Consider the following 261,978-nt stretch of genomic DNA (forward strand, 5'->3'; position numbering starts at 1 on the left):
ACCGGATCATTAACATATGACTTCAGAAATCTTGTGATTAATTGGTGCTCATTAAATGTAAACATGCAGTACAACCTATTTACGGAAAATTTGGATTCATAAGATTTTGGTTAAAATTAATTAATTGTTTTGCAAACAATTAACTTTAAAAAACAAGAAAATGGGTATAAAAGTAAATAAAAGTATAATTAAAATGTATAATAAAATTGAAACATTTAGCTTCCCCAACAGATCACTAAAATGCGTGAGTATTTTAGTGATCAATCCATCGTATCAATCCATCCCCATCCTGTTTATCAAATGAAATTTTTAAACTTAATTTGGTGAGGAACTGAAAGCCGAACCGCTATAGACTAACACAGTTGCGAAATATAACATTTTATAAATGAAACAAAAAAATCTCTCAATAATAATATGTTTATTTGGTGAGGGCTCTGCTCCTGAACTCTCCTACGTTCATTAAACTCATGCTTGTGGAATAGTAATTATAAATAAAAATTAAAGATTGTTCAGTTTATAAAAATTACCAGTGTATTGTAATTTCGTCAGAGAAGTAATTTAGGCAGTACACGACTCGGTAATTGGTTTTTTAGATTTCCGTTGCAGCTTCGCTCATGAAGTACATAATCAGAATTACAAATATAAATTGCTATCAAATGTTAGCAAAATTCATATAGCATTCAATAGCAGTAGCATAAAATGGCAAAAAATTTATGATCTTTTATCCTTTAAAATTATAATACTCAAAAAAATCAAAAATTGTTTTTAAGTATTTATTTTAATACTATTTTCAAGCCCAAATCGAGAAAATATTTCGTTTATTATAATCGTAAATGGGAAAATTTTCAATCATTGTTCGAAATATTTTTTGCCTTACTTCATCTCTTTCAAGATGGAATTTTAAAAAAATATAGAAATTGGATTTTAGATATTCAGAAAAAGATTACACTTATAAAAAATCAAGTATATATCTTATTTTTACAGAGAAATAAAAAAAATTAAATCTCATTGTTATTCCATTTCAACCCTTTATAGTCGTAATTTCAAAAAATCCTTTCTTAGTGTGCACTTACGCCGTAAGAAGAACGTGTATACAAATTTTCATCAATTTATTTGCAGTAGTTTTTGTTGAGAGTTGATTATTATTACTTTTTTTTTATTGACATCATGTTATTTTATATATATATAGTGCTTTTATCATTTTTTATTCTGCTCTGATTAAGGGTTTACTAAAGATTCCCTTGGTCCATTCATGCAACTGATAGAATAGTTACTTTTTTATCCATGGACTAGCATACCTCCCCATTCTTGGCGAGATCTATGAAATATGCATTTAACAATATGTAAATTTCATGTATCGTAGTGTGAACACCCTACAAAGAGTGTGTCATAAAAGTGTATAAAGGGTGTTTGTGTGTGTGTGTGTGTGTGTGTGTGTGTGTGTGTGTGTGTGTGTGTGTGTGTGTGTGTGTGTGTGTGTGTGTGTGTGAGGTCAGATAGACATGATAATTCATTTAAAGGTCGATTAGCTGATAATAAAAGTATATTAGAGCTGCTTATCTTTCTTAACTATTCTGAGCACAATGACTTCAATGATTTATTTTGATATAATAATAATAATAATAATAATAATAATAATAATAATAATAATAATAATAATAACAATAATAATAAAAGTGATTTCCATTTAAACCAACTCTTAATTAGATCAAGGTTTTTGTGGTCTTGCAGTTTTTGTGTATAAGTATGAAAAATTGTAATTTTATAAAGAATTTCAGTGAAAGTGTATCGAACATTTTCCTAAGTAAGATTCCTGTAGAACTGGCCTCCAAGTGCACAAAGAATTTTTGGGAACAACTATTCTTGGTATATGAAACTGTGACATGCAAGTAAGTTTAATAAAATCATTGATAACATCTCGGAAATTTAAATGTATTAATTTGAATTAATTTAGAACGTTTAATTAATTTCTTGTCGGCATGCAGTACATACGTAACGTTGACGTACCTGTTTATCTATAGTGCTTGTGGGTAAGTGTTGGCCAAGGTAATCACATCATCGGTATACAAAATTACATAAACTATAATACAAAATTCTCCAGAAATTTTATTAATAGTCGGAAAAGGAAGTTAACTTACAAAGTCGTAATGAATGGAATAAGATAAAACATTTTTCACCAAATACTTTCCTTGATTTTCTGCATAGAGCGACTGAAAAGGAATTTTCGCAAACTGAGTACAGAAGTGACCGATGATATGATACTATTTCTTGTTCAGTATTATTCAACTCAAGCTCCGTAAAATCGCGATTAGAATACTATCTTATTAAAAGAATTAAGTCAAAAACACCCAACAGATTATGTAGTTTTCTCCTCATTTATTAAAAGAATGTAAATTATCGTTGTTTATTCACTTCTTTTTTCTAATTTACCAATAATACTAGAAAATTTCTATATAAAAGAATGAAAGCCGAAAACAACATAAATTCAAATATCTGCAAGTGCAAATGATACTTCCTCAAACTTCAGACCAACCTCTTTAATACAGCCAGTTGCTAAATTGTTTTGGATATTTAATATTATTTTTCAAGACGTTTCGAAATACATTTCAACCATCACTATAGTCTTTTCCCTAAATTACTTCGGATAACTCGAGTAATTTTACTCATACCCGAAGGTTCTCATAATATACACAATAACAATTATTACATATTTCGTTTTTAGTAAACATTTACCATAAGATTAAGATGAAAAACTTTTAGATTTAACTCGAAATTGTTATCTTCTTTAAGCGTAAATACAGTTTTTTTTTCTTTCATGAAATACAATGCCTAATCTATTTATGATAGTTCAATCGGAATCTTCTTTTTTTATTTTTAACCTCCGGGACCACCGTTACTTCAGAGAATGTGATGAATGACAATTTTTGTAGTGTGTGAAAATTCCATGCCTGACCGGGATTAGAAAACGGGACCTTCGGGAGAAAGGCCGAGATGCTACTACTCGCGCTACGGAGGCCGGTGGCCTCACCCAGAACGACTCTAATGAAATAAACAAATGTTGGCGTAATAATAGAATTGATTTAAACATTAATTAAGGTAAATTTATTATATTCGAACACAAAAAGAAAAAAAAATTATATTCACCAGACAAATAAGTTACGCATCATTTGATAGTATAACATGATTGATAATGAAAGATTAGAAAAATTGTACAGGTCTATTGATCTCCCCTTCACGTGAATTTTGAATTGAATTTGTCTGAATCACTTAATTTCGGTTATTTAATTCTTTATGAAAAAACTATATAATTTATTACAATTGTTGTTTGTATGTTGTATCAAGCTGTTAAAAATCCTTAATTATCAATGTACATATATATTTTCTATCGTAGATAGCAATAAATGTACCTTTAGCCAGTTGTAGAACTTTTGTACAGTTTCACTAGTGTAGATAAATCCATTATGATTCACCTACTTGTTTTCATCGGACGTTTATTAATTAAAAGATTGATCTTTTATTTAAAGATGCTTAAAAATTGTTATAAGTAAGTGTTGTCCGGTACTCTTGTCATTAAATATTTGCGTATAAATTTGTTTTAGTTTTCCTCTTATAAATGTTTTATTCCACTTTTGGTAATGTACCATTTTGTGTCAAGAAAATTTGTTAATTTATCCAGTTGTTTTATAAATACTTTTTATTGTTTTTATGTGATATCAACATAATGAGTTACTGTATATACACTGCATCTTTGTACAGGTCTAGACTAAACGCGTTCATACAGTTACGTATTTGGCCAGTTATTAATCATCAAATAAACAATATCAGTCTGCCTTGTTTTTTCTTTCCGCCGTCCATCGTGAATCTTGTGGATTTAGTTTAACGCATTACAAATGAAAATTATGCTGATTTGTTTTTAAAAAAACACGGTAGTTACTCAATCCGCGTAGATATGAACGGGGACATGATATGATTTTTACGAATGGGTGCGTGGAACCGGTGGATGTACTCCAAAGAGGGGTGTACAGAATTTAAACCGTTACTTTGAAATACATTTCCTGGTTCTAAATTATCATTTTGAAAAATAGTATATTCATTTATGTTCGGATAAAGGGCCGGATCACTCAAGTTTTGTGAATATGAATTAAAAATCAACACTTTTGTGGACCAGAATAACTATATGCGAAAGGTTTGTGTACTGATATAATTAATAATCCGGAGATAAACGCCCAACCACATACGACAGTTAAAATTGACAAGAGTATGTAACTCATGAAAATACAATGTTAAACCGTAAACATTGACAACAATGTTTGTTTAACAATGTTAAACCGTAAACGCTTCAGAAGTGGGTCCCTTCTGAAGCGGATAGTCTAAGACAATTGAGTAAACTTTATTGCCTTTAATAAAAATTTGCGTAAAAACGGAATTGACAATTATTTCGGAAGAAGGATGGTCATACCGTGAAATTACAAACCTGTTGGAAAACTGTATTCACTAAGCAGTTAATTATTCGTAAAATTTTTCGTAGATAGACAAACGGGAGCCCGTACATAAATTAAACAGAATGTATAGAACGTAACGAAATACCATAAGAAAATGCGGAGTGATACAGGTAGAGGAAGTGTGTTGCCGAGTTCATGTGTTAATTTTTATTTTTCATTTTAATAAAACAAATAATGCGAAATTTCAAGTATTTTTTTTACAGTAAATTTCTTTTTACAAATTTTTACATCACCAGAAAAAAGTATTTGGTTTTTTGTTTACATTAAGTACTTTTCTGTCAAATGTTCTAACGTACTCTTTCTAAATAAAATTCGAATTTTTCTAACTTTTCTTTGTTTTATTAAAATTATCTTACACCATTTTTTAGAATTGAATTTTCTTCAAGATTTTTTTAAATTTGTATTTGTTTGTTACCCATTTAACAAAGTTATTTACGTCAAACATAAAAAATGTTTTTTTTACCCCAATTAAATGTTTAAAAACAATTTTACTGGATTTAAGATCAGAATTCTCAAAAACTATTGCAGTTACGATGTTGGAACCTATTTTATTCAAATTTTCAAGTAAACCACAAGAAATTATTAATCTTTTCCTTAATTAACATCCTAAAAATTTCAGTACGACCTCATTTCATTGGGGTAGCTGAAATCCGAGCAAAATCTTTCACTAGCCATAACTATAAAAAAAATGCAAGATAAGTATTTATTATGAACTTTTTCCGTTATTTTCACTAGTAGAATAGGTTATGAGAGTCCCAGGATAAATTCTTGATATACTCTACTTACGGAACAGTAACATTTTTTTTAAATTTAATTTAAGAAAAATTAATTTACAAAATCGCCAATTATTAAAACAAAATTATATTCTATGGCAGTAATTTAAGGTAAACCTGGTTGAAATCTGAAAATAGTATTTCTTGACACGTAAGGGAATAGTACCCTTATCTTATTTTTAATAGTAATTCATTGTTAATATGATAAATTATTTAACAATAATTACATTTTTCTTCTTACTTTGCTTAGGTTTTGTTTTCTTTCTGGTATTTTATAAGTTATATTTATATCAACAAGGTTTGTTAAAGTGGGAAAATTTTAAGAATAATTTTCAAAATAATTATTTAAATTTTTATGGTAGCGAGATGTTTAAATTAGCAAAGAGATTAATAGGATAATATATTAAACTAGATTTAATTAATTGAATTTTCGTAAAAAATTCAATATGTACAATATGTTATAGCAAATGGAAAATGTTATATCAGAAACAACTAAGCATAACGTTCTTTTTGTTTAATTATACACCTCATCAGTCTTGAAATAAAACTTTTTCTTTTTAGAGTTAAAATTTTTAAGATGAAATTTATAAAGTTGTAGAGATTTTTAAAAATGTAAATAAAGAGTTTGAAATGCCTGATTTCCAGTCTTGAATTTATTAGTAGGTCATGTAATATAAATGATCTCACAATAAAAACATTTGAATAGAAAGAAATATTATTTTGCCTGACTTATGTAAATATTAATGAATAATAGATACATTTATATTTGTAAAGGAGGAAAGAAAATCGGAAACATGTTTTTTCTTTTCATTTTATCTGGAATACTCTTTATTCAAGAGATGGTTCTCGTATAAAAGACATATTAGGTACAATATCAAAAATTAGGCAATAAATTATTTCTTTATTTTAAAGTAAAAATCCTCTGTAAAACTATTGGAGCCAATTCTGAAGTTAACCCCCTATTCAAAAAAAACATAAAATTCCATATATCATTAAATCTTATATGAACTCAATCAAATTAAAATATAAATTTCTGAACATTTTTTGAATGTTCAGAATTAAGCAATCCTCTTCATTCAATCTTATATACGAGTAGGCTAGATTTTTTTAACATTGAACCGATATAACGTAGAGAAAAAGATAGAATGGACTGTAAGTTTCCTGATGATGGATTTAATTCACTAATATTCATCCGTAAAATTTTCTTTCATAAAAATGTAAACTCCCGTTCTATGAGCTCAATGAACTAGCAAGTTGTTTACTAAATTTAACACAATTATTATTTCTGTACCCTATGTACAGTGCAATTCTGAATAAAAATTGTGTTCTTATTTTATTCAAGATTATAATTCCTTTAAACAGGCCGTAAACCGAGTTAATAGCCAAACCAGTAAATAAACACTCATAATCGAATTCCAGAAATTAAAGTACACTAGTAACTTGGTCATTTAAATCTAATTAATATCTACAACACAGTACCATTAATTAAAATAAAATCGGTTCCATAAAACAATATAATTATGTACATTACGGAAAATTTACTCCCAAAGGTCAGTCAATCACTTTCCAGCAATTATATTATTTATTTTTGATTCATTTTTTTGGGGGGTAAAAAATCGTAATGGGTTAAGATGCATGAAAAGATGAAGAGAAAATCCATAAGCACTAAATACGAGGTGAATATTAAAAAAATAATATGTGGCAAAAAAACATGTAAACATAATAATTAACAATATAAACATATACTAATTGTATATCTCTACCTAGAATAATTATGAAAAACGAAGAAAAAATAAACAAGTTTTTCTTTCTTTTCTGCAGGAATTTTATTTGCATACAGAACTGATCTTCGTAAGCTCTCTAGCTACCTTGGTATATTCAGCTTCTTACCTGGGACATACATATAAGATATGGTGCATCGATAGCCTTAATGTAATTTATAAGCATACATTCTAACTCCCGTAGGGCATGACAATCGCCTTGTGAGGATCACCAGTATCCGGTCGCCACATCAGCCACTCCGTTTGTAGCCCTGATGGACTTTACCGGAGGTCGTCTTTTAAACCCTCTAAACTTGATAACACAACAGTCATCAGTTTGGCCTCAGTTAGGATGCCACTAATGCAAATACCTAAGCAGAGATTTATTTCCATTAGTATATTTAAACAACCTACTTCATCTCCTTTTTAACTTTTTTTTTTTTTTTATTAAAATATATTGATTTATTAATCAATGACATTAACCTGTCATTGTAAAAAAAAATGTACAATGAAAAATATTTCAATAATAACAACAAAAGAAAATATCAGAAGGTATTAATGAAATAAAATTTTATGTATTTTTCATTTATAAAAAAATGTGAATATGTAATTTAATAGGCGTACAAGGAAATCATGTATTGTCCATATCACCTTTTAGTATTTATGTATACTTAAATATATTAAAAAACCTATATAATGTAATAATTGTAAGGTATGTGATGGAATGCATAATAGTGCTCCTACTTTTCTTTTAATACTTGAAATATTATTAAGAAATAGTTTTTCAATCATATGAAAAAGTTATTTTAATTGAAGACATCAATTGGTTTTCCAATTCTGTGGAGTATTTAGACGAAACATTAATTTCTTGTGGATTAAAAACTATTATAAATAATGAAACTAGAATTACGTTTTCGCCAAAAACCATAACAGATTTTATTTTTTAATAATTGCATTTTATCATTTGTTAGTGATCGATTGTTTATAATGTCGTTCTCGACTACTACAGTCAATTACATTTTCAAATTTCCTTTAGTTATCCTTGATAAAAATATTATTAAAAGAAATCTTACATAAAAGAGTTTAAAGATTTAATGATTCTCTATAATTCAGTAATTAATGTAATCTCCCTTATTGCAGCTTATTGTTATAATCTACCTTTCTAATAAATCCGGTGCTGTTAAATGTGATTAATTATTGAACCCAATTAAATATTCAAAAGAATTTCTGATTGGTAAATCTATTAAAAACTTGTTGGTTCAATTATATATTTTCTAGTAATGTTTTATTTACATCCAGTTGCAGGAAATACATATAAAATTCATCATATAAAAAAAGGGTTAATGACGGAAAATTTATTTTTGCTCCAACGGTCATCGGCAGGCAACATTACGTTCAACAGCTTACTTCTAAAGAGGTGATCTTACAGTGGAGGCCATAATAGGAATAGGAATACACCGGAAATAAATACACACGTACATACATTTTCGATGACTTTCACCTTAATTTGTAGCTGATCAACTGTTTACTATTCCTGTTAAATTAACTGTTCTAGTCGTGTAACTAAAGATAGAAGTGAGAAATATTATATTTGATTTTAGAATTAGAAATCCCAAATTTGGATAAACTTCCTCCTTGTTTTATTAAAAGATGTATTTAGGCGCTAATATAACTAGATTTTTAATTAGAAACTTCTTAATTAATGATTAGTTCTCCTTGACCTGTTTAAACTATTTTTAGAAAAGCCGTAAAGCCCTTCATAAAAAAAAAATGAGTACACATTTGACTGAAAATTACAGTTTAAGATTCTATTGTAAATTCTGTCATCTTTAAGCAAAAATTTGAAATCTGATGATTAAAAAAAATTATAATTGTGTATCACGTAATTATTCGTCTGAATTTCAAGTGATTGTTCCAGTATAGTTCAATTACAGAAATAAATAATAAAACATTAAACAAGAAAAATGATAATAACATTTTAGTTTGGATTATTTTACGAGTGTTCTAGGCTTTCGATTCCACTGACAATTGCCTCGAACTCAAAAATTTGCAATATAACGATATACTTATGATCAACTGTAGAGATTTATATGCAAAAACTTTTTATTTTAAACTATTAAGTATTTATGATAACATCAAACGAAGTTATTATTGTATTGTTTATTTACTGTTAGATACTCTTGACTAATAAATTGTATATCTGTACCTATAAAGAAACTTTTGTCCTAACTGACTGATTCATCAATGTCCAGTAAAAACTATTGAAGATAAGTTCATGAAAATTTATAAACTTGTTCTTCTTACGATGTAAATGCATACCAAGAAAAGACTCTGAATTTCCAAGTTTAAATGGTTAAATGAATAACAATGAAATTTACTTTTTTTTTAATTTCTCGGTAACAAATTGTCGCCGAATGGCTTCGACGATTCGTATTTCATAACCTTGTGGTGGCCCTGAAAAGGGCCGTTTTTGCGTTAGCTCTGGAAAAAGCTGTTGGATCCGGAAGCTGGTCTCCGGCTAAGTCGGGGAGCTGCAACTCGTCCATTGAAGTCCGACCGGGCTTTCCCTCAGCGGCAGTTGGGTTCGCACTACAGCGTGGCATTAATGGCCCCCAGAGCCCCGCAGTGTCGGGTCGGCGTCAGTCGCCCTTCGCCGGCGTGGCCGAGGCGTTTCTCTCCGAGCGAGTCCATGCTGGGCTGGATCCTGTTGCTGAGTCCGCCGCGGCCAGGGCGACTGAAGCCCGGCGTGCTGGAGCTGGAACGGGAAGGTGGCGTCCGCATCTAGCGGCTCCGTCGGCGGGCCGGCCAGGCCTGCTGCTCCGGCAGAAATGTTGACATCCACCGGGAGGTCCCACGTTGAGCCGGCCAGGGGACTTCTGTCTTCCTACTTCTTCTTCAGGTGGTGGACGACGATGAATTGCCAATTCATCGTCGCACACTTTTTTATTGGAGCCTGAGAGTGTTGGGGCTGCAGCGCCGCTATGGTGGGAGAACTGCTCGGTGGGAGTGATGCTTGTATCAGCGCGTCTGTATACTGTGCGCCTCGCTCACATCGTTGATATCGTTATCGCCCGCCGATATTAAATTAGGCATATATGTGGTTAACAAAATGAAGCTATCAACTTGATGTGGTGTGTGTAATCTTCAAGTGAACATTTAAAAAGTAAGCTTTTTTAAATTCTTTGAGATTCCGAATTTAAAGGATTAAAAGGAGGTAATATGAAATTTTACCGTTTTTTATTTTTTTTTCTCGGTTACAAATGAAGATATCAACTTTTTTTTCTTTTTTTTTGTTATAATCTTCATGTGAATATCTAAAAACCAGTTTCTCGATTTTTTAAAAATTAGACCTTGAAAGGGGTGAAGAAAGTTAAAAAATTCAAAAAATGATTGTAAATTTTGGGCTCCTAGCCACCCAGGTTGCTATTCTATCTACAGAGTAAGTCAATGATGTAAAATTTAATATTACATATTACACATTTGTGTATTATTACATTTGTGTATTATTACACATATTACACATTTTCTATTGTGTTCGGATGCCTGCTAGTCTTACCAAAATGGAGGCCATTTAATCCACCATCTCGTATAGCCGTATAACCTACACAGGCATCCGATTACAACATAAAATGTAGAAGTACTATTAAATTTCATATCGCTGTCTAGTTTATTGTTTGCTGATAAAACCCTGCAAGTAAAGAAAGAAAAACTTTTAATTTTTTTTTGTGCGTTTTTCATAATTATTTTAGTTTAGATATATACAATTAGTAGATGAGTATTTTAATTTTTGATTTTTAATAATTATTTTATTTAGTGCTTTTTGCGTCTCCATAACTTTACCATTCGGTATACTAATCATCTAGGTAGGATATTGGTATATCTTTTTTTTTTCTTTTTTTATAGAATAGTTGAATATACTTTAATACAAATTTGAATGTTATTGAATCATAATTTATATGCGTTTAATGCATGTATGTGCTAGCCCCGTAATACATTCCTGCTTCTTTTTGCTGAAAATCTTTCGCTTTTATCAAGACAACTTTAAATTTTTCGAAAAAACCACTACTTGCAAAAAGTGTTTTTTATCGTTTTATGAATTACTATCATTAAAATTTGAAAATGCGTATTTTTTTTAAATTTCGTCCCATAGTGTAGTCCCCACTTTTTAGGTAAGATAATTTAAGATAGCCTTTGTTACTTGCAGACCGAAGATTTGTTGCTTACCAAAAGTTGGTTATGATTGGTTGTATTTGTGAAGCTACCGGGAAACAAAAATACATAACAGTTACATTACCACTCCTCCTGTGTACATAGTCAGGTAAAAATAACAATGCATTAAGATATTAAATAATAATAATTAATTTAATAAATCTAGCTTTACAGTTAAGTTTGGTAAGCTGAAGTATCAGTGTGAGTAAATGGCATGCTATTTGACCACCTTAATGAAGGAGATATTCGATCACCCTTTCGTTAATAAAGATAACGGCTCTACTAGAACTTAGCTGAGGTGGGGAAACATCAATTAGGTTAAAATTTTGTCAATTCTAAATTCAATTCACGATCCGAATACAAAATTTTAATGAGATATTCTATTTAAGTGTAACTGTGTTTTCTACTAATAGTATTTTCTTAACCAATTTCATAATTTATGAATAGATAAATGAAACAAAACTTCTACTACATTAAATAATGTGTATAAATGCGCACTATTTCAGTCTACTAACAGATCTAAATACCACGGTTATTCCCCGAAATAAAGCTAAACTTGTATTCTATATAAAAATTACAGCTAGAAGAACAGTTATATTTACAAAATTTACAATGAATTCATAGGTAACACATTTAATGACGCCAACTGTACTTTGCAGAAGATATGAAACAAATGGAAATTTTTACTTTTCAAGAAGAAAACAACAATATATATATATATATATATATATATATATATATATATATATATGTTAATGTGCACTAAAATTCTGTCAGTGCTCTATTATCCTGGTGTAACAAGGTTTGTAAAGGTAGAAAATTCTTAACACCAGTCATTCACATATATAAATTTTAACGATTGTTATTTATTTTAATAAATAACAATTTGTTAAGCACGCCTAGAAAACAAAATCATTATCAATAGTATGTAAATGAAATTTTAAAATAATAAATTTCATTCATCTTAGATTAAGGATAAAACTAAATTTTCTAATGATTAATTTTATGTAATAATCTTCATAAGTATGAGAAAATGTTGCTATTTTCTAGTTACGAGAACAGCCTACCTAACAATAATTTAAAGCTCCAACTCATTTAATGGCAAAGCAGATCTACACTTTCGAATTTTTTTATCAAAAATGCAATTTTTTCTTTATTCCTAAACATTATATTTTTGAATACATATTGACAACCACCCAATAGAAAATTAATAGCTAACTGATTGGAAAATATATTATACATTTTTTTTAAATAGGAAATTTAACATGTTTTCGAAAAGTTAAACGTTAGAAAGTTCTAGAAGAACATTTGTATAATGTAAAATGGAATGAATAGTTAAAATCTAAATAAAACATTTACTTAAATATAAAGAAAGAAGAGTTATTTACAATTTGTATAATATTTAGGTGATGAAGAAAGAAGAAGTTTCGGGAAGAAGTAAGGTGGAAACAAATGCCCATGGTGCTTCCCGACTTCTACATAGAACAGGAAATGTTGAAAAATGTAATTTGTGTACATTCATTAATTACAGATACATTTCAGAAATAACTGTTAAGGAGAGAGAATAAAGTTGTAAGTGATGTTCAGATGACATTGCTCTTTTAGCGATAACCAAAATAAGTTAGAAGTACTTGATGTCACCGATTTATTATTAAGAAGAAATTCATTTTCAAAAATTAAATAAAACTAAAACAAATGTAATGTAATGTAACAAATAAATATAATGAGAAATTACATAATTTCTTGCAATACAATTCATTAGGTAGAACACAATTTACCAAAAGTTGTAGAATTTTTGGTTAATAAATTTATTAATGACGTAAAACTTCAAATGATTGATAGAATCAAACAGAAATCAGAAGGTATCTGGCACACAATAGAAATCTTTTTGCAAAAAATAATTCTGTTAACATCAAATATTCGAGAATTACTTAAAAAACAATGGATTCTGCGCGTGCGCGAAAACTAAGGCATGAAAAGACTAGCGGCAACTGACAGTGTGTAAAGTGAAGTGTCGCAAACCGGACCATATAACTTGTTCGGGATTTATTAAAGACGTCAGAGTCCAAAGAGAAGGCATATATGAACTCGGGAAAAATTGGTGAAACGTGCATACATCAAAATCAAAAATTTAAGAGGCAATAATGTGCCAATAATTTAACAGTCGTTACGGGAAGTGTGTGTAGTAAAACTGTAGTTTACAGTAACGTACAGCGTTTGCATAAAATATTTAAGGAGAGCAGAAAAAGTTTAGCAATGAGTCACGTTCTAGCCGACCGTCTATTGCTGCAGATAACATAAGCACCGCTATGATTACCACGGTGAACGAAGAAGACTGTCGCATGACAGCGAGGGAAATCAAAACTTAAACCGAAATATCAAAAAATACACTTTATTAGTAATGTGTCTCAAAAGAAATGCAGCAGCAACTGAATGAGTAACAAAACGCGACGCAACTCGAAATTGGATGAGAATTGAAGAAATTAAAGATTTTCAAATGTGGTATTATTTCTACGAACAGAGTGCAAAATGGTGTTAGTGTGGTTGTTATTTACTACAGAATCATCATTCGGAGGATTTTGTGACTGAAAGTTCGAAAATTGCATCCAAAAAAATCGACAGTATTAATATTGCATGTCAATGAGTGCTCACATATTGCGATCCTGTTCTGTCGTTGATATTTTTATCGATTTTGCTTGGGAAACGATTCGCTATCCAACATACATCCATGATTTGAATTCACTGGTCTTCAATCTTCTCATTGCTGAATGAATCACTCCATTAGTTTTAGCATTTTGAAAGAATTATCAGCTACCTTGACCCAGAAAATTCAACATCTTAACAAAAATCGTCTCCTGGCAGGAATCCAAAACTGCCGGACCTTTGGCAAGCTGGAGAATTATATTGAAGGGCTGTAAACTGACTTGGTATACAATCAAATTTTTATTAGATCCTGATAAACTGTGCATTATTTTGGGACAATCCTCGAAGATCTAAGAGATAAAAAATATTCTTTAAAATATCTCTGTAAGGGTATTATTGAAGGTATCTGACTGTAGAGAGAATCGATGATAATAAGAAAAATAGAAAAATAAAGAATAGAGATGGTTCAAATGTTTTGTTACAAGAGGATGTTTAAAATCTGGTGGGTTGAAAAAATTGAAATGAAGAAATTTTAAGACGAATAGAAGAAGAGAGTAATTTGTGGAAAACCTTGTAAGGAGGTGAATTCGGTTCGTGGACTATATAACATGACATTCATGTTCAGTTAATTTGGTAATACGCGTAGCAGGATTTACAGAAGATGAAAACTGTAAAAAATAAGAACTGGACATATAATACAGATAACTGAAATGTAGGATACTATAAATTTCGAAGTTATAAAATAAGTAAATAGCAAAAGGAATGGAGTATAGCATCAAACCAGTCAAGGATTTGTTTGAAAGTGCATCAAACGTACTTTCAAACAATATTCAAACAATTAATATATGTTAAAAAAAAAACTAACAACATTAATTTATTAAAATGTTTAAAATATTAACTTTATTTAAAAATCTGAAATTCCAATTAAAGTTTCAAAAATCCTAATTTATTTTGAAGTTAAGGCAAAATTTTATCTTATAAACAGAAATCTACGAGTGTAAAACTGCTGAAAGTCAGTAATTTATAACATACAGTCTCGTCTCTTAACTATTTTACAATTTTTTTCACAATTAACGGAATTGAAATTTTGTTGGGATTTAGACATTTTGTTAGTTAAAAATCATAAAGTTTTAAATTTATTCACGTCCAAATTAAAAAGTTAGGAAACCTGAACAAGTTCTGAGATTGGTATAATTTATCAATGATTAATATAAATTAAATTACTTACCGTAATTTGAGATTGTTTTCTGGTTGAACAACAAAGACCAGCCGTAGCTGCTTGGGTGTCTCTTAGTTCGAACTATTTACAATTCTTAAAGGTACAACATAACTAGCTGTTTAATAAAAATTAAATAAATTTTACTGTAAGATCTTATACATAAAAATAAATAAAACATCTATGATTATCATACATACTCTTTGCACAATAATAATAATAATAATAATTAAATTTAAAATAATATAAATTCTTTGAGAGAATACGGAGTTGAACCTTCTTAATATCACTCTCACAAACACAATCTCTACAGTTAAATTAATGGGAAAAATAAACAAATCTTTCCTAGTCAGAAAAGGGGTTGAGACAAAGAGATGGACTATATATCACAACTAAGTGTTGAACAAACAATGAAAACTTTTTGACACATGAATGATACGAGTGCAAAGATTGGATTCAAAAACCGTAACGTCAAAACACGATACCTAGCCTTTTCTGACCTCTTGGCCCTTTTAGCTGAATAGAAGGAAAGCACAGTAACACAGGTAGAAAAGGTATTAGGAATAGCAAAAAAAGCAGGCTTACAGGTATCTTCTTTACCAAGACAAAAATCATGACAAACATCAAATCATTCACACAAAATAAAATAAGAATTAAATAGGGAAAGACGTCACCAACTACTTTAGGAACCTTGGAAGAGTATAAGCAGAATAGGATTAGTAAATTTTCAATTTAAAATAGAATATAAGAACTGAAGCAAGTTAGATTTATCACTAAAGACATTTAGCATAAGAAAAATCTCTTCAAGATCGCAAATTAATTAATTAAAAAACTGTAGTAAGACTAATGGCTATATAAGATTACTGAATTTTATATAATAAAGAAACATAACACCAAACCGACCCTAAAATTTGCTTAGAAAAAAGAAATTTATTAAGGAAAATCCATGGTTCAAATGTATCAGAAGAAGATACATACTGAAATCTAACAAGGAGATCTACCAAAATTAAGAGGACTTAGAAATATCGTTAAGAAAATTAAAGTTAAAATTCTTGGGATATACGATCAGGATGCACCCAAATAGATTAAATTAACAAATTCTTGATAACTGTTTAACATGAAAATCAAATCAAATTACCTTGAATCAGATGGAAAAGGAACTCCAAAGGATAAAGTTGAAAGGAGAGGACTGTTACAATACAGATAATTTTTTAACAATAATTTACAATATAAATATATATATATAAATATCATTAATAGTTCTTGTAGTACAAAAAAGAAGGACGGAAAGAAAATGGGCAGATGTGCAACAACGAAACCGTGTTAAAACATGTAAAACGTATGGAAAAAGGGAAAGAAGCTAGGAAAAGTGATATTTGCAAAGTCCTAACAAGTAACTACATCTGATTATCTGAGTTCTAATCTGTATTTTTTTAAATCAGAAAATGTTGATAAATTCCATGGATTTCAGAGGCTTCTATAGCGGGAGGCATATCGCTGTGCACATTGCGTGCGAAAGAGATAGACTCATTGGACGGGTGGAACAGTAAGATAGTCATTCCTTTACGAAAACTTCTCGTATAGCTCCGTATACTTACATAGTATGGAGTACATTGTCAGATTTTTTGGTTAGTTAATAGCGTGATAAGCCAGCGGCAGCGGCAGGGGCAGTGGTAGTAGTAGTGGTAGTATTTGTTTTGCTTTTCGCCTTCGACAATTCAAATGATAATTGTATTAATAATAATTTATTTCAATAGAATTTACTTGCATTGCATAAATTTTGATTGCTCTTTTAATGTAGAAGCAGGTAAAAATTGTAATCTATGGATGTAACGATAACTAAATTATGAGTTTAGAACTCGTAAATTGATGGCATAATTAATGGCAACAAAGGGTTTTTGTCCTAAATGTAGCTAAACAGTAGATAAATGTGGCATAATTTTCAATAGATCTCATCTCCTTAGTAAAAGGGTCGACCAGAAAGCAAAAGCCGTTTTTGTTTTATAACAAATTTATTGTATTTATTTTAATACAAACATCATTATTTTCATTTCTAAGCTATTTTTCCGCATAATTATCTCCTAACTTCAAGCATTTTCAAATCGTAACAGTAATTTTTGGTATGCCGCCGTCAAAGAAGTCTGCCGCCATTACATTAAGCCACTCACGAACAGCTGTCTTGACGTCGTCATTACTTTCATAGCGGTTCCCGCCAAGAGACTACTTCAATTTTGTAAACAGGTGGAAATCTCTTAGAGCAAGATGTGGACTGTACAGCGGATGATTAAAATCATCCCATCCGAAATCTTTGAGTTCAGAATTTTTTACGGCAAGTTGACGTGCATTATCATGAAGCAAACACACTCTAAAAGTCAAAAGATCACGCCTACGATTTTCAAGTGCGCGACAAAGTTTCATCAAAATATCCGAATAATAGTCTGCATTAATTGTTTCTCCGACAGGCGTAAACTCACACAATAAGAGTTCGTGGCGTTTTCGAGAATACTGTAGCTATGACTTTTGGTTTTGAAAGTGTTTGCTTGAAATGTGTTGGCTTTGAAGGTGTTCAAGAGTGATGTCACTGAAGTGATAAACGTTTACTCTCTGATATGTAATGCAGAACTCACGCTCCATCACCAGTTGTTATGTGATCCAGCTCTTCATCACCACCTTTATGGTACCGCTCCAGGAATGACAGAGAACCAAATATGTGTTTTTTTCTAATTTTCTGTCAGCATTCGTGAAATTCAACGGACACAAATATTAAGTAATTTAGGCATACAGTCAAAATTAGATGTAACAGAGGCATGAACATACAGAAAATTTATCACTAAGTTTGTCTAACGAAAAACAGTAAGAACCGCTGTTTTACGTTAGACATTTCTATCAATCTGCTCTTTCAGCTATTCATTAATGAGAGTAGAAGGTTCTGAGCGCTGTTCGTCATGAACAGATGTTCTGCCTCCGGTAAATAAACGACTCCATTTTCTTAAGTTTCCTACATTTATTACACCGTCACATATACGGCAGTAATTTGACGATGAATTTCCACAGGACGAACACTTTGCCGATTGTTGTTTGCTGGACGACTATAATACGTCCAGGCAGTTGAATAAGTAACAATTTTTTTAACAATTCCTACACGATATGTTTTAATTATATAGAAAATTACCTCTTTTCCTATCTTCATAAAATATGATTTACCTACTTTACTTCTCTCGCAAATTATGATATTATTCTGCTGCATAGATTCTAACCTACTATTACGTATTATGTGCGATGTACGATTAATAAATATTAACCGATGTCTACTGAAATTAGTGAGTAGTTTTCAACAAATTATGCAACCGTTATACGTATATTCCAGTCTCTCAACATCTTTTTTTATCGGTTTATTCTTTGGATAGTCATTTATTCCACAAAATATTCATTAATAAAAGTCTGGGAGACAAAAAGTTTCAAAAGAAAATTTCTAATAACCCGGAATCTGTCATTAATCTAACATTTGTCAGTGATACTGTACTATATCTTGTTAATTTATAAATAAAATAATAATGCCAATGCAAAAAAAAAATTACATAACAAGATACATTTTTCGTTAAATTCCAAGGTTTTATAAGAGAAGTTACAAGGAAACTTAGAAATATGTGAAGTTTTAAAAATATCTCATTCGTAAACGTAATTTTATTATTGTTTTTCTTTATTATAATGTAACAATCAATGAAAGAACATAGCATAAGTTTCCTCGTACAGAAGAAAGGAATAACTAAAAACTACTGTACTTTAGGTTAGTTAAAATGATGAATGAATTTAAGTCAACCATTAAGCAATATTTATAAAAAAACCTTCAAGGAAGATTATTTTGGGGGTATAGGATGATGCCTATATTCATCTAATAGGATTGCGTAAAGCTGCTGTGTATATAACGATCCATATTATGGTGAAACAATGCCAGGCCAAGCTAAAAATCGAACTCTGGACTGACCGGTCTAAAAGCCAGCTAACGTAAATTAGATTTTGCAACTTTGTATCAAAGATTGTACCCAACTGGTTTTGTATAAAATATGGATATAACAACTTTCTTTTTCTGTTTAGCCTCCGGAACCACCCTAAGGTATTACTTCAGAGGATGAATGAAGATGATATGTATGAATGTAAATGAAGTGTAGTCTTGTAAGGTCACAGTCGACCGTTCCTGAGATGAGTGGTTAATTGAAACCCAACCACCAAAGAACTGGTATCACGATCTGGTATTCAAATCCGTATGAAAGTAACTAACTACCTTTACTAGGATTTCAACCTCAGAACTCTCGACTTCGAAATCAGCTGATTTGCGATGACGAGTTAACCACTAGATCAGCTCGGTGGGCTTGGATATATCAACTATAAAATTCATCAAACAGAATTTAAAACTCTTTGATCAGTTGTTGGAACGATAGCTCTTCTTGAATTTTGGGGCAAAATACATTAGGCAAAGTAAATGTTTTATACATATTGCACTCAAAATTAAAAAAAATTTACTGGCTCATAGATCACTTCGTCTGGATTGTTTAGTAAAATACATTAGTCTAAAACAGTTAGTAATTCATGCAATGAAATAAGCAATCCTACAACTATACTACATGGACATTAATCGGACTGTTGTCGAACTGTAACGCCATCTTATACTGATTGTACTGTGTAAACAGTTTGTTGTCAAGCATTATGAATATAAATATTTATGTATATATTTACATATACATTTTAATACGTATTAGCCTACAAAACAAATGATATCACAAGATTTAATTCTAAATCAATGAAGTCAAATATTAAAAAGTAATTTATAAAGCAACCGTAATTATCAATGGAATTGAAAAATTACTATCGGAAGAAGTGACCGATAAAGCTTAAAGATTCTTTGATTAATTGAACTAGCAGTTAATTATTAAAAAAATAACTGTTATAAAATAGTAATAAATGTCAGATTTTCAAATCGGATACATGTTATTACATAGGCTTGTGTTTCTGATCTAATATGGAATGTGTAAGAAAAAATACTTAATTAATTTAGAATATATTATCACATTTTTTTTTTATAAAAAGAAAACTTCCCAGCAACAGGAATATTCTCTGTTCCCTTTTTTCGAGCTGGTCCCTCGAACCACTAAGCTTTCTGATATCGGTTATCAAATAACTTACTGTCAATAGTTTAGCAACCGGTGTGCGTTTTATGTGCTTCGAACAAGAAAAAAACATTTTGTTTTTTTCTTAACAAAGAACCGTTTTAATATAAAAGAATATGTTTTGTTATTGGCAAGATTTCTTTAACAAAATATTATGATTGAAATATTTAAAATGTCTCAAAAGTTATTTAAACTCTCCACTAATCCCCATATTAACACTTTAAAAATAAACTTTACTAAATTTCTCTAGTTTTTTTCACACGTACTGCTTGCTCGTACAATAAATTGCTATACAAAGGTTACCAGAAAACACACGGTGTGTGTTTTCCGTATACTTCCACACCGTGGAAGTATCCTAAGGCATGACTTTTAAAGTAAAACTTATTCATTTTCAAATTAAGAAATTGGTACGTTAGCCACATCTAAACATGATAGATTACGACATAAAATCCCATATAATCATGTCGTAGAAAAAAATGAGTTAATTTTTAACTGTGATATAAATAAGGCAGGTCACCAGGGATGGAGGTTTAGTTGATAGTACGCAGGAATACATATGCCTTTTTTTACTGTCTTGCGGAACCCGTTAGCGAGTCCGACATAGCTTTGGCGCCCGTAAATGAGGTTTCTGCACCTCTTAAAAAAAGAAAGAAAGAAAAAGTAAGGTCTAGTACGCGAAGGCATTTCAGCTTCCTAACGACCCACCCCAATTCTGTCCAAGACGTTAACAGGTAAGTGGTTCATGAGATTGTTTAGACGTAGTTCATACCTAGAACTGAAGTGTTTTATTTCTTCCCGAACACAACGTAAACTGGAATATTCATAGATCTTAATATTTTCCTCAAACCACGGCGCCTCTGTAATACATCTGGTCTACTTGTTCTGAAACCGATGAAATATCTCGACATTGCTTGCTTGTTGTTCCCCATAGTTCAATACCATGAGTCCCAATCAGTTTCAGATCTGCTGAATACAATAAAAGTGTATTAAATAATTATAACTGGGACCTATTGCACAGCAACCAGAACATTTCCTTAAATTTGACGTTCTAATAGCGTCCTCTTTTCTTGAATATGAACGTTCGATATCAGGCGACGATCCAAGTAAAGGTCTAGGTACTTTACGCGGTTGGTATGCAGGATCTAATAGAATGCATAAAATGTTCATATTATATCAATATGTAAGCACAACCTAACAGTTCATAAATAATTACTTGTAATACAATGTTCCTTACGACATATTCACTTATTCTTTAAAATGTTATACCATTAAACGGTCGAAAATTTACAGTTATAAAATTTATGCAAAAATAAAAAAGTTTATAATTTATAATAATTGCAGAAGCAGTTAAAAGAACGTTACCAGGTAATGGTTGATTTGGTTATAAATACACGTAAATGCGACAGAATTATTTGTTATTATTATCAGGGTAAGAGATAGATGTATAATAAATAGTAAATAATGTGTAGTCAGTTAGTTTGGTTTGGAAGGGAGAGCTTTCTTACCAGTCAGTCATGCAAGCAGTAGGTAAGAAATAAGTCACTGCCAGTCTATTTACGGTTAGCGTCTAGTTAGCTCGCGACATGGTGTTACTACTTAAGGGTTCGTTGTTCGGTGTTCCAGGTCTACTATTTCTTCCGATATTATTAGCGAGTTTTATTAACGCTAGTTATTTGCCAGCCAAAACCGGTAAGAAATGATTTTACGACAAAATATAAATTTTTATTATTCATTTACACAAAATAATAATAGTATAAATAGTTATTTTTAAAGAAAAATGATTCATTATTACTTAAATAAATAATTCAATTTTAGTTAATTTTATTACAAAAAGTCGTTAGAAACATATAAAGCTGTCCAATCAAATTATTAAATTTGATTTGATTCAGCCGACCTCCGCGGTTGAGTAGGTACCGTCCCGGCATTTCGTGCGGAGGTCTCGGGTTTAAATCCCGATCAGGTATGGAATCTTTTCATACGTTGTTAATTCCTCTGAGCTAATGACAATAACTTGATGCCCGATCTTTCATAACAAAAAAGTTACTAAATTAGAGAAAAGAAATTAAAAAAAAAATTGAAGCAAGATTCAACAGGTTACCAATAATCTATTCGCAATGCTTGACATTAATACCATAAGCCACTCTGGAATTAAAGCATTCATGTACCTAACCTAATGTAGGAAACAAATTAATTTAATACGGAAATATAGACTGGTCTTTTATTGATTCACTAAGGTAAATATTTACATATACTGTTAAAACTTGTCACCAGTCTACTACTATGTACATTTGTATAATCTACCACTCTACAAAAATTTCATTTTTTGTGTAGTATATAAATATATTAAATATATATACATATGTATATATGTCAACTTCTCACTTAGTAGAACGTTAAAAAGTATTTTAATTTACTCGTATATCTAGGTTCAACTTGTACGCAATAAAATTTTAAAGGGATTGTAGGAAATTAAATACTCTTAACTCATGTGGATTAAATTAAATCCACTTAACTCTTATTTAAGCTTTATTCTACTTTATTTAAAATCAATTCAAACATTTTAATAATGTGTTTTCTATGTAAGCCAAGTTATCTATGCTAATGGTTTCCTGGTGCACATTATCCAATTTTTGTATTGCTTAAAGTACATGATTCAGCGCACTATTATTATAATACAACCCTGATTCTTCGTGTATGTATGTGATGAAATATTTTCTCTAAACATATCTTAATTTTTTTTTTTACTGGTTATTGTAGTGCTAACTCGACATTCCATTGAAAAGTATCCTGGCTTAATATTTATAAAATAAAAGTAAATAATGTGTGTAATTAAAATGCGTTTTTTATTTTATTTAATTAAAATTTACTATATTTAAAAAAAAATCGTATTTATGAAAATTGAGAGAATTCAGTTTTAAAATTTAATATTTTTTTAAAATAAAATATAAAGAAATAAAGTTTTACTAAAACGTTCTTGTAGCTTCTTAGAATATGTATAAAACCGAAGTGCGAGTATATTAAACAATAAAATCATTTATTTAAGATCTTACAGAAATCGTATACGCTCGTTTGAATAACCACTTTCTTTTTTTTAACTGCTAATAGTAGAATTTGATGTGAATTTTACTTGCAGATAATTCTACAACCAAAAAAATCTTAATATCACTGTAGATTATCGTATTATTCATACATTTAAATTATAAAAATCATTACCATTAATCATAAGATAAGTAATAAAACTTACCTGTAAACATTTATTGAGAAGTTCACAGCTTTATATATTAAATTGTTAGAAAAACATAATCTTGATGCACTTGTATATAATTTAAGGGTGACAGTCTGGAATCATTGTCAGACGGGTGAAGATTTTAATTAAATTTATTACTACTCACGCTTTGAAACTGTAATGGAAACTCATATTAATTAACATAGGAGGAATACAGGGAATGTGAATACAGGTAAATGTTCAGTACTCCCTCGCGTGCAGTCAGATAAAGAAGGTTTGCCAATCTTCAAGAAAGATTAATAGGAAAGAAAAGGAAAAAAAGAACTGCCACTCATTGTAGAAGCAGCCTCAAACTTTTAATCTAAATTTTCTCTACTCATTTCAAATTTACAAATATTGATAATTATGTTATTTCTTCCTTTTTAATTTTTAATTTATTTATTTATTTAATGTTGTAGACTAACTTTTTTTAATAAATTTATATGGAATTTTTAATTTTTTTTTTTTTGTATAAAACCTGATACATCTATTTGAATGTATTTTAACTAGGAAGCTAAGACAAATAAAACGGTAGATAGAAGAATGCCAGACCTTGTCGGGAGTCGAACCCGAGGTCAAATGATCTAGCAGCCATTATTATAACCACTATACCATTTGGCCAGTTTTTTGTTACGATTTTAACCCTTATTAAAAATAATATTTCAACATCAAGCATATATCTACCAGTTAACAGTTTAAACAATTTTGGTGATTTTTAACAAAAGTAGAATGCTTTAGTTGGCCTCTCTATGAGGTTCGGATTATTGCAACTCTTGAAATTCTAATAAAATTTGATTTTGAAAAAAATACAAATCGTAAATTTTTAGTTTATTTTTTAAAATATAAATGTTGGATAAACCTATATATATATATATATATATATATATTTGCAATATAAATTATAAACAATTTGATATATTTAATTTTTTTTTTTTAATTTATTATATTATGAGTTATTCTTATCTTTATAAAATTTTAAATCAATTAAAAAGTACGAGTAGGTTAATTAATAAGTTTAAAATCAATCGTCTACTTAAAAATAAAATATATAGCAGTACTTTTACTTTAACAGACGTTTTTATCAATTTTTACAATTTGAAGAAAATTTTTTTTAAATGCTTTAAAGAATTTTAAGAATATAAAAATATTATTTATACATAAAAAAATTGTTTCTTATTTTTTTATCTTATTCTTATACACAAGTAAGATAATTTGTTTGACATTTTTAAATGTGGGCAATTTTGAGACTTTGTAACTTAAAAAGACTGGAATGATTTCATTGTAAATATTCTCAAATCTTATTTTTTTTATCCTTTGATTCACCGTGGATACGAAATTCCAGATCTAAAAATCAAAATTAAAAATCTTGATATCAAAACACATTCGATTTCCTTCTTCACTTTTTTCATAACATTTGTCTTTACTAAATATAAACATTTTTACATAATTTAAGAAGAGATCGTATATTATTTTCATTAGTTAGACTTCAGAATTTATTTTTTAATTGTTTGGATGCCAAATTTTCCGAAGGCTATTTTCAATTTTAGTGGAATTCATTAAACTATTAATGCAAAGGAAAGTTTTCTATTTCAAAGATATAACGTTTATAAAGTTAACGAATATAATTTGTAATTTTTAACGGACATGAAGTTTTTAAGTATAATAGCCGAAATGATAGTAGGAAATGGTGATTAATAACTCACTTCAGAAAGTGGTACAAATATTTAAAAGAATAACCAGCATCCTAATCCAGGCTTTAAGGAAAATGAGGATTGAAGTGGTTTCCCCTGGCCTTATTCAATGAGCCGAATATAATTTTTCATAACAGCATGGCAAAGTCATTAAACTGCAGGTGAAATTCAGTAGTAAAAGTAATTTTCTCATTATAGGAATAGTTTGTTTCAAAATAAAGAATACATTCAACCTTACGCAAGTGACATTTTCTCTCTCTTCTCCAGAAGAAGTTGGTGCATAATGGGTATCATTACTTTAAATAAAGTAATTCTTAACTGGTACTCTTCCACATCAAGTTGCTTTACATTAAGCATCATCATAAAATAAACTGCAACATATATACTGAAAAGAAACATTAAAAATTATCTATTTCTGGTGAGAAAATATGTACATTATATATATATATATATATAGATAGTCTCGAGGCAGTAACAGAAGCGGATCAAGAATAATTTTTTTTAAATATGAATAGAAATAAATATTTATAAACATTTTTTAAATGTTTTAACATGAACCAAATAGCTTTAAAAATAAACTGTAGATTTGCCTGTAACATAAAAAATAAACAAATTATAATTTATGCAATATAAAACACAGCATTAAAATTACGTCTTGAAAGGCCACATGAAACACGATTCCTTTACAGTAACTGTAAACAAAGTTTGTATTTTTATCTTACAAAAATAGAATTTACTTTAAAAGAGATGAATTTTGTCAAATTTGTAAAATTAAAACAACTGATTGTTAATACTGCATATAGTTTGTAATACGTTTTTTTTTTACAAATTCATTAACTAAAATTATTAACTTTCATATTTTTACGTTGTTTTATTTCTTGTCGGCTAGTTACTTCCTTTGGAACATCTTCTGTTCCAAACATGGCTGGAAGTGCAAAGTACAAGTACCCGGGAACGACAAAGTTGGGCCCGGTTCCCCCTCCAGAAGAGGCAGACGCTAAGGGTATAGATCGAGTCCTGGATACTGTTGGGACGGGGGGAACGGCATAGTCGGGCCTGGTTAACCCATCTCGGGGATTAGAGGCAGGCGATTAAAGATCCAACTGGCGGGCCGACCTGTCATGCTGGTTGGCGGGGAGGCCCGTTAGAGTTTTAAGGAGACTCTGCTGGGGTGAGCTTTACTTAATTGTATGTCCGGCCAAAGAATTAGAGGGGAGGAAAAACTAAGCAATTATTTTCTCTTCTTTGTTATTTTTTAAATCAGCAGCAATATTAATTCTTATTCCGTACCTCTTTCTGAGGTTTTCGTACACACTTCCACAAGACGCTTAACAGTAAAAGGTTTCGCCACATACGCTGCACATTGGTCTTACTTCGCCGGTTAACAAATATGAATTTTCTATTCGCGTGTTACCGATTCTGAGTCTGTTCATCGCCACTTGATCAAATTCCCGTCGCTCTTCTATTTATATTGAGTAATTTTAATTGAATTTAATTTCGTGTTTAATCGTTTTCATTCATTACGCCAGATTTTCTTGATAGTCACTGTTAGACGATTTTTAACATCTGCCACTGAAATAGGAATGATGTCCATATTCTCACAAATTGTTACCATTCTGGCAGCTTCGTCTGCACTTCATTTCCTGAAATTCCAGCCTGGGCTGGAGTCCATACAAACAGACATCGCTACCCGATTCGGTTTAATAAATATAATATGGACAGGATGTTTGAGATTAGAATATCCTCAGTATTCTTGTTCCAAATAGCAGTTAGTGCACTTAAAATACGGAACATACAAACAATCTCTCTTCGCAGAAATGTTCTGTGTAGCCAAGTGCTTGCTGTATAGCAATGAGCTCCGCCGTTTAAACTCTGGCCATATTTGGCAGTTTACAAAAATAAGCTTCTTTAGTGCATTCTTTATTTATGTACATATAGTTCCAACGCTATGTTTGGCGTTGGAACCATTCATAAAAATTATCATACTTCTCTTCTAATTAATGATGTTTGTCGAAGATTTCTGTTGGATGATCACTGCTGGTTTTTCTATTATTTTTCCATGAGAAAGATCTAATCTTGTAGTTACAGGCCAGTTTTATACGCATTATTATCATTAGTATTATTATTATTTTTAGCTTATAGATCCACTTCTTTAAAGAAAATAATATTGTTACGTTACGTATACTAGTTATAACAGGAATTTCATCCGGTTGACCTTTACATACACAACTAAAAGTCAACAATATTCAGTGAATTTTGTAAATTCCTACCGCCTCGTTTAAACAAAGTATAATGAACTTATAGAAAAATGATATGCAAAATGAACAAAGTAATAATTTAACTATGTAATCAGAAATAATATTCTGCTTATTAAACCATTGTTAAAAATCTGGGTACAAAAAAAAATTAAAAAAAAGTTATATTTAAATTATGAAATGATATGAAATTAGTCACGTTGGTTCCTATTTCGTCAAAATGAGTGTATAAATACTAATTCTCTATTTATATTATGTTTATTGTGTTAAAATAAATTAAGATGAATTTAAATCATTTGCGTTTTAAAAGAGGTCAATGAAAGTATAGAGATTTAAAAACTCTCTTTACTATTGTGTAATGGATAAGTAGGTAACACAGTTAGTAACAATGCCCCAAATTTGTTCACATTCCTTAAATGGAATCGATAAAAAATGTTTTCATTAAGAACCATTAAGAAAAGTAATGTATAGAAAACGTTAATTGCATTCAATAAACTAAAATCATTTATTAAAAAATATTCTAATAGCTACAAAAATTATTTTTTAAATTCTGTTAACGTGTTTTTATTTTTTTTCAATTTAATGGTAAATTTTAGAACAGTTTTATTGAACTGCTACCTATTTTTAACAAAAATATTAGTTATATATTGTAGTATTCCATCACGATATAATTAGTATAGTAATGTAAATTACAATGGTTTCTTAAGTTCTCCTTGTATCATATATCCGTATCTGTATTTATAGTTTAGAGAGCATACCGTACTGTATCACCAGAACACTAAAATATCATCCTGTTATACAAATAATTAACCAAAGTATGTAACTTATAATATGTCATCAGTGATATTGACTAGTATACTGAATAACTGATACGCGATCAGAGAAAGCTGATAATTTATGATAAGAATGAATCAGATTTTTTAACTAAAAATAGTAATGGATTTTAATAATTATAAAAATAGCATGTGTTTTTTTTTGTTTTTTTTTAATACTGACCGGAATCTACCTAAATTTTTAATGTCATGTAACGGAAAAATTATACAATTTGCATGATGTATGATACTATCCAGGGTGAATGTGGATAAATAATAAGACAAATGTTTAAATATACTTTAAATACAATAAATCCTACAACAGTACAATTTTTTTTTCGAAACAGATTTTCGGTTTAAAAAATATAAGAAAATTCAGTGCGCAAAACGAAACCGGAATTCATCTCGAAAAATATTAGCACAGAATTTATGCCAAAAATAATAATGAAAAAAATTGTAAAAATTGAAATAGAAGGGTAAAGAATAAAAAAGAACAAAGATTACAATAAAAGAGAAAAATTTTAAATAATAATATTACTAGTATGTAAAAGCCCTAATCGTGCATCATGAACGATATATAAGAAAGTTCATAAACATAAACTTATCTTCCACGATATCTATGTGTCATTTATCTATTTTGAATGTTTTGAACAATAAACCTAATGGATAATACAAATAAGAAGCCATATTATTCAGATAAATGATAGGAGAGAAAATATAAATTATTAAATACTAATATTAATTATACTGCAAAAAACGTTCAGTAGTTTATAAAGTTAGGTGGCAAATAATAATTACATAATGATTGCTTATGTGAAATGATAAGAGTGCGTGACGTGAATTAAACCATTTGTTGAAATAAGAATACTATTTACCACGTTCACCTCAAGTCTGTCATACAATGCTTGAATTCACGACGCTAATGTTTCTTCTTTTATGCACGACTTTATAAATAACGATCTCCAAAATTGTGACCTGCATAACTATCTCGTTAGCGTTCAAAAATTATTCATGCATGAGGTGAAATGACATATACTGACTTGCATAACACGGAAGTTCGTCTCATGTCATGAGATTCATAATTTCATCAGTGAATCGTTGGACTAATAAAAAATTGTCTTATCTTAGCAAAAAAAAAAATTAAGAGAATAAATATTAGCAAAAATATTCTTCTCTTAAAATATTATAGCAAAATATTCTTCTATTAAAATATTTTTAACCTTTATTCAATTTTTTCTTCCGTATGAGGAATACGCGTTTGAATTTTATTATATATCGTTTACAATAATCATCGTCATTAATGCGGGAATTATCATATATGCGTTTTGTAAATAGATCTTAATTATTACTTTTGCATTTAGGTTTGTTTGTATATTAAACATGATTGTTAAAACAACAATGAATGTAATATTGAAAATTGTTATTGAAATCAAAAAATGAAAAACTTTGACAAAGATTGCAACTTTGTATGCAGTAATCAAAGCGAAATTTTATTTTTAACTAGCAGACCCAGCAACGCGTCGCTATTGCTAGATTACAGTACATATATGCAGATTAAATGAACACAATTGAAAGTTTGATAAAATATTAACAAAATGAACAATTCGGAACTTCACAAAATGTTACCTTTCCCTTTTACCCCTTCGCCCTTTTCCCTTCTTTCCTTTTCCCTCTTACCCCATTTTCCTTTTTCTCATTTTCATTCTTAGCATATTCCCTTTTCCTTCCCCCATTTACCCCTATTATATTCCCCATTTCCCCCGTTCCATTTCCTTCCCCCAATTCTCTTTTCCTCTTCCACCTTACTCTTCCCTCTTTTCCCCTTTACCACCTTTCTCTTTCCATTTACTTTTCCTCGTTTTGCTCTTCTTTGTTTTTCCATTTCCCCCTTCTTTTCTTTTTACCTTTTTCGGTTTTTCTTTTCTGCCTTTTTACCCGCGCGTAAATCGGTCCAGTAGTCTTTAGTCTACAGCGGACACACTATTGGAAACATTGAAATGGAATCGTAAAATATTCAGTATAGCGTGTGTTGCTTTTACATCCAACAGATAGCGCTGTTTTAAAAAAAAAAAACATGTTTTTACCTGTTACAGGTGTGACATTTTAGGTATATAAAAACACGCGCGTATTCAAATGCAATGTTGTGTCAAAATTTCAAAGCAATCGGTGAAGAACTTTCAATGATTTAAGATTTTGAACAAACGACCAATTTACATTTTTATTTATATAGATTTTAAACGATGTTGTTCGAATAATTCCACTGAAATTTATTTACTTTGTTTTCGTGTGTTTGAGTTTATGATTGTATTTATATGGTTATGTATACGAAACTGAGATTCAATCATTGCATTGTTTCAACAAAAATTAACTTATCCTTTAGTTATTGTAACAGTGTTATAATAACTAGCATTCAGCAGATCAGTGGAAATAACCATGGTTATTTCCAGGTTATTTCTAGTGAACCGTGGTTATCAATTACGATCACAATGTAATATAATCAGTTTTTTCGTAATTGAATCTGGATCATTAAATTGGTATTTTATTATTTTTTTTTTTTTGGAAAATACAAATAAGAAAGTAGAGAAGTTTCGAAAAATCGAATTAAAAAAAAAGCTTCTCTTCCGTGTAAAATGTTTAATTAGTATTTTTAAAGATGTTTATTATATTTTAAACAGTTAAATTATTCTAAAATAATGTTATTTCAGTCAAATCTATTTAAAACCGTAAAAAGACGTAAACGGAATAGCTTAATTTTATAAAAATTAATATTTATAATTTTTGTTTTTTAATCGATGGAGAATTAAGTTGATGATAAAAGTTAATTTATCCAGCACATGTTTACTGACTGTAAGATGCATGGTGGTATTATAACATAGAGAAACGACGCTTATAAATCCACTTGTTATGCTAATAAAGAAAAAAATGTCATTAATAACAAGAGAAAAAGTTTTAGTAACAAGTAAAACTTATCGTTCCTACATTAAAAATTATTCATTATTAATGGTAACAATAATAAAAACAAGGTTAGAAAAAAAATATATATATATCCTTATATATATATATATATATATATATGAGAGAGAGAGAGAGAGAGAGAGAGAAAGATAGAGATAAGAAACGAAATATGATCAGAATAAATATTTGTAACCGCCTATTTAATAGTAAATCCCACAATTTAATTAATTATTAACCTCCATAAATAGATTACTTGCTATTAATTAATTAAATAATAAAAAAATCAAATACAAGATAAGAAGTGCCCTGAGGTAGGTAAGCCCCACGTCCGGAACACAACATCTACGTTCCACGTCCAGGGCGGTAACAGCCGTACTTATGTACAATACATATAGCTGGCTAACGGGGCTCCGAGTAAATTCCTCGGATATGCTTTTCTTTTGACCTGTTTCCACCTTCAGGTCCACACATGGATTGGATTTTTCGGCTACCTGCAGGATATGAACAATTTATTGATTAGAAAGTGGACATATACCAAACTTAGAGCTGACGATGTGGCGGCCAGGGTCAATGTTATTGCAGGTGTAACGGAGACCCTTCCGTTGTCCACATGCCCCCTGCGATGGCAAACATGTAGCAATGGTGCCCATGTATGTCGGTGCATGGGAGCTCTGAAAGCTTCTGTGAGTAGGAGCCTGGAGTCAGTGCAGAGACTGCGCATCCGCTCTCTGCCAGGACATATGCCGGTTCCACCGGAGTACCGGATCGGACCTCCAAGGTTAGTAGCCCTGGAGTGGGGGTGTACCCCGGCGGCTAGCCTTGCTACAGAAGGGATCAATGTTCATGAATATTCCTGAACAAACTAACGTGGCAGAGGGTTCACGTAAACACCCTCGTTTAGAACCGGCCGTTTCGCCTGAGGCGAAACGCCGAAAGAGTGCAGAAACCAGAAGTATTGAGATTGAGGCTAGGAAAAGCTTGCAGAAAGCTTTTTTCAAGAGCAGCATTCCAAAACCTAAGTATTTGGTTATCACTAAGGAAGAAGGTAATTTCTCGAAGGTGAGTCCTTTCCTCATAGCTCGAGAAATAAACAAATGTGCTGGAGGCCCTGTTAAAGAAATAAGAAAAACTTTCACGGGACTTCATGTAGAGACTGTTAATGATATACAGTCTCAGAAGATTCTAAGACTGAAGAAAATTGGAGAAATAGCTGTACGTGTTGATCCCCACGGCACGCTCAACACCTCAAGGGGTGTTGTGGTCTGTCGGGATCTTTTAAATTGTTCGGAGAAAGAGATTGTAGATGAACTGGCAGCACAAGGAGTAATAGAGTGCCGTCGATTGAACATGAGAAGGAACGGTGAGGTCTTACCCTCAGCTTCTCATGTCCTCACTTTCAACCGGCCTACTTTGCCGGAAAAGATAAGAGCAGGGATTCACCGGTTGGATGTGCGGGCATTTGTCCCACAGCCAATGAGGTGCTTTAAGTGCCAACGCTTTGGCCACACCGCTCTTAGATGCGAAAGACCGCAAATATGCGTGTACGGTGAAGAGGTGCATGAGAGAGAGCCGTGTAAAGAGCCTCCTACATGTATCAACTGCAAAGGAGCGCATTCTTGTAGATCAAGGAATTGTCCTGACTACAAAGATGAAGTAGCTGTGCAGGAAGTAAAAACCCTGCAAAAGGTCAGCTACTTCGATGCAAAGAAGATAGTTAACGCCCGTAAGCCTAGAGCAACAACAACCTACGCACAGGCAGCGGCTGCCGCTCCTTTCGCTGCTCCAGTTGCTGTCGATGAAGGTCAACTCATCAGTAAACTTGCTCCGACCTTGGCTAATATGATCGAAAGAATTATTGACAATAAAATGAAACCTTTCAATAGTAAAGATCCTATAAAGCCAAAGATATTAGTACAGCCTCCTCCCGAAGATAAAACAACGAAAGCTGCTCCTTTTCTGAAGAAAATGGACGCCAAAGCAGAAAGTCCGACTCAGTGAGATTCTTGATGACAAGGAAAAAGTGATACCTACAGAGACTGTTATGGAGGCTCCCAAGCCTCCTGTAACTGAAGTGGCCTCTAAGCCTCAGAGGCCACAAAAAATTTCACAGGGGGGACGAATGTCCTCTCCTCCACAGGCGGTGACCGGTGCGACCCCCGTGTCTGGGGTCGGCCAAGTTGCCGCCCCACAATCGGCGCCTGTAACCGGTGCCGATCCATGCCCGTCGTCGTCGGCGGCTTCGGTGGTCTCCGATACGGAGACAGGAAGCCTTACACAACATTCTCCGCGAACACGATGCTGTTCGTAGGATGGAGAAGAAAAGAAAAAAAGGATGGCCGAAAGGCAAAACCAGACAATAATTTAATTAAAAATTAGCGAGTCGATTGTACAATGGAACATCAATGGATGTTTTTCAAACATCCATGAGCTCCAACGCTTGGTACATGATGTAGACCCGATTTGTATATGTCTGCAAGAAACGCATTTCCGCCGAAATGAAAATTTTAAATTAAAAGGATTCGATATATTTCGGCGAGATCAACCGCCAAATGTAAGAGTTAGAGGTGGAGTGGCTATATTAACATCGACTAGAGCTACCACCGAAGCGGTTGTTCTAAACACTAACCTACAAGCGGTCGCCGTTAGAATGAAGCGTCCGCTTCAGGTCACTGTCTGCAGCATATACTTGCCGAATTTTGATTGGAATAAGGATGACATAGCAAGACTAATTTCCGAGCTTCCCCCACCTGTTTAACTGGTGGGTGACTTTAACGCTCATAATTCTTTTTGGGGATCGGATCGCATAGATCCCCGTGGAAGAGAACTGGAAGGGTTCCTGATGAATTCAGAACTATATCAGAGAACTATCAGAGATATATTCCCAAAACATCTGGGAAACTTACAAAGAAACCCGTTCCATGGTGGAACGATGAAATAAGTGAAGCTATAAAAAGAAAGAAAAGGGCGTATAACGCCTTTAAGAAGCGTCCTAGTATAGAAAATCCTTTAAGAAATAGAGGGCGTATGCAAAACGTCTTATGATAGACTCGAAAAAACGATCCTGGCAGCAATTCGTGTCATCCATTGACAAAACTACTTCTGCATCAGATGTTTGGAGGAAAGTGAAGGCTATTTGTGGGCGTAATGATTTTGCTCCCTTAACTAGCAAGATGAAGATGAAATAAAAGTCACTCCATATGAAATTGCAGAGCTGTTATCCAATCACTTTGAAACGGCCAGCAGAACGGCCAACCACGAAGAAGATTTTCGTACTAAAAAAGAACAACTTGAAGGTATACTAAACTTCAGAACTGAGTATAATTACTCATATAATGTACCTTTTAAAATGGAAGAATTCGCGAAAGCGTTGGAAAAATCAGGTAACACAGCTGCTGGTGGGGATGAAATCCCCTATAATATGATCAGGCAGCTGAATACCACTGCAAAGCGTAGATTATTAGAACTTTATAATAAAATATGGCGGGATGGAACGTACCCGCAGCAGTGGAAAAAAGCTCATGTTGTTCCAGTACCAAAGAAATATAAAAATTTAACAGACCCCCAATATCTATCGTCCTATTTCTTTGACGTGTGCTATGGGAAAAATACTGGAAAATATGATTAATAATCGACTTGTCTGGGTTTTGGAAAAAGAAAACCTGATATCACCGTATCAAGCAGGTTTTCGGCAATACCATTCTACCACTGATCAAATGATCAGCTTAGAGGACGTTATATATAACAGCTTCATTAAAAGGAAACATTGAGTCGGAGTCTTCTTTGATCTTCAGAAGGCTTTCGATATGACCTGGCGTCATGGTATAATGCTCCAGATACATGAATGGGGCATTCGTGGCAACCTGCCAGTCTTACTGAGCAACTATATGAATGACCGTACTTTCCAAGTACGAGTCAGTAGCGAATATTCATCTGTAAGAAATTTGGAAAATGGCATACCACAAGGTTCGCCGTTGAGCGGTACCTTGTTTACCATTGGCATTAATAAATTGATATTAGCCATTCCAGCAGAAATCAGCAAAAGCGTCTATGTTGATGATCTGGCAATTGTGTATGCCAGCAACAAGACTGCTATGGTGAGGTACAAATTGCAACGAGCGATCAATGCTCTAAATGAAGTTGCAAAGAATAACGGATTCCAATTCTCACCAGAAAAAACGTGCTGTTTACACTTTTGTAGGAAGAGAATTCCTCATCAAAGTCCTGCGTTGACAATTGATGATAATCCAATACAATATAAAGACAATGTAAGATATTTAGGATTAGTATTGGATAAATCCCTTACATGGGGATTACATATACAGCACTTGAGTGATAGATGCAAAAGAGCCCTAAACATTATAAAATGTTTATCGAACTTTAATTGGGGCTCAGACAAAGAGACATTATTGAGATTATATAAAGTATTAGTTCAGTCTAAACTAGACTATTGATGTATCGTATATTCATCCGCTAGAAAGTCGCATTTAAAAAAGTTAGACGTAGTTCATAATAGCGGAATGAGATACGCAACAGGCGCTTTCCGCACAATTCCGGCGGTTAGTCTGATGTCTGAAACCGGAATAATGCCACTACATTATAGAAGAGAGATCCTCTTGTTAAGATATGCAGCAAATATATGGGCTTATCCTGCCCATATAAATAATAAACTTTTTAACAACCATCCTATGGCTGCATTATACGAACGTCGTGCTACCTATTCCAGACCAGCCGGAATTAGGTACCACGAATTAAGAAGTAAATATGAAATTGCCATTCCAGATACATTGGCAATTTCTACTAGAGAAATACCGCCATGGCTCTTGCCAGCGGTAAATACAAATTTGGATCTCTCTCAAGGAGAAATAAAAAAGAAACAAGCAGTGATCATCCAACAGCAATTTTTGGCAACCGTCAGTAGTTACGAAGAACATATTAGAATTTATACTGACGGTTCTAAAACCGAACATGGTGTTGGATGCTCAATATATGTAAATGAAGAAGCCCACTTTTGGAAACTGCCAGATGTGGCCAGTGTCTACACGGCAGAACTCACTGCAATTCAGCAAGCTCTTCGCTACACTGAACACTATTGCGAAGAGAGAGTGCTAATATGTTCCGATTCATTAAGTGCACTTGTCGCAATTCGGAACAAGAACATTAAGTATGTCCTAATTGCAAACATCCTGTCCATTTTATACGTTATAAATCAACGAGGACAGCGATGCGTATTTGTATGGACTCCGGGGCATGCTGGTATTACAGGTAATAAAATTGCAGACGAAGCTGTGATAAAGGCAACAGTCTGCGATGATTTGGATGCATTTCCTGTAAGAGGGGCAGATGTTAAAAACCGTCTAACAAACATAGTAAAACACAAGTGGAATGCTGAATGGAGGAGTTTAAATACGAAATTAAACTCAGTAAAAACTACTCCATATAAATGGAAAAGCGACTTTAAGTTGACTCGCCGTGAACAAGTAGCGGTGACCAGACTTAGAATCGGTCATACGCGATTAACAAATTTATATTTGTTAACCGGCGAAGTGAGACCAATGTGCGGTGTTTGTAATATAACACTGACAATCAAGCATCTAATAGAAGAGTCTACCATATATGAGGACCTCAGAAAGAGGTTCCGTCTTACAAATAATATTAGAGCTGATCTGGATAATGGAAATGAAGAAAATATAGTTGTTGCATTTTTACACGCCAGTGGACTTCTAAAAAGTCTATAAAATGGAAGTTAAAGCTGTGATAAAAGATACTCTAAGCGGTAGTTTTACATATATAAAGAAAGAAATGGTATTGATAAGTTTAACTTTAATTTTAATTTCATGGTCTTTTGAGAACCTTATCTCAAATTTTAATATCGGGGCCCTTTACACCCCGTAATTGTTTGTGATTGTCCTTGTCTTTTATGTCTTAAATGTTTTGTGTAGTTTGTGCTTTTAAATAAAATGTAAGGGCCCTTTACACCTTACATATGACGATCCTTATGGAGATAATAAATTCTTTTAAAGAATGTGACGAGGGCTAATGACCTTAGCAGTCGATGCCTGTAAAAATTCAATTAAAAAAAAAAAGATAAGAAGTACAAAAATATTGCGAATTCATTGTTTTCTAAGAACAGTAACGGAATTCAAATAATATTAATGCACTATCGATTGAAATATTTTCAAGGAAGTATGTTTTTCTTTCCGTTATTGACACAAATTAAATACATTAACGAGGCCGTTTATAACCCACATGAAAAAATAATGAATCTATCAGTAAGTGGAACGATTTATTATTTATTTTTCTTATGAAGAAATTAGCGTATTTCAATCAAAAATTGTTTATCCTATGAAAACAAATTACAACGATAACCATAACGAATTATGCAAATACGAAGACATATTATTTAAATAATTTTTTAAGAGGAAATATAAATTGTTAAAATATTAATATTATTTATACTACAGAAAGCGTTTTGTAATTTATAAAGTTAAGTAGCAAATAATAATAATTACATAAGATTATTTATCTCAATTGACAGAGTGCGTGACATGAATTAAACCATTTGTTGAAATAGGAATACTATTTACCACATTCACCTTAAGTCTGTTACATGCAAACATCGTTTTTTTAATTTTATTTTATTTTTATTATTATTATGAAAGTACGGGCATCAACAGATATGGCCATTAGCCCGGTGGAAATTGGTAGCGTGTGATAAGTGTCATGACTGACCGGGATTCGAACCCAGAACCTCCACACGAAATGCCGAGACGCAACTACCTACTCAACCACGGAGGTCAGTTCCGACCTCCGTATAAATAAGATTAGTTTAAAGATAAGATAAAGTAAGATTAGAATAAATAAGACTAGTTTAAAAAATAATTATCAATACATACCAAAAACCAGTAGATTTAAAAACAATAAGAGAAAATTTTTATAAAATATTCATGCTGAACTGAGAATGGAAATTGATAATCTACAAATTATAAAAATTTCAGGTTTTAATCAACCACTATTTAAAATTTAAACGCCTCATAGTAAATTAAATTTGGTCCGCAGTGTAACATAATGAGCACATTCATTGAATAAATAACAAATCGTTAACAAAGGAATTAGCTATTGAGCATACTGGGATATCATCAGACAACATAAGAAATCTTTGTTTTAACTTATGAAATAATGATTTTTTCACGGCGATTATCTTGAATAATAATTTCCTTGGGAATACAAAAATTTAATGACGCGGCTTTCTTTTTCTTTCCTGTTTAACCCCGGGAATCACCATTAGTATTAAACTAAAACAGTTTTTACGATATATTATAATGTAACTAAAGCCATTTACAGAGTGAACTAAGTTGTAGTTTCTTATTAATTGTTCAATATAGAACAAACCAATTTTCTTAGTGCAATCTTTAATGAGTTCTGTTAGTTTGTTAACAATAATACAATCGTAGAGTGTTAGTAAATACGATTTTTTTAACAGGGAGCAAAAAGGAATCCAATTAGGTTAAAATTAACTGAGTTTTTATTTATTTATAAGATAATAAATTAATAGTATAGTTTGAAAATAATATATCCACCTTCATAAAAACACCAACATACTTTTATAGAGACAGTACTTTTATGGTGAGTGTATTTCATTAACTCTCCAATAAACTGAACACTCTCATTTTCACTCTCTCTCTCTCTCTCTCTCTCTTTCTATATATATATATATATATATATATATATATATAATATTTTATCAAGTCATATTTTATTTATATATAAATAGACTTTTTTTTATGGCAAAATATAAAATTGTAGGAATTATCGTAAAATTACCGTTTTACAATCCAAAATCCTAATAAAAGGATAAATAATAATAATTATACCTGTTTCATCTACTTATTTGTCCAAATACTGTTTGCCAGGCCATAGTTTTTGAAGTAGGAAAATCAATCATTTTAAGAAAATTTATATAAGAAATATTTCTAGGAGATAATTTTTAAATAATTCGATTTGATTCAGTCAAACGTAGAATTCTTAAAAATAAATGTATTTATTATAAATATATAAGTTGTACGTATATAGTTGATTTAGTGAAATGTATATATATGTGTGTGTGTGTGTGTGTGTGTGTGTGTGTGTGTGTGTGTGTGTGTGTGTGTGTGTGTGTGTGTGTGTGTGTGTGTGTGTGTGTGTGTATGTGTATGTGTATGTGTATGTGTATGTGTATGTGTATGTGTATGTGTATGTGTATGTGTGTGTGTGTGTGTGTGTGTGTGTGTGTGTGTGTGTGTGTGTGTGTGTGTGTGTGTGTGTGTGTGTGTTTAAATTATTATTCTTTTTGATAAAAAAATATTATTTTTTATAACCTTTTCCAAAAATGTATCTAATATAATGATTTTAAATCATCAAAGAAGAGCAGCAATCGATCCAAGTGTATAAATTCAAATTACTAATTAATTATGACAAAAAAATTTACATAACAAAAAGTATGGAAATAAATTTTATACAGTTGAAAACATGTACTATAAATGTTACTTACGTATTGAACCTCAAATTTTCAAAGAAATGAACTTAACATTTTTTATTACGACTGAGGTTTTTTCAAAGGGTGAAAGTCATTAAACATATTCAAACAAAGCTTTGTAAATAATAATAGAAGAGGACGCTATCAAAGTTAGCAACGAATTTTCATTAAATTCTTTCAGTTTATGATTAAACTTAATGGTAATCTCCCACTTCCAATTTCTTTTCTTTTTTTTTTGTAGCCTCGAGGTCACGAAGCTGCCAAATTTAACAGTTTTATTATATTAAGTTCGTAATTTAAAATTTGATCTTATCCTTTCTACACTGATTTTTGAATGTATTCATGAACTTATCTATATTAAAATAAATTTGAGAACCTCCAGACGTGCAGCTAAGGCTTATTTGTAGTTAATGACACAAATATAGTATAAGAGGGGTTTTACAATTTTTATAAAACAAACAAATATGAAATATTATAGACAGCGTACAATTTAAGATTAATTAAAAGGAAACTTTTTTTTTAACCATTTGAGAGCAATCAGTAACCGCCTAGAATACATTACTTCGGTCGGTCCCAAGTGACGTGGCTGAAGACTAGCTTCCCCCTTGGTGCAGCTTGAAGCTGATCTCCGGACGAGATCCCTCTTGGATCATTGAGAGATCATGACATCCCTCCCGGTTGCCATGGTGACTCTCTCCAAGAGGGCTAGCCTTTCCTTCCCTATAACCTAGCCTAGGTCCGGGTATGCACCCCACGCATATCCCCCTGAATCGCGCGCCCACCTCACAAACCTCGAGGGTTCTCAATGCGTCATCAGAACGTCCTGATCCAGTCTTCTGCTGGACCCAAACGCTCTCAGCAAAGATGCTGCCTCCCTGGACCTGCACGTTTCCACGATTCGTTCCCCTGGCGAAAGAACCGTTTTCGCCAGTTTCCCCCCAAAAAAAAAAAAATTTTTTTAACATTTAAAATTGCCGACACTTACATAAACGTTCGACCAAAATTAACAAGAAGTATAAAAATCATTACACTATTTTTGCTAAAACAACAATATAAAGTCTATTTAAAAGAAACCGTTTATGTCAATAAGGAACAAAATGTAGGAGAGCAAAATTAATCACAAATTGTTACAAAATTTAAAAACAAAATTCTAGTTTAAATAGCGGTAATACCGAAAGAAACATTGTTTTTAATTATGCAAAATGTGTTTAAAAGAGCTCAGATTAGTGAATGCTTCACAGAACAGTATTTAAAAGATATTATTTTCAAAAAGGAATTAAATAAATCATGTTTTGACTGAAGTTGCGAGTATATACGAGTATAAATGTATTTTTTTTCAGATCGGTTGATATTTTTAAATTTATCAAGATCAACAAAAAATCTTAAAATTAAAAATTATATATTTTTTTTTAAATACTGTAAAATAGCACAGACTGATGTTGTACTTTGTTGCCAATAACATTATTTCAGTAGTTTACCAGAAATAACTAACTGACATAGGTACACAATTATAAAAGTCAGAAATAATTGATAACTCAATGCATATATACATACTACCTGATCGCGAGCACAAAGTATAAAAACTTCTCAAAAAAATTATTGATTAGTAAGTAAAACGTATTAGAATAAATTTAATAAACACACGTAAAATTAACTAAATACATCAAAGAACTAAAATTGGGGTTAGTAAGAAAGTAATTTCGGTTTTAACAAACAGGTAATTTTATGTCTGTTTTGATGGACTTCTCTTATGACCTTCTTCTTTTGGCATTTGATAGCAATTACGTTTAGCATACTTCTGAGGCAAATTGCCTGTAATTTTATTTGCGCCTGTTAATTTATGGTCAATTTTCACAATGAGTTCAGAAAACGAACATTATCGACATATTTTACTTTTGATTCCCGTAAAGGCAAGAAAGCTGCTGAAGCTCACAATGAGATATATGAACCTTACGGTGTTGATTGCTTAACAGAAGGAACGTGTCGAAATCGGTTTAAAAATTTCCATTTTGGATATTTTTACTCAAAGATGATCAACATTCTGGTTGACCTACTAAAGTCGATGAAGACTAAATCAAGCCCATAATTGGATCGGATCGTCATATAACTGTGTCAGAGATTATAGAAAGATTAAATGTAACACGCACAACAATTAAAAATCACATCAAATATCTTGAATTCGTTAAGAAGCTCGATATTTGGGTTTTGCATGAATAGAAAGAGATTCACTTAAAAAATCGAATTAATATTTGCGATATGCATCTCAAACGCAATGAAATCGACCCTTTTTTGAAAGGAATCATCACTGGTGATAAAAAATGGATCGTTTACAATAATATTAACCAAAAACGATCATGATTTGATCGTGATGAACCGGCAAAAGTCACATCGAAAGCTGAATCGCATCAAAAAAGATAATGCTGTCAATTCGATGGAATTACAAAGGTGTTGTGTTCTTTTAGCTGCTGTCAACAACTAATGAAACTAGAGAAAGCACATACAAAAAACATCAGATAATAATCTGATTTTTGGTACAAAATCACATTATCTGATTTTGCACTATCAGATTATAATTTATTTCGAAGTAAGCAAAACTCTTTGAATGGTAAAACGTTTAATAACGATGATGACCTAATATCGCACTCAGTTCAGTTTTTTACTGATAAGGACCAGAAGTTCTATGAGCGCGGAATCATGAAGTTAACAGAAAGATGGCAGAAGATTATCGGACAATTTGGAAAATATATAACTGATTAAAGTTTATTAATATATATAAATATCAAAATATATAAATCTTATACGAAAAAAATTTAAACGTGCAAGACATGCAATTTATATGAAGTTCCACGGAAGAATAGCTTTATTACAAGATTCCACCTTTGAATTATTTACTTCTTCTATCAAATAAAATTCTTGATAATCCACCGGATTTGTGTTGTGGTAAACTTGTCGGAAATCACTTGATTTCGAACTCGAGAATTCTAAGGTCAAATATTAGTAAAGGTCGTTTCTTTTACATGGATTTAGATACTAAATCGTAGATACCGGTATTATTTAATGGTTGGGTTTAAATTAACCACACATCTCAGGAATGGTCAGCCTGAGTTTGTTTTAAAATACACATTTACTGATACATTCTGTTTTACCGGTACATTCCCACAGATCTTGATAAGTCTCTAATTAATAATTTTTGATACGACTATACGTAAAAATATATTTTTATAAGTCCTGGATACTTTGATGTTTGTTTCAATAAATGAAAAAATATTTTTTTTTAGGAATTTTTTTTAAAATAATTTGTTTACCTTTGTATTAGTTTAAAATGTAGAAGTAGTAACCAATAATTACAAATTGCCGTAGAAACTTTTAAAACTGTTATTCAAAATGTTTGATGAGATTAGTGTAAACTATATATGTACTGTATGTGTATGAAAAAAGTGATACACAATCTTTCTTTATTATGATGATTATGTCTTATAAATAAATAAAGTAACCATATCCAATAACATAATTTAGGAAGATAAATTAATAAAAAGTTCGTTCGTTACCTGGATATAATCTCTAGCTTAAAGGGTTAACAAGATTGATCACCTATTCTTAAAAAATATTTATCACTTTCAAAAATCATTATCTTTATTAATATGTTTTAATAAATATTAGTAAATTATTGCCTTTAAAAATTTTGTATATTCACGTATAAAAATACTTGAAAGCATCTTTCAAGTTATTAACTAAATTAATTATTGTTTGCTTTTCAAATTAATTGAAATTTTCATATAAAGATGAGGACACTACATGGACTTCCTTGTACACCTATTAAGTTACATGTATACACTTTTTTTAAATGAAAAGTAGATAAAATTTTATTTCATTAATAACGTCCGATATTTTTTCTTTTTTTTATTATTGTTATTAAATTATTATTTATCGTAATTTTTTTTACAATCAGAGCTTAATAATTATTAATAAATCACTATATTTAAATTTTTAAAAAAAGTTAAGAGAAAAGGAGATGAAGTCTGAATCGAACCAATGTGCTGATGCTAATGCCCTTGTAAGATCCAAAAACTACATGAACTAAAATTTTATTTGGTTATAACTTTGGAACTAATGAAAATAAGTACAATGGATATATCGTTGAAAAGCTCTCAATTATTACCGCAGTTAACAAGAAATCCAAAATCCATAGTTTTTGGACTGTAATAAATACGGGAGGTGCACAACTAAACGTTACAACAGTCCTAAATCCAAAATATCAACGTCCTACGGCTAAACTTTTTGATTTATGCACGATATATACGTTCGTACGTACAGACGTCACGCCAAAAACGCAAAACTAGTCAAAATGGATTCAGGGATGGTCAAATTGGATTTCCGTTGAAGTCTGAAAACCGAAATTTTTCGCGATCACAATATTTTCTTTACTTCGTACAAGGAAGTGAAATTAAAAACCAAAATTAAAAAAATGTAACAAAAATGCTGTTACGCTTTCTTGGCATTGGTTATTTATTCTTACGTAAAAAAAAAATAATCGCATAAGGAAAAATTTTAATTCAAAAAATCAATCCCCAAAATGGAAGTTAAATGAAATGTTAAATGGAAGAAATTAAATAACATTCCACTGAAAAATATATAACCAATCAACAGTCACCTAAGATTTCTTTTTTGGGGGTGGTGGTGAATTATGATGAAATTTTATTTTAATATTATTAAAAATGTTAATAAATTAAAAACAAAATTTAAAAATCAAGAAATCGATATTTTAAATTTTTTTATGACGCACTTCTACTACGCTTAGAAGACGTAAAAAACGATAAAAATTTGCATTAAACAAAAAGATAATTTTTTTTTGGTTTTTGGGAAAGGGAAATAATTTATGATAAAATATTCTTAAAATTGATAAGATAAGCATGCATGCATGTACTGAGCTTAAAATAAATTGAGGATATGTATGAAAAATCTTTAAGATTGACCCCCAAAAGAAGATCTACCCCATACCCTGGAGATAGTAACCACAAACGTTTACTAAGAAATTGCCCTATTTACACGAGTTCTGAGCCAAATGTTATCAAAATCAGTTCATCCAATCAAAAGTCATTAAGCTTCTAACATACCAACATACGTACATAATTACATATGTAGATATGAATATTAGCCCCCACTTTTTTTTTGTTTTTTGAGGTCCTGGGTCATGAAACGCAGAATAATACAGAAAACCCCACCCCAGTTTTTGACTGGTTACTATTCTTTCTTTCTTGCAGCATAGCTCGAACTATGATTACAGAAAAAATAGAAATTAAAATTAATAGATATTTCAATTTGTAGAAAATTGTATTTAATTGACTTAATTCAAAAGTAAACACGAAATATTTATGATTACATTTGATAGAATATTTACATGTTCATAAGACCTGTCAGGAATCACATAATTTTGTATATAGCAAGTTCTAATTTAGATGAGGGAAGTTGAGCTAGTATTGCTGCTTGTCATTACTGTTATATATCAGTAAGTTATTGCATTGTAACAGTGTACATTTTATATACCCCATTATCACATAAACCATCTTGAAACTAGCACGGACTTAAGGGATTTAGCTGTGGGTATCTACCATCGTTAATAACTTACAAATTTTATTTTTGTTTCAAAATAAAATCGTAATATATATTTCTAATACTATGTGGTTTGAAAGGAACAATGAAATTCTTCTATATTAAGTTATTTGTGTCTTTATAATTTAGTTAATGAAAAATATAAAAGATTGAAGACTGCCTAATAACGGTTTGAAGCTTTGATGATGATGGTACTGTCGAAAATATTGGTTCACCGACTTAATTGATTACATTGATGCAAATTTAATGTAAATTTAATTGAAAGCCAAGACAACAGGCCTTAATGAAAAAAAAATTACACTTTTTATTTAAAACTGAAAATAAAGAAATAATAAAAACAATTAGTGGAAAACATTTTTAATTTTATTATAATTAACATTTTATTAACACTACATATGATTACACTAGGTTACATTAAAAATAAAAATTCCTTAGCTTTTTTTTACTGAATTAAGACTGAACATGATGTTACCAAACATCAAATTCGGCTCTTAACAATAGTTCCAGCTTAATATTAATCAAATCTTTTTTGAACACTATGATGAAGACTGAAGTAATACCACTTTCTTTAGATCTGTTCATCATCTAGGAGAGTTTTTTCTTTCCCTTTGCTTAGCACACATCAAATTAATTTTATTTAGATTGTATGGATATAACTTCAAGTTACATTTACAGAGAAATTTTATTCGAGTTTTACACTTGGTAAAAGTATAATCACATACATATTGATAGTCAAATTTAGTAACATTAAAAAACTAGTGATGGTTTTAAAATTTTAATAGCTAGATAATGGAAATTTTATAATTGCCAAAATAGCATAAATTAAACAATTCAGTTTAACTTGAATAAAATATTAACTTTGCTGATTAATACCAAAAAGTAATTTTCAACCAATAGAATACAAAAATAAAATGTAAACTACAATCAGAAGTTGTAATAGGACACCACCAGAATGACAAAACAATCAAAGACAGGACTTAAAAAACCATCACACAGAAAATTCAATAAAAGAAATTTATTCATAACAAAAATACAGTTAGAAACAAGAACATAACTTAAATAAATAAGAGATAATATATAAATTCACATGCTAAAAGTAATCTAGGTGGATGTGAAAAGGATTCCTAACTGATCCGAGGAAAACCTAATTACCCTGTAAAAATATACTATAAATAAGATTTCATTATAAAAGCTTCTACAAATTTTAATCCACTATTTATTTTGCTATCACCTAAAACATGAGTGCTGATTAAATTTCCTTCACAATTCCTCATAACTTACACACGATAATAAAAAGCTGACAGCAAAGTTGTTGTACTATCTTGGCATTGTTTATTTATTCTTATATAGTGGAAAAAGTTTAAAGATTCAAAAAATTTATCTAATTTTTTAATTTTTTCTGCATCCTCCCTCAAAAATCATCTCCCAAGTTCATTTTTTGATACATCTATGTTTACTATGTTAAATGGAAGATACCAAAAAAATTTCACTGAAAGATGTGCAACCAAAAAAAAAAGGTACCCAACATTTCTTTTTTGGTGGTGTACAACTTCTTTTTAATTCTTTCAAAAAGCTTCTGTCTTTGTTAACTCACTTAAATACCTTCTTGTTTGACACGTTTTCCATCCAACTTATCTTCATCATCCTTCTGTAACACCATACTTAAAAATTCAAAAGTCTCCTATTTTCCTCTCCTCCAATTGTCCATGACTTGCTCCCATACAATGTTACTCCATAAAAATGTTCTCACTAATCGCTTTCTCAAGACTTATATTTGCTGTAAAAAGGTTTTTCTTTTTGTTAAAGGCACTCTTTGCCTGTTGTATTCTACTCGCTTTTTCTTTGTTGCTTCTTCCATCACCTGTTATTTTACTTACTAAATATTTAAACCCTTCTACTTTCTGAATAGTCTCACCTCTCAGTTTCATTCGTCCTATTCTTAGTGAATATCAGTATTTTGGTTTTATGACTTTAATACACATGTGAAATTATTCTTTCAGTACCCTATCCATAATAGTTAAAATTCGTTGCAATTCCTCTTTGCTTTCTACAATGACAGCTATATCGTCTACAAATCTTACCATGTCAACTCTTTCTCTCTGAATCTTTACACCTGCACTCACTTCCTCTTGAACTCTATTGATGGCCTTTTGTACACATAAGTTGAACAAATATGGAGAAAATGTACGGCCTTGTTGCATCCCTTTTTTAATGTTTGCTTCTTCTTTTTCGTTTCCACAGAAAATGATTCCCATTCCATTCAGAAAAATACTGTAAATAATTCTTCGTTCCGTGTAGCTAATACCACCTATCTTTATGAATAGATGGAACAAGATATTCCAATTTTCACTATTGAATGCTTTTTTCAGGTCTACAAACAATAACAAAGTAATTTTATCTTTCTTCAGTTGTTTCTCTACTATTTGCCTACGTGCTAAAATTGCTTCTCTCGTTTAGATTTAGAAAACAGTGAGTAAAGTTAAATAGAGCTCAAAACTAATGTTGCAAAATGAAATGACCATCGTTAATGTTATAATGGCTTTATATTGTGTTTGTATAGTAGCTTATAAAATTATATTATTTTTGGAGGTCCGATTATTTTTTTTTCTAATTTACGTTTTAGGTGGTCTGATAAGTCGTTTTATTTTGTTTCCTAAAAAAATTTTCTTTCGGAATTATTTTTCTTTAAACTTCATCGAGTATAATTTTTATTCGAATAAACTAATTTCAAAAAAGGATGTAACTATTAGGTAAATATAACTAATTTCAAAAAGTGGGATAAATATTGGAAAAAGTAAGAGTAGCTTGGAAAGGTGGAAGATTAATTTATAAATGATTTTTTACCTGAATTAGAAAAACAATTATACAAATAATGGATTGTTTGACATTGAAAGAGACGTTAGGTAAAGGTACTGTCTGTCACCAAACTTATAAATATATTTGTTGAGAATATAGTGATATATGCTGTAAGAAAATAATAAAGGAATCAGTGCAGAAGAAAGGAGAATAAATGGTTTAAGGTTCGCAGATGATATGATTTTTTGAGGTGATGAAGTATAGGATGATTGCAAATTAAGAATCTCTATGAAATCATCAATGAGAAATTACTATGACAAAGCACGTTACGTAAGCTAAAGTAACAAGGTTAGGAGATATAAAATCCAATGAATGTCTTCACAAAAGAAGGAGGTACTGAAGAAGGAAAAGAGTAAAGATAATTAATTGCTATGTTACTACAGCCCTCCTGTATCTGACTGGCAAATGCCTTTCAGTTTTAGTAGTACAGTGTGTTTTAATAGCGATGTGACGGAACGGTATAACGCCTCCCCTTTTTATCTCTTCTAACATTCAAACTCTTTCTTTATAGAGGACATTTACGAGCGGTCAATAATAATGCAGGATGAATGAATTACTTTTTTATTTTGATTTTACAAGCATGAATAAACAAATGAATAATACTGTAAATACGTGGTTAAAAAAATTATTTCTACGACTTTTTTTTTAAATTAGTTTTTTTTTTTTAATTAGTGTAAATAAGGTTGTACATAAGTGGTTAGATAAAAAAATCCAATTTACTTAAACAGGACATATTATCTCAATAGTGTTTTTTGTTTATATTTTTATTATCACTTCTTAATTTGTCATTTTTAATAATTGTGATTTAACAACATACTGAGGAAGAATGATTAATAGTGTAACCCGTTAGATACATACCGTTAGATATTTCTTCAGAGGATGAGATGGATGATTTGTAGCGTGTGAAAATGCTATACCTGACCAGGATTCGAACCCGGGACCTCCGGATGAAAGGCTGAGACGCTACCACTCGCGCCACGGAGGCCGGCTAATAGTGTAACTGAGTAGTGTACACAGGTATCCACTACCTAGTATTCAAATCTGTACAAAAAACTATTTTTTACTAGGATTTGAACTTGAGAACCTTTGCATTTGAAAATCAGCTGTTAACTAATTTGCGAAGACGAGTTAAACACTATACTACGCTGGTGGCAACAAATTATTTGTTGTTATATTATTTAGGTTGCTTTAAAGACTATAGAAATCATTTGAAATTTTGATTATTATGCATATGTAAAAATTGAAATTATAAGAAATTTTTTTTACCATGTTTCATTAATTAAAAAAAAAATTAAGACAGACACTAATTTCAACAAAAAAAATTAACAAAAAAAAAATTTAATTTGGTAATTCTATAAAAACTGGATACTTTTTTAAAGTAAATCTAATCGGCATATTAAATAATTTAATCATTTTACTATTAGTTACATATATAATAATAATAATAATATTAAAAAAACAGAAACAGAAAATAGGTCTGTATAAATGACTTTTTTCTTCAACAAATGTACTTCACTTTACGTTATTGTTATTTCATAATGGGTTGGTCAAATTGCGGTTTCTTTTGTGGTTAATTCGAGCACGTATTATAAATGAATAAATAAATAATTTAAGTTATATTTTTTTCAACAATAACATCAATTTAAATTTGTTTTTTTTATAAAAATACTTTTTTAAAGCAAATGGGATAAGAACTTAATTACACTTTACGCTTAATTAATAAAAAAATTTAATCCTTAAAATGAACCTTAGACCGCATAAAATGAAGCAATATAGTGTACGAACCGCCAAATTCTGATAAAAATTATTTCTTCGATGCGTTAACCTAATTTTTCCTGAATCCCTGATATATAAATCCGAGTAGGAACGAAAGATTTCCCTTCATGGGCGGTTTATACCATCCTAGGTATAAATTTTTTAAATATTTGGACCCGTACTTCGACGAGGATGTAAAACAGTTGATGGTGAGTGACTTATTCGAAGTACAAGTAAAAACCATGTAAAGTACAAGTAAAAACCCTGGACGGAGACAGCCCCATCCAGGAGGGGTGGGCCCCATAAGTGTCCCATCTCGTTGATTGGACGAGGATTCCTTTGTGTCTTCAACATAGGTGAGGGGTGGCAAAGTAAGACCGCAGTCCAGGTGGAGTTTCCCATTTGTGGCGTGGGGCATCAAAACCCCGGAGTCCCGGTGGGGGTCCCTTGGGGTCCCCTCATTAGAGGCGTGGCGTATAATCAAAAGACCGCCTCCCGGCTACCTGGGGAGGAACGTTAGTTCCCGACAAGGTAGTTTGAGGCAATGGCATCCCCTGAAGCTGAGTAAATGCTTAATTGTGAATCCAGCTCTGGGGAGGGATAAACCAATGATGTACTCAAAAAAATAAAAAATAAAAATGATGCGCCAAAGTGTTTAGAGAAAACACTTTGCTCGTATTAAGAAATAAACTATTTCCATAAGAACAAGCGTTCAATATCCAATATGTCTTGAAGCCGTGTGGTTTTTAAAGAATTCAAAAAACATTTAATTCTCAATCAGGCTGCAACTGGTTTACTATTATGTTGGGCAAAGACATTATTGAATTAAAAGCCTCGCAAACGATGATATTAAACTATAATAAAGTTGAAAAATGTATGAATTATTTGTATATGTATATTTTGTAAAACAAATGGAAATTTTAGCTACAATTAATATTGTGTGTTTGTTTTTTTTAATTTTATAATTAAATCTGTTTATTTTTATAATAATTATTAAAGTAATTAACACTTATTTAAAATTATTTATGTATTATACGATATATTGGTCAATAAAAGAGTAAAATTATGTTATCTATTGTAATTACTGTTTTATTCAATTATCATGAAATTCTATAATGACCTAAATCATATGTTGGTCTTTCCCAAAATATTTTTTCACATATAATGCGTTCGCAGATTTTATTTTTTGCCTCTTTTTTTTTTATTTGCTTTCTTTTATTTAGAGCTGCGTTTATCAACCTGGGGATCACGGTGATATGAAAGGGGGGTCACGAAATTAGCCTATAACTAAATTTACACATAAACGATAATAAACTAATTTTATGTGAAAAAAAAACATTTATTATAAACATTTTACTTACATTTATAAGTACACATGTAAATAAAAAAATAATGAGATGGTTGCGTTTGTTTTTTATATAAAATTTTCTCTGTAATGTTAGAAACAAAAAAAGCAAAATTATTTTCAAATGATAAAAGAAAATTGCTATATTTAGTTTTTACGCAACCATAGACAAAAAACTCTTTTCACAGAGGTAAGACGTCATGGTGAAAGGGATTAATATTTTCAATTCTTCTGTTACTTAACTTACATATTCACTTCGATGAGCAAGCCAAAACGTACCTAAAACTTCAGGTGTGAACTGTAGTTGTAACGTTTTATCGGCAGACGTTTTGATGAGCTGGTCGTGAATCTCAACTGGTAACATAGCAGCTGCAACAACAATTTCATTAAATAGATTCAGTACCCATCTGTTCGATAAATCATTTGTATCTTCCTATAAACACTCCGCCAAGTGAAATTTTAGCTTACACAAAGGTATTTTCACGTTATCCAAACTGGTGAATAGTAGTGTCTTCATTATCCAAATTTTTCTCAATATATAATCGGAAGTGGAAAAATATCAAAATTTTTGCTCTGAAGACGAATAATCCAGATATCAAACTTCTTAATGAGAGTATGAGCTTGGTCTGTCATTAAAAAAATGTCTTTATCACGTCCTTGTCGATTCGCAATCAAGTCGTTTAAATGCAAAAATGCATTAATTAAGTAAGCCAACAGCAACATATACTCGTTATTCTATAAAAACATTGATAATGGCGTTTGTTTATGCTGGGAAAATATTATTAATCATCTCGCAATTCCAAAGGGTTAACACTTTCCACCTCGATAACCATTGGACTAACGGGTATCGCATTGTGGCTTATGCTGATGACGGGTTCCTGCTGGTTGAAGGATGTTCGCGGAGGGAGTTTGAGTTCCGAGCCACTCAGGCTTGCAGGATACTTGAGCTTCGATGTCATCAGCACAAGATGACTTTCAGCCCGGAGAAGATACTATTATTTCTTCTCAAACGCCGTTTGGCAGTGAGGCGGCAGGTTCATGTTTCGATGGCAGGCCGCACATAAAATTCGCTTAAGCTCTAAAGTACCTCGAGTTGTTCCTCGATGAGAAAATGCAATTCAAGAAGCACGTTCAATACGTCGCGAAGAAGACCTGTACTGCCTTCTTTAGTATCAATCCTGATTGGGGTCAAAATTTTAAGACCGTGAGTATTCTGTATAAGGGCGTCTGCGAGACAATTATATATAATTGCTATATGCGGCGCCTGTTTGGACGGAAGGGTAAAGTTTAAAAGGTATCGGAACATATTGTTGAGGGCTCAATACCTTTTACTTTTAACGGTAGTGAGTGGCTACTGTACAACTTCACGAGAGGCGATCTTGGTGATTGCGGGCGTGAAACTGATAGAGCTGATTACGTCAGAGCGGCAACAGCGTTATGACGCCAAGAAGTTTGGTGAATTAATTTCTGACAAAGTTCGGGAAATTGAACAACATGGTATTGATTTGTGGCAGGCCAGATGGGATGAAGCAGAGGGCGGACGTTATACGTATGGTCTCTTTCCTAATGTTAGTTTGCAGGGCGCCTCTTGATTACACCCGAATAAGCATGTGACGCAATATACTTCTGGGCATGGCGATTTCTGGGATAGACTGCAGAGGTTCGGCCTAGTGGAATCAGTAATGTGTACGGAATGCGGACAATTGGACGATGTACATCATGTTCTGTACGTTTGTTCAAAGTATGAGTTGATATTCACGGAGACTATCTGTCGGTTCGATATTATCAGGTCGGTGCTAGATCTCCTTGTCAATTGGTGAAACCAGGACGAATGGATAATAGTTGGGAATTTTATACACTATTTGGCAAAACAAAGGATTGCCGAAGGGATTTAATGTAGACTTTTAATAAAATTAGCCAATTTTACAGCTTTATAAAGAATTTTTTTGAGATTCCCTGTAAGAGCATTTTTTGTGGCAAGAGAATATCTGTGAAGGAAGCAGTGCATTCATTCCGCTCTTGGTGTAAAACGATCTTTTAATTTTTTCAGAAACTGTTCTTTCTCGTGCAGAATCACTACATGCTGCAATACATTTTGTCCAATTTATGTTATAGATTTTAGTAATTTCATTAAACTATCAAAAAGACATTGTCCTGTTGCTTAACCAGATATTGATTTGCAAAACAAGATATTTTTTTATTGATTTGTCCCTATAGCTATACCTCACAAAATATGTATATAATTTGTATATACAATTATTATAATAATTGTAATATAATATATATATACAATTATGTATATAATTTGTCCCTATACCTCACAAAACATAACAACTGAGAAATGTTTGCCACATCTGTTGATTAAAGAACTGAATACTAAAAAATTCACTTGAACTCACTTTCTGATTATTTGATCGCCTACAGTCATGTCACTGATTCTCCTTGATACTGAGTCGTTAGAAAGAGGAATTTTTAAAAATCTGTTTGGTTCTTCCACGTCAATTAAAACGCTGACCACATCAATTACAGCAGGCAATATGAGGTTTTCTACGCCTTTGTGGGATTTGGACATCTTAGTTACTCTTAATGCTACAAGATAAGATGCTTCAAGTGTACTTTTATTAGTATGGTTTGATTTACAAATAGAATCTTGACGATTTGTCAAAGTCTGTAATTTTCTTTCAAAAAATCCCAAGGGTTTCGGTTTTCTTTTATGATCCGGATGTTTAATTTCCAAGTGCCGAATTAATTTTGATGGATTTATGCTTTCATCAGAGAGTATTTGAAAGCAATCAACGCACCGTGGCTTTCCATTCAATGACGTAAAACCATAATTTAAATAATCGTCATTTTACAATCTTGTCTTTTTACCAGTTGATTCACTGGATATAGATGACTCACTTCGTTTCTTCACAAATTTTCTTTGCATAAGAATCTAATTGAAAAGAAGACATTTTTACCGTTTGACCAGACGCTAAAAAAACCGAAACCTCAATTATTTGTTTCAATGAAACTATACTTTCAAAAACTTAAAAAAAGGCACCAGACGCACGGTTTGCATTCAAAACTAAACTGATTTCTGCAATTCCTTACGCCTCTTTTGTGAAAGCACGACGTGTCCAAACCTATCATATGCATGTTTGAACATGACGCTCTGGCAGCGAATATTATGCAAGTAGACCAAATTACAAGGAACACGTACACATCAAGTTGCAACCTGTAAATTGCTCATATTTTTACACTTCATACATGCATGTTAATATTCATCGCTATCAACGCAGCTAAATAGTTTAACTAGGTTTCTGAGAGGTAGAGAGGAATGGTTGACAATAGAGAAATTTCTAGATGAGGTTATACGAGCAAAGGAAGTAGATTACAAGAAGTGGGAGGAGTTACTTTAAGAGAAAAAAAAACCACCGAGACCCGTAAACAGCACAGCCAGGCCCGGTGTCCCTTGCCTCAGCGGTTAGAGGTAAGACAAGATGAAAATAAGAAAATAATCCGGGAACCGGTGAGCCGACCTGGCATGCCGGACATACTGCCGGTAGGTGGGAAGGCTCATTAGAGTCGCAAGGACACTCCCCTGGACTGACTAATACTTAATTGTTGAGCCGGCCTAGGGGAGAAACAAACAAACAAACACAAAAAAAAAAAGTTTCATTGGGTTGGGGTTGGGGCCGCGAAATATTCATAATATATATATATTTTGTTTTAATGATTGTGAATTAATTTTTAGAGGTTCTACATTCTTACCTGGGCACTGCAATTGAAAAGCTTCTTCACATAAAACAAAAGATTTAGTTGTTAAATAAGTTTTCTCAATAAAAAGTTGTTTTTCATCCGTGTTCAAAAACACTTCTTCTAAATACAACACACAGATAACCAAAAATAACTAACTGCCCCCAAAAAAGAAATAAAACATTATAGCAGCTGATTATAAAACAACAGGTAGTGCTGCCAACCTTGTCGTCCGAAATTACTGTATTAACTTTTCTAAACAGTATTTTGCTTGACTTGAGTTTTAAAACAAGTACCCAGTATATTAAAAAAACATAGTTACTTTCCATTTGTGCAGTGCCTAAAAAGGTTTTGCAAAATGATTATATTATAATTAGAAAGAGAATATAATTAATTAAATGAGATTATTAAAGGTGTAAAAAAAATATTTTGTTGAATAACAATTTTTTAATGACGATTGTTTTTTAGTAATGAACTCTTTAATAAATAAATTATTGCAGACGAATAAATAAATCTATTTGTTTAGTTTATTATCTGCTACATCTCAGTTATTCGATACTACAAACTTCAAAAACACATTTATAATTTCATTTTCGTATTTTTTTATTATATCTCTGCATTTATTAATTATATCACCCACTAATAGGCTACTGTATTGCCCATATAAATATTTAACATTATGTAAAAAAAGTCAAATAAGTAAATAGTTCTACTTCAATAAATATTAGCAGGAAATATATGGCGTATACAATAATTTAGCTCAGTAATACCGGTTGAATAAGTAAATAACATTTGTTAAAAAAATAACAATAATAATAAAATGTTAAAAAACAGGTTTTTTCCCTAAGTCTACTTTTATATTTCTTCAAAGAAAATTTTAGTTTTTAACAGTAAATAGACTAAATAAAGTAAATAACATAGGATAAAATAAAAAATATATATATAACAAAATTATTGCATTTATAATGATAAATTAATGAATAAAAACTCCTTTTTTTAAATCGGTTAAAAATACGAGCAGCATTATTTGGTTTTTAATGCAGGCTTTCAGAATCGTAGAAAACGATACTCATGCTTCTAAGGTTCAGTGTTCATCACTAATTAACTAGCTAGCAGTTTCCAGTCATTTAACAGAATATACCAATAATTACTGCATGAAAAATTCAAAATTTATCATTTGCAAATGAGAGTAAATAATAAAATAAAGAAATAAACATTTTTTTAAATAAATAAACAAATTTTTTCAAAGGTAAAATAAAACTAACGGATATTTTACCTTTCATCCGTTCCCGAATAACAAATCAGGAGAAATATAAATAAAAGAAACTGTAATAAAAAACATCAATAATATAAAACTAGAAAAAAAACAACCAGTTCGGTAGAAGTATGGAATGGTTAAAACTGCAGGCAAATTATATACTGTTACATTCTGCTATCCTGGTAGATTATACTAAAATATTTCAATTACGGTGATATCGACTTTCTTAGCACTAAGCTGTAATAAAAAAACACATTAAAATATAGTCAGTCATATGCTTAATACACATTTTTTACCACCACTATCTCACCGAGCTGGTCTACTGGAAACTCAGTTTTAAAATCAGTTAACATCTGATTTTCGAAGTCGACTGTTCGAAATCCTAGTAACAGTTAGTTATTTGCGGATATTATATCCTCAAACAGCGGATATAATCCGTTGTTTGCGGATTTGAATACTAGACAGTGAATTTACTACTGATACAACAGGTGTATTTTGGTGGTTGGAGTTCAATTAACCACACAACTCAGGAATCATCATCCTGAAGACTCATTTCACGTCATACCAATCTCATCTCATCGGACCATGTGGGCTGCTTATTATTCACTAGTTGAAGAGATTCGTTCACTTTAGAAGTAATAAATAATAAATTTACAACAATTTGATAATTTTAAAACATTAATATATCAATTTTGTATTTGATTATCTTCAAAAACAAAGTTTACAATTCTCATGACGTTCACTTTTTTTTACAATGCTTGTTGTTTTAAGCTAATACACCTCCCGATAGTTATAATAGACGATTGTAATTTTTCAAAAATGGATTATGTTTCACATGATGATTTTTAATTAAATATAAGAAAACTGAAAATGTTATACTACACTAAACATAATTTACTTTTTCTTTTTTTTTTACTTAAAATAATTAATTTGATTAGATTTTTTCTTAGCAGCCTTATTTATTACCTTACTGCTAACGTAGGCTTCATAACTTGTTGATCTCAAAATACATTTTTTTTATATCCATTTCTATGCCTTCCAGATTAAATCAATCTATTAGAGAGAATAAATCATTTTTTTTTTTTAACCTGCGAGCAATTATTTATTTATTAATACTCGCAATTACAGGCTGATAAATAATTAACTTTTATTTAAAATTAATATTTTTACGAAAAATGCCACGCCTAACTGAAATTCAAATTTAGAAACTTTCTTTATTAAATTGATAATTTATTACTAAGTCCAATGCCAAAAAGAGAAAAGGCAAAAAAAAGATTTGTTTTGATGAGTCGGAGAAATACCATTTACGTACTCCTCACAGTGGATGAGTGTCGGACTCACACGGGTTCGGAATGTTGTTAAGAGCCTATGTGTGCACGCACCCTACCGACTAAACTCCTGTATCACCACCCCTTACTGCTGAGGTTGGTTCTGCTTTTCGCAACCTCAGCAAGTGCCTTGCCTCAAACCTCCCGGGGACTCCGCAGGATTCGGCTATGCCGTGCCTCACGGAGGTATCCCTGGTCAGCCGGGACTTGGTCCTTTGTTATTGCCATGCCTCTAACCGGTTGAAATTTTAAAATATGAAAGATACAAAGAATAAGTGTTCATCATTGATTTACTAATAAGTTCAAGAAAACTGATGATTTAGAAATATGTTATTATACAAATATATATGTTATTATAAATATAAAATATATGTTATTATATAAATAACTCGAATATGTTATTTAAATTATTTTAGTAAAAAGCAAACCTAATTATTAATTAATAATAATACTACTCTTATGATTCTCTTCAACAATTATGTTTTTTATATTTTTCAATAAATTTTTATATTATATAATTTTACATAAATTATTTTTCTTTTGTAAAAGATTTTGAAATACTAAACTTTAAAATGTAAATTATCATTACAAAGTCCAATACAAGAATAAATCTTTAGATATTATTATTCATATTCTAACAATTCTTGAAATAATATTTTAAGTAATATATATTTATTATTTACTATGTATAAAAGAAAAAAAAAACAATGTAAAATATACCTACGTTAAATGGTGTTCGCAGGCTTCTTTATATTAAAAGCGAAACATAAAATACACTTTCACTTAACATTTGATAATAAAGCAAACGAAGCTGTTCGCCTATAAACTACAAAAACATGACCTGAATTGCACGAACTGAACGAATTAATATATCTGTTCTACAAAGTGGTTTTTAACTATGTGACGAATTGTTCAACTGTTATTAAATAACTAAAATGAACAAAACAGTTGTATCATAAATAAATAAACTTTTTATTTCGCCGTCACAATTTACTACATAATTTTTTTCACTTATTTTATGGTTTTAAAAACCGTAAATTGTAGTCTAAAATTATTTATTTATTTCAGTTTTATTTAAAAAATGCAATTTATATTCACTAATATATTTAATAAATTATTTTAACTGTTTTAAATGAAATATAAACAAATGTTATTAACATTATTCAATTTTATTATAGCCCAATTAAAAAGTATTTTTTTATCTTTATAAATTAAAATAAATTTTATTTTTTAATTCTGATTGACTTAATACTTTACTCGGATCGCTCCCTTTAAAAGAAAAAGTTTAAGAAAATTTTTTTTAAAAATCCGCCAATGTGAAATTTTTCTGATGAAACTTATCCGAATTTAACCAAGCCCATAATAATATGACGTTCGTATAAACAACAAAGTTATTTTTATTTATCGTATGGTACATTGATGTATTGTTTCCAAAATACTAAAATTAAACATTCGTTAAACGTTATAATAGCAAAGAATATATAATATTTACATTGATATAATTACATTTCATTATAGCTACTAATTAACATCTAGTTTTTTCAGCCATTCGAGCCAGGATTAAATTCGAACTAGAAATTCAGATTTCTAATCCGCCGCCATACGAATAGAAATCCGAATGACGGTGGATTTTTATTGTATCCTCGTTGTGGACGGTACTTAATTAGATATTCAACCGTTTAGAGTGGCTCACCACACTCACAACCAGCCGTAGGTTACGTAACCTATTTATTCATAGAGTAATTATATCTACCATGTCCAGTTATTACGCGATTAAGTCTGTACCACAACTGTCTTGTTAGACTAAACCCTGGAACTTGCGCATATATAGTCTCTATCGATTGACTTAAATCATTCAAAGTCGTTATAAAGTTATTATCTATTGATAGCTGTAATTCTCCTCTATAAGCTTTTGGGCCAGTTCTGATGCAGATTCCAAGTACCGATTAGTTAATCCACTGAGAGCCGTGGTGATTCGTGCCACCGCATTGGTAATCTTTTTCCAGACTAGTAGCAGGGAATTCTGACGCCTGAGATGTGATGAAAGTGTACTAGCCAGTACTGGGGGCCATTTAATCGGAGTAGAGTAGACTGTACCAGTAATAGTTTTATGATTTTATTTAATTCGATATCCATACATGATAGAAGCTGTAAGTAAGAAGTGAATACCATACAAAGAAACGGATGCTAGCCGATAGGTGATTGACTAAATGACAGAAATAGCGTTACTTTCTTTTACATTTATCATTTACATTAGTTCTCTACCGTAGTCTCACCTCAACCAGATGACTGGTTCGTAAAGTTATCGCCCTAACGAAGAATTTTTTTTCTATTTTTCAGCATAATCCACTTTCAATTCAATACATTTAAACCAAGACTTTCCAACTTTTTAATAATCTAAGTACAATATGATTTGTCCAGTTCAAAATAAGCGGTTGTCTCAGATTTGACCTTATAAGAGAAGGGAATGTTCCTCCAGCGGACCATTTATTCAGATTTGGGAAGAGGAAGTAACCGCTAGGAGTCAAATCCTTCAAATACTGGGCTTGTGGAAGCACTCCGAAACGTAGGTCATGAGTTTTGTAACAATAACCCGTAAAGTGTGTGCAGGCGCATTATACTAGATAATATAGGCGCATAATACTACATCGTGGATACCGCGGTTCTTTGGTGGTTGGGTTTCAATTAACCACACATCTCTGGAATGGTCGAACTGAGAATGTACAAGACTTTACACTTCATTTACACTCATACATATCATCCTCATTCATCCTCTGAAGTATTATCTGAACGGTAGTTACCGAAGACTAAACAGGAAAAGAAAGAAGAAAGGCGCATTATCTTAACAAAAAAGCATTTCCTTTATAATCAGATTTGGAAATTTACCCTGAAAGCACATCAGTTGGTCCATTAGTGAAACTTAATACTCTTCGATGAAGGGTCTTGCCTCTTTCCAAGTAGTCTATGAGCACCGCACCACGAGAATACAAAAAACTGTAACTATGATTTAACCTACAAAAAGAATGGTTTTCGCTTTATTTAGCGCATTTTAACTTGCCCCACCCACTAATTGGGATGCTATTTAGTTTAATGAATTCATGTTTGTATTGAGGAATACGTGTTTCATCTACTGTTTTGAAACATCGAAATTACAATAGATGGATCTTTTTGGTTTGATTCGTTTATTTTAAAAATAAGAGTAAACTTCAGGTAACTTGTTTAGTAATCATGTTATGAAAATCGGGGCAGTAATTCTAAAGTATGTTACTGTTTCTAGAAACATATATTCATACTAGATTGTGAAAGACGTTACTCAATTTCTAAAGTCGATTATTAATACCAGTGTTAGAACGTTCTCAAGCTGACAGAGAGATAGGACAAGAATGACCAAATGGCTTTGATATTTTTCAGATATGATCCTTTAGATTGCGTACTGCAAAGTTTCAGTCGATTAGTATAGTTGCTTATTTGTGACGATCATAAAAGCAAGAAGTTTTGATATTTCCTGAAAAATTGATAATATTGAATTTCATGCTGTTAGAAAATATATATACTTAATTTTAAATGGTTTAATTCGACAGACATACAAAAGGAATTAGATTACACTTTAAATAATTGTTACCCCTCGTTTTCGATGGTAAAAAAAGGGATGCCTAATTTAAACCTACTCGTTCATCCATTCAAAATGGTGAATATTTGGGATACCCAAAACCGCTACGACCGGCGAAATCATCATAAAAATCCACAACGCCGTATTAAATGATCACTGACTGAAGGTACATAAGCTTGTTGACATTGTAAACATCTTGATATACCGTGTCCAAAAAGTCTTTTCCCTCAATAGATGGGGTTTTTTTACGAGTGTAAAATAAGATTAAAGTAAAAAGTAGGAAAAAGAATAACTTGGTTCAATTATTCTTCAAGTTTTGTAAAAACAATTTTAGTAAGGAATTAAAAAAATATAGGTTAACAGAAAAATAAGTTAGAGAAAAGCAATACCATTATCGATTTTTCAACTGTATTTATGAGGTAGATGATTTACCTTCAACTCGTCGGCAAAGATCTGATACGTTTAGTGAAAACGAATAAGTTGTAGGTAGCAGTAAATAATAAGAATGACTAAGATAAATGATATCGAAAAATAAAAAATAATTAAAAACTTGACTATTGGGAATGATGATTATCAGTTAAAAAATTAGAATTTAATGAAAATTTTAAAGCAAAATGAAAATACAGATATACAAAAAAAAGAAAATTATCAGGCACAGGTGTGACTATTTAAGTGCATAGCAAGGTCGTAACATGGAAAAGAAGCTGTATAGAAGAAATAAAGAGCAGGATAGGACATTGAAAACTTACATTAAGAAAACTAAATGAACACGTAACGGTAAAGAACCTAATACCATTTTTATCAAAATATGTAATGTAAGTAGTAAAATTACCAATTTTAAAACAGTTAACATTCTTTTCTTGAAAATTACGTAATAAGAAATAATTATTTAAAATATCAAACGGTATGTTCAGTAAGGGAAAGATTATAATAATAATTAGAAATTACTCGCTGTTCATAATTAATGATAAAAATACATTTTGTATGATAAGCAAATAATAAAAACGAAAAAGAAACAAAATAGGAAACTATAAAAATATGCAGCATAATTTTAACGCGGTTATAAATGATGAAAATTATAATGCTAATTATAAACTAATAATTAAACAAGCATTTAAAAAAAAAAAAAACAATTTAAGAAAATAGATAAACGATAAAAATATAGATGTCTAGAAAATGAAGATATTTTTTTCCTGTACGTAAAAATTATAGGATTATTATTTACTAGCAGAGCCAGCAATGCTTCGCTATTGCTAGATTTGAGTGCATATATAGATTAAATTAACACAATTGAAATTTTGATAAAACATTTACAAAATGAACATTTCGGAACTTCACAAAATTTAACCTTGCCCTTTTCCCCTTTCCCCTTCCCTTTTTCCTTTTCCCCAATTTCCTTATCCAGTTTCCTTTTTTCCATTACCATTTTTACCATTTCCCTTTCCCTTTCACACCTTTCGTTTTCTTGCCCCCACTTCTCTTTCCCCATTCCTTTTCCCCTATCCCTTTTCCTTTTTTCACCTTTCCCATTTTCGGTTAATTTTCCCCATTTCCACATTTTTATTTTTTCTCATTTTCCTCTTCTTTCCTTTTAACATTTTCCCTTTTTCGATATTTCCCTATTTTCCTTTTCAAAATTTTTCCTTTTCCGAATTTTCCCTTTCTTCCCGCGCGTAAATAGGTCCAGTAGTTTTGAAGTCTATAGCGGACACACACATTTGATACATTAGAATCGAATAGTAAAATATTTAGTATAGCATGTGTTGCTTTTACACCAACAGATGGCGCTGTTTTTCAATAAAAAAAATGTGTTTACCTGTCACAGATGTGACATCTTAGCTATATAAATAGTAAGTATTTAAAAACACGCGTGTATTCGAATGTAATGTTGTGTCAAAATTTCAAAGCAATCGGTGAAGAACTTTCAGAGATTTAAGATTTTGAACAAACGAACATTTACATTTTTATTTATATAGATTGCTTATAAATAATATTTTCTTTAAAAAAAAAATTTATTCCAAGACAACAGTATGGAAAAAGGAAATAAAATATTTTCAAGGCTTTTATTTGATGTACGACTAAATCTGTCGTAAGTCAAATGTAACATGTAAGATTTCTTTAGTCAAACAAAACAACATCAATTAAAACTTCATCATGAAATGCACACAAATTTACACATGAAAAATAAAATATAAAATTTTATCTTATTAGATGGTTGATATCCTAAACTAAAAACTGAAACTCGTTAAATTTTATTTGGTATAAAAGCATTAGTTTTTTCCTAAGTGGTCCGTAAATTATTTATTTAATTGTGATTGTTTATTTTTCTAAAATACATAATTCTTTTGTTTAGTAATAAAAGTTTTGTTTCGTTTAATATCGAATTAAAATCCACTGCATTTTGATATACTTTGTATTTAAATTCTATGGACTTTAATCATAGCATTTTACTCAAAATCAAATTTTGTATAATTTTGTTTAAAACGTTCATATGTTTATTACTCAGTTAGTAAATTTCTTTTACGCCATACGTAGAATACTTTGTTTTTCAACAACAATCTTTTGTTTTTTGATTCTCTTTTTTCCCTTGATTTCTTGAAAACTTTTAATAATATAGTTCTGGCACCTATTTTTTTTTTTCTATTTTTGAGGTCACATTTCATATAAAAGGGTTAAATTAACCCCCTTAATTTGAGTCCAAAGAATTACTGCAGACTTAATTTTACGTTACCTAACGGGTTGGTCTAGTGGTGTAAACGTCATCTCAAATCAGTTGATTTCGAATTGGAGAGCTCTAGGGGTCAAATCCTAGTAAAGGCAGTTAATTTTACACGGATTTGAATACTAGAGCGTGGATACCTGTGTTCTTTGGTGGTTGGGTTTCAATTAACCACACACCTCAGGAATGGTCGACCTGAAACTGTACAAGACTACACTTCATTTGCATTCATACGTATTATCTTCGTTCATCCTCTGAAATAAAACCTTACGATGGTTCCGGAGGCTAAACAGAAAAAGAAAGATGTCTTAATTTACTAAAGACGCTGAAATTAGCGCGAAATCTTTCGCCAGATGACTCGTTAACGAAGCGTTTAGGACATTCTGTTTATATGTACTTTTCACCAATAGAACATGTTCTGAAAATTTGTAAAAGTTTTCGTGAATCATTCTACAAATGTTGCAGAGTGGAACGAAAATTCTAATAATGAATTTAGAAAATACGTTTTCATAATAAAATGAAAAAAATATTTAAATCTTCTCCTTTTAATTTACAGTTGTTTTACGGTTTAAAGCAATTCAATTAGACTAAAGTTTTACTAACGTTAATCGCGAGTTAAATTTAATAAAACTTCGTTTAAACGATCAGAAATACCAGATAGTCTTCATAAAAAATTTCATCATTAGTATTATTTTAATTTTTTAAAATTAATTTATTATTTTGTTATAAAACAGGGGACATTAACAACTATGGTCAGTAGCTCGTTGGAAATTGGTATGAAATGATGCCCTGCCTGAACGGGATTCAAACCCGAGACCTTCGCGCGAAATGCCGAGATGGTACCTACTCAACCACGAAGGTAGTCTGAGTATTATTATTAGTATTACCGGTTGGCTTTTCATCCTAAGAACCTCACGGTTATTTTCTCCGGTAGATTTTTAAAAAAATTCATAAGTAAACTCTTTTTTTCGAATCATTTCTAAAAATGTTTTCGCCAACGTTTACTCCACAAATATAATAAATAATTCCAATCATTTTAATAATCTGCTACAGTTATTTATTTTTTTATTTTCTGGTTAATAAATGAAATCTTGATTTTAAGTTTTATTTAAACTGAAAAACTTAATAAGAAAATAGTATTAATATTACACTAATAGTGTTGTAACGAGTAAGAAGCTTCCTGAAGAAGAAAAAGAGAGAAAATGCGAAATGGAAATCGACAAAATAAAAAATAAAACTCCAGAAGAAACAAAAAAAAAAAAATCTTTTTAGATATAATTCATGGAAAAGCGTAGAAGGTGTGGACAATATAAATTATTAAACCAAAAAATTGATGGATCTGTTAATGTTTCTACAAGTCAAGCCTTACGCCCGAAGACACAAGTACTGCCGAGAACCAGCGAAGATTCAGTTCTTCCCAAATACTTTTCTTTAACCTTTTTAGCCTCCTGTAATTACTTTTCAGATAATACTTCAGAGGATGAATGAGGATGATATGTATGAGTGTAAATGAAGTATAGTAGCTTGTACAGTCTCAGTTCGACTATTCCTGAGATGTGTGGTTAACTGAAACCCAACCACCAAAGAACACCGGTATCCACGATCTAGTATTCAAATCCGTGTTGAAATAACATGCTTTACTAGGACTTGAACGCTGGAACTCTTGATTTCCAAATCAGATGATTTGGGAAGATACGTTCACCACTAGACCAACCCGGTGGGTTCTTCCCAGTTACAGTCTAGAAGAAAATGATTGGTTGATGTTCTTGCTTCTTATCATATAAAATACAAAGTGATCGCTGCACGCACCCTCGCGTACGCAAATGTTTTACATATACAAACTGGAAGTTACTCTAATATCCTTATCCTATTCACAGCAGATGATGAAGACCGCCGGAAGATAGTAACGACGAAGGAAGAAGAAATCCAGCATTCGGCCGAAGGAAGAGCGAAGAAAGCTAAACTTTCTCCTGTGCTTCCCTTTTAAGTAGATTTCATAAAAATGCTACCTATTTTAATGGGTCCCACGATTTGACTATAGGAAAATTTCGACATATCTTTGCGTTTCACATCCACCAGATCCCAAAACCACCGTAAGTTTATATATATATATATATATATATATATATATATATAAACTTACTTCTGCCGTAATTTTGCGCCAACCACTTTCAAATTGTTACATAAAATGTAACGACCGAAAATCTCGGTCGACTTAGTGTACGAAATCGAACCACGAGGATGGAAATGGAGGGGGTCTTTTTCGAAAAAAACAAAATGTCGCTATAACTTTTATTAAGTAAAATATCGAATTCGTTTAAAGTTCCTATTATTATTTTTTTTTGATAAGGGTCTAAAACTTATCTAAGTAAAGTTTTTTTATATCAATAACCAGGGGGTGGAAAAAATGGGGTTTCAAAGACAAAAAATTATACCCCCCTTAACAGGCACACTATCGAATTGATTTAAAATGTTAGTCATCTAAACATTGTAGTCATCTAAACATTATCGAAGTGTAGTCATTTAAACATTATCTAAAAGCTTTGTTTGAAAAAATATTGCATATGACCAACCATTATGGCAAGGGATGACCAAAATGTTGCTGGAGTTGTAAGAAAATGGGGCTTGTCGTACCTGTGAAACGTTTTTCACATGCAACCATTGTCGTATTGTGTAAATTCAAAGTGTTTCTTAAAAGAAGAAAAACAACTTTTAAGTGAAAATCTTTTTTATCCCCTACTTAGCATCGATTAAACCTACCTCCGCCATCCGGCGTACCGAAAAATATGGAAAGACAGGCTAAAAAAAAAAAGAAGAAGGAACTGCATCCCACGATATCGTACCTGGTCCAGCCCTGTGACACGGCCGATTCAAGACAAAGAAGATGGCGAGAATGAAGAAGACTTCCCGAAAACCTAAATTCAACAACCATCCTTCTTTCAATCCCTTTACAATCTTGGACTAGTATAACTAGTAAAACTGACTTCCTCCAGCAAATTGTACATTGCATAGAGTTCCAAGATGAGCATTCCTGCTAGATCGAAAGGCAATGGCACCGACAGGCCTTCAGTGGACGGAATAAAGGGGAATCGTGCCGAGAGAAAGAGGCAAATATATTGCTAGTCTCACAAGGACAGCCCAAGTAACATTTTCAAATTGATCTATAAGGATTAGACGTAATCCATAATTCCGTACATAAACAGAACCAATATATAACTGACATTAAACAAACAAATAACAATAATAACGATAATAAGAGAGGCCCAGCAACAAGAGACTATTGTCCAGGTTCTGCGATTAATAGGGGGATATGTATCCCCTTCTTCTCCTTGCATTCCGTTCCGTTCCAAAAATTCAGTTCAGTACAGTACACTCGATAAATACGAGTACAGTTTGTGATTAATTGCGAGGGCATTGTGCCGTGCCGGAGCATTCAGAATGAGTGTGCGGTAACAAACAAAAGAAGAGTACGTCACGAGTTTTCCGTTTTGAGATAATGTTTTTGTATACAGTTAAGTATTGGATGAGTTCGTTGTGGTCAAAGGGCATGTGACATTATTCATAAATAAAAGTGTAAGCTAGTTTCCTTTAATAAAAATAAAAATTAAATAATTCTTGTATTAAGTGAATTGTTGATTTTGTGATTGTTATCTAGCTGTCGTAATCTCTTGTTAATTTTCTATTAATCTGTATTAGCTAAAGTAAGGTATATAGTAAAATCGGAATTGTATTTTGATATTTGTAATTGACATATTTCGTATATAGTACATGACTCTAGAGTAAGTAAATTGTATTTGCAAGAATTTTTACATGCGCTACCTCAGATATTCTTTAACTGCGAATATGCGAGAGTATTAATATACTAACATTAGCACATTAAGCTAAAGCAATTCAAAAATATTTTCAAAGTTAATTATTATCCAAATACTCAATCATTTTTCAAGACAATAATTTTGAAGATATTTTACTATTTATATGAATAGATTTCCTTTTGTTTTTGTTTAGTTAATTTTAATAAATTAAAAATATTTATAGATTTTGTTGCTATATTTAAAATAAATTTTCCTCCTTATGAACAATTTTACTTTCAAAAAGTATATAATAGTAAAAAAGACAAATTTTACGACTTGAACCAAGCTTTGTTGGTTCAGTCAGCAGCGTGTGAAAAATAATCATGTAAATGGCTTATTGCGTACATTAAACTACGCTTATAACAGTTTACTTATACTTAAGTTGCATTATTCTTATTGTTTTAAGGTTTACGTTTTAAAGGTGAATTCGGTATCTCATCTGATAGGATAATTCGATTCACGTCAAGAAATGGTACAATCGGATTGTAAGTAATACTCAATTGAAAAATTATTGTCTTAGAAATTTTTTTTTTTTCATTTAAACGGGAAATAATTTGCAAAAAAATATTTTTAATTAAGTTTTATTTCAAATTTATTTTTTATTTTTTTTTAAATTAGAATAATGGAAGGAAATTCTACTCTACCTTACAATGTATATCAATGTGTTTCATGGTTATTTCAATAATGAATTTTAGCAGGAAAATTCAAAGGTTGAAACTCAAACAAAAAATATTTTCAAACTATATTATTTTATGTTCTAATATTATCATCTATGAGAACGTTTATTAACATCTATGAGAATGTTTATATTTTATATATTTTTATCCATAATCGTATCAACAATTAAAGTCATTAGCGACTCATCAAGATCTGTGTAAATCTGCCGGTAAACGTGTAGTCTTGAACAGACTCATGCTGATTATTCCTGAGACGTGTTGTTAATTGAAACTCAACCACAAAAGAACATCGATATCCACTATCTAGTACCCAAATCCGTATAAAAGCAACTGCCTTTATTAGGATTTGTATCTGAGAACTCTCGATTTCGAAATCATCTGATTTGTAACTACGAATATATTTAGGATATAATAGAGAATGTATTTAAAATTTTAGAAATGAGAAAGGAAAAATAAATAATAATAATTAAACAACTTTATTAGAATTTCAATCGAGCGATTCGTTTCTGTTAATAGGTAGAATTGAGTTAAATGAGTATTAAATTGAATTAAATGATACTCACAGTAATGCTAGTAATTTAGCTTGTACCTAGTATATCGTATAGGAATATAAAATATTCTATTTAATATACAATACAATTTTACGCATATGTTTGAGTATTTACCTAAATAATGATAATGCTCAATTACCTCGGAATATAATTAAAAATGCGATATTTGCATAAAGAAATTAAAAGAGAAAAAAACAACGCAATACGTAAACTCACTTCACCTTCAATTGATAATATCAATTGTTAAGTTCCAAATTCTAAAGGTAATTTGAAGCATCTCAATAACTACAATTAAATATCTTAGAAAAAAATTTAAAACTTTAAAAATTCTTATAATAAACGTAATATCTGAATATAAAAAAATTTAAATGTCATATTCTTTGGGTTAATTTATACATTACGTAACATAATATTTTACTAACAATAGTTCAATTTTTATAATTTCAACTGAAAAACAATATCATAGATGATAATGAGTAATTTATTGTTACTCGTTTCGAACTCCCAATCACATTACTCACAAGCGACAGAAGCTGATTTTTCATCCGTAATTGAACTGGGTAGATTCATTCTCTAGTTTTTTATTTATTGTTATTTTTTTAATAATATTATTACATCAAAGAAAGGTCTATTAATTACATTATTAGTTGCAGTTTTAAATATTCAAATTTTACCTTGGCGTCAATTTTTACTATTTTGCTCTTCGTAGTAGATCTACAATGTAAATTCATTAAGAAGCATCAGTACAGAACGAAGAACTCTTTGTCTTCGTTCCTTAACCTATTAGAATAGACTATTTGGCACCAACTTTTATGAATTTTAATAAAATTTACAAAAATATATTAAATAATGAGTATATTTTTCGATTTTGAAACAGACGGTTTATTTTTTTAAAAAAAGAAACCCTTATTACAAAAAAATTTGTTGTACACAAAAATATTTCTCTGACACTCGTCATATTATCATTAGGTTAATAAAGCTGACTACCTGTCAATAATGGTAAAACAATGCATTCCTTTTATTCAGAGTAATCATCTGTTAGACACTAATAAATAATTACTTAACCCAGTTCACACAATTTCCATAACGCGTAAAATAAAATACGTCTTACAACTGCAAACCGCGTAAGAGCGAATTCATAAAATGGTAATTATAACTTGTTTAAAAGCTTCATCTTTTTAATTTTTTGTACGAAGTAAAGGAAGTATTGTGATTGCAAAAAGTTTCGGTTTTCAGATTTCAACGGAATATCCATATTGACCATCCCTGAATCTATTTTGACTAGTCTTGGCGTGACGTCTGTATGTACGTATGTGTCTCGCATAACTCTAAAACGATTAGCCGTAGGATGTTGAAATTTCGGATTTAGGACTCTTTTAACATGTAGTTGTGTAGCTCCTCTTTTAATTGCAATTGACTGAACCAAAAGTGTCCAAAAAAACCAAATTACAAAAAATTTGGATTTTGGACTTTTTCTTATCTCAAAAAAGCCCTCTTTTATGTATATGGTTATTAGTAAGTAGTATTAATAAGTACCACTTATTGAGCATAGGTGGTACTTATTTTCACTGGTCCCACAATTATAACCAAATAAAATTTTAATTAAGGAAATATTTGGATCTTACAAGGGAAGGCACATCAGTTCGAATCAGAGTTTATCTCCAATTTTTTTTTTTTAATTTAAATATATTGATTTATTAATAATTATTAACCTCTAATATTAAAATAATTTTTACGATAAATAATAATTCAATAATAACATTAAAAAAATACGTATATATGTACGTATAGACGTCTCGCCATAACTAGTCAAAATAGATTCAGGAATTGGCAAAATGGATATTTCCGTTGAAATCTGAAAACCGAAAATTTTGCGATCACAATATTTCTTTTCTTCATACCAGGCGGTAAAAATACCAGAATTTATCGATGAAATAAAATTGTATGTACTTTTCATTTTAAAAAATGTGTGTATGTAATTTAATAGGCATAAAGGATTTCCGCATCAGATTTTTTTAATTTAATCCTGTAGAATATACTTTATAAATATTATTTAGAAACAATCAGTAGTTAAAAAGAACCGAAGCCAGCCGATATTTTTTCATTTTCACTTAGCGTCTTTGAGATTATTTGGTCAGTTTAATTTACAACGTAAAACATTTCCATCAGATCAACAATTTTGCTCTACATATTGTAACTGGCAGGAAAGTAAATTCGGTTTTCATAAATAAATAGCTTTAGGTTTGTTTTGAAGGAATCCTGTCAATGCTATGTTTTTCCGATCGGATCTTCAAACAACTGTGCGAGAGGTTAAGTGTATCACACACAATTGAAAATCATATCAAACGTCTTGTACTCTTTAAGAAGCTCAATATTTAGGTTAGGATTGAGTAGAAAGAGATTCACTTAACAAAACCAGTCAATATTTGAGATATACATCTCAAACCCAATAAAGTCTACCCTCTTTTTGAAGCTAATCATCACTGGTGATGAAAGATTGATTGTCTACAAAATCTCAATCGAAAACTATCATAGTCCAAACGTGTTGAACCGACACAAGCCACACTGAAAGCTGAAGCGCATCAAAAAAGGATCATGCTGTCGATTCGGTAGAATTACAAAGTTGTGTATTTTGAGCTTCTTCCAAGATATCAAACGATCAAATTTTGACTTGATCGTGTTCTAAAAATTATTAAAGTCAAGTTAAGTCTTTTTTATGTTTTCTAAGCCCTTACTTCTTTTTTTTTCTGTTTACCATCCGGAACTACCATAAACTACTTCAAAAGATGAATGAGGATGATATATATGAAGGTTGATGAAGAGTAGTCTTGTAGTCAATGTAAATGTAGTGTAGTATTGTGTGGTTAATTGAAACAATAAGCATCTGTGTTTATTGTCAATAGCTAATGAGACTGGATCAGACAATCAAAGAAAAATCGCCAGAATTGGTAAATCTTTAATTGGTCAAATTTTCATTAATGGTAATGACCTGAAACCGTTCTTAGTTCAGTTGCTTGGTGATAAGGACCAGTAGTTCTATGAGCGCGGAATCATGAAGTTGCCAGAAAGATGGCATAATGTTCTGGGACAAAATGAAAAATATATAATTGATTAATATTCATTCTTTGTATAAATAATTGAGTTTTATTTCACACCAGAAAACTGAAATGACTTTTTAGCCACTCCAATATTTATATCAAATTCTAAATGAATAGATAGATTTATAATATGAAATTTTATGGTAATCTGTTAAACCTAGATTAAGAGGGGTGGTGAGTCTTCAATGAATTGATGAATGTTAAAATCCATAATTATTTTAAACACAATAATATTTAAATTGAATATCGCCTAATGCCACGATTATTAGCTTTCATTAGTTAATAATTGTAACAACTATCAATTTTATTTACAGGCTCAGGAGGCAAGGAGGCAAGGAGGTAACAATAATTTTGAAGAGGATAATTAAATGTTATGAGTAGAAACGATCAGACAAATAAAACACATAATATTTCTAAATTCATTACAAATGAACATGAAAAATTATGCTTAAATTGTTAATGTTTATGCAATGAAGAGAACATAAATGTTCTAAAAATTATTAAAGTCAAGTCAAGTCTTTTTTATGTTTTCTAAGCCCTTACTTCTTTATTTTTTCTGTTTAGCATCCGGAACTACTATAAACTACTTCAAAAGATGAATGAGGATGATATATATGAATGTTAATGAAGAGTAGTCTTGTAGTCAATGTAAATGTAGTGTAGTATTGTGTGGTTAATTGAAACCCGACCTCCAAATAATACCGGTATCCACGATCTGGTATTCAAACCAGTTTAAAAGTAACCTTTCTTTACTAAGATTTGAACCTTACAACTTTTGGCTTCGAAATAAGCTGATTTGCGATGACGAGTTACTTAGTTTTATAAAAGCGTACTCAAATACTTAGAATTTATGTAAATTAGTGATTAATTTATAAAATGGTTTCTATTTTACCTACCTTTTTTGGTTACAATATATATATATATATATATATATATATATATATATATATATATATATGTATATAATTTTTATAATTAAATTATAAATGAAGCAAATAAAACAACCATTTAAAATATAACTTTTAATTATATTTTTAATTATTTTTTCATAAAAAAATTAATTAAAAGTCATTCTGAAGAAGCAGACATCTCTGCTAAAGTAAACAACAAAGGTATAAAAAAAGGAAATGCAGTAAGTGGAAAATTTTGAGAATTAATTATATTCTGCTGCTAGCAGAATATGGGTGAAATCATTAATTTTAAACCCTCTATGCTGTTTGTGTAATAGTCATATATAAATGTATACATATTTATTTATAAATATTTATGTATATGTGAATGTTTATGTGTTTTAACAATTAAAATAAATTGGTTAATATTTCTAAAATAAGAACAATTTAAAAAATGAGTTGGAAATGGAAATGAAGAATGAGGTATTTTAAAAATATTTATAGAATAAGTGACAATATATACTTTTTGAACCTCAGGGACTACCGTTATGTATTACTTTAGAGGATGAGATGAATTATTTGTTGTAGCGTGCGTAAAAATGCCATGCCTGACCGGGATTCGAGCTCGGGACCTCCGGATGAAAGGCCGAGACGCTACCATTCGCGCCACGGAGGCTGGTGACAGTATAGACTTAAAAATAATTACTTCATTTTTACAAATGTAGAAAAATAAAATATGGTGGCACCGGGAATTGGACCAAAACCTAGAAAAACTAAATGAGTTGAAAAAATGATAGAATAGTTTCGAAAAACAGTTGAGGATTTCAAACTATATGAAAAGAAAAAACCAAAGAACAGTTCAAAAGAATTTACAAAAGAGTAATAACAAGAATTCTTGGAAAAATTTTTTAAAAAATACTGGAACAACGGAAAGAAGAGGAAACGAAGAAATAAAATTCAACGAAATCTAAAAATATCTAATCGAAAGAGAAGAGCAATTAAAAAAAAAATTAAATTTTATTTATATGTGAGCTCAATTTTAATTAATTTATTTTTAACGTTAACTTGTTTCTATGATTCATTTTTATTTTCTCTTTTTTTAGCTATTTTATACGTCATTATTGGTGTAAATTATATGTTATAAGCTATAATTTCCATTATTTCATAGCTATATAGTTCTTTTTACGTTAAACGAAGTAATACAGTCGTACATCATACATAATTTTTACATTCACAGTTTTGTTCAATTGATTTTAAATAAAACATAATTTAAAAAAATTTTATATTTTTTTCTTAAACTGCATTAATTTAATCAGAAATTAAACAAACTATTTTATTTTTAATTTATGAAATTTTTATTTTCTTTACTTTTCATTATTATAATTATGTACTTTTTGTCTTTTACTGTCAGAAATATCTACAGTCGTCCTTTAAAATAGTGATTATAACAGATATAATTACTAATTAAAAATATACAAGTATTTTTATAAGAATAATCGTTTGCTTATTCGATTTAGTTACAATGAGAAAAAACCAATCGAATCTCTGATAAGTCGCAAGGCATATTATCTAATCATTTTTTCACAACATTCAGTTATTATTATATAAATTTTTAATATATTTTATAAAAGTAAAATAATTTTTTTTTTTTTTTATATTTACATTGAGGTATAAATTTGAATTAAAGTTGGGCAAAGGCTTTTTCCAGTTAAAACTTTAAGATCTTTCCCTACATATTTTTTAAGGCCACCTAGATAGTCACCGTTGTTTTCTGAAGAGATTTTTTCGTTAGCTGGTATCGATTAAAAAAAAAAACTTTCATAATTTCAAAATTGACTAGTCGGTGGTTGTTCAGATTTTTTATTGGTTACTGTAACACAATGGCTTAATAAAAATAATTTCTTTTAACTAATTATCCACTTAGCAGATACCCCTGTTTAATATGTATGATGTGACGAGTTCAAGGCTCGACTAGGATACTGAGAGACAAACTAAAAATTTCTAATAAATACAATTAATTACTCTAAAAACATAGAAAATAAAATAAATACTATTAATAATAATAATAATGATGAATATATGGCATACAAAATAGTTAAACAGTTATAGTATAAAAACCAGAATATAGTCTTATTTCCAAAAAAATGTTATAATGACCGCTAGAACCTGATATTGCATTATCAACAATATAACATTAGAATAGTTAAAGTTCATACAACCCAATTCTCTGTAAATATTATTACTTTTACTATTTACAATAGAACTACCCTACATTTTATAAATGAATATAATAATATCACTTTCACTACTGTTTACCACTAACTCACCCAACTACTTCCTTTATCCACACACTGTCCACAACGGAATGCTCATGATGTACTCTTCAATCGTTAATACCACATGCTTACCGATATCGCCGTCACTGCAACCGCGTCGAACTCGGGCTTGTGAAACTGCACTGCTCTCACTTTTTATCACTACTACGCTGAGTATGGCCTCCCAGAACTTCTAACCCTCTCCGCTAATTCCTGGAAGTATTTAAATCCACTGGCTTGCAGAACCGGTAGCCGCCGCATCCCTTAACAGTTGAAGGATAATAATTTGCATCGTCCGCGCCCTTACATTTTCCCATAAATTCTTATTACGGTCCGATAACCCTTAAAAAGCTGTTGAAACAACAAAGCTGTTGAACAACACTTTTGGTGGTGCCATTGTCTGTATTACAAAGAACAAGTTGTTAAACCGACCGTTAGTTTACAAAAAAAATTGCAAAAAATTGTAAAAATTTCGAGAAAAGGAAGAAATTTCCTTCCTCAGTTGGAAGAAATTCGTTATTCTGGCCCTATTACACTATTGTTATCACCTAAATTTCTTCTTAGAGTTTTCCTTGATAATAACGTTCATAATTCTTTAGCTCGTAGTCTGACCTAATTTACATTAATAGTTCTACCAAATAAAACTATCTAATAATATAATCAGAAAATATAATAAGAAATAAAAGAACGATGTTAATGATGATAATTTCCTTTAACAGTGTAACATCTATAAAATATGTATACAAAAATAAACACATGTGACAAAAAATTGGTGTTTCGAGAAATAAAAATACCTCTCAATATCTCTTAAGTTATGTATTTGTTATCATGTAACTTCAGTACTGTTATTTAACTTTAAGTGTTTTGCTGTTGAGTAGGAGATAGTTTCTAAATTCTCGTCTTCATTCAGATTTACCGTTGAAGCCGTTGAACCGTTGTTCGCGATTGTGCTTCCCGGTTTTGCTGCTTGCCGCGGGGTCGATAGATATGACCGTGATTTTCATTGATGTAGGGCAGAATGTGACCGATTAGTGGTTATCCCTCCTCCCGGTGGTGGAGACCGTGTTGAGGGTGATTACTCTGCCAAAGTCTTGCGCCGTTCAGCGTGAGTTAGTCGCTTCAGCCGTTGGCAGGGATTGTCCCATGGGTATGGGAGCCCTTACCCATGGTTGCTACTTGCGAACCCTAGGATTTCGTATAGTGAGTCAGGAGCCCCCTGACTCCCCAGCCCGGATTAAATCTGAGGCGGCTGTCTGAGGAACCCAGACAGAATTAGTGATCCGGGGCGTGCCCAACATCTCTCCGCCCGCAACTTGCAGTACATTGACTGGCGTCGCTTCATTCATGGAAAATTCAACTTCTACGATTTTGTGATAGAAGATCCACATAAAAACCCTCTCCAGTAGACCCATTGTCTTCTCAAGCGAAGCGAAGGAAGCAAACTGAATTTAGTAATGTTGAAAAGAAGGATTGAACTAAGTTTCGACCAAAGAGCTAAGATCAATCATTTTGTGATTGCTCAAGAGATCACAGAAGCTACAGAAGGACCTTCAAGGAAACAAGGAAGACTGCTACGGAATTGTTTGTTGAATTGTTGAAACCGTCAATGAACTACGATTTTTACGGCTACTCAAAGCCAAAAAGATTGGACATTTTGGACATTGAGTTTGTACCGTATGGTACTCTAAATCTAAATCTAATCTAATCTTTTTATGGAAAGTAATTGTGTGCAGAGATTTGCTGAACTTCGTAGAAGAAGAAATTGTAGAGAAACTCTATGGAAAGGAGTTGCATGTCGACAATGGAATACACGATGAAACAAAGATGTTTCACCCTCCGCGTCGCATGTCTTGACGTTTAAGAAACCCAAATGTCTTGAAAAAATAAAGGCTGGCTTTCATAAACCGGATGTTCGTCCATTCAATCCGACTCCATTATGTGTTTTGGATGTCAAACATTCTGAGATACATTGGCACGATGCACTAGGAAACAGATCTGTCCTTGTGGTGATCCACCACATTACGATGACCTGTGAAGGAATCCGCAAGTTTGTGTCAACTATCATGGCATCACTCAGCGAGATCGTGAAATTGTCCGATTTAAAAAAAGAAGTAGCAATCCAAGTGGTAAAGACCATTCAAAATGTCATGAATTTCGAAGCTAGAAAAATCGTGCTCAGCAAATCACTAAAGGTTGCGTCTTATGCTAAGGTTGCTGGAGCTCCTGCATCTATTTTTAAACCAAATGGCATAATCTCTTACTGGCATCAGCTTTAGTGAACATGGTTGAACGTATCATTAATGATAAGTTGGGAAGGTCACCAATTAGAGAAACTAGTCCAATGCCGACACAGAAAAAAATCAGATGTTACCAAACAAAAGATTGTTACACAACCAAGAAATGAGCCTTCGATCAGTCAGACGTGAAAGAAAATGAAAGTAAAACGCATAAGAAGTCTAAACATAATGCACCGACGGTAAAAATTGAAATAGAGAAAATCCCATTCAGGGAGTTGGTAGAGAAAACGTCGTAATTGTAGGTAGAAAAGAAAGTTGGACAAGTATCAATGGAGCCCCCGAAAGCTTGGAGGCTTCTAAAAGATAAGGTGAGTTCTTTTGCCGCCCCAAACATTTCAGCGAGGAGTGGATGAGCTTAGACTCTGATGCAATACTCACTGAACTATCTATGTCACTAACATCTAATGTCGGCAGCAAGACATCCTCGGTGATTTACTATGGATGATCGGAAGCTTCAGATACCCTGGAGACGAAAGTGAAGGCCGTCAGAAGGATGCAGAAAATAAAGAAAGAAAAAATGGACTCAAAGTAAATCTACACAATAAATGGTACAAGTTTACTTTTTAGTTTTTTTTTACGAATTTTAATTAAGGATGAGTTTTTAAGGATTGTGTGATCATTACATCTACTTGAAAGATATGGCAGCATTTAATTAGAAACGGATGTATATTTTTAAGAGGCAACGCCCTATTCACTTTTATCATCTTGTATTTCTTTCTTGGGGTTTTAATATATTATGACAAGTCTATTACTGTACAAAATATCTGACAAGACTACTCTTCTGACCAGGTAGCTAATTATTTTACCAGGAAGCGAAAGAATTTTTTCATTTTTTGTTTGAAAACAGGACTAATGACCACAGCAGTCGATGTTCGTACTCATCCCAAAAAAAAATAAATAAATAAAATAAATTACGAGTATTACATTAAAATTTTTATTTGTTTTCTAGTATTAGTAAATGGAATAATACTCTTTATTTTAATTTACATATTTATTAACGTATATACTAAATAATCGTATACAGGAAAGTTTTAGTATACCTTGACCTCCAAAGAATCCCTAGACCGCTTAATATAAAAAACGTTCAAAATTTTGAATTTTTGAATAATGTAATACTGGAACCGATATTTTTTTAAATCTGTTTCTTTTATCTAAGTTTGTTTTTTGTTGAGAAACATACTCGCCAAAAGGTAAACATTAACACAATATGAGCATTCTATTAATCATACACAATAAAATGTATATATAAATCAAAAGTTATTGTTCAAGATGAAAAATAATTTCATATCTTTGTAGAAATAATTAATCTATTTTAAATTTTATTACTTCTAGAAACTTGGATGCTGGTCACCATTTAAGAGACATGAACAAAGTTTCAACGATTTTTTTTTTTCAAATTGATTATGAAAATCCAGGAAGCTAGAAAAGCATGAATTTACTCCGTTCGCAGTCATTAATACCAAGTAAACCACAAATTATAATTCCGTATAGTATGTCAAATGATCTGGCAAGCCGACCTAATTTTCTTAGAATGCATTTAACAACAAATTTTTTTTCATCTTACTTTCTATAAAATTAAGTTTTACTGGTTGTTAAATTAATTTTTTTAATTATCACTGATTTGTGAAAAATTCAGTTTTATTACTTCAATTATGAAAACTTCGAGATATTAGTTTAAAGTTTATAACTTTTATTATGTGTAGGTAACGTTCTGGTAAAATATAAAAGAACTGGTAATGATGTTTCCACAATTATAGCCATCCATGATATTTTTTTATGATCCTGCTGTCAATACATTCCGTTCATTAATCTTTATCATCCCCTACACATTTAGCTGCAAATGATACGGAATGTATCATTAACTCGTGCCATAACTTATAACAGGGAAATAATAAACAATACAGTCGGCGTAGAACACAAATACAACTGTGAACGTAATTTTATAGTTTGTAGAATGGAGTGTATAAATAGATTACTGTACACTTTAATACGATAAATGGGACACAATAAAGGAAACTTTATTACAATAAAGGAAACGTATTTATGTGTATTATTTATTCGTTGCAATGATCCTCAACTAAAAGTAAAATAACTTTTAGAAGTGAAAGAACTAAAGCAACAGCTATTACTAAGTTTTCTACACTACCGGTACTGAAAAAAAAGAAGAGTTTTAATAATGTTTAAGCGAAGTAAATAACACTGCTTCTAATATTATCTTTACTTAACTACCATTGGAAAGTAAAGTAGGTGAAACATATATTTTTGGATAAATAAAAGTTTTGTAAATCTTTCAAATGAGATCTAGAAAAAAAATTAAAGAGGAAAAACCATTGTTTGCTCAATTTTATCCATAATTGTAATATTTACTTTTGTTTAAAATTCAATGTTTAAAATTAATTTTAAAAAATAAATAAATCAAAATCTTTCTTTACGTTGCACCCGGCATGATAGGATAAGTGAAATCAGTACACTAAAAATGTAACTTTGTGTATTGTTTTTTTACATGTTTATAATCTCCTATTATTCTTAGTTGTTTAGCATTTACATGCTTCAGTAAAAAATGGAATGAATGTAAACTCATTATTAAACTCGCATATATAAAATTATTATTGAAAATATTTTCCAACACAACCAAGTATATAAAAAAAAATCCCTTTCGGCACGCCAGAAGGCGGAGGTAGATTTCACCGGTGCTAAGTAGGAGTCCATTTTAAAGTTACAAAAAACTTCAGATTTACTCAATGCGACAATGGTTACATGTGAAAGAAGTTTCACATGTTTAGCATACGACAAGCCGCATGCCATAAGAGTTGGTCATATCAAAAATTATTTCAGACAAAAATTTTAAGTAATGTTTATAGGATCAATGACTCTTTAAACAGATTCGATACTGTGCCTATTAAGAAAGCTATGATTCTATATTATCTTCGAAACCCAATTTTTACAACCCCCTGGGCCAATGGTTGGTGATATAAAAAAATTTACTTAGTTAAGTTTTAGGCCCTTATGCAAGGAATAGTCGATAATTACTTAATTCGATATTTTACTTAATCAGAAAATTATAGCGATATTTTGTTTTTTTCGAAAAAGCCCTCCCCTTTCCACCACCATGGTCCGATTTTGGCCATTTACAAACCCGAGCGAGATTTTAAGACGAGATATTTTCAAGGAACAACTTTAAAGTGATTGGCGCAAAATTATGGCAGTATCGTGTTCACAAGAAAATGAAATATATATATATATATATATATATATTGGTTTTGTGTTCTGGGGATATGAAAAACGAAGATATGTCGAAATTTTCTGGAAGTTGAATCATAGTACCCATTACAATAGGCAGCTTTCTTATGAAATCTTCCTAGCAGAATATATAGGTATGAAATATTTTGAAACATCAGTGAGAAAAATCAAACAAAAATATCTTACAATAGTAAAAATTTTAGAATATATTTTTTGAGATCTTTTTTAAAATAAGTATATAGTATTCGAATTTGGATAGTTTACGAATATCAACAAAGCAAGGAAGAAATTGACTTACATTTTAAGGCTTTCATGTCCTCCCTCCTTTGAAACCATAACCACTGTTTTATTTGAATTTTATTTTCACTTATTTCATATTATTTTAGAGCATATTTAAAAAGATATTCACTGATATAAACTAAACTATTTTATTAATTAATGATGTTAAACAATAGCATACAGGTAACAAAGATTTTAACCATTTCCATTCTTATGCAACCAAAGCCTCCTCCAAGATAGAAAATCATATTTTCACCTCTAATCGAAACACCAATCAGCTTGACATTTTTCAGTTGCATATTATTTCTTGTAAGTTTTATATTCTATTAACTGAATTTACGTATTTCATTGAAATATGTAACTGTAACATTAACTGTATCTCTTCTTCTCCAAGAAATGATTTTGTACTGCTCTAGCAATGATTCACATACTTCCTCGTCACAAAATTTTTACTAATCAGTTAAATTTTCTTAGTCAATTCTTAGTTTGAACGTCTTCACACAACGACTTTTCAGTTTCAGTCCATTTTCTAAGTAACTCATTTCCAAGAAATTATTATTTTTGAAAATAAAGTGACACTCATTTTAATGAGCTTAGCAAGGAAATTACACAAATTTTAAAAAGATAAAGTCTTAAACATATTTTTCAAAAATACTAGGCCACTTCAGCAGTAGCATAGGAGCAGAACATTCACATTAATTGATTTGAATAAAGGGATCAACTGCAAATAAGAAATCATAAAATAATGAATGTGAAAAATGATAATTATGACAGATTTCTCCTCATTAGGTTATTATAATTAAAAAGTGATTTTGATTTCATATGAAGTAATAAAATTTTTTTTCTGTAACAGAAGATTATTTAGCATTAGAGATTGCCAGTTATATGTAATGTAGTACTTAAATAATTTTAATTTGACATGGACAAAGTTAAATACATGTAAACTGAAATAAAGTTTTCTTTATTAACAATAATAAAAAAAATACAGTGATTGGACTATTTGTGTTTCAAGTGTTTAAACAAGTTAGTCTTTGATAGTATGTAGCCTCTCATGATATATATTTATAAAATGTGTGTGAGTGATTATGTGGTACAAATAAGAAGTGAAGTGTATATATTAGTAATATAAAAGTTTAAAATAATAATATAAATTTATAAAAGACAGTGTTAGTTTTTTCCTTATATAAATATTTACTGCACTTAAATTTAAGTAACAGTCATCTAAGCAAACCTTACATCATCTTCACCCTTGATATCATCTACTCTAAAACCACAACCTAAAGCTTTACACAACCACAATTTAGATACTAATATTTATATTTGATACACTTGTCTGTTAATATTCATGTTCAACTAAATGGTCTTCATTATACAACAATGGCATCATACAGACGACCACATCATTACAGAAGGCTCATCATATTAAAATATCCATTATCCTGTAAATGACAACATATATATAGTTTTAATTATTTCATCATACTATTTACATAAATATACTTTCTTATTTAAGAATTTTTAGTATTTTCTTATATTCTATAAATTTATTATTTGTAATTATCACAAACATATTCCAGAACAAATATTAACAGAAATTTTGAACCCATAACAGTAATAAATATTAATAATGTCCAATACATTCTAATAAAATCAAAAATTTTTAATAAATAATATTTATGCCCTTGAAATTATAAAAGAAGTTTCTTCTTACTTTTTAACATTTGAAATTACTACAGGGTGAAATACTCAAAATTATTTTTATAGCGCTCTTCCCCTACACATAATTCTTTTCTTTTGGTCCTTGTCCACTTTGATAGCTTTTAATTCAAGTATTTTCTGTTTCCCAAGTAAATCATTTTCAGATGAAGAGTTACTGGTAGACTCATTATTGATATAACCAATATAAATATAAAAAAGTTCAGGCACTTAAAGTCAAATCATTTAATAATTTGTTGTTCTTATAGGATAGCACACAGTATAATTGATATATAGTCAATAGTCATAACATTTTATGCGATATTTTATAATTTTAATCTCTGGCTCCAAATGAACCACACTAAAATTTAATCAAATGAAACACCTATAGAAATAATATTTTAAAGTATGTATGGAAATTTCGGTTATGATGAGGAATTCCTGTGAATGGGGAATAGAATAACCTGTTAGTTGAGAACATTATTTCACCTCAAACACACATCAGGAAATGTTGGCAGAATGGTTTGACCAGTTGAGCAGAAAATATGAAGCACGATAAGATTGCTGTATTAGGGAATTTCAATCAACATGTATTGATTGAGAAGCTCACTTCCTAAAGCTTAGTATTCAATATTATGCAAGCAAGAAGATTTTTATTAATCTATGGAAGATCACAATAATTAAGCAGTGCCATTTAGCAGGTTGAAATTAGTCTAAAGGTGACTACTTTTATTTGTATAATGCTGAAAAAGAGGTAGATAGGAGTGGAGATCCTATACTTCCTCAAATATTTGTGAAGCTTCGATAACTATTTGAATATTTTATTGAAAAAAATTATTAAATATGTGTGTCAGGAGGTTTGATGCTTTTTCCATCTATTTTCCAAAGAGTTCATAATATGTTTAAAATATTTTTAAAAAATTGCACATAGAAACTTTAACAGAACAAGATTGATTACATAATACAATGATTAGTTTTATTAAGGAAAAATTTTAAGATCTCCTGAAGAGAGATATCATGAAAAGAAGCAACAGGATTAAAGATGAGATTTTAAATTATGCCTGCAAATCTATTTAAGCCTGTTAAATCCTTTCTGAAGGATTGAAAAGTTGTTGTTCAAGTAAAAATTCAGTATAAGTTATTATAGATGCCAAAGAACTAAGTAAAGAATATGTAAACATCTTTCAATCAGTCTCCCAGCCTGTAAATAAAAATATTGAATTCTTTATAATTTAAATGAACATCACATTCCAGATATGGTAGGTAATCCTAATGTCACTAAAGACAAAATATTGGATGGTACTGCGAGGTTTAGAGTGCATTGTGTAGTTGGTAGTGGTGGCATCTCTCCTTTTAAATTGCAGAACTGATATTTTCAATATATTTCATGATTGGCATGGAAAAAGGCACAGGAAAAAGGTTTCACCCACCTCTAAGAAAGGTAATCTACAAGAAATTTTCAATTATAGACCACTCTTGGTTTTAAATGCGGTAGCTAAGGCTTTTGAGTGTTGTGCATCCACACCACACTCACAATATAATTATCTGAGAGATAATTATATTGTGTTAATCAATATAATGATTAATGACAGCATAGTTTCATGACTTAAAAATCTACAGACACAAATCTGAACGATATGCTGTCATTTATTGCTCTGGAAATTGAAAACAATAAATGTGTCAATATTGCCTACTTTGACTTTAGAAATGAATTTGATACAGTTCCTAATGATATCTTGTTGCATAATTTGTAATATTACAGCATGAAGAATGATATGCTGAGAATGGATCCATTTATATTTACCAGATAAGAATTTGCAAATTACAAGTATTTTTTTGAAATCTCTACCCAGCTTGTTGTCATGTCTTATATTCCACAAGGATCAAATTTGAGATCACTTTTATTAATCATCTTTATTAATTACATGTGAAATGAAATGAAATCAAGGTCATTAAATTTGCAGATGATGTCAAAATGTATGGGAAAGTAACTCTTATAGAAAATTCTTGGCCCTTAAGAGTGATGCTGATGCGACTCATAAGTGGTCAGTTAATGACAAAATGCCTATAAAATTTTATAAACTGTTGTTATGAACTCTGCTAAGAAGAAGCTACAAGTTAGATACCAAAATATAATAAATACTCAAGAAATATGATAAGTAGTCTAGCTAACATTTAGGAGGTATCTTCAAGGCTAAACCTTTATTTAAACAATACATAGATATCATAACATTCACGTAGCAAAGTAATTTTGGTTTGATTTAATGGGTGAGTTCCTACTCACCCAAAACACTGAAAGTTCCTACTTTCAGTGGATTATCTCTATTCAGTGCTTCTACCATATATTCAATGATCAGAGAGGTATTGAAGTGTTACTGTTCTATAATGTTGTTCTACACTAGGGAGGTTACCAATCTAAAGATTGAATTGGTGCTTAAGTAGTTATTTGAAATTTACAACGAAGAGGACTGATCATGAATAAAAATTCCTAAGGAGTGGAATGTAATATTTTGTGCATTGCTTCCTTGGATATAAGAAGAAAAATATAAAATGTTATGTTTATATACAAGGTATGGATATATCAATTAAAACATCTAAGTACCAGAATTCCTTATTTAAGGATTAGGAACCTTAACTGATGTAGATATTGTCAGCAAGGTATAATATTGTCAGAAGCAATATGTGTCAAAGGACTTAATTTTATTAATGAAAGTGAATTTTATATTTTTAATCAGAACCTTCGTTGTTTTAAAAGGATAACTGAAGATATTTCCATGTGATGTTTTTACTGATTTACTGAAATACATGATCAATCACTTTGATATATATGAAAGTAAAATATGTTAGAGTAATACATTTTGGATAGATATTGTTAAAAATATTTATCATACCTTTTTTGTTTCTAATTTTTACTTCCAATTGGTTACATTTTTTTTAGGAATCTTAAGTAAATTACATCACATATACATATTAAAAAAGAATCCCCATTGAAATTCCTCAAAAATTATATACTAATAATATATGTAAATTCTGAGGGTAAAATAATTACATACGAAGGTAGTTTTAAAGAACTGTTCTATCAGTAATATAGTAAAAAACAATAAAAATAGCAAGAATCATAATAATATCAGATTGATGAAACACTTAAAAAAGAAAAATTAAACCAAAAAATAAAGAATGAAAAATGAAATTGAAAACAAAAACAGAAAGGAAGAAAATGAAGGATTGATTAATATACACATAATTCTTACTCTCATTTGACATACTTGCAGTATGTTATTTTTCTGTCCAAGTACACATTTGTATATAAGTGAAATTTGACTATGTATTAGAGTACGGTTTCGGTGCTCTGATAAGTTACTGTAGCAAACTAAGATTTTATTACTCTTCTGATTTTCATCTTTTCTACTTTAGCTGGATCTTCCCCACTTTTCTGTGCAGATTAGTATCTATATATAGGTTGGGATGTCCAGAAGGGGTAAGAAGAGGCAAAAAAATTATTATTATTATTGGATTTAATTGAATTTAGAATTAATATTAAAATATTATCAAAAAGATTACTTATTTTAATAGAAATAAAAAAGTAGGGTAAATCCAGTAATAATAATAATAATAATTATGGTCTTCGTTTAATTATTTAGTTGAGGTGAAAAATACTTGTAAGTCATGAACAGGTTTATAAATTTTAAGAAGCTGACAATTTTTAATTATTTTCAAAAATGTTAAATTTTTTTAATTGTTCATTTTAAACTTCACTATAAAACTATCGCACCAAAATAGGAAACAGTAAAGAGTGGAATAATTTGTTTTAAATTTAATAATTTAGTGTAATCGAAAAATTAGTTAAGAATATAAAAATACCACTAATTAGAGTAAAAATGAAAATTAACAACTTATTTTTAAACTACTAGTAATAACTCATCTATAAATAAATTTATCTGAAAGAAAACTTATATAGAAAAGAGTTAGATTAAAACTTGTACTTTCTTTTTTTAAGGAATTTTCATTTGAAAAAATTAAAATAGGAGCTTACTGTACAAATCTACCGTTTTATGTAGATGATTTAAGTTCTTTTAACAAGAGTGATGACTGCATGGAGGGTAGAATAAATATGAGTGATTTTGAAAAATAACATTAATTATACGCACTAATTATAACAATGATGTCATCATCATATTATATTAAATTATTTTTATATTAGTCATTCATACCGTCTATGTAATAGATGCTTATCTATATTTCGTAATAATTACATGTATCATTTGTAAATGAAGAAATAAATTTCTCACTATTTATTATTAATTAGATACCAAATTAATCTGTGGTTAGTTAAAAACCACTTGAACTTAGAAGCAGATGGCTAACATGAAAATATTAATCAACCAAACCAAAAATGAATTTCAAAAACTTACAACATAATAGTGCTTGACAATGCCATATCACTCTGTCAAAGAAGAAAAAATAGTAATCGAGTGGGTATTTCACAGTTCACCTTCATCTTATTATGGAAACTTTAATCTAGCAAATGCTTTGCATAGTTTGGAAAATTGGTGGCGCATGTTTTTTTGAAAGTAATTCCCATCTTCATTAAAAAAAATGTCAACAAAGCAGGATTAGTACTGTTATTTTTCAATAATCTTAGATACATAATATCAGTAATAGAAGCCTTTCATAGAAAAACAGTTCAAATCTGTTTTGCACCATACTGATATTCCCAGTAAATTAACATCTCTTTCTTCAAAGACATGTTGATTTTTTATTAGTTCATTATACAAAATTATATTAATTACCAGTACTATTAATTTTAAAATCACTTCATAAGACCAAATAGATTTTTAAGAACTTTCTTTGCTCACAAATGTGAATACTTTAAATAGACAAAAAAATTACATCGTTGTTTATTATCCAGTTGGAACTAATTTTATTTAATAGAATTATAAAAATTTTCAAATACTTTATGCTAATAGTTTCGTTTCTTCTTATCTTTTTAACTGCTAGTGGAGAAGCGAGTAGGAGAAGTTTGTTCATCTCTTCTTTGTTGACTTGGTGAAGTATTACTTACTGTTATTGTTTTATTTGGTTTCGGATATGTCTTGGATTGTGTTAGTATGTGTACACACACGCGCACGCACACACAAACACATTAATAAATGAGGTCTGTTCAGAAAATAACTTAACTTTGTTTTTTTTAATCTTTATTATTAATTTTATAAATTATTGATCCTTGTCCGATTCAAAATACTCCCCTCCACTATTCACATACTTTTCCCAACAGTGTTTCCACTTCACGAAGCAGTCCTGGATAGCTTCAAAAATTTTATGAAATGCTCCAACTGAGATCTAACCTCTTCTGGAAGTTCTCTAACAGTCAATCGACGATTTGCACGCACCAGATCGTTGATTTTATGAACGCGGGAGTCGAAGGCCTTCCTTGTCGAGGTCATCTTCAATTTACTGATGACTACTTTTAAATGGTGAAAACTATTCGTAACATTGTGTATGACCCAGAGCATCATCTCCGTAAACTTGTTTCAAAAGTTGAAACATTTCGATGAAAGTTTTCACCAGTTCACGTCAAATTTAACGTTGTATCGTTGCTTCCGAAATTCGCATATTACAAAAATCGCAACTAACATTTAAACATGTTGCACTCAAATAACAATAACACAGAAACTAAAGGTAGTGTCAAAAATCCAAGAACGTATGGCTGTAGAGGAGGTTATGTGAAACACAATGCTGCCAACCACACGTCACTAAATATCTCCGTTGGCGCGTAATTAAAAATGTTCGGTTATTTTCTGAACAGACCTGGTATTATTATATCTTCATACTCCATCAACCTCTACAATGGAATATTACCATCTCATCCTTTCATATGGATGATCCCGGTTCGAATCCCGGTCGGTCATAATATTTTTTATACGCTACAAAATTTCCATTTTATATTCCCTCGCATAAGCCACAACCTTATTTAGTAAATATATATATATATTTATTTATTTATATGTAATCATAAATGAATATTTCTCGATTGGATATTATAATAAAAACAGAAAGATAAAATATTCAGATTGCAAACATTACCAGATGATTTATGAAAATAGAATATTTGTGACCCAATTACTTTATTTGTATTTATTTTTACCATCGGAATAGTCATTTATTTGTAATCTAATTATTTTGTTCTTCTTTCTACATACACATAAATTAAGCCCTATCGCGCTGGTCTAATGGTTAACTAGTCATCGCAAATCAGTTCTTTAACAGCTGATTTTTGAAGTCGAAGTTTCTGAGTTTCAAATCCTAGTAAAAATTAGTTGATTTATACGGATTTAAATACTAGACAGCGGATACCGGTGTATTTCAGTGATTGAGATTCAATTACTCATATCTCAGGAGTGGTTAGTCTGAGTGTGCCCAAGACTGCACCGCAATTACATGTCATACATATTATCCTCATTTCAATGGTTCTTAGGGTGGGTTGCTTACTCATCACTAGTTAAACAAATTGCGAGGTATACATTACGAATATAAAATAAAACAAATATATAAATTAAGAATAAAAATAAGAATACAACCGAAAACCAGAACACTGAGCTAGTATTAATTAAATGAAAGACAAGCTTTTCCAACATTTTTAATTATTGATCATTAGCTAACAAAAAACTGTTCAATTAATATCTAAGAACTACCAAGTCGTGATTAAGAAAAAATTTAATTATCATTTAAATTTTCAAGTATGAAACACAGACAAACGTTAATAATTTATTCGTTATCCATTTTGACTACGACACCGCTCATAGAATTATTGATTTTATGCGAACGTTTAAACAGAAACCTGAACTTACGTCGAAAAAAACGGTTCCGATTATTGTAAATTAAGATATAATTTCGCGTTTAGCAGGTATTAGATTTAAGGGAAAACAGAATGAGTAAATACTTATTTTAAAAATAAAAGTAAAATTTAACACTGCCTACAGTATCTTTGTATAAAAATTGGTTTTATATATATATATTTATATATAAAACAAATAAGATGCCTCTAAAATTAAATTATAATTTCAAGAACTGTGAAAATTTATTTATATGTATTTTTTTCTAATAATAATAATAATAATACAAAGAAGAAAAAATTAAAAAGGGAAATGTTTTAAATTAATTAAGAAGTTAATTAAAATTAAATTCTACGAAAAAAATTCAGAACGTCTGCAGTTAAACTGCAAAAATAATTATTTCTATAAACGTCGTATATAATTTATAAAATAAAAATAATTAATTAAAAATATATTTAAACGAAGTATGTTATTTCAACAATCTAACGCTTATTCATTGTATTAAAGAACTGTAGATACATCATACCAGTTGAAAACTGTAGATGAATGAAGCCATATACTTGTCATGAATTTTAACAGGCACTACTATCATTAAAAAATAACTCATTTCTCCCCTCAAAAAATAAAAACTTTCTGGTATAAATCCATCCAGTGGTTTTGTTGCCTATTCATTATAAAATAAACAAGCAAACACTTTTGTATTATATTAGCAGTGTAAATGAACAAAAAATACACGTACTTACAGGCGTCATTAAAAATTAATCTCAGTTTACCAGAATAAATTATTTTTTTCAATTCAAATATCTATGCGTTAGATTATTATTAAGGTTTTTTTTTAATTGATAAACAATTTTTTTTTCTTTAAAAATGAATGCACTTAATCGTTAAAGCGTACGTAAATATTGTATATGATATTAACACCTAAAACAATTCTGCTCATCTATAAGCAATTAAAAAAAGCTGGCAAAGTATTGCATAATTTTATTCACTATTAATCATTATAATTAATAGTTAGAGGGAAAAAATAACAGGATGTATATTTTTCAATAGAAATTGGAAATAAATTATAAGAAAAATTTTTCTTAAAATATTTATGTATTGGTTAAGCTTAATAAATTTGTTTAAAATTATCTTTCTCTAAATTTAAACCCCTTGAAACAAATTTTTCAAAAAACCTTTCTGCTTTATAGGTTTGGGGTCTGTCATTTAAAAAAAAAAAAAATCGTAAATATTTCTTGATAGCTTTATATATGAAGTATAAAATACAAAAAAAAAATTGAAAAATATGTATAAAAAGGGAGATAGCAAAATACAAACATACATTTCACTCTTAAGAGGTGAAAATTCATTTTTACTTCTTTGTTCGAACTAAATGAAATAAGCGATCACAAAAAATGGCGGTTTTCAGATTTCAATGGAAATTTCCATCCCTGAATACATTTTGACTAGTTTCGGCGTGACGCTGTACGCACATATGTATGCACGTACGTACGTATTTATCTCACATAACTTAAAAACGATTAGCCGCAGGAGGTTGAAATTTTGGTTTCAGGACTGCTGTAACATCTAGCTGTGGACCTCCCCTTTTAATTGTAATCCAGTGAACCAAAAGTGTTCAAAAAAGCCCAAAACCTAAAAGAATTTGGTTTGTTCTTAACTGCAGTAATAAGCCCTCACTGAGAGCTTTTCCATGATATATCATAAGTGGTACTTATTTTCACTGGTTCCAGTGTTATAGCCAAATAAAATTTAAAAAAATGAAATATTTGGATTTTATAAGAATTTTATAACACATCGGTTCTAATTTGACTTCATCTCCTTTTTTTATTATTATTTTTTTTTTTATTTAAATATATTGGTTTATTAATAATTATTAACTTCTGGTCGTAAAACAATTTTCACAGTAAGTAAAATTCAGTAACAAAAAAGAAAAAAAATGAAAAAATATTAAATATTATTAATGAAATAAAATTTTATGTACTTTTCATTTAAAAAAAAAAATATGTATATGTAATTTAATAGGCGAACAAGGAAATCAAGTAGTGTCCACGTTACATTTTTTTAAAAAGCTCTTATTGTATTATTTACATATGCATTGAAAGCAAAAAAGTTGCTTTATAAAGTTTTCTCTAAAATGTCTCTGAAGAAATTGTTTTTTTTTTTTTGCATATCCCCCTAAACAAATTTAGAAGAAATATAATCAGCGCTACATATATACAAACATTTGAGCCAAATTTGAAGATAATCAGAAAATATATAATTGACTAAAAAATGCGTATATTTGTATTTAAAAAATTCAGTTTTATTTCACGTAACCAAACCAAAATTACCTTCTTGGCAGTCAATAATATTTACGTCATTGTGAATTATTTCTTTCTTTTAGATAAATAATTTTAGTACAGTTTTAATTTCATTATTTTCATATATTTTAAAAGAAAATTATACTCTTCAGAATGAAAAAAGCCGATACTATCAAGACGTAACAGATATTATCTTAGCAATCAGCACTTTCATTAGGCTAATATCCTAATAATATCCAGTCTAAAAAAATTTTCTTGGTTTACCTTATTAGGTTTACGGAAATATTAAAATTTTTACACTCTTTTAAAGTAACTTAGTGCTTATGTAGCGTTTACATCCAAGTTTATGAGATATTATAAGTAGTTAACCCATAATTTAACTATAAATAATAAAATTTTTACTTTTTTTCAGGTGCCATATTAAAGATTAAGAACAAACCTGTCCAAATTGATGAAGTTGAAAAAAGTAAGTGCAGTAACTTTGTTTTAATAATTAAAGACAAAAGTAAATTCTAATAGTATTAAAGATTATAGCATAAATTCTGATTTTTATTATTTTTATAATTATAAATAATTGTTAAATTAAAAGAATAGTTTTAGGGATTAGAGATCAGATGACAGTTTTATGGTATTTCCCCCCGCACAATTTGTTTATTAGACTTTAACGTTTAAAAAAATCAGTGGAAAACGTTAATTAGAAAGCAGAATTAATCAAAATAGATACTTTTTTAAAAAGAGTTCATAAAATAATTTATGAGCTTCTATTCACTTATAAATCTATCATAGTACAAAAAAAAAACTCCTAACATTTTTATAAGATAACAATTAAAGTAGATTTTTCAATCATCATTTCTTTTTTGGCTTGTTTGATAAAGATTTGACAATTTTTAACGAATTCTATTCAAAATTTTACTTGATTAAGAACAGGAGAGATTTTTTTATTCGTATACCAAAAATTAGAGAAATGGATTAATATTATTTAAAACATATCTAATTTTAAAGAGCCAGCAAACAGAAACGTCTACGAAAAAACACAGAAAGTTTTTCTAACAGCAGCACCCAAGAGCATACTGAAATAAAATAAAAAATAAACGGACTCTACCAAAACCAGAACAAAAAATCAGGACGGCTGTAAAATATTTTTAAGTAAGCATCGTTTTGATATATGCCCAATCTAGAGCAGCTGTCACCTTTTGCGCATGTGCAATGAGTAATTACACCTATTAACTTGCTACAGATGCCATTACGTGATTTTCTTCTTTTTTTTCTTTTTTTTTAACATTTTCCCCGTGCGTACCCACCGGGTTGGTCTAGTGGTGAACGCGTATTCCCAACTCAGCTGACTTGGAAGTCGCGAGTTCCAGGGTTCAAGTCCTAGTAAAGTCAGTTATTTTTACATGGATTTAAATACTAGATCGTGGATATCGGTGTTCTTTGGTGGTTAGGTTTCAATTAACCACACATCACAGGAATGGTCGAACTGAGACAGTACAAGACTACATTTCATTTACACACACACATATCATCTTCATTCATCCACTGAAATATTATCTGAACTGTAATTACTGGAGGCTAAACAGGAAAAAGAAAGTTCTCCGTGCGTATTTAAAATGCCTAAGACAATAGACAATGGCCACGATTGTGAAATACGTGCTATAATTGTTTTCTTAAATCCAAGAGGTACGAAAACGGCCGGATTTTCGTAAACAATTAGTGAAGTGTACAGACATAATGCTATGCACGATTGAATGATGAGAAAATGGGTTAGAGCATTTAAAGAGGGTCGTACAAACGTTCATGATGCTGCACGGAGTAGGTGACATTACTGATGATCTGGTTCATAGAGTTAATTGAAAAGTCTGTGAGAATACACAGTTTCCGATTTCATCACTATGTAATGAATTTCCTTTGATTTCACAAAGTATTCTCTATGAAATTGTAGTACGTTTAAATTACTGGAAGTTTTGGTTACGTTGGGTATCAAAAATGCTGAGTGCTCAACATCTCCCAAGAAAGTGAAGTTCAAGCTAAACAATGTCGCTTTGGGAAACCATTTGCACTGCGTTTTAGAATAGACAGAGGCCGTTGCTTTTTGATTTTTTTTCTTGGGGTGAAGCAATAAATTTCGTGACATATTGTTAAACCTAGATTAAAATGCGTAGCGCAATCCAAAACAAAAGGTGTGGTGTGCTAAACGGGAATCGTGCCGCTTTATTGCGATGCTCGACTACACGCGGCTCATTGCACCCAAGATCTTGTCGTGTCACTTCGCTGGAAATAATTTGATCGTCCACCGTAATATTCTGACCTGGCATCAAGTGATTACCACTTGTTCTTCTATTTAAAGCAGTACCGCGGCGGTCTTCTCCACGACGATAATGACGTCAAAACAGCCGTTCAGCAGTGCTTATCTTTTCAAGCGGCAGATTTCTATGAACCTAGATTGCAGAAGCAGATCGCACAATACGAAGTGCTTTATGGCAATTTCATAAAAATTTCCGTCTACAAACGGAAATTATGTTGAATTGTAGATTAAGATCCAGGCTTACAGTGAATATAAATCTTTTAAAAAGAATTTTGCTTGTGTTTTTTTTACATCAAAACGGTATTTACTTAATAAAAATTTTTCGTAAATAGGGCACTCGGAAAAGAGTTTTTATTCAATTTTGAATGAAAACCATTTCAACACTAAGATACAAATTTAACAAATTACTAAATAAGGATTACCGTTCAATACTTTTTTTTATATACCTACATCCTGAATAATACTACTGTGCTAAATAATAAAAATCTTTTTTGGGTTACAGATGTAGGTTGTCTCAAATCTAAGTTCCATTGATAACTAAGAGAGATGAGTTTACTGGCAACAAAACATTGCTTAAAAACCAGAATGCTATATTATTTAATTAAATATAATCGTATTATGAATTGTTATATCCGGAAACCAGTTAAAACCAAAATTTGGTTTTCATGCATTTTCTTTAAGTGTAATATATAACAAAATAAAATACTTAATTAAAATAAAAATTATTTACGTAGCATTAATTTTTAAGAACATTGGCGACTACTATAGGTTTGGATCGATAAAAATTGTTCATATCCTAGCCAGGAATCAATTTTGGGACCTTCAGTGTAACAGGTAACTTGTCTACATCACCGATGCAGTTGAAAAGTATTTTATATAATTATTTTCTTTAAAATAAAAGTTAATATATAAAGCCAAAGTGCTAACCACGAATTTGTTATAACTATCCAAAAACAAGTGATGCTTCTAAATTTTACCTTTTTTTAACTATCTTTCAACCTAGTTTCTAAAAATCAATTTGATGTCGATAAGAGTCATAGTTAATATATATAAAAACGCAATAAAATAATTTAAAAATAAAACTTACATACATTCTCAAAAGTGAAACACTTAAGAATATGTTTCTTCTTTTCGAAGCTACAAATTAAAAATGTAAAAAGTAATAAAAAAAGGATACGAAAAAGGTACAAAAACAGCTGCTTGGTTAAATTAAAATTTTTATATATATATATATATATATATATATATATATACTAGCACTACGGCTACGCTGGCGCAACATGGTTAGTTGCGTTTCCGTGACGGTCAGGGGATATTTAGAAGGTCAGGGCTTGCTTCGCATGTCCTTCCGTCTAACCGGCGGCCTTTGCCCCCTCGACTTCCCTGTGTTCATTAAGCGTACTTGTGAGAATAATGATGATAAATAAAAATTAAAGCCTGTTCAATTTGTAACAAAAATATCAGGGTATTGTAGTTTCTTCAGAGCAATAGTTTGATCAGTTCAGGACCCGGAACTTTGAATGATCTAAAGAATGCGGGTTTAAGAACAGTCTGCCTCCATCTTAAAAATATTAGTTATAGCACGTTACCAGTCCTTCGTACGGGAAAAAATGTACTTTTCCCGGTTTAACTTTACCTAACAAACAACAGTAGGAGGAGACCGTACTTTATTTCTTTTTGTTTTTAATTTTTTTTAATCAAGCAACAGGAAGCAGGTGCAGCCAGTCGCGTAGCATATACAGTAACAGTGGCAGCGACTGTGTGGTTGGGCCGCCATTCCCCACACCGTCAAACCCCTTAAAGTTTTAATTCAAAAAAACCGAAATTGGTTTTTAGATATTTATCTGAAGAATATTTGCAAGCCCAAATCTAGTGAATATTTCGTTTAGTATAGTCGGGGAAATTTGCAATCATTGTTCAAATTTTTTTACCTTTCTTCACCTCTTTCAAGGTCGAATTGGGAAAAATTTAGAAATTGGTTTTTAGATATTTACATGAAAGTTACGTGCACCAAAATCGAGTTGATATCTTTATTTGTTAAATAGAAGTTAAAAAAATAGAGATTTCATTTTTACTCAATTTTAACCCTTTAAACTAGGAATTTCAAAAGCATCCTTTTTTAATGTGCACTTACACCATAAGAAGAACATTTATACAAATTTTCATCAATTTATCTTCCGTAGTTTTTGCTGGGCATTCATGAATCAGTCAGTCAGTCAGGACAAGTTGCTTTATAGGTACCGATGGCATATTTAAAATGATTATTTTAAAAATATATACTTTTAAGTTTTTACAATTTTTTGGCTTCTTAATTAAATTTAAGAGAAAAATTAATTAATAATTTTTAATCAAATCGATAAAACTTTTAATTCTTCCAAAACTGGTGCATGCTTATCAACGATAAGAATTTAGTAAATCTTCTGTCACTTTTCTTTCATCTTCACATGAACACTTTTAGCGAAAAACTTACACTATTTAAAATAATTTTTTTTTTAAATAACTAAAATACTAGGGATCGTCCTTGATATAATTCTAGATGTTAGGTATGAGTTCAAAAATATAATCAGAAACCACAAGAGCGTTAAGAATTATATCCCTAAAGAAAATAAGGTCAAAAGATTCGAAGAAGTATGGAAATTATAGAGACAAGCTCTGATCTAAAAATATCTTAACTGTACAGCTCATATGAAAAGAAAACTAAACATCAATGGTAAATAGTACAGACAAAATAAAGAAAAGTAATTCAAAAACCATAAGGAAAATACAACTGGGAATGTAAGATAGGTTGATAAGGAGATGAAACAAAAAAAGTCGAATGGCACAAAGTAATCCCACTAGTGAAAAAACAGATAGAAGAATTGTGGTAAGATCTAAAGTCACATTCTAACATTTCTGGTAATGAATATGGTTTATAAAACATAAATAGCTACATTTAACACCATAATTGAAGTAATTTTTCATTAAAATAACTCTGTCGACTTTCAATAATGAAAATTAAACTACCTTGATAAAATAATTAAAAGCCAAACTTTTTTCAAACCAGTTAAAATTTATTAGTTTTTCAACTACTTATACTAACTTACATAGAGTATGAATACATGAACAAATGTTATTTCACCGGACCTTTATCTATGTCCATTTATGAAACGTAATTAATAGTTAGATTTTTAATTGAATTCATAAAACTATTCTGATATTAGAGATAATAATTAAAATACCTTTTTACACCTTTCCATTTTGCAACGGTGTAAGTGCATTACGTATATACTTACTTCATGGATGTGTGATTTTTGCTGGATGAAAAAAATCTGAACACAATACATTAAATAAGTTGATTAAAAAACTTAAATTGTGAAAGTAAATAATAACGAAGTTTATACGTAAATAAGGGAAAACCTGAGTTTAAATAGACATACACAATCGTATAACTTAAAAGAAGTTATAAAACATAGTTTTTACGCTTCAAAGATATAGTGCGAATTCTATAACGTTTAATCACATTACATTAACATTCATATACTAGCGAAATAATTATGATTTTAAAGTTCTTTATTAATTATGATTATTTTATTAACAATGGTAGTAACTGAATTATTCAATCCAAAATATAATAAATAATATATAAACATATATAAATCATACATGGATGTCACTTCGATTATGTAGTATGACGAATATTAAGTAAATTTTTAACATCAAGATGTTTCTTTTTTCACAACTTAAGGGATTAGGTTGATAAACATTGACCGAAAAAAGTAAATTTTGCTACCGAAATAACAACAAAAATATTTATTTCGATTACGCGCGCGCGCGCACACACACATACACACACACACACACTGTCACTCATTCACTCACTTGTGTCTGATAGGTATTTTGAGGCAGAAAGAAGTGGGGTCCTACATATTTTTAAAAAATTGCATTTTGGTGGGTTTTTGATTTTTTTCGCAATCTTAGATCCGCCATATTGAATCAAATTTTTGTTTTTTTAAATAGGAAGGTGAACATATGAAAGAATCTTTTCACACTGCGAGAAGAACTTTGTTTTAATCACGTAGTATTTATTTAGTGACCGTACAAAACACATAATTTTTATTTTAAGCCTTAAGAGTTATAAATTTAAAATGTAGAAAAACGTATGCAGCTTTTCATTCGAGTCCAATTTAAAACAAGATAGATATATTTATTTACATGAATGTAGCTTGATAAAAATATAATTATTAAAAATTCCAGTTTGTAAGTATTGGTATAGAAAACAAATTTTATTTATTGCTATCTTACATTCAATTTAATTTACTCGTAAATTAATATTGTTTTGGTTATAGTATTGTTCCTGTACAGTATTGACACTCCTGTTTAGTTTAGTTCTATACACAAAAAACTAAAAACACAAAAAAATAATAATGTATAAAAATAGCTTCCACTTTAATTATAAAATATTTCTCCTAGCTATTTAGTGAATATATAATATTAGTTACTGTTAATTAACATAGTGGTGTTGGTCGTTACATATTGATGTAGTAGACCGTACTGACTAAAACCACATTCGCTTATGTGAATAATGGTAATAGCAATTTAGGTGGCGTTGACACAATGAAAGAGTGTGATGCAGCTGTTACCGATTTGAACTGAAACATTCCAATAAATCGTCTGATCAGACAGAGCTTATCTAAAACCCAAGACTACTCATCCATAAAATCATTCTGAATTCGAAATCTTCTTCCCCTAAAACAAAAATTAAAACGAAAGATTTAAAAAGTTTCTTGAATAAAATAAAGAGAAGATTCTACAATTCAACTTTACCTTAAACAATTTTCCAGACTTTACCAGATAATCTGATATGCAACATTATGAAATATATAAATTCTACTCGGAGTATGATTCGAATGCACAGGGCTGACTCAAAGATTTCAATCACTAACACTTCGAATAATCGCTCCCTGTAATCACAAATCAAAAGCTTCAAGCTCTAAGAAAACCTAGAATGAACGAAAAAATAACTCTTGCAGTGAAAAATATCGAAAGAAGATATCCAAATTCATCGTCATAAATATTCCTCCTAATAACAATAAAGAAAACAGCCACCTCAGAATATTCAACCTTTCTAAACCATGCAAACGCTTTAGTTAAATTTTTACGTACTTTCCTATCATCATAAATCTAGAGCTTTGCTGCAGGTAGGAAAATACAATAAACAGTCAAAAAATTAGTTACGGGTTTTTTGCATTTCTCAACGTTTCATGACGCAAGGACCCCCAAAATATAAAAAAGTGGGGAGGTAATGTTCGTACGTACGTATGTATGTGTGTTAGCGTTGGTAAAAAATTTGGGTCATTATCTCCAGGGGATGGGGTAGATAATTTCTTTAGGGTCAATTCTCTCAAATTTTTGCAAACATAATCCATTTTATATTAACTGTACATACGTGCATACTTCCTTACTATTTTTAAAAAATCTTTTGTCCCAAAATTCTTCCTCTTCCCCAAAAATCTAGAAAAATCTGTATTCTTATTTATAACTGGATTTTTTTGGCCTTCCAAAGTATAGTAGTAGTGCAAATAGCCCCCCAAAAAAACATCGGGACAAAATATTTTTTAAATATCGATTTTTTGGATTTTTTAAACTTTTAATAATAACAATATTACAAAAATAAATCATCATAATTCACCCCTCCCCCCTAAATAAAAAGAAATCTCAGGTAAATTTTTATCGGTTATACATTTTTGAGTAGAATTTTATTTAATGTCTTCTTCTAAACATACAGTAGTAAACGTAATTGTTTAAAGATATAAATAATTATAACAAAAGTTTAAAATTAACTCTTTCAAAACTACTGATTTATTCAATTGAGTTCTATTTATACAAATTACATGGAAACATTACGATTTTTTCAACACTTCCAAAAGTAACATGTGTTGAATTAATAGGTTTCAAAACAATAAAACTAAAAAAATTAAACAATGTAAATATTTTCGTAACTTGTACAGAAAAAAACTATTATGATTTTGCCCCGCAACACGTTATCATAAACCCGTACGACATATTGTTTAACCGTGAAGGTTTTCATACGGTCGCCAGTTGATTAAAACCCAAAAATTCAATAAATATCAAACCTCAAGAGGAGCTGTTGAGCTCTTACTCAAGCCAGGCAAAGGGACTTCGGACCTCTCGATTTAGCTTTGCTGCTTGACTGATGTCGACTCCTTGGTCCAACTGACCAAAAACTAAAATTGAAGAAATAAAACTGATCTCTGATTTGGCCTGCACTCCTCTGATTCCGACCACCTGATGTCGATTCGATTCTTTGCCCTGATTTATTTCTCAAATTGAACTTCCCGAAGTTATATTATTAACAAACAAAAATTTTCCCCCAAATTCTCCCCTTCCCTGAAAATTGAAAAAGTTATATTTTTATTTACTGTATAACCGATTTTAATTTTATTTTATTTTTTAACCGAATTTTTTTATGTCTTCCTAAGAGTATAGTAGTAATGTAAATTACTAAAAAAGAAAAAAAAACACTTTAGAGTTAATATTGGGGGTAGGAAAACTTTTTTTTTTTGAAGAGGTGGAGGAATCCCATTTACGGGCGCCTAAGCAGTGCCGGGCTTGCAATCAGGTTACGCCAGTTATAACCAAGGGCGTATGTGTACCTGCGCACTACCGACTAATCCTTCACCTCTGACTTCCCCCTTCCTGGGACTGCTTGTAAAAACATTTCATCAGAAGAAGGGGAAACCACCCACACACAGTCATACCAATCCAACAATGTAACACACTACACTCTACAACTCTACTGGAAGCAACACATATAGCACAACGAAAACATACGCTGACAACAACAACACACAAGAACCTGCAGAAAACAGGACACGCTACTAACATCCACAACATCCACGCATTACACACTCACACAACCGTCAATACAGAAAACTTAAATAGTCACACCACTTATCAGTAGCCACCATCAGACGCACGAGCAGAGCGTCTGCGGCCTTATCGCACCCAGGCAACCACCGCACGTACGGGGGCCCCCTAGGCACTCAGCTGAGGACCTGTCCGTCCCCGCGCCCTCCGGCGCCATTCTCCTCTGCGGAACGTCTCATATGAGAAGTCCCGCAATTATATAATTGCGGTCCAATTATATAATTGGAGATTCTTCATGACCGTCCTCACGAATCTTTCCACTGTGTCTTGTAATAGGACTCGTAGGGTATCTTCCGGGCGAAACATGTGCTCACGTCTCAGGTTGCCGAGCATCTTTCTACGCTCTATGGCAAATCGCGGACACAAAAAGAAAACATGTTAGAGGGTCTCTTCCACCTTGCACTCCAGACAATTTTCGGATTGATCGAGCACGAATCTATACAAATAATCTATATAAATCCCGCCAAGTCGCAGACAGCAGCCACAGCGTCGAGGGCAGACTTACCCCGGCGAAATCCATACTGATTCGCAGAGACCCCGCCCTGCTCTTCCAGTACATCAACTATCCTTTGCTGAAGCATACGCTCCAGTACCTTTGCTAGCGCATCAATCACCGCCAGCGGCCGGTATCTTGATAACCATATTAGGCAGGAGATCCGAGCCAGGCGCCCTGGCCGACGATATTCGTGTGATTGCGGCCTCCAGTTTCCAGTTCTGCATCGATAACAGTGGTGCAGTTCCAGTCGCGCCTCTTACCTCTGGGAGTAATTCATCCCCCGAGGGGAAGAGCCCATCAACTATGTTCAGCACTTCTTACGGACACCTCATAACTGTAGCTCTAGGTCTTACTGTTTTCTTCATTAGAATCGCATAGGGCCTCCCCCACGGGTCCGTCTCCACCTGCTCAATTAATTGAGCACAACATTTTCTCTTTAACTGTACGATGAGCTTAGTAAGCTCTCTCCTTTTTTTCTTATACGCCAGCGTACACCACTTAACCGAATGCAAGTACGTCCTTGTCATACGCCTTCTACCCCGGTGACAGTCTTCTCTCTTCCTTGTTATATCGGCAGTCCACCAATATGCCGGCGGAGAACCCCTGCAGACGGACTTACGTGGGAGAACTTCGCAGGCTTCTTCAAGACAATCGGAAAGATATGTCTTCCCCTCCGCCGTGGAGACCCGACGTACTGCACGTAGGTCAAGCCGTTCGGTAAAAACACCAGGGTCGATGTCCCTGGTGCTCCAGCCCGTGAATATAGATGGTCCATCACTACCAGCTCCGGTGCCAGCGATCGTTATCAAGATCGCTTGATGATCGATGGCCGTGTAGCATTCCCACACTCTCCAGTCTGCAATGCGGGCAGCAAGTTCAGGGGAGGCAAAAGTCTCGTCGATTAAATAGCCAAGGGCCCTCTCCGAAATGTATATGCATCGCCAACATTTAACACTACTAAATCCAGTGCCGCAGTCATGTCCATAAGCACCGATCCTTTCGCGTTTGTTCTGGCAGATCCCCACTCGGTCAACCAGGCATTAAAATCGCCTGCCACCAGCACTGGTCGACGTGTAGACATATCCCTCACCACAGTAGTTAAAATCTCTTTATAATACTCCATGCTGATGTTGGGTGAAAGGTAGGCAGAGTAGTAGGTCACTCCTCCTACCCTTGCCCTTATAAAGCCCCGTCCCAGCCACACATCACAGGCAGGGAGTCCTGTACAGCACCAGATTGCCGTAGTCCCATCCTCAAACATCAGCCAACCAGGACGCGGTCGAGAAGCGCATGGTTCGGAAATGAGCGCGACGTCCGTGTCCACCTCCGCCGCATAACTGACCAGAAGGTCCTGTGCCAGAACTGTATGGTTCAGGTTCACCTGCAGTATCCTCATCGACGGGTTAGAGCGTGTCCAGTCCTAACCTGGCTTCTACTATATCTCTCCGTATTAGCCTCTCAATGACATGCTGCCGCTCCGGTACGGTGTCCCTCTAAGCTACATCTAACGCATTTTTTCAGTATTCCTGCACTACGCAGCGCGGTGGCCTTCACCACCACAGTTGAAGCACGCAGCCGACCTATCAGCACCTTTGCAGTTTCTGGCTGTATGGCCAAACTCACAGCATCGATAACACTTCATAGGTAGGTCTAAAACATCTACTCTGCATGACACGAGGCCTATCTTGACCCTTCTTCTCTGCACCAGTGATGAGACAATCGGGGCAGGAAGTCGACACGTTGCCACTGTAGTTACTCCATATCCAGGTCTGTTGGTCACTTTGAGATCTTCCGGCATATCCTGACATCAGGCCTCAGACATAGGGGTAGGGGAGCTGATAAAAGTTTAAAAATATAGATTTTTTGAATTTTTTCAAACTTTTTTGGTTTATTTAAAATTTCTAATAATAACATTACAACAAATTCGTCATATTTCACCCCCACACCGAAAAAATAAATATTGGGTTACTTTTTATTGGTTGTACGTTTCTCAGTGAATTTTTTTACAATTCTTTTCCATTTAACATACTAAACAAACAAAAAATCAAAAACATTTCTTCCGAGGTGATTTTGGGGATAGGGAAGCAGAAAAAAGTAAAAAATATGGATAATTTAGATTTTTTAAACTTTTTTCATATTTCATGATTTTTCCACTATATAATAATAAATAACCAATGACAGAAAAATATAATAACTTTGTTATCAGTTTTTTTTTTTTTTTATCAAACTTGTCCTCTTACGTAAGTGATTTTGTGTTTAATGGTACAACTAATAATCTGCTTCATTAAATTATTTATTATTTTATTTAACACTGTTATTTTTATTTCTTAATCAATGCATTACATAATTTAAACATTAATTTAATACTAAAATAATTTAATTTAAACTGTAAAAAAAGAGTTTAACAATTTTCGAACTATTATGATAAGTAATATTTAAAAGCGTTAATTAAATATCATACCATTCTGAATAAGCCTTCAGAAAAAAAAAAGATTAATAATTGATATATTTTATAGGTAGATAGATAAAGTTTCAAGGTAAATTCAGAATATGGCAAGCATATAAGAGATCAAGAGAGGAATAATAAAACTTTTTGTTGATAGTAACACGGATTTATCATATCAGGTACCTGTACGTATTTGTGAATTCCTAAATCAATTGTAAGGAATTTAATAATAATAAAATTTTATTTATGAATAAAAAAAATGTTAAACCTTGTCAGTTATTTTTAAAAATTATACCATCAAAATAAAAATTAAAACGTGCTGATGTCTCTCTCTCTCTCTCTCTCTCTCTCTCTCTCTGTGTGTGTGTGTGTGTGTGTATGTGTGTGTGTGTGTGTGTGAAAATTGAAAATAGATAAAATAAAAATCAACCGCATACTTTTTTGTAATCAAACATCATGTTATAAAACAGTAATTTTCACCATGATTTATTCCTGCTGGTCTTATTTATCGATTCTTTTTCCAGTTCATTGTTATACCGGTAGTTAAACGAAGAATTTTTTTTTAACTAAACTAATCAAAAAACTGTATTCATTATTCTAAAAATTTGTAGAACATAAAACTCTACGTTCCATAAACCAGATTTAACCCAATCATTTGTATTTGAGACGTTTGCAAAGTAACCAAAAATGATACCCCTTCTTCTCAAGTGATAAACTCATTACAGTATTTGAAATCATAATATGAATCTCTAAAATATCATTATCAAATGTGGCTTAATTTCAATTGAAGAGATTAAAATTTCGTGACGTCAAACCTTCCATAATGGTTTTCCGGTAAGCAAAGATAGAGAAATACGGTTTTAGTAGAGACGATGAGGAAATGGTGACAAATACGATGAATAAGAGGTAAAGATTTAGGAATAGTAGGAAGAATGGAAAGAGCACAGAAATGCAGTCGATGGGTAATGAAGAGGGGATGACCTCAAATCTTCTAAAGAGGGATTTGCAGGTTCAAGTGATAAAGTAACAATACGAAAAGGAATGGGGTACTATTCTCTCTTGCGACTCGCTGTGTTGTCTTTAATAGACAATTCGCTTTTCAACTAGGCTACTATTCAGTATTTAAACTGTTTAATATTTATATACCTGAACATTATAATTGACAAATCAATTACAATAACTTCAAAAAATATATAAATATATATTTATATTATTATACATACAGATACTCACGAAGAATGTAACAAATTTCAGGATATGATCTATTCTGAAAATAAAGAAGAAAGTTCATATTAATTTAAGATCGAAAACACTTCGTTAGTGAGTGACGGCTGACGAGTTTTTGCCCTGATTTCTGCGTCTTTGGTAAAATTAAGCGAGACTGTAATTCTTGGGACTCAAATTAAGGAGTAAATTTAGTAAGTTCATATAAAAACTGCCATGGAAAGTTGAAAAAATAGGTCCCAGAACTGTATTTTTAGTATTCTTTGAGAAATCCGGGATAAAAGACAAAATGTTAGGTTAGGAAAACTCGCTATTTTATGTTTGGCATAAAATAACTGTGTAAAATGGATAACATAAGCGTTTTTAATCAAATTTGTAAATGAGTAAGATGGTATTAAAATAATTCAAAGAAACTAAATGCAAACGTAGAAATCTTGAAGTTTATTTAAAACAAAACAAATAAAAAAGTGGGAGTTTTAACTAAGATATTAAACGAAATAAAATGCTGAAAATTGTAAAACAAAATAATTAAACAAAAAATAAACAATCAAAATTTAAAAAAAATGATTAAAAATTAAATGAAAGAATGCATCAATAAAATAATTTATTATACATCTTTAATAATTAAAGATGATAAAACTACACACTTTTTTGTAGCAGTTAAGTAACACTTACAAGCGATTTTTTTTTAAACAAGTGGATTAAATTTTGTGAACCTACTACTGCCCTCCAAAGCACTGACTCAGCAATTCTGAAGTACTACATGTAAGCCTGAAATTATATTATTTAATACCTAGCTGAAATCTGCCACATTTTGATGTGTTTGTATTTAATAAGATTTAGAATTATTACGTTGGTATTTAGTTTCCGTAGAACTTATTCATGTCATTTTGCTCAGAATCAAATTCTCTACAAGTTTTGTCTGAAAAGATTTTGTATTTAATACCACTTAACAATGTTATCGTATTTACTCGCTTAATTCACGCACTCTTTTGACCAACTTTTTTTATTTAAAAGTAGATGCATGATTTATGCGAGCAAACGATTTTACTTGGATTATACTGAAATTAAAATGTGATAATTAATAAAAAAATGGTATTTATTTGTTGAATATTTTATTTTTTAATAGTTTTAAAAATATTGTATGAAAATTTAGGTGCGTGAATTTCGTGATGGTGTGAATTTGGTGAGTAAATACGGTCTAACGCAGAACATAAATTAGTGTGTTTTTCAACTACAATCTTTTGCTAAAAAACCAATTTCTCAACAAAAAACTAAATAAAAATACAGTTCTGGGATTTTATTTTGAATTTTCCAAGTAAGATTTCATACAACAACATTAAATTTATATCTTAATTTGGGTCTCAAGAAATATGTTTAATTTTACCGAAGGCGCAGAAATCAGTGTGAAATTCTTTGCTCGCCAACACTTCCTAACGAAGAATTTCCGAACTACGTATATATGAACTTTCTTTTACTTTCCGGCCTAGCGCTATAGCAGAGCTATAACTGCAGAAGGGAAAGTATGGTAATCGATCTAATTTGGACATATGCGGTTTACACCAGATCTTTACGTTTTGACACCCGAGAAACCCAAAAAACCGAATGGAAATTTTCCGGATTTTTATATGTACGTGTGTGTTCGGTTTTCGGTGTGCCTCTAAATCACCTTATATCTCCAGAACTACTCTACCGATTTTGACCAAACTTGGTCAGATTACTTCTAGATTTGCGGCATTGATGACATTAAATGTTCAACTTAAAAGGTCAAGGGGAGGAGACTGTAGAGCAAGGTCAGTATCTCGAGATTTCGCCTAATTAAGGTCTTATTTTTCTTAAGCTCAATTGTTAACAATTAAAAAATAATACTTCCTAAAAAAAGTTTGCAAAATGTTTTGGGATGTACGTGCACCCCAAAAAAATGTTGTAAATAAACTAGTGGGTAAGTGGGTACAGTTGGTCATTACTACCTTAAGAAGCGCTATTGTAGCACTGACGTACAGCTGCTTCAGTCGTCTGGTATGTTGTGACGTCACAGGTGAGCGGTAGAAATAAATAAATGAATAATGTTTAAAGTTGCCGGTAGTACCGTCACACCCGTGCGAATGAAATAAGGTATCCGCGCGAATTAGCATCGTTGAATTAAATAAACAAAAAAATATTATATTTAAATAAAATTATAAATATTTTAAACTAAGTTGTGTGTTTATCGTGTGTAAGCCGTGCATCAGAAAAAAGCCGCCGGGCAGGGAAGTCCTACAACTGTGTCGTCAGCTTTTTTTTTCACCAATTGTACATGTCGTGAAATTTGTTGCATCCTGTGTGTGTGTGTGTGTGTGTGTGCACATATATATATATATGTACATGTATACTAGCGTACTCTGTTGCGACTTCGCCTACTATATAAATGTAGCTTCACTCGCAATGCTTTTTTAATAGCAAACATATTTTTTTATAAATAAAAAATATTTAGTCAACAATATTATATTTGGATTTTTTTCTCATCCTGAAAAAACGGTAAATAAAAATTTTTACGAAAAATACTGAAGGAATATACGATAAACAATGAATTGTTGCCCAAAACTTAAATAAAGGAAAACAAAAAAAACCAGATAAGAAAATTGAACAATATTTGTTTGACCAATCCATTTTATGAATGAATAAAAATAGGTCATTATAAAAGTCCAATAAAGATAAACAAAAAATGTATTGCAATCCCAAATCTAGCATACCCATCGCGGCTTCGCTCGTGCTCAAAGATAACATGCGCTTCCCGTCACGATCAGAGAGTCATGGCCCTTTCCTTCTCCCGTTTCTCTTTCCCTTACTTCCCCCTTTTCTTCCCCATCACATTTCCCCTTCCTATTCCCCAATTTCCCTTTCCCCCTTCCTTTTTCCTCTTTTCATTTTTTCTTTTCCCTTTCCATTTACTTTTCCTGTTTTTCCTATTCCCCGTTAACCCCTTTTTTTACATTTTCCCATTCTTCCCTTTTTACCCTCTTCCCTTTTACCTTATTTTTCTCTATTCCCCTTTTCCGATTTTTCCTTATTTCCCTTTTTCGATTTTTCCCTTTCTCCCTTCTTCCCCGGATTTCGATTCCAGTTGGTTTTCGATGAATTTCGGTATAGGTTCATTTTGCCGCTAAGCAGAAATCATGGTAAAATTCTTTGTTATATACAAAGCCTTTTCCGGACATATGTTTATCATGAACTTTTTTCATTATTTCAAACAGAGAAATACAGCTGGAAAATTTAACGGCATTCTTCTGGAGCACTCACACACTCATTCTGTCGCTCTCCGCGACACACACGATGTATTAATATTACTTATTTGACAGATGTAATGAATTACTTCATTTCCATGCTTTACCTTCGCTTTTAATTTCAACCAATTTCTTTGCATCTGACATCTTCAATTATTGCTTTACATAATCTAATTTTTTTAATTCCATTTTAATTTAATTATTTATTTATTTTAAATTTAATATAATATTATTTTATTTAGTTTTAATTTTAATTTAATTCCCTTCCTCTTCCCCCATGTCCCTTTCCCCTTCCTCTTTCATCTTTTCCCTTTTCCCGTTTTCCCCTTTTTTCTTTTTTCCATTTTCCCCTTCTTCCCTTTTTACCATCTTCCCTTTTACCTTTTTCGATTTTTCCCTTTCTCCCTTCTTCCCCGCGCGTAAACTGGCCCAGCAGTTTTTTAGGCTATAGCGGACACACATATCGGAAACATTGCAATGGAATCGTAAAATATTCAGTATAGCGTATGTTGCTTATACGTCCAACAGATATCGCTGTTAATACAAAATTTAGTTTTTTATTGATTTGTACTCCTTAAAATCAAAATTTCGCAAAATCCTTACTTAGTACACGCCTATTAAAGATACGAAGGTACCCTGAAAATTTCAAGCCTCTACCTATAATAGTTTTGGTTGTTCATTGATTATGAGTCAGTGAATCAGTCAGGAAATTCTCTTTTATATAAGATATATATATATATATATTGGAGTATTATTCACTTCAATTTGAAATATATTTATAAAACTGCATCATTCATTCAGAACAGCTCTATAAAAATGTGTATGTACACGTTTCAGATTTCGTTCCTTTTATTCAAAACTACTTACTGGCCCTATAATTTGCTTTAACGACAAATAAATTAATTACGACCTTATCTATAAGCTAATGCAAAATAAAATAAGTTTAAATTTAAAAATAAATATGAAAAAATATTTTTAAAGGTAACTGCTCATAATAAACAAGAAATATATATTAAAACTAGTCACACAGAAAACAAAAATAGGGTTTTTATTTGTGAAGAGTTGTGGTTACTTTTATATCCATACTATGTATGTTTGTTGTTATATAATTAATTTATCTTAATACTAAAGAAAATAAAATAAAATGGACCTTAACACTGGAAGGCACTGGAAGGCACCTTAAGGCACTGGAATAATTATTAGTTTTATACAATACATTATTATTTGTATTATTATAGTTAATATTATTAACATGGGACTTAACTCTCGCTTTTGCAATCATTAATGTTTTACTTTGTTGTCCAACTCCGATCAAACTTCATAACACGTTTCCATATTTCTTCCAAGAAAATACCTCGAGCAGTTACTTTTTGTAATTCGTGAAATTGTATGCCTATTTCCTAACAAGATCTACATATCAACTGAGGATCGATCTGTAGAATAAGTGCATCCTTAATGTCATTTATTACATCCTTAATATGGGAGCATTCAACTATCTGCAGACCTGCAGGGCAACTTCATTTCTAAAGCTCGATATTTGATTTCCAAATATCGAGCTTCTTAAGTTGGTACAAAAGCTCGTATCTATGGTGCCACTCTGGTAAATCCGCCACAATAATCTGGTAAACAAGGACAAAATTTTTTTTGTAATTTTAATATATCACCATAATTTATTTAATATAATTTTTTCCGCACGCTATAGATACTCATTTTAAGAAATGTATTAATAAATAATAGAAAATAAACGCTATATGCGACACAGTTACATGTATTTATAAACTATGCATACTGTTTATGACATTAAATGAGAAGGATTAGCTTATTATCAATTTTTACTTTCATCATTACTTTTATCATTTTTCACTATTTTTTTTATTTAACACTATAAAAAAATTATTATTCAATATAAAAATTAAACGGGGTTTGATAGTATAATTACATACTAAACTATCATTAAAGATATGCAGTATAATGAAACCTTGAAATCTATGCTGATACGTATGAAACCTTTTTTTTACAGATGCTGACTTCTGGTTGGAAAAAGCAGAAAAGGCTATTCAAGATCAACTAACTAAACTTCCGATAACAAGTAAAGCAAAGAATGTTATACTCTTCATTGGTGATGGTATGTCAATACCCACGTTGACCGCAGCACGTATTTATTTAGGACAACAACGTGGAGAATCTGGGGAGAATGCAACATTGAGTTTTGAGAAATTCCCCTTCACCGGACTGGCTAAGGTATATGCAATCATTGACACAATAAACTATAAATAAACAAAAATTATTGCTCTTGCTTTTTTAAAAGAACATTTTAAATGCAGTCAATAGTAAATTTTATTGTAGTATTATCGGGTCGTTTGTCGCAAGGCTGATAGGTTCTGGTTGATTAATTACACTTCCTTTAAAAACGTAAACGTAAAACGTAAAAGTATTACAAATAATGACTGACCATTATTCATAATTTAACTGTTACATTATTTTTTTAAATACATTAAAGCTAATATTGTTTATCCTTGATCTCGTTAAATTTGGTAGTTTTTGAACCTTAAGAATTTTCTAATTCTAAGCATTTTTTTAATACCTGTTTTTAGTCGCTCTTTGTTACTTTTATAAATAAAAAATAACCTTATACATTTATTTTTATAAAGTGAATAGAAAATTACGTAATGATTAAATACAACTGTTATTACATGAGGATAAAAAGATGTCTAAAAATAGGTAAAATTTTGATTAAATATTTTGCGCTATACCATTGACGTAGGTTTGTCTTATGAGCAGAAATCGAAAAGAGTTGATGTATAGACTATTACGTGATCGTAGAAGCACTTTTTTCTTTAAATCCATTAATTTAAAGGTTTTTTTTTAATAATAGATTAAATTAATAAGATTAATTTATTTATTTAATTAATAAGATTAATTTATTTATTTAATTAATAAGATTAATTAAATACTACACAGATTCCCGTTCTAACATTGGGTATCTTTAATTACTATTTTCTTATTCGGGCAATCAAAACGAATATATTACTAGTGTTTTTACTAATAATTTTTAAAAACAACCTATTCTTATAGAAATAGTTATGTTACTTGAATAATAATAATTTTTGTGAAGCCCACAAATCTAAAAATGGCAAAAACTAGCAAGAACACAAAATTAGGGAGTTAATTTAATATTTTTTTTTAGAATCTTTTACACATTCTATTTGGATTAACAGGAAAATAATTAAGGTTTAAAAATAAAATTTTTTTTTTTTATACAATTATATATCCTTTTTAATCAGTTATATATTTTCTACTTTGTTCGATAATCTTTTTCCATCTTTCTAGCAGCTTCATGATTTAGCTAGCGCTCATAGAACTTCTGGTCCTTATCAGGAAAAAACTGAACTAAGCAATTTCAGGTCATCACATTAGTGAAAGTATTACCACTCAAAGAGTTTTTAAAACTTTAAAATAAAATAATCTGAGGGTATATCAGATTGGTAATCTGTTGGTACAAGATCAAAAGCTTTGAGAGATGAGACTTCAATTCCCGACCAAGTTCCAATAATTTTCTACGATTTACGAAAGATGTGCGAGGCCTTGCATTGTCGTAGTGGAGCAAGAATCCTTTTCGATTTGCCAATTCTGACGGTTTTTCCTCCGGTTTCATTAGTTGTTGATAGTGAACATCAGAATTGATCGTTTGGTTCTTTGGAAGCAGCCGAAGTACACAACACCTTTGTAATCCCACCGATTAGACGTCATTATCTTCTATTTTTTATGCGATTTAGCTTTCGATGTGGCTTTTACTGATTCAACATGAGTGGGCCATGATTGTTTTCAATTGATATTATTTTAGACGATCCATTTTTCATCAGAAGTGATGATCGTTTCAAAAAAGAGCCGACTTCATTGCGTTTGAGATGCACATCGCAAATATTGATTCTTTCTGTTAAGCGAATCTCTTTCATTTCGTAAGGAACCAAATATCAAGCTTCTTAACGAGTCCAAATATTTTATGTGGTTTTCACCTATCGTGTGTAAAACATTTTACTTATCTGCAATCTCTTCCACGGTTATATAACGATTCAATTCAATTATGGCCTTTATCTTGTCTTAATCAAATTCAGTAGTTCGACCAAAACGTTGATTATCTTTGAGTGAAAAATATCCAGAACGAACATTTTTAAACCGATTTGATACATGCTTTCTATTAGGCAATCAACACCAAGTAACTTCTCGTATATCTTTGTGAGCGCCAGCAGTTTCCTTGCCTTTATGAAAATAAAAAAGTTAAATATGTCGAAAATATTATTTTTTGTAGTCCATGTTAAAATAACATTGATAGAAGTCCTTCAAAATAATCATAAACCTATTTATTTGTGAAAACCAAAATTACTTTCTTGCCAACCCTAATACATAGACATAAATTAAAGTGAAATTAAACTGCTTAAAATAATCAAAAATATGAAGGCGAATAGAATAAGTTTATCTCAACTTTTTATATTTGTCATAAAGAGAGATGTTAAGCCTCAAATTCATTCACAATTATTCTGCGAATAATATTAAGTAGTTGTATTATACCTCATTAGTATACTAATACAGTAATGAGTTGTGGTATAATTCTTTAAATTTTACAATAACAGGACGAGTTAAATGTAGTTAAATTTTACAGGATGAGTTTCTTCGGAAGCTTCGCAAGACGATAGATAGTCGGTCGCTATTGATGCAAATCAATCTGTCCGGCTTATGGCTCCACTCAGGTGGTTACATTGGCAGTGCCGCCCATCCTGGCGGACAAATAACTGTCTGATGGCGAGTTTGAATTGGGTGGGTGGACTGTGAGGTGGTGCGGCGACCTTTGCTTCAGATGTTGGAATCCAGGCCACAGGGCCAAGTTCTATTCTGGCGCAGACAGAAGCGGCCACTGTTTTACATGTGGTAAGACTGGCCATTTACGCAAGGACTGCAAGCACGACTCTAGATGCTTATCCTGCAAGTCATATGGTCATGCGCCCGGTGGTCGGGGATGTAAGATGGCTCCATCGGCATCTGGAACTGCTTCGTCATAGGAATATCGTGGTATCTCTGAGGGACAGCCCCATCCGGGAGGGGGTTGTTGGCGTCGGTCTCCCGCTTACGATGATCGGGTGGGGACTTCCTTGTAGTACCGTTGGGAGGAAATAAAGACATAGTCTCGGTGGGGGGTGGGTCCTTTCGGGGTTTCCCCATTAGAGGTGAGGCATAAAGACCAAGTCTCTGTGGGGGGATCCTTTGGGGTCCCATCATTAGAGGCAAGGCGCCTAAAAGACCGAGTCCCGGCTATCTGGTGGGAACTTTGTTCCCGATGAGGTAGTTAGAGGCAATGGCACCTCTTAGAGCTGAATTTATGCTTAGTTGCGGGATTTATTCATTCTTATGTATCAATAAGATTTTAAAAACTTGTATTATTATAATTTCTTTGTAACTATATTTTTTAAAGGTTTCTCTAGGCTCGGCTAGGAAACTAGTGGGATATTTTCTTTCATACACGTGGTGTAATATACTACTTATTCCTGATGTGGTCGATATTATTTATAATTACGTACCGATCTGAAGGACTCTGCGATGAAGCTGAGTGGGAGTAGGAGGTCTGTCCCTCTCTCCCTTGTAGACCAGACCGGAGTCCGTAAATTATCCTAAGTTTGGGGTATGAACTAAAGCTGAGTTCATTAATGGATTAGGACTAAATTTCATTGTTGCGAACAACATTTTTTTGTGGTATGTTGTTAAATTTACCTCGACTCTCGAGACATTTACTAGAAATTGGCTCAATAAAAGTAGAACTAGGCGCGGGGTTCGTGCTTCCGCGAGCTCGGTTAGCTAGTTCATAGAGGGCAACGATGTAAGACATTTAAGATGTCCGGACGAGGCCTAGAGCAAAGGCAAAAGCTGAGTTTAAAAATCACTGATGTAAATGTCTACGGAGGCATTTACATCAGTGGCATCCCAACGAGGCCTGTCTTATTACTATGACATGTAAAAAGTTGAGGGCGAAAGACGACTCCCGTTAAAGTCCATCAGGGCTATAAACGGTAGTGGGGGGGGGGTTGGTGTGGCGACCGGAAGCGTCACAAGGCGGGTCTTCCCCTACAGGGTTGGGATGAACCGATCTGAAAGAAATATTTACTTATTTATATGTTAAATCGCTGATAATCAATTAAACAAGTAGAAACTGAAATTTCAAGGTCTTATTTAGGCGAAATTAAAGTTTTAAATTTTCCTTCTGTATCATATTTACCTTCTGTATCATGCGATGAGTTACAATGCAGACATGTCAGTCATGATTTATAAAAAAAGACTTTGTACGTAAAAATTTAAAATTTCAATTCGTAAAACAACACATAAAATATCAACGTATAAAACTTGTTCCAAAATATCATCAAATTTATGTCAAATTTATCAACCAGACAAATGGTTAAAATCATTATTATTTTGTGGTTATGCAGGATCCAATCAAATCCAGAGAAAGATTAAGCTTACCTGAATTTAAATACTTGTTTTATCGGTATAGCTAGGATACTGAGATTTAATTAACGTCACTATCTTAGGAATGGTCCGCCTGAAACTGGATATAAACCGTTTCCTAGTTGTAACTTGACTTATACCCATTTATAAAGCAGTTTAATTTGAATGTAAACACGTTTATATGCTAATAATTACCATAATATTAAATTCCTTTTTCACATTCGCTAATAATAAGTTTACACAATTTTACTAATATTAGTATTTAGTTGTGACTCAACTAAAAATTTCTTATAAATACAATTTATCACTCTAGTGACATATAATAAAATAAACAATAAATTTAGTAGTTACAATAATAATAATAATAATAATAACAATAAACAGATATAGCATATAGAATAGTAATTCAAATTAAAAAAACAAGAGTTGTTTAATGATAGTTAAATTTAATTTACTTTGCTAGTTAAATTTAGCGATAAATTTCAATTCCATTCACTAAAAACGTTATAATGATTGCTATAACCTAGTATTGCATTAAAAAAGATAAGACTAGTAAAGTCTGAAGTTCATACGATTCAATTTTTTAAGTATAATAACTTTGACTGTTTATAAAAGAAATACTCTACACTTTATGAATGAATATAATACTGTCACTTCCACTACTGTTCAAAAATAATTATCGAATAATTTTATATTTATCCACTATCCACAATGGAATACTCGAAACGTACTCTTCACTTGTTGTTATCACACGCTTACTGATATCGCTGCCATTGCAACCGCATCAAACTCGGACTTTCAAAACTACTCACTGTCGTCGCTACTGGACCAAACACGGCCTCGCAGAACTACTGACTCATTCTTCAGATCCCTGGCAGTGTTTACATCCCTTGGCCAGCAAAACCAGTACCCGCCTCATCCCTTTAACTGTTGAAGCGCAGTAATTTTCATCATCTGCGCCCTTACTCCACATTATTCTATTGATTCTTATTTCAATCCGGTAACCCATCTGGTCGAACAAGAGCTTTTGTAGGTGACATTTTCTGTACTACAAAGAACGAATTGTTAAACGAACCTGTTACTCTAAGAAAAGAATCCCTTTTAGTTCCTTATGGATTTTTCTTTTCATTGATATTTTCTCTTTCTTTTTTCTTAGTTGAAAGAAATCCGTTTCCTTGGTTTATTATACTGGTTCTGTTACGATATTCTTCTTAAATAGCAGATTGGTTACACTGGACTCAAAAAAACGCGTATAACCATGCGCCGGTGTGTATGTCTCCATGAGAATGTAATACCACTTTAATTTTAGTTTTAATTTTTTTCATTTTTAGAGCAATCTAGGGTCCTGATTAGACTATCACACGTACCTTAAATAAAAATTAAAATGAAATCTGTAAACTAAAATATTATGAAGAACAAAGATAAGTAGTTGTGAAAAAAGACCGTTTACGGGTCTTTATAAAATATAAAAGAAGGAAAAACGTATATTTAACAATAAATAATCCTTTATGTAAAAGTACGGAATTTCGTGAATAATGCGTAACATAACCAACATTTTTTTATTCTGTGTTTCAAAAAAAACTACGAATTTTATTCAGTCCAATACGAATGGTATAACAAATCTAGTAATGTTAGGAAAGAAATTTTAGTCAAAATGTTTAAATAAAGGGAGTAGAACAGTCCACGAAAAGCTACAAATTTATGGTAACTAACAGCTATTAATACAATTTTTTTTAATTAAAAATTTATGGTAATAAATTTCAAAAACGTTACGTAACGTTTGACTTTTTAAACATAAACATTATTTAGTTGAGATTAAATTGTCATAACACATTGAATATATCCAGATTAAAGCCGATTAATCTTGAAACATTACCGTTAATAAATTTACAACGACGTAAACTAAAACAGCTTCAATATAATAGTCTATTTACAAGGTAAATTCAATATATTGAAATCATAATCTCTCAGACTAATTATCTACATTACATTTAATACACTTACTGAAAATTTTATATTTTTCTTTAGTTATTAATTTTTGTTGCTTTTCCTTAGAGAATGACTTTAGTGTAATTATTATCGAATTAAAAATTTATAACAAAAACAGAACCACAAAATTTCGTAGACGTACAGTGAAATGCAGTAATTATAACGAAATTCAAGGCACTGGTAATATGTGCTTCTTACACCCAGATGCTCGTTATAAATGATAAAGCTTATTCATATTACAAAAAAATCTTCTCGTATAAACACAAAATAAATTACTGATACTCAACATTAAAGATTACAACACTGTATAAGAAATTTTCCTGAACTTAAAACAAAAAACAAAATCATTTTACATAAAATTGTAACCACATACGTACTCTATACACGCATAAAAAGTTGTAAACTTACCTAAAATTGGTTAGAAGATTATTTTCAAAATAAAACACTGTAACTTAAGTACAGTATTAAAAGCAAAACAATACTATACTTAATTAAACACACTTAAAATTATGATCGGTACACGCAACACTGTAGGCTTACATCGATAAAATGTTAAATCATTTAACCTAATTTTTAAAAAATTGTCTGTAATTTCTTCCTTTTTATTTTTTTACCTTAAACCGTCAAAACAGTTCTGTAAACTTACCGCTGAGATTTTGTTTCACAAAATTTCGTAAGAAATTCTAAACTGTCTTGAACACAGCATGGACGGAAATGGCTGGATTCTGTCATTGTGCCCTCTTCATTTTTGTTTTTTATTTCAATACCACTGATTTGAAAGAAAAATTTATAAAAAAATAAAGTATAAAAAAAACATTCCTTAAGAATTAAAATTACCAAATTTTGATAAATCATGTTAAGCATAAGTAATAGCTAATTAATTTTAATTTTATTGGCTTAAAGAATTTTAAAAAGTAAAAAAGAAAATTAATTTGTGAATAATTATATTTGTTGTGCCTGATTAATATTTGTTGTGTCTTTTCGGAATTAATCGTTCTTAAAATACAGAATTTCTAGGTTTTATTGTTTTCCTATGAGCAATAAAATTATTCCATATATTTAAACTAGTGCGACTAAAAAATTGCACAATACAATAAAATAATATTGTAATTCTTAATATTAATATCTTCATTTGTTATATAACATGAAGAGTTTATTTTATAGTTTTATGACTGGATGATATGGCCTGATTTGTCTTTACTTGGGGAATATTGAAATTCCTAATAGATTTAATTTAGTTCTACCTTTTTTCAAAAATCTTTTCCATCCATCCCATCGTTAAGTGAAGTTATGGAACTACTCACGTACAGTAATAATGAAATTAAAAAAATATAGTAAGTGCAAAAAACTTTCCGTCTTAAGTGAGAAATGGAATAATTTTGTTTTTACAATTTCCACAAGATTGAGACCGACCTATCGGGAAGATGTGCTTAAATACAAACCTTTTATTATTATAGAATTACTTGAATAGATAGAATATTATAAAATACGATAATAAAGATATAATAAAACCCTAAAAATATAGGTACAGTAAATCACTTTTAATAATACACTATGGCATATGGTATTTTAGTTTAGTGGAATACGTTTGACTTTGTACTTCAGCCACTAACAGATTTTATTAACTTCTTTTTAAATATTTGTCTGGATTTTCCTAGTAATCTGCTTTATTCTTTGTTTTACCTTAAGAATTTATATGTTAAAAATATATATTATTTATTTATAAAAATCAACATTTATTTAAATTCTTATATAATCATTCCTACATAACTAGACGTTCTTTGATGAGTAATATCTTGTTTCCATATACATGCTGAGCTTCATACTGGCGAGCGTGACGCTAGCGGTTCAGATGTCAGTAGAAGAGTATACCTACGCGCCTGCACACACGTTCCTCCCTTCAGGCCAACTGACCGCGCAACTGTCCCACCACAGCGGCGCTGCGGCCTAACCACTCGCAGGCGCCTATAAAAACGTAATACCAGACAACGAGAGTTGATTCCGTCGCTGAGCACACCTGGAGAAGAAGAAGAATAAGGAAGAAGAAGAATAAGGAAAAAGAAAGAACTTCCCTCGTCGGCCCACAGTGAGACCTCCTGACGGATGTCAACATCCTCGCCAGAGCAGCAGGCCTGGCCGGCCCGCCGAAGTAGCCACTGGACGCGGACGCTACCTTCCCGCCCTAGCTTGCCGGGCATCAAGAACTCTGGCTGCCGGGCCGACAAACGGGCCACCAACAGGAGACGGCCCAGCGTGGGATCGCTTGGAGAAAACCGCTTCGGCCGTGCCGGCGGAAAACGACCGACACTGCGGGGATCTAAAGCCCACCACTGCTCCCCCACTGATGCCCGCTGATGGGAAGCTCGGTCCGATTCCAACGGACAAACCGCAACTCCCCGACTACAGCCGAAATCGATCAGCTTTGGACCCAGCAGCTCTTCTCAGGATTATCTCACAAAACAAAGAAACGGCCCTTTTCAGGGCTACCATAAGATTCTAAGGTGCCACGTACCGTCGAAGCCATTCGATGAAAATGTTTATACCTCTTGCTCTTCGAGTTCTCTTAAGGAGAGGTTTATATAATACAGCTTGTTGACTATTGTTAATGTTTGATGTTGAGTTGGGTAATTTTGTTTTCTATTTACTCCTTAAAGAAATATTTGAAGGATTTTTTTGTAAATGATAATTATGATTTTAACAGTGTGTATTAGTTATTTTAATTTGGGTATTTCTGTTTTTATTTCTCTAAGTTATATTTTTATAAGAGATATTTTTTTGTGTTGTTTTTTATATGGTATGTGTTGCACATGATAAGTAATATTGGGTTTGTGTTTGATTTATAGTATATTTTTTCCTAAAAATTATTTTTATCTACTTTGAGCGGTATTTTAGTAATATTGTTTTACTAAGTTAAGTTTGTTAATATTGTTTTATAGGTTATGATTTTAATAAATTTTTTTGTTTGATTTCTCTGTTTATTTTAACTCTTGGTTTCGGCTCGAATATTAAATTTTCAGCTTGATGTGTATTATTAAATGATTTATTGAATCTATAATTTTAACTTTTTATTTATTTTTTTTTTAACTGAATTTTTACGGGCATCGACTGCTAAGGTCATTAGCCCTCGTCAAATTCTTTAAAAGAAATTATTATCTCCATCAGGATCGTCATATGTAAGGGTGTAAAGGGCCCTTACATTTTATTTAAAAACACAAACTTCACAATAAACATTAAAACATGAAAGACAAGGACAATCACAAACACTTATGGGGTGTAAAGGGCCCCAATATTAAAATTTGAGATAGGTTCTCAAAAGACCATGAACTTAAAATTAAAATTAAACTAATCAATACCATATCTTTCTTTCTTCTACGAAGTCTCATTTATAGTTTGCTTAAGCACCCTCGGGGCGACCAGAACCGCCGTTGAGCAGTATATCAGTCGTGCCAGGGTGCCGTGGCAGTTGAATCCTTCTTATATCAGGCCATAGGCATTCACGGCGTACACCCATCGCCTCGCGCCCTCAATCCACCCTTGAGGGTCCCCCATGCCATCATCGGACACACCCCGACTCACTGCTCTTGAATGCAGGTGAGCCAAAATGGCCTGGGCAAGAGGGCTACCTCCCATCACTATACGTGCCACGCTTCGAGACTCCCTTATATGTATATATAAAACTACCGCTTAGAGTATCTCTTACCACAGCTTTAAACTTCCATTTTATAGACTTTTAAGAAGTCCACTGGCGTGTAAAAATGCAACTATATTTTCTTCATTTCCATTATCCAGATCAGCACTAATATTATTTGTAAGACGGAACCTCTTTCTGAGGTCCTCATATATGGTACACTCTTCTATTAGATGCTTGATTGTCAGTGTTTTATTACAAACACCGCACATTGGTCTCACTTCGCCGGTTAACAAATATAAATTGGTTAATCGAGTGTGACCGATTCTAAGTCTGGTCACCGCTACTTGTTCACGGCGAGTCAACTTAAAGTCGCTTTTCCATTTATAAGGAGAAGTTTTAACCGAGTTTAATTTTGTATTTAAACTCCTCCATTCAGCGTTCCACTTGTTTCTTACTATGTTTGTTAGACGGTTTTTAACATCTGCCACTCTTACAGGAAATGCATCCAAATCATCGCAGACTGTTGCCTTTCTGGCAGCTTCGTCTGCGATTTCATTACCTGTAATACCAGCATGCCCCGGAGTCCATACAAATACGCATCGCTGTCCTCGTTGTTTTAGTACGTATAAAATGGACAGGATGTTTGCAATTAGGACATCCTTAATGTTCTTGTTCCGAATTGCAACGAGTGCACTTAATGAATCGGAACATATTAGCACTCTCTCTTCGCAATAGTGTTCAGTGTAGCGAAGAGCTTGCTGAATTGCAGTGAGTTCTGCCGTGTAGACACTGGCCAAATCTGGCAGTCTCCAAAAGTGGGCTTCTTCATTTACATATATCGAGCATCCAACACCACGTTCGGTTTTAGAACCGTCAGTATAAATTCTAATATGTTGTTTGTAATTACTGACGGTTGCCAAAAATTCCTGCTGGATGATCACTGCTGGTTTCTTTTTTTATTTCTCCTTGAGAGAGATCGAAACTTACATTTACCGCTGGCAAGAGCCATGGCGGTATTTCTCTAGTAGAAATTGCTAGAGTCTCTGGTATAGCAATTTCATATTTTCTTCTTAATTCGTGGTACCTAATTCCGGCTGGTCTGGAATAGGTAGCACGACGTTCGTATAAAGCAGCCATGGGATGATTCGTAAACAATTTATTATTTATATGAGCAGGGAAAGCCCATATATTTGCTGCATATCTTAACAAGAGGATCTCTCTTCTATAATGTAGTGGCATTATTCCGGCTTCAGACATCAGACTAGCCGCCGGACTTGTGCGGAAAGCACCTGTTGCGTATCTTATTCCGCTATTATGAACTACGTCTAACTTTCTTAAGTGCGACTTTCTAGCGGATGAATAGACGATACATCCGTAGTCTACTTTAGATTGAACCAATGCTTTATACAATCTCAATAATGTCTCTTTTTCTGAGCCCCAATTTAAGTTCGATAAACATTTTATAATGTTTAGGGCTCTTTTGCATCTATCACTCAAGTCCTGTATATGTAATCCCCATGTAAGGGATTTATCCAATACTAGTCCTAAATACCTTACGCTGTCTTTATATTGTATTGGATTATCGTCAATTGTCAAAGCAGGACTTTGATGAGGAATTCTCTTCCTACAAAAGTGTACACAGCACGTTTTTTCTGGTGAAAATTGGAATCCTGTATTCCTTGCAACTTCATTTAGAGCATTGATCGCTCGTTGCAATTTGTACCTCACCATAGCAGTCTTGTTGCTGGCATATATGATTGCCAGATCATCAACATAGACGCTTTTGCTGATTTCTACTGGAATGGCTAATATCAATTTATTAATGGCAATGGTAAACAAGGTACCGCTCAACGGCGAACCTTGCGGTATGCCATTTTCCAATATTCTTTCACATGAATATTCATTGTTGACGCGTACTTGGAAGGTACGGTCATTCATGTAGTTGCTGAGCAGTATAGGCAGATTGCCACGAATGCCCCATTCATGTAACTGGAGCATTATACCATGACGCCAGGTCATATCGAAAGCCTTCTGAAGATCAAAGAAGACTCCGACACAATGTTTCCTTGTAATAAAGCTGTTATATATAATGTCCTCTAAGCTGATCATTTGATCAGTGGTAGAATGGTATTGTCGAAAACCTGCTTGATACGGTGATATCAGGTTTTCTTTCTCCAAAACCAGACGAGTCGATTATTTATCATTTTTTCCAATATTTTCCCCATAGCACACGTCAAAGAAATAGGACGGTAGCTATTGGGGTCTGTTAAATTTTTATTTTTCTTTGGTACTGGAACAACATGAGCTTTTTTCCACTGCTGCGGGTACGTTCCATCCCGCCATATTTTATTATATAGTTCTAATAATCTACACTTTGCAGTGGTATTCAGCTGCCTGATCATATTATAGTGGATTTCATCCGGACCAGCAGCTGTGTTACCTGCTTTTTCCAACGCTTTCGCGAATTCTTCCATTTTGAATGGTACATTATATGAGTAATTATACTCAGTTCTAAAATTTAGTAGACCTTCGAGCTCTTCTTTTTTGGTTCGAAAACCTTCCTCGTAGTTGGCCGTTTTGCTGCCCTTTTCGAAATGATTGGACAACAGCACTGCAATTTCAGATGGAGTATCTTTTATTTCATCTTCATCTTGAAGGCTAGTTATGGGAGCAAAATCATTACGCCCACAAATCGCCTTCACTTTCCTCCAAACATCTTGATGCAGTAGTAGTTTGGTTGATGGATGACACGTATTGCTGCCAGGATCGTTTTTTCGAATCTATCATAAGTCGTTTTGCATACGCCCTGTATTTCTTAAAGGCAACAAGATTTTCTATACTAGGACGCTTCTTAAAGGCGTTATACGCCCTTTTCTTTCTTTTTATAGCTTCACTTATTTCATCGTTTCACCATGGAACGGGTTTCTTTGTAAGTTTCCCAGATGTTTTGGGAATATATCTCGATGCCGACTCAATTATTGCATTTGTTATGGCGTCGACATTGTCTCCGATAACTCCAGTTGTTTCTGGGAGTATGTTCTAGCTGTGAAGCTCGTCCAGTCTGCCTTATCAAATAACCATCTTTTAGAGATGGGGTATGTTTTTCTTGTAACATCAGTTACAATTTGCACCGGGAAATGATCGCTTCCATGCAGATCGTCTATGACATGGAAGCTGTACCTCGGTGCTATCGATCCGCTTATAAGTGCAAGATCTATACAGGACGTCGATCCATCTCTGGCATTGAAAAAGGTTCCTGATCCGTCGTTTAAAATAATAAGTTCTGAATTCATCAGGAACCCTTCCAGTTCTCTTCCACGGGGATCTACTCGATCCGATCCCCAGAGAGAATTATGAGCGTTAAAGTCACCCACCAGTAAAACAGGTGGGGGAAGCTCGGAAATTAGTCTTTCTATGTCATCCTTACTCCAATCGTAATTCGGTAAGTATATGCTGCACACAGTGATCTTAAGCGGTCGCTTCATTCTAACGGCGACCGCTTGTAGGTTGGTGTTTAGAGCAACCGCTTCGGTGGTAGCTCTAGTCGATGTTAATATAGCTACTCCACCTCTAACTCTTATATTTGGCGGTTGATCTCGCCGAAATATATTGAATCCTTTTAATTTAAAATTTTCATTTCGGCGGAAATGTGTTTCTTGCAGACATATACAGATCGGGTCTACATCATGTACCAAGCGTTGGAGCACATGGATGTTTGAAAAACATCCATTGATGTTCCACTGTACTATCGACTCACTAATTTTTAATTAAATTATTGTCTGGGTTTTCCTTTCGGCCATCCTTTTTTCCGCTTCTTCTCCATGTTGCCAACAGCAGCATGTTCGCGGAGAAGGTCGTCCCCTGTAAGGCTTCCGGTCTCCGTGTCGGAGACCACCGAAGCCGCCGACGACGACGGACATGGATCGGCGCCGGTTTCAGGCGCCGATTGAGAGGCGGCAACCTGGCCACTCCCCGACACGGGGATAGCACCGGCAACCGCCTGAGGGAGGGGGGACACTCGCCCCCCCCTGTGTGATTTTTTGTGGCCTCTGAGGCTTAGAGGCCAATTCAGTTGCAGGAGGCTTGGGAGCCTCCATAACAGTCTCTGTAGGTATTGTTGTTTTCTTGACATCAAGAATCTCACTAAGACGGACTTGGTATTCTGCTTTGGGGTCCGTTTTCCTCAGCGCGAGAGCAGCTTTCGCTGTTTTATCTTCGGGAGGAGGCTGTACTAATATCTTTGGCTTTATTGTATCTTTAATATTGAAAGATTTCATTTTATTGTCAATAATTCTTTCAATCATGTTAGCCAAGTTCGGAGCAAGTTTACTGATGAGCTAACTTTCATCTACAGCAATTGGAGCAGGAGCAGGAACAGTAGCCGCATCCTGAGCATAAGATGTTGTTGCTCTGGGTTTGCGGGCGTTAACAATCTTTTTAGCTTCGATGTAGCTGACTTTCTGCAGAGTTTTAACTTCCTGCACAGCTACCTCTTCTTTGTAGACAGGACAATTCCTGGATCTACATGAATGCTGTCCCTTGCAGTTGATGCATGTAGGGGACTCTTTACACGGCTCTCCCTCATGCACCTCTTCGCCGCACACGCATATTTGCGTTCTTTCACATTTGATAGCGGTGTGGCCAAAACGTTGGCACTTGAAGCATCGCATAGGTTGCGGGATAAATGCCCGCACATCCAATCGATGTATCCCCGCTCTAATCTTCTCCGGCAAGGTAGGCCGGTTAAATGTGAGAACATGAGAGGCTGAAGGTAGGACCTCGCCATTCCTCCTCATGTTCAATCGGCGACACTCTATGACTCCCTGCGTTGACAACTCCTCAACAATTTCTTGTTCCGTACAATTTAAAAGATCCCGACAGACGACCACACCTCTTGAGGTGTTGAGCGTACCGTGGGGATCAACATGCACAGCCAGTTCTCCAATCTTTTTAAGCCCTAAAATCTTTTGAGACTGGACATCATTTACAGTCTCAACATGAAGTCCTATGAAGGTCTTTCTTATTTCTTTTACAGGGCCACCAGCGCATTTGGTTATTTCCCGAGCGATGAGAAAAGGACTCACCTTCGAAAAATTTCCATCCTCCTTTGTAATGACCAAATATTTGGGTTTCGGTACATTACTACTTTTAAAAAAAGCTTTTTGTAAGCTTTTCCTAGCCTCAATCTCTATCTTTTTATTTTCCGTACTTTTCCTCCGTTTTGCCTCAGGCGAAACGGCTGGTTCTAAACGAGGGTGTTTACGTGCACCCTCTGCCACGTTTAATTGTTCAACTTGCATGAACAATAAATCCCTTCTGTAGTAAGGCTAGCCGCCGGGGTACACCCCCACTCCAGGGCTACCAACCCTGGAGGTCCGTTCCGGTATTCCGGTGGAACCGGCATATGTCCTGGCAGAGAGCGGATGCGCAGTCTCTGCACTGACTCCAGGCCCTTACACACCGAGGCTTTCAGGGCTCCCATGCTCCGAACAACATGGGCACCTTAACTACATGCTTGCCATCGCGGGGGGCATGTGGACAACAAAAGGTCTCCGTTACACCTGCAAATAACTTCGACCGTAGCCGCCACATCGCCAGCTCTAAGTTTGGTCCACTTCCTAATCCATAAATTGTTCATATCCTGCAGGTGGCCAAAAAATCCAATCCATGAGGGGACCTTAAGGTGGAAACAGGTCAAAAGAAAAGCATATCCGAGGAATTGACTCGGAGCCCCGTTAGCCAGCTATATGTATTGTACATAAGTACGGCTGTTACCGCCCTGGACGTGGAACGTAGATGTTGTGTTCCGGACGTGGGGATTACCTACCTCAGGGCATTTAACTTTTTTTTTTTTTTTTTTTTTTTTTTTTTAACTTTTTATTATTATTATTATTATTATTATTATTATTATTATTATTATTATTATTATTATTATTATTGTACTATCGTATTGGCTCGGAACGGGAGAGTGGTGTGGCGACCGGTACCGTCACAATGTCTTCCCACTACTGGGTTGGGATTTACTATCGTATTATAAAATATTGTGTCTATTCAAGTGAGTTTTATAAAAAAATTGAAAAAACTAACTTTTTATTATTATAATCTTGTAATAATGTTACAGAAAATTATTATCGTACAGTCGGTAAAACAGACTAAATAATGGGCACTGTTTAAACGTATATTTTTTTAAAGGATTTGTAAAATAAATTATAATTTGGTTACATAAATAATAAATGATTTAATAGGACATATAACTATCTCAATTATTTTCAACAAGTACTTTGTATGATAACTCTTTAAGATCAAGTTTTTTCTTCAGTGTTTATTAAAATATCGCTTACAACCTTCTTAACCAAATTTCTTCTGTTTACACTAATCCCTTTACTGAATAGATTCGTGTTTATAGCAAAATATTTACTCGATTCTAAAATTCCGTACCCTGTTATAAATGTTTCGGATTCTTTTGTATGATCCAATAAATAAGTGAGAACACTTTACGAATGTAGGAAGACAATTAGGATTTTATTAGCTCTTTCTAAAAGCCGGTACATACTATATATTCCTATGAAAGTTTTTTCAAACCAGGATTAAAACCGTTTGTGAAGAAAAATTATAAACATACTTTACTAATATGTAATATTTAAGAAGCCGAAATATAAATTATATTTCGATTATAAACCATAGTAAATAAATTAATTAAATGCTGAAAAATGTAAAATAAAAAACTGGATAATCTAATTCTTATACAAGATTATTCTCAAATGAATAAATTTTATATTTTACTAATATATACTATAATATTGTTTAAAAAAGTGAAAATTAAAAATTTAATACTCACAGTAAATGACGATGAGATTTAGGTCAGTTGTGATTTAATAAATGACCCACTAAATTGCAATCAGCCACGATTTAATGAATCAACCTCGTAAAGTAATTTAATTACCAAAATAAATTTAGTAGATAAAAATATATGAAATTTACGTGCTTAAATTCAGTTTGTCGTTCAACAAACAATAAATAAAGGAAAACGGGGAAGGGAAGGAAAATATATATTATTCAAATAACACATCATACATGGCAGGCACAGGCGCGCGCGCGCGCACACACACACACACATTCACTCATTTATACGCACAGTTATAATTTAACGATGCAGCTGACGAAAATAGCGGTACGCGATTAATGGGATCTTGTAATTAAAAATAACATTATACCTGTAATACCAATTCAAATCTATAACGGTGTTGAACGGAAAGGAGAGTTCTTGAAGATGATGGGGAAAAAATAAAACATACAAAGTCACAAAAATAACAAAGGTAAACCTGACTAATGGTTTAACTATAAATTAACCCCAGGAGTCCTGAAGACTTATATATAACAACATAAAGTTCTGTAGCGTGCAAAAAACTCTATGACTGACGGAAATTCAAATCTCTTGAAGACAAAAACGCTACTACTTTTCAGGAATTTCTTTATGGATTTATCTACATTGTTACTGTTATTGATACTCGTTACTGTTATTTTAAATACGTAAAACAGAGCTGGGAAAGTGCTACAATTGACAGGATAATGTCATTATATGGCAAAGACATTACGTCACTGAAATAAAAAAAACTGGAGCAAGAAGGCCGTAGAATATAATGTATGCATAAAACTTGGGTCAACGAAGACCACCTTTCGTTTGGAAAGTTAAAGCTGTAAATTCGTCAAAAGGGGTTTTTCTGTGTGGCTTATCAATCGGTAATAAGGCTCTATCGGGTAAAGGTAGGCGTCCCATAATTACGCATACCGGCGCTGATTCCGAATTTATCAATAGCGGTCTCTGGATATCCCACCGAGCTGGTCTAGTGGTTAACTCGTCATCGCAGATGAGCTGATTTCGGAGTCGAGAGTTCTAAGGTTCAAATCCTGGTAAAGGTAGTTAGTTACTTTTATACGGATTTGAATACTAGATCGTGGATACTAGTGTTCATTGGTGCTATTTCTTTTTAAGCCTCTGGACCACCGTTAGGTATTGCTTCAGAGGATGAGATGAAATGGCAATTTTTTTAGCGCATGAATGTATTATGCCTGACCGGGATTTGAACCCGGGACCTCCGGATAAAAGGCCGAGCCGCTACCACTCGCGCCACGGAGGCCAGCTCTTTGGTGGTTTGGTTTCAATCAACCACGCTTTTCAAGAGTGGTCGGCCTTGAAACTGTACAAGACTACACATTCATACATAACCCTCATTCATCCTCTGAAGTAATATCTTACGGTGGTTTCGGAGTCTAAACTGAAAAAGGGAGAAATAGAGTGGTCTGGAATTTTGGATCTAAATCTATACCAGACTATCATAACGAATGATCGTCTTTTTAGAAATGGTTTAGTGATGTGTTACCTCTTCTGGAAGATATTCGGTTATTGTTTTAAACAACGCGCCATATCATTTATGTAAAAAGGAAAAAATTTCAGCCGCGTCTTGGAAAAAGAATAATATCAGAATGTGGCTTACTTCCAAAGGAGTGATTTTTGAAGAGAATGAATTTAAGGTCCAATTATTGCAAACGGTTTCGCTTATTAAAAGTATTTTTAATGTGTATAAAATTGATGTGTTCACAAGATCCAGTGGTAAAACCGTGCTTCGATTACCTCCCTATCACTGAGAACTAAACCCAATTTGATCAATTTGGAGACAAATAAAAGGTTACGTGGCGTCGGAAAATTCTACTTTTAAAATATGTAATGTTAAAAATCTATGATAAAAGTCATCGATAAAACGAACTTGCAGGAATGAAAAACTATATAAAATATTTAACGAATACTGTTGAACCAGATCATTGGGAACTGGAATATAATGGAAAATAAAACTGAACCTCTCACCGCTCACTGTATCTCTTAATACTGACAGAACTACAGATTTCTCGCAATCAGATGACGAAGATTAAATTAAATTTATTATTTTAAATCTAATACAAAATATTAGTGAACTTTTACTATTAGTGAACAAATGACAATTTCATAAATCTTAAAAAACTCAAGGTAACGATGTAACCATAAAGAATTTTAATGAATAAAATACTCATGGGTTATCAGAAATATCTATTGATCATTTAGAATATATTAATTTACTTAAATTTAAAATATATGAATAATTTTTGTAAAATTTAATAGCGCGTGGTTATTGAATATTAACGTCATGTAGTTTCTTTGCATCAGGATTTATAGGAGATACTAGATCGTGGGTACCGGTGTTCTTTGGTTGCTGGGTTTCAATTAACCACACATCTCAGTAATGGTCGACCAGAGACTGTATAAGACTACACTTACATTCATACATATCATCGTCATTCATCCTCTGAAGTAATACCTTACGGTGGTTCCGGAGGCTAAACAGAAAAAGAGAGAGAGGATTTACAGGAGATGCTTGTGAATCGGCCAGCTGAACACTCGCACACGCAGTCTGTTTACTTGAACTCTATAAGCTAACTGAATTAAGTAGAGACGACGTAAAAATCTTGCGATACGTGGTATGCCTCATCCCCTAAGCACAAGTCTTCCTCTGATAATGGCACAAGTCTTCCTCTGATAGAGTTGCTGCTAATGTCTTCCTCACCATCTTGCAGAGTATCATATTATCATCAAGAAAATGAGTGGAACGTGTTCAGGCAATAATCTTATTACACTTAACAACTTCGTTCATCTTTTCCATTCACCTACAACTTACACTCTAAAGCTGCTGTTGAAAGATATAAATTTTACACAATATTTTACATGTTGCAGGAAATTTATAAATCTTCAAAGCGGTTTGAAAAAATACTTTTTTGCAAAACATAACATAATTTCATAAGCTATGATAATTTTTTCCAGAATTTGGTACTAATAAATTTCGGAAATACCGAAGTATCTCCATTATGCTACGTAAGGTGTGGTTGTGTTTGTATGTGTGTGTATGTGTGTGTGTTATACGAAAAATGGAAACACCTCTCCACCTTGTACCTCTCTGTCTTTTCTCTTGTATAAGAACAAGGTTTTGTATGTTTTATAGAAAACTACTGCTGTCTACTACAATTGTTTTTTACTAATAATAATAATACAATAGTCTACGCGGGAAAACAGTCGGCTGATGCATGCACTATATTAACCTCTACAATTCCAATGCTGACGAATACGTCGGTATTGCAGTAGATTTTTTTTTTTCATCTTACCTGCTAATATTAAGGCGCTGGATTTCTCCGAACAAGATGTTGTACTCGTTGACTTGATTTTTTTTTTTTACACCTCCAAGTCCTCTTGCAGTCCAAGAAATACTATCATATTTCAGTGCTACAGTTAATAAATTTAATACGCCCTTTTTTATAAATTACGGTTATTTATTTTATCTATTATCAAAAACACCTACCACAAATTTTGGTACTTTATTCTCAGTCGATTTAGCTTATAATTCAGAATTAATAATATGTAAAATCTACGAAATTTACTGCGGAATTGGGTTTGAAATTTATTTATTTCTTTTTACTAATAAACCTTCTCTTGCTGTCTTTCAGAACTGCCTGCGCTGCCATCAACTAGCTCAATGTGGAAATAACCATCTCGCATTTAGTCACTCCCTCCCGGAGATGGTGACCAGGTCGTCAGCATATGCGACCACCTTCCTCCGATTAAAAAAAAAATTGGGAGCAGTTTTTTTTAATACCTCTAAAACAAAATATATTGGTTTCAACAAAAAAAATTTTTAATATGTGAAATTATTTTTCTCTCCAATTGCGCTTTTATATCATTTTTTTTTTTGCGGCACTGTTTAGTTTATAGTCGGTTCCAATTTACCGGAATAATAACTAAATTTGATACCAAACAAATAGAGAGGGGTTTCCATTGAAATCCCTCAAAGAACTGTATATGTATACATATCTTTTACAATATGCATAAATATATAATAAACATTAATAAGTACATAAAAAAAATGAGTCCAAGGAACATTGACAAAGAACTGATAAGAATAAGTGGCGAAACAAAATGAAACATTTTGACACTGGACAACACCCTAGAGTAGCTGATTCAACTCAAATCTTGGAGAACTTACAGATGAAATATGCAGTCGCTTTAGGCGCCTTATGTCCACGTAATCCCGGAGGTTAACCGAGAGAGCCAGTTCATATGTTCGGTTAAGCCTCATTTTGTATCATTTTATAGCACTTATACACAAATAATGAGCTTGCGTGAAGGCAAAAGATAGAACTACTTAACTACATAAAGTATATTAATACTTATCACACGATTGCATGACGTCTAAAGCTAGAAATTTATAGGACCGACCAATCCCCACATGAACTTTTACTCCGCAGAATACAGAATGAATACCGTAACAACCATTAATAAACGCGAGTAATTTTCCTTCAACGAAGGACCTAATTTTTCTGCGATGACACATGCAAGGTTTCTGGGAAAGATCTATTTCATTGTAACTAGACTAGATATTTAAAACACAATTATAGTCCTTATTAACATAAATTATACATTATCTAAGATATATCTTAGATGTGATCTATAATTATTATCGATCAATGTATATAGATGTTTAATAATGTTTATTATTGATGGCCTTCAGAGTAAACAACCTTAATTTACAGCCTAAAAATAATGTGGAATCTTTATAAAACGAAATAAAAAGAAAACTTGAGTGGCCAGTAGGTGTGGTCAGCGCCAATTGTACAGCGAGTTTAGTATACTGACTATTAATTTAGTTTATTTTAGGTTAGATTCCCGGCAAAAAGTTGACATTTTCTTTTAATTTTATTTTATTATTCTCAACTTTTTCATTAAAACTACAAACATAAAGATATGTTCTTTCACGCAAAAACTACTAGACTAATTGGGCTGAAATTTTGCATGAACATAGTGTTTATTCCTGGTGGGAAGAACATATATGACTATTGCCGTTACGAAATGATTAAAAGTTTCAAAATAGTGGGCGTTTTAATGACTTGCGGCAAGAAAGGGAATACGATCCTTGCTAATAGTCGATTTTACCTTGACTAAACCATTGATCAAAACGATTTCAAAGACCACTTATAGCAAGTGAAATTAAATATTACACAAAACCTTTTCTTTGTCTTTTTGATATCTCTTTTGGTTATAGATGAAAGTATTTTTGAAGGTGTGAGCTGAACAACGCGGCAACTCATCAACCACAGCCTCTGCCACAGTTATAGCGTGTGACACGACTGGCTACACCTGTCTCCGGTAATTTGACTAAAAAACATAAAATAAGACAAAAAAAATGAAAAATGAGAAACTAAGAACAGTCACCTCGTTTTTTTTCACCGGGTAACGCTATGGATCGTGCAAAATACTTTATTACCCGTTTGAATGAGAAGTAGCTAGCTCTAACTATTATTTTTAAGATGGGGTCGACTATTCTGAAGCCCGCAAACTTCAGATCTCTCAAGGTTTCGAGTCCTGTGTTGACCAAACTGTTTCTCCGAAGAAATCACAATAAAATGATAGTTTTTATATTAATTGAACCGAGGGTTTAATTGTTATTTATCAGTATTATTCTCACAAACATGAGGATATGAACACAGTGCGGGTCTAGGAGGCGGAGCCCCATGGCTTGACAGGAAGGGTGAGCCAGCGAAGCGATCCCTGAGAGGCTAGTAAACATTTATTTACCTGAGATATACGGCTGTTTATTTTTCACCAAATCGTAACTATTAACGAACTAAAGGAAATACCAAAAATTCATATCCTAACAGATTTGAGCGGCTCTCTTTTTCTGTTTAGCCTCCGGAACCACCGTAAAGTCTTACTTCAGAAAATGAATGAGGATGATATGTATGAATGTAAAACAAGTGTAGTCATGTACAATTTCAGGTCGACCTGTTCTGAGATGTGTGGTTAATTGAAATCCAACCACTAAAGAACACCGGTACGATCTAGTACAGATTTAAGTGGCCCTAGAACTAGACAAAAATTTATAGTGGGTTTTCTTAATTTTTTCTTTTTTTTAAGATAGTAAATTACTAGTATACAATTATTCAAATAGCCGTATTAAATATCACAAATAATATTAAACATAATAAATAAAACATCGATCTTCCTAATTTGTAAACTTTCTTTTTCAGACATATTGCGTGAATAAACAAGTACCTGATTCAGCTTGCACAGCTACGGCATATCTATCTGGAGTAAAGGCTAATCAAGCAACACTAGGTGTAACATCATCAGTAAAATTTGGTGATTGTAAGGCAAGTGTTGATCCAAATAATCAGGTTACTTCCATTCTGGAATGGGCACAAAGAGCAAAGAAGAGTACTGGTATTGTAACCACAACCAGGTAAGTTTTTTTTATTATAAAACAAACAAAAATAATTGTGGTAAGGAAAACTCATCTTATAGATTATAATTTTCAAAACAAATACGCGTGAAATAATGAATAAAAATATTATTATTTTAACAATAATTTTTTGTTACATTTTGTAATATGCTTTCTCATAATAATGAAAAATAAAAAAAGCGTACTTTTTATTCAACCCGTTAATTATATTTATATTCCTTAATATATTTGTAGGACTAAAATTCAATACACAGAATGATAATAAATTTATGGACAGAAAATATTAATTTTGAAGAAATATTTGATAAAGAATGCCACATTTCATTTATATATAGATATATTTATTCAGCTGCATTAGTAGAAATAGGAACGACAAAAAACTGCAAAAATATTTTTGCACACGTCGGATATCAACAACTACATTAGCCTTAGTAAACGAACCACGTGAAAAAATATAGATTATGAAAATTACAAAACGAATGTAGTCTGGGAAAATAAAATTGTGATATGGGTGACAACTGTGTTATGGACGCGAGTGTAAAGGTGATCCTTCTCACCTCAAAATATTGCACAGTTTTAATAATTCGGATAATTATAATGTAAACAGTTATAACTAGGATAATTACATATAATTACTCCAAAATGTAGAATTTAAATATAATTTTCTGCGTAAGTGTGTAACGCTGTTCAGTAGTTTAGAATCAGATCACTAAGCAATAGGTTTTCTATTTTCTAGTGAAAGTACTTTAATTGTTAAATATTAATACAGTAGAATGACAGACAGCTATTATCGAAAAAGAATCAATCTGACTGTGTATAAATAGTCAAACAAAGTGGATGAAGAATAAGCACAGCCTTTAAATTTGTAGTTTTCACATTTTACAGAAAAATGGTAAACTTTAAATTATCCACATTTACCCAGTATATATTTAAATTTACTTATCATCTAGAAGTGCAATGAGTTATAGCCATCCCTTACACAATAATTCATCTCATATAATTAAAAGAAGACTAATTAAACCGAAAAAATAACGCGTAAAATAAAAGAGTATCACTTTTTTTAACCACACAGGAGCGACCGGTTATCGTTTAGAAGATTCTACCTCGGTCGGCCCTGAGTGACGTGGCTGTAGAATAACCCACCCTACTGCATACAGCTAAAACCGTTGCCCTGCTCATTGGGGTCCCTCCTGGTTAATTGAGACATCATGACAACTGTACCCAATTGCCCCGATGCCTCTCTTCAGAAAGGCTGCCCTTCCCATCCCTATACCCTAATCAGAGTCCGGGTATGCACCACACGCAAACCCCCTCCGAATCGCTCACCCACCTCACATACCTTGAGGAGCCTTAATTCGTCATCGGAGCGCCCCAATCCAACCACTTTTGGTATGTGGATGGACTAGAAACGCCCTCAGCAATGAAGCTACCTCCCTTGTTCCTACACGTGTCCACGATTTTTGTTTTCGCCAGTCCGTTTCTTTTTTTAAATTATCATACACGCCCATCCACACATCCAGATAATTACACCCTGAGTATAAGATATCACAGTCTAAAGCTCAAATCAGTCGCGATGGAGTTAAGACCCCGTAGGATAACGACAGGAAAAACATGAACAAATGCAAAAAAAAATAGAAAAACCTACATCCAGACACAATAAAATGACAGGTATCTCATGAGTCCTGTATAGATGGTCTACACGACGAAAGTTCACGCCAATACAAATAGGCAGCAATAGACAGCCCGTGGAAGGAAAAATATCAACGAATGAAACTTAACCTAACATATAATTAGAATGAAAACATCTACAAAACCGACCTCATAAGTCCCTCATAGACGGTCTACATGACAAATATTCATGCCCAACAAAAAGGCAGCAATAGACAGCCCGTAAAAAGAAAATATCAATGAACAAAATTTAACCTAACACATAGAAATAGAATGAATACACTTACAAAACAACCATTCACATCGTTTTCAAAGAACAAAAGACTTACCGCCACATATATGCTGCGAAAAAAGGATCGCTAAAGAACCCACTGTCCGTGGAAAACCCAGCATCGAGTAGGTCCAGGCGAAGAGGTAAGCAGAAGTTAATACAGTCACGTTCTCATGTCGTACGGTAAAAGAGACACAAATGGCAAATAATATGCAATTACAAAAAAGAAAACTTAACCTAACACAATGAATTACAACATCAACAATGGTGACTACAATAATAGCTGCAACGATCCTTGTTTACACCGTCTGGAGTCCGTGAGCCCCACCGCTAATATCATCAACCAGTCTGGTCAATCGGGACCCCATTCCGCATTTCTTCCAGTTTGGTCTTTAGGATGCCCGTGATCAATCTGGACACCTCCTTCCATTGTCGTTGACCCGAGAACATATGGCCCACCGTGTTTTCTGGTGTCAGCCAGTCTAGCCCTTGTAAACGGCGACAACCCAGCCACCGTAAACATCTATAAACCGTATGTTCCGGGGTGTCTAGCTGTTCACAATAAACACAAAGTGAAGAATTCCGACGCTTGAATTTGAAGAGATACGTTCCGTATTCCCTATGCCTCGAAAGGAACTGAGTCAGCAAATGAGAAACTTCCCCACACTTCCTCATTGACCAGGGGGCTATCCGGGGATCAACCGTCGAGTCCAAGCGCCTTTACGCGAAGCATTCCAAAGGTCCTGCCATTCTTGCAGTAGTAGCTGTCGTGCCCCCGTCTTTGTGGATTCTAGCTGCATCCGTATGAGTTCTGTTACCCGGATCGAGATCGGAGGAATGCCCGCAATCATTTTTACCGCATCCCCCAATATGCAGCCGTCACCTTTATTGCAGTTCTTCGCTGCAATGAGGCAAGACTCTTCACATTCCGTTTCCGGTCCAGCGGATCCACCCAGACCGGAACTGCATACATAAGTGATGAGAGATAAACCTCTCATGATAAACCTCCTCTTGCTGGCTTTCAGAACCGCCTGCGCTGCCATCAACCAGCTCAATGTGGAAATAACCATCTCGCATTTGGTCACTCCCTACCGGAGATGGTTACCAGGTCGTCAGCATATGCGACCACCTTCCTCCGATTAAAAAAAAAAATTGGGAGCAGTTTTTTTTTAATACCTTTAAAACAAAATATATTGGTTTCAACAAAAAAAATTTTAAATATTTTTTTTTTAACTGCCAGTTTGACAGACTATTAAAAAATTTATCGACAATGTTCTTTTCAAGCTTTATAACCTATATAGATAAAAAAAACTCTTTATTTGATGTCTGGTTGTGATAAGTTTTATTCCATCCATAAATTTAGAGCGTAAACAAATCATTTGGATGAAAAATTTTGGGGATGGTAAACAAATCATTTCTTAAAGGTTTAAAACCCAAAGACATATGAAGAACACTGTAAATTAATCAAAGCACACCGCAGACTTTTTTTGAGGGAAAAAGATTAATATAAATATTATTTCTATAAAATAAGCAATATTTTAATAAGGCCAATAATTCACGTGATAAACAGCACGTGAATTATTTTCCTCCAGGAAATATTAAAACTCCATCTGGATTATCGAATTAATACAAATAACCACAGACAAGGAGATAAATTCATTTATTTATCTCAAGTAGCATTTTCTTATTTTTAAAAACCTTTAAACTCTCAGGGCTTTTAATATTATATAATGTCTCAGTTTCATATCATTTTCTTTATTATATAATTTTATTATCATTAGGCGTATAGAGTAATTTAAATATAAAATTATCTGACACCAAAATTGTTATACTTTTCTAGCGTCGGTTATTTATTATTTTATAGTGGAAATATAATGATACATGAAAAAAGTTTAAAAAATTGTAAAAAGTCGATTGTTTTTTTTTCTACTTTTTTCAGCTCCTACCCACAAAATCACCTCTGTAAAAAGTTTTTATTTGTCTACGTTTACTATGTCAAATGGAAGAAATTAAATAAATTCCACTGAAAAATGTATAACCAATAAAAAATTACCTAAGATTTTTTTTGGGTGGGCGGAAGGGTAAATTATGATAAGATTGTATCGTAATATTACTCTTAAAAGTTTAAATAAATAAAACAAGAGTTTTAAAAATTCCAAAAATTGATATTTTTAAACTTAATCGGCTTCTACCCTACCCACAATATTCCCCACAAAGTATTTTTTGGACCATTTGCATTACTAGTATGCTAAAGAAAACATTAAATAAATCGGTTAAAAAATATCTAATAAATAAAAAGATATATTTTATTCCATTTTTGGTGAAGGGAAGAATTTGGTGGCAAATTTTCTTTTAAATGGTAAGATAAGCATTTACGCATCTGTAGCTGCTGCAATGAATCTTGAAGCTTGACTACAACGGCTAGTAATGTGCCTGTTATCCAAACTAAAAACATTCAGTTTAATTTTTAAGCACAGAAGCAAATTACTTTCTTTTAAATGCAACTTCATATTTTACATTACTGGATGGTATGGTGGATTTTTTAAATATTTTCTAACTCTTGTTTACACTTTATAAATGATTAAGTATTTTGCCGTAAAAAGAAATGCTAAGGTATATTTTTAAATGTTATAAAAATGTAGATCTATTCTCAACAAGTATTATAATTACGTCAGCAGAAAAATAAAGAAATAATTAACTAACATTATAATTGTCTGACATATGTAAACGTAGTTTAAAATTTATTGCGATTTTATATATTATAAAAATAAACGTGGACAAGCCAGGTATTATAATTCAGGAAGTGAGTAACTTTTCTTAGAATCATATCAAGAAACAATACAACACGTATTGTTCGCTACGTGCTCATATTTTCAAGTACAGCCAGGCCAATGTAAAAATAAATAATTACCCACAAGGCTACGTTAGTGAGTACTTTAAAAAATGTCATTTAACTAGCAGCTGTCCTGTATTTTTTGATCCTGTAAGAGAATTTGTGCAAATTCCGCCTTTCTTTTTATTCGAATTTTGATTAAGTAAAGAAATCACATTTTATAATCGGTGTGTATTTCTAGTGTTTTATAATAATTATGGGTAAACTTATCTCTACCGTAAAGAAACAAAAAACTAAACGGCAGGCTGGGGAAATAATAAGTAGTATGTACGAGTTTAGAAACAAAGTGATCGATTTCCGAAGTCGGAAAAAGTATATAAACACCTGATTCATGTTTAATAATTTAAGAAAAAAACAGCAGCTGCATGTGAAGTATCGCGATTCCAAGTCGCGATACAAAGAGCGAGAAAAGAGGAAAAGCGGTTGCTAGAAAAATTAGTCGAAAATCTGGTGGAGACTTCTTTTTCTACTCCAATAAATACAAACCCGGTAAAATTCCTGCAATGGAACCAGAAGACTTTGATAAGTATGTGATGGAACGGACTCTAAACGAATTTCACGAAATTTACAAATAACTGCTGACAGTGAGAAAGATAATGTTAGCGCTTAAATATGTCATTGGTTATTTAGGAAAAGAAATGAGTTTGAGAAAAACAATTGGGCTTTAGGTGCAGAACAACCGAAAATAACAGGAAGATTCTCACTGAGCGACATGAGATATGGTTTAACCGTATTCACTATCTGACTGCTGTAAAATATTTAGAACCGAAAATAGTCCGATAGAGTATCTCCACGAATCATTTATATTATTACCTTCTCACACTACAAATAAACCGTGATGTAATGATTCAGGTGGCAGGCTGAAAGATCCTATTTCAAAAGGTAGAAGATTTATTATAGTGCACGCCGGAGGAGAAATTGATTTTTTTACCAAACGCCTTATTAACTTGGTAACCAAGTTTAAAAATTGGCGATTATAGAGGTCTAATGAAAGCGGAAAATTACTTAAAATTGACAAAAGAGATGTTAATTTCAAACCTTCCCGATAATTCTATGGTAATTTCTGACAACGCGACCATCACAATGCCGTTTTAGAAAAATCATCAATTTCCAATACAAGAAAAAAAGATATGATAAAACAATTACAGAAGCATTCTTTCCTCATTCTTCCTCGATGCTGAAACTACAGTTGCACGAATTGGTAAAAGGAAATAGGGAAATGTTTACTATCTCTGTGTTTGATGAACTTTTACAAAAAAAGGGCATGACGTTTTCCGACTACCTCTATACCACCCGGATTTAAGTCCTATCGAGATGGTTTAGTTAGAAATAAAAGGATACGTAGCAAATTATAACGTAACGTTTGATATCAAACATTTTCAAAGGCTACATGAAAATAAAGTGGCCGACATGAATGAAAAAATGAGATAAAGTTAAGGAAACAGAACCTGAATATATGTGATAAGAATATATCATTGACAATACTATGGAATCACTTAGTACTATTTTACAAGAAGTAGTGAAAGTGAAAGTGTTTATAACAATGATGATTTTAATGACACATCCCGGAAATTCTAAAACTTTTTTTGCAAAGTGGATGGCGTTCACCCCCTTTAAACAAAATAGTTTTATTTTGTTATAACATTTAAAAATAATTAGCTTCTGCTGTAATTTCTAATTCTATTATTTAATGTATTTAATCGTTTACTTGCATTAACTTTTGAATATCTATTTGAAAATGAAATGTAAAATCAGCACTCAATGAAGGTATGGATTTTAATCTGCACGTTATATCATTTTATGTGTAGGCCTACTATTGTAGAAGTTCATATAATACTATTCCCAGTTCATATAAGCGCTTGCTTCTGTAATTCTTGTCACGTTTACTATTTTTTAAAATAAAAATAACATATTTTCTCGCAGAAAATGGTCGGATTAAAACATTTTTCAGTGAGCCAATTAAATTTTACATAACTTATATACATAAAATATATATGTAATTAAATTAAATTTAAATCTATAATAATGTTAAAAATATCATTACACATTAATGTAGTTAAAATTTCAAAAAAATGATGTTATATCATCCAATACTAACACCACAATACATCTTGTTAGGTAATGAAATAAATGTTATGTTAAACGGATGAAAATGATTCGAATTGCGGCTGTCGCTTCCATGGCACCAAGTATCAAGAATCGTTACCCCGCTTGTACAAACTTAATATAACGTGGGATTATGTTTGCATAATTCTGTGAGAAAATTAATCCCATACAAGTCCCACCCCCTCGAGCCATTGACCTCAAACTTTTACCATCAAATTGCCCTACATTTGCCAAATTTCATCAAAATCGGTTTATCCAATCAAACATTATTATGCTTTAAACACGCCACCACACTTACATAAGTACATCCGTATGAACATTTTCTCCCACTTTTTTTGATTTTTGTAATCCCTGGGTCATGAAACGTCGAGTAATGCAAAATATCCATATCCCACGCAAATTTTTCAAACTTATCTAAGTTTAGGGAAGAGGAATTCAGTTAAGATCAGAACACTAAACTACTACTTGTGGATGCCAGCAGAACTTAAAGTAAAATCATGTACTTTGGTGTAACATACAAAAAAAAATTAATACGATTACTATAGCTCAAATTAAAAACATTCATTTTCACGCTCATAGTATAAAAATAATACTTTAAATGCTAACACTATAATACGCTTTTGATATATAATTATATCGATAATAACACAACATGACCAAAAATTTACTCGTACAATCCACAAATCTCTCATTTCATGATATTGTCACAAACATTAGGCTACACTGCCGATGGTATTGTCATTACTATCGACAATATAGGCACCTACATAATGTAACTGACAACTCTGATGAAGTTGATATATGATTTTTGATAAGAGCTTTGTTCTATTCACAAATGTAGAGCGTATGGAGATGAAATACAAATAATTTCCTAAAGGTTTAAAACCAAAAAACATGCAAAGTACATTTTAAATTAATTAACCGATGAACTGTTCAAGCGTTATAGTTTTTTCTTGAAAATATATATAAATATTATTTCTATAAAATGAATTTACACAGATATATGTGTATAAAAATATAATAAACCTGAGATGGCCTGTTATTTTACAACAAAAATATATTACAGTAAAATTAAACTAATCTGAGGGATTTAGATAAAAAAATCTCACATGTATTTTATAAAATATTAAAAAACAATAATATAACTGAGGTTAAGGACCTGTAACCTATAAAGAGTAAAGTCACACAGAATGACATAAATAAAGTAATATAAAAAAAAATTAGCACAAGAAAAGAACTTTTCACTAGACTAAACATCCATTACTGTCGAACATAGCTTTAGATAAATACTGTTTCTTTAATGCATCATTTTTTAGGGTGAACAACACAAATGTTATTATTACGTCCTGAATATCAAGATTTATAATACATAAATAAATATTAGAATAGCAACACGAGTAAATAAAATAATTAGTAATAACACAAAAGAAAAAAATAAAGTGATGTAATTTGATAATAATTATGTGAATGATCGTAATTCATAAAAATCCCTTTCTGCACGCCGGAAGCTGGAGCTAGATTTCACCGGGTGCTAAGTAGGGCATAAAAAAAATTTCACCCTTAAAGTTAAGAAAAATTTCAGATTTACTCAATAAGACAATGGTTGCATGTGAAAAAAACGTTTCACATGTTTAGCATACAATTCCAGCAATATTTGATCATGTCTTGCCGAAGTGTAGGTCATATAAAAAATTCTTACAGACAAATGTTTTAGGTAATGAATAGAAGACTAACGACCACTTTAAACCGATTCTATACTGCGCCTATTAAGAGAGATGATTTTTTTGTCTTCGAAAATCCATTTTTTCACCCCTTGGGCCAATAATTAGTTATATCAAAAAACTTTACTAAGATGAGTTTTACGCCCTTATCCAAAGAACAGTAGGAAGTTAAAACGAATTCGATATTTTACTTAATAAGAAAACTATAGCGATATTTTGTTTTTTCGAAAAAGCCCTCTCCCATTTCCACCCCAATGGTCAGATTTTGCCCATTAACGAACTAACTCGACTGAGATTTTGGGTCGTTATATTTTATGTATCAATTTGAAACTGATTGGCGCAATATTACGGCAGTTATCGTGTCCACAAGAAAGTGAAATATATATATATAAACTTTTGAAATGAGGGTGATTTTGGAGTCTGGGGGATGTGGAATGCGAAGCTATGTCGAAATTTTCCGGAAGTCGAATCATGCTACCCAATACAATAGGTAGCTTTCTTATGAAATCTACTTAATAACATTGTTTTTTTTTTTTTAATACTCTTAAATATATTATAAAAATAGATCTTTTTTAGAATGCAATTGCATTCTAGTAGTACACAATATATATAATAATTTTGTTAAAATTTATTTTGAACTTTCTTACGTATTTCTTTTCTTTCATGTAGTCTCCATTAAGAACTTTCGCCTAGATTTTTACTTTTTCAGAAAAACTTTTTTAGTAAAAACTAACGGCTACCCGGGGCTTTCACGCGTACTTGACGTGTAAGTTCTGCGACACTCGTTTGAACTTCAGTTTCAACAGCTCTGAATGCTGCTTGAAGTTAACCTTGCGATTTTTTTATGTCCTAACACTGAATAAGGGAGACCGACAATGAGGTGTAAAACGGGTGAGAAGGAGATAGCAGATGAAATGTTGATCATCAATTTTCAACTCTGATTGTTAATAACTTCGGAATTATGAACAGTATCAGAGCCGAAAAATTTGTAGCATATTTTATGAACACTCAAAAAATTACCTCCAGTTTGGTCGATTTCCTCACCATTTACGAGAATTCGCGAAAAACAACAAATTTGCGCGTTAAAACTTTGGTTATGGTCAAAAAGCGGGTGGAGGTAATTTTTGCAAAATGGAATGTATTTAACAATTTTCTTCTTGTTTGGAAATGTTAGTGTGCAAAATTTCATCACTATCGGAATAAAATTGTAGATCTGTATAAAAAACAAACAGACACAAAAGCATTCTTCTTTATATACACACGCGCGCGCGCAAGGAAAAGATTTTTTGTAATTCCAAGTTTAAAGGGTTAAATGGAGTAACAACGAAATTTATTATTATTTTTTTAACGTTTTCGGTAGGAAAAGAAGATATCAACTTCGTCTTTCGGTGAGTTTAATCTTCATGTGAATATCTAAAAACCAATTTTGAAATTCCTTAGCTTTAAGGAAGAAATTAATGAAATGTTTTATTTGGAGTGTAGCGCTCTAAAAAAATTGCGATAAATAATAATTCAATAATTATAAAAAAGGAAGTCATGTGGTGTGCACATCAGATTTTTTTTTTAAATTGTAGAAATAAATCCTAGTTATTTCGGTAATTGAATAAAACTAATAATTATGCTACTGCTACATTTTTTTTTTACCTCCGGGACCATCGTTAGGTATTGCTTCAGAGGATGAGGTGAATGATTTGTAGCGTGTGTGGAAAATGCCATGTCTGACCGGGATTCGAACCTGGGACCTCCGGACGAAAGGCCGAGACGCTAACACTCGCGTCACGGAGGCATGCTGCTGCTATCTACTGTCAGATATCGATACTATTATTTTGGTTCCTATTTAAGTATATTTGAAATGTACTGAATTTTTAATAATTTTTAATGAATTCATTACTTTCCTAACCAATTCCATTTTCAAAATTTAATTGTCATTATAATTTTCTCTTATTGTCTTTTTACTACGTGTATCTTACTTTCCTGGCATCATAGCTCCATAGATATGCTGCAAGAAGGAAAGTATGGTAATGAGTCAAAAAATGGAGTATTGGGATTTTTGCATTTCTTGACGTTTCATGACCTAAGAATCTCAAATAACAAAAAAAAGTCGAGGGTAATTTTCGTATCTACGTATGAATATACACATACATACTATGCGCTTTTGTAGGCGTCTTAATAACTTTTGACTGGTTAATTTGATTATATTTTGATGAAATTTGGCACAGAGACTCGTGCATATGGGGCAATTTGTTGATAAAAGTTGGAGATAAATATTTCCAGAGAGATAGGTAGTTTCTTTGGGATAAATTTTCTTAAAATTTTGCAAACGTAAGCCCACTTTATACTAAGCTCAATACATACATACATACTTATCATTTAAAAAAAAATGTTCCCCAATATTCTACCCCTTCCCTAACAATCGAAAAAGCTATTTTGTTATTCATGGCATATTTTTAACCGATTTTTTTTTTTTTTGTCTTTCTGAGCCAATAGCAGTGCAAGTGGTAAAACAAAATACTTTGGGGGCATTATTACCTCCCCCCCCACCCCGCAAATCGGCTTCGGTGGTGAAGCCGATCAAAGTTTAAAAATATTGATTTTTTAATCTTTTAAACTTTTTTCTTATATTAGATTATTTTTTTTAATTATAGAAATATATGTTGTTATCTCAGTCATTGAAATCATGACAAATAATTACACTACTGATACCTTTTGCCAGATAATGAAACAATTGATTTGGATACATCCTTAACTTTTTTTCTTGATGAAATTCACACAAATGCACTTAAAAATCTTGAATTTTTAAATAATTTTAATTGAATTCATTACTTTATCAATTCGTTTTCAAATTCATTATATTTTTATAACGCGTGTTTTTTTTAAGTATGAAGAATATAAATTTGTTACTTACTGATTTCTTAAAACTCGTATATTTTTGGAGTGGTAGCGTCTCGGCCATTCTTCCGGAGGTCCCGGGTTCGAAACCCGATCAGGTATGGCATTTTCACACACCCTACAAATCATTCATCCTCTGATGCAATACCTAACGGTGGTCTGGGAGGTTAAACAAAAAAATTTTTTTAAAAAGTATTCCGAAAAGGGTTCAATAAGTACCTCTTTGTCATTCCTATGCATTTTTTTTTTTATAATTATCTACCAGCTAAAGATTTTATAAACAATTACTTTCTATAAATATTAGAATTAAATTTGCCTATCGTCATCTATATTAATAAAAATTACTTGAATACAATTATTTACACACATTAAATGAGGAAATTGAAAATTTCAAAACATACTATATTTTTTTTTAACTATTACTTCATTCAAATACTGAACAGATTAATGTTATTTACGTGAAAGAATTTCTTTTACTTTAATTTTTGATAAATTGAAGGAGACAGCAATTTTGAAGTTGGATCAGCAATTTTTTAAAAGTGTCAACAAAAATGTAATAGGTACTTTCTTGAAAGCTAAATAATAGTCCTGTCAAAAAAATAACTGTCTTCTAGATTTGTTAGAATTTCGTTATTGAGCAAAAATTGAAGGGGGTTCTCAATTCGATTCTTTTTTTTTTCAATTCGTTCCGTATATATTTTTTTTAAAGTTCAAGTCTTGTTCTTGCCTAAATCCACCGATTTCAATTTTTTTTCTAGAGGAACTTCTCCAGTTATCCTTTTATTTTGCTAAGTTTTACCTTACAATTAAAACAGAAAATTGTTTTAATGTAAATTAGACTCATCAAAAGAATAATTATAACATAATTATAATTAGTAATTTTCATTCTTAAAGGATTTCCATGGAAAAATTCCAGAAAAATAATTAAACTTAAGCGTGATTAAATAATTCATATGTTTTCACTCCATTTAATTCTTAGCGGTGGTCTATGTTGTTTCTGAATTTCTTTTTTTTAAGTTTCTAAACTTTTGTGTTTCCTGCACAAACCGTTAAAAATAACCTTTTTTGTTGGCTTACGCATACATTAAAAAAAAAACAAAATTCAAATATATTTTAATGTGGAATATTTTTTTAAAATCGTATTTCAAAAATCGACATTGCAAAATCAGCTGACTTTCGAAGTCGAGAGTTTTAGGATTGGAGTCCTTAGAAAGGCAATGGCATTTATATGGATTTGAATGCTAGACTGTGGATACCGGTGTTCTTTTGTGGTTGGGTTTCAATTAACCACAAGTCTCAGAAGTGGTAGACCTAGACTACATTTTTTTACATTTTTACCGGTAAATCTACGCTTACATTGCACTACATCTCTTTTTTCCGTTTAGCCTCCGGAACCACCGTAAGGTATTACTTCAGAGGATGATATGTATGAATTTAAATGACGAGTAGTCTTGTACAGTCTCTTTTCGACCATTCCTGAGATATGTGGTTAATTGAAAACCACCCACCAAAGAACAGCGGTATCCACGATCTAGTATTCAAATCCGTATAAAATTTGTTATTTAAGTAATTGTTCGACACGATTCATGTTATGGGTGCTAAACCATGACCTGACAGCATTTTTTCATCTTGAAAACTTGAACAAAAGAAACCAAAGGTGAAAGTCACGTGTCAGAGATAAATACCATAAGAAGTGACCATAAAGTCCCGTTTCAGAACCCCCCGTTTCAGAATATGAGGCGTTTTTATCCTCATATTTGTGAAAATATTAAATTAAATATTTATTTTACAGAAATATTTAAAGAAAATAAATATTACTGTCTAAAGATTATTTATCTGAGCATTTTGATGTTTTTATATTAATATAGGCTGAAAGAGTGAGTAGATATAGAATTTTTTTTTTTTTTTTGTCTTCAGTCATTTGACTGGTTTGATGCAGTTCTCCAAGATTCCCTATCTAGTGCTAGTCGTTTCATTTCAGTATACCCTCTACATCCTAGATCCCCAACAATTTGTTTTACATACTCCAAACGTGGCCTGCCTACACAATTTTTCCCTTCTACCTGTCCTTCCAATATTAAAGCGACTATTCCAGGATGCCTTAGTATGTGGCCTATAAGTCTGTCTCTTCTTTTAACTATATTTTTCCAAATGCTTCTTTCTTCATCTATTTGCCGCAATACCTCTTCATTTGTCACTTTATCCACCCATCTGATTTTTAACATTCTCCTATAGCACCACATTTCAAAAGCTTCTAATCTTTTCTTCTCAGATACTCCGATTGTCCAAGTTTCACTTCCATATAAAGCGACACTCCAAACATACACTTTAAAAAATCTTTTCCTGAGATTTAAATTAATTTTTGATGTAAACAAATTATATTTCTTACTGAAGGCTCGTTTAGCTTGTGCTATTCGGCATTTTATATCGCTCCTGCTTCGTCCATCTTTAGTAATTTTACTTCCCAAATAACAAAATTCTTCTACCTCCATAATCTTTTCTCCTCCTATTTTCACATTCAGTGGTCCATCTTTGTTATTTCTACTACATTTGATTACTTTTGTTTTTTTCTTGTTTATTTTCATGCGATAGTTCTTGCGTAGGACTTCATCTATGCCGTTCATTGTTTCTTCTAAATCCTTTTTACTCTCGGCTAGAATTACTATATCATCAGCAAATCGTAGCATCTTTATCTTTTCACCTTGTACTGTTACTCCGAATCTAAATTGTTCTTTAACATCATTAACTGCTAGTTCCATGTAAAGATTAAAAAGTAACGGCGATAGGGAACATCCTTGTCGGACTCCCTTTCTTATTAGGGCTTCTTTCTTATGTTCTTCAATTGTTATTGTTGCTGTTTGGTTCCTGTACATGTTAGCAATTGTTCTTCTATCTCTGTATTTGAAACCTAATTTTTTTAAAATGCTGAACATTTTATTCCAGTCTACGTTATCGAAAGCCTTTTCTAGGTCTATAAACGCCAAGTATGTCGGTTTGTTTTTCTTTAATCTTCCTTCTACTATTAATCTGAGGCCTAAAATTGCTTCCCTTGTCCCTATACTTTTCCTGAAACCAAATTGGTCTTCTCCTAACACTTCTTCCACTCTCCTCTCAATTCTTCTGTATAAAATTCTAGTTAAGATTTTTGATGCATGACTAGTTAAACTAATTGTTCTGTATTCTTCACATTTATCTGCCCCTGCTTTCTTTGGTATCATAACTATAACATTTTTTTTGAAGTCTGATGGAAATTCCCCATTTTCATAAATATTACACACCAGTTTGTATAATCTATCAATCGCTTCCTCACCTGCACTGCGCAGTAATTCTACAGGTATTCCGTCTATTCCAGGAGCCTTTCTGCCATTTAAATCTTTTAATGCTCTCTTAAATTCAGATCTCAGTATTGTTTCTCCCATTTCATCCTCCTCAACTTCCTCTTCTTCCTCTATAACACCATTTTCTAATTCATTTCCTCCGTATAACTCTTCAATATATTCCACCCATCTATCGACTTTACCTTTCGTATTATATATTGGTGTACCATCTTTGTTTAACACATTATTACATTTTAATTTATGTACCCCAAAATTTTCCTTAACTTTCCTGTATGCTTCGTCTATTTTACCAATGTTCATTTCTCTTTCCACTTCTGAACACTTTTCTTTAATCCACTCTTCTTTCACCAGTTTGCACTTCCTGTTTATAGCATTTCTTAATTGCCAATAGTTCCTTTTACTTTCTTCATCACTAGCATTCTTATATTTTCTACGTTCATCCATCAGCTGCAATATATCGTCTGAAACCCAAGGTTTTCTACCAGTTCTCTTTATTCCGCCTAAGTTTGCTTCGGCTGATTTAAGAATTTCCTTTTTGACATTCTCCCATTCTTCTTCTACATTTTCTACCTTATCTTTTTTACTCAGACCTCTTGCGATGTCCTCCTCAAAAATCTTCTTTACCTCCTCTTCCTCAAGCTTCTCTAAATTCCACCGATTCATCTGACACCTTTTCTTCAGGTTTTTAAACCCCAATCTACATTTCATTATCACCAAATTATGGTCGCTATCAATGTCTGCTCCAGGGTAAGTTTTGCAGTCAACGAGTTGATTTCTAAATCTTTGCTTAACCATGATATAATCTATCTGATACCTTCCAGTATCGCCTGGCTTTTTCCAAGTGTATATTCTTCTATTATGATTTTTAAATTGGGTGTTGGCAATTACTAAATTATACTTCGTGCAAAACTCTATAAGTCGGTCCCCTCTTTCATTCCTTTTGCCCAGCCCGTATTCACCCACTATATTTCCTTCCTTGCCTTTTCCAATGCTTGCATTCCAATCTCCAACTATTATTAAATTTTCATCTCCTTTTACGTGTTTAATTGCTTCATCAATCTCTTCGTATAGACACTCTACCTCATCATCATCATCATGGGCGCTTGTAGGCATATAAACGTTAACAATCGTTGTCGGTTTAGGTTTTGATTTTATCCTTATTACAATGATTCTATAGCTATGCGTTTTGAAATACTCCACTCTCCTCCCTATCTTCTTGTTCATCACGAAGCCTACTCCTGCCTGCCCATTATTTGACGCTGAGTTAATTACTCTAAAATCACCTGACCAAAAGTCGCCTTCCTCTTCCCACCGAACCTCACTAATTCCTACTATATCCACATTCACCCTATCCATTTCCCTTTTTAAATTTTCTAGCTTACCAACCTTTTTTAAGCTTCTAACATTCCACGCTCCGACTCGTAGAATGTTATTTTTTAATTTTCTGGTGACCCCTTCCTTAGTAGTCCCCACCCGGAGATCCGAACGGGGGACTATTTTACCTCCGATATAGAATTTATTAGAAATATAATGTTTAACGCTAGCCATATTGATAAAACAGGGAGTTGGCTTGGGGACGCCGTCTTCTTCGTTTAGTCTTGTGTGTGTTCGTGTAAGTTTGTGTTATTTTCCAGTCTAGCTGCTACTATTGGCGCAGAGCGGACCACATGATGCGCCGTCCGGATGCGCGCAAACGACTCTCTTTCGGTAAATAAAGAATCCTTTTTTACTGCTAAATATTAAATAATAATCCCTCATTTTTATTAATAAATTTAAATAAACAAAATTAATAAATAAATAAAAATACAAATATAAAATATAAATAAAAATAATCTGCACTTAGAAATGAAATTAAATAATCCGTTAATTAATTGACAATGGACTACTTCCAGCTGGAGAGAGTCGGCTGACAGAGAGTCACCGTGCACATCACCATTGACCCGCTGTGCGCCAATATCAGCTAAAATAAAAGTGTGAGCACATACAATAAACAAACAAACCCGCGCATCACCATCCGTTTCTATGGAGAGTGATTCTGATTATTTCATAAAAATACATTTTATAGATCACGTCAATATTTATTCATTCACTGAGTACTTCTATTAGGGCAGATCATGATATGGCCATTCTCCAATTTATTCTATCCTACCGATAACATGTCTTCGTATTTTCCGTTTTCCATAATCCCGTCAAAATTTTGAAAACGTTTTCTTCCTCTTCCTTTTTTTACATTTCTCAAACCCTCCATTTCATATATCATCAAATATTTACTTCTCATACAATGTCCCAATCAGTTCCTTTTCCAGCTGTCAATTACATATAACATTCTCCTGCTTTCTAATACTTTGTTAAAGTATTAAAACACGAAAAAAGTATTCGTTACTTGAGCTTGCTATCTGATATTAATCATTCTACCCACAGCTCAGATACCTCAATTCGTCTTCTGTTCATCTTCCTTAGTGTCCACATTGCAGCTCCATACAGCAAATACTCCAAATGTAACAACTTGCCGATCTCTTTCTTAACTCCCAGCTCAATTATTTGCACAATAGTATTTTCTTCCTGTTAAATGCTCCTTACTCCTAAGTCTCCTCATTTTAACTTTTGTGGTACAAGTTAGGTCTTTAGTTATAATACTGTCAAAGAATTTAAACTTCTCCACCTGCTCTAATACTTCTTCTCCCACCCACTTTGACCTTAATATTTTCCTTTTTTCCGCCAGTTACTATGTATTTTGTTTTCTTTTTATTTCTGCTCATTCCTTGATTTTCACAAAAATCATTTGTCAATTAACTTTTTTTCACCCTCTGCTGCCACTACCATATCATCAGCGTATCATATACATTCCACTTTCTTTCCTCCAAATCCCACTCCTCATTTGCTATCAAAACAACCTTAAATTATTTTACATCATTGTAGATTAAATTATAAGATAAAAAATAGATGTGTTTTCAGTAAAGTCCATACTAATTATTTTGAACACTCAAGAAAAAAGTTAGGGAAATAAATGTAAAAAATTGTTTGAGAATATTTCACAATTCAGAAAGTGGTATTGAAATTAATTTGCAAACATATTTACGTACACGTTGAGCGGAATGCAAAAAAATCTGTTTTTTGTGTGTTTTTTTTTAATTACAATTTCATCAACAGGTTAATATTGTTCTTGTAAAAGAGAATTTTTTAATTCCATTTTAAAAAAGTTTGTGGGAAGACTTTTCGAAGGCTTCGATAATTTATTAAAAATGGTAACGGTAGCATAATAAGATTCTTTCTCGTAAACTGATGTATTGTGTTGAGTTATATGAAAACAGTTCTGTTGTCTACAAGATCGTGGGTTTGAATACTAGATCGTGGATACCGGTGTTCTTTGGTGATTGGGTTTCAATTAACCACACATCTCAGGAATAGTCGACCTGATACTGTACAAGTCTACACTTCATATATATTCATACATATCATCCTCATTCAATCTCTGAAATAATACCTTATGGTGGTTCCGTAGGTTAAACCGAAAAAAGAAAAGTTAATTTGTCTGATTTGGCAAAGATAGATTAGATTAGTTCTTTAAAAGATAGAATACAAAAGACCGTTTACTACAAAGAGAGATTATTAGTACTTTCTGAAGAATAAGTGACGACTCTTTTTAGTAGAGATTGCACATTCATAAATATAAATGCAGGGATAAATTAACATATTAAACATTTTTAATACACGTCAATACAACTCATAGATATAGGCGTAAAATAATGATCTAACAGTCCATTCTTGTGTCTTAAAAACTCGTTCTTAGTTTTTGAGAGCCCCAACAGAAGACATTATCACTTTATTCGAGAATATATCTAGGCATATTAAATACTGAATATTGATGCCAAGCGTAGAGTTTTATAAAACTTCTTAAGAGCAAAACAGTACGGTTTGATTTTTTAACAAACGAAATCAATTTGATCATCCTACAAGAATTTGTCATATAATAAATCACCTAGAAATTTTTCTTTATGGGCAACAGAAATAGCGTCATCATTAATGGGGATTCTTTCCACGCGATCACCAGTGTTACGAATATCTGAGAAGCACAATGCAACGGTTTTATCCATATTTAAAGTTAAATGGTTACAATCCATCCAATTAATAATCGTTTGAGGTTTTACAAATTTTCAATTCCTTTTAAATAGTTATGTTCAGATGATACAGTTGTATCCACTACGAAAAGGGTTACAATGAAAAGCTCAAGACTTTGAGGTAGATCACTAACAAACAAGAAAAAAAAATGGACCGAGAACACTTTATAAGGCACTCCGAGTTCTACATCTTAAAGTGAGGACCTAAATTTTATATGTGTTTTCTTATCAAGATATGAAATTTCAACTACTTGTTTACGATTGATTAAGATATGATATTAACGAATTGTAAGTAGCTTCTCTGGATAAAATAGAAAATAAGTTTTTTCATTAGTAAAAAATGTGGACATAAATCTTTACTGAGATGTGAAAAATTGAAAATGGAATTTTTTTATTATCTACGAAATTCAAAATATTTTCCAAAAATTGCGAAAAGGCTGTCAGTAAAAAATTAATTCTAAAAGTGCGCTAAAAGTTAATACGTTATGATTTTAAAGAAATATTAAAAGTCGATTTTTCATAATGTATTTTTTAAATATTTCAACAAAAAACAGACAATAACGAAATCAGGTGATAATTATGTAAATTAATTGCTGAACCTTTCTTAAGTAGGGTAATAACAATAAAAGTCTTAAGGCAGCTAGGGAATACTCCGTTGCTGAAAGGTTCATTAATTAAATTTGTAACAGGGATTATAATCTCTCTATCATCTACGACTTCTTTTAAAATACCGACAGTAATATTAATACCCATGAAATATTTACTCTGTATACTTAAAATGCAAGTTTTAATTTCCCAGGTATCAACAGAAAATAAAAATACTGATTCATCAAAAATATTATTCAAGTTGAATAATGACTTTGTTTGAAACTGATCAATAGTTTTATTGTTTGAAATGCCGGGTGATTCAAAAAGGACTTCTCAATTTTAAAAGCATATAAAAATCTATTGAAATAACTTACAGATTCAGTTGAGGTCTCAATTCATACAAAAGCACATCAAGTTTGTCAACCAACATTGACTTTGCTTCGATAAGGCTTAAATTTGTAATGCGACATAGATCCCACTTAAGCCGATTTCATTCCAGTCTGTAACCACAAATCGGGGCGTTACCTCTGCAGCTACGGCGTTAATTCGAAGTCTTAGATCAAAAAGATCAGCAGGTAAACTAGATCTTTAATGAAACCCAACAAAAAAAAATCTAGCGGGGTTCAAATCTGGGAAGCGAGGTGGCCATGCAATTGGACCTACACGAACGATCCACCGACCTGGGAATCGAGTATCAAGAAAATCTCGGGCTTCTAGGCGGTAGTGAGGTGGTGCTCCGTCTTGCTGATAGTAATGGCGTCTTGCTGATGGTACTGATATTGGTCATCATCGTCTAAATAAGGAATTATAAAATGTTGTAGTATGTCCAGATAAACGATACCGTTTATGGTTGCCTCCTGAACGAAGAAAGGACCGTTTAGTCTTTGTTCGCTTAGATCACAAGAAACATTCACCTTAGGACTATCATGAATGTCTGCAAAGTTCCATGAGGGTTTTCGCTACCTCTTATTCGGTACTTACGGGAGTTCACCTTGCCGCTAATTTGAAACGTTGATTCATCACTAAAAATTACATTTTCTAGAAATGTATCGTTGTCTGAAAGTCTACTCATCATTTCTACACAAAACTGCAGCCGAGGAAATTTGTCGTCATGTGTAATTTGTTGAACCATTGTTATTTTGCGTGGCTTTAAGTGCAATCGTTAACGTAATATGCGTCAAACAGTCGTTTGTGGATTGCCAGTCTCACGTGACGCACGTCGAGTTGATTTCTTCGGATAACGTGTATAGCTTTCTCTAAGTTGATCTACAACAACTTTAGGGACGCGTGGGCTTCCTAATGAATTTGTATATTTAATAGAACAACCTGTCTCAATGAAGGTTTGGTGCAAAGAGTAAATTATATGCCTTCTAGGAGTCTACCTACCGTACTATCTACGAAAATTATGTTGACTGCAGTTGCGGACTGCAAACCATGAGGCGTAAACACACAACGAGCACAACACTGGTGACAGCGCAAGTGGCCGAATCCGGTACTAATGAATTACGTGAGTCAGAACTTAATGTGTTTTGCTATGAAATGAGATCTGAAACGAATTTCTAAGTTATCTATATAAATTTTTATACGCTCTTAAAATTGTGAAGTCCTTTTTGAATCACCCACTAGGAAAAAAATTATTCTACCTGAATAAGAGATGAAATAACGGAAGTTGAGTCATTTTGTATTTTTGATGAAGTTATTAGACTTCTTTTATTTTCAAATCCGCTTTCGCTTTTGTTAACTGGACACATAGTTTTAGATATTTGATTTGAATTAGATATTACATTAGCATTATATAACCATTTAGCAGTACGAATAACTTCAGCGTAAATTCGTTTGTAATTTTTCAAATAATTCTGACAAATTTTATTTTACCATTTCACAGAGATTTCTTAGAGTAGAGCTATGTTTAACAATTTTTTTAGTTAATCTATGCTTTTTTCTTTTTATGTTTAATCTCTTTATTTTTTACTTAAGGGCCAGCTGGAAAGAAAGCATTCTGAAATTCATTAAGAAAGCTCCTGAAAGTTAACTTTGATAGTTTTTACCATTTCATTTCTAATAACAAACTTCTCAAATTGAACTCTTATTGATCAACCTCTTGAAAGAATAAAAGTAATAATTTTGCCCTTGCATATTTTCATTAATAAATGATGCTATTGTATGAGGTAGTTATTGAATAGTTTTAAGACTCAGTTTGTAATTTCAAGATGGCAGTACTTAAAGATTACTGTGATGAATCTCCTTTAAAGTAGCCCATTTTAATTGAATGCACGAACTCCAACCAAGTTGCCACTTTTGAAAACTTTCCTGGAAATGTTTTATCTTTAGGTTTTAAGAACCTTCTCCGTATTTGCCTGGATGTTTTCAGTTGCGTCAAATTGTTCCCTTAAAGCAAAAGTTTCAATTTAGGAAAACAGATAGAAGTCGGCAGGAGCTAAATCAGGGACATACGGAGATAAAGCCCTGGAATTTGGCCAAAAATTCCGCGATCAAAAACGCACGATGAGCTGTGTATTGCGTGGTGGAGGACCCAATTCTCGTTTCGTCAGAGTGCGGACCTTTTCTTCCGCACATTTTCGCGCAATCACTGAAGTACATTTTAATATTATTCCTGATTGACTGTCTGCCCTCTAGGGGCAAATTAGTGATGCGTGATACCAGTAGAATCAAAAACCCACCGATATTGTCTTTGCATTCGACCCACTTGTCGCGTTTTTTTTATCGTGGCAAACTTGGACAATTTCACTGCGACAATCGTGCCTTTGATTCTGTGTCAACGATAAACCCATTATTCGTTAACAGTATTTACCCTATTCAACAAATCTGTGTCAGCTGCGGCCCGATTAATCAGTTCTTGGGACACTTCAAGTAGATGTTCTTTTTGCTGGTCTGATAATTTCAGAATAAATTTTGTGGACACTCTACGCATGTTGAAATCTTCAGTTAAAATTGGTTGAACCGCGTAGAAACTTAAATTTAGTTTACAGCAATCTCCTTAATTGTAAATTTAGGAACAGAGCGCGCTAAATCGAAAACTTTCAGAATGTTTTCGTTGGTTTTTTAAAGTGGAAGGCCGGCCGAACCGGAGGTTAGCTTTGATTGATTCTCTGACCATCTTTGGAATCTATTGAACCAGATAAACACGGCTCAGACATTTATACCCGAACGCTGTTTTTTAAGAGTTCAAAAGTCTTCGAAGCTGATTTCAAACAAGTTTGACCAAAACTCGTTGTTCCGTTTTTCATCCATTTTTCAAAATCAGTTATCTACCAGAACCGAAAACACGTCTCCAGTCACCAGGATGCCAGTCACCAGGATGCCACTCACTACTGAACAAAGATATCGCGTCGATCATTTTAGGTCGTTTCAACGACAAAAAAACCTTTTCCTTCCACGTCCGCGAGCAAATCCTCCTATTAAACAGTGGTGGAAGACTTGTCCTAAAACTTTCAATCACATCTCGTAATTTGACAATTATGATCTGAAAGATCATAATCTGCTGCAGTCTTTCTTTTTCCTGTTTAGCCTCCGGTGATTACCGTTCAGATAATACTTCAGAGGATGAATGAGGATGATATGTATGAGTGTAAATGAAATGTTGTCTTGTACAGTCTCAGTTCAACCATTCCTGAGATGTGTGGTTAATTGAAACCCAACAACCAAAGAACACCGGTATCCACGATCTATTATTCAAAAAATAGATAATTTAAATAAGTAATCTAAAAAATAGAAGTGTTTAAGTAAAGTCCATACTAATTATTTAAATGATACTCATAAAAAAAGTTAAGGTAAATAAATGTAAAAAATTACTTGAAAATAATTCACAATTCAGAAAACAGTATTGAAACTTATTTTGAAAACATATTTATGTACACGTTGAGCGGAATGCAAAAAAATCGGTTTTTTGTGTGTGTTTTTTTTTTTTTTTTTTAATTACAAATTCATCAACAGGGTAATGTTGGTTCCGTAAAAAGAATTTTTTAAATCCATTTTAAATAAATTTTTGGGAAGATTTTTCAAAAGCTTCTACAATTTATTCAGAATGGTAACGGTAGCATAATAAGGTTCTTTCTCGTTAACTGATGTATTGTGTTGAGTTATATGAAAACAGTTCTGTTGTCCTGTTGTTCTGTTGTCTACTAGATCGTGAATTTGAATACTAGATCGTGGATACCGGTGTTCTTTGGTGGTTGGGATTCAATTAACCACACATCTCAGGAATGGTCGACTTGAGACTGTACAAGACTACAGGTCATTTACATTCATACATATCATCCTCACTCATCCTCTGAAGTAATACCTTACGGTGGTTCCGGAGGCTAAACAGAAAAAAGAGATGTAGTGCAATGTAAGTGTAGATTTACCGGTAAAAGTGTAAAAAATTTAGTCTAGATAAGACGCAGGTCTAACACTTCTGAGACTTGTGGTTAATTAAAACCCAACCTCAAAAGAGTACCGGTATCCACAGTCTAGCATTCAAATCCATACAAAAGCCATTGCCTTTCCAAGGACTCCAATTTTAAAACTCTTGACTTCGAAAATTAGCTGATTTTGCGATGTTGATTTTTAAAATACGATTTAAATAAATTTTCCTGATTAAAATATATTTGAATTTTGTTTTTTTTTATGTATGCGTAAGCCACCAGAAAAGGTCAATTTTGGAACGGTTTTTGCAGGAAACACAAAAATTTAGAAACTTAGTATTCAAATCCGTGTAAAAATAACTGACTTTAAGAGTTCAACGCTAGAACTCTCAACCTCCAAATCAGCTAATTTAGGAAGACGCGTTCACCACTAGAACAACCCCTTCGTTAAACCTGCTGCAGTCTATATCTTGTTATTCGTAACACTTAACATATCAATTAAAAATAGCGTATTTTGAACATTTATTTATATCTGAATGGTGTTAAGACTTCTTGAAATGTTTATTTCAATTATGTTTCACATTAATCTAGCAAAATTTAATACAGTAAAAAGTAGCTTTCAATAAAATTTCGTTTTAGATCTTTAGTACTAAATGTAAATACTGTTTTCAAGTTCTGAAAGAATTTCTCTGTATTTATGGTTGAGATCAATTTTTATTCCAGACTTTGCATTTTTATTTCAAACAAACAAGCAAATTTTATAATGAAGGTAGATTTCTCTAGTATAATTCAACTGTAAAACTATAATTACTTGATATAAAATCAACAAATGCAAATACTCTACAGTAGTAGAAAAAATTACAAAACAAGGATCAAGAGAAAAATTTTCTTTACTTTTTCTGTTAATAAATATTGAAAATATTCTCAATTTTACAACAAAATTATAAATTTTTCAAATAAACATTCCATAAATAGGTAATATTTTTCAGTAAAATTTGTACAAATTTTCATCATTTTCACTCATTTTAATCTATGTTATTGTTACTTAAGGACTAATAAAAATATGCGTAAACTGAAAAAAAGACTAAAACTGAACCTAATTTTTTTTTTTTTTACATAACCATTACTATTCTACAAACTTATTTTGATTTTTGTTTCATGAAGAACTTTTCAAACCATCATTCCAAAAACACTTAGCAACCAAACTGACTTTTAAAAATATATGCTTTCAACATATTTGTGATGAGAATACAACTATGCAGTGTTCTATCTGATATTTGCAAAGACCAGTTACTAAAATGTAACCAGGTTTACAGACAATTATAAAGAGTACAATCTTAAACAAAAATAAAAATGGAAAACTGAAGAAAATAAGAAAGGCACAAAGGAATAGATAGAGAATAGAAAACAAATATCACCCATTAACTTAAAAAGATTATATCAGAATTCTTCTTGCCTTGATTAGTTTCGATTACTGACCGTCTATCACACATATTATAAAAATAATCCTTTTGAAATTGTTATATTTCAATTTAAGTGGCGTTTCAATTCATAAATTTGAATCTAGCACAGTCTCTGAATCTATCAACAAAAATAATTTTTGTTTGATTTTTATTCAGTTAGTATATAATACAGAGTTTATATTACTTTGTTATTGTTATCCTACTACTAGTATACATGCAGTAAATATATATATATATATTTCACTGCTGTCAAACTGATAAATTACTTCCAGAAATCTCTCAGGCAATCTCACTGGCTCACTGACTAATGGTCTCTTCACTACTGATTAGCATACCATTACTCGACAAAACGATTTCCCCGAGAAGGTTTTTGCTGACTGCCTTATCGGTCGTAAATCAATGATCCCTTCTTTTGTAAACCGTTATCTATTGTGAAAAACTATTCTCCATTATGAATGAAGAAAAAAAAATTGCATCCGTGACATAGAAATGAACACATTTAAAATAATGTTAATACAAACACAAAACAATACATAGGTCTTTCCATTTTACTAGATTCACATGCACACAAATACAAATATCCCTTTCCATAAAAATATATATATCTATCACTGTAACCCACAAATTATAATACTGAAAATTACTCTAAAATGTCAAAAATTTTATTGAGTTTGGTGATCATTGTCAAAAATAATTATTAGTGAAAATAAAAATATTATATATTTTTTATTATAGACAAGCATAACCTTAGTATAATATATTAGACCTTAGTTACCTTAGTTTCTAATAATAGAATTTTTAAAAATCTTTTAATATTAGAAACATTTATTCTATTCAGCATCTCATGATATTCACCTCCCTATGTCAAAAGCAATACTTATAGTAATGGCAACTTATAGAATTCTAAAAAAGATGTGCCATGTTAATAATATGATTGCTGGTCAGTTTGTGATTTGGAAGAAAGTTCAATAAACTTAATCTATAAAGGAAATAGAAAATTACAAGTTGTTTGTGATGAATAGGATAAAATAATAGGAACTCACAAGAGATATGATAAGATCGGTTATAGAAATATCAAACAGTATGAAATCTTCACATGGCATGAAATTGTAAATTTGCATTTAATAATAGTAGAAAATGTACTTGTAATATAATACTTGTACTATACAGCACATACATACTATTTAATATAAGTATTATTTAATACTTATAATATACAGTAATATATATACCTGTTTTAAAACTGTCACACCGCATTCTACTACAATTCATATTTTGTAAATTATTTACAAAAATGATGTGAAAAAAGTGTATTAAATTTTTTCAAAATTATACTTATATACGTCTAAGTACTATTAGTAGTACTTAGGTACTACTAATTTTTAAAAAATATTTTAATAACAAAAATAATTTTCTTTTCTATACTGGTAAAGCAATAACATTTTTATCTTCTCTTTTTATTAATGAATAAAAATATTAATTGTTACATTATTAACACATTACTATTTCTTGGCTGTTTAAAGTTATTCTATATCAATCACAAAAACAGATCAACAAAGTTTATTTTTTTTAATGAACATTCATAAAAAAAAATTCTTCATTCTTAGATGTCGTTGAATGAAGAATGCTCAGAGAAGTTTCCTTTTTGCCTTGTCCTTAATATGTTTTAATTATTTCTTTAAAAAATTAGATCATTGATTGTTTCCTCATGGATGATAACACTATCTGTATGAAAATAATTACTTCACAGGATTAGAAAATCTGTAGTAACCAATAAAAAAATCATTCACTACATTGATTGAAATTATTTAATTAAAAGTATGGAAAAAACTCTTAAAAAGTGTCTTTCACCCAAACAACTCATATTAGTGACAATAGTAGTAGTAGTAGTAGTAATAATAGTAGTAGCAGCAGCAGCATAATAATAGTAGTATAATAGTAGTAGTAATGATGGTAAGATGTCTGATTCCCTTTGTGGTATTTTTTAGTGACCTAGAATAGGTCACAAGTCACTTAAAAATTGCATAACCATCACCAAGCAAAATAAGTATTTCCAGAAAGCTAAGTAAAGAAAATGAGGAGTAAAATACCTTCTTTATTGTTACCTTCTTCTATGAGATAAATATAATGATGCAAATCAGTATGCCAAGCCCACCCAAAGAAAAGGACATTCAAAAGGACAGCTTCAACGTAGAGATTGGGAGTTTACTGAGCATCATTAGTCTCCATGAAGGTTAATCAAACTGAAGTCTTATTTATCTAGATTATGCTTCGTATTAATATTTGAACTGATACTTTATGTATGTCGCATCCATAATACAGTCTGTTAGAGTACTGTAAAACAACAAATTAATATATTCCTCTCTGTTGTGAATCAATTCATCATGTACACTGTCTCAGCTCAGTAGCAGAAGAATTCTTAATAATAATTCAATATACTTGAACCTTCAGTATTTATTTAAATATATACATTTAATTTTCAATTAATATCTTCAGATTTCTATCATAGTCTGAGTCTCTTGAAATTTTCATGGATAGACAAATAGAAAGATTATCTGAATACTGTAGGAAAAAAGATAAAAATCTAATTTAATTTAGCAGAAATAAGAGAAATAAAAGCCATAAAACTAAAAAACCTTTGCAAGCAATATCACATGAAAGCTAAAATAAATAACGTGAAAGGTTGTCAAGCAACCCTACCAAAGTGAAAAAATAAATATTGAAAAAGATGTTCTTGGTTTAAATGACTTAGCCCAAGTATACATGCATAAACAAATACATTCACTGGTTTCCTTAGATGTGCTTGGTTTAATGAAATATATTACAAAAAATAACTTTTTACATGAAATGAAGTGTAGATCAAAATTAACAAATTTTTGAATGATATTAAATTATTTTTAAGGCAATCATTTTATATATATATTTATTTATTTATTTATATTGTATATACTGGTTGATCATTTGAAAAGTTACCACATTTATTATTCAACAGCTATCAGTCCCATTGTATTTCTGTTTGCAGGTATGTATACCATTTTTGGAGGAACCTTTTTAAAATTATTTTCAAAGGGGTAGAACCCACACTTTCTGCTCCACCTAACCCAACTCAAAAATTTTAAATGGCAATGCTAACACTTAACATTAATTGACAACCCAAAAAAAATTATGAATTTTAGTGAAAAGAAAATTAAAATCCGCCCACCCCTTTGCTCGGTAGCTATGAAAAACCTTCTTTTTTTTATTATTCATGTCGCAGAGAAATACTATTTACATACCCTCCTCACTTTCAGGGGAGTGTTGGTTCGGCTAGATGTTATTAAGAGCCTATGTGTGCCCACACCCTACCGACTAAAATTCCTACTTTACTGTTTCTCTCCACCATGAGCTGGTTTTGCAATTAAGTATAGCACAACCCCGGGGGTGCCAAAGCAGGGAGGCCCAGGAGTCCGATAGATTCACCACCCCCGCCCACCTACGCAAGCATGGACAGACAAGGGTTTCACTGAGGGCTGTCCCTCACCCCACACTCCGACTATTGATTACACTTCTGACTACTGCATTACGACCTAGAACTCCAATTGTACCTTGAAATTCATACCTACGTACTTGTATATCACTCAACACCTCATTTGGGATACTGGTACTACTCGTCGCTTGCTCAGGGATTACCAAAATTCCTCTGCTTCAACACCACCGCCCATCTGTGTAAACACAGACGAACGGCAGCTCCATGAGAGGCTGTCATTCAATCTTTCACCCCTTTGCATCCTGCACCTTTCTATGCAGCACTCTGTATACAAAGCTGGACAGAGAATTTATCACTGTCTGTTAGCATTACTCCAATAACACTGCTTATCTGACCAGTAATCACCATACATCCTCTTCTTTATCTTTCCCATCTAACGCATTGGAAAAACATATGTTCAGCTGTGTCCCTCTGACCACAATATTGGCACTCCGGATTATCTACCTTGTGTCTTCCAAACAGGTAGGCTCGGAATTGAGATGTGGCCGGTCAGGAATTGGGTGAGCCAATATTTCAGCTCACTAATTCCCCTCCCCATCCATGGGCCGATCTCACCTATTAAACACCGGGTCCATTCGCCTTTTCGTGAGGTGACCCACCTTGTCTGCCACTCTATTAACTCATGTTGTGCGTCTTCCTTATTCATCCCTTCATAAATTTTAACCCGAGCTCGAGCCATCTGCTATATTGGTAACACCCCAGTATTTACAAAGAATGATTCAGTTGACACCGAAGAATAAGCACATGCTATTCGTAAGGCTACTTTTCGTTGTACTCTATCTAAGTACCTCCTATTCCTCTCACTTCTAAGATCCCTGTGTCACACTGTCACACCATACAACAACATAGAACCAGATTTGAATACAGTTTCCTAATTAAGACCCACCATCCAGTAGTTGTTCTTAGTAGTTTATCTAGACTTTTTCTACCACTTGTTCAGCTTTGTACGAACCTCCTGTATGTAAAAAGTAAAGAACCTTCTCTGGTCTAGCCACATCCTCAGATATTTTGTATTTCCGACGAACTGGACATTCCTCAGTCACAATCGGAATTTGCCTTATAATTCGTCTCACTGTCATAGAGATCGCCACCTTTTTTTCATGCAAGAAAGAGTCCTGTACTCATCCATCTATTTACCATATTTAGTTTCTCATTTGATACAATCGCTACGTCCTCCTCCTTCTTTGCAGTGACCACTAGCACAAGGTCATCAACAAAAGCCATTGATTGCACTCCTTCTGGGTATTCTCAGCGCAACATCACATCGAGCGTAAGATTTCATAAAATGGGTACCAAAATTGAGAGTCCTGAGGCTCCCCACTTAAAACTTTGAATTCAATCTCACTACTGCCCATTTGGTATACCAAAAATATTTCTTGTATCTATGTATCATTCGTCTGAGATATGGCGATATATTGACCTTCTTCATAACTTTAAATACTGCTTTCCACCTCAGGGAATTAAAAGCATTATATACATCCTCTAATATGTCTACAGGAATTCGGTGCGTGCGCTACGTGCCCTTTGTCGCGTTATCAACCAATTTCATCACCTCCTTTACAGCATTCGTTGCTGATTTCCGTGATCGAAATCCAAATTGTCACTGTTTAATACCGCCTCTTTGTCCAATATACGCTCGCAACCTCGTCTCTAACATCCTTCTTAGTAATTTACAAAAATTATTTGTAACACAAATTGGTCTATAAGGAATTATAACTCCGACCTACCTGGTTTGTTTATTAAAGCCAGTCTTGATCTTTTCCATGAAGTCAGTATAAAATCGCCTCAGCATATTTTTCATTAATCCCAACATTGTAACAAGCGCTTCTTTCACCAGTATCCGAACGATTTCTACCGGAATGTCGTCCGGACCCGGACTCTTATGCAATTTCATTTTTCTGCCTGCAGTCTTTAATTCCTACATAGTGAACAACAGTATTTCTTCAGCCACTATTTCCTCTCTACATGGATCTGCTTGCTTCGGAAAGAGTACATCTACATATTCACGCACCTTGCCTTCTGGTATCACTGGCAATCGTCTACCTAGACTTCCGGAAACTAACTGGTACTCTCTTCCCCAAGGGGACTCTGTCGATGTTTTTGCAAAGGTCTTTCCAACACTTGTTCTTGGCTTTTTTTGGGCACTTGTACCAGGACTCCTGCCTTGCCACATTCTATAGTAACAATTTCTGTCAGTTTTTCAGGTTGTGTTACTTCAGCCACTTTCTTACAAATCACCTCAGAAAAACGAACATGCCCACGCCTCGAGGTAATAGTTCTACCAGGCTTAACCATTCTTGGTGTCGTTGTTACCTCATAAGTATTATGTAATGGTCCAACAGACTCTCTTCTTCTAATATTCTCCAATTAATTAGAGTAGTTGCATGATCAAAAAAAAAGAAAATCAAGTCAATTGCCGAGCTGGCTTCCCTGCAACTAAAAGTGGGTTCATCATTGTTCATACAAATCAACTTTAAAGCATTGATTATTTCCGCTAAACCTTGTCCCTCTAAGTTTCGCACAGTCCCCGCAAACTCTGGAGACTTAGCGTTAAAGTCGCCAGCCAAAATTATCTTTCTGCCTGTGAACCTTAGAATCTCATGCCCTAATTTATCAAGGAGAGCCACAAAACTGACAACTGTCGCATCCCCCAAGCCTGTCCAGATATAACCTTTTCCAGCTCCACATATTCGTACCGGAGTCCCTACTGAAGGAAAGCCAATTGCAACTGTCAAATTCTCGTTTCTTAACCATTCCGATCTAGAAGTCACTGATACATTAGGTTTCGCAGCAATTACAATGTCTACTCTATTTTGCGTAGCCAACTCCCAACACTTGTCATGTGCCTATCTGCTACAATTCATATTTAATTGTAGTAACTTCATTTCTAGAACGTACACATTCCGGTCCACTGACTCTCCGAACCACGTATCGTGCATGTCGTCGGGCCTTTGCACTGAGCGCTCTTATGGCCCGGTTTCGCACATTTGAAGCATAATTGATGCCATCTACTCCTTTGCAATCCGCTGAGACATGGCCCGAAGCCCGATAACCATAGCATCCGTCTTTAGATAATCTGGTATAGACACGATAATGTACCCAGTCTATCCATATGCAAGCCTCTGTTAACTCCATCGCTGCGCGATATGTCGTGACCGCTGTTACATTTTGGTTTCACCATAAGCAGGTCTTATCGACGAGATCTTAAACTCATCTTGCACCTCCGATTACCTGAGCTACTGCATCCTTAATTTCTTGCTCACTGGTCTCAATGTCAATATCTTTTAGATATACAATTGTTCTACGTCCGCCTCTGGTCTTCATATCGACCTGTAACTCTACCGCCTTCTTTCGTATGCATAAACCCTTCACCCCCTTAACTCCCCTTAACTCGTATGCATAATTCTTCATTATTCCCTTTCCTAAAGTACAACACTTCTCCAGCCTCTTCCCGGGTAACATTTTCTTTCATAGTCCTTAAGAGATCCACATATCCTCTGATATGGTCTGTCCTCTGCTTTGACTAGTTCGGCTGTCTTGTACAGGTGGAGTAGCACGCTTGGTCCACGGACTTTTGCTTTCCTGATTTACAACTTCTGACTTTGAAATCAAAACTCTTACTTGGTCTTCTCTGCTCTTTGTTAAATATACCAGTACTTTCCTAATGAAGTTCCCAAGTCTGCCTTCTGGTAGTATAAAAGTCGCTGCTTTAGTGGTTTCTAGTATTTTCTTTGTGGCTTTTAATATTAGAATTACTACATTTTTCTCTTCTTTAACTGATTCATAATAAGTAGTGTATCTACTGGTTGGATTTATAGCTTGCTCACGTCCTATGATAGCTGTATAATTTTTGACAATGTCTCCAGAGATCATTCCCGCGACACCACGAACAGGTTGATCTCTTCGTCCGGATTGACGCTTTAGGTCATAAAATCTAATTAATCTCCCTCATTGGGTATTTCCTCAACTTGAGAAACTCTAGAAACTATTTCCGCCGACCATCTTCTAACGGATAACGCCACCAAGTCCTCATCAGATAAGTCTGTGTTCAACTGAGCTCGCTAGACCCCTCACTTTGGGTCGCCTGTATAATCGTTGTCAGGGGTGGTGACAACTCCATCAGTCTTTTAACCCCTTTGTATATTCTACAAAGCTCCTTTTCATGTGTTGTATATTTCTACAGGCCTGCTCCTAAACTTTGTTTCAAATTAAACACTAAATTGAATTGAATTGAATTGTTTCAAATTGACTCAATTGTCGTAATTGAGTAATTAGTTCATCCATTGTCCCCACAATAAATTCCTGCTCTTCCAATGACATCTGTCCGCACCTCTTTTTTCCTTAAGAATATTCTTTCTTCACCTTTGAGCGTGAGGAGGTCTCGAACTACCAGGTTCCGCTGAATCCACCAGCGGAAATGATCTTCTTTCCAGCTTCTTTCCATTGTTGAACCAAACATCTAATCGAAAAACTAATGCACGGACCATCTTCAGCGGACCGTCTTCAGCACCAAATTCCGCTTAATTGGAATACTTGCCAAATTCGTGGGGGGCTTTCTTTCAGGGGGTCAAAGGGTCATGAAAATTACACCCAAATCCGTGGTCGGTTTTGAGGGTTAAGGGGAGTCAGGAAGGACCCAGGTTGCAAAGATCCCAGGGGGTTTTAAGTTAGGAGTTATGGGAAGGGAGCTAGGATGGAAAAAAGAATCCCCTTATAAACTGCCTCAACACTCAATTGTTTGCTCACCTTATATGAAAAATAAATTGAAATTCTTCTAAGTGGTTGTTTACTTCACTGTCTTGTTATAACTCGCAGAGCAATAAATTAGTCAATAGTGAACCTTGTCAACCACAAAAAGATCAATCCACAAAAATCTCAAATAAAAAGTTAGTCCGTTGTCCAAACTCTTCAAAACTTCACAAACACATCCATTAATAATTAACCGAAACTTTCCAAATGTCCAAATCAACAAAAACCTAGAAAAAACCAACCAAAAACGCAAAAAACCATGGAGTGTTCGACAGCACGAATTCACTACTCAATGTCTCTTACTCAACAACCATAAATAACCATTTTATAACAAGCATAACATCACACTCTTTTTCATTACAAAGACTTTTTTAAAACTGTAAAAGTTTTACCTTTCCCTCACATATTTCTGATGCAATTCATAAGTGCACCCATTATAATTCCAAAAGTCAGTAACTATGCTTCTAAAGTAAGATTATAATGTTAACATTATTAAAATTGAAGATTAGTATAAAAGTAATAAGATAAATTAATATGGATAAACCTACAGCTTTAAATTTTAGGAAAGTAAATTTTAAGGTAAAACTGATGTTACTTTAAAAAACTAATTCAAGAATTTATTTCAGTAGATTATAAATGTGATCATTGATTTTAAATTGACCTTAAGAGTAATCATATTCAGTTCTATAGAATAATTTATCTTAACTCTTTTATTTATTATTCAGTAATAAATTCATTAACTACAGACCTTTTAAAAACCATCTACTTCTTTGATGAACAGGCAATTATTTTTTCAAGATGCTTATATGAAAATGTTTCATATAAGCATGAATTTCATTTCATATTTTCAATGAAAATATGCATAAATAGATTGACTCTATCAAAAAATGTTGGGATTATTCTAAAATTCAGAATGCAATGAAACAGCAAAAAATAAATTGTATTTGATTTGCTGTCAAACATACATGTTTTGTGTCTATTTATACTGGAAAGTGTATCTTTCATACATCTGAATAAATAATCTTTTGAAAGAAAATATATCATAAGATGTTACAATAACTAAAATAAAATAAGTCCTTGAGGTTATCTTACATAACCAACGAACAGAAATACTGAAAATATATTTCTCTATGATTTTGACCTAAAATACAATTGTAATTAAATCAGTTTTACAAATTAAATTTCAATATTCTTTGTACACAAAAATCTATTCTACAGAAGAAATATTAAAAGATCTAGATGATAACTTAAAGACTTATGGTACTATTAGTCATATTCATATTGTAAAAAAAAACAACAAGGAATTAGTCACTTCTTAGTTTTGTTTGCATATACAATAAAATTTTATATATATATTTTTTTTTTATATATAAAAACGTTAAAGAAAAATTTAAATAATCTATAGAAACATTTTATAAAACTAGAAATCAGAAAATTAAATAAGGAAATTTATTCTAAGTAAATAAATAGATATTTTGTTCAACTAGTATGTAATAATTTGTTATAAATATTCATCAATAATGAGATGTGATATTCCATTTAAAACAAAAGAAGATGCCCCACAATAAGTACAACATTATAATTTTTCATTCTACCATCTCATTTACTTAGTAATCTAATAACAGAACATTTTAATGTAATCACCTACTCTTTATTAAATTAAAGATCTCATTTTTATCGCCACCTTGGCTTGACATCTTTTTATCTTTCTCTAATTATCTAACTTTATCTAACTATCTGTGCTCAGGGAATGATTATACACTTAAAAATCAAAATTACCAAGCAAATGGCAACTGGATATGATAATGATAGAATTTACTCAAAAAATTATAATTTATATATACCGAGTGTTTATTAAAAGTGTTCCAAGAATTCAGGGGATGGTCCCCACATCAAAATACCTTATATCAGCTCTTTATCAGTTGCCCTATTAAGAAAAACCTTTATATCAACAGATGACTTTGTATAAAGCTACCTGCAAATTCTGCTTCATATTCAATGGCTGAAAGAAAATTATATACTCCATCAATCATGATTTTTTTATTTATTTTGGTTCTTTTCAGTTCCTTTAAGACTGTTGATAATCTAACTGTTGCTGTTCCAAAATACTTCTGTATTTATTTATTCATTAATGTATTTATGGGTTTTATGGTCAAGACTCATTTTTTAGGACTCACATTTTATTATAGTTAATGTATTGTTTTATCATCATTAACAATTGAATGCCAAGTAAGAAAGAAGGCATCATAACTTTAGTTTATAAAAACTGCTATCTAATTCTGTATATTTAATATTTCTTACTAGCATTAGTAAGAAATTTTATTAAAAAGTAATGATAAAAAAAGCATAATTAACACAGGTAAGTAAAATGAATGAAGTGGACAGATGAGAAGAGACAATTAACTAGGTGTGTAGACTATTTCTATTTGTATGCAAATAAACTAGTAAATGTACATAAAGCAACTGACATCTGTTTTTCATATACAAAGGCAATAAAAAAATACATAGTCTTTAATAATGCTGTTATGATTTGGTATGTTGCTGAATATTCCACATTAATATATGTGGTAATAAATACACCAGTTATAAATAAATGATTTAAGTTTCTAATAAATTTGAGTAAAAAGAAATAATAGAAGAAAATAAATAAATAAAAACATGTCTTTATTTCAGGCTTTATAATTTAATAGCATACACCAATATACGCATGATTATTAATCAGATTATAACATAACTTAATTATATAAATTAGTAAATAAAAATATGAATTATAGTCAATACACATTAGATGCCATCTGAAAAGTCAACTTTAAAAATTAAATATATACATAGAAATATAAAAATAGAATAATTGTATATAATTACAACATAGATTACTTTATCATAATATAACTATAGAAAATGTTCAATGTTAGAGGGGAGTTTTTTGGCAATATTTTATGACAGAAAAGAATTTTTTGAAACATTTTCAAACTTCTTGATATGCTTAAATATATAAGTTTAATAACTTGATACCTTCAAATTATTTGTTTTTTTACAAAACAGTTGAAATTAATTACTCTATTATTTTTTAACTTTAAGTTTTTGTTAAACATGTTGTCTATGTTGTCAAATTTAATATTTTTAATAAAACTCTCCTATTAACATAACAAAATACTTAATATAGAACTTACCATTTTTTTAAAATTTTACATTAAATGAATGAAATAATAATTTTAATGTGGACACTATATGACTTCCTTTTATGCCTATTAAATTACATATACACATATTTTTAAAATGAAAAGTACATAAAGTTTTATTTCATTAATAACTTCTGATATATTTTTATTTTTTTTATTGTTATTATAGAATTATTTATTTTTATAACAGAGGCTAATAATTATTAATAAATCAAAAAAGTTAAAAATAAGGAGATGAAGTCAAATTCAAACCGATGTGCCTTCCTCTTGTAAGATCCAAATAATTCATTAATTAAAATTTTATTTGGTTGTAACTCTGGAACTAATGAAAATAAGTACCCCTTATGATGTATCGTTGAAAAGCTCTCAATGAGGGCTTATTACTCCAGTTAAGAAAAAGTTTAAGATCAAATTTTTTTGGATTTTGGGATTTTTTGGACACTTTTGGTCCAGTCGATTGCAATCAAAAGGGAAGGTGCACAATTAGATGTTTTAAAAGTTCTAAATCCAAAATTTCAACATCCTATGACTAATCGTTTTTGAGTTATGTGAGACACATACGTACATGGATTCAGACGTCACACCGAAACTAGTCAAATTGGATTCGGGGATGGTGAAAATGAATATTTCTGTTGAAATCTGAAAACCAAAATTTTTTGCAATCACAATACTTCCTTTACTTCATATAAGGAAGTAAAATGTATGTGTTCTCTTAAACATGTGTGAGAAATATTGTATTTATGAGTATAAACATAAACATTTTAAAATTATTAATTATTTAAATTGGCTTACCTGTTTTAAAAGTTATATTAATTGTAACCAGTATTTGTAACATTTTAACCATTGGATTTCATCTAAATCTGGACCTATTGGAGAAATGTGATTGAAGAGCGTTCTGTGAGTGTTCATGTACAAAAAGTAGATGTAAAAGAGTGTGATGTAATTCTGAATGTTGAAGATATTACAGAACTTACTGTTCAGTATTATCAAAATATACACAAAGAAATGGATGCAGGTCTTGAATATAATCCAATATTAATTGATGATGTAGATAATAAATTTACTAACCTTGATATTAAGCTTAGTAATTAAAATAAATTACAGTGAAATGTGACCAAGATGATAGAGAGATATTTTAAAAAAATAAAAAAATTGTATGACATCTAACATGATCATTTTTATTGGCCACAAATTTCATCTGCTACTACTAATTTGATAATTTAAAATTTGAGAAGCAATATTTACATCCTACTACTCCTGACCAATGGAAGCAATATATGATCTCAAAAAATGAAAGAAACAATCAAAAAAAAAAAAAAATGAAAAACTATCTGAAAACAACAAAGATGAGAATCTAATATTTGAAAAAGAGAAATAAAGAAAGTTTCTGAACATGAACGTGATTTTGAGTTTGAAGTAGAAAACAATGTTGTTGAACAATCCTCTCATCAGTCAACAAACTGTGAAGTGTTTGTTAACCCTACACCTGAGTAAGAAATTTTGCAATCCACAAAAGACCATGAGAAATTTCAATCCAAAATAGAAAAATATTATTGCTGATAATAATCATATAATTGCTACATTGACAATGAACGTTACCTTGATTTAATTATGCTTATAATGAGTGAAAAGGGATTTATAAAATGTGCATTCTACATTAATAAGATGATAAGAGGAAGCGACCTAAAAAATTTCATGTAGTCTAGAACATGTTATCAAAAAACATTTCAGTCTCTTGAGACCAATAAAGAGCTTTTATTTGTTCCTGAAATTGACAAACAATTTTTTCTTATTATAAGCTTTTTTTTTAATTCATTGTGTTTTTAAGATAATTTAAAATTTTTTGGTTGTTTTTTACCTGGGCAGATATTTAAATTAATTAATTTTTGTCTTAAATAAATTTTGACTTGCAGTAAAAAATTGAATAAATCACTGTTTAAAAGAACTTAAATAGATGGTCTACTTAAGTCTGAATATGCTTTTAATTTTTTTTTTTAGAATTTGATGAAATATCTGAGGTTTTTAAAAAAAAATTCAAATTAATTCAATAACTAGGTTAGATACTGTATGAAGGTTTAATTATTTAATAAAGCGTTAACAGACTTTCTTTGTAATTTTTTTTCTTGAAATTTGTAACATTTTTTCTTGTTTTATTAATGCAGCAGATTTATTTGGTGTTGTACATCCTTACTTCATATTTTCATTAAATGTTTAGGTTTTAATGCAGTACTTTTATTACATTTTAATATTGTTTTCATAAGATTATACAATCATCTTTTTTTATTAGACTAATGTAAAAAGATTTTAATCACATAATTAATGCGTAATCATTTATTTTATTTTGTTTAAAAAGAAATGATGTTAAAGATTATTTTTAAAATTTTCATGTATGTTACTTATAGTTTACCTATAATAACCTGATATTGTTCTATTTATTACTTGATGTACATATTACCCTGCCTATAACTAAAACACAATTAGGTTCTATAATAGATAAATATAGCTTTATAGAATATGGAGGAAAATTCTAAGAATAAAGCCTCTGCATCAATCTCAGTAGCCTCTGTAGTCTGGGTAACTTCTTATTGGAGGAACAAATGGTTATTCACTAATTCACTTAAAGTTACTCACTGAAGCATTTACTTTGGTCAAAATTATAATATAATTATAATATAATATAATTTTGTCATAATTATAATTATGACAAAAGAAGTTGCAAGGCAAGTAAAAGAGTTGTTAGTTAATAATATCGAAAGGCTAAAAATTTATATCCAAAGTTATTTATTAAAAATAAAAAAATAAATTAAAAATATAAAATATATTTCCAGGGTAACCCATGCAACCCCAGCTGGAACATATGCTCATTCATCAAACAGAGACTGGGAGTCTGATAAAAATATGCGGGAATCAAGACAGAATTTATCAATGTGCAAAGATATAGCAGCACAACTAATACAAGAAATACCTGGTCGTCATATTAATGTGAGTACTAAAATATTTTCTTTGAGAAAAACCTTTTCATTTTAAAATAAAATCGCAAGTTAATTATTTAATTTTAATTAGAATTGTATAATTGAAGATATATTTATAAATACATGAAATTTCAAGAAGTATGTCACTACTTGAAAGAGGTAATAAAATATATTTCTATAATACTGTACTTTCTACTGTATCAGCTATTCACCAATATCGTCAACTTCGTAAGGTGTTTTATATGGCCACTGGATGTTTGGCAACTCATGATTATTAATTTTACCTACATTTTAAAATTTGTTCAATATCTTGTGTTATGTTGGTGTTCAGATTTCTTATTAGAGACATGGATTTCTATCTGCTACTTTATCTTCTGGGTACTTCTACTTTTTCAACTTGTAAAAAAAAACTTTTTCTAGCTTCCAATTTGATCTTCGTCTGATTCTTTCTCATAAATGGCCATGAAATGTACAATAAGTATATATATATAAATTTTTTTTTAAAGATGATTAAAGCAAAATAGATGTAAAAAATTAATGTTTATCTAAGTATTTGAAATCCACTACCAGGATTTTTTTGGGGATTTATTACATTTATTTTTTCAAAAGTTTAATCACACTTCAGTATGCTGATCTATAAATTATTTTTGCCCTCTTAATCCCAAATTAATTAACTCAACTTGTTAGTATAAAAAAGAATTTTATGAAACAAGTTATTTGACCTATGAAAATCAAATACCCCTATAAATTAAAACCAAATTTGGTTGGTTTTAACTCTAATGTTTTTTTGATTTACAACTCATACAACTGATTCATTCCTTCCACTTTGAATTAGAAGACTTTAACTGAACATATTTTGATTAAATAAAATACTTCAGATTTAATAAACTATTTTTGGCAGTGCCTTTTCCTGGTAAGTAAAAATTCATTAATTTTTTTTTTACGAAAATAATGCATTTAATACATAATACATTTCGAAGAAGGAGAATTATTTAGTACTTTATTCTCTCAACAAAACTGATATACTACTATGGGTAATAAATCTATTGATCAAACTGAATTAATGAAAGTTTGCACAGTTCGTACAGCCATAAATAATATTGCAAAACTGAAACTAACACTTAAATCTTTGTTCAGCCACAAAGTGTTAAATTATATTAACAGATCAGCTAAATAAAATATTGTTACATGCATACGTATAATAAAATTCACAAAATACAACTTTTGTATTTGTGGAACTTGAGCTGATCATAAATAAGTTTATATTTATTATGATTTGTAATATTAACATGATAACACATTTGTTCGTACAATTTCTGTATGTCAGTTGTCATGGTGTTAACACTTAATTGTGAATATTTTTTCATTAAAACTATCAGAACATGATTTTATGATTTAGGTGATTTTAGGAGGTGGTCGAGTAAAATTTAGAGACAATAAATTGAAAAGTGAAGAAGGTAAACCTGGTCAACGTAAAGATGGAGCTGATCTTATTAAAGAATGGATAAAAGACAAAGAGGCTCTTGGTGTCGAACATGAATACGTGTGGAACAGAGATGGGCTTAATAAAGTAGACAAAAATAAAACCAGTTTTTTGCTTGGTAAGTTATTACAAAAGTTGTTTTTAATTTATTTTAATAGAAAAATCAGTCTTATGTAAAAATAGTTTTTAAATATTATGTTTACCTCTTGCACTGCCTCATTAAAATCTCAAGAAACATAAAATTTATATTAGTGTGATGTTGCTTTTCATGTTTCATGAGATTGAATTGTGTAAACTTTAATGTTTTAGGCTTAATAATGTTATATACTTAATAATATAATATGAATGATTAGAGTATTGTACTGTACTGTAAATAGAACAGTCACTGTCACATTGTCAGTGTTGTACTGATTAAGAACAGCTTTTACATTAATAATATAAATTAAACAATACTCTGTAGTAGTATTTCTATAAAATAAAATTGCGAATTGTATGGTGTGCTTTCAATTTTATTTACACTGGCCTGAATCCAATCAGTAGATGAATAAGAGCAAGTTATCCTTATGATTCAAAATTTCAATGTCAGTAAAAATATTTCAATACTGCTATCATAATAGTTGGAAAGCACTTTTTGTCTCACCATTAGAATTTTAAGAAATTGACCTCATATTGTTTAAATACAATGCATCCAAAGATGCATTAAAATTTTTTCTCATATTAACTTAAATAGAATTAAACATTTAGAACCTTTATAATAAAATAAGTAAATCTTACAAATATTGTATGCTTTTAGTGTCAAGAATTATGTAAAAAAAAAATTAATATATATATATATATATTACTTTTTAATCCAACTGTACCTGCATAAAAGCTTTTCAGAAACGTAAACAAAACTGTTACAACAAAATTCTTCGGTTATATCAGTGACACATCTAATGGATTAACTCCTTAAACATGAAGAATGAAGATAATGAAGTAAAAATAAAATGACAATAGGCAAGCTATGTTTGTGTAATCAATCCTTATAGATCACTTTAGATAAACAAGTCTGGAAGCAGTTTCACTGCATAGGTGTTATCATTTAGTTTGGCTACTGACCATATTAACTGATAATATTTTATATCTTCATATTAAAAAAAATAAATAATTCAAAGCATCAAACTGTGTTGTTTCTTACATCAGAGTAAAGCTGATTATTCTTTTAAACTTTGATCACTTTTATTGCGAAAAGCTTTTAGTGAGCATGATATGTACTTTTTTTAGAATACTAGAGTAATAAAGTAACCTTAAAATATAAACAATTTAAGAACAGTTGCATGCAATTTGCTCTCAAAGTCATATTTAAGTGATTTAGTAAGTTTAGTGATATAAGTCGTAGTAAATTTTATGAATTGTTATTTTTATTTATCCTAAAAATCTTATGGAAATCATCCTTTTCAATATCTAAAGAAAAACCTCAAAGATAATTTTTAGAAAATATTTTACAAACTGCTGAAGTAAAAAGTTTTGTAAATAACCATACATTTTTTGAACTTGTGTATCTTTTCTTCAAGTGCTGTAAATTTAAAGTTTAAAAATTCTGAAATTCTGACAAAGAGAAGTGAAATCACTTTGATTTCACTTATACTTCACAATGTATTTTATTTCATTACATTTTGAAATAAAAGCTATTTTGTTTTTGTTCTTATGTTTTGTGTCAAAATTTATCTAAAAAAGAAATTAAAATTCTAAAAATCCAACAGAACGAATACAGTTCAAAGTAGATAAACATAAATTCTAATATAGTTAAAATCAAATTTATTTCTGAAATAATGTAATTCAAAATCTTAATCTTCACTTTGCAGAAAATTTATTTAATGCAATATTATTAGGTTTCAGATTAATGATACAATTGAAGAGAACACCTGATTGAGCTAAAAAAATGTATTATTCAATGCTGAATCTTTTCTTATTTAATATATAAGTAGACAAGAGATAGAAACATTTGCATACATGCATATGCACAAAATATGAAATTTTATACATATTTTTGTATTTATACATTTTGGGGTAAATACTAACCCACATAAAATTTTATTGCTTTGGAAAGAGAATTTTGTGGAATTTTCAGGCCTCAAACAAATTGGCAAACCTAAATGGTACATCTTTAAATTTCATTCAACCATTAATGTGTTATAATTTTTTTTTTTGTGGGCGAAATAATTCTATGTTTGCTTCATTGATTTTATATATTTTAATTTAATGTTCTAGAGAAAAATATAATTTCTATATCCTAATGATAAGGAGAGAATGGAAAAAGCATGTGCACATGCTTTTTCCATTAGTGAGTGTTTTATCAAATATAAAAATTAGCAAATGTACTACTTTACTCTATTGCACTTTCATATTGTCAAATTAAGAACCTGAAGAAATTTATTTTTTAATTCCCTATTCATTTCATTCACATGATATTTGCACCTCAAGAACACCAGGAGGGTTTAGAATTAGTTAAATAAAATGCTTAAGATTATTTTATCCAATTCAAGAAATTAAACTCAGTTTTTTCAATCTAGCATGTTTTTACCTTTTATTGTAGACTTGGTATTAATACATAATGTATTAATAAATACTTTTCCAAATGTTGGATATCATTCTTTTTAATACTTAACAGCATTACAAATCCTAAAAATATAATGGTTTTATGTCAATATATTTAAATCTTTCAAAATTATACTGCAGTAATCCAGTGATGTCAATCTTTTGATAATACAAATCGCTGCCCTCTTTTATTAAAAAACATACTCATGACAGTATCTATCATGTTACTGAATTAAGCCATAAGAAAGCTTAACCAGAAAAAATGGATAATTAGTAACTTTTAAAAGTGAAAATGTTCAACTTGACTGTACTGCTTAACTTATTATTAATATGCTCTGTCCAGGTGAAGCCAAATCAATATTGCAGCTACAGAATTTTGTTTCTGTTACCTACTTTAATTTGTAAAATGAAAAGAAAATAAAAAATTGAATTTGCAGAAGTACAGGATAAAATTTATAGAACCAGATTAGTGAATAAAAGGCAAATAGACCTCATATACCAGTCTCAAAGTGACTATAATAACTCTTTCTGTTCGAAAGAGTAATGTCTTAATTTTAGACCAAATTTTATCACTAACAGTGATACATCAGATTATTAACTACACTTTCTACTTCTTTGACAAATGAAAATAAGGTAAGAAAATTAAGGTATTTACAGCATTATTTTTTCTTAAAACTTTTTTTGTTACTTTCAGGTCTTTTTTCTGAAGGACATATGGATTATGCATTGAAAGCAAATAAAGATTTTCAGCCTTCTTTGAGTGAAATGACAGAAGCTGCTATTCAAATTCTTTCTCGTAATGAAGAAGGGTACTTCTTACTAGTAGAAGGTGGTAGAATAGATCATGCACATCATGATTCACAGGTAGATAATTTCATATACTGTACTAAACAATTTGTTTTTGACAAACAATTTAGGAGATCTTCTTAAAAACATTTTGTCATTCTTTTCTTCATTAGGCATCTTTGTAAAATCATCTTTATGAAATGTTTGTGCTATGTAAAATATTTTGATTATATTTATATAATTCATTCAAAACATAATTCTTTTATCATATCAGTGATATTTTGATGTATATTATATTGTTTATGGGATAAAAATCATGAATAATGTTGTATTTTTTATACTGTCCATAAACAGATGGGTTAAATCAACAGACCTGAAAATTAACCCATTTACACTTTCATGTGAAAATTACATTTATTTTATATCCATTGAAAGGTACTGGTTTTGTAATTATTTATATAGTTAGGAGGCTTCAAATCATTTTTAAGCACAATAGGAAATAAAATAAAAAATAATGAATTCAAGGTTTAGTCCCCGCCCAGCTTATAAAGGAGATATTTATGCCATTTTTGTGATTGACTTCTGACACATAACAAGCCATGTACAATTGTTATGATTATGAAACCAAATAAGCAATAACAAATGAAATTATATTTACAAGTACATAAAATGATTAATAAGAATAATATCAGAATTTTTTTAATTTATTCCATTGTAATATGACTAAGTATAATTTTAAATAATTTGTCACAAAACCACATAAATAAATTTAAAAATAAAGATAATCATTTATTGATAGTCATTGATCATTGATTGACCAGTGATAAAATATAATTAAAAAAATTAATAATTAAAAACAATATGGTCACTCAGTACATAGAATTGTGTTTTCAGAAGACCTTTTAGGAGCTATTTGACAATTCCTTATCAGTCTTATTGCGAGAATAGCTACTTGCAACATCAGTGGCAAGCAATTGCAGTACATCTTCATAAAGAACTTCTGAAGGTACATTTCCATATATTTAATATTCATGTGAATTAATTACTTAGAAATTAATACTAAGTTAATAAGTTATTAACAGCTGTAATTAGTTAATTCTTAGTCCTTATTCTCTTTATGAGAGAATTTATTGTTACATTTTTTCTTATTATCTGATGGATCTTTCAAACAGTAACTACAGTAGTTTCTTTTTAAATCATGAAGTGTAGCTGATTTGACCTCAAATAAGGGTAGATAGAATGGTTTCTTACACAAAATGATTATAATTTCTGTGCCATTTACAGAGACGGTACTGTCCACCATCGCCTCAATCCATAATCAAAGCCTATGTGCATTGTCTATTGAGTGTGTTCATTTAATAAGTTTTCTATTTTTTTCTTTTAGCAAGTTCTTTACAGCTCTAGCTATCTCTGAAATCCTTTTGCCACTGTTTCATATCTATCTATCTACCATTTACCCTTCTAAGTTCCTGGCATCCATATCACTATTCTTACTTGTTCTATAATTCAGCTAGAGTACCATATTTCATTTCTTCCACATAGGTGGGTTCAAGGTCAATATAATTTTTTAATAGTTTTCATCCCTTCCTTTTGTATATGTCCATACCATCCATGGAACCTTTTCTCAATTTCATCAGTTGTTACAACTTATTTTCCTATATTTTTTTTTTTATTTCAATTTCTTGATCTATTTACCTGGTATTTATTTTATCATGGTTTTTTTATGGCTGTTTCTAATATTCTTCAACCAAAAATTCATTCCTCTCAGTTGCTCAGACTTATCAAGGCTTCACTACGTATACTCAATGTTGTGTTGCTTTCCTTCAGCAAATGACAAGAACTATATGTGTGTGTATATATATATATATATATATATATATATATATATATATATATATACTTTTCTTTTGCAAAGTGTCTTCTATCAATATTTTAAATAAAGTTTGTGAAAGCAACATCTTATGCAGTCTTTATTTGTGCCAAACAGTGTAACAGTGTTGATAATTATTTTTTTGTTTGTTTCATATTTAAAATTATTTTTATTTATAGCTTGAATAAAATAATGCAAACCTAGAAAAAATTAATTGTCATTAGATATTCAACAATAACAACAAAAATAAAACATAGTATTTATTTTAATCACATGCTAAATTACTTTTAAAAATGATCCAGAACTTGTATAAAAAAAAATCCATGAGCAACAGTGAAAATACCATACACAATATAATATATTAATTTTGTTGACCACCAAGATGAAATAAGTTTTACACTTTTATAACATGATAATATGTTTATGATTGACTTTCTAAGTGCCAAAAAATATAAATTGGGAATTGTAAATGTCAATACTACTGAGAAAGAACTAAATTATAGGCTTCACAATATTTTCTACAATTACATTTCCAGATAATCAAATAGTGAAATGCATATATTTTTTTATAAAAAAAAAACTTTGTTAAAATACTATGTACTAGAATAAATTAAACATCTAATCACTGAAATGTAACTATAACTAAGCAAAAATGGTACTTTGTATAATGCAATTCCTGAGCTTCCTTGCAGTTATTTGATTTTTTTATCTATTTCTTTTTAGTTTATCCTCTCATTAAAAGAAAAATGGTATTTATCCGGCTAAATAATAAAAAAGTGTTAAATCTGATAATGTCTAGACTTTATTTAAAAAGAAAAAACAGTTTTTTTGAGAAATGTATGCAATTATATTTCAGGCTCATCGTGCTCTCGATGAGACAGTAAAACTATCGCAAGCTGTTGAAACAGCTGTTAACATGACAGATATTAATGATACATTGATTGTTGTAACTGCTGATCATGCTCATACTATGAGTCATAGTGGATATCCAGATAGAGGAAGTAATATTTTGGGTATAGCTGCTACATCAGATGTTGATAGACTTCCATTTCCAATTCTGAGTTATGCTAATGGCCCTGGTTACCGTCCGAGTGGTAAAAGTGGTAAACGTCACAACTACTGGGAAGATGATTTAGGTTTGTTAATTTTTATATCTTTTCAAATTTATTTTTATTCATACTGAATTAAAACTTAGTCTAATTGTATTTATTTAAAATTATTGAAAATATAAGTCAGTACTTCTCAGATTTTAGTAATTCTTTTTTTTATTAGGGACTTTAACAACACTAGTATAATATTTGAAGCTATAAGAACGATTTTTCAGATTTAACTGAAACATTTAAACAAAGTTGAAACACCAAGTGAATATTGCATGGTCTTCCTGGTATACTAGAAACAATGGTTGCAATATATTTAAAACAATAAATAAAAGAAACAAAAATGATTATGTTAACAAATCACTATCTCTGGTGGTTACTGAAATTACCAAAGTAGAAACATATAACCTTAAACTGGAAATTAATAATAAATGTGTGAGTTCTTCTGGCTGTCTACAACACTTATAGCTCTACATTTGAAGAGTTCCTTGATTCACTGGAGAATTGTGGTGATAGTTCTGAAGGAAAGATTTATGTTTTCTTAGGATATATTACAGTTTTATTGTTAAGAAGTACCTACTAAGTATATTTATGTGAATGAGGTTATCATAAATGTAATGTAATGGATTACAGTTTTCTACAAAGAAAACTGTAGTACAATAGTAGATTATTAATCTACTGATTATTAATCAGTAGATTATTAATAACCAAAAATAATAATCTACTATTATTATTTTTAATAGTGAATTAAAAATGATAATAGTATTATTATTTTAATAATACATTATTAAAATTTTAAATTAATACAAAAATTTTAATTAATTATTAAATTTTTAATTAATACATTTTACAGACATAATGAAAGATGTCCGTAAAATGTTTAGGGAAAAACTTTGTAATCTAATAAAGCTTTTGAAGAAAGATTATTAAAGAGAAAAACTGGAATCAGCAGGTAACAAAACTATTTTATAAAAGTGAAACATAAATAATAAGCAAAAACATTTAGAATCTCCACTAAATAAGTACCATTTTAATCCTGTTTTTGGTTTAAATATAGCTCTATGAAAAGAATAGCAGTCGGCTATTATTGCTATTCCAGCTATGTAAAGCTACTCGGCAGCTTTAATGATTTTTTGTTTCAGAGTAATAAATGATTTAATGGAACATATAAATTCTGAAGGAACAACAAAGTTAAAGATGAGATTGTCAGGATTTAGAGCAACTTTGATAAGCAAATGAAAGATTATTCCAGTGATTAGTAATTTGAAGGGTTGGATTCATCCCAGAAATTGATAGCATGACAGTTAAAATTCATATTGAATTTTTTAATATATTAATCGTTTGAAAAACAAAGAATAAAGTTATTAATTTAGCTTGAGTGAAAGGATGGCTATTGCTCTTATGTGATTAAAATAATGATAAATGAAAGTTGCACTCTCAGGTTTTGCAGTAATATTTTATTTTTCTGAACTTTATAACTGTTTTAACTTTATTAAGTAAACATAAATTTTAACTATATTTGTCCATAATTATCATCTGTCTTATTACTTTGCATAATTCAGGTACAGAGCAATTCAAAAGTACCTGAATTGAAATTCTTTAAATAGTTCACATTAATACAAACTAGAATACCTATTTTTCTTTATACTATATCAAAATAACTTTGGTGAACATGCAAAGTCAAATGAATTTGCATGACAAACACATGACTGTACTTGTGACATGCTGTGACAAACTGCGCCTGCCCATATACATAAGAGTTTACTTAATTTTGTTTAGGCCATTATGAATCTCATTTATGAGATTTTAATTTGCAGAAAAATATTTCAATCATTGCTTCCAGTTGTAAAAAAATTTCTCATTGTTCCTATCCTCAAGGAGACAAGTGTGAATGATTTTCAAAAGTGAAATTATTATAGAAAACATTTAACTGAAACTACAGTGATGCTAATCATTTCACTGCCTTTTTTTGTTGGAACATCTTATTCAATTTTAAACATCTAAGCTGTTAAATGTACCAGCCTGCAGAGTCTTCTTTCTTTTTCCTGTTTAGCCTCCGGGAATTACCGTTCAAGTATTACTACAGAGGATGAATGAGGATGATATGTATGAGTGTAAATGAAGTGTAGTCTTGTACAGTCTCAGTTCGACCATTCCTTAGATGTGTGGTTAATTGAAACCCAACCACCAAAGAACACCTGTATCCACGATCTAGTATTCAAATCCATATAAAAATAACTGCCTTTACTAGGACTTGAATGCTGGAACTCTCGACTTCCAAGTCAGCTGATTTGGGAAGACGCACTTACCACTAGACCAACCCAGTGGGATAGCCTACTGAGTCTAAGAAGAGCTCTCACAAGAGCTCTCCCTCACTGTTTTCTGATAGTAATTTTACTTACAAAAATGTTATAACTATCTTTAATAATGATACTTGACTTAGAATGTACTGCATTAGATAGCCAAAATATCACAACTGGACAAGTACTGATCCTATTGTACTTCATTAGGTCTTGCATCATTCAGTAAAAGTTTGAAAATAGTGCAATGGGTATAGGAATTGAATTGTAAGATTTTTTCTTGTAGAAAAGTTAAAAATAACTGTTCTTAGAGAAAACATACTTAAACCTTAGTAATTCCTAAAGCTAATGATTGTTATTATTAGCTATAACTAGACAATGTACCATACATTAAATAAAACCCAAAACGCTAAGATCTTAAATGATCAATTATTGTAATTTCAAAAACCAATTGGCTATCCCAAATCATGAGACTTATATGAGTTCATACCTCATCTATGTTTATTTTTGTGTGGCAAACTGAATGAATAAGAGGATCACAATGTTCCTTTACTGCTTCAAGCTTTTTGGAAAGAAATCCCAGTTTTTAGAAACTGGGATTTGTCCTAGGCCAACTTGTCTACACAATTATATAAACACTGATATATTCACTACAGTGATCCACTTTGAAATACCCTTACCATCCTCCTCTACGGTCCATTTGACTACTATTTGGCAACGTCAAGCACTTCATCATCACTTGTGACTGGCTTATCACCCTAAAACTCCTCTTAACTGTTGAACAAATTATTTTTTAGTGTTGTCACTTGAAACTAATCAAGAATGCATAGAGGTGACTGAAAATTTTCCAGAAAACAATACATTACAATTGCAAAGTGTGGATGCACGTTATTCCATATAAACATCATATTCTTTTCAAACCATTGCCAATTTTTAGATAGAAAAGTGCAACTTCTAGAGAATTTTGTAGAAAACTTATGCAGTAAACATAGTTTATTGTAGAATGAATCAATCAACATGTTAACAAACCAGATTCAAAAGCCATTGGCGAAGATCAAGGGTGGTTTAGAAAATGTTTTATCAAGACATTCATTCTACACTTTGAAAAAACCCCCTCTATTTTTGTACATTTCTTTTAATCATTGCATTAATATCAGCATACCGACTTTTTTTTCTGTAACTTCCAGCTTGTATCATATTTTTAATTTTCGCAAAAACATATCAATACCTTAAGTTTCATAGTTGGTATCACCATTCATCATATTATTAATTTTAAACTTTAAACTCTTATTTTGTAAATAAACAATGGAAGCCATGACAAGTATTTAAATGTAACAAACAATTTCAGAGACTATTTGACCTTGAATCTTACAGGTATCACAACTTCTGCAAGATAATTTACAGAGCGGTTTTTATTTTCAAGAGAAATGTCCTTTAAAATCATTTTAGAATGAATTTGAACAAAGGACTAAAAGACATTTCTGACAGCAATAAATATGAGAATGATCATTTTCAGGAAAACAACATTTAACTATTATTCCTATACTACTTTAACTATTATAATTTATGTTATTAACTTGTGAATGACCAGTTACAACCTACTTGGTTAATGATTGATATACTCTACTGAAAAGACAGCAATCTCAGAAATTGGCAATTGGAATTGTTCAAACAATGAACAATATTATTTCTGCATTAAGTATATTTTATTATTATTATCATCATTGAAATATATTCATATATTCCAGTAAAATGAATATTACTTTTGAAGTTATAAGTTAATAATTTTTTTTTAACAACTTAATTCATTTTTCTTTTTTTTTTATGTTACATTTCAGATCGGGATGATTTTAAATTTCCAGCAGCTTTTCCAAATCACAAAGAAACGCATGGAGGAGATGATGTAGCTGTATTTGCACATGGTCCATGGGCACATCTTTTGGTTGGTAACTATGAACAAAATATAATACCAGTCGCCATGGCATATGCATCTTGTTTAGGTTCACGTCAAACATATTGTAACAATTCATCTAGTTAGTAAATCTAATTAACAAGTAAAAAAGTGTGCGAAAGTTAAATTCTTTATTTATTGATTATCATTACTGAAGTATTTTAACTGACATAAACTTATGTTAGACATCTTTAATTACATATACACAATATAACATAAGTTTTGATATTGTGAAAAAAGCAGCTGATAATCATTAAAATATATTTTCCAGTCTAGTCTTACTAACTAATTTATAAGACATCATGATCAATGAATTTAAAAGCACAGGTTTTTTTATACTAAAGGTAATAAACCGCAAACAAATATATATTTTGAATTTGAGTTGTAAAGCAAAGAACTGCCAGAATTTCAAAGAACTAATTTATTTCATCATAAATTAATAATTATGTTATTTGCATTCTTACTAAATACAAAATGAATTTTAAAGTTTAGCTATCTGTACTTTATTATTAAAACTATTGTGTGAACCAGGAAAAGTTTTAAATTGTAATTAACAGTGTACGTGAATAGTTTTTTCCTGTTATTAATAATACAGATAGAAGTCATACAAAAATAATTAGCTCTTAAATTTTATTTGAGTAAAATAAAATAATTTTCCCAGTTAACTGCTTACTGTGTTAGTAAAAATGAAAAATATGAAAATCTAGTCACGTAATGAAGAGGCTGGTACTGAAGAAAATTGTAAATAAAGCATTCATTGTTCATTTATTTGAGTTTGGGCAGCAAGTTGTAACTGAAAAACTAAAGTTCCTTAAGTAATCGCTTTAAAAATGAAAACATAAAAGTATATATCAGAACAGTATCCACACAAGATCAAAAGAGAAGCTAATGTTGTACAACTAGTTGAAGTGTTCAATAATATAAAGCTGGAAAGAAAACTGATGTAAAAAAGACAGGAAATAAATCAACAAAGTTGAAAGACTGAAAATTTTTTTTGGAAATACTAACTCAGGAAGAAAATTCAGTTTTCACAAAAGTTTCAAGAAGTATATTGTTACGGGCTGCAAAGGTGGCTAAATCAAATAAGTTGTAAAACTTTTTAATGCGTCTGTTCCCCTCAATCACTGCTTGCGACATTCTCATACTGTTATGCGTCAGGTGGTTTGTTTTCCAAGTATATCTTTGATTTTTAAATCAAGACCATCCTTCTTGTAACATCCTGTAGAACTGCACAACTTACAGTAACATTTATCTTACAGTATTTATCCCACAGAGAGACGGACATAATTTACAACTTCTGGAAGTCCTTGATTTCAAGGACTGGTGAAAAGTTTTTTATCTATTATTGCTCTTCTCCTGTCCTGAATTACATTAAAATTTTGCTAAGCTGAGTTGTATCAAGAGAAATAATATGATAACTTAGGGAGAAATTCTTACCCAGAATTCTCCGAATAAGCAAGCAATTCCACCTTTCTTTATTGTAACATATGTAACTGGATTTAATCTCCACATTCTTGCTTCATGGACAGGCCATTCAGTACTGACGTAAACTTGTGATCACTGTCACACACATCTTATGCATTAATACTATAATATCTCTTGCAGTCTACACAATTATCACTGAACAATTTTTTTATTTCCACCTGGGTAAATACAAATAGACCGGCAGTTGGTTATCAGTGACGTGTTTGCCACAAAATTTTCATTTTATTTAATATTACCAGTGTACTAGAAAAATGTATCCAGTTCCTTTTTCAAGAATCTAATCTGTAGCTAAATTAATTGTTTTATACACCATTGAACAGTTAAAACCAAGATTCGTGGTCTTTACATAAGCCAGGATCACCAACAGAATCTAAAATATTTCCATTTAATGTATCAACCACACATTCTTCTTTTTTACAGGAAAAAATACAGTTGTTAAAAAGTGTTAATTCTTAAACCACAGAAGTCCTTTGCAATTATTAATTTTCATCTTCTCACTATAAAGTTTTCTTTCATTTCCTTTCATGAATATTGCCATATGAAAATTAACAAAACAAAGCATGCTTCCTCACATACTCCAAATTAATGAAATATACTTACTATCCCTGAGTAGTAGTTTCTAATTTCTATTTACTGAACCAAAGAAGATATATAATTTCTAGAAGGATGAAGCAACTACTACCATCAGAAGAGAATTCTGATCTTGTTAATAAAAGAAGAGATACATCTTTTAATCACATTAAATGAAGTAATACTAAAAAGTAGCATTTAGTAAAAAAATCTATGTTTTATTCACTTAACCGAATATCCCTTACATTTCACAAAAATTAAATATCTGATAAAAAAATATTAATAATAAAAAAAGTATTTTTGGTAGGCTTAACTTTTTATCTATTAGGTCTTCCTGGACCTATTTAGTCTAGTAATAATTTAAAATATTTAGTATTGAGTAAAATTTGTTGAATATTTAACATAACAAAAAAATGCACAAGTAATATATAATGAAATAAGTAAACTCTACTGTAGTAGCAAATATTTTAATCAGTTTAAGATGGCATAGATAATAAGTAAGTGATAGATATTGCAATTTTTTATAAATTTAGAAAAATCTTGTGATTAATAATTAACCAGAAAATGTAATGTTATGATGTAGATTATTCTTAGCACAATTTTTGTTTTTAATTTTGCATTATTCTTAGTTATTTAAAATTGTAAAGAAAGGAGTTAATTGTAATGTCTTTCTATTTATAATGTTTATTTATAAAAAAATATTAGTTTTTAGATTTATAGAGAAAAGAAATATAGAATTTACAAATACTTAAAAGAACAGAAAATATGATTGAATAATGTATGTATTTTGTAATTATATTTTAGTGTGATACTACCTTAAAAATTAATTATAATGTACAATGAACTCATTAAAAAGTAAAAGAAAAAATAAAAGCCATGAATCTTATGCATTTTATTTCATTTTTTATTAGTTAATCAATTATCACAAACATGGATCTTCTTCTTTAAGGAATTGCAGAGTCAAGATAGCAACACTGTGAAACTTTTTGCATCTTTAATGCTGGCATTAGGACATGTATAATTCCAAACAAATATTTGACAAGCCTCAATTGATAAAAAAATACCTGAAATTTGTAATTTAACAAATTCATGGTAGGTCCATCACATTTTATCTAAGTAGTCAACAAATTGGTAAAGTTGCAACAATGTTGGATCAAGTGAACTGAGTCCAGGTCCTAAGTATAACAGGAAATGTGACAGTTCTGTCATTCCTGGGGCATACCAAGGAGTAGCATCCACTTAATTGAAAATGAAGTGGTTCATAAAATGCAGTATAAAAAATAAAATATTAGGGACTGGCTTCCTTTGCCAAATTATTTTTGAAATTTAAATTTTACAAACTCCATTAGTACATAAACTATGATTTTTAACAAAACCAAATTTAATAAAACTGTAATTTTCTGTGTCTTTCTCCATGACAATGTAGCACTCCAGAATGAATCCAGCCTGAGCTGGAGAATTTGGTAATATGGAAAGTAACTTTTTGAAGATGTTTGTAGATTATTCTAAGAAGGAACCCTGCCTACTACCAATGGCAGATTTAAAATAATTCCCTGGTTTATAAATTGCTATGATTTAGCTCCCTCTAGAAATCATGAAATTATATAGTTGCTGAAGGATTGTATAGTTGCCTTTGAAAAGTAGTTAGCCATATCATAGGTACCACCATTATAGATGGTACCTACAAACTAACAATGAAACTATCTTACAGGTTAACAATGAAACTATAAAGCTAACTACTGAAGTTTTGTTTGTATAAAAGCAATGGAAAACTACAGCTGTATATTAAAAGGAAATGTTTCCTTAATAGATATTCTTCCTATAAATATTATAACACCGCTTCAGAAAATAAACTGAATGTAAAATTATTTCACAGTTGAAACTCTGAATACGTTATATTCTGAGGAAGTCATTAGAAAATATAAAAACCATAATATTGTTTGAATCTGAGCATAATATTACTAATGAGAGGTAGGTTATAAAATTTAAAATGAAAAGTAGATATGTTAAGATTAGGTATTAAGTATTAATCAGCAATTAATGAACTAAGATTTTTAAAAAAATAGTTCTTTTGATTGAATATTATAAAATATTGGGAATCCAGGGTAGGAATAACAATTTTTAATAAGAAAGTGGAAAACAGATATTTTATTATAAGCTCATCATGGGAGAAATGTTTTAGTCAGGGTGGATTCAAAGCCCAAACCAATGAAAATACTATAACTATTTATATCAGTTTTTTTGCCATAAGATAAAGATTTATGAAGTAACAGAATAATAAGGCAAATATTAAAATGTAATAAAACTCATTTTAATGAAGGGCTGAAATTCTATACTAGAGAAAGGATGGAAAGAAAGAACTGTCAGAAATTATGGACTAGATCAGAGAAATACAGGGGAACCTTCATTTTTATTCGTATTAGGATTTTTTATAAAATATATACTAGTAATTGTGACCTGTTTTTAAAACATCATAAAATAAGATACACATGAGTAAAGCAAGGAGTGCAGGAACATACTATACTACATACTGGTTGTTTTTTGTCTCAGTCATTTGACTGGGTTGATGCAGCTCTCCAAGATTCCCTATTTAGTGTCAGTTATTTCATTTCAGTATACGCCATACATCCTACATCCTTAACAATTTGTTTTATATGTTCCAAACATTACCTGCCTGTACAATTTTTCCATCTACCTGTCCTTCCAATATCAAAGCAACTGTTCCAGGGTGCAACTGTTCCCTCCTCACTGAGTACATACATAACTGTATTACCACCTACTACAAATCAGTTCATAAAATTAATATACCATAGAGTTGTCTATAAAAAATAGACCAAGGGAGAATAAAAAACCATTTGATTTGAGGAAAAACAAAGAAATAGAAAAAGGTTATTTAGTCTTTGAAAAAGGTTTATAAGTTGAAAAAAACACAAAGCTAATCAACATTGCATTTCTAAATTTTGTGAAAACATTAATTAATGTTGGTATAATGATATCAAATGGAAAAGAATGGTTGATTTTTAAAAAAATAGGAGAATTTAAAGAAGAAAAGTACCAACAAAAATATATAGTAAGGCAAGGATTCAACCTACTTGCAAGGGAAAAGAAAAGAAGGAATTGTAACACATTTGAGAGCAGAATAACAACAGTTCAGGGGGCAAAGAAAATTAAAGATTTACTGATAATGTTGTTGGCCAAAACTAGGACTGAGTTATAAGAAATAACAAACACTATGGATTCATTCCAAGGAAATAATTTTAGTAAATAAATTAAACATGAGTAAACAATATGGTTGACTGTTAAATAACAAAATTTGAGTAACAAAATAAATAAAAAAATTCAAGAGTGGTGTTTTGTATTTAAAAAAAAAACCTAATAAAATTCATTTTCAATTTGTTAAAAATAAGTTATTAAAGAAAAGAGAATGTAAAAATGTAGATGTCAATTTATCAGGTATTGAATCTGAGAGTTACTGGAAAGATTTTAAGGGCTGCATAAAATAAAATAAAGTAAAGCCATCAGAATTTTAATAAATGGAAGCAGCAAAGTGGACGAAGCAAAGATTCATTCCAATTTCAATGACATAAATATAAGATTGGTCACAAATGAATTGATTGTAGAAAAAGCTGACATCCCAGTTTTAGGACTTTCCCGTCACGTGGCTTTTTTCTGATGCACGGCTTACACACACAACTTAATTAAAAATATTTATAATTTTATTTAAATATAATATTATTTTGTTTATTTAATTCAACGATTCTAACTAAAGGGTGTGCGCATACCATATCTCGTTCGCGCGGGTATGGCGGTACTAGCGGCCACTTTAAATACTTTTTTACACTTTAAATATTATTCATTTATTTAAATCTACCGCTCACTTGTGACGTCACAACATAGCGGACAACTACAACAGCTGTACGTCACAGTGCTACACTAGCGCTTCTTGTGGTGAGAATTGTTGAGGCATTATACCCGTTCAGCCGCTAGTTTATTTAGATCATTTATTTGGGGTGGGGATGCGATTTGGCAAATATTATCATTTTTTAATTAATAAATGTGCATAAGAAAACTAAGACCTTAATTAGGCGAAATCTCAAGATGCTGAGGATGACTGTTGTACAGGCTCACCCCCTTGAAGTTTTAAGTTGAAAATTTAATGACATCTATGCCCCATACATAGAAGTAATCTGACCCAAGTTTGGTCAAAATCGGTCCAGTAATTTTTGAGATAAAAGGACAACAAGACCAAACCCACATAAGCACATATGAACATCCGGAAAATGTCCATTCGATTTTTTGGGTTCCTTACGTGTCAAGATCCGGTGAAAACCGTATATCTCCAAACTGGGCCGATTACAATACTTTCCCTTCTAAAGCTATATCTCTGCTACTACGCTAGACGGGAAAGTAAAATCAATTCAAGAAGTAAGTCTTGTATGGAAAGGGTAGAAGAAGAAGAGAAAAATTTTACTGCACACCAGGAAATAACATTAAACCAAAGGAATAATCAGGAGATGTCAACAATCTTATCTCATTATTGTTAATAAATGAAAGAATAACTTTTATTTCGTTCCAGACTCTGGACCAACAAACCATTTAATAAATTCTAAACGGAGTAAACATTTAACAGAAGTAAAATCTATAAATCATGATTCCATGTATTAAAACTCAAGGTGTTATCTATCATAGTAAATAAATAAGGAAAATTATTTTTGAGATCAATAAATTGTATACAAATAATGTTTAGCAGTAACTGCTAAAGAAATAAACATATTAACACTACTTTTCCTTATTAATAGCACAGTACCTGTTATCAGAATTAAAATTTAAATCTTTATTAATTTTATTTTTGTTGATCACAGTTTTCCAGTCAATATTCGGCGGTTCACATTATCAACACAATCCATCACATCTGTGGACTAAGTATTAACAATGTTCCTTTATTACATCCTCTGACTCAATAATACTATTGCTTCCTTCATGATGTCCTGTTTAAAAATTACTTTCAACAAGACATGCTCGTGTTTTCTACAGAATGTTACAGCACAAGTCATTTGTGTAATTTATAATTCCACACACTGTAATTCTTCTGCTTAGAACTAACCCCTCTAGGTTTTTTTTTTGGATCAGGTGATGAGTACTAGCACTGCAAGGGGGTTTGGAGTATACGCCGGTTTATACTGAAAAAATATATTGCAATCGGATCAGGTATAGATCCAGCAGAATTGTATACCTTACAAATCATCAACTATTACGATAAATAAAATAAAACACATTATTACGATCGAGTACGTCTCTCCACGATCGGGAAAAAGATATCTACAATATATTGACATGCGATCGGTATTAAGTGAACATCATTAAGTCGATTAATGATGTTAACTGGCTTAACAACGTTAACAAAACAGCCGATAACACGCAGTTATCGCCGTTGTAGTAGAATATACCAAAAAGCAAGGGCGGGTAAAAACGACTATTTGCCTTCGCTGGGTACCCTGTGAAACTATTCATCATTTATATCACTTTCTGTTCTCATTACTTACTATTAACCCTACTAACACCCCGCATGGTAGTATGTGAAACCTTCCGTATTCACATGCTACCTTGTGATATACAGAGCCCTTATTGTTTTTTTTATACGTCTAATTTTTTTTTTTTAAATTACAAGTTTCCTTCCGTACGAGATTATTATGAAAACCCATAATTAATAACTACATTAATGTTATTGTTTTATTTTATTATGTTTCGACAGCCGCATGCATCTATTTGATTGGACTGAGCGAATGAAGATCAGACCCGTGTCACTTGCCCAGTATCCCTGTTAGGCGGTTGCTGCCTGCATCAACCCCACGTATTCGTGGTATTCCGTGACGGACGACTAGCAACCTCTGGTTGTGACAGTGTTGAACACTATTCCTGTTGAAAGAAGCTTCATTTTTACATTGTTAACTGGATCAGCAGTAACAGTCGCTGTGTAAAATTATTCAAAAGTGAAAAATTAATATCAATTGTTTTATTATTACGTAATATTAAATTTTATTGTGAGAAAATTTACTTAATTTAATACTAATTTACAATAAATAAAAACAATATTTATTCGAATTGAACGTAAAGTGGAGGACATGAAAACAGACAAAATTATAACATCAATTTTCTGCCATAACTCGGCTATTTGTTAACAGATTTTAAAAAATAAAATGTCATTTTGTTGAAAATAAAAGGCTTAATATTTTAGCAAAACATATGTTTTGATAAAGCTTATATTTATGAGATATAACAGATTGAAAAATAAACATGGCCGCCATTTTTTAATTTGCAAAGGTATTTAGTCCTGATTTTTTACTAAGTGTAAAACTTTAATGAATTTAATTCTGAGAAACTTAATACAAAATACAGTTAATAAAAACCTTTAAAAATTGGTTTTTACTTCCTTGTACGAAGTAAAGGAGATACTGTGATCGCGAAAAATGTCGGTTTTCAACGGAAATATCCATTTTCATCATCCCTGAATCCATTTTGAATAGTTTCGGTGTGACGTCTGTACGTACGAATGTACCTCGCATAACTCAAAAACGATTATCCGTAGGATGTTAAAATATTGGATTTAGGACTGTTGTAACATCTAGTTATGCACCTCTCTTTTTGATTACGATCTACTGAACCAAAATGTCCAAAAAAAGCCTAAAATCCAAACAAATTTTGATTTAGCACTTTTTCTTAACTGCAATAATAAGTCCTCATTGAGAGCTTTTCCTCTCTTAACCTTTTTATTCTTTCTTTGGTTTTAACATTTTTTCCTCTTTATGATTATCATCTTCTGTTAATGTTAAAGGGGCTTTTACTCTATCCTAATATTTCATGTAAGTTTGTTGTACTAATTGTATAAATATTTTTAAGTAAATAAAAACTAAAATTTCAGGAATTGTATAACTGTCAACTTTATTAAAGAATTGCAGGAACGTATCTCACTTTCAAATGAAATAAATTTAAATGAAGTGGAGAAAAAAAGTGAATATGTAATTTAATAGGCGTACAAGGAAGTCATGTAGTGTTCACATCAGATTTTTTATTGAAGACAGACGAAAAATAAACAGAAAATCGTAATATTCTGTACCTGATACAGAAAATAAATAATAAAATACATGGAAACAGAATCGATGGTAACAGAATAACAAACCTCAGTTGCAGTTAATTGTTCAAGATTCCCTCCTTCACAATGAATACAGCACTCTGCCCGACGTAAAATATTTCCGGTGGCTTTTTGTATCATCTCAGGATCGTTTGGTTAAAATTCAATAGCATTTAGCATTTTAACGAGTTATTCTTCTTTAGTATTAGCGGTTTTTTTTTTGTATACTATCGTTTGCATATAGCCTCAAATGAAGTAATCTAGTGGCGTTAAGTCAGGTTATCGAGGTGACCAATTGATTGATTCACCACGTCCAATTCAGTTTAAGAAATTAGCATTCAAGTGATTTCTAGCTACTAAAGAAAATGTGGGTTGCACCTTCGTGCTGGAAAACCATTTGCAACGTAGTTTGTAAAGATACATCCTCTAACGCCGGCAAATTATTTTTAAAGAAATAAACATGCATCTCCCGTAAGGTTTTAATTGAAAACAAATGGTTCCAGAATTCTGTCATAAATAATGCCACACCAAACATTAACGTGAAATTTGTTGGAAACTAGTTTACACAGTATCATGTGAATTGTCTTCGCTTCATAAGCGACTCCTTTTAGAATTGAAAACTCCGTTCTTCGTAAAAGTGGCTTCATCAGTATATAAAATTTAATTTACCTTATCAGCGTTGCCTGGAAGCCAACACAGAAATTAAACCGCTGGAGGTAATCTGTTGCCGCAAATTTTGAACCTTTTGCAGGCGGAAAGGATAAATATTTTCTTTACATAGGATGCGCGCCACACTTTGTTTTTTGACAAACCAGTGCGACTGGGCTACTAGTGCCTGGGCTACGCTGAATATGCTGAATCATGCGATCTTTATCATTAATACGATGATTTACTTGGCGTTCAACAGAAATCAAACACGTTGGAAATGACCGTTTTGTTGGTAAATTGTAATACACGGAAGAAGTTTTTGTATTTGGAATCCGCCGTCCAGGAAATCTCTCCTGATATTCACGTCGAGCAGCTTCAAAATTTCCATTACAAAATGCATAAACAAAAATTATATCGGCATATTCCTCATTAGAAAATTTAAATAGCATTTTTACACTACGATATGATAACACTACACTTCCTTTATCTGCACGGTAATTTTTGACAACAGATTCAAACGAAGTACATAATTTTCATTGTTGACCAGGTACTAAGTATTATCAACTTATACCATAAATTTTTGTAAATACTTCTAAAGTAACATAATTTCAACTAACTTTTTTAAATAATTATTTCGTTTTACCTGTGTAAATTACTGAAAATACAGAGCTAAAATATTATTCTATAAATTCTGTTTTTCTTTTAAAATTATTTTCAGTAATTAGCATTTCTGTTTTAAAAAAAAAAAATGTTTATTAAGTGCAGAAAGAATAATACGATTTCTACCTGTTTTTCTTCTGTTTGCTTCAATAAAAAACTGATTTTTAAACGGTTTTATTTACTTTTATTGGTTCTGTTTACATTAATTTTCTCAGAATTAAATTCTCTACAAGTTTTGTTACTAAATCTTCTGTATGTATCAGTAACTTAATAAAGCTATTGTACTATAAACCTAAAGAAAACTTGTGGTTTTTTAAGAATATCAGACGTCAGGCTTCTTAATAAAAGAAAAGCCAACAGCATCATATATTCATCATCTCACAATTCCAATAACCAGATTAATACTTTCCCCTACTGCTGAATTTATTTTGATGGCTTCATGCTTTCATCGAAGAGGACTTGAAAGCTAACAATGCACTGTGGCTTTAAATTCAATTAGGTAAAACCATAATTTAAATAATTGTCATTGTACAGTCTTGTCTTTTTACCAAACGATTCAATGGTTGTAGATGCCTCACTTTGTTTTTCACAAATTCATCCATTTTATACAAGAATCTAATTGAAAAAGAAAAGTAAAAAACAGTACACCATTTGACTGCATGCTGAAAACTGAAGCCTCAATTATTATAACTTTCAATGAAACTACACTTTTAAATACTTGAACAAAGCAGTAGATGCATGCTTTACAACTAAACTAACTGATGTTCCGCAATACCTTATGCCTCTTCTACTATTCTATATTGCTGAGAGCACGACGTGTTCAAACGTATCATAAGCATGTTCGAACATGACGTTCCCACAGTGAATATTATGTAAGCAGATCAAATTACAAGGAGCTCATACACATCAAGTTGGAACCTGTAAATTGCTCATGTTTGTACACTTCATATATGTATGTTCATACCCGTCGCTATTAATGCAGCTAAATAGTTTTAATTAAATTGCATTTGGTTGGGGTTGAGGGGTCACGAAATACTCATATATTTTTTTACTTTTTGGGGGTCGTAGAGCTGAAAAGGTTGAATTGCCCTAACCAAATAAGCATAATACTCCACGAATGTCTACTCCGACTGGTCAATGTTCTACAATGGATTACCAATAAAAATCACCAACCATTGGTTTAAGCTGAAGCTGTACTGGTAATCAGTGATGTTAATATTACTGAAGATGTGATGTTTCATTTTTACATATTTTTTGTGTAAAAATGGGAAAGAATACATAAGTGGAAAGCTGAAGAAATACTATAAATTTTATCATTTTTATAGATATACATTTTGGCACAACGTACAGCAGATTACCTACAGCCAAATTTTCATTAGCTATGTTTTGTAAGTGCTCATCATAATTTCTCTAATGAAGACATTGCATTACTTTAACTATTTATTTACATTCTTTGCTATTATATAAATCTGCATCTTCTTCCTCATCAAAATTGTATTCTTCCTTTTGCAATTGTTTGTATCTCTATATATTGCATGTCTGAAAAATTTATCATTAAAACCAGAATAATTTGAAATTCATAATTCTAGCCTTATTTCTAGTGAAAAAGAAATTAAATCCTTAAGATTCTTACTGTCTATATAAAAGTATGAGAAAGCTAATTTCATATTACATCAACCAGTAGAAGCACATCTGTAAATTAATCTATAGACTATTTATGAGTGATAATAAGTTATTTATTACACCTTCAGTACTTGTTTAAATATATATTATTTTTATAATTGAAATTTATTTATTCAAGTGTAAGAAATATAATTGGTTCTGTTGTGTAGCGCATATCATGTAATAGAGCTGTCAGGTATAAATATGCTTTAAAGAAACGCAATTTCATTATTGTATCCATAATATAATTTTTTATTATTATCCAATGTACTTCAAAATTGTAGTAATTGTTATAATCTTAACAATTCATCCATTAGTAGAAATAGAATGTAGAAGAGCAAATAATGGTAAGTAAATTTTATTGTGATAATTAAAGAGAATAAGTAAAAATATCGTATATTTTTTTATAAGAAACATAATTTCTACTTTTTTAATTTTTCTTTTAATAAACTTCTTCCAAGCTACAATATTTAATTGATGTTTTTCATGAGCAATTAATAAGTAGGTATGAAAATACATAAAATTTTTTTGAAAGTTATTCTTATTACAAGTCACTGATTAAATGATAATATTTAAATATATAATAAAGTAAATTAATTTTTTAGCTTATGTCTATGCCCAGTCTTTATCATTATTTTGTTTTGTATACTTTTGAAGGAAAAACCTATCTATGAACGCCTAATTTTTTGACTTATCCACAACAGTGTTATATATATCTTGTATAAAAACTAATGGTAGTCGTAAATGTAAATGTAAATGTTTTCTTTAATTTAATTGTAGTAGTGTTGTTGATTTTTTAAAGAATTTCCTACTTTTTAAAACACATATTATGATCATTAAATAAAATAAGGAAATTATTTTATACTATAATTAGTTATTCCATGGAATAAGCTATTATTTTATAACATAAAATAATTAATGATTCATTTGCAACAAAAATAAAAACATATATGCTGAAGATTTAATAAATTTAAGTTTGAAGAATATTTTCTGGGAAACATTTTTCTGTATCTAAACATTTACCTCTAATTCTATGACCTTATTACTTGTGTAGTAGTAGTAGTAGTAGTAGTAGTAGTAATGAAAAGTTGACAGTTTCAAAGATTTTACTACAGTCCAGATACACTACTTATACCTTATTTTTACCTTCAAAAAATTTATTCTCGAATAAAATTTACCGATTTGGTAATTAACTTGTTGAGAACAAAGCTACACTACATATCATTAAAAAGTAATTAATATTTCATGAAAGTAAGCCATTGTCTATTTAACAGAATATTTTCAATTAGTTTGGAGTAACAAGATAGGAAAGAGAGAGATGTTTATTATTTTCAAGCTTGACTGGTCTTGATGCCAGGTTACATATGTTTTACATGCAGAAGCATGTAAAACACTAGATAGAGAAATATATCATATTGAAAAAGGAATAAACTATTAAATGAAGGCCTTTGTAAAATTATATAGTAAAATTGTTAAAGTAAAATCATTTTGTACAGTTCCTTTTCATAATAATTTTTTTAAATTCAAAGAAATTCTATCATTTCTGTGACAGGTACAAAATGATAGAATATTGTTATACTTAGAAGTTTTGTGTATCAGTCAAACAAAATAGGTTTTTTATTGAGTGATCACATTAATAAACAGATGGTTTGTTTTTGAGGAACAGATCTTACATTTCATAAGCCGAATGTAATCTTACCTTCTTTCCATTAAATCTCTTTTTTTCTCATAATTACCTTTGTATCTGTATTTTATTTATATAGTTACTTCAATAGACATTTAATAAAAGAGACTAATTTAATATAATATTTGGTTTTAAAACCAGTAATCTACATAATGTTCACAATGCATCCACAATTAGTCAGCTCACAATTTTGTATAGAGCACTGCGCAGTTCTCAATCACTTCTCTAAATAAAATATTCAGAATCCCTACCTCCATTCCAACCTAAAATTAATTACCATTTGTTAACTAAAGAGATGTTCTGAAAATTAAAATCAGTATTTTAAATGTATAATTTACCATTACTTATACAATATAAATTATATCAGATATCTGATAACATCCATATGTAGTACAGCATTAATATACATTAAATTGAAATTGTTTCATTTGAATAATAATAAATAAGGAAATTTAATTGAGAAAATAAACAAAAAAGATCCTCTATACAAACCATTGATTAATGAGGCTATTTTCTTTCTTCCACAGAAGAATTACAAGATATTAATATTTCCTTAGGCTGTAAAACATTTAAAACTGCCGATAGTAACTCCAAATGTGATGATGATAATCATAATTATAACGATTGTAATAATGATGACTATAAACCAGAACCTGGGAAGAAAAAATTACAGAAAAAACCTAGTAAAAAAGGTATTAATCAGTCACCTGTTAAAACAGAAATGCCTAGTAAAAATGGTAATGAAGTTATAACAACAGATGAGCAGTTAGAATCAAATAGTAATAAAAAAAATGTAAAAAACAGCTTTTCTTTTAGCAGTGAACATAATAAAGCTGAAAAATCATTAACTGATGAAACTGGTTTCACATTTTTATCAATTGAAGATGGAGCAACTTGTTCATTAAAATTAAATCAGGACATTAACAAAGATAAAGAACCCATATTTTTGGTTAAAGACAAAAACAATAATTATCTTTTAGTACTGCCTACTTTAATAACATCTGACAACAGTACATACAACAAAGGAGTTGGTGCATTGGAATTTGACATGAAAGAAACTGTTTATTTGGAATGCCCAGGTAAAGGTAATGGAATATTAATAGAAAGTGGTGATATCACCCAGTCATCTTTAGAAATGAGATGCATTACTGGAACAACAGTTTCTTTAAACTCTGAACAGGTACTTATCTAATCTAAATTTTACTTATCTGTTGTCTATATGGTTTAATATATATATATATATTTTTCAACACTTCATAATTATTTTAAATTTTATATAATTATTTAGAAATTAAAAGAAAAATTAGAAATCTACATTCTAAAACTAAAAATTAGGGATTAGATATTTATCAAAATTAACAATATTTATTCATAATTGAAAACCAGAATTAATATCACAAATAACAAAACTATAATAATAATAATAATAATAATAATAAAGATAATAATCATTCATTCTTATATGTCAGATTCATTCATTCTTCAGCTGAGTTATTCAGTTTTGATAAATGATAGAACAAACTTGTTTACAGACAAGTCTGTATATACATAATACAGTTTTCACAAATGTTATATTTCCAACCTTGATGTTCACAGAATCATTTGGAATTCTTGTATTCTTTAATCCAAATTTAACTTTGTAAAAATTTCACACAACTATATATATATATATATATATATATATATTCATAACTGGGATTAATAGCTTATTCAAGATGCTTATGCTTAACATTCACATTAAACTTGACAAGTTCAGATAGTTCTTAACACTAAAATAATGAATAGTTACAATTATGAAGATTAAGTTTTTAGGTGATCAAGAACATATATGTTTGTGTTTCTAAATATAAAAAATGTTCCTTAAGTAAAATATCTTTACTGTTGTTTGAATTTTCAAAAATCCATTATTTTAAAGTTTTATTAGGATTTAGAAAGGATGTTAAATAATTTGATTTTATTAGAATAATTGCCCAACAAATTTATTTTTTTAATTTAAATTTTTTTTTTCACTGATCAACTAATACAGTGATTAATATCCTAATATCTAGATTAAAAGGTTTTAGATTTAGCTGCCAGACACCATCTGGTATCTATAGATATTTAACACAGTAAGCAGGAAAAATTATAAGCATTACAATAAACATGAACAGTTGGTTAGTAATTCATAGCAGAAGTTTGTTAGGCAAAGTTTCAATCAATTCTTTTTCCAACTACATAAATTCAAGTAAAGTATATTTTATAAATGTGATGATTAGGGTTTTATGGCACTGTGTATTATATGTCCTAATTTATTTTCTGTGCTTACTTAACTGCTTACCTGCTTACTTAATTGTACATCATGCAATTACAATTAATGATATTTTGAGGTGCAGTACAATAGTTATTTTTTTATCTATTTACTTTTTTTTACTATACTTCAATATTTTTTGTATGTTCAAAAATTCAAATAAAACAACCTAATCAGAAGATGCTTTTTAAATATTTAGATACTATACAATTCTAAAATATATAAGTAATTTAAATCTTAAAATATAGCTACATTAAAAATGAATAAATAATATACATAAATTTTACCATAATTGCTACCTAATTCATTTGCATGCAGCACTGAAAGTATGCTGTAGCTATACCATTAAATTAAAGTCAGTGTCATTGTGGAAGTACCCCAGGTCTCTGAAAAAGAACTAACTGGTTTTAAATTAAATTTATTTACATTTAGAATTACAAATTTATTTTTTTTATTACCTGAAAGTGTAAAGTTTAAGGGTTTTTTTTACTTAGTATAACTCAATATGAGCATCATTTACTGCTCTGCCGATTTCAAACCAGTAATCCCCCTCATTCCACATTCTGGCAAGGATGTCTACAGGAGTCATTTCTACAGCTGCTGATGTTCTTTGGCACAGATGGTCAAATAACTGGATTTTTTTTTTAATATACTATATCATTTATGTATCCCCAAAAGAAGATTGGGACTTAGCAGTGGCTAAGCTATGAATCTTCTCTCTCTTTCTGACCTTCTGAGAATCTTTTTTTTTTAACCTCCGGAACCACCATTATGTATTGCTTCAGAGGATGAGATGAATGATTTGTAGCATGTGTAAAAAGTGTCATGCCTGGCCGGAATTTGAACCCAGGACCTCCGGATGAATGGTCAAGATGCTACCACTCATGCCACAGATACCGGCGCCCTTCTGAGATCCTGTATTGAGTGCAGTCCACACAACTTCTGTATAAAGTGGAGGGACTCAATTCTTTTGGAAAATTAGATCCTACTTATTTTCAATCTGCAAAATACAAAGTTTTCTAGCATGTCCAAGTATATTATCCATGTAATAGTCTGCTTCTGAAAAAAAAATGGCCCAAAAATTTGATTATGTATGACACCACACCAGATAGTCACTTCCGTACTGTCGTGGACAAATACTGACTTGTATGGTTTTTCTGAGCCTTATACTCAACAATTATGATGATTCACAATTCCATCAACATGAAACGTTGCTTCATCAGAAAATAAAATGCACTGCATATAGTTTTCATCATCAGAAATGTTGTTTAACATGATCATTAAAAATTTATGCTTTATTGTTTTTATTCAGTTTAATTTCACGGAGTAACAGCAGATTATAAGAATGAAGTTTCAGTCACTTGCGAACAATATCTTGGACAGTGCTTTTTAGTTGACGGTTTCTATACCCTTGACTGTCCAAAACATATGAACTGTTCATTGAAAAGACAGTCGAAATTCTTTTTGCATTAAATCCTAGATTAATGGCAAGTTTCTCTTATACCATTTCTTATATTTTGATGATCATTCTGATCAGATATCAAGCTTTTTTATTTTACTCTTTAAACAATTATTTTAAATAAACCCATAATTTCTAATATAATTCTCAAACATTAGTATTCTCTAATTTCTCACATCTAGTGTTTCAAGAAATTGACCTCTGGTAATACTATATTTTACTGGATAATTACAAAAATTAAAATGAAACTATCAACTCAGTTTCTTACTTTCTGTTACCATTTTACTAAATTTGGTGTTTTTCCAATAAAATCAAGAGCATTAGCAATTTCTTGGTTCTGGCTTGAGTTTTTGAAAGCAATTCTTCTTTTTATATATTAATTAATATTACTAAAACATAAAATTTTAACACACATAAAGGTAATATAGTGAGCTAAAAAAAAAAAAAATGATTCAATAAACTCACAGATGTTACCTTATTTGTCAGTATAACAAACAAAATAAAAGTACCGAATATAAAGAAAGAAGCTGCATGGAAACAATAGACTATTACATTTTTAAATATGTGGTTTTCTTGTACAACAATAGCATTGCAAAATCTACAATATAATATTGAAACAAAACCAATATGGTGGTTAAATAAAGCTCATCTGTTTAACACAGTAATAAATTCAAATTTAACTTTATACCATTACTTAACTTAATCAGTTAACTTTATTCATTAACTTTATACAGTTAAATTTAACTTAATCATAATCTAAATCAGTCTAATAAAAAAATTGTTCACAAACATCAGAAGTCAAATAATCTGACAATCTAATAATTAAAACCTTCATGAAGAAAAGTTTTCTATTATTTATTTATTTACTTATTATTTTACACATTTCATAACACTGAGTTGAAATAGACAGCAATAATTATAGACAAGAAATAACAATTAAAAAATTACAAACTTTCCTTAAATACAACTTCATAACTTATGCAACTAACAGAACTTACATACATTTAACTCCAAGTCATATTAACTAAAAACCAACGTATTAACCAAAACACTATTTTAATATATAAACAATCTTTTAATTAGTCATTTCATTACTCGTGTTTACTCATAAAATTTTTATCTCAGTTCAAGATTATATTTTATGTTAATATTAATATACTACCATACCAACATTCAGAAAACTCTTAACCACAAAATTTTCACCTAAAAACAACTTTTTTGTTATTACTTAAACATAAACCATCACAAACACTGTATATCATCAAAATTATGTTTTGATATTTCACAGAGATTCTTTACTATAAAGCTAGATTTTATAATTACTTCAGTAATCCTTGTATTTTTCTTTTGTGTTCAAACTTTTTCTTTTTTATTAAACACCAGATATATAGTTGCTTAGATATAAATTACATGACAAAAATTTTAAGTCACATAACCCACCAAATGAAATTGCATCATCCTTGGTTTTAGGTGTCTATGACTCACCCTTTTTTACTTTAACCTTTTTTTATAATGATATCTAGACTGCATCAAAAAGTGAGCCTTTTGTGAATTATTTTTTCAAGAAATTTTGACAATTGAGAGGTCAGACTAATCAACTTGTACCCTTACCAGACTTATCTCCATTATTTTCAAAAATAGACCATCCTGAGGCCTCCCTCCTAAGGGCAAGACAATTCCAATTGCCACTTCACCCCCTCCATCCTTAGCTTTGATGGGCTTTGAGAGCTAGGAACTCTCTGATTAATTCTCAATTATTGAATACACATCATTGTCATTAACTAGGCCTCTGCCAGGATGCCAATCAACAACTTTTTAAGAGAAGGTGGGAACTGCCCAGCATTTAAAAACCTTATAAAAAAATCATTTTGCAACAAAACCTGTGCAAAAAATCCTTTTACAGATGATCACCCCAACTATTTTTTTTTTTTAATTTTGAGTAAATGTTTCCTCCTATTCTGAAGAATTTTTAGATCTTAATTTGGATAAAATAATTCTTAATTCTTGAAAACTTGTTTCACAGTAAAAAACTAAGTAGATACACAGCCATAATTATACCCTCCATTAGAAAGCCTAGTTCCACTTCATTGATAAAGTCATTGAATGTATGATAAACTGTCACAAGTATGCCAAATGTTCTATTGCATATAGACAGCTTAAAGTTTTCTTGAACATTTTTTTTCTTCAGGTAGTTTGCAAAAGGTCCAGACAGCGTTAACTTATACATCCAAATTTTGATTCACTATATCAAAATAGGAGCACAAAACTAGTCTTAACAACTGTTTTCTTTATAGGATATAAACAATTTAATATTCTAGAAATTATTTCATAAAACCTATTCCATTTATCATTGAAATCATAGCTTTTATAAATTATAGATAGAAATCATATTTTATATTATCAGTCCTCATTCATTAGAATTGAATTCATCATTAATTACTTGAAAAATATAGAAACTTCACACATGATGTATAACGCAGGAAATAAAGTCCATCACTGGTCATATAATACTTACATAAAATCATTACAAACTGTGAACATGTCTTCTTTATCTGAAATCACTTGATACATTTGTACAGGAACACATTCTACTCCAGATTAACCCATTACATTTATATACATTCAATTTAATTTGATGTCATGTTGACAAATGTGAATGACATTTAGTATCTCTAGTAATATAATGTTTGTATGAACATCTAGCAACAGAGAGACTACGCCATTGCATACAACTCTTATATCAACAAGTTACATTAAATGCATTCAAAAAGACAATTCTAAGCTAGTGGTTAGAATTGGTGAGAAAGTGTGTCTACAAACATACCATGTATCATCAGATAAATTATACATAGCAATACAAAATATAATACAATAATTATACATAATACTTTACTATGAAAATTTCATAGTTCATACAAATTTATACTCCAGTATCAACTAGAAATTCTCCTTTCCTGAAAATCCCAATATCACATAATTCCTGATTAAGGAAAACCTTTTTGGCTTTTAAAACATAAGTTTTTTAACAATTAGATTTTGTGAGTCTTTTTAGAGGAACATTATCTAGGTTGGTACCTGTGAAAGAGTTAATGCACTTTTATAAATATCAGTATAAAAACTTTATTTATTTATCTAAGTAAGTGATCTTTTTCTTTTTGCTTGATGATATCGCCATTTAAGCTTGAAGTTTGTGCATGATATACGGAAGTGGAAGTTTTTAGCATATGAAGAAAGTCATACCTGACCGGGATTCGAACCTGGAGCCTCCAGATGAGAGGCGAGGTGCTACCACTCCAACATGAGATCAGTATTGTTATTATCATTTCCTCACTTTATTGGTTCATTATGCAGTGTGATAGCCTACAAGATTATAAATAAGAGCTACAATTTATAAGAGGTTACATCATGAACTGTGGTTACTTTTGAAAATGGTTTAAAATTATTAAAATATGTATTTAATAATCAGGTACTTTATACGTTAGTTTAGTTGTGTTCAAACTCTACATGTGCTTAGCTGAATACTATATCAGAAATCAAGTAATAAAGTAATAGAGTTGAAAAATGTAATGTAAATATTTTGTAAATTGTGATCAGTAAGATTGCAATCAAAGTTTTCTTAACTAAATGTAAAATATTTGGCTAATCTTTTCTTAATTTTTTACCTATATCTTTGCATAACTGCGTCTGCTATTTTTATTTATATTTTTTTTACATTATATTCTTTGATAATCACTGTAATTATCCATGTAATTTAAAGTTTATTTTATGAACCTTTTATGAACTAATTATAAATACATACATTTACTATTGTGTATATTTGTAGCTTATAACTTTTATATGGTAAAGGCATACTGATTTTTTGAATAGTATTTAATTTACTAAACAATGTTGTTAATTACTGATTTTTAATTAATTAACATTTAAATACTAAATTAACTATTAAGATTCTTTCATTTATTATAAAGCGATCTCTAACATTATATTGATTAGTGAGAAACCATTCATTGTTGATATTTCACTGACATAATAATAAAAAATACATATGATATAATTTTGTTTAAACAGCTTTTACGCGGTGGAATTATTTAATTTTCATTCCAGTTATCACTGCGAAAGTGTTGATACAACAGAAAAACGAAGTAACGAAAAGTAACAAAATTTGAATGCATTAAAATTATGCTGCTAGTAGGATTAATTTAAAAAATTCCATGAAATAAATGTGATTTATTTATATGAATGAGTCTGGTTGCATGTCCAAATGTCTGAGCAGTCCAAATGTTTTTTTTTATAAATGTAATTTGATATATTTTTACAGGTTAAAGAGTCAGCAGACTTCTCAAAAGTATCCTGCTCAAAATCATTTCCTGGTACTGCAATTTTTAATGAAAATGCTGAAACATGTGGAGAAAAAGGAAGATTAGTAGAAATTGGATTTTTGGCAAGTTGAATTTTACTGTAATATTACTGTCTCACAGAGGATAGTTGTGTATACTGCCCTCAATAGAAAGTACACAGTATCTACGTTTTCCACATTTTGAATATATCACAGTTTTTTAATCCCTAAAAAACTACTAAGTTACTAATCAATATTTTTATCAATACTTATTATCTTTAATATGTTGATTTCAAAAATAATATTATTTTTTTATGAATCTACAAAATCATATTCAAAATAGAGTTACTGTCTTTTTTTAACACTTTTAGCTGGAAAAAATTAATTGTGAAAAGAATTATATACAATTAATCTTTTAAAAATGAAAATAAAAACAAAAAAAAATGTTAATATATTTTAATCTTACGAAATCTAAAAATCTCTAAATCTTTTATTTTAAGTTCAAAAAACGTTTATCTAAAAAAAATTACTTATTCAATTCAATAATATCTGTTACTCTTTAATAAATTGAACAGATGAGTTAACAAAATAACAAATAACAAAATAACTTTTTAAAATGAAGAATATGACAAAAATTAATTTGAAAAATAGTATTTATCATAAAAAACCTTTGTAACTTCTTAAAAATTAATGCTTTCAAAATAATAATACTTTTTTTTTTATTGTAATGCTGCATTGACTCAAAAAGAGTTATTAGATGAACTTAAAACAGATTAATTCTTTAAAATTGACTTAGGAAATTAAAAGCAATTTAACATATATCTAATATCAAAAATATATAAAGCATTAAAAATAAATTATTCTGCAACATAATAATATATTCCAAAAAAAATATCTTATTATTTATTACTTCAGGATAATAGTAAACATTAAAATTATAATAATATTTCTGCAATCCCTGCAACAATTACAAAATACTTATTGAAATAAATAATAATAATCTTGAAGATAGTGATGACAAAAAAAATCCCTTTCAGCAAGCTGGAAGGTGGAGGTAGTTTTCACTGGTGCTAAGTAGGGGATAAAAAAGATTCACACTTTAAAGTTAAGAAACACTTCAAAGTTACTCAATACAACAATGGTTGCATGTGAAAAAAGTTTCACATGTTTAGCATATGACAAGCCCCATCTTTTTACAATTCCAGCAACATTTTGGTCATCCCTTGTCGTAAGGGTTGGTAATATCAAAAATTGTTTCAAACAAAGGTTTTAGGTAATGCTTAGAGGACTAACGACTGCTTTAAACCTATTAGATACTGTGCCTATTAAGGGAGGGATGATTTTTTTTTTCTTTGAAGCCCCATTTTTTCCACCCCTGGGCCAATGGTTGGTAAAACTTACTTATCTATGTAAGTAAATTTTACATAGATAAGTTTTAGGCCCTTGTCCAAAGAATTGTAGGAACTTTAAACAAATTCAATATTTTACTTAATAAGAGAAATTTATAGCGATATTTTGTTTTTTTGAAAAAGCCCCCCCCCGTTTCCACCTCAATGATCTGATTTTGCCCATTAACGTATTCAACCGAGATTTTAGGTTGTTATATTTTATGTATCAATTTGAAAGTGATTGGCGCAAAATTACAGCACTTATCATGTCCACAAGAAAATTATATATATATATATATATATATATATAAAAACTTTTGAACTGACGGTGGTTTTGGGGTCTGAGGGATGTGAAACGCAAAGATATGTCAAAATATTCCAGAAGTTAAATCATGGTATCCATTACAATAGGTAGCTTTCTTATGAAATCTACCTAAAATTTAATGTCTATCTGTAATGTTGCTTTTTAAAAAATGACTAATTCTGTATTTAAAAAAAAATAATGAAATAAAACTTACAGCCAACAGTCTGATAATTGAAAATAATTTAAGTTTGCTGGTTAGCTATTAAAAATTTCCTAAAAATTACATTTAAATGTTTTAATTAAATGGATTAATCCAAAAAGACTTTTGGTTTTTAGTGATAATTTGGTTCAGATAAGTCAATATTCTATTTTTTTTCTTACAAGGAAATCCACATGGTATTGTGTTTTTGACAAGTTCATACTATTCATAAAATTCTCCTTCAAAAAAAGTATATTTTTCAGTTGTTATAAGAAGTTCCGAATATTAAAATATTTTCTATGCAAATTACTAAAACTTGAAATGTATGTGAGGGAAGAGCTCATAGATCTTTGAGTTTTTTAATTTTGCTTCAGTCCAAAATTTTCAAAATAAATTTAAACAATAAACATGTATTTGATTTAATATGTTTTAAATCTTTTTTTTTCATGATTTTAGAAAATTTACAAAAAGGGCTACCTCCAACCTAAACACAAGCTATAATTTACAACTTGTTTCTTGAATGTTTGTTGCTTGTTTAATTTCACTGTTTGTTATCTATCATATCTGCTTATGCAATTCATATGTTGCTAACCAATTTATTCAATTTGATTTTTTTTTTGTGTCTGTTGTCAGTTCTTCAATAATTTGAGGATTATTGTTATACAGAATATTTTTCAAAAGCCTCAGAGAAAAAATATCTACTAATATGTGATCAGAAACCTGGCTATAATTCTTTTAAAATAAATGATCATAAAAAATTCATGAGCTATTGATAAAAAGTTACAAAAAATTTCATTATGCTGTGACATCATATTGTAGATTATATGTGGGGGTATCTAATTTTACCATGTAGTTAAAAGTAGTAAATTTCGTTTTAACTACATGGTAGACAGGTATTTTAATAATATTAGTATATAAGTCAATTCAATAATTTTCTGCCATGAAATAGAATATCTTACACAGATTTTTTTTTTATTATATAAAACTGATTTTTGAAAGGCATGTGCATTTGCACTGCTCCAAATATGATTTTTAAATTCTTGCCTCTAATTTAAAAAATAAATTTAGAATTTAAATAATAAACAAATAAATTCAATTTACAATTGAAACTGTAATGAACAAAGAATTTATCTAGGGATAAACTGGAGCATTACCAGATTATAATCAAGAATACATATTTTAATTGAAAATGTACTGCTCAGGAGCATAGGATATAAAAGGAACTTATTGTTAGGTAAAAAAAAGACTTTCTGCTTGATATGACATCTGTTTCCTTAGTTAATAGTCTGCCAAACATTTTCTGAGAAGTGATCTGATTATAACAAAAATGGTTGTGCACAGACATAAAAGAATATATTTTGTTAAATCTTTATGATTGTTCGTATTATGCAGTTTTGTGATGGAAGTTTAAACATCCACACAGCACTGCGAGTGGTTATGATTTGATAGGCAAATTATCAAACTTTTAAATTTTAAAATTTCGGAAAGCTGTAATATTAATGTCTGAAGTTAATTTATTTTTTAATGTCTGAATTTGGAGTTTTGCTTTTATTGTTTCAGAAGAAAGTCTTTTGACACAGAATTAGATTACAGTTAAATGTTGCTTATTTTCTATTTTACTTTTAGTATTCTTCCTTTTTTGTGCATAGTTTGGTTTAATTTTATGTTTATCTTATACTTAACTTTACTGTTCTTAGAAATTTTCTAAATGATGGATTTTGCTCACTCATTTTCAATTACTGTTTCCAGTTTTCAGGACCTATTTACAGCCACTTTATTTTTTATCTTTTATCTTTGCATGTTTAAACTTTACAGTTAAACTCAGCATGTTTTTACTAAACATTTTTTGTATACATAATATTTTTTTTTGGAAGTAATTAAAATGATTACTTTCTTTTTTTGTTTTTTTCAGAAATTTAAATCTTTTTAGGCAATGATAAAATTTCTGGTTGTTCGCCTACACAACTGCATATTTTTTGTTTGTTTGTACTACCATCACTTCACCACTACTGTTATTACAGAATTCCATAAGTCATGGTTTGATAATAACAATAACAATAAGTATTTTTTTATAAATATATTATGAAATTTATTTACTAGAGAACCTGAAAAAAAATTATTTTAATAAATAACAATAATAGGTAATAATCATAAAAAAATATGAGATTTCTGAGTATTAATATCTTAAAGCCAAAATAATAACAATCTCTCTCATGTTTACAAATCATAATATATCTTCATAAAAATGAGTTAAGCTTACACAGTATTTGATTATACATGTGTTCCCTCAGGTCTCTGAATCTCATCCTTAAAATTTATGTTAGATTGATGGTCAAATTAGTGATAAATTCTATTATTCTAAACTAAAATTAATGGTTTAGTTAGTTCCTTCAACTCCTCCAAAAAAAAATTAAATTTATTTCATGTATTTTATATCTTTAAAAATAGGTTGAAGGCTGGCATAAGCTTATAAATGTCTGTTACAATGTTGAAGAAACAAAAACATTATACACGTCACACACATTATTTGGATCTGTTTTGGCTGGAGCTGATGTATATAATAAACGACCTAACTTTGCCAAAGGTCTGGAAGAATTTTATGAAGGATTTCATCCTGGTGATTGCTATACACAGGTAACTAAAATTGCCTAAAATGTTGATTTTAAGTTTGATTATTATTATAACAGAAACACAAAAATATATTTTTGGATAAATAATTCAGTGAGTAAATAAAAATTTAAAAAAAAATTTAAACATTCCACAGTTAATGATTACCGTATTTATCCCCAGCCCCCGAATAAGCCCCGCACCTCGATTTTTCGGACCGAGAATTAAAAAAAAAAAATCGAGTATATACCGGTATTTTAAAGTGCAACAGATATGATAAAATAATACGAAAATATTCAGAAAGTACAGCATTTAATTCCTTCATTTAAATTACAATATTAATACTACATTAATAATTAATTACCGTAAGTAATAGTTTAGTTCAGAATCAGTAGGCCAGTAAAACGAAAAGAAAGTATCATGTTGAAAAGGATAATTTCAATACACTTTTTAATATGGGATTTTATTTTTAATAATCACTGTCACTGACAATGTCTGTAGAAGAGTTACTGGTAGTCTCCACGTCGCTCTGCCAAAGGTGATCGTCTTCACTGCCATCAAGTTCATTAGGTATTCCGCATTTTTTAAAACTTTTCCTTACTAATTCCGTGGAAATACCTTCCCAAGAATCTTTTATCCAAACACAAATCCGGTTAAAATCTGGGCGTTTGATTCTTCCTGTAGGCGTGAGAAAGAAATTTCCATCAGCCATCCATTTACTATACAGTTGTTTTAATGCAGATTTGAACGGTTTATTAATGTAGACATCTAGTGGTTACAATAGAGACGTCAATCCGCCTGAAATTATTACTTGGTCTATCATACCATTTTTTAAAATGTCTTTCACTTTATCAGTCGTATGCCCCCGATAACTATCTATTACTAACATACCGGTATTTTTTTTATTAGGTAAATCTCTTGATCGCTTTTGCCATACATACCTGATCCGACCTAAAATTAAGGTTTCGTCCATCCAACCTGATTCCTGTGGATAATAACTCCTTTACCTGAACGGTAGGAAGAGTTTTTCTTTTAAAAACAATGTACGGAGGTAATTTTGATCCATCAAAGAAGTAATGCAAAGCATAATAATTTACCTTTGTTTTTCATTACCACCAGTGCGAATCGTAACACTTTTTTCACCTTTTTTGTTTACAGTTTTGTCAAATGGAATTTCAGAATATAAGGGGGTTTGATCAGCGTTTCCTATTTGGGAGGGCAAATAGCCTTTATCTTTTCTAAGATTTATTATGTATTTGTGAAAATGTAATATTTTTTGTTCATAAGCGTCTCGAAGTCGTTGAGAAATGGTTGTCTTTCGTCTTATTGACCAATCAAATATCGTGTTATCCATCCACGGCTTGCTTTAAAATCAACTTTATTCAATGATTTAGCGATTTCACGAGCATATGATTGACACATTTCTGTCGTGACAGCATAACCACATTTCCTTTTTTCCATAACAAAGTCATACAATTTTTTTTCTATGTCTGTGTATTTTGATTTTAAGCTACGAAAAGCCCTTTTATTACCAGTGCCTTTCACCAGAAGTTGTTTCTTCTTACGCCAGTCTCGAATGCAGCTTTCATATACGTCAAAGTTTCTTCCTGCCGCCCGATTTCCAATTTTTTCAGCCTCTTCTATAACGCGCTGTTTTTCATTTAGTGTAAAGGATCGTAGACGCTGTCATTTTGTACTCATTTTAATGCCGTAATTAAAATAAATCACCGTATTAAACTTTACAAGATAAACTAAACAGATAAAATACACATAACCGTCCACATACAAACAGTACAACGACTATGGCGAATAGACAAGTCGACGATGGACTGATGAACTGATACTGTAACTGTAGTGTCATTAGAACCGGATTCAGCCTATATAGAATGAATCAGTTTTATAAAAATAACGTAACTTCGTTCCTATCGATAATATGAACAGGATGTTAATAATTAAGGATGTATTCTGTATAAGCTACATCCGGTATTGATAAACGAAAGCCTAATTTAACTATATTTATGTGATTGAATTTAGGTACTTCTAAGAAAATGTTTACTTTTCATATATTATCCTGGCTAAAGGCTATGTTTCAAGTAAGCCCCGCACCCTTATTTTTTCTCCTCAATTCCAAGAAAAAAAGTGCAGGGGGTAATCGAATAAATACGGTAATTGTTTTATGAGTAAAATTAAAGATGACTTCTTCTCAGATTGAGTTTATTTTTTAAATGTGGACTTGTCAGTAAAAGTATATCTGAAATTAAATGATAACTGTAAAATGTTACTGAATAAGCACAGAATTAACATTGAACTGCAGTGAACTAAAATTGAAAATATTTTGGGAAATTCTGATTACATGTATTCTGTCAAAATTAAAAATGTGCATATAATTTTCTTTCATTCTAATTAAATAATTATAAAATTAATAACAATTAGTTATTTAAATATTATTTTTGAAATGGAACAAAATCACTTTTTGTTCTTAAAAATTAAGTCTGTGTTTGTTTCATAGCTTGGACTTGGACCCATCATTTGACTTAAATAGATAAGGTTTTTTTTAATTTCAATCTACACAAAATTTGTGAAATGTCAATGATTCTCCTCCTCTCTTGAGAAGAATAAAAAATAGATAAATATGAACATGTATGAGTGGTTTACTTAAGATTAATTTTTTTTTTAAATTTAATCCACAATACTTATAACCATCCTCTTACAACAACCTGCTGGTTAACAAGATGAACAAATTTTCAAAATTCATCTATCACCTGTAAGGCAAGTCAGTATGACACCACCAACACATGCTAACAGGTTTCTGTTAATACCATTTATTTTATAACTATTTCAGTCAAATGTTTACCAACTAACATGAAAATTGTGAAGGACTTAACAAGTATTCCTGCTTAACAATAAAATTGATTTCAAAGCATCAGCAAGTTTCAACAGCAGCAGTAGTCCGACTGCATAGGCTTCTCAATATAGTTAACAATATCAGTGACATACACAATCAAAAAAAATGGTTACGTGAATGAAATGGTCCCTTTATTCAACCAAACACTGTTGGCAAACCAAGAGAAACATGTACTTTTTTCCTTATTTTATACTTAATTTCATGTTAAAAATAAAGATGAAAAATCAATAGTTGAGTAGAAAGATCTTAAAGCTGCCAGGAATTTATCAATATCTTTTATTCTTCAACCAATAAATTGATATGGCAATATAAAAGTATTCAATAGCAATCCAAAAGTATTTTCTTGCCATTTTTAAAAAAAAAACCTTCTACAACTCTTAACATCATCTAGACAACTGTTTTATGCAAACAGTGTTACAAAATTTCACAAACCAACAAAAATTTCCTTTCATATATATTACTATAAAAATCCAATAAGGTTTTTTATGTATTTAATTGTGGCATTCTTAAAAAAATTCATAGGGAATTTGATCACCTCCGATACCTTATGAAATATTATAAAATTGAAATCATGCTTCATCATCTTGATCTACAGCAAATTAAATTGTCAAATTTTTGTTTTTCCTCTCAATTACCCAGCTTTATTTTTTCATTTGGTTTGTTTTTAAACTTGTTTAGTAATACATTCATTTATATAATGAATATTTATCAGAATGAAATAAGTTCACATTTTTTGAACTTCAGTCATTTTCTTTCTCCTTCATTTAATTAAGGCAAATGTATAAATTTCTCATTTGGAATACATATGAGACACTATTAAAATTTAACTGTGAGTTTAAAAGTACTTAAATCTATCCCTAATCAATATCAGTATTACTATCCTATTTGATGTAGGATAATACAGATAAGATAATTTTTCTTTTTAAAGCATCTAACCACCTTCCTCAATTTATTTACATTACCTTTCTTTCTTTTTCCTGTTTGGCCTCCAGTAACTACCGTTTAGATGATACTTCAGAGGATGAATGAGGATGATATATATGAGTGTAAATGAAGTGTAATCTTGTACATTCTCAGTTCGACCATTCCTGAGATGTGTGGTTAATTGAAACCCAACCACCAAAGAACACCGGTATCCACGATCTAGTATTCAAATCCGTGTAAAAATAACTGGCTTTACTAGGACTTGAACACTGGAACTCTCGACTTCCAAATCAGCTGATTTGGGAAGACGCGTTCACCACTAGACTAACCCGGTGGGTCTGTTTACATTACCTACATTTCATTTATTTATTCACCCAACGTTACCTCCAGGCCATATCATTGCTGCTGAAAAACAATTATTCTTATTTGTAACTCAAATCTTCTTCTGCTTCTCAGGGCTGCATTTATGCCAAAATGGATTTTGGTACTCCTTTATAGAAAAAAATAAAAAATTGTACTTTCATATAAAATCTCATTAACTTAAAGTCTCGCCTATATTTTATTTTTACATAAAAATGTAATCTAAATTATAAAAATCAGGCCACAATGATATTAATCCTTGCTTTTAGAATCTATAGGCAAATGGCAATAAAATAAGTCACAAAAAAGTTAAACATTTTACATGAAAAAGACAAGTTCGATTCTTATCAATGTAAAGTTCAAAATAAATGTGCATATTAATTAAATAAATAAATTGCATATTAAATAAATGTGCAGGAATAAATGATCATTTACCTGTGGTCTGCAATAATAAAAAATCAAATGTTCCAGTACGAAAAATTTATGAGTTCAACCCTGCTGCTTCTACTGCATTGGTTTTCTTCTGTAAGAAATAACCACTTTGTTTGTGGTTTCTGCTACTTATATTCAGTTGATTCTAGAATTATTCTCAATTTATCCTCCCTGATTGTTTGATTACAGTCCTTTTGTCTTCTAATTTAAAACAAACTTCTGAAGAAAGTGAAAACAAAACTTTCTTAATAATCATTAAAAAGTGAGGACCATTCATTTAATAGAATTCTTATCAAAATTGTCTTGGTCGATTGATTTTTTGGTGCATTAAGTTTATAAATGAAGTTGTACAAGTTTATTATAAAAAAGTTGATATTTCTTTAAATATTATAAACAGCTGTTCTCAAGATTACATAGAAATTGTACTTCCAGAACATTGTTTCAGTACTAATAAGACACTTTCTTCAGTGGAGGTACTGGTACCACTATTTTACTTTGAAGAAAACATTACATATTTAGTTCTGAAAATACAATTCAAATTTACAATTTCCAAGATATTCTAGAAAAGAGAGTTTTATAATTTAAAAAAATTGTAATCACGCTTCATGTTGATCTACAACAAATTAAGATGTCAAATTTTTGTTTTTCCTCTCAATTACACAGCTTTATTTTTTCATTTGGTTTGTTTTTAAACTTGTTTGGTAATACATTCATTTATTTGATAATGAATATTTATCAGAATGTACTAAGTTGAGAATAAACCCACTAGTTGAATAAATAATAAAGTTTATAAACTACTGTGATTATACGTTCAACTTGAAAAGAAGAAAAATATTTGTAATATTTTTATTCTAACCATTTTCTGCTTAATGACATTTATATTTTTTTATTTTTTGTTTCTATTTCAATAAGTTTTTGAACCTTTAATTAAGATGTATTAGCCCAAAGACTTGTGCATTATAAAATTAGATCAATTTTTTTTTTTTTTAATATTAATATTCTGAAATATTTATAACTTCAACTGATTTTCAAAATTTAAATATGTTTTAGAAAGATTTTATAAGTTTGTCTTTAAATAATTACTTTTCTCTAAATAATATAGGTAAAACAAGTAAGATAGAATATTAGCAGACTGTCTTCCTCTGCCATGATTGTCTTGACTTAAATCCAGGAAATTGTTGAAGAACCCAAGGTTTCGCCTAGGTAAAGTGAATTATGAGGCCTTTATGTCGCCTTTCTGCAGACAGATTAAAAGTTAGATATTTTCTTTTCAATTACGCTCCTTTCTGCTGAACTCCAGAAATTACTTTTAATGTCAAGAGTAAGGTCTCACTAAGATCGTTTGTCAAAAACTTTTGAGTATTTGGCATTGCAGGATTTGATGATGCCTCACATCTGCATGTATTCTTGATAAAAGCAAATTGCACTGGGAGACATTTGGTTTCTTCACATTATTGTCTCACTTAAAGAATAGAAAGCGCTCTGAAGATAATTACTGAACACTGCTTCCAGGCAGCTCCTGTACCTAGCTAAAGAAAATAGCTCAGAAACTTTCTGAATAAATTCTTCCTTGAATGCTAACATGATATCAGATCTTGAAAGTTAAAGTGAGAAGGTGGGGAGGAGACACTTCAGGCAAAAAATATAAAAATGTAGGTGTATTGTATTTTGAACAGAAGGACCCACCTTCTGTAAAACCACTGCAGTTACCAGTCATATAACAAGATTCCTTTAAGAGATCTATCTCCAGAAAACAGTCTGGACTGATGTCTCAGTCTTCCCAGTCTATCAAATAAGTAATATAATTGAACTATCATCAAGTCAATTGATGAAAGATGGCTTGATAGAGCAGGAAATGTACCTAAAAGCTAAAAACGTTTTTCTAGTTATTTATACTTAAATTATTCTTGCTTAGGTGAAACAACTGACTCTTTTATTATTTTTACTTCCTTGTACAAAGTAAAGGAAGTATTATAATCGCAAAAAATTTTCGGTTTTCAGGTTTCAACGGAAATATCCATTCTGAACATCCCTGAATCCATTTTGACTAGTATAAGTCATTTTGTACGTACGTACATACGAATGTATCTCACATAACACAAAAACGATTTTGTGTTTCGTATTAATTTTGAAGAGTTGTTGAAGGCAGTATTGAGGGGTGAATTTCGTTGCATTTTTTTTAATAATATATTTGTGAAGAATTATAAAACAAAACATATTTTGTGTAAAAGTTTTTTGCTAAATTGCTCCTCCACTCAAAAAATAGTAATAATTTAGAAACACTGTAGAAGGCAGTACACAGTGGGTTTATTCGTTGCAGTTTTTTCTATTAGCATTTCTTTGGATCCACAAATTTTTCCCCCATCAAAGCAGGGTCTTATCCCAGCCACCCCCCTTTGCACACTCCACATCCCACTTAGTGGCCAGACTACTGTTGTAGTCGACCGCTACGTCACAAGTGAGCGGTATAATTAAATAAATTAATAATATTTAAAGCGTAAAAATTTATTTAAAGTGGCCGCTAGTACTGCCACAGCCAAGCGAATAAAATATAGTATGCGCGCGTTTTTTTGGTTAGAATCATTGAATTAAATAAACAAAATATATTGTATTTAAATAAAATGATAAATACGTATTTTAAATTAAGTTGTGTTTGTAACCCGTGCATCAGAAAAAAGTCGCGTGACGAGAAAGTCCTACAACTATGTTGTCAGCTTTTTTTTTAGATTGTTAATTCCTTTTTTTCAGGAATCACAAAAACAAGTTATTTTGGAAATGACTGGTGATGAAAAATATTTCCAGCCATCAGATAATATATACTTAGCTAGAGGTCATTTTTCGCCTGATGGAGATTTCATACTTAAAACATGGCAGGATGCAACCTACTTCTTTGTCAATGCTGCTCCACAGTGGCAATGTATAAATCAGGGTCATTGGTTAGCAGTTGAAAATCTTGCACGTGAAGTTTCAATGAAGGTATATTTACTTAAAAAATAATTTTTGATATGCGTATTTAGAGTTAGAAACATTTTAAAAAACGAATGAGTTTTTTTTTTCAAAGTATTAATAACAATAGCTCTTCCTCTACTGAATCTTCTTTACCCATGCTTATATTAGGTGAAATATTTCTATAACTGATATTTAGAGTATGGCCAAAAAAAAATGTACTTACAGATGTTTTTATTCAGTCATTCGCTCTGTTTTTATTCATTATTACAGACTTCATTAATTCTATTAAATTTATTAGTCAAAGATTTGGAATTTGCAGACTGAAGTTTCTTAAAAATTCTATTAATATTACAAATGTCTAACTGGCAGACATTGCTGTTATCTTTTAGTAAAAATTAATACTCCTGTACAAGTATGTACGAGGGTAAGTCAATTATTATCCGCAATTTAGTTATATTTTTGTTTATGTTGGTAGCTCTGTCGTGTTGCGTAGATGACGCATGCGTGGTTTAATTGTTGTTATGTCGGTGCAGGTTCGATGCTGCTAGGTTAGTTCCATTATCGCTGCCCTGTTGTTAACCATTACTGCTTCGCTTTCTGTTTGCACCAAAGAAGAGCAACGTTCGGTGATCCGTTTTTTGTGGTCAGAAGGTGTATCAGGGGCCGAAATTCATCATCGAAAACTTTCGGTACTGTACGGGAATAGTGTGTTGCCGCAACGGGTGTCTACGAATGGATTGAAAAATTCAAAAATGGTCGCACAAGTGTTGCACGACGAAGGAGCCGGACGACTGTTTACCGCCATAAATGAGGAAAATATTGAGCGTGCACGTTACATGGTTTTCTAAGACAGACGAGTAACTATCGATGAAGTGGCAGATTGTCTGCAAATTAGTCACGGTTCTGCCTACGAAATCATCCACAATAGACATAGGTTTCATAAAGTCTGTGCAAGATGGGTCCCAAAACAACTCATACAGTTGCATAAACAAACGCGCTTGGACATCTGCCAAAAACATTTGGATCGCTATGTTAACGAACGGAACATCTTCTTGCACAGAATCATCACTTGTGACGAAACATGGATCCATCATTACGACCCGGAGAGTAAACGGCAGAGTATGGAATGGAAACATCCAAATTCGCCGTGCAAAAAAGAGTTCAAGACCCAATCATCCGCAGGAAAACTGATGCTTAAGGTTTTTTGGACTCACAAGGCCCAGTACTGGAACATTATGAGAAATGGGGCACGACAATAAACAGTGCGCGTTACAGTGAGATGCTTACTGCCAAGCTGAAGCCTGCAATTCTAAGCAAACGTCGAGGACTGCTATCGAAAGTTGTTGTGTTGTTGCCCGTCCACATACTGCTGAAACGCTCCAGAAACTCAACTTTGAAGTACTGGCTCGTCCTCCGTATAGTCCTGATTTTGCCCCTTCTGACTACCACTTGTTTGGTCCACTCAAAGAGGTAATAAGGGGCCGTCGATTTACCTCGGACGAAACAGTGAAAGAAGCGGTGCACTCCTGGCTCGCAGCTCAACCGAAAACCTTCTTTTATGAGGGCATCAGGAAGCTTGTGCAACGATGGACCAAGTGCGTTGAAATGCCAGGGGACTATGTTGAAAAATGATGTACATGTAAGTTTCCTATTTGTATTGCAATAACATTTATAATTACATTGCGGATAATAATTGACTTGCCCTGGTAAATAAAAGAAATCAATCACTTGTCTTCACATAATTTCAGTCTTCCGAAAGGAGTTTTGAAATTAGTCCTTGAAGAACCATATTTACAATATATTTATTTTTGAAAAGTATCTAAATTACATAATGCGTGCATAATAAACAGTTTGTACAAGTTCAATAATGTAAAAGTTAACATATTATATTTGTAAAAATTGGCTTACATGAAACTAAAGAAGCTAAAATAAGTCAACCTATATAATTAAAAATATAAATGTTCATTTGTTCAAAATCTTGTTCGAAAGTTCTGCACCGATTACTTTGAAATTTTGACACAACGTTGCATTCGAATACGCGCGTGTTTTTATATACCTACTATTTATTTACCTACCATGTCACACCTGTGACAGGTAAAAACATGTTGTTTTTTTTAAAAAACAGCGTCCTCTGTTAGGCGTAATAGCAACACACGCTTTACTAAATATTTTACGATTCAATTTCAATGTTTTCGATATGTGTGTCCGATATAGACTAAAAAACTACTGGACCAATTTACGCCCGGGGAAAAAGGAGAAAGGGAAAATTCGGAAAAGGAAAATAGGGAAAAATTGTAAATGGGAAAAATATAAAAAGGTAAAAGTTTGAACGGGAAGAAGGGGAAAATGTAAAAAAGAAAACTTAGAAAAGGAAAATCGGAAAAATAAATGGAAAGGGGGAAGGAAAAACAAAAGGGGAGAGGGGGAAAAGAGGAAATAGGAAGGGGGAATAAGGGAAAGAGAAATGAGGGAATTAAAGGGAGAGGAAAACGGGAAAGGGCGATAAGGAAAAGGAACAGGGGAAAGGGGAGAAAGGGTAGAAGGAAAAAAGGGAAAGATTAAATTTTGTGTGAAGTTCCGTAATGTTCATTTTGTTAATGTTTATCAAACTTTCAATTATGATCATTTAATATATGTATATATAACTCAAATCCAGCAATAGCGAAGCATTACCGAGTCTGCTAGTGTACAAGTTATTATTATATAGGATTATTTAATAGGATTAGAAAGCCAAGCTTCATTATTTTATAGGATTAAAGCCTCAGCTACTAATTTGGCTTTCAACTTCCAGACTGCCCCACAGCCAGTGTGGCCACCCCATAAAGTAGCAGCTGTCTACTGATTACAAAAAGATGCTAACATGGTGCCACAAATAAAGTTTGAATAGTGATCAACAATTCACATATACTCTTACCTAACAAAAAACAGAAGAAAAATATAAAAAAAAAGATTAATCCAAAGGAAGTCTGATGGGGGTTGTTTAATGACTCATACAAGTTTTCTTATTTACATTTCAATATCTTGAATGAAATTTTTTCATGAACAACATAAAGTAGGATTAAACTATACTTTTTTTAGAAAAATAATTATTATGCAATTTAGGAACAAAATTAAAACCTATTTAAATAATCGGTTTTTTAAAAATATAATATAAAGATATGTTAACAGTTTATTACAGAAGTTTGGGGGGGGGTCAATATACCAATATTGTTTCTACAAATGCTTGGACTAAGACCGAACAAAATCAGTTACCAAAATAATGCTGGGCTCACACTTGTATTGAGGTGCATAATTTTGAAATGAAGAATAAAATATTTTGATTCTAATGTTTGATTTGTTGTTTTGTTTTATTCTCTTTTCTTAAAACTAATGTTATGAATTTTTTGGTTATAAAAACTGTTAATGTTAGATTAAATTAACTTGCCAGTTCTTACAAAGCTACTACACTTTATAATTACTGAATTTTACACAAATTCAGGATAAAGATTATTACTAAAATAATCAAATGTACTATTAAGTTTAGATTGACAATAATATTTCTTTACCATGTTACAGAAAAGAAACTGTATTGTCAGTAATTTTTTTTCATTTGTATTTTGATAATGTCTGTACTGTAGTGTACCAAAATTGAGTCCTTATGAGATCACTAAATCAAAACTTGAAAGAATAGTTGAACAAAATAAATTTTTGTAGTAGATTATATACACGTATATGTGTGTATATATATATATATATATATGTGTGTGTGTATACACACAATGCTTAATTTCTGATTTCAGAGATTTAGGAACAATGTTCCTAAACCTCTTTTTCAATGAACTATGTCTCATTCAGAAAAAAATTTACATAATTTTTTAAAACAAAAGATTGACTAGTTGTTTTATAAAGTGACCAATTACAAAATGTGAACTTTATACCAGCTTGTATTGAACTAATAATGAGGAGTGTGCTGTATAAATATGTAACATTAAAATAAAAAAGTTTTAGAACAAAATGACAAATTACATTAACATTTGTTGTTCAAAATCATATAGTGTACTAATGTTTTCAAAATTCTCTATTGAACATCAACCGATCAACCACAAAGTTGTTTTGTTCTATATGAAACAATTGTTTTTCTACATAATGGACATTTTTTTCATGTAGAACATGGAAAAGTCTCATTTCATAAGATAATGGCATTCAAGAATTAGAAATTTATTCTGAATTGTAGTACATCAAAATGGAGAGCAATTTATTTAGATGGATTACAATTAACCAAAATGATCTCTAAACTATAACAACACTAATAGTTAAAAAAATAATTCAGTTCTCGAAAATCAGATATTTTTTCTTGCTTTTATACTTTCTTTGTTATTTCAGTTGTGAGATGAGGATTTTAATACAAATATATAAATTAAAAAAAATATAGCAGCAGTAATTTGTACAAAGATTTTACAGTTAATAGTAATAGAATTGAGTATTATACAAAACAAAGTTTATAGAAGTAATAATAATAGAATGTATTTAGATTAACACTGGATTTCTTCTATTTGTATTAATGCTAGGTTGTATATGAAAGGTATTTAAATTCTTTCTTTTAAAAAGTTTCAATGCACATAATTATAAATACATTATGGAAAAAATAAAAAGTAAAACAGGCAATAAAGAAAGCTAAAAAAACATATATTGATAATACTGGTAGAAGTTTTGATAACATAAGAAATGCTAAATTACTCTGGGAAAATACCCACCCACCTTCAGAGTTCAAAACTCATCATTATGTCAAAATTGATATAAACTCATAGAATTCATATTTTCCCTATGCTCATAAACAAATTTGTTCTTGGTATTTGATGTCTGATACCCATTCTTTGATATAGGCATTTCCTTAAATTACAATGGCCTGTCGAATGGGTTCTCCAAAATAATCATAAAAATTTTATGTTATCATTTGGCAACTTGAGATTTGTAATTTGTTTGTGGAATCTGAAAAAGATTTCAGAAAAGTAAGAGCTATTCTGGCAGCCATCCTTTTGGGTGTTATTCAGTTAATGAAACTTAAAAGAAAAAGTATTTGTGTTCAATGAATTTTCACTAAGTGTTCGGCTTAATAAACCAGTCTGTTGTTCCCAATAAACGATATCTCAAGCAGAAGCTGTTCTCTGATCAAGCATTAGTAGAAGGTGGTTCTATATTGTGGATGTCAAAATGGTAGGCCACAACAAAATTTTTGTGGCATGCATTGAATAGAAATGAAATGTTAAAGTCAACAATACTTTACGGGAGAAATAGCAAGTAGCCATCACAGTGGTTTTCTGTATTACCATTACATTAATCTACAATGAGTCATGCTTTCTTTAAGTCATGATGCTGCTATGCCATGCGCTAAGATGCACTACTGACTAAGTTGCAAATGCAGTCTTTCTTAATTTTAATAGAAAAGAATAGAAAAGAATTTTAATAGAAAAGGTTACTTTCTATATCAGTCAAAAAAAAAATGATGATGAGAAAGAAAATTCCATGAATAGTCAAAGCTGAACTATTTTTGTATGAAAGTGAAGTAAAATTACATTCTTAATCTGTAAGGAAACTATTAGTGTTGTTAAAGAATACATCATTAAGCAGCATTATGAGGCTAATAACAAGGAACAACATTCATGTTTCAAAGGAAAAATAAAAGAAAAATTAAAAACAATGAAAAAATCACTTTGCAGTCAGCAGCAAGTATTAAAAAAATTCATCAAAACTAATGAATCAGTAGTAAGAGCAAATTATAAAATTAGCTATTTGCTAGCAAAACATTCAAAAACATTCACGGATGGTTGATTAATCAAAGAATGTATGATAAAAGTACGTTAAATAATCTGTCCAGAAAGTGTGCAATCATTACTTGATAATTCATTATCTAGAAATGTAGTGGTAGAGAGAAATGAAATGACAGATAATATCAGTTCACAACTACAAGATATCTACAGAAATCCTGTTCTTTTCAGTTGCAATAGATGAAGTATAGAGATACGAGATATTGCTGAAACCGCTGTATTTTTCATGGTTGGAATAATATGAGGATCACTGAAGAATTGTTGGAAGTTATACCTGTTCTTAGAACTACAACTGGTGAAGTTATTTTTGATGCTGTGTGGAGATTTTTAAAAAAGTGTAAGTTTCTTAAAGTGCAAGCTTTTTTGTTTCCACTTGACAGACTTGTGTCTGTAACAACAGATGGTACTAAATCAAAGTCAGGTGAAAATCAAGGATTTGTGTCAAAATTGGTAAGAAAATTATATGCTGTGTACCCAGGTAAACTGAAAACCATGGCTTTCCACTGTGTTTAAGAATATTAAAAATGAATGATTATTGAAAACTGTGGCAAAAACAATCAACTTTATTTGAACAAGAGCATTTAACCATCAGCAATTAATTTCTTTTCTTAAAAGATTTAAAATCGAATTCGATGATTTTGCTTATTATACAGAAGTTTGATGGTTACCATTCTGCAGAGTTTTACATATATTCTACATGCTTTTGGAGGAAATAACTGTTTTTCTAAAAAAATGAAACATATAGATGTATTGGTTATAAAAAATCCTTGAGTATTATAGATCTGAAATTTTTACCTGCTATCATAAGCCCCCTCAATAATTTTAATATTACACTGCAAGGCAAAAATAAGTTAATAATGAATATGTACAATGCTGTAGCAAGTTTTGTACAAAAACTAATATTGTTTAAAAATCATTTTAAAAAAGACGTTTTATCCCGTTTTCCATTGTATTAACTTCATACATGAATCAAATGTTAAGAAACAAATGTCGAGAAGTAGAAATTCCAAAAATATATTCATACTTAGGTGAAATGTACCCAGAGACAGATGTATCTGACAGATAAACAAACATCTTTTCAACATACTGAAAGTTATATGTTCTCAGTCTCTGAATGCTGATATTGAAAAACTAGTAGAGGGTAAATGTGCAAAGTTTCCAGGAAAACAAATTAATTATTTTTGTAAATACATTGAATATTTAATTTTTAAATAAAAATAATAATAGGAGTATAATAACTATGTACACTAAATCCTAATTACTTGAGTTCTGTACATCTGAATAAAAATTTAAATGGTAATTACATATCAGTTATAATTATTCTACTTATGTTACTGAACCATGAATCAGTAAATAATATTTAAGAAAATTTGATGCGACCTGCAAAAATCATACCAACACACAAAATGGCCCATGACAGAAACGAGCATGCTTTATATAACCAGTATACTATCAATAAAATCAGTACCTTCAGAGGGTTTTGCAGAGAGCCACTATCATTCACTTACATTTTTTTTAAAATATTTATATACAATAAGGAAGAATAAATATTTTATAGAATTTGGGTTGTAGTCCTATTGGTGTGACCGTGTGACAAGGATTGTGAACCTTATTTGTGCTGATGATTTAATCCTATTGTCTGAGATGTTGATTGAAGTGTACATGAAATTAAAGTCTTTGGAGAGTGCTGTGACATAAATACTTGAAAATAAGTACTGATAAAACTAAAACCATAAATTTCAAGAGAAAGCCTACAGCAGAAATAAAAAAGGTCACTGATCTCAGAAGAGGTCCATAGGTGATTCCAAATTATATCTAGGGACTTGGTCAATAGAGAGCTATACGAGGTGTGTGAGAAAAGTAATTAGATTGGAAACACTGCGAGCGATCTGGCAACGCTGTGTCAACCAGTCTGTGCTGGACCGGTTTGTTCACCCCTTCCACATGCTCAGTACAAGTTTCAACTCTGTTCAGCCAACACATTATTTTTGACAGCGCCAACATTGAAGTTGTGTTTTTGTTGTATGTTACGAAAATGGAGCATCGGAATTTAGAGCAACGTTGTGCAATCAAGTTTTGTGTTAAACTTGGGGAATCCGCGAGTTTGACCTTTGAAAAGCTGAAACAGACCTATAGGGAACATTGCTTATCAAAAGCATAAGTTTTCTGCTGGCACAAAAATTTTTGAAAAGCCGAGAACACGTTGAAGATCAATCTCGCTTAGGAAGACCTTCAACTTCAAAATCTGACGAAAACGTGAGCGTGTGAGAGTTCTTGTGAGATCAGACCGTCGTTTAACAATAAGGATGATGAGCGAACAGTTAAATTTAAACACTTTCACATCAAAGTACATCAAATTTTGACAGATGATTTGGACATGCGAAAGGTATGTGCGAAATTGGTGCCAAAAAACCTCACAACGGAACAGAAAGACAATCGAAGAAATCTTCTTGAGAGGATTGACAATGACCAAGAATTCTTCAATCGTGTGATCACAGCTGATGATGAATCCTGGATATTTGAATACGATCCTGAAACAAAGCGGCAAAGCAAAGAGTGGCACACTCCGTCATCTCCTCAACTGAAAAAATGTCGAATGAGCAAATCAAAGATCATAACCATGTTGATTTGCTTTTTTGACATCGTGCATAGAGAATTTGTTCCTCCAGGACAAACTGTCAACCAAGTGTGTTACAAAGGTGTCCTTGAAAGGCTCAGGATTCACGTGAGACCTCAAAACGCATTCCTACGGTTCCTCAACCCTCCTATTCCCCTGATTTGAGTCCTTGTGACTTTTTCCTTTTCCCGAAATTAAAACATGTCTTAAAAGGACGTCATTTTGGAACTCTGGAGAACATTCTAAAGACTGTGACCGATCAGTTAAAAGCCCTACCAGTTGAAGCCTTCTAGCGCTGCTACCTAAAGTGGGAACAATGACTCCGCCGGTGTATAGCTGCCCAAGGGAACTACTTTGAAGGGGAAAATATTGTTGTTTGAAAAAATTAAAACTTTGGTAAGTAAAAAGTTAAGTCTCATTACTTTTCTCACACACCTCGTATCTTAATCAGGATCTTTACCTTGTAAAAAGATTAAAAAATGCAATGTTTCATAAATTTAAAATAGAGATGCAGTATTCTTATGTAAACAATGCTGCTAGATTTTATTACAACTTATTTCATGAGGAGTTATGATGTAAAATTTAATTCAAAGTAGTTATTGTTAACAATTCCTATCATAAAAGTAAATCAACTAGTCAGATAAGAGTTTCTCCCTATAAGCAGACAATTCTGTATTTCAATAAAACTATTTTTAAAATTAATATAAAAATACTACTACAATTGACCTTTTTGTTTAAATAACTCTGTACAAAACTTACAAAGTATCTGTTTTGATTATTCATTTTACAATGAACCTACATTAAACTACCAAAAATGAACAAGGTATAGTTATTTATACAATCCTAAAGGTATGATTACATCAATAATTTGTCATATATTTTGAGCAAAGCTTTTAATTTAATGTAATTTGCTAATTTAACTGGATGCTTATCAAATATGTACTACTATTTTGTAAGTCTTTTTGGGGGAAGTGTTACTTGTAAGATAAGAAATGCACACTAACTTTGTTATTAGTATTATTTGTCATTTGTTTATTAAACAGTTCTCATCTTTTTGTTTTTAGATAGCAGTGTAAGTTACAGATTTGTATTGATATACTTTAATGTCTAACTGGTTTTTCTATATTTATTTTTGTAAAACTCAGAATAAACAAATAGTAAAATACAAATAAATGTTTGATGTAAAAAGAGAAAATAAATAAGTAGTTAGATATGTGTTATTTTACAAAACTGCAGTAAGTAAACTTAACTTTAATAAATATTAGTTTTACAGGCCAGTTACAATACAAAGTCAAAATTTTGTGTATTTTTGATTAGCCATCTTGGTTGATATCACTCTAATTACTGTTATTTACTGTTAAACAATAATTAAAATTATTATTAATTTTAATTTTACATTCACCTTTTCACTTATTTTCAATATTAGAAGCTTTTCTCCTAGTTTACCTATGTTAGCTATTTAAAAATTATTATTCATATTTTCAGTTGAAAGAAAAATTTCATGTAACCACTGGACCTTATGGTATACTCAAGTTAAAAAGTAAAAATGGACAATATGAAGAGCTTTTCTTAAAGCCAATAAAAAAAGAAACTAAAACAAAAAGAAAAAAAACAAATAAAAAAGTGGATGACAAAGATGCTAAGATAGCAGTTCCTGACTATTACTTTAAGGTTTTGCACAGACCAAGCAAAAATGAGTGTATTGTTTTCATATCAACTAACAATCCATTTATAGATAAACCTGAAGAATTCTGTAAAGATATTTGTGAAGATAACAATTGGCCAAAGTTACGAGATCAGAAAAAGGGTTTTGTGTTTTGCTGTAAGTATGAAGAATTTAAAGAAACAGTTCCTTACATAACTGAGTATGATTGTTCAGGAGGAGTGTTGAAAAGACCAAAATAAAATGAGATATAAGAGTGTAATATAATTTTATTTAATGCAATATATGACTAAAGATGTATTCCTTATAAAAACTAAATAATATATTCTTGAAAAAGCCTGCTTTCTTTATTTATTGGATAATGAGAAAAGCCAACACCTACTTTTTTGATAATTAATATGCGTACACAAATTTATTTCTCATATCTGCTACACATTTTTAAAGATATTGCCAATTTACTAAATTCTAGTTTCTGAAATTATATTTGTTAATGTAATAATTTAAATAATATGACTTCAAGTGTCTGATATTTAGCTAATGATCCTTTTCATCCTTTTAAAATTTATGCAATAATCATTACTTTAAATAATAATGGCATATATATTAGTGAATAAAGTGTGTCTCCAAGTGACAGAGAGGGTTACATTCAGATGTGAAAGACTGGGAGGTGGACAGATCAAGGCCTGGTTGAACAATGCTCCAGGACTGTTTAACTTTCTTAACTAGTGGAATTTTCCTAGTTGTTGGAAGAAAGTTCTGGTTTCCCTTGTTCCTAATAAAGGAGATCTCAATTTAATTTCCAATTATAAGTCTGTATCAGTGTTAAATGTGGTTTCAAAGGCTTTTGAAAAAAATTATCCACCAATATTTTGTTCTGTTTCATAGTATCTTGCCTTGCCAAGATATATTATTTAATGTCTATGAGATCTACCATAATTAATCTTAATGAAATGTTATTGTTCATAGACCCTGAGTTTGAATGTAGGGAACAGATTGGTGTGTCTTTCAACTTTCAGAAGGCCTTTGATAAAGTACCTCATGATTTAATATTGCAAAATCTTGCTGTTTTTAGTTCAAAGATAATATGATAAATTGGCTAAAGTCCTACCTTTTTGAGCAAACATCTAAAGTAAAAATGTTGGGTAGGATTTTTAGTATATATACCTACCGTTCCTTAGGTTCTAATGTGGGTAACTAGATTATTGGTAAATGACATCACCACCTTTGTTTCTTCAAAGATTCTTTTATTTGCAGATATCAGAATTTGCACTAAGGTATTTATAAAGATGATCAGTTGATTTTGTAGAGTGAAATTAATAGAACACATGAATGGTTTATTGTTAATAGAATCCTCCTCAAGCTAGAAAGTATTGTTCTTACATATTCTAGAAAGACGAAGTTAAATATTTCTACAAGATTACTCAGTGTCTAATCAGTGCCTTGTAAGATCCAAATATTTCATTAATTAAAATTGTATTTGGTTATAACTCCGGAACCAATGAAATTGAGTACTCTTTATGATATATCATTGAAAAGCTCTTAATGAAAGCTTATTACTACAGTTAAGAAAAAGTCCAAAATCCAAAAAAATTGGATTTTGGTCTTTTTTGGACACTTTTGGTTCAGTCAATTGCAATCAAAAAGGGAGGTGCACAACTAGATGTTACAACAATCCTAAATCCAAAATTTCAACATCTTATGATTAATTGCTTTTGAGTTATGCAAGATACATTTGTACATAAGTACAAACATCATGCCGAAACTAGTCAAAATGGATTCAGGGATAATCAAAATGGATATTTCCATTGAAATCTGAAAACCTGTTATGTTGATATCAAAACTGTTGTGGACCTACAATCTAAAGATAGTGATATATACTCAGTCAATACTTTGTTGTAATCTGAGATTCAGTGTGGGGTGGTGGGTTCCCTTCGTATATGTTAAATCAAAAGTTTCTTCAATCTTACAAAAAAATTCATTCAATCTGAATAGAAGATTAATTATATAAAGTGATATTTTCATTCAAAATTGTGTAGAAATCTAATACTTGCATTGCAAGCTGAGGTTCAGAGAGGTATTAAGTGAGATGGGGTGGAAGGTCTCCTCTCCCAATCCTATATATTAAATCAAAAGTTTATTTAATGTCAAAAAAAAAATTTGTTTAATTTACAAAATTTGCAAGAAAAATGTTATTTAAAAAACCTTTGGAGGAAAAAATTTACTAAAAAGCTAAAGCAAAAATAAAAAGCATAAGAAAGCAACAATACCTGATAAATCAATTTCATAAAGGAAGTATTTATATAAAATGAATGAAATATTAGGTAATCTAGGTAAAAACAAAAAAAAAAAATGTAAATAATCAAGCCATAACAAGAGGTTTGGGATGTGATGGGATGTGCGTGGTGAACGCAGTGGTTGGTAAGCCCCCTCCCTGATACTTTTCTTGTTTACTATAAGAGTAAATATTTTTAACAGGTTGACCGCCATGACCTAAAGTTATGTTATTGTGTGTATAAGAAAAGTATTTTAAATATAATAAAAGTAAATTAAGTTGTAGATTGATGAACTGATAAGCAGATGTAAATTTGTAATGATAATGCAGCCTGATAAAGTATATTCAAAATATTATGATGCTCATAGGCTTGTAGGCTCACTGACTTATAGCTTAGCAAGCTCATAGGCTTGCTAAGCTCATAGAACAATCAAAGACAAAATGTTGGGCTCAATTAATTAAGGAGGTGGAGACTGACCCGTGGGGGAGGCCCTATGCAGTTCTAGTGAAGAAATCAGTAAGTAAATCAGTAGCAGAGCTACTGTCTTACTGATAAGGTGTCTACCTGATTAGGTGTCTGCAAGAAGTGCTGAACATAGTTGATGGGCTCTTCCTCTCGGGGGACGAATTACTGCCAGAGGTAAGAGGCGCGGCTGGGACTGCACCACTGTTAGACGATGCAGAATTGGAGGCCGCGATCAAACAACTATCGTCGGACAGGGCGCCTGGCCTGGATCTCCTGCCTAGTATATTTATCAAGGTGGCGACACGGGCTGAGCAACACGCGTTTTTAGAGACATACAACTCCTGTCTTAACGAGACAGTTTTTCCTGGCGGATGGAAGCGTCAATGGCTGGTGCTAGTTCCGAAACCGGGGAGGGATTTGGCACTTCCCTCCTCGTACCGGCCGCTGGCGATGATTGATGCGCTAGCGAAGGTACTGGAACGTATGCTTCAGCAAAGGAGAGTTGGTGTACTGGAAGAGCAGGGCGGGCTCTCCGCAAATCAGTATGGATTTCGCCGGGGTAAGTCTGCCCTTGACGCTGTGGTTGCTGTCTGCGACAAGGCGGGAAGGGCCTTGAGGAGAGCCGATGGTAGGATCTGCGTCCTAGTTACACTGGACGTACGAATCGCGTTTAATTGTATTCGCCACTCAGCAATAATGGTAGCAATGGAGGACCTTCGTGTCCCTTCTTACCTGCGACGGATGGTGCGAAATTACCTCATTGAGCATCAAATGACCTTTAGACTGTATGATGGGTAATGTTGGGAATAACCTCGATAGAAGGGTGCCACAGGTCTCGGTCCTTGGACCGACCGTCTGGAACATGGCTTCTAATGGAGTGTTTCGAGTTGTTCTCCCACAAATGGTTACATTATTTAACTACGCAGATGATATAGCGTTGTTAGTGAAGGCGGAAACCAGGTATGAGTCTGTAGGCAAAATAACATAGCCGTATACAAGGATTAGTGAGTGGATGACTAGGGTAGGACTGGAGTTGGCTCCTGAAAAGACGGAGATGGTGGTGATCTGTGCCGCCAGCAGGAGGTCAGTTTTACGTTTTATCCTTGATAGCAGAGAAATTGTCTCAAGTGGCTATAAAATGCCTGGGGATCTGGGTTGACTCCAGACTAAGATTTAGTACTCACGTACTCCGGGCTTGTGAGAAGGCGGAGAAAACGAGGAGGCTTATTGCTAGCCTACTTCCGAATACAAGACGGCCCTCCCAACATAGGAGGCAATTGCTTACTGGTGAGGTCTATTCAGCTCTGCTATATGGCGCCGAGTTGTGGGCGGGCGTTGTTAGATTTGCCAAGTACAGGGGTAAATTGGAATCCATCCATAGGAGGTGTTGCATCAGAGTAGCGGCCGCCTATAGGACGGTGTCCAGGGAGGGAGGTGATTGCTGGATTCCTGTCTGTAGACTTGATGATAATGCGGCGTAGCAGAACTAGGGAACTGAGAACACTCCCATTAGAGGAAAGGAAGAGTTCTGCTGAAGAACTAGAAGAAAAGATCGCACAAACATAGCAGGAGCGGTGGGATCGGGCCACGAAGGGTAGGTGGACCCACCGCCTTTTTGTGGACATCAGGGGGTGGTGCCGGAGTACCCATGTCACGCTGAGTTTTGAGTTAACGCAATTCCTAGCGGGTCATGGGGGATTCAGGTCTTATTTGTATAGATTCGGGTTCGATCAATCTGAAAATTGTCTGGAGTGCAAGGTGGAATAGACCCTCTAACATGTTTTCATTTTGTGTCAGCAATTTGCCATAGAGCGTAGGGAGATGCTCGGCAACCTGAGACGTGAGTACATGTTTCACCCTGAAGATACCCTACGAGTCCTATTACAAGGTGAGACACAGTGGAAGACTGTGGAAAGATTCGTGAGGAAGACCATGAGGAAGCTCCAATTATATGAGGAGTCCCGCAGAGGAGAATGGCGCCGGAGGGCGCGGGAGCGGACAGGTCCCAGAGTGCGTAGGGGACCCCCCGTACGTGTAGGGGTTGCCTGGGTGCGATGAGGCTGGGAACACTCTGCTCGTGCGTCTTATGATGGCTACTGGTAAGTGGTGTGACTATTAAAGATTTCTGTCTTGACGGCTGTGGGTGTTGTGGATGTTAGTAGCTTGTCCTTTTTCTGCAGGTTCTTGTGTGCTGTTGTTGTCGGTGTATTTATTTGACGGGCTGTATATGTTGCTTTCAGTAGTGTTGTGTGGCATTGTTGGATTGTTATGACTGTATGTGTGGGCGATTCCCCCTTCTTCTGACGAAATATTTTTATAAGTAGTCCCAGGATGGGGGAAGCCAGGGGTGGAGGTTTAGTCGGTAGTGCGCAGGTATACTTACGCCCGTGGTAATAACTGGTGGAACCTGTTAGCGAGCCCGACACTGCTTAGGCGCCCCGTAAATGGGGTTCCTCCAACTCTTTAAAAAAAAAAACGCATAAATGGTGCAGTGAATTTTATTTCTTATTTTTTTAAATATCAAGTATGTTTTGTCAATTCCATCGCTGTGAGGGGCTTGTTGATGCCTCACATGTTTTTAATCATTACTGCACAGTTATGTAAAACTTTGTATTTCTGGATAGAAAAACAAGGTTTTCCCATAAAGTAACATCATAATACATTTAATAACAAAAATAAATGCTAACAAAATTGGTCTTCTAGCCGATATTTCTCTCAGCGGTTTACCGTAATAGAGTGAGGGGTTCAGTAACGACTCAAGGAAGTTAACCTTTCTTTTTCCTGTTTAGCCTCCGGTAACTACCGTTTAGATAATACTTCAGAGAATGAATGAGGATGATATGTATGAGTGTGAAAATTAACCTGTTAAGTAATATGTAAACTTATAAAAATATTAATTTTAAATAAATTTTTCAAAATTTATTTTGTTTTGTTTATATTTTTTACTTCCTTGTAAGAAGTAAACGAAATATTGTGATCGCGAAAAATTTCGGTTTTCAGATATCAACGGAAATATTCATTTTGACTATCCCTCAATACATTTGACTAATTTCGGCGTGACATTTGTACATACGTACCTACGTATCTCGCATAACTCAAAAACGATTAGCCGTAGGTTGTTGAAATTTTGGATTTAGGACTATTGTAACACCTAGTTGTGCACCTTCCTTTTTGATTGCAATCGACTAAACCAAAAGCGTCCAAAAAAGCCCAAAATCCAAAAAATTTGGATTTTGGACTTTTTATTAACTGCAGTAATAAGCTCTCATTGACAGCTTTTCAACGATATATCATAAATGGTACTCAATTTCATTGATTCCAGAATTATAGCCAAATAAAATTTTATTAACGAAATATTTGGATCTTACAATGCACATCGGTTCGAATCAGACTTCCCTCCTTTTTTTTTTAATTTAAATATATTGATTTATTAATATACTAATATTTTGATTTTATTGATTTATTAATATTAACATCTGATTGTAAAAAAAAAATTTCCAATAAATAATAATTCAATAATAACAGTAAAAAAAAGAATAAGAAAAAAATATCAGAAGTTATTAATGAAATAAAGTTTTATGTACTTTTCATTTAAAAAAAATTGTGTATATGTAATTTAATAAGTGTACAAGAAAGTCATGTGGTGACCACATCAGATTTTTTATTTATTTTAATAACCGAAAATTCTTTGTTATACAATGATAAAGAGGAGTAGTGAAACTCTTTCTATTCCTTTTTAATTGAATTTTGTCTAAATCGTGACTACTACTATTTCCAACCGACTAATTGCAAATAAAAGCGCATTTTAATCTAGATATGGTTGAGCTTCTGTGAGGAATCTGTATGGTTCATAATCTTTACCTAATAATAAAGAATACGAAATAAAAAGCAAGTTTATTGTTTGTACGTTTAATATAATCCAGTGTAATGTAATCCATTTAATGTAAATAAATATTTTTTATAACATGTTTATTTCGTTAGTTCATATTTCTAAATAATAAAAAAAAAATAATCATTTGTGTATATATTGCGTATTGTCTATTTGGAACCTTTATTTAGTTTTTAGTTTTATTTAGTTTACATTTACCATATATACGAATAGATGGAATAACAGCATGAGTTATCCATTTTTTTAATTGTTTGCCTGAAAATTGTTCAAATGGAAAACGTATTGGCATTTTGTACTGAGGTCCCGGGTTCTAATCCCGGTCAGGCATGGCTTCTTTTTATGCGCTACCAACTTCCACCGGGCTAATGACCCCGGGCTGTTGACGCCCGCTCTTTCGCAACAAAACAACTGGAAATTCTTTAAATTTTTTTCAAAATTTGATCATGAGAAAAAGAATAAAAAATTTATTTGTGAACTAAAAATAATAACATGTGTGATAATTGGAGTATATTGATTTTACAAACATTTTTTTTTTATTTCATGTATCATAAATTTAACAAAAAAATATTTCAATAAAAAAATTTGAAAAACGTTCCCTAATAATATTAAGCTTTAATAAAAGTCTACAGAATCACACACATCAAACATTCTTCGGTTTATTTAATAATAAATATTTTACTAACTTTTTAGTCGTTGTATTGACATACATAAAAATAAGTTAACTTTATTTTACGCTTCCAGGACCACCGTTAGGTGTTGCTTCAGAGGATGAGATGAAATGACAATTTTGAAGCGCGTGAAAAATGTCATGCCTGACCGGGATTCGAATCACGAACCTCCGGATAAAAGGGTGAGACGCTACCACTCGCGCCAAGGAGACCGGTAGGTTAACAGTAACATGAAAAAATTTTTAAATACATAAAAAATGTTTTTAAAAATTGTTGATATAAATATACCTACAGCTTTTGAAAAGGTAAGCAGATTACTGTTAGTAAAAAATAAATAGCCGATTGAATAATGGAGTAAATCAGTTGCTTTGTATGGAGTGAGTTAATGTATCTGATTTGTGGGCTATCAGAACGGAACCTGAAAAACATTTTGGTAGTTTTGAGTTGTAATTATGGAGAAGATAAAAAATTAAATTGATAGATAAAATGATAAATGTGTAAGGAATTATTCAGAAAATTAAAAGTGGAACAGAATCTGTTGAAGATAATAAACAAAATTAAAAAAACATGTTAATTGGAGCATATACGATTTAGCCATTGAATCTGCAAACAATAACCAATAAAAAAATATTTATTTGTAAAACAAACCGTTTCGGTTAATTAAATTAAAATAATTGGTTATCCTGAATCCACTTTCTGAGACAAACCTTTCTTTTTAAAATTCGTTAATCCTGACATACTTTTTCGGAATGTATATATATATATATATATATATATATATACATGTTACTTTTTTCCTGTAGGTATAAACAATAATAAAAATAGAAGTAAACTTAAAAAGACATTTTTAAGTACCTCAATTTACTGAAAACAGGAAAGAGATAAACAAATTTAATAGATAAGTATAGCCGTGTTAATAACAAATAAACAAGAAGGCCAGATAAAGCATGACGTCAAATAAAGGTATGGGCATTGACTAAACATAAATTTAAAAGTACCAATACAATAAATTTGGTAATGAATTTATTCCTTTCGAAACGCGTCAACATATAATAAAAAAATAAAGCTAAGAAAGGTAAACAGTACTCTACATAGAAATCATAGTGTTCCTAGCAGAAAATATAATGATAATTGCTATCTTAATAACAATATTTTTAAGACTTAAATTTTGTTTATAAGAATAAAAAAAATTTATGTCGGGTGACTATTCTGAGTTACTATCTGAAACAGAACTGAAGCAGACTGGTTAAGTTTGTAAAATTAGAGGATGTTCTGCTATTAATAAAAAAGATACTTGCATGAACGATCATTTACTTTTGGATAGAACGTAAAATACGAGTATAATCTCCTTCCTTTTATATTTCCAGTAAAAAATGGTCTCTCTTTTGCATTCTTTAAATTTTTTCATAAAGATTCAAAAAAAGGCTACTGTATGATTAAAAAATGTTAATATAATTTAGTTAAAATATTTTTATAACGTTTTTCTTTTGTGTACCACTCTAAAGTCAAACTTACTTTGTAAAATTAAAAATTTATTAAGCATTTATTGAAATGTTATTCCCTATCAAAATGATATTAGAAAAAAGTAGTTAATCTTTAGAAATCGATAGAAATTGTCTGAAATTTCAGAAATTCCTATTTTTAAGGATAGGGGTTTAAAATATCCATAATCATAACGGTACGATTAGGAATGTTTGAAAACAATCCTTATTTTGATAGAAAAAGATTATTTTAACAAAATTCAAATAGACATAATGAATCGTTAGAAAATTAGGGAGGAGAAATATATCTTTTTAACAGTCACCTAAATTCGTACTTAAAAGTTATAAAATGAATGTTAATTCTTCAAAACTTCCTTTTTTAAATCGAAATCAAATTAAAAAGTCAATTTTACCAAGAAAAAATATTAACTTTATTTTCCTGTTTAGCCTCCGGGAATGATCCGTATAAAAGTAATTGCCTTTACTAGGATTTGAACGCAGGAACATTTCGACTTCGAAATCAGCTGATTTGCGAAGACGGGTCTAGTGGTGATTAGTGTTTTTCAAGAATAAGTATATAAAACTAAAAATTATAAAATAATCTGCTTAATATTATTTTATAATTTTTAGTTTTATATACTTATTCTTTTAAATAAAGGTTGGCTCATTCAAAATGTTGTTCATATGAAGAAAAGCCGTTCTAAAAAAATCTAAAAGCAAAAACACATCTGGATAAAAATAGCATAAGACTCTCTGGAATGGAGTAACATATTTTTTTCAAATTAAATTTTTCTACTAATTTTTCTTAATTTTTAGGGAGAAGATTGCTTTAATTGATATTAAAGCAATCTTCTACTATTTCTTACCTCATGTATCAATATTAGGTATGAAATATATATGTTGATGCATGAAGTAAGAAATAGTAACGTGAGTTTTCTATATATATAAATAAAGCTCTAAAAAGAATTTACCGCGTTTTCCTTTGTGGTCAAATTTTTTTTTTTAATTTTATGCTTTTTAATCAAATAACCAGAGGCAGATGCAGCCAGTTACATCGCACGTACAATATCAGTGGCAGGGGCTGTGTTGGTTGAGCTGCCATGTTGTACATCATCGCATCCCTTAAAAAATCGAAATTCAAAAAACCTGAAAATGGTTTTTAAATATTTATCTGAAAAGTATTTACAAGCTCCAATCTAGTGAATATCTCGTTAAGTATAGTCAGTCATACAAGCTGGATTTTAGATGCTCACATGAAGATTACACTTACCAAAAATCAAGTTGATATCTTAATTTGTTACCGAAAAATTAAAAAAATTGCCTGGATTCAAAATTCATTTTAACCCTTTAAAGACGGAATTAAAAAAATCTGTACATTGATTTTTTTACAAATTCAAATGATGATAACGCACAACAAAAATCAAGTTTATATCTTCACTTGTTACCAAGAAATTAAAAAAATAGTAATTTCATTGCTATTCCATTTTAACCCTTCCAAAACTCCTTTCTTAATGTACTCTTTCATCATAAGAAGAACATGCATACAAATTTTCATCAATTTAGCTTCAGTAGTTTTTTTCTGGACGGTTGATGATTCAATCAAGTTAGTCAGGACAAGTTGCTTTATAGATGCATATCAAATATTTATATAGTTTGGGAAAAATATTTCGCTGAATATTTGTGCCAAATTTCAACTCTTGGTAAATGGGTTTTTGTGACATCATACAAAAATTGATTAGATTATATTGAATTCCCCCACCATAAAATCCAATCGACTTAAAAATTTGGATCATTAAATAATTTTATAAGTATTCTTATCATTCTAAAGCTAATTTTTTTTCAACCGCTACACAAAAAGTAAAAAATTACAAATGGCTGAAACTACCCCTTCCTCTTTTTTAATTTTTTCCAAAATTATGCTACCAATCTTCTATGTATAGAAAGATTTTCAGCCATCTTTAAAGAATTTATATGGAGCCATTTTGGAGATATTAATCAAATCAAAATACAGGACAACACACACAAATATGTTTCAGAAATATTTGTAACTTTTTTTGAACTAATGGGTCTTGAAACGTTAACATTTACAAAACTCTTGATACCCTAACTTTTGGCAACTGTTATACTTTCCCTTTACATAGTTTTATAGCTGCTGCAGCAGGAATGGATCTATATCCACTAAAATAAAGATTAATTGGAAATCAATAGAATAAAAACTAATGTACATTTTCACATTATAGAAAACGTTTATTCACACTCGGTATTAGTTGTGATAGTTGTTTGACCACATTGTTTTCTTATATTTATTAAAATGTTGATTTCTTTGGAAAAGATTTCAATGTTTTGGTAAATGGGTTTTTGAGATCCAAGGCAAAAATTGTCTAGAAATAATGCTGAATCCAACTAACTTAAAACTTCATGTAAGAAAAAGACTGTTTTCTGGCATAGACTTTTTTCAAACAAACCTGGCTTTTTAATAGGAAAAATATGAATGTGCAAAAAGACTTTATGAAAAATGTGATGCCAATATCAAAATATTAATTTTTTTAATTGATAAAAAGGAGAAAACGTGAAGAACCAAGAGGGGTTCAACCTTTTATAAAAGCATTAGAGTTTTCTATGCTACCTTGAAACTTGAAAAATTTTGTTTAATTTCTGGAATATAAAAATATTTCAAATTTTATTAATTAAAGAAGCACCCAAAATAGGGAAATAGATTTCTTTATAGGGAAATTAGAGAGCCTTAGGCAACTAAAGGAGGGATTTTCTCTAGAAAAGTATCACTTTGATTATGATATAAAGGTTCTTTATGGATCTATATTATCATTTAAATAATTGGTTAATCGAAAAGAGCTACAGAAAAGATTCTGAAACTCTTCAGAATCAACAGCTTTTTACTTGGCTCTGAAAGTAGAATATGTTTTGATTAGAAACATTAGAAACACTGCTGATAGTTCTGATTCCTTGAATTACAGTTTTTAATGTTAATTATCTTCTAATAACTTTATAATCATAAAATTAATAGAAGGGGTTAATTCTAACTTAGAATACCAGATAAATGTAAAATGACAAATGATTACATAAAACAATGTCACAATTTTAAGAAAAAAACCACACAAAAAAGAGAAACCCGCTTGGTTTCAAATAAACTAAACTGCCCTACAAACTGTAATTGGATAAGTGAAAAACAATACTAAGTGGCTATCAGAATAAACAAGAAAAAAATATGGAAAAAATACATTCATAAAATCAAGACATAATTTTATTAAGATTTAATTTAAACCTTTACTGTCTGAGTCTCTGATATCTCAAATTACGCTCAACTGAAAAGCCAACTGCAAACTGTTCAGGTATTACTTAAAGTTGAATCGATTTCGTGTAATTCAGTGTGCAGAAGTTTAAATATGCCATAAACGTTTTTTCCTATTTAACTATGACCAAGCAAACTAGGAACTGCATAACTTGGAGGTTTATGAAAGAGAAATTAATTTTATTTAAAGTACAGCTTTATGTTTTTACTAAAAAAAGCATTAACAGCATAGAAACGAAAAAAAATAAATTCAGCATAACAACCTTATTTTAGAACAGTTGAAAAGAAGAATAAAAGAAAAATGTGAATAAAAGATGTATATTTTCCTCCACATAGGAACAAAGTTAATACCTTAAAAAAGCATAGTTTTAACATTACCATGTTTATGTCTAAAAAATTATCCTATAAACACTAAAAATAAAACTAAAACCTTCAGAAGGTGGTCATATTTATAAATTGATTTGCAAATATAATAATTTCAATTTAGAAGACCTAGAACAAACTAAAAGAAAAATTGAAAGTAGAATAAAGAAATATTTGGCTCATAATTTAGATGAGAGAAATCAGCTGTAATTAAACATAGCCTGGAACCTGGTCACAAAATTAGTTCATTTTAAATAATGATTTTAAAAAAGGTAAAGATTTTTTTTTTAAATGTGGATATTCGTATACACAGAGTAACTTAGTTGAGAAACTTTGTCATTAGTGAAGCAGAAATTTCATTGTTGAATAACAACATGAGACCAATATTCAATAGCCTGGTTGAAATTTAAATTTTTTGGTAAATCCTTTTGTAAAAGTTTTCTATTTCTTTGATTGGTTTAAGACCCACTCTAATCTTATCTTTCTTAAGATAAATCTCACCTACTCAACCTATAAACAGTTGTGTACTAAGATCACAGTAGGCAGTCTGAGTTGTAGTCTGGGTCATAAAGTGACATTAAATATTGAGATTATCATTCTTTAATGTTAAAAAAATTACAGTGGCATCTTTGTATTAAAATTGTAACAAAAATAATAAATGTAAAAAATCAGACGAAAATCATCATAAATTATTCATTATAATACTATGTATCTTTAAGCAAAGTAAAGCTATACACCAATATAGAATAGAAAACATCTAGAGATAACAACACAATGTTATTCTGTACAAGCATTCTAAAGCCCAATATATTATTAGTCTTGTCCAAGTGTTTAAATAATAGATGAGCCAAATTTCTCTGTTGAAAAGCTGTTAAGTAAAGTAACTATGAAAAATGATATTGAGATTGTTTAGAACAACAATAGTTATTGTATTTTTTCTTTTCTTTTTTATTCTTATTCTGAAATCTAAAAATACTTCTTTCGCAGTGTTTTCTAAGTGGTGTTTATTTGTCAAATAATATAGTTTATAATTTCATTGGTTTTATTTTGATTCTATTTATATATATTTTATGAATACTTTTCCATTGTGTTGGTTGGTGATTTTTTACCAATTGAAATGCCATTTACATGTAAATCGTTACTTTAAGTAAAGTTTTCTGTATACAATTACTGTAGATAATATACAAAATATCTTCTAAAACATTTAAGATAGGGTCCATTTATAAAATAAATAAATTAAATTAAATTCCCTAATTATATTATTAAGCTGAACCTGAAAATGTTTTACAATCTTCTTTTTTGAGAAATTCATAAAGCATAATCTCTGTTTTCTTTTTCTATCATATGTTTCATGTAAGTTCTGAATCTCCAATCACATCTGAAAATAAAAACTGAGTAGTATTTTGACAACACTTACTTTTGCTGCTTTTAACTCAGCCCCTTTTTTACTTAATCTAACAAATGTCTAGCTTGCATTTATACTACACAAACACTTTTACTTTTCATTTTTGCAAAATTATAAATGCTCACCTTTTATTATAATTGTTTTCCCAGATGTACCGCTTATATATATAAACATATTTGTTTCTTGAAATTGATAAAGCCATGATGCTAATGGATTAAATACATCTTTGAATTCAACTACCAGTAATTAAGGGTAATTCTTTTCCAAAACAATGTGATTCTATAATTCTCAAAAATTGTTTTATAACATGAAGGCTAATAACACACTAACACTAACTTAACAGCACTTTTATTTTTGCACTTTTAATTCACATTTTTAAATACCCTATCAGAGGGATTAAATGTCAAAATGTTCTACAGTCGAGAAGAATATAACTTATTTTACATTTAGAGGAACTTTTACAAGAAATCTGAAGGTGAAACTGAAGGATTATTATTACTGATCTAGCTTAGGCAAAATTAAATTAACAGATGCCTTTTTAACTAATAACCAATTTTAGTATACTTGGCTGAAAGAATTACATTTTCAATCATTTGATGACAATTCTTTTCATACCTTGAAATTTAGTCCCCAAATGATCATTTAACACACTCAACTTTTATTACAAAATAATATTTACAAAGAATTTAATAGTATGATTTTATTTCCGTTTAGAGTTATACAATTGTTAAATTTTAGGAAAAATTACATTTCTTCATTTTTACAGAAACAGTTTCTTGACATTCCTTTTCAGTCATTAACTTAGAATGAAATATTCAGTAAAACAATGTTAAGTTGTAATACATCGCTTGTGAAGTACAAACACCCAAAAAAAACGTTTTTGGGTGTTTGTACTTCCTAACATACTCTTCCTAACATACGTTTTATCTAAATATAATTTTTACTCTATGTTTTAAATGAAATGAAATAAATGTTAAACTAATGTATTTAAAAAAATATATATATACATACTTATTTACTTTTAATGTATTTTTAAGTAAATATTTTTTTAGGTTTGATATATATTTTGAATCATTCATTTTTCATAGTTATTACTTTACTTAACAACCTTTCAACAGAGAAATTTGGCTCATCTATTATTTAAACACTTGAACAGGACTAATAATATAAAGAACGGGCTTTAGAATGCTTGTACAGACATTGTGTTGTTATCTCTAGTTATTTCCTACTCTATACTGGTAGATAGCTTTACTTTGCTTAAAGATATATGGTATTATAATGAACAAATTATGATGATTTTCCTTCTGATTTTTTATATTTATTATTTTGTTGCAATTTTAAAATACAAAGATGCAGCTGTAATTAACGTTAAAGAATTATTGAAATCTTCTGACTATAATAAGAACTTATAATTCTGACTATAAGAACTTATTTCATTTTAATTTTATAAAAATCATTGAAATACATTTCAAAAAATCTCAAAACAAACCCAACAGAAATAGAAGTGTAAAATCTGTAAAAATGAAAGTGAAGAACTGATTATGAATATCAATATGAGCTGATAACAACAAAGTTTAAAGAATAAATGTTTAACAAAATAAAAAGTTTAATCTTTAGTTAGGTAAAATGTAAAAAAGTAAAGAAGGTTAGGAAATAATAATTTGCCTAATTGCAAAATGACAATGATTAATCTTTTCGAAGGTTATAGAATCTTATAAAGCTGAACAGAAAATAAATAAAGGGAAAATTAATTATTGCAGACAAGAAATTGAAAGCCAATCAGCTGAACAATAACAATAGTAAATAAAATAATTTGAAAATTCATGGAATTTCTATAAAGAGGTACAGAGATGTTTCGAAGTACAATAAAGGAAAAGGCAGAAACCCTGCTAAATTAAAACTGTGAATCTATACTTAACACAGTGCAGGTTAAGTGCTGTTGTTCTATGCTACAGAAAACAAAACCGCACCAATTATTATCTCTTTTGGATTTCCTATTGCTAAGAAAAAAATGGTTAGAAAATCTAAGAAATAGTAAATATGTTAAACTATGCCCTTAAACTTACTGATTTCGCATATTAACAAAAATTTACACAATAGATCAGTAAATATTAATGAAAATTTCTAGCCATATCTTCTCTACAAAACCAAATTTTTTATTGACAGTGTCATAAATATATCCTCATTTGAAATGCAGAAATTTATATAACAAAGCAGGACATACAAAAGCTACAAGGATAACAAACTTAGGCAAATGGATAACATTGTCTTCCAATTATCATTGGAAAACGATATTTTCCCTAAGAGCCCAGCACCTTGTATCCCAGACCAAATGGTGTGTCCAGGCTAAAGCTATCCAAAAGTAACAGAATCAGTTAAAAATAATTTTTTTTAATAAAAACGGCAACTCATAAAATTTTAATGTAGATTAGTCAAATTCAAAGTGTGCACGTGACGATTGGATAAGAAACTTAGGAAAGATTTGGGAAAGTATCAGCAAATTTAATTAAAAATTGTTCGTCTGGTATCAGTTAATGTTTTTGAAATTGTAACAATAATAATTCATAGTACTGCAACAGCAAAACAAAATATAAAAATTAAGCACAAGTAGTTTCAGTTAATGTTACTGCTACTCATATTTATTTCTTTATTTCCTTAAATTGTCAAATGAAATGAAAATTCCATACAGGCTAGTCCACCTAATCTACATCCTAGTTTATTATTCCAACATTCTATATTCTGACTAAAAGAATTTTGTTATTCTTATATTTTTACTAATGACCTCATGGATAGGTATATTTATTCTTTGCATTCTCCCAAGTTTACATGTTATGAGGCATCAGATATCAGATGTGTGTAATCTAAGGTGTCTCAGGGATTTGGGGACTATTTTTATCTCCAGAATAATCTGTAAGATGATATCTTAATTTTTAACTAGAAAAAATGTTGAACACAATGAAAAACATCTACAGATATTATGGGTGTATTTCTATTTTTATTTGCTATACAGTACTCAAAACCAAAAACTGTTGTAAACATAAATGTAAAGATTGTATTTATATTATTTCACATTGCAATATGTTGTAAAAATTCACTACCAAAAATGCCTACTGAAGGATATATTTATCATTACAAGTTAAAAGGTATAAATTTTAATTTTTTTTTTTTTTAAAAACATTTTAATATTTTAGATAATATTCTAATTATAGAAGATCATGAATAAAAAAAATTGTTGACTATTAAAAAAAAAAATTTTAACTGACTATTCTAATGGTATGAGCAATAATAGTATTTTAGTTTAAAATTTCTGTATTTATATGAAAATCATACTGAATAAAATGGAACTTTTAGTCTTGCATGTTGTCAATTTTGGGTTTGGTTATTTGTATTTTGAGAGATATGTGAGTGTTGAGGATGATTATCTTGTTGTCCTTGATGATCCACATGATGCTCTTTGTTTCAAGATGGTTTCTGGTTATTTTATCATGCCAGGTGGCTATCGACATGTTCACAATTTTACTAAGGGTGACTATTTAAGACTATAATTACATTAAAGATATTGATTGAGATCCAGTTATAATTCCCCTTATAGCTGCTTATGAATTCTCTAATATTTTTACTAGATTTATTGACAGTTTCATTCCTCTAAAGAAGATAAAACAAAGAGATATCCCAACTGGTTTTCTGCTGAATTAATCAGTTGTCTTAATCACAAGTTATATGTTCATAGGAAAATCAAAAGGACAGGAATTGCAGCTTATTACGTTAAATTTATGCTGCTCAGAAAGAAAGTCAAGAATATCCTTAAGAGATCTCTCTTGAGTAGAGATCTCTTAATACATTAACTCCTTTATGAAATAGTCACCTGCTGTGTATCCACATCAAGGATGCAATTGTCACTGATGCTAAGATACTAAGTAAGGAAATTGGTAGATTTTTTCAGTTTGTGAATCAAATCTCATCATGGAGTAATGGAGGAGTAAGGAGTAATGTAGGTGTTGTAGTAGAGTCTACTGACACTGTTGGAATCCCTATCATTACTGAGGATGATGTGGTTGTAGGGACTGCTTCATTGAAAGCAAATCTGCTGCTATATATGATGGCGTTCCACCTTATATCTTTGCGGGTGTTGATGTCTTGATTTCTCCCATTCTTGCATGGTTATACAATCTTAGTTTAAAGAGTGGTGTGTTTCTCGAATGTTGGAAGATTTCTTCGGTTTCACCTATTTCCAAAAAAAAGTTTGCAGGATACCAACAATTACAGGCCTGTTTCAGTTTTGTGTTCTGTTGCTAAGGTTTAGAGAATCCATGGTCATCTGTCTAGGTCTCTTTCATTGTATATTGATGTTAGACAGCATGTCTTTAAGACAAGTAGATCATCTGTAAGGGTCTTAATGAGATGTCATTTATGGCTCCTGAGGTTAAGAATAGAGGGCAAGTCAATGTTAAGTACTTTGATTTTTATAGGGTCTTTGACTTAGTGCCATCATATGCTGTTGACTATGCTACAAGGATACAGCTTTGTTAAATTGGTTATATTTGTATCTCACTAACAGAACTTTCCATGTCAAGGTAGCAGGTGAGATTTCTGGTAGGTATGGAGCAATTTCTGGTGTCCCACAAGGTTCAAATTTTTTAGACACTTTTGTTTATCCTTTTTATAAATGATATGGGCAAGAGTCAACAATCCAAATGTTTTTTTCTGCCAATTTTAAAGTTGTATAAGTGTGTTAAAGGGTACAATGACCCTTTAATTCTTTTGCAGTCCAATTTCTATCATGTACTATATATAGAAGGACAGTTGAGAATGATATGTTATGTGTATTTTAACATCGACAAGACTAAGGTTATGAAGTTCTTCACAAAGTCATTATAGACTAAATATACATATTTATTACATGGCACTGTCATATATAGAGATGATCGTGTTTGTGATTTGGATGTTAACTTTGATTCTATTGTTTTTCACCTCATATTGACAAAATCACCTCCAGAGCTGGAAGAAACTTAGGGTTGGGAATCATTTTTGGCAGATTAACACCCTTCTGCAGCTATGCCAGGCCTCAGAAGACATTTTTATTAGGTCTGTTTTAGACTATTGTTCTATTATTTGCAATTATAACAGAGGCATTACAGATCTTCAGATTGAGGCAGTGAAGAGGAAGTTCCTTTGTCATTGACAACACTGTGGCCTGATTTCCCTCCTTATATATATAAGGAGTGTGAGCAGTTAAGGTACCAGACTTTAAAAAAAGCATAGGTACCTTTGATTTATTGTTTATTTTTAAGGTAATGCATGAGTTTGGATGTTTAAAAACTTGGATGTTGATACTTCTGGAATCAAATTTTGCATTCTCATAGGTGAAAAGCAGGAATCATAGGCTTTTCAGTTCAGTAGACAAAATAACCTTGTTCCTTTAGCAAGATTTGCTCATCTTTTGAACAAAGTAAATAATAAGGTTGACATTTTTAATAATAGAAGGCACAAATGAAAATGTATTCAGTTGAAGAAAGACTTATTTCTAGTTTTTCGATATAAACACAAATGAAAAATATGAAAACGTAAGACAGATTCATTCAGCACTGATAAGAAAGCTTCATAATCTGGAAAAACATTTTCCATTGGCTCAGTCCTTAGTTTGAATTGATCTGGATGTTCTTTCAACTGATTGAATGAATAGCTCTGACATTATTGAGGAATCCTCTTTATGATCTTCTCTTAAGTTAACCAGATAAAGGTCTTCAGAACTAAATATTCTCTATTCAACATTTCAGAAAACAATGAAAAGAAAATCTTGGGTTTGAAGCATTTAAGCCTGTTCATGTCAATAAGGTTTTGACTGGGACATGGCTTTATGATAAACTTGTTTAAAAACTCTTCTGAGACATATTCCCAATCTTCAATCGTAGAAACCAGTTTTCTTCCTCAACAAGTCTGTAATTCACCTGAATAATAGATCTTGGAATGGGTATTTTTGATTAAAGAAAATTTACATTTTTATGAGGAAAATACAAGCCACCCATACATGTAATGATATCGACAGTAATATCCGAAATACATTGCTAGGACCATGCTTTTTTAAGAATGCGTTAACAGCATTTCATACTTTAACATGCTTGAAAATTATTTTATTCTTCAGCTTCAATTGATTGGTATGGAATTAATTGTCATTTTACAGCAAGACAGAGCTCCAACTCATTTTGCTCAGTCAGTCAGGCACTTTTTCAGTGCATACATTTTAAAGATGGTGGATTGGTAGGGGCTCCAAAATTCAGTGGCTGTCTAGAAGTCCGGACTTAACAACCCGTGACAACTTCCTTTGGGGCATAATTAAAGAAAAAACTCCCATTTGCAATTAAGCGATGTTGATGGGCTGGAAACTGCTATCAGAGATTATTTTTATGACATATTTCAACATGGAAGAGAATGTCTTAATACATCTTATAAAACTGTTTGTGGACAATGAGGGAGGATATACAGATGTAATTTAAAGTAACTTTCACAAAAAAAGATTAAATAAATTATTGATAAACAATTCATGTTTATTTCTTTATAGGGAAAGGGACTGTATGGTCACTCTATAGATATACCACCGTGTAAACCACTAGCAATAATTATTTCATTCACTCAGAATGGTTATTATATAACCAATATTAAAGGCAATGCTAATTAACTTATGCAGTGTAGTTAAGATCTATGCGATATTACATTAGAAAAAACTTCTCCACTGATGACTTCTGTCTATATTCTGATGACTTATCATATTCCATTTCAGTTTTCAAATAAAATGGTTAAACAATTGATAAAAACAAATGTAGCACTTCACAAAATTAAAAAAAATTACACAAAAAAAAATTTATAATTTTGTTTTACATTAAATGTATTGAATAATGTAAATAACAATTTACATTTTTCACTTACTTTTCCTCTCGTAAGTTTTTGTACAGATGAAAATACTAGCAGCTTCTACAGCAAACACGTTGCCTTCTTCAATTTCTTTCAGTTTCATGAAAGGTAGCACAACCCTTGTGTAAGAATCACAACTACAGCTTTCTATTGTAGTCATTAAAAGGTTTTCAGTATTGCAGGGGAATCTTCTAGTGATCCAAAAAAGCTCTAAGTGATTCAATCATTGTAGAATAGGATTCATTCTAGAGTAGGAAAAGTCTAATTAATCACGTGTTTATATAAGAAAGATTCTTTTCTTATTCTACACCAATACACTCAAAATATCTTCAATTCAGTAACATTGTGTAATGTGAAAAAACTGAATATCTTCACGATTATAACTTCATTTTCAATTGATAGAGATTCTGCTGTACTGTTAAACATTATTATTAATGCCCTTACTGATAACATATGCAATGCAACCTATTCCAATTATCACTTTCTATGAGTGAATTTTGATTCAGAACATAAAATATGTAATCATTTATTTGATCACTAGTTTCTCATAATAATGTTTCCAAATGTAAAACTTTTAACATTAATAACAGAATTTAAATGGAAATATAGTATCTTATTACTACTGGTACTAATTTATCAATCCAAAGATTGGATGAGCCAAAAATCACTGTAAGACAAGATGTTTCACCTAATTCTTCAAGCATCAGTTTTCATGAAGCAAAACATTGTTAAAACAATTTTCTACCATTGCTTCTCTTTTTGTTCAAGCTGGAAAATTTTGGTTCAAATAAAGAACAGATTAATTTTGAAGTTCAATCTAAAGATTAAAAATTATGGTTGTTTTAGGGTGTGCTAAACTATAAGTGACTCTTTCGCAATGAGTTCATGTTTAAATAAAAAGAAACCTACCTACTCATTGCTGAGTTAGAAGTAACTGCATTCATATGTTTCTTAGATTTAAGATGATCATTGATTTCAGTTTTGGGACTGTGGAAAACAGTTATTTCACTCTTGCACTGTTTACACAATTCTAAATGCAGATTGTCACATTCTTAAAGAAAGGGTGCTCTTTTTTAAATTATCATTAGATATCTGCATTTCTGTCCTTTCTTATCTTATACCTAAAAAACTAAACAACTGCTTCACAGTTGTGAATAAACACAGTATTACAGTGTGTTTGATTATATTGTGTTGCCTATCAGATGAAAGCTTATGAATTGTGTTTGTGCTTAAATTTATCTTTATTATAATTGATAAACTTGATCATATATTAATTTTCCAAAAAATAACATTTATATTTTATAATATAAATACTTTTATTGTTGGAACATATTTAATTTTCTTCCAAATGCAGATTTGTACAAAAATAATAATGAAATTGCTCAAGTTCTTAGTGAATAAGACGAAATCACTTCTGAAACTGACACTAGCTGTATTGATCCTGAAACTATAGACAGTGATGTGAGATCAAAGACAACATGGAAGTGGAATCTTATTGTGGAACTGATGACACTGTCAATGACACAAATTCAGATTCTGACTACTACCCTTTGGACTACAAATTTGACCAAGGATTTGAAAAAAATATTGTAACTGATTCTGAATTGGTATTTCTAGTACATCTTAAAAAGCTTACTTCTGGCAGTGTTAGATGTGATGATGTATCTTTACCTTCTACTAGTCAAGAAAACATTAATAGTAGGCCTATAATAATAACTGATATTGCAAATTCCAGTCAGGAGGATTCTACCTTTCAACCCCAGGTCAATGAAAGTTACCTTCGATTAGAAACAATTATGACAGTTGATGTAGGTGTAAGTAGTAGTAGTGATGAGGATTATATTTCTTCAGATAGAGAAAATTCAACTTCATCTGACAGAAATTCCAATATGGAAGTTGATCCTAATGAAATGACAGACTTAATTAGATTTTCAGCAAATACTACATGCGAGAATAAAGAAGCAACTACTGTGAACTGTCTTCTTTGGCGTGGCATAGAAATAATGTCCTTCCTAAATACTTGTCCTTCCTAACACCCTTACTTTGAGAGGTAAAAATGGCTATTTATGGTCTCAAACCAAAAACACGATTTTCTAAAGTAACCAGGTGAAATATTATTCAGTAGAGACTAAAGCTTAGCAATAATGTCAAGAATGTTAAAACTCCCTTAGAAGCTTTTGGCTTAGTCATTAAATCCTCAAAAACAAACCAAATACAAACAAATGTGGAGATTTCACGTAAAAGTTCAAACTATTCAGATCCAACTTCTGTAACTGTAAAACCTACTATTTTGAATAAGTTAAATGCATTGTTAGGTCTTCTGGTTATGTCTGCTGCCATTAAAGACAACCATTTGACTTTCAAAGAGTTACTTGACCCTTCGTTTAGTGGTACAAGGTGTGTATCTGTAATGATACATACCTGATGATGAGGGAGCAGAGATCATTTTGGCTTCTTACTGAATTCATTGAGATTTGATAACAAAGTTACATAGCCTGCTCATTCACTTTTATATAAATTATCACTCATCAGAGATATTTGGGAAGAATTTGTAGAATCATGCCACAGTAACTATATACCTGGCTCCTACATCACAGTTGATCATCAACTGCTCGGTTTTTTATGATGATGTCATTTTAGGATGTATTTACCCTGAAAGCCCAACAAGTATGGGAATAAAATAGTTCTATTAGGTGATGTAAGAACAAAATATAATATAATTGATGCTATACATTACCTGGGAAAAAATACTAATACATTGGGATTTTCTCTAGGTGAATACTCTATGAAAAATGTAACCAAAAGTATATCCATGATACTAACAGGAACGCAACAATAGATAATTGATTCATGTCAGTCCCTTTAGCAAACAACATGTTGAAATATCATAAGTTAACAATTGTGGTGACATTATGCTCCGACAAAAAATCAAGGAAGTTGAACTCATCCATGTTTTGTTATAGCCAAGGAAATGTTTTGGTTTCCTACAAAGCCAAGCCGAACAAACTAGTTTACCTACTTTCCAACACATGAAAGAGGTAGCATTGAAGAAGAATCTGGAAAGCAAGACATAGTGATATTCTATAATGCAACCAAAGATGCAGTTGATGCATTTGATGAAATGACCAGTAACATGAGCTGCAGTAGAAAAACACAAAGATGGTCACTCTACTTCCTTTATGGTATAATTAACAGTACTCTGGTGAACTCATATGTTATTTATGTACATAACATGGCGGCACAGTAAAGAAAACCAGTTTTACATTGAGAGTTTGCAAAAATAATAAGCGAAGGACTCATGTTAACATGGTTACAAAAAAGACTTCAACTCCCAACTTTTCAGAGACATCTATAGATAAAAATAAAAGACGTCATTGGTAAAAAAATTACATCTGTCAAAGAAGAAATTCAAGAAGCACCCCAGAGATAAATATGTGTGTTGAATGTTGAATATTAGATATATCATTATGTTTATAATAATGTTATATCCATAAAATCAAAATAATGTAAATTATGTTTAGTAAAATTTAAAACGATGTCAGTTAGTTAAGTATGGGTTGCAAACATCTGTTACAGCTACTTTTTTGTGTTTTATGTGGTATTGTTACACCTTATTTCTATGGTGTTTGCCACATTTTGTTATACAATAAATTATCTCTTTTGAATTAATCAACTCCTTTTAAAAAATCTGTACAATTATTAACAATGTGCATACTGCCCCTCATAGAAGCAGAGAATGACGTGGTACAAATGCTCCAGCTGTCAACGATTCATGTGTCTTGAGCATCAGGGGAAAGTCTGTGTGAACTGTAATTAAAGTGTCTTGTTCAAGAAAAAACAGACATGGACAATTTTTCACCTACGTATTTTGTAGCTTCACTATGTATAAATAAAGTAAGTGTTCATTTTTAATTTTTCCACCTAGAGTAATCTGAGAGATAAATGCTTATGAATAGTATGTGCAAATAATATGCTTATGAATCTAGGATTAAAGAATATTCTTACAAAGAACAAAAGCTAAAACATTACACCTGATACAGTCACAAATCCAATATTTTAAAACTGAAAAACTAATGAGAAAACTACTAAAAATTAATCTCAATGAAGACTATGCATGTAATTTTGAAATGTGTTTCAAAAAACATGACAGGCAATAATGTTTATCATATTGAACATTTTATGGCAGGCTTTGGGCATTCAGCTACATTTACCTTGCGTCCAGTGACAAATAGTAATTTTCAGTAGCATGTAAGACATCTAACCATTTTTACTTGAATAAGAACATGATTTTTTTTACCACAACAGGAACAATAGCTGGCTTATACACCAGAAACATTATTTAACTTTCTTTGAAATCAATTATGAAGATTTTATTGCCATTAACCATTTGAAATATTGACAAAGCATTTGTAAAAGCAACTGAAGTGAGATCAAAGGCAATCTTGCAATACCATTTTAGACTTAGCTTAACAGGAGATGAATGTGAAGACATTTGATCGCATTGGTTAATGAAAGACTTGCTGCTGTAATCTATGACCATGTTCGGTTTGAAAACTACTTACCTCTGCGCTGTTCAACAACTGATATACTGGTGTCGTGTTTTCTGGTAATCATGAGAAGATCACGCTTATCTTTCCATTTGAGGACAACTGCTTGATTGTTTTGTTTTGTATAAATTTCTCCTTTTTTTTTAATTTTTCTGATATGATCTCTTTTGTGTTCTCTTTTCTGTTAGCACAAAGGGTACCAATTATGTATGTATCATGTTCCAGCAATTTTTGTTCTAATTCTACACTAGAATACCAATTATCTATGTATGACCAAAATATAAATATAGTACCATCAGTTGTAAAACTAAATTTGTTGATATATTATTTTCCTGTGTTTACTTTATCTGCATATATTTTATACAAAATAAAAGTCCTTTGCACCCAACTTGAACATTTGTATATCATATCAATGTCTTATTTTTTTTAAATTATCTGAACAAAAGGTGATCAAGAAATGGTATTATAGTTTCATTGATAAACTCATTTTTCTCTGGAATGTACCATTTCTGGAAGTATTCAACAAGTAAGTCTACAATACCTTGTATTTTGTGTAACCCTGCCTCCTTCCTGAATATTTTCATTATTACCACAATGAAACATGGGCAATATTTTTTAGTTAATTTATTGAAAACTGGCAACACCGACCGCTGCATTGACAAAACCAGACTCGATGGCTCTATATTGCTCTCTGTCTTACGGCCACCATATCGGACATTCTCGCGGCTTTGCGAGAAGTTCCGATTTGTCTCAAATAATCTGGAACGTTTGCGTGACCATCTGCGCAAACATGTATAAACGTTGCACCTCGTTCAATTCCAGCCAATCTCAGTCGAGTCGATCCTTCTAATCTCTACTGAATCTATCGTGAATGTGTATATTCAAATATACATGTTAATTGCAATTCACGGCATTAAATATTAACGGATAATATAATACAGAATCATGGATAAATTTTTAAGTGGGTGTAAGCGACCATTAGACGATCAACAGTTGCACAGACGAGCGTGGTTCCGAAAAGAAAATATTCTCAAGAATACTTAAATTTTGGGTTTACCAGTACTGAAGTAAATGAAGACAAAGCCCCTGTGAGTCAATTGCTCAAAAGTTTTGGCAGCAGACAGCATGAAACCTAATAAACTTAAACGACATTTGGAAACGCTTCATAATGATTACGTTAACAAACCCCGAGAATTCTTTGAATTTAAATTAAAATCATATGAAAAGCAAATATCATTTAAAAAAAAAGCTTTGTCTATGAATGAAACTTCACTTGCCTCTTACAGAATTTCATTTAAAATAACCAGATGTAAAAAGCCTCACACCATAGGTGAAGAACTTATTTTGCCAGCAGAAATTAATATTGTAGAAACAATTTTTGGAAATAATTTTGTCAAACAATTGCAGTCCATACGATCAAATTATACTGTCAAATACTACCCATCAAATTATGATATAGCTGAAAATGTACAGTATCAGCTTTTCGGGAAGTTTCGTGAAAACTTGTTTCCAAAAATATAAATAATGAAAGTTTAGTTTACCAACAATTATAATATGTTTTAATATATTCAAGCGCTTTCATAACTTCATCCATCCTCAGGAATATCCACATAATAAGTATAAAAATGTTTAAATGAATAGTTGTAAAAAAATTGTATACTTATTATATGGCTATTCCTGAGGATGGATGAAGTTCCGTAAGTATAAAAATGTTTAAATGAATAGTAAAAAATTTATTTATTTTATATACGAGGGCTATTCAGAAAGTAAGGAACGTTTGGGAATTTTAAAAAACCAAGTACAAGAAAAACTTTTTATTATATACATGTGAAAGAGGGACTAAAATACTACTTTTCAACATAATCACCATACAAATTCAGACACTTATCATAGCGGTGGACAAGCTTTGAAATTCACGTGTCATAGAATTCTGCCGCCTGTGATCTCAACCACTCAGTGACGCGTACTTGGAGCTCCTCATCGTCGTCAAAACGCTGTTTTGCTAGCCAGGTCTTCATTTTCGGGAACAAGTGAAAATCACTTGCAGCAAGATCTGGACCGTAGGGGGGGGGGATGAGGAAAACTTCCCAGTTGAACGAGTTCAAGAGTTCTTGCGTACGGTTTGCCATGTAAGGTCGGGCATTGTCATGCAAAAGCAAAATTTTGGATGACAATTTTCCTCGGCGCTTGTTTTGGACAGCTCTCCTAAGGTTTTGCAATGTTTGGCAGTACCGCTCAGAGTTTATTGTTGCACCATGCTCGAGAAAATCAATAAGAAGAACACCTTACCTGTCCCAGAACACTGTTGCCATGATCTTCCTTGCCGACAAAGTTTGCAGACATTTCCTTGGTTTTTTAGGGGAACTTGTGTGCCCCACTCCGTGGACTGTAATTTTGTCTCACAATTCACATGTTTCACCCAGGTTTCGTCTCCTGTTACAATTCGATCCAGTAGTGCATCTCCATGACTGTGGTAGGCCTCCAAAAACGTCAAAGCTGATCCCCATTCGTTGTTCATTATGGTGATCTGTAAGCATTTTTGGCACCCATCATGCACAAAATTTGTGGTAGCCTAGCTTCTGTGAAACAATTTCAAACAATAAAGTCCGTGGAACTTGTGGGAAACATAGAGAAAGCTCAGTCATTGTGAAACGGCGGTTTTCACGAATCTTTTCGTCAACTTTGGAGACCAGATCGTCAGTCACAATGTTCGGATGTCCACTCATCTTTTTATCGTGAACGTTTGTTCGGCCATTTTTAAACTGAATGCACCACTTTCTGGCAGAACTTTCACTCATTACGTTGTTCCCGTACACTTCACACAGTTCCCGATGAATTTCTATTGGTTTTAAGTTTTTTGCCAACATAAAACGAACCACAGACCGCGCCTTACAACTGGCGGGATTTTCGATTGGAGCACACATTTCAAATTTGTATATAAAAAAAAAAAAAGGGCAGTGCGGAGATGTTCCCGTTGTCACGGCTGGACGCTGACTGAGGTGCCGAGCACGAGCACACCAATATATACGCGATTGGCGTGCGCCTGGCGGCGTCAGGTGGAAACGTTTCTTACTTTCTGAATAGCCCTCGTATAAAATACCAATGGTAGCATGTTACGAAAATTTAACCTAAATTGTTTTCAATTCAGCTTGATGAGGCAACAGATAGGAATAAAGATGCTCACTTCATTGCCTATGTTCGATTTTGTGATGATATGTCAGCAGTAGAAGAACTTTTTTTCTGCAAACCAATAGAACTCAAAGCAACAGCATTTGCATTATTTGCTACCTTAGATGATTTTATAAACAAGGCAAACGTAGAGTGGAAACATTGCATCGGAATATGATGGTGTTCGTTCAATGTCTGGAAAATTCTAAACTATACAAGCATTTGTGAAACAAACATCTCCACAGTGTGTCTGGACACATTGCATGATCCATAGAGAAGCTTAGGCTTTCAAAGAAATCGGTCCTGAACTGAAAATTATGCTAACGACAGTTGTAACCGCAGTGAATTAAATAAAAATGAGACCACTAAAATCAAGAACCTCTTCTGCACTTTGTAAAGACATGGGTACAGTACATTCAGCGTTACTATTTTATTGCAAGATGGTTATCACGTGCGAGAGTTTTGCAACGTATTTATGAATTAAGAGATGAAATCGCATTTTTCTAGGAAAACTGACCGGAAGCAGAGAAGTTTCGAGATGATTTATTTGTGATGAAATTGAGCTATTTGGTCGACATATACGTGAAATTAATTATGTTGAATCTTCAATTCCAAGGAGCAAAATACAAATATGTTGGATACGAGTGATAAAATTAATAGTTTTTCTAGAAAATTGGAATTGTGGAGCACAAATTTAAAACAAAAAAATTGGGTGGGGCTGTGTCGGAGCGCACGGCCGTTGGTTTAACGTGAAACTTTACAGACCTTGGATGATGTGCCTTCCAGCTATAGACCCATCAACTTATGTTTAATTAAATGGGAGACTTTCAGTTTTGTTAAAAAAAATACAATGGAAGCTTGTATTTTTTTAAAACAAAACTGAAAGTCTCCAATGGAAAATTTTAGTTCCTTTATTTGGCCTACTCTACAGATAAATTGGTCGGTCTTTATATCAGCCAGTCACTTTCAGTGTATTGGATTGAAATAAAAATGAGACATTGACCGCGTACTAAATGTAATTTTAATATGAAACACACACTAAATGGTACATGATACTTATTTCGACAACTATTCGATGACAATTTTGTTCAACATTGGTGTGTGATATGAGAAGTAAGAGACATAATGCATAATAAGCAGCGGTAGAAGTGCTCACACCGTCAGCGTCGTTCCCTGAGCGCGCCGTGCCAGCTTTTCAACGCTCCAGAAACAGTCTCGCTCGCTCAGCACCGAGCATTGGGGTATCTGTGCATGGCCCATAACCTCCCCTTTTCCACAATGTGCATAATTTATACTTCCAGCTGACTTTTGCGCGGGCTGAGGCTGACATTGAGTTTTTATACTTTTTTACACGTTTAATTTAATTTTTTATACATAAATGTTGTCCAAAATACACTTATTATTACTTAAATCGATCTATCTCAACAAACTCTAAACACAAAGAGACCGCGCTATCATGTCTAAGTCGTGGGCTACACTGAATGGAAATGAGCAATATCTCCAGTTTTGGCCGATCTGCGCTGTGCCCCCCTTGACTATCCGCTCGACGGTGACGCAACTTAAAGTCGTATCGGCGAGTTGACCATGACAGTTATAAAATGACACCGCATTTACGTCTCTGAGACTAATAATTAGGGAGTTATTAAAACAGGACGATGCAGATCTTTTCGTTATGCTGCAAATTTCTATTCTGGTACCCGTATGTTTCGGTGTGATTTTAAAGACTTTCACGTCAAAAACCTAGAAATGTTTGCAAATTTGGATGAATGTGTTAAAATCTGCAAGGCTGAAGAACAACAACATGTGAAAGTTGTTTTTGTAACAATTGAAAATCATTTAGACATGCTGGCAAAGAATTTTAATAAGTATTTTTTCTTGCTGACACTAACTTGGTAGCAAGTCACGAGTGGGTTAAGGGATCCATTTCAAAATACTCTCGAAGGGGTCTCAACTGCCGAAAAAGAAATTTTCTTAACCTCACGGCAAGTAGAGAAATCAAAAGACAATTTAGTAATAAATCACTCTTTAAATTTTGGGCATGGGGGTGGATGATGAGTTTTCTACACTGAAAACAAGAGAATTTCGTATACTATTATTATTTTCAACATCCTACCTTTGCGAAACCGGATTTTCTGCAGTGGCTGCTTTGAAAACAAAATATAGATGTCAGCTAAATATAGAAAAAGAACTGTGCCTATTTAATATTAAAGATTTCTTCGAAAACCTTTGCTCTGCAAGGCAGACACAAGGGGATCACTAATAATTATTAAACTTGTTTTTAACTTAATATTTATAAGTTAATTATTAAATACATTGCGTAGTACTGATAAAGTCCTATTTTAAGGGTATTATATCAGAGTAAATGCGTATATTATTATTTATTATGTCAGAATGTATTTTGTTTTGCTTTCCTTTCATTAAATTAATACTTTTTTTAAATAATATTTTCTTTTCGATATGCCCGCGCCCCTTGTTTAATGTTATCACGCCCCCCCCCCCCCCGCGGGGCTCACCCCACAGATTAAGAAACACTGGACTAACCCGATGGAACTAGTTTCAAGTATAGGTTATGTACCTAACTTTCATTGGTTATCCACCGGGTTTGTCTAGTGGTGATCTCGCCATCGCAAGTCAGCTGATTTCGAAGTCAAGAGTTCTAAGGTTCAAATCGTAGTAAAGACAATTGCTGGATTTAAATACTAGATTGTGGATACCAGTGTTCTTTGATGGTTGGGTTTCAATTAGCAACACATCTCAGGAATGGTCGACCTGAGACTGTACAAGACTACACTTCATTTACATTCATACATATCATGTTCATTCATCCTCTTTAGTAATAATACCTTTGAGTGGTTCCGGAGGCTAAACAGAGAAAAACTTTCACTGGTTCGTAATAGATTTGTACTAAGTAATCTGACAGTATTTTAAAACCTATGAATTCGGACCTGTTCTTTAGCGACTCATTATTTTATGTTTAATATAGAAACAGGGTATCAATAAGCGTCACAGTAGTTTTTAAGTTAGAAATGTGCGCGTGCTACTAATCTCACATTGTCCACCTGACCCGTTCACATGTGACACTTATAAGTTCCTCATAGTGTCAACAAGTTAAACGATAAAATATTTTAGTCTTAAGAACGGAACTTTCAACCGATTTTTCAGAATATCGGGACGTAGATCCAAAACCCCGAAAAACCCCCATACCGTTTGGTCACCGTTTTTATAGCAAACAGGTATTAAAAAATAAGTAGACTATCGACTTATTGGCGAAGTAGTAACTTCTGAGTCTTTCATCCTGATTTCCCAGGTTCTAGTTACACTCAGCTTTTGTTTTATATTTTCATACGTTACAAAATAGTTTAATCCTGCTTCCTATCAAAAACTCTTATAGTATATAACGAATCATAATTATTTACTAGAAAAA

General features: G+C 31.2%; 2 protein-coding genes across 2 annotated transcripts; both read left to right on the forward strand.

Moving 5' to 3' along the window:
• Nucleotides 1-21,812: 21,812 nt before the first annotated feature.
• LOC142320753 (membrane-bound alkaline phosphatase-like) lies at nt 21,813-188,863 on the forward strand. Its single transcript, XM_075358748.1, has 9 exons — nt 21,813-21,957; nt 92,416-92,469; nt 110,685-110,905; nt 133,881-134,092; nt 173,800-173,953; nt 175,343-175,544; nt 178,698-178,867; nt 181,516-181,795; nt 185,895-188,863. Exons 1-9 carry the CDS (start codon nt 21,852-21,854, stop codon nt 186,092-186,094), a joined length of 1,599 nt encoding a protein of 532 aa, XP_075214863.1. The 5' UTR covers nt 21,813-21,851; the 3' UTR covers nt 186,095-188,863.
• A 9,486-nt stretch (nt 188,864-198,349) lies between these two features.
• LOC142320763 (salivary endonuclease-like) lies at nt 198,350-230,415 on the forward strand. The gene is made up of 6 exons (XM_075358756.1): nt 198,350-198,508; nt 200,373-201,025; nt 207,907-208,029; nt 212,264-212,449; nt 219,792-220,019; nt 229,899-230,415. The coding sequence occupies exons 1-6, from the start codon at nt 198,427-198,429 to the stop codon at nt 230,316-230,318; spliced, it is 1,692 nt and encodes a 563-aa protein (XP_075214871.1). The 5' UTR covers nt 198,350-198,426; the 3' UTR covers nt 230,319-230,415.
• Nucleotides 230,416-261,978: the final 31,563 nt, after the last annotated feature.

The sequence above is a fragment of the Lycorma delicatula genome, chromosome 1 (genome assembly GCF_047948215.1).
Source record: "Lycorma delicatula isolate Av1 chromosome 1, ASM4794821v1, whole genome shotgun sequence".
NCBI lineage: Eukaryota > Metazoa > Arthropoda > Insecta > Hemiptera > Fulgoridae > Lycorma > Lycorma delicatula.

Coding starts and splice junctions, on each gene's coding strand:
- LOC142320753 (XM_075358748.1), top strand. CDS start 21,852: ATGGTGTTACTACTTAAGGGTTCGTTGTTCGGTGTTCCAGGTCTACTA. Junction 92,470..110,684: donor AATTGATGAAGTTGAAAAAA/GTAAGTGCAGTA, acceptor TTTTTTTTACAG/ATGCTGACTTCTGGTTGGAA. Junction 173,954..175,342: donor TACCTGGTCGTCATATTAAT/GTGAGTACTAAA, acceptor TTTATGATTTAG/GTGATTTTAGGAGGTGGTCG.
- LOC142320763 (XM_075358756.1), top strand. CDS start 198,427: ATGTACTTCAAAATTGTAGTAATTGTTATAATCTTAACAATTCATCCA. Junction 201,026..207,906: donor TTTCTTTAAACTCTGAACAG/GTACTTATCTAA, acceptor ATATTTTTACAG/GTTAAAGAGTCAGCAGACTT. Junction 208,030..212,263: donor TAGTAGAAATTGGATTTTTG/GCAAGTTGAATT, acceptor CTTTAAAAATAG/GTTGAAGGCTGGCATAAGCT.